Here is a 248,267-nt window from a genome sequence, read left to right as displayed (position 1 = left end):
GTGCTGGGTTTTTCTCAGTCTCACGTGAGCTGTCTGCATTCTGAAATGGTTTGATCGTAGTTCTGTTTCAAGGCTGAACTTCACAAATGCGTGCTCCTGACATCCAGACTGTTGGGCAGATGAAGACAGATGGGGGTTAATGGGAATTTCCTTTGTAAATAAGTGTGTGCAGAGGGAGTTACTAAGTTCATCATGCAGGACAAAATCTGGAGCACTGAGGAACTCTGCATCACATTTGCCCAAACTTGGTTGATCAGCCTTCTGTTTACTCTCTTGGCACATGGGCCTTATTTGGTCTTGTGCATTCAGGGAACTGGAATATTTGGCATTCCTGTCTCTCTTCACTTGATGGCCTGGCGCTGCAGACACCTAGAGCTCAGCTGTCCTATATAAACACTTCCAGACATTCTTTTCAAGGACCATGGGCAGGGAGGGATGCTCTGTGGAAGGGGGTGGGTAGCAGGGTTTGAAGAAACCCACAGCTGTATTCAGTGAGGGCTGACAGACTCTGAGCTCAGATAGCTGCCTTGGGTCTGTCAGCCCAGACACTGTGTGCCACAACTATGGCCCTGTGTGGTTGCTGGACCCCTTTGTCCCTCTTGCCCTGTAGCAGCCAGGCTGTCTTCCCTTTCCAGCAGCATTAGCCTCTGTGTGGTTCAGATCAGACTCAAAGGTACCGTGATATTAGGGACCCCAGTGCTGTTGGTGGGAAGCAATACTTCCAACTGAGCTTCTCTGGCACGGGATGTTCTGCAGCTCTCTGACCCAACATCTGCAAAGCCAGTGTCTGTAGCAGGGATGTGTCTACCTCTGTGGTTCCTGGGACCTGAAGTCTCCTTGGATCAGTTGCAAAGTAACTTCCAGTTGTTAATCTTGTGGCTGTTTTTAAACTGGAACTATTGCCAGGGGATTGTGGAAGAGGAATTGCGTAGAGCCCTCATCTCGCAGGATTCTTTGAGCCCCGTGTGCCGTGGTTAAAATGCTCTTTGCCTCGTTGTGATGTTTCCATTGGGAAATTCTTCCAATCTCTGCTCATTAACACATCCAGCCTTGGGCTGCTGGGCAGGGCTGCCCGCTCCTATTGCTGGGAGTGATGCAGAGCAGCACCTGCACTGTCCTGCACGGCCTGCTCTGAGCAAGGAGGAATGCAGCAGTGCTGGGAGCTGCTGGGCCTGTCAGTGTCTTCAGCCCTCTGACATCAGCATGTGTTGTGTGGAATAGCTTGGCTGTGTAACAAACTGCCTTTTTTGGCCCAAATTCAAAAATCATTTCCACAACCTCTTTTGCTGTCATTTGAAAGCTGTCTGAGATCATTCTGCCGAGCTGATCGGTACAGCTAGATTTAGAAAAGGCTTCTATAAAGCTCTCTGCTGTACTGCAGGGATCCTTTCTTACACGAAGAATGCTGCGATGAGTTCATTGCTTTGTGTTTTGGCCACGCAAAGCCCACGGCTGACTCATCTTTGGTGGCTTCTTTGGTGGTAATAGATGTTGGTGTTCGTTGGAGGGCATCAGAGCAGGGAGGTGGGGGGGTCACCATCCCAGGGGGTGTTAGAGCAGTGGGGATGTGGTCAGTGAGCACGGCGGGGTGGGCTGGGGTTGGGCGTGGGGTGCTCAGAGGTCTTTCCCAGCTTTAATGAATTAAGCTTCCACAGGACCTACTGCTGTTTTCATTGTGTCACGTATAAAACACAGTGTAGGTTTAATTGGGAGGAATGATAAACATTGCAGAAGTGTTGCCAAAAATACATATGATAAACCCCAACTGGTAGCGGTTGGATTGAGGAGTGCTTTTAGAAACTCCTTGAGTGCAGAGCATCTACAGGGCTGCTCCTGGGGCTGCTGCTGCCCATCGTGTTCCAGTCACTCCTGCTGCAGGTGCAGGCCAGGAACCAGAGAGCTCTGGGCTGAATTTCTGTGGGGGTTTAATTGAATTGCTCGATACTGAGGAAGAAACCGATGCTTCCAAAGCTCTTTTCAGCTCTCAGTGTTCCCGATGCCTGCATTCCAGCCCTGCACACCAGCACGTGCCCCTGCTCTGTGCAGGGTAGGGGCAGGAGCCAGCTACAGCAGAGCTGTGGGCCGGTGGGAAGGAAGCCCATCTCCGACCCAGTTTGTGTTTGTTTGTGTTGTTGCTTTAACCAAAGCGATTGGAGTGCAGTAATTAAAGGCTCAGTGGCTCTAATTGGAATAGGTTTAAACTCGAGGTCAAAATCCCTTCTGGCACTTCCTTTACCTAATAACCATCAACAGAAATCAAACAAATCCAACTGGCTCCAGCCACTAATCTGCAACAAGCAAAGGTCGTGGCGGTGATAAGGGAGCGGGACGGCCGCAGGCAGTGCTGCTTATGAACACATGTGGAGCTGTGCTGGGGAGTGGGGTGACATTGAGCTCTGTCAGGGACATGGGGCAGCATGGATGGGCACCGTGTGCCAGAGCAGTATATGTCAGGGCATGATTGTCAACAGTGTTCTTATTTGCTAGGCACAGATGGAGGAGCTGAGGCCATGGTGGGGTTGGAGGAAGAGAGTTGTACATGAGCATGGGTTTTGGGGCCATGCAGGACTCTCCCCAGCCCACCCACAGCTGAGCTTCCTGCCAGCGGCCAGAGGTCACTGCCCTGCCAGGTCGCCGCTGTAACTGCGCTCCTAATTAGGGCCTCATCGGGGCCTTTAAAGTGGTCTGAGAGTTGGGAAAGAAAAAAGAATAAAGGAAAGGAGTTGCAGATGTGCGGGCGGCCGGGGGCCAGCTCAGCATCCTCCTGCCCCAGGATGCGTGGTTTGGTACATGTGGCACATGGGGCCGCCCCTCCCTGCTGGTGGCTCTGCCCAGCCTCGCTGGGTTGCTTCCAGTCACTTCTGCCTATAGATTGCATGTAGTGTTCAGGGCTCTTTGCAGCTGCTCCCTCTCTGCCAGCCCTTGCATACATTACACTGAAGGCAGCTCATGGTGCAATGCTGCACTGAACTCTACCTTCTGCTTGGAGGGGTGTCCAATGTGCCACCAGCCCCTGAGGCACCCCCTGCACCCAGCCTTGCTCTCAGCCCCCAGGCAGCGCCATCTTGAGTGCTAAATCTGCAGCTTGATGGATGCTGAGTGGCTCTTAACCTTCCAAGACAAACCACTGGATGCTGGAGTGGGACAGGGAGGCAGCAAGCAGGGCATCATCTGCCTCCCTTCAGCCCCATCTCAGTGCCAGTTTTCTAGAAGGGCTTTCAGCAGACTATGCAGATCAATTAGTCCGAGCATCTCCAGCTGGAAGCGGGAGGAGGAGGAAGTACTTTATGGGCCCACGTTTCCTGAAGCTGCTGCAAATGGCCCCAGGAATGCTCTGTGAAGCAGCAGGGCAGGGGACAGCTTGGGGCAGGGACAGCTCTGTCCATACCCTCCCCATCCCAGCGCCCCAGGGAATGGCTCCTGCACTGCCATGGGACCATGTGGTGCCCTCCTGGTGGGCACGGCTCCCACCCCTCTCACAAAACCCATCTGACAGCTCTGCAGAGAGCTGCCGTTAGGAGCTGGCTTTTTGGAGAGGCACAGCTTCAGTTAAGCAAGGGCTCTGTTTATGTCCCTGCTAATTGAAGTAAATTGCTTTCTGCAATCAAACTGGGAAGTTCCCCTTCCGATCATGATGTGAGCTGCGCTTTGGTTTGTGAATTTCAGTATTTAGTCTGCCTTAAGTGTTCTCCCCTTAATTAATGTCATGTATCCAGCCAGTTGCTGAGCCTGCGGGGCTGTGGTCTGAATGGCTCTGAGCCCCCGGAGCCTCAACAGGGGGGGTTTCCTTGTCCTCCTCCGCATCCCCCATGCGCTGTGGTGCATTGCCCAGGCTGCACAGAGTCGTGCAGGGCTTGGCAGCTCCCCCAGTGCTGGGTGCTCCTGGGGGTCTGTGGGTTCTGCCCTTGGCAGCAAGAGAGAGACTTTAATCTGGTCTGGCAGAAAATCACTATTTCGGATTACAAATGAAGAGTGTGGAGGAGGCACGAGTGGCTGCTGTCTGCTACAGTCACAATTGCTCCTCTCATTAATCTTATGGCCTATTTTCACAGCTACACACTGAAGGGGGGGAGAACTGCTGACCATTCCCCCCCATCTGCTGTTTGCACTCTGCACAGTCACTGCTATTCCTATCTTTTTTCCTTCTTTCCATTCTGTAGTGTCCGGATGTTATCACCAGTGTTTTGCAATAGCCATGTTGAAAAATAAGGCCTTATCTATAAGTAAACATGCACCATTTTGATTTAACCAGCGTAATCCCATTTCAGATTAATACTCTTTTATTTCAGTCAAGCCAAAATTGATTCTGAATTGACACAGAGAAAGGAAGCAAACACTATTGAACTGAAATGGGAGAAGACAGAGAGGACCCATAGTGGCATGGGGCTGCCTGGGCAGGCAGCGGTGCTGCATGGATGCAGCTTCAGGTTTTGCTTTGTGCATATGGTGGTTGGAATTGCTGCCTCTATTGACAGCAGTCCACACCAAGGGGCCAACTATGTCTTGGGCAGCAGTGGCTCTGCACTGTCATGGTGTGATCAAAACAGGACGGATGCTGCTCCTCAGATGGATGCTGCTTCTTGGGGACATGCAGGAATCTGAAACATCTGCTGAGTTTGTTTGCATTTGCGTTCCCTTCCCTCGTGCCTTTGTTCATCCCTTCCAATTACTGCTTCTAAGTATAAACTTAAAACAGAGACGGAGCTGAGTTTGCGGGGAACATATGGACAAATGGAAAATAAACACCATGAGGAATTCCTGGCTAATGAGCTCTTGAATGATAAGATACCACACAAAAAATAAAAGAAGGAGAAAAGAGGTCTAAGCTTCAGCTTTGTCATGCCTTGAGAAGAAGCCTTCGCTGATGACACCCGGCAGCACTTTGAGGCTGTACTATATCCCTCAAGCTGTGCTCAGGTGCTGAGGACACTGTTGCTTGTTGCCTGCACCGGAGCAGTGCTGCAGGGCTCACATCTCCCATCAGGCCATGGCAGCAGCCACCAAGTCTGCTCCTGGGCTTCCAAATCCTCATGGCAGAACTTTGCTTGGGAGGGCACAGATGGGACCTGGAGGGTGGTGATATTTCCTCCACTGAATTATATCTTCCATTGGAACTAGAGGATGAAATAAATAGGTTTGTGTCTTTGCAGGAGGCTATAGGTCTTTTCCGTCCAAACACTGAGGGCTCTGTGATAGATGAAAGAAGGAGGGCTCCCTGGCCATGGTTGCTTATGGTTCCCCTTTGCCCCTCAATAGCCACGACATGGATTACCCTGAGCAACAAGAACCCAGCTGCTCCTCCCCATGTCCAAGGTTCCTGTCACTCCTTTTTCTGGTAGAGGAATGGGAAGAATGGTTGTTTTCTCCCCCTGGAGGAGATTACCACCCTACTGGCTTTGCTGTTGCACTGTGGTGGGGCTGCTCATACGTTACTTTTTGTTTTAGGGTTGCTGATGAGCAAAACACACACCAGCTGCTTCCCTGAACCAAGCAGTCACTGCCGCTGCCAGGGGGGTGCAGCCTTGCTGTACTTCTTTCCTGCAATGAAGGAATGTGGTGTAACTGCACCCATCGCTTTCTGCTCTCTGGCTGAAGTGCTGCTTAAGCATTAAACCACACCAACCAGCACAGGGTGACAGGTTTTGGCCCAACTTGGAAGCAATTAGTTAAAAATCATAGAGGCAAATGCATTGTTTGTGACAACTTTATGCTTTTTTCCAAGGAAAATTGGGATTCTTTAATTGACTCAGCTGGAGAGAAAAAAAAACAACAACCCAACAGATCAAACAGCCAACGAGCTGGAGCAACAAAGGAATGTCCTGGTGTTTCTTTCTCCAAGTTTAGAAGTGGAAGTTGGGGCAGCCTTGGGATATGAGGAAATTCCTTCGTGCATTGTTATAGGGCTGAGGAAGTGGTTCCTCATGGCTGCTGGGCTGGGTGCTGTAGGATCAGATCTATCTGGGCTGGGTGCTGTTGGAGCTGACCCCACTCTGCCAGCAGCACAATGCTGCATCCTGTGCCTGCTGACCAAGTGCAGTGCTGAGGGCTGCCCTGCCCTGCCAGGCTGGCGTGGTGGCACAGAGCCTAGGAAAATACAGGGAAACATTCTTCCCTTTCTGCTGGTATTGCTTTCTCACAGCTGCTTGGCACAATCGGAGCTGGAGTCGGGTGTTCTCAGTGTGCTATCAGCTTCTAGAACTGTTTCCATTTCCATGCAGCATTGTTAATGTGACCCTGGGGTATAGATCACACTTCTGAGCCTTCTCTGCCTGTTTTCAATTGCCGTGGGGTCACCAGTACCTAAAAGCCAACAAGTCCCTCAGGTAGACTGCTGATACGTTGCAGGAAGGAGAGAAGAGGGATTCTGGTTTAAAACACTTCGTAATAGAGGGCTGCTGTTGTCTTTTATTTTTTGGCAAGCTGGGCCGGAGCTGAGCAGGGCTGGGAGCAGGAAATGGAGCAGGGATGGGGCTGGGATGTGGTGCCTGGGGGCCATTTACTCCCCTCCAGGCGGGCAGTGCAGGAGCACAGCTGCACAGAGGTGCCTGCGAGCAGAGTGCTGCCCACAGCGCTGCATTGGCTCATGGCAGCTCAACACCAGCTGAGGATTTTTAACTATGTTTTTTTCTTTCTTTTCTTTTTTTTTTCCTCCATACTTGGCTGATTTTGATTCTAATATTTCAATGCAGTTTCTTCCTGCAGTTACTGAAGCGCTTTGGCAGTTAATATAAAACAGTATTACATTTTTGTGTGTTTTGGGTTATTTGTCTCAGTTTTTATTAGGCTTGTCATGCAAGTCATCGGGCAAAAATGTTACAGAAAAAATAATGCCTGTGTGTTCATTCTGGGGACCAAATGCATCAATACATGACACGGGGATTGTTCCTTACCTTCCAGGGGAATTAAGCCCTGTAGGAGGAAACCATCATTGTTTTAGCCATGCCCTCCCATAGGATGGGAGGTGATGGCCTCGTGTTGCACGTGGGGAGGTTCATGTTGGGTTTTAGGAACGATTTCTTCTCCAAAGAGCAGTCAGTGCAGGCACAGCTGACCAGGTTCCTGCACCTGGCACTGCATCCCCCAATGTGTGCAATGAACACACAGGATTTAACTTCCCCGGAGCTCTTGGGAGCGCTCAGTGCTGTCACATCCAGGCACTGGCATTTTGCTCTCACACAGCCTGAGCACTGTGGTATCTAGTGACATTGTAGAACATCTTATGCTTTTTATTTTTATTATTAGCTCTACTCAGAGTGCTGGCAATGAAAGTCCCTTAGCATTGCAGGAGTGCTCTGATGGTGCTTCATGTGCAGCCTGGTGAGAAGCTGAAGGCTGGCCCTGGTGGGGTGAGCCCTGGTGCCTTCCCATGGGATGCACAGGTGAAGCTGTCGCATGGCACCCAGCAGCACTGCCTGTCCTGCTGGGCACCCACCCCTCATCTATGTATTCCATCTTTTTTCTGTGCAGAAGCTGCAAGCCCTGAGCAACTTTCAGGCAGAGCAGCCTCTGCTCAGAGCTGGGAAGTGGCTGCATGGTGTGATGGCAGTGCTTGGGGCAGTGCCTGTCCCACACATCCCAACCAACACAGAGGGTTGTGGCTATGCCAGGGGTCGGGGCAGTGTGGACAAGTGCAGAGCTGGGATGTGGTGCTCAGCTCCTCAGAGACCCAGCATGGAGAGGTCAAAAATAATATACATCTGAGAAAGAAAATCCTCATTTGCTGAATGAGCTTCTACAAAGACCTCATATCTGGAGCACTTCACCTTCTCCTGGCATTTCCCATCCATTCCATTGTAAAGCTCCCCATGTCAGATGGCCGTGCAGGAACACAGCACAGTCCCATCACCGAGCTGCACTCTCTGCTCACACACAATGCAGCATTCGCTCCTCAGATTTGGTTTCCTACTTTGAAGGACAAGAGAAAAAAAAAAAAAAGAAGAAGGAAGAAATAATCATAAGTTTGTGCAGGGGCTGCCCTGGTGCTGGGAGGGAAACAGCCCCCAGTGCATTGCAGGGAGAGGATGGGCTGCAGTGCATTCCCACAACTTCTGAGATGGGACAGGAAGGCCTTAGTGACTCATAAACACCAACAGATTTTGTGTATGAGCTTCTCTTTGTTGTTTGTTATCCTTAATTTCATGGTTTTCCTTCTTTTGAGCGTGTTTGTGTATTTTAGACGATGCCATCATTTTGTCAGGACACTTTGTGTGTGGTTCCCACACAGGAGCAGTGCTGTCTGCCTTACAGCCGTGCTCAGAAAAATAAAACGAGCTGTCAATGGGGTGCATTCAGGGCTGCGGGTCGGGCTGCATCCTGACATGGGGCAGCAGCAGGAGAAGGAGGAGGAGGAGGAGGAGGGCAGTGGCTGCTCTTCCTCATTCTTGCAGCAGTCCCCATGCTATGTTGGAGCTGGGGGCGTTGTAAGGCCCAGAGGAGCCTTTTTCGCCTCATTTCAGTGAGATATAATTTAATGAAGCAGCACAGCTCTCAGTTGCTTTTTGGGCTGCTGGTTGGATGCGTGGAGGAGCAGCACACAGTCGCATCTCTGAGCGAGGGGAGGTCTGAAAGAGCTTTTCATGCTCTTCTCTGGATGTGGGGACAATAATGGAGCAGCTGTTTAAATATGCTGGAAATTTGGGAAACACACAGGCAAGCACTAAACTTTCCCAAGGTGGTTGAGTAATCTTGTTTGCTTTAGCATTTTAGTCCCCCAATTACCCAAGTGAAGGATATTGCCTCTTTAAACAGAGTTCAAAAAGCCCAAGATTTTTTTATAAATAGCTCACATCCTCTTGATAACAACCGGGCTGCTATTTATTGCCCACTTCCCCTCAGACAGACAGGTTGGAATATTTAAAACCACACTTCCCATGAAATCCAGAGGAACTTGGTTTTTCAGGTTCCTACAATTGTTTGTCATTCTGGGTTTCCTTTGCAGTTTACAGCATTTAAGCTGGGCTAACCCTTGAACGGAGCTGGCCAAAGGGCTGCCAAGGTACATTGCTGCCTCTCTGGAGTCCTAAATTGCATTTTTCCCTTACTTTTTTGGATACCGAAAGAAAATCCCTTCAATTCCCAGCATCATGGGGTCTCTCCAACCCATCTTTTGTCTCAGGACCCGATGAGTGCTCTCTGTCCATATTTCACATCCCCACCTGAGCTCCCAGAAGCCACACAGCCCCAGCCTTCTCTCCTGGCTTGGACAAGCGGGCACATGAATGTCCTGCTCATGTTGACTTGGTGCTGCTCCAAAGGGAATACTTCTCCATAGCCGGGCTCTGTCCTGCCCAGGGCTTTCAGTGGAGTGGGAAGGAATGGAATAGGATGAAACAGAATGGAAGACTTGAGTTGGAAGGGTCTTCCAAAAACCATCTACTGCAACTGCCTGTCTGTGGCAGGGCTAACCAGAAGTTAAAGCACATTGTTGTGTACCTGCATGGAAAAGCTACCAGTGCCTGCTGGGATGGGCACAAGTCCTCCCCCAGGTTTTTCACTCAGAAGCACAACTGGGGGCTTCCTGGAAGCAGAGGCAGACATCCATGTAAGGAAAGAAGGAGCTGGCAGTTGCCCCCATGGAGAGGAGCAGTGGGATCTGGCTCACACCAGTGCTGTAACCAATGCATGGTGATGTGCTGCAGAGCGTCCCAGTTTCATGCTCCAAGAATATAATGTTTCTGATTAGGAAAATCCACTTACATAATGTCATAAAATAATCACAAACATACCTGGAGTGCAGCAGGACTCGATTTTGTGATTTATTCATAAAGATTTATTCATGCATAACTCTTTATTTATTTCCTGTTCCCATTGGAAGGTGATGTGAGCGGAGGGGGCTCTGTGCATTGAGGTGCTGCCCCCAGCTTTGTGCCCTTCAGAGAAGATGTTGGAGAAGAAGACTGCCACAGATAGGTGTGCTATTCCTTCGTTTGCTGGTTGGCTGTTTATGGGCACCCAACTGAAATGCAGACCCCCAGGGTTCTCCTCATAGCACTCTGCCGTGACTCGAGCAGCCACCCTCCATTCCCCAGGGTGTCCCCAGGCTCTGTTTGCAGTTCAGCTTCCACTGTTCTGGGTGCTGTTGGCACCAGGAAGCAAAACCAAACACAGAAGCAATCTATCTTTATCCCAACCATTTGTCTGCTGCTCGCAGAGGGTCGTCGAAACTGGGACGTGTGTGACACCCACCAGGCCTTGAATCCTGCCTTAACACAGCTGGTTTTCTTTTGTTTTAATGGCAGACCAACCAAAGCTTCTGTCTGCCATCTCAATTCCATGTAAGCAGAGTGGGGATGCTCATTAAGGGGAAATGCTCCCAGCAATTGCTATGTGATTTTGCATGGATGTGCACCATACCTGCTGGCGTGTGTGCACAGTGACACAATCCCTGTGTAAGGGAAAAGAAAGAAAAGTCCCCGTGGACTGGACATGGACATGGCTGGAGGAATGCTGGATGCTCTCCTTGTCCCATCCTCCTACTTTGGAGCCATTCCAAACTGGGTTTGTTTAACCCTTGGAAAAATCTCCAAGTGTTGATTAAATATGTATTCAAACGGATTCTTTTCACAGAAAATTTCAGAGTCAGTTTTTATCACCCATTCATGAACTTCAGCCCATCCCCTCTGAGGCAAAGCTCTGCTGAATGGGGTTTGGGTGTTTTGATTCACCAGGAATTCCCTTTCTGGCCTGAACTGCAGAAGCTGGGGCTGTGCTGGAGCTGCACGGGCTCCATCCTCTGATGGTCAGTTCAGTGGTCAGTTATTAAACACAGCAGCAAAATTAATGTGAGGAAAAGAGGATGATTTTGAGTGAGAAATTATTTCTTTAACATCTCCTATCCAATCAACAAGGCTGTGCTGATTTGCTTCCAGCAGAGAGACGTGAGCACTGAGCTGATATTTGCAAAGCTTGATGTGCAAGACATCAGCCAGTGCTGCCAAACTCGAGTTGAAATTTATACATCCTGGCTAAGTCTGTTTTAAATAAAAACAACATAAATTCAGCATCTTTTCCCCATAGCAGACTTTCTGGCATCAGTGTCAGGACCCGTGCAGCACAGCAGTGACTCTCTGTTGTTTTTCAGCAGCACTTTGGGCTGGGCTTAGCACTTGTGTTGCTGCTGAGGATGACATGGACTGCAGCGTTTCTGGCTGTGAGTCACGGCTGAGCTGTGGAGCTCATGAAAACAAATACAGGAATGGGTACAAACTGAGTGGGCCCTTATTCTTAGCAGCCTGGAGTGCTGCTTGGAACAGGGCACGGGCTGGGTTTGCTGAGCTGGTACTGGGTGTTGTGCTGCCCAGAGCTGGAACCCATTCTGTTGCAGCTCCTGGTGGTACGTTGCTCCCTGTTGGGTAGATAAGGAAAATGTCTGTGTCACAGAGTTGGTGGTGGGAGAGCATTTGCCTGTGGATCCCTGCAGACAGGCCTGGGGTGTTCTGGAAGATGATGGGGAGCAGAAGCTTCATGCAGACAATTGGGATTTCTCTCCCCAATCTCTGTGCTGATGGGGATAGGAAGGCTGCACTGCTGCCCTCTCCTGTGTGCCATGACATTTCTCGCCTGGCGTATGCACTGACCAGTGCTTTGACCACTGGGCCAGCTCCAGTAAGGGAAAGAAAGCCAACAACTGCGCTCCTAATTTAGGATAATTGCTACAAGTATTCTTCAGGATTTTTTTGTTTTTTAATAGATAAACCACAACAGCCACTTATATATTTAACAATATATATTTATATATATATATATATAATTTCTAGATCAGTACATTCATCAGTACTTGTTTTTTCTTCACAAACAGAAGAACTCTTACAATAGTAGACTTTCTAAAATAAATACTATTAAAATAGAGCTTCGAAATAAATATTCTATACAAAGAAAAACCTTCTGTGGTGACTCCTCGGGGTGCACATGTGAAGGAATGCTACCGGGGTGGGGGGGCCTCACTCAGTGTGGGGGGCAGAGAGGTTGGGGGGGGGGGGAGGGCACTGGGGGCTGTGAGTGCCAATTGCTGGGGCAGCTGCTGCAGCCCTCCCCATGGGTTGCATGGCAACAGGCATTAATTTGGGGTAATGGTCTGTGGCCTGTGCCTGCAAGACCTGGGGGTGGCACAAGACCCAAGTACCATCAGAGGAAAAGGAGAACGGAGGCATTGGGATATGGAGGGAGGGGAAAGCAGGACCTTGTTGCCTCTGAGCCTGAGCTGCTCCGAGCTGCAGAGCTGGCAGGGTCCTGGGGTGGGGGAGCACTGCTACATCAACCACTGCTCTAACACATCCACAAACACATTACAGTCTTCCAGCAAGTGGTGGGTTTACATCACAGCGGGATTTATATATTAAAAGAAACCAACAGAGAAATAGTTTACAACTATGTACAATGAAGGTAGAAGGAGCAGAAGCCTCGTTGCGCTGGGGAATGGGGCGGGCACGTGGATGGCATGGGGTTGGCACCGTGGTCACCACTCTGACATTGCATTTCCTGGCAGGAACCCTGCAGCTATCAATGAGATTTGCTATTGCAGATTTTCAGTACGGAATCCCTCAGGAACAGCCAAGGACAGAGGGTCAAAAAGGGGAGACCTATAAGTTGAGGCCATTTAGCTACTGCCATGGCTACTCCCATTGCAGCTGCCCCTCCTGCTGCATTTTCTGGCCAGGTTGTATCTTGGGGAAATTATTTCTATTATTAAATACTTTATACATTCAACCAACAGCTCAGCTGGTCAGGGGCTGGTTTGCCTCTTACATCTTCCCCTCTCAGTTGTGCAAGATAATAGGTACAGCCCCACCTGCTTCCTTCTTTCTAGTGTCCCCATATGTTGAATACAAGGATAAACCATAGGAATTGGTATCTGGTAACAGACGTGTTCCTTTTCCTCCAATTTATCACATACAAGCTAGCAAACATTATAAATTTAAAACTTTGTTTGTTTTTTAAACTCACCATTCATTAAATATCCACAATTAAACATAACCAAACCCCAAGTCATCCAAGGTAAATGGGTTCCCAAAACAAAAGACACCAGACCTCCCATCAGCTCGCTCCTGCCAACCCCAATGCAGCAACTGCATTGCAGCCCAGCAAATGGCACTCCTGGAAATGCTGCCCGAGCTCTGCCTATTCCTTTGCTAATTAGGAATGACATTTCACTGTCACTGCAGTGCATTTACTGAGGAAATATCTTTTAGTTAAAAAAATAAAGAGAAAAGATAGACTGGATCCCTTTGCAGCATGCAATTGGTGCCTACCCATTTAGGACAGTGTTGTGTGCTGGGGCAAAGGTGCATTGGCACCTTACAACTGTCAGACCAATGGAGTCACTGCCACTCCAGGGGAACACAGCGTCCCAGTGTGAGCACTTCTCTCTCTGAGCACCACAGGCAAATCCTTTACAGGTGCTCCTGTCCCTCCCTGGCTTTCCCTACCATTTGCTTGTGCTAAAATACATGTTACAAGCATTCTCTGCTTTTGTACAGAGGATGCTAAAGCTGAACAGCAGCAATAGAACTGAGGGAATGGGATGTGATGCACACAAGCACCGTTCTCCTCCTGCATGAAAAAAAAAAAAAAGAGTATCTAAAGAGCAAAGAGTTTGTCCCAGGAGAGGAGATACTGGGTGATGGCCTCATAGGAATGCACCTACATGTATCCTGCGCTTCAGTCTTTGTGGGTGGAGAGTTTCAGAGAAACAAATATGGAACATCTGAACTTCAGAGACTGCATTAGCTTTGTCTTTGCTCCAGTGCCTGGGAGTGAGCACATGGCAGCGAAAAGGGATTTGAACCTTTTGGGCCACCTGTGTGCTGTTGGTGTAAAATCAGCTTTAGGTGGGATGAAAGCTGGCCTGCAAATTGGAGCAGAACAGCGCAGTGCTGGGACATGGCTTGGACCTGTGCCCCATTCTGCTGAAGGCTCCAAAGCAACATGAGCAGGTAGGCACACAACAGAGCACTATGCCTAAATGCTGAGACCCCCACAGCACTGTGCTTTGTGTCTATTTCCGGTTCAGACCCTCTGAAGGAGTCAGAAAGCTTGAGGGAACAGCTTACTGCACACATGTGGCCTTGATAAGGGAGTAGGTGGGCAGGGAGGGGAGGGAGCACTGCTTCCACCTGCAGCTGGAAGTGAACTTGGCTTAGGAGGGAAGAAAACAGGAACCCCGGAGTGGATGTCAGCCTAAGGCAGCATTCTGCAATCAGTGGTGGGAACTGTGTGTGCTGGTGCACTGGTAAGTGAGCGGCTGTGGGTCCTCATTGTGGGCACGGGGAGCAGCTGTGTGTTGTCGTGTGCATCATGTTGTATGTGGGTTTGCAGGCTTTGCTCTGAGTGACTGAGATTCCTCCTTTGGCCCTATGAAGTTAAATGTTGACCAGTTCCAAAACCCTGAATGACCCGAAGTGCTTCAGTTTGTAGAAACAGTTGCTTCTGCTTTCTCTGAAGGAGAAAGGCTTGTGTTATCCTCAGAACACAGGTTATGAAAAAACACAACTCCAGCCCCTTGGGGAGCATCCGCCTTCCCCAACTATCAAAAGGGCTTCTCAGCCCTGCTGGCTTTGCTCTCAGGCAATGCCTTGCACATGACACTGTTTGTGTTCTTGCACCTGCAGCCAGGCCGGCGCAGGTGGTCGTAGCAGCGCTGGGACAGCTTAACACAGCCGGTGGCGGGCAGGTAGCAGAGCAGGCAGGGCAGCACCAGCGACACAGCACTCATGAAGGCCCAGCGGGCGCAGCAGTTGGACTGGGAGCAGGAGCAGGGGTGGTCGGCACATGTGCCTTCGTCATCCTCGTTGGTGCAGTGGTAGAAGACTCCCTTGACCAGACACATGCAGGTGGAGTAGTTGACCAGGCTCTGTGCCGAGCACAGGCATGCCTGGTTGCACACCCAGCATGATGGCAGAGTCCGAGGCAGTGCGCACTCCTTGCACTTGCATTTCCCACAGGCTTCGCACAGCAGAAAGTGCTTATCCAGTTCCTGAGACACGGGTTCCTTCAGGTCCAGGGGTTTGCAGTGGATTGCTTTGGGCTGGATGCGTACTGCCCTGGGCGAGGACTGCTCAGCCACAGGTGCTGGAACCATGTGGTCCAAGAGCCTTTGGTCAGATGAGGTGCTGCTGCTGCTGCTGATGGAGCTGGGGCGCCCGTTGAATGAGATCCAGGGGTGGGTGACGTCCTGCTCGCAGCGCTGCATGTGGCTCGGGGCAGCTTCATGGGGACCCCGGGGCCTCTTGGGGGCTGCCGGCAGGGGAGCGGTGGGGTTGTCAGTATAGTCGTTCTCTATGTGGGTCGTCTTCATCTGGTCAATGGGCAGGATGGTGAGCGGGTGCTGCAGCCTCCCGTAGGGGATCCGGCTGTCCAGCAGGGGCTGGACCATCACAGAGTTGGGGACGACGGTGATGTTGTGGGGAATCCGGGGCTCCATTGATAAAGCAGCCTGAGCACTGGTGAGGAATATGCTCTTAGGTGTCCTGTGAGGAGGAGAAGAGAGAGAAAAGGGATGGGGGAGAGAAAGAGCATGTTGTTATTGAGTTATCCTCCGACCCCAGCCTGAACAGGCTCAGTGCAGTGACTTGTCATGCAAAAGCTCTTAGAAAGCCTGTAAGTCATAGAGAACTCATAGAGCCTACCCAGGTGTGAAGTGCATTGCTTTCTTGGCTATTCTTCCCCACTCTATACCCTTGACTGTAAGTGACAATGGTCTTGGCAGGGCATGATCACTGCATGCTCTCTAATGGTTGTTTCTCATTTTTTCTGCTGGGACCTCGGTTACTGTGTATATTCACACGTATTTTGTTGGCATACTGCTTGAAATGACTTATCTGTGTCTGGGAACTTCTCTCAGCTGACAATGACTGCTAACAAATGATGCAAGAGAGCGGCTCATAGGCACAAAACCTTGCTGGAGCATAGGATGTAACGCTTGCCCCTGCAGCCCAGGCTCTTCATCAGCTGTGGGAGGATGGCTCAACCTCAGGAAGCATCTATCCCCAACCAGGAGCTGTTGGTTTAAGGCTGCTTTCATCCCTCCTATGGGAGGAGGCAACTCTTGCTCAGCAGCTCTCTGGTTGTGCAACAGCTCTAGATTGAGTGGGGGGCTGGGGAGCATGCAGCCAGGTGGGGCTGTCCTGCATCACCTCCTTCAGGTCTTGGGCTCTTCTTCAAACCACCGAGCACATTAATATTTGCCTGGAGGGCTGCTTACCAGCTCTGCTAGCTGAGCCCTCTGTTGCTACAGTTTCTAATTTCATTGAAAGAGTGCAATTTATCCTGGAGGAGATCCAAAGATTCAACAGCAGCGTAGGACAAGAAACCACAGGAAGTAACTAAACTTAAATCAAAGAGCGGAAACTACTTGGTTCAAATTTAGAAAGTGCACATTGTTTTCTGGTAGATGTGCCATTTCCTTGCTGGGTGACCTTTATTCATAAATAATATCGTGTTGGAGATTGGTTTAAAGAACCGGTGAGTAAAGCTTCAGAGCGAGTTACAGGAGGGGAAAGGCTTTGGTATCAAGAAGGAAATGGGGAACTGCCAAAGGCATTTCCAGTTGTTTGCGTTCAGGCAAATAAATTAACCTTTTCCAACAGCACTGAAATGCCTCCACGCTACGATGGTCTGTATGAGCTGAAACAAGTCAGGGGGGAGCCGGGACAGCAAGCAGCTGGTATATGAGAAGTGCATGACTGAGAGTAAATGTGTTCCTGTAAAAGTACATCCTCCCCTCCAAATGTAAAACAACTGCAACAATTGGAGCATGGGCAACTACACAGTTTTGGAATGAGAAAGGGAAAAATGTTACTACAACCCGCTGTTATCTTTGCAAATAGTTGTTTTGATATTGGAGGGGCCGCAAGCACATCAGTGCAGCTGCGATCAATGGGAGATGGGCTCCTGCAAGAGGAGCTCCGATGTGTGGGCAGCGCATGGCACAGCACAAGGGGACAGAGTGCTCCTCTGCCAGCAGTGGTTACTGCCACACAGCCCCAGTGCTGCTCCTCTTTGCTGCTTAACGCTCTCTGCTGGGCCTCAGTCATTCATCTGGATTTTTTCATCTCATTATTCACTGACGCTTTGGCAACGAGAGCTTTTGAAGCATCTATTTCCTAATTGCTGCATTTCAGAAGTAAAGATCAGCGACGATTCTGACAACTGTGGGGAACGCAGAGGGGGGGAAAAATGAAACATTCTTCTGGGCATCAGAACCCCACGTCACATAACAAACACTTGCAGCAAGTCTGAGCTCAGCGAAACGGTGCGTCCCATCCCTGGGCGCTGTGCTCACAGGAAGGCCGCGGTTTCACAGCTGTTTCTTTCCTCTGAAGAGAGGCAGCTGTGCTGGCTGGGCAATCCGTGCAGCCGAGCTGCTGAGAGACTGGAGGTAATGGAAGGAAGTGGTGAGCGGAGGTGTGGCTGCTGCTCTGTCTGTCTGTCCTTCCTGCTGCCTTCCAGCTCTCCATAACTCCGGGTAACCCCTCAGGTGTGGCTCTGTGCTCTGGTTGGGTTCAGCCCGGCTTGCTGTGGTCCCTGGAGTTTGGTCCTTGTGCTGTAGGTTCAGACTGGATCCGTAGATCATTTACTTTGAGGTGTGCTGTGCAGAGCAGTGCAGTTTGTCCCACTCTTCTGGCCGTGTGGACAAACCTGAGGCTGACTGCCACCGGACTGAGGCTCTGGCCTGCAGTGCTAACAGTGCTCTGTGCTACTGACTGTGGTAGCCAGACAGGTTGGTTTCCATCAGCTTTGGAGCTGCGTGGCCAGCAGTGTCCCATGTTGTCTCATGAAGTTACATCATCACGTTAATTGGTGGCCATAGGCAGCAAGAAAGTCATTTCCAAACCCCCCAAACAAGCAGTGCTGTGTGCTCAGACACAGCTACATGCAGAAAGACTTCAACAGATAATGCTAATCAGGATTTCAGAGTTAATTATCACAGGAAGGAGATGAACCCTGCACAAAGTACCCACCTTAGTATAGTTCATGCTGAAAATGTCATCTTTCTTTTTTTTTGTTCATTACAATTCTGCTTCAAATTGTTCTTCTAAGAGAACAAAATGCTTGTGGGGCAGAGCCCACATGTATCTGGGCTTGGGATTCTTTCAGATAAAGCCTCTCACTTCATGAATTATGTGTCAACAATGCACATCACTGATATTTATGGGATTTTCCAAGGACGGTGACTATGCTGCTGCTGTGGCCTTGTTGCCAGAGGTCTCAGCAGTGCACTGAGATTGCTGGTGACAGATCCAGGTCACACATCTCTGGAGCTGAGCTGGGTGTTGGTCCTGCCTATGGGGTCTGCCTATGGGAACAAGGATGACAGCCTATGGTGCGCTCGTTTCAGTTTCTGCGTGCTCCCACAGGCACGTCCCTAAAGCTACGTCTTTCCTTGAGCTGCTTTCGGTCTGATGCCTGCATCCTAGGAAAAGAGATTTTGGATGTAGTGCCAGGCATCAGTCAGTCCTATTGCCAGCTGTTAGCAGGCTGAACTCAGGGGAGTGTGTGGCACTGTGAGGGGTACAGGGCTGCTGGAGTGACTTGCAGGAGATGGGCCCTTCCCTCAAGCAGAAGAGGGATCCCAGGGAGCTCTCATTACCAGGGAGCTCTCATTATGAGCTTGTGTTGGAGCAGGAGCAAGCTGAGAGTCATACTGTACCCATGAATTCTTGCAGGTTGAGGTGTACCTGCCTGGGTACACTCACATCCTGCCCAGGGACACCCCAAAGGCATCAGCACTTGGACTTCTTTTGGTTATTGTGTTCCTTGGGGGAAAATTGTGGCTGTGACCAGCCTGCAGCTGTGCCAGAATGGCTGGGACAAACAGGCTTGTGAAAAGCAGTCAGCCTGCAGGGATGTATGGGGACACCAGGTAGCTCCTGGGGAGGCAGGAATGTGATGTTTATTTACTCCTGTTCCATGAGGGGGGATGCTGTGCCCTTCCTTGCTCCCCACCAGGATCATTCTGTGTATGGACATTCACCAGTGAGGATGGCACAGCTGCACACAGTGGTATTAAAACCTGCTGCTCCTGCTGCATTGCATCTCCCACCCAAATGGTGCTTGGGGTGACCAGGCTGAACTTAAGCCCTTGACAAATTGCTGATGGGTACCTTGGCCCAAAGACCTGAGCCCACCTGCTCAGAGCAGCCTGCTGGGCCTTGCAGTTCTTGCTGCTGGCACTGGGAACAGGGCTCTTTCTGGCAGCATCAGTTTGGTAACGTTCAGAGATACTGAATTAATTGCTTGGGTTGAATGGATTTATTCAGTGTAAAGAGATGTTGCACTTAGAGAAAAGTGTAGATTTAGGAGAGCAAAAAAAGAAAAATAGAAGAAATAATCAAGCAGAATAGGAGATCCAAGATACTTCAGCACTGTAACTTCATAAAAGCTCTGAAACTTGCTGCAGTGTCCTTGTATTCCATTGCACTAATTCAGTCTGACTGGAAATAGCATTTTAATTCTGAGGAAAAATGCCATACACAATACTTGTAAACAAAATTGGTTAACCTTTGATCATCGGTAATTGCAAACATATTATAACATTAACGTGGGCACAGATTCACTGGATGCAATTGTACAGGCAATTTTCTGTAAGCAGGCAACAGGAAGGGCAATTCATGTGTATGTTCTTACATTGGGATTTGTTCATTCTTCAGAGCTAGGTAAAACAATGAAGCTCTTTTCAAAGCAGAAATGTCAACACAGTCCCATGCAGAGAAAATCTCTCCCCCTGTGCCATCCAGGAGCCGTGGAGCTGCTCACCACATACCATTCTGAAGTCAAAATACATTCCCTTCCAAAGGATCTATGCTGGATTCAGAGAGGCAGCTCCGTACATGTGCTGCAGTTCTCGTTTGGTCTCTCCATTTGGGTATTGCCCATTTAAAATTGCCCATTATACAAGATAATTACAAATCCTCGTGTTGTAGGAAAGCAGTGGGTGTTTTGAAGTCTTTTGGTGGTTGTTTTCAGATTCAGAAGTTTCGTAAGATTCTTTCTTTTGTCAAATGAAGTTGAAACAAAAGTGTTCTTATGTTCTAATAGGATTTTGGACTTGCCTCCATAATGTTATGGAAAGCAACATCCTTGTGGGCAATTCTGAGAGAGAGCCATAATAACCCACAGGAAAGCTCATTCCCATTAATGTATTCAGAGCTATTTCTGCAACTGAAAGCAATAAGGTTCCGGCATTTTTATTTTCAAAGTGATGTGGGATAACTTGTCTTCCAGTTACTGAAAAACAAAAAGGACCCCCAAGTACATATTTAATGAGTGCAGATGTGCATGCTGTTCATAACTGTCTCAATTATATCTTAGTTCATGGTTCTAATATGGCCTCGTAGGTTTAACAACTTTGTAGATGTGTGGTAACAAACAAATAATGACAATAAAGGACTTCTGGTGTCCAGAATCAGGTCCTGTGTGGCAGCAATGCTGCCAGGTCGGACTCTGGGAAGCACTGATGAAAACCTGCAGCCCCTCAGTGCTCCATCCACTGACATCTGCAGGGAAAGAGGAAAATGTGCTCTGTGAGCTGGCTGGTGCCACACAGGACATGTTGCTCTGCCCCAGCCATTGCTGGAGAACAAGAGATCTTCAGCATGCAAATGCTGATGTGCTCACATCTGGGCTCAGTCTTAAATGCAATAGAAAAGAAGAGCCCAGATGGGCTGCTTGGGGTCTGTTATGAGCACAGGAGTAGCATAGCCACCAAAAAGTCCCAGCACTTATAGTTTATGAAGGGCAGATGGTTCAGGGGTTACGTGACTTCTTCCTAAGCAAGATTTTCACTGGGACTGCTGGCACAGGGCTGTTCTTTAGCATGTGCACTTCTGCTGAGCCCAGACCTGTCCTGTAGGGCTGGAGCTTCTGGGCCCAAGGCACCTTGCCATAATGACATGGGGTGGGAAGAAAATTAACAGGGTCAGGAGAGTCCTCTTCTTTCGTATCGTAAGCTGGAGCAGCATTTCCAGCAGAGTAAACCAAACGTGAGTTTTCAGTAAGACCTTTATCACTATTTTCCAAGATTTTTCCAAGCTGTGAAGCATCACAGGCTTTTGTGAAGAAGGGATGGGGAAATTAGTGCAGAGAAATTAAAGGGCAAATCCTGACTGCTGTCAGGGAGAGCCTTCCAGGGCCCTGTAGCATTGCTGCGGCTCAGTGATGGCACAGAAGCCCTGGCATCTTATTGCCCAACAGCTGGACTGCACCTCCTCCTGGCTACCGTCATTAGTCCCACTGTTGTCCACACACATTCTGAGTTCCATTCTCTCAGAGAGAAGTGACAGCCATCTAATGGAGATTAAAATATTTGTAGCAACAGTGGCAGTAAATGCATAGTGGAAATCTGCTTGTTTTCTTTACTCTAATGGAATAGATGATATTTTGAGACAGAAATGTCTCAAAGTGGAAGAGAATCAAAAAAAAACCCCACAACAATAATATCTTCATAGATGCATCTGAATACAAAGAAACTGTCATAATTGAAAACAATATACTTGAGCAGCTTGCTGTCAAGGGAGGCCATATATATTCCAAGGCCTGTGCAAGTTGGCACCATTCAGAATCAATGGCAACCTGTGTGAATGGTCCTTCCTCTAATTTATTGCTACTTTTAGAACGATCATGCCTGCATTCTCTTTCTAGGGTGGTTTGGTTGTATAGCCTAGAAAATCTTATCCAGAAAGGGTTCATCACAGCTACAGCCACAGTGCTTTTGGGCAAGCACAAAGGTGCTGCCTTCTGCATCTGCCAGCTCTTCTATTGGCAGCTCCTGGCTGAGGGTGTGGGCAGAGAGAGAGCACATGGGATGTGCTGCAGGCAGAGCCAGGGGACCCAGGCCAAAAGCTGTCCTTGCCATAAAGCAGGACTTGCAGAGAGAGGAGGGAGACCCACAGGGTGCAGCACAACATGGTGCAGGCAGAGCCCAGTTCTGGAAGGTGACAGAGAAACACCCGCGCTGTGTGCCTCCTCCTGCAGCATAGGGCAGAGAGACCCATGGCCCAAGCACCAGCACAGGGAGCTGCAAGGGGACAGCTGTGCCTTGGCCTTTGGGTGGCATTAAGGACACCTCTTCCCCAGACCTCTGCAGTGATGAAGGACGTGCTGCTGCCACCCCAAGTGAAAAGGTTCAATAGAAGCTTTTATTGGGGGAGGGTTAAGCATGAAGCTAGAGGAGACCCCTCAGTAAGCATGCTGTAAATATGCGATTTGGAGCAATACGTGATATTGGAGTTCATTGGGACTGACTTATTCTGCCTACATTTTGAGTTGAGCAGTGAATTCTTTAAAATCAGATAAAAAACAACAACAAACAAGCTCTTTCCCACGAAGTGGGCATTGACATTAACACAATGTTGGTATTGATTCTTTTTCCCCCCCCACTTCACAGCCTTACCCACCTGAGGACAGCTAGAATTTTCTCTACTAGTAAGGAGGAAAAAAAAATTAGAAAGCTTTTTGGGGAAATGTGCCATTTTTCAAAGGAGGAAATGCACTGCACTGCACTCACGCCAGAGCTGGGAGATTCAGGAGCTGGGAAATGAGAGCCGGAGACTTCCAAGAAGCTGTCTCTGTCCAGCTCCAGTCTGTTCCTGTGGTGTGAGTGAATGAAGCACATTTTGGCCCGTGAACATTCAGATCTCCAGGGACTCAAATTTCTCAGTAAAGGCCTTTTATTGGATAAGAACATTTATTTTAAGGCCAGAAAACTGAGCTCAGATGTGATCTATTAAGCTAATGGTACCAAATGATGGCCGTATTATAAGGATTTTATTATCCGATGGAATTATGTTCTATTGCATTGAAAAGGAATAAACAAGCAACACTTGTGTGACTGCTTGCCTATAAAAAGGCAAGTTTAAGGATAGGGCTGAATCTGGAAAATCGCATAGCAATGTGATTAATGAACGTTAGGCTTTTATGGCCAGTATTTGGAAAACCATCAGAGCTGTGAATTAATTATTGCTGTAGTGTTGCAAAGGTGGTGGATTTCATTTCACTGAAGAGAGACTGCAGTTTGGTTTGGGAGGTGGTCGGGGCGGGGGGAGGGCACTGCTTTTGGAGATGCAGCATTTCCCAGCGTGACCCAGGAATTAGTCACGATTCCATTAAAACAGCTTTTGTTTTGCTGTTCCAGGAGGAGAGCAAATAATTTCTCCCATGCACAAACCTCACACAGAATTTCAAAAGGACTGCAGTGCTCAGAAATAGTCCATTTGATTTTACAATACCAACACAGAGTCCTTTCTAGCAACAGAAACACAGTAGCCCGTGGAAAACAGCACATTTATCAATGAGACATCCCCAGTGGGGTTCCAATAACTGAGAACAACTCCTCTTCCTGCTATCAGTCATTTTTATATGGAGAAGGGGGAAGCCAGTCATCAAGATCATTGTGATTCAGCGCACAAATTGTAACTTTATTCTTTAACACAAAATAAAGAGCAAAGGGGGGGAAGCCTCGATGTTGGGAAAGCTGCATTTCCCTTTACCTAATTAAACCACAATTCCTAAGCTGACTTTTTTGATACCCTGCATCCTTTGCGTGGTTTGGAAGAAAGGCAGCAGCTGGAGAAGTTTTAAAGAATCTAGAACGTGCCTTTTGTGCTCTGGATTAACCAGTGATGTCTCCATTTCTCCGCCTTTCTTTCCTACACCCTTTAAAGCAGAAGTTGAATCCATAAAAGACATCAGTCCAGAAACGAGACCCATCTCTTGGTCACTTGAGGAAAAAACATGACGCTTTTTCCTTCTGCTGATTAATGCTGAGATTCATTTGCACTGTCATTTCCAAGGTCTGCATTTCCAGTCCCGCTTTCCTCCAAGATCTCCGTGCCTTTAATGTGCCCCGTCTGCTTTTTCCATTCCCCTTCTGATAATGAATTTTCAGAACATGTCGTCTCCAGGCTTTGCCTTTCTCCTGTGATGCCGGGACTGGTACCAGAAAATAAAATCCTGGCTTATCTCTGCTACGCAGTTGGTAGAGAAGAGCAGCCTAAACACATTTCCCCTCCATCTTTAACACGTTCCATTTACCTTTATGAAATGTTTCTATACACACATTTTTATTGCTTATTTAGCCTTTAAAATATAGAATCCATCCAGATTTAACACTGAAGTAGCCAAATGTACAGCAAAACAGGGAACAAAATGATGATGGAATAAGGCACTAAGGCCAGGAAAAAAACCAACAAACCAGAAAGACAGCGGTATGAAATAAAATACTGAAGAGCAAAGGTCAGACAGGAGAGACCTGACACACCAAAGCCTGATCTCTGGAGTGTCCTGTCATGGAGACAGCTCGGAACTCCATGACACCACCAAGGCAGAGGGCTTGGGAAAAAAGGAGATATATATAAAACCAACATTCATATTCCAAAGCAAGAAATACCCAATTCTTATTTATCAGCCCAAGCGGCCACACATTTATGACCCTTTTGCAGATGAGAAAGGAGAAGAGGACACCCCATCACCAGGGAGAGAAGTGTTGCTTTGGTAGGAAAGCCCTGCGAATCACCCTGCCGCAAGTAGGGCCAGCACTGCCTGCCACTGCCATCCCCTGAATGCAGATGTTGGGAGAACGTAGAAGAGAGACATAAATAAGAAATACGGGCACAGAAATGTAAATTCTGCAGGAAAAGAGAGATTTCTTCAGACTGTAAAGTCTCCTCCGGATTGGGGAGCACCGGGCAGCTCTCTGCTGTATGTAATTATAGATAATTGCTGTTAGAAAAGTCACGGTGCAGAATACGCTGGTTATCAGCGATCTCTAAGGGGACGGACAAATCCATCTAGAAGGAGTGCGAGATTTTCCCTCGGGGAGCAGGCTGGATTTTTTTCCCCGTTTAATCCACGTAACATTTCTCCCGAGCGCAGATCCTGCACTTACCCGAGGGATCCCGGCCAGGAGCATCTCTGCAACGCGAGCGGAGCCCTCCGGGACCGGGCTTAGAGGGTGCGAAGCTGCGAGCGCGGCTCTGACAGCGGCTCCGCTGCCCCCGCTCCGCCGCGATGCTGCAAAGCCGCTGCCTGGGAAAATGGCTATTTTATGAATGGGAGGGCAGCGGCCCTCACTGCGCAGGCGCGGCCTCCCTACTCTATGAATGGGTGGGCACCGAGGCGCCACGGCGCATGCTCGACTCTCTTTTATGAATGGGGGGCTGGAGGAAGCCTGGCTGCGAGCCGCGGAGGACGGATCCGGCTCTCGCTCGCTGTTTGCGTGTCCCCCTCCCCCGCTTTATTTATTTAATTTTGTGAATGGAGGGCAGGCGGTGACAGCTGCGCACGTACCGCGCCCTCCGCCCGGCCTGAAGGTAATGGCGGTTCACGGAGGGGAAGTGGGGGGTGGTCGGTAGCGTCCCCGGCACCCCCGGACCTCTGGGCATGGAGAGGGGCTGGAGCAGCCGGGGCTGTGGGCCCATTGCGGTGGTACTACACACGCACCTCCTTCTGCTCACGTATAGCAGCTTGCGTGTTGTGCTGGCAACACCTATGTGCAAAAGCAAGAAACAGCTGAAGCTACGTTTGCGTTACGTATGTGGCGTGTGGATTAATTTCATAGATCTTCCCCTTTGAGAAGGTGAAGGGTACAGCCGTGCAGTTCGCACCGAGCCGCCGAGATGCGGTGCCGCCCGATGGAAGAGAGGCAGGCGGTACGGTGCTGCTCTCAGCTCTGCAGCTGTTTCCTTGCCGAGGCTGCTGGCAGCCCCGCTGGGTGCAGCATAAGGCAGCCCCCGGTTCAGGTTTTCAAATGGTGTTCAACAAACAATAGCTGCTTGCTGGTAGGTGTGGGGCTCCCCTGCAAAACTGGCCCTGACTGCGCGCTCTGCTCTTACGTGCTTCACATCCTATTTAGCAAATGGAGGCCCCCTTCAATACTCAGCTGGTGCAGAACGGCCCCGAGCTGGGTTTTGCTCCCTCAGGAGCACACTGCTTTTACAGGGAAAACGCACGAGGAATAACGACGTGTTTTTACTATGTGAGAAGAGTAAAATTCAACATACAAACCAACCGCTTTGTCATTTTACAGCATACATTTAATAACTCACGCAGCAGTGAGGGAAGGTCCGCGTTCAGCCGCTGCCGTTGTGAGCTCTGCCCCTCACTGCAGATATGCCTCCTGGGAAGGTTTCTCCCTACGGAAGTGTGCGCTCAAAGACCAATCGTTTGATTGCGTACGTGTTTGTCTCTGAGGGCAGAGATCATTCCGAGTGGGAGCAGCAGCTGTGGGTCGTGAGCAGATGCAGTTTGACAAGGAAAGGACAGAAGAAAGAGAATCTCTAAAGAATTATCTGAGCCATCCTCAAAATACTACTGACTTCAAACACACACGATTGATGCTTTCTCTTAAGAGTGAGAGAATATGGTTGTTCGTGCTGTTATTTTGTTATTGGTTGGCCTTACAATGTGCCTTTTAAAGGACAGGAATTCTGTCTGGTTTTGAAAATTAGCAAGGAAATACACTTTTTTTTTTTTTTTTTTTTTTGGGGGGGGGGGGGGAGCCCTCAAAATATAATTGGAGGGAGTTAGAATTCCCTCAAAAATAACCTCTTGCTGAATGAATCCAGCTCAAAGATGAAAGGCCCAAATGCCTCAGCAACAATCTGCCCTGATTTCTCACTTTCAGCACTTGTATCTGCGTGAGTATCGAACTGAATTCTGCAGATGTGCAGTAATGCTGTAGCAACGTGAGAGCCAAATATCCCTGGAAGCTTTTTTGTACAAATGCTGATTTCTCTGTTGCAGAGGGATTAGTATAGTGAGCGTGAGGGAAGATCTCAGTTGCAGTAATCATTTCCCTGTGAGACCCAAACTGCAGAGATGCCAACTGCAAACCACTACATAGCAGCAAAGCAGGCAGTGCTGTAATTGCACAGTAATTATAGACAGAGCCCTGTATGCTCTTGACAGAAGCCCCAGCAGTAGAACTGCAGCCTTGTGATACCTTTACACACTGCAGTCTGCCTCTGTGTGCACACAGCACCTCTGGCCACCCTGTTTTTAAGGCTTGTGCTCTTCATGCTAACCTTGGAGAGGCTGGTAGTGCACCAGCTGTGCTCCTGTGTGCAGAAGGAGTTAATTCCTTATCCAGGCTGATACTTCTAAGATTTAATTTGCTTACAGAATTGGATTCAAATCATTCCAAAAGAGAAGATTTTAAATCTGGCCCCTCCTCTTGAAAGCAGAGGGTGTCCTAATGGGTGGTTTTGCCACCTGTTGGTAACACAGGGAGGAGTTTTTTCCCCTTCTCATTATTTACTTAACCACTTTTGTGTACGTTCTAAGAAACTGTTCTAGGAAACTGTTCTAGGAAACTGTTGATTAAAATTTCCTGCTACAATGAGAAAAGGGAATTTCAGTTTTTTATCACCCAGCTCCTAGAAATGGTCTGGAGAACCTAGATGATGCCATTTGTCTTTTAATCCACTGAGATGGTATTTCCCAAGCACAGAAATGCACTACTGCAAATTCCATCCAGGGCAGCACAATATGTTGCCCATATGTTTGACCATGTGAGGATCCTAACCATAGGGAGAGTAGGAAAATACTGGGATGTGTTTGCTGATGTGTTGTGTCAAGTATTTGTTATGTCAGATAATTTGTGTGATGGTTACTATGAGAGCACACCTCTATTGCATTGCTGACAGCAGTTACAGGCCTGGTCTGTGATACCTGGAGATAAATGGTAACTATGTTGGCAAAATGGTGACTGCTGCGTTGACAATTAGCATGTGACCCTGCTTGCTACAGCCTGAACTGGGGCTGTGCTGAGATGCTGAAGCCAAGTGCCACAAAGCAGGTGACAGAAAATTGTGCGCTGAGATGGAGGGGTGTGAAGGCTGAGCACTGCTGCTGTGGAGCTGCTCCGCTGGGAGTTACTGCTTCTATGAGCTTCCCTGTGCAACCTAGGAAGGAATGGTTAGAATAGACGTTGTATTGCTGTGGGTGAGGGGCAGTGCCAGACCCATTCCCACAATAATACAATAGGAAGGAGTGGTGCTGGGCTCTATCTTGCTTTAAAACACCGCTTTGTACAGCTGCTGCCCAAAGCCTGGCTTGCTGATGAGGCAGCAGTGTCCCCTCTGCTCCAAACTCCTCCACAGACTTTGCAGTCCACCCCGGAGGTGACTAAATGTCATTATCTCAGTGACACGAGCTGCTATCTCAGCTGTCCGCTGCTGCAGCACAGATGAAAGCTCCGTGCTTCCTGCTGCCCTATCAGGCACCTGTTGTCTGTACCCAGACATTACTCACATCCTTGAAGTCGTATCTTATTTTGCATAATTAACACTGACTGTGCTCTGCTTCCTTCCTTCCCTGGCAGTTTTGCTCTGTGGCTTTACCTGGCTGTGGAGGCACTGGGTTTTATTTCTGAGCTCCAGCACAAGGAATGAAAGTAACTGCTGCTGCGTGGCATGAGTTCACAACCAATGCGGATGTCCCAGCCTGGTCTGGGAATGCCCTTCAGTCCTGAACCAGTGCTGCAGCCACAGTCTGTTGTGTGCACTTCTGTGCCACTTCCTCAGGAGAAGTTTGCAAGCAAACAAAAAAGAAGCAAACCCAGTCACCATCTGAGACAAAGGGACAGAAAGCCACAGGCCAGTCTGGGGGCACTGGGGGGCTCCTGAGGCACTCTGGGCTGTCACTAAATGGAAATGTTTTCCAAGGCATGTGCTCTTGCTGGTGCTTTCAGGTGGTTCCCAGTGCTGGCAGCTGGCTTGTGGCAGCCTATGAGGGCTGTCTTTGGGATGGAAACACTGCACCAGCCCTTTGCTTTCTGCAGTAGTTCACCATGACTTCTGTTTAGTAATTTGCTTCAGCTTTTAATATCTATTGACCTGGTTCCACATGAATAATTTAGTGTTTATGAACAATTGTAGTAACAGAAGCTGCGCCATTAACTAAACCATGAGCTCAGCAAAATAGGATAAAAATTCATAGAACATAAAATGAGAGCTATGGGGTCTCCGTGGAGATGAGCAGAAGTGTCGTGTGACCTGTAAGGTTCAAAACATGTAACTGCTCAGCATTCAAGCGACAGGACTCCTACATCTGCAGACATGTGCAGTGAGCTGCCAGTGCTGCAGTACACTTCCCAGTTGCAGCACCAGGATTATTGGATTGCAATCCTGACGTATGCATGTTTTCTGCAGGATCAAGTATTACAGTCCTTTAGTTTTTGCACTTGTACCTGACTTGCTTGGCATCCTCTGTTCCAGCTGAGCATGCTGTCTTTGCATTTGCTTTTCAAAAGGTTGCCAGTTTGCAAATGTTTGCTGATTCGTTTCCTTTCTTGGAGGATGGCAGCCTGGGTGATGCTTTCTCTCAGTCTCAAGATCTGACCTCAGTGGAGCAGCAAAGGCATTTGTAATTCACTGAGAAATTCCATTGAGGTAAATGCAAATGCAGAGGTTGGTGCCTTACAGGAATAAAGGTTTTTAGATTCGTGACTGTGCATAGATGTAGTTTGCACGGATAGAGGTGGAGAGGAAGGTGGGGGCTGGCAGCAATGAACAAACAGGATCCTCTGCTGAAGCTGCTGTGATCTTTGCCACTGTCCAACTGGCAGAGCAACAAAGTGCATTATCAGGCAGAGACTCTGGAAATCTTAGGTATGGATTTTTCCCATCACAGGCTTTGGACACGTTACTGGATCTGCTCAATAGCAGTTCAGGGGGCTGAGACTATTTACCTGCAGGGAGATGGATGAGGGCCCATGGGGAGCCCTGCCAACTGTTTGGGATTGAATAGATTATCTCCAGGACAGTGAATTGCGAACCTTTCTAATATTTTTCAGAATATTTATTTACAGTTCAGGTCAATAATCTCCAGAAATACAGTTCTGCTTACAAACAAAATTCCTGGGCTGCATTCCCAGGCATTCCCATGTGACTGGAGCTTTTTTAGCAACAGAATGAACAAATGCAAACCTATGTTCAGGGCAGTGGAAGTACTGCTGTTCCCATCGTCCCTGTGCTCCCAGGAGCTGTGGCACTGTGCTGAGGGCTGAGCTGAGTGGGGCAGTGTCCCTGGGACAGCTGGGCTATCTGACTGTGTAAGTGCATGGAAGGGAACACCTGCAGCCTGTTACCTGCAGGCATCTTTTTTTCCAAAACCTGTCTGTTTACTCATGACTAAGAAAATGAATTTTCATACAGAGGAAATTGTGTTACCTGACAAACAAAGCAGCGCTGTGGAAAAATACTGGCATTAAAAGCTGCTGTGACTATAGAGCAGTGGTACAGAGCCTTGTGGTGTCCTTTGTGCTATATCAGGGCACTGTGATCCTGGAAAATCCAGTGCTGGGATTGTTTGCAGCTCTCCAGCACTGGTCCCTGAGGAGAGCCCCTTGTTAGCAGGTACCCTGACAGCTTGCTGCCTCCTGCTTGTGCCCCACGCTGTGCTTGGACTCACATGGAGCAGAAAGCTGTCCCTCCTTCCTCAAATCATGCATGACTTTCCCTGCGAGGCTCCGTTTACAAATGACGCAGTTAATGAGCAGCAAAGCAAGCACTTCAATATTGCCCAGTTTTTGCACATATAATGAATGGATCAAAAGCAGGCAGCAAGTTCACCTTTATTTTGACAGGAATAACGTTAGTGCATCCTACCTGATACAGACCAGGACGCTGATCATTCAGAGGCATAAACATTATAGCCTTTTAGCTACAACTTAACTGCTGTGGTAGTAACAGTGTTTCTGCTAATCAGTTCCTGCTGTTTCTAAGATTAAGGTTTAAAATGCATTGTACAGTAAAAGCTTTTACTGTACTTTTACTGTAGGGTAAAAGCTCTTAGCTGTATTCATGGGGTCAGTGATAATTAACTGCATATCTTAACCACAGCTTCTTCCTCCCTCTGACATGGACACAGTTTGATATGGCCCCTGTTTATATCCCTATGTCATCATTTTCTGCTTTCTGACTCAATGCATGCAGATAGCTCATAGCAGCTGTTAATGATTTACAGCCTTGATTAAACTCCAGGTGTGATTTTCCAAAGCTGCCCTCACTGTGGAAGGAAGCAGCTGAGGTGTGCAGCTCCTAAAGCAGCTGTGCTATGGGGCAGCTCTGTGTCCCCTGCACTGCTCCATCACTACCCATTCTGTGCTGGGTGCTGCAATGGGAGTGACAGAGCCCACCTGTCCCACTGTGGAGTACTGCTGGGCACTATGGAGTAGCATTCTTGTATGTAATTACCATATTCTATCACTTAAGTATTTCCCAGACTGATTTCTTCCTTTTCCAGCTTTGAAAATACCCAGCTCATAGCCATAAAAACTTACAGACTGGAAAAGTGCATGGCTTCAAAGGATTTGCTTAATGCTAAAAAACTGACATTTCTCCATGGTCTTAATCTGTTACCTTTTACATTCATTTTTTTCCCCTTTTAAGCAAGCAGCCCTAATGCTGTGGATACCTCCAGCTGCTGCACCTCTGCCTGGTGGATGATGCAGTAACATGGAACCTTAGCAATAGGAAGAAATGTGTTTAGTGATTTGCCTTTAACAGATTTCAAGAAGCTTTTTGTTCCTGCTTTGCTGCTTATGAGATTTTTTGGATGCCTTTGTGATCTTTTTCTCCCCATTCCTGGCTTTCCTCAGAGTTCTTTTCCTTGAGAGCAGTTAATGCTGCTGATGCTGGAGCCTCAGGATGGGCAGTCTGGGCATTGGGGTGTCAGGTGATGCATTTCCTGTGTGCAGCAATCAGTCCTCCTTGCTCACAAACAAAGGCAGATAAGCATTGGAAATGAATATTAGCTCACTTTTTGCATGCCCTGTTTTCCTGACCTTGAGGAGCGGAGGCTGAGCAGCACCATGTAGATCTGTGGTGGAATGGGGAAGGAATGGGGCTCAGGAGCTCCTTTGTGCTCTGAGAAATGCGAACGGAGCGCGCTGCGTGGAGCTGTGGTACAAGCTGGGGCCATTTGGAGGTAGGAAGTGGTCAGCCTTGTACCTCCTTGCCAAAGAAAACTGCTGACTCTTTGAATGTTATATTGACATTAAGGTTTGGAGGAGGATGTGCAGAAAGCAGAAGGCTTGGGGCTGTCGGTGTGATGAGGTGAGCAGGCGGATGCCGAAGCCATGGTTTGCTGAGTGCTGCATCCCCACACATCCCTGCGTGCTGCTGTCTTTTGCAGCCATTATGAGCAGCTGTGCTTCTGGGGCAGCCTTTGGTTCCCTACTGGTGGCTGCCCCGATAATTTTGTTTCTGTTCATAGAACCACAGAATCATTCAGGTTGGAAAAGACCTCTAAGATCCCCAGGACCAACCCCAGCCCACCCCACTGTGCCCACTGACCCCACTGTGCCCCAGTGCCACATCCCCATGGTCTGAAGCAACACCAGGATGGCAACTGCCCACCCCCTGGGCAGCTGTGCTTGTGCTGACCACTCTTTGTGGTCAAACCTGTCCTCTGCTGCAGCTCTGCACTGCTGCATCTCATTCAGCTCCCTCTGGCTAATGCATGTGATGGATTCATCTCAGCTGCAGCAGCCTTTGCTTCTGTCCCTCCTTAGCCTTCTGTTCTGTGTCCTTAGCCTTTCAGTGTTCAGCAAAGTAGTAGAGAGTTCAACGCTTGGTATGGGAGGATTAGGATTCAAAGAATTGATGGCTGGAAGCTTCAGTTTTGGATTATGCCCTTTGTTGGCTTGAGATGCAAAGGCCCAGGACTGTTACACTTCTGTCTCTTTGAATAGGAAGGTAAAATCTCCCAAAAGGAAACCCAGTGGACTGGAACAAGTTATTGTATGGTCAACTGATCCCGTGCTTCATCTTAGCCCAAACGAAAACCAAGTCCTGGCCATCAACCCCATCAGTCACTCATAGGCTATGATAGAACGTTGTGGTTGTTGAAAGCCTGATAAAACCCACTTTTGTTATTAAGGTGGGTTACTTCAAAGAGAATGCATGTCAACAAAACTTCAAGCAGTCCTGTTTGGAGGCAGTCAGAGTGAATAGTCAGGGGTTTACTGTATGCTTTGGGGGAGCAGTGCATCACTGCCGCAGCAGGAGGAGAGGATTTCCTATGTGCCCTTATATAAAAGTGGATTCACCTTCAGGACTGGGTGCTGGTTGTGTGGCTGTGAGCAGAAGGCTGTGCGTGACAATGGAATTACTGTACAAACACTGCTGGTTTCTTAACATAAAAAAATGCAGTGAGGAATTTTTAGCACGTTGTCATGCAGCACTCTGTTTCCTGGCTTGTACATTCAAGCTGTGTAATAATATTTATATACAAATGCTGACTGTGATTTTCCACCCTGGAAAAAGGAGATGTCATTTAAAAGTGCTGCGTATGATGTAAAACAGAGACTTTTGACTTGCGTACTTGCATGTGGTGTGGGTGTGAATTTTAATTGTTTGAAAAGGGATCACTTTAAAAAATGTACCGTTCTTGCTACATAAGCACATTCTACTGAAGTAAAGGTCATTTTGCTCTTTGAAAGTTGCTCTTGGAACAGCTGGGGAGTTCCTCGTGTTGTCTTTCCTGCCGCCTCCTGAAATTTTCTGCAAAATATGAAGTCATTAATTGTTGGGCTGAAACTTTCCCTCAGACCACATTTGATGCTGGGATCCAATAACAGGAGGGCAGCAGCCATGGCTGAATGTACACTGGCTCACAGAGGAGCATTTTTTCCCTGAAGAGCTGTGCTATCCGATCTCCCCAGCTCTGACACCTGCGTCCCAACGCACACAGGCTGCTCTTGCTGTGTGAATGACCTCATTGATTCTCTTAAGCTTTTCTGGATCTGGGATTTATGAGCATTTCCAAGGCAAAACTTCTGCTTATCGGCTCTAGCCAAGGAAGCTCTTCCAAAATCCTCCCTATTACCAACATGTTCCCCATCCCAATCTGCTTGGCCTTGGTTTTCATGCTGCAGTCTTTGCTCCTGAGAATCACTTGGGGGATTGTATGTATTGAAAATAATGGCCCACTAAATGGAAATGTGCAAGTTCATCTTCTGATCCATGCTTGACCAAAGAAGGTTGGATCTCAGCTTTGTTTTATTCTGTTACAGTGACAAAATCCAGATGTCAAGAGCTTAAATCTCTTGAGTTCCTGTGTTTTCCCCTTGGGATGCTGTGCAGTAGGGGCTGCCCTGCTGTGGGTGCTGCAGTTGGGGCTGCCCTCTGGGCTGCAGGTTGGCCTGTGCTTATTGTGCTTCTGTTTCATCCCCCAGCAAAGACTGATGCTCTTTACTTACAGCAAAACAAGTTCAGTGAATGCTGAAGTACTGACATAAAGAAGCTATGGGTGATGCTGAACAATTTGTGGAGTGAGACCATGGGTGACCCTCCTGGCTATCCACAAGGGCTTCCAGTGGGACCCTTGGATGGATGAGAGCAGCATGGGCTGCCAGGGCAGTAGGTACCTGTTTTGATGCTTTTTTGTTGTTGTACATTTAAATTACTGTAGCATGGTGGGGGTCAGCTTCTTCTCTCAGGTAACAGCAGTAGTATGAGTGATAATGGGCCTAAGTTGCACCAGGGGATGTTCAGGTTGGACATATTCTCTAAAGAGTGGTCAGCACTGGCACAGGTCTGCCCAGGGGATGTTGCCATCCTGGGAGGTGTTCCGGAACTGTGGGGATGTGGTCACGGGGCATGGTGGGATGGGGCTAGGCCTGGGGGCATGTGAGAGGTCTTTTCCAACCTGAATGATTCTATGGTTCAGCAAGGGACAGGCACAGCTGTGGCTGCTCCTTCATCAACTGGTGTGGAACATCTCTGCAGCCAGAGATGTGATGTCAGTGCTGCCTCTTCCTGCTGTGTGAGGGAGGGACATGGGGGGCTGTCAGAGGATTTTGTTGTGCCCAAATAACAGGCTATTCACTCAGAATATCAGTATATAATAGCTGTATCACTTCTACGTGGATTGCTTGATGCTGATTCCCTTTGAAATAATATTTTAAAAATAAAGTAGAAACAAATGCATTTACATGCAGCCTCCTTGCTCCCTTGAAACCTGCATGTGGGAGCTTTGGTACCGGGGGCTGCACAGAGCTCTGAGCTGGTAATTGGCCAGAGCCTGGGGCACTGCCTCTGTTGGGAAAGAAACCTGTGCTGCAGGGAGAAAAAGGGTGCCTCTGAAGAAAGACCCCCATTCGCAGCCCATTTGGACGAGCTGTCTCTGATGGGGATTTATCCTGAGCTGTGCAGGGGCCACTGCTTTTAGCAGGCAGTGCAGCGTGGCTGCAGCAGCCCCGGCTAGCAGGGCACCGTCAGCCGCCACTTCCTTCCCCAACACTGTCAAAAGGAGTTTTAAATCGGATTAGGGTTTTAACAAACACTTCATGGTTTGATCTCTGCAGGGAGGATCAAAGCCCGGGGAGGACCCTTCAGCTGTTTGCTTTTCCTTTATGCAGAAACTTTACCGCGGCTGCCCTAAAAACACCACCAAACACAATCAAGAATCCCTCCCCAGAAAAGCAAATGATTTCCCACAGCCTGAAGTAAGGTGCTGGATATCTGCTGGCATTTCTCCCCCTCTGCTTGCAGCTGCCCTGCACAGCAGGAGAGCCTGGAGTGATGGGGCTGCATGGCGCAGGTGGGTGCACAGCCTCTCATTTGTTTGTTGCTGTGTTTTGTTTTGTTTTTTACCTTTTGGAGATCTTTTCTAAACCAGAAGCAGTCTGTATGTGTATTGCTGCTTAGAATGTCCTGGGGCTTCTCCTGCTGGGAGGAAGCTCTGAGAGTTAAAGCTGCTCAACAACAAAATTCTCTGAAAAATCTTAAAAGGAGAGGAAAAATAGTTCTGAGGTTAAAATAAAGCACTGAATGTGGACCTCTGGCTCCTCCCTGCTGGTGCTTGGGGTGGTTTCTGACACCAGCTGCTGAACCTGAAAGTTCTGAGCTGCTGTGATGCAGTGACACAGCCCTCGGGAGGTGGGGGTCTGTGTGTCATTGCCAGCCCAGCTTGGAGGGCCTGGACAGCATGAGCCCACCTGCCTGGGCAATGCCAGTGTGCCAAGGGGTGTCTCCAAGGCTGGGCTCTGGTCCCACTGTTGGCTGGTAGATGGCAGCCTGTTTTCTCCTCTCTGCAGAGTGGTTTGGTTTAGATGATGGACTAAATGCAGGAGAAGGATCGAACCACACACCACTGTATGCCTTGTAGGTGATACTTTGGGGACAGTTATTCATTTGAGATGTTGGTATAGCAGGGGATGTTTTTCAGGCAGAACATATTGTGGGAAAGAGGCTCAGAACAGATGTACTTGTAGCCGATTCCATTTATCATATTAAAAATAAAGAAAAGACAATTTCAGCTCATTTTCTGCTTATTAGTTCAAATAAACAGCTTTTCTAATCAATGTGTATGGCAAACACAATGCCTTCGTAATTGGCAGTAGTGGTTCCAAAATTAACGAGACGGTCCTTGTTTATTCTCTGGTAACGAGTCAGACAGTTAATGCACTGCTCTAATCCTACCCTTCTACTCCTTTGGGTACAGGGAGAAATTATGCTCTTGTTTTAAAGTTTAAAGGCTTTGAGGGATTTTCTCCCCCATCCATTTGAGTGAACACAGCCAGGAGTGGGAGTGGCCGCACCAAGCACCTGAGCAGCACTGTGGGATCCTCTGCTCTCATTTATCCAAAGGGCTTCATTGATTCTTACTTCCCCTCCAAAAATGCTGATCTGATTTATGAAGTGATAGAAGAGACCAGGAGAATAATTTTACCTATGAGAGCATGGTTCTGTCCAAGTAATTGCCCAGGAAAAGAGAAGATGTGCTGATCTGCTGCTGCAGATGTTTCTCATCTGGAATACAGACCCATTTTAGCCATTTTTGGGGATTACTTTTTATTCAGATGCTTTATTATACTGCAATTACCAGGAAGGATGTGATGTGTATCTTTCTGTAACAACTAGGGGGTTTAACCCCTTTTGCCCCCTCTGCTTTCGATATTTATGAGCTCTTGGTTCAGTTCTTTCAGGGGGAGCAGAACCCCATAGAGCTGCGCAGTGCTGCTAATGTCCATCACTGCTGGAGCTGAACAACCCAGTGATCTGGGGATGCCTTAATGCTCACTTTCTGAGTGTGACTAATGAGGACCTGTTGGCTTTTTTTGCCACCTAGTGCTTCTGTCCCTGCATTACTGTGAGGGGTTGCGCTGTGCAGGAAGGAGTCCCACACTGCCGCCTCCCCGGCCAGAAGTCTGTGGTTTATCAGAGGTGCCTTGTGGGAATGGAATGAACCGAGCCCTGCTTTATTTTGCTAAAGTGGTACAGATCAAGGCAGCACAGCAAGCCTGGGGTATGCTGAATGGGAAGAAGTAAGCTTACACCAATACCTTTGGATATGGGGCTGTGTGTGACCAAGATTTTAAGCCTGGCAGATCCTTTACGAAGATGCTGAACTTGCTGATACTTTGTACAGGGTGATGCGTGGTCACGCTGTAGACAGAGCTGCAGATCTGCTGGCTGCACATGGAGTATTTTGTGCTCTGGGCCTGCAGCCTTCCGTGCTCTGAGACACTGCAGCAATCACTTCTGTGATTATGACCACCACTTCTAAGGATGGAAGTACTTGCCATTTTAACTGGGGGGGGTGATAAGCTGTGGGGTTAACCACATTTTGATGGTCCTTGCTCTTACCAGATTCACATACATGGCTTTTGTTTAGCTTGCAACACTGTCCAAATTTATCTGTACCAAAAGACTCCTGCAGAGAAGAGGCAGAGGCCCAGCAGCGTGCTGTTTGTGTCCCACTGTGGTGCTGTGGAGCACCAGCCCCGATGGGAGCCAGCTCTGAGCTGATGGGCATTAGGAGCTCTCCCTTCCCCACACGGTTCCAGCCTTGGCTTGACAAACCCCTGCTGTAATGCAGTTGTTCTGCTCTGGAGGGGAGCAGGAAGGTGGGTGGATTAGGAAAAATGTATTAGTGATTTTTTTTCCACTGAGCCATGTCACACTTTCTGGCTCCATGGCCTCTCAGCTTTCCAGGCTTCTTGCCCAGTGCCCTGTGAGCAGAGCCCACCGCTGCCCATCTGCCTGTGGCTGTGAGTGCAGGGCTGCTCTCTGCTTGTGCTTGGAGGGCTGTGGGATTGGGAACTCTGCAGAGCCTTGTCCTCTTTATTAGTGATAGGATGAGTGGCAATAGCCTCACGTTGCACCAGGGAAGGGTCAAGTTGGATATTAGGAACAATTTCTCCTCCAAACAGCAGTCGGCACTGCCCACAGCTGCCCAAACGAAAAGTCTTGTGGGATTAATGCTAACTTCTATTCTGCACACTGCTGTTTTCTTCCCTTTTCTCCCCAACACGCCATGAAACAACAGCAGAGCTGCCGGCAGAGCGAGTGGGCGCATTTTCCCTTTGCTTATTTAATCTGAGTCTGTCCTTAAACATAAGGTCATTTTATAGCCTGCTCGAGGGCTGCCAGGCGCAGGAAGCTACCTTGCGAGGAAGGAACTGGCCCGTTCTGTCTAAATATTGTCGATTGTGTACCGAACAGAGGCGGCAGCCTGAGGAACCCAAATAGTGGCTCTTTGTGCCTCCAGTCCTCCTGCCAAAGTACTTTCCATAATTAGGCGTAAAACATATTTGCATTCCTGTTGTCTTTGGTTGCGGCTGCACACCTGTATGTGTGTGTAGAGGTGCAGGCATTCATAGTCCTGCATTCAGAAACTGCCCTGTGCCTGTGAGAGTGGCCACAATGTGTGCCTGGGCTGTGAGCTTCCAGTGAGTGGGGGATGCCCCATGTGAGAGACAGAGGAAACCCATTGGGCTCATCCCTCTGCCATGCATGGGTGTAATCCCCATGTCGAGAGATGCTGCCTTTGTCTGAATGGGAAGGCCCTGGCTGAATGCTTCCATTTAAAATTCATTGGTGTTTGCATGGAAACCAGAAAAATGGGCTTAAGTCAAGAATGCAATAACCTCACTTAGGAGAGCTCTCTGCAGCAGGCACTCATCGCTTGCAGCCTTTCTGCTTGCATGAAGATAAGTGGTGGAATAACGTACTGTGCATAGCTGTATCTCCAGCATATTTATAACAGAGTGGTTGATGTACAACAGCTTCCCAGTATGCGTTGATCCCCTTCCCACCATGATAACTGGTAGCAGACATTGATTAGTTGAGTCTTGGGGGAGAAATGTCATGCAGGACAGCTGGATCCTTTAGAGAAGATTCCTGAAAGGAGTCCAAGGAGCACTGTGTGGTCACGTGGCATTGGCTCTTCTCCTGCTTTCAGCTGCAAAGCTTCATTAAAACACAGACAAACATACATTAATTACTCTTCTCTTATAACTTCCCTGCATGAGCAGCAGTGCAACTTCTACATCCACGCAATCAGGGTGGAGAGGAGAGATGCTCGGTGTGATGTGTGCACAGGGTTATGTGCTTCATCCTCAGTGCTGGGGCTCATGTATGGCTGTTGGTGGCAGCTGGGAGCTGTGTGGGGCTGGGCAGTGTTGGGAACTCCTGCTCAGTGTGCTCCTGGGCTGCTGCGTGGAGCACAGTGCTGGTTCCTGCTGCCCCTGCCTGCCTGGGGAGCTGTGCCACTGGGGTCTGCTTTCTCGTTGTAGATGTCTGATCCGGATTTGAGCTTTCCCAAGCTTGACATAGCTCCAGATGCTACTAGGACTTCCATCCCACCTCTGATGGATGTTCCCTAGAGAGCTCCAAACAGGTGCTCTCAAATGGCCCCATGTGGGCTTCTCTCCATAGGAAGTCATGGGGCTGTCAATGTGCTGGGGCAGATCCCTGCTCCTGTTAGGGGACGATGTGGGATGGCACTTCAGAGCCTTCCAAGCACCGAGCCGTGCCTGCTCTTGCTGGGAGTGCACTTCTGTTCCGGATGCCTCCTGCGCTTTCAGCCGCTTAATGGAAATGGCAGTGCTGCTCTTGGAGGGCAGGCTGGAAAGTTTCTGCGGACTTGTCCTTGTGCCAGAGCGACATTTTTGTCGGGCGGAAGCTGATTTCCATTATGTCTTTGTCAGACTTTGCAGCCATAGAGGGGAATTTGGGGCTTTCTGTGTCAGAGCACTGTACAAATGTTATCTGAGGCCTTTACCTCCTGGTAACGCTGCGATTTTTTGCTGTGCATGGGAAGCATCTGTCCAGGTGTTAAGCAGGGGTAGCTCAGTACACACACTGGAATCCTCGCAGCTCTTCACGTTTTGCTGGTTCTTTGATGTACTGGATTCTCAGGAGTGCTGTGGTTTGGCCCCTCTGGAAATATATTTGTCCTTCGTTATGATACATCTGTCTTTAAAGCAAAGTTTCCTCTTTATCTCAGGTTTAAAGTGAAAAATTCGAGGTTTGGAAGTGCATTTAGTTTCCTGTTCCAGATGTATCTGCATTTAGATCCGGGAACAGAAGTTTGGCTGTAATAAAACAAGCAAAAACACACACACACACAGCCACGCTAGATCAGTCTTGCAGGTAAAAAGGAAAAACATACCCAGAAAACAGTATTTGCAGAGCCCATCAAGCAGTTTTCAGGGTAGCTCTGCTTATTTCAGAATAACTCCTACTACTGGGCAGCTTTTAAAAATAACCAAACTCAAACCAACCCCAAGCCCCCCCCGTGAACACCGTGGATTCAGCATGGTGTAGCTCCTGCCCAAACATCTGTTCCCCCAGTGCTGAGAGGTCCCCTTGCTTTGAGTTGATGTGATTCTCTACACAGAGGTTAAGTAAAGTTGAGAGCTCCCATCAGTGGCTTCGTGCCATGGAGGTCAGCTCTGCAAAAAGAGTTTCACTGCAGAAATGTCCGGTTCTAATTCAGAGAAAAACTCAGAAGGGGAAAAAACATCACCTAAAGCTGGGCTATAGTGCTGTACTGTTTGGCATGGGAGGAAGATGCTTCAGTATGGAAAGTGGAATTGGAACAAAGTGGTGCTCCCAGGCGGTAGGAGCTGGCTGGGCATTGTGCTCTGTGTCCTCTTCCTTCTGCTGGCAGCTGTTCTGTCTGCCTGCTGGTGGGACTTCCAGCAAGGGGCTCAGTTTGGTGAACACAATGCACAGCTCATCGTAACTTTGGCCAAGAGGAGCTGCACTGTCTGCTTGGTTCAGTAAATATCCAACCTGTATAATTCCACAGCAGTAAGTCAATATTAGGAACTATGGATGCAGAATTATACGGCTGCGTGTAACTCTCAGAGAAACTCTGGTGTTTCTCTACCAAACAGATCCAACAACCTTCCATCCCAATCCCAAAGCACAAGTAATGTCTACTGTGTAAAAGAGACCATGTTTGTACCATCCTTCTTGGTGTGTGTGGTGAGGGAGTCACTGGGGTTTGTTCCCATCCTGCCCAGCACAGCCCATGTGGCACCTCGGTCCCAAGCAGAGTTACCTGGGATGTACCTCAGTGTCTGAAAAGGTGGTTAGAATTCAAGGGTTAGAGTGCATAAGATTTAAACCCGTCACATCTTTTTATTTGCCCACATTGATTCATCTTTAGCTTTTTCCCCAGTTAATTTTTGGATTTGAGGTTGCTTACTTTCATTTGCTTTGTCCTATCCATTAAGGATGAAAGCCATGCTAAGACCTGGATAAAGGTTTTATTCCAGACATTAGCTCTGCTTTTGGGACATCTCCTTCTCCCATATTTCAAAATAAAGCTATAGAAGAGAGCACCAGGGTTTGTTAAAAAGCAGATGGTGCAGAACTGAAACAGAAAACCTGATGCACAGAGTTACTAACACAGTCCATCTTGTATCTGGCAGTGACTTCAAAATATCTGGATGCCCTTTTCAGAACCACTGCACTCTCTGCTGAAGCCCAGTCCTTTGCAGCATGACTAAATTTGGCTGCACAGTTGCCCTTGGCCAATCCAAGCAAATTGGGCTGTGTTGTATTTTGGTATGGGGAGAGGCCGAATTAAAGACCCCAGGTCAGAGGCAGGGACAGGAGCTGGGGGGGAGCTGCTCAGCAGGCAGCTTCCTCTTACCTGCTCCCTGGGATTGGGTCTTTTCTCCACCGCCTTCTGTTGGAGCTGCCTGGCTCTGAGCACTGCTGTGCCCTGCATGGCCTGCAGGGATGGGAGTACGGCTGCTGTGTGTGTGCTGTATGCCTGGCTTGGGAGTGTTACTGACAAACTGCATCCATACTTTTACTTTCCTGCCCTGTCTCCTCAGTGTCAGCTTTCGGCTCCTCGGGTCCCACATCCTGCAGGGCTACAGTTCATACCGAGGAGCGCGAGCATCAAAGAGGAGATGGTGAATAAGAAACCGCTTTATGACATGTCTTCAAAGTGCCTTTTTAAAAGTTCAAAGGACAAGAGGGAAGGAGGGAATAAAAATCAAAGGAAGATCGGGGGGAAAGAAATTAAAGCCTCAGAGGAACTTTATGGCGTGTTCTATGTAACACTTTCAGTGCCAAAATCAGGGCTGCTCCTGGCAGCGGTGGCAGTGCCTGCAGAGCTCCTGCCCTGATTGCAGGCACCCACAGCTGTGCTGTCCTATACGAACTTCATTCCAGACCCACACTTCCCATTCTCTTGCCTCCAGGCCAGGGGGCTGGCTCTACATTGTTTGGGAGGGCCAGGCTCTGAGCTAAATCACAACTCCAATCCACTGTCAACTCCATGGGTTGGAGGTGCCCATCTCTGACAGCCCACAGCTACCGGACCAGGAGATGATTTGCCATCCTTGGAAGCCTTCTAGGCAATTGGGCTCATCTCTGTTGACTGCTTTCTTATTTTTTTTCTTCCCAGAAAAGCATCTTGGTCATTTCTCTTCCTGCCTCCTACTGCAGGACCTCACCATCTAGGCCAAGCTTGGGAGAGCTCCACCTCTGTTAAAGGAAAGGGACTTTTTCTCAGGAGAAAATGTGGTGGGTCTGCATGTAGGCTGGAGAAGAGGTGAAGTGGACAGTCTGTGTGGATGCCTCATGTGCCACTCTGCTGTGCTTACATAGACTGGGAGAAAACACAGATGAGTGAGCTATGTGCTCATTAATGTTCATAAGGCTCATAGGATTATTTTCCTGCTTCTTTCTGTCTGTTTTAAAAAGCCCACATGTTGGTGGGCATGGAGATGGTGTAGAAACAACTTGCTGCTGCAGGGAGCAGGGCCCAGAGCAGGGATATGCCCTGTGAGAAATAGAGCAATGGCTTTGCTGATCTGTGTTGCTGTTTTGGGAGTTTTCAGGCTTGTGTGTTCAAATGGAAGCAGAAATCCTGGGATTCCAAATCAATTTTCTGTGAAAAGAGAGCAAGTGTCTGAGCAGGGCTGAAGGGTTTCTGCCTGGGAAGCTCCTCCACGAACATGAGCAGCCCATGGTTCTGTTGCGGGCCGTGTCTGAGCCAGGAAATGCATTTCACACTTAGATGCAATGGCGTTTCTTCCTTGGATTGCTACTGGAGAATTTGTGGAGCGCACTGGTTCTCAGTCAGTCCTCCTTCCAGCCAGGGCAACTCACCCAAATGCAGCTGCATGGATGCATCTTTTGGCATGGATGCTCTCTGGGGCTGCTGCTCAGAGCAAGTCGGACATTGCTGCAGAGCAGTCCTCATTCTGCCTTTCTGCAATACCTTATGGAGCACCCTGCTGTGCTCCTTGCTGTGGGTGATCATCCACAGTCAGTCAGCAGCACTGTAGCTCTGGGGGACAACCTTCACCATGAGCTGTGCTGCTGCGGAGGTCCCAAACTTCAGTGTGTGGGTGGTGTCCTAGAGAACAACTGGTGCAAGGAACACGTTCAGTGCCTTGTCTTCCTCCTGATTTTCCCTAAACATTCTTGGTAAGGTTACCTCACAGTGGGATTCCCCAGCAACTGCTTTCCCTCTGTCCCCTTATGGCGTTCATGTCACAGGATGTGATGGTGTCAGGGAGGTCACTGCTGGCTTCATGTGAACCAGGAGCCCTGTGATTTCCACTCACCTCACCCAAGGGCTGGAAATAGAAAGGGTTTCTGCTCTCCCCCACACTGTGCTACAGACAGTGACGTGGGCTGCTGTGGGAATGCTCATGGTGCTGGGGTTTGTGTTCCCTGGGGGGAGCAGCAGTCAGTCAGCAGAGCTGATGTCAGCACTTCCCTCTGACCATCAGATGTGGGTCCTGTCTGTTGTCACATCTGGTGACACCCTGTGAGGGGCATTTGTGCTCACTGCTGAGACAGAATGAAGATGCAGCGCTCTGTGGCAGCACAGCAGCGCTTTGGAAAGGTGGCAGGGATGCTGGGTGGAGCAACTACTGCAGCTGGACAGTGCTCTGTAGTGCCCAACAGAATGAGGGAGGAGGATGCAGGCATAGGGCTGGAGCCTTTGGGGTGATTTGAGCCCTACCTGTGAGCAAGGGGCAACTGCTGTAGCAATGGCACAAGTGTGTCCTGTGAGGGTGGGTGCCTCCTACCTGGGGGCAATGCTGCAGCTGAAGGTGTGCTGTGCCCTCATAGCAGTGCAGTGCCATGCCAACAGCCCCATGAAGAGGATAAAGGTGCCCTTTTGTTCTCCCAAGCTAAAAGCTGATGGCTGGTGGTTTAAATCTCAGTGCCTGCCCTCCACCTGCTGCAGGTGGGCTGCTGGCTGCCTCCCCCTCAGGTTTATGTGGTTTTTCATTTTATTTTGTGTTTGTGAGCGTTGCTAAGAGATGATTCCCCACAGAAGCTGCTAGACCTACCCAGCTGCAAAACTGGTGTAGAAGGGAGGGGGGAACTCCCTGCAAGGCAAACCTCTGCAGCACTGAGGAGAATCTGGGACACCTCACTCAGATTTATGTGTGCAGGTAGAATAGAAATGCAGTTTATTGCTGTTTGTCAGTGGAGCTCATGGGCTGCAGTGACAGAGATGCTCTGGTTGATGCTCGGGGCAGAGCAGGGATGGGGACGCAGTGCTGCCCTGCTCAGCACCAGGGCTGCTCCACACACTCAGTGCTCCTGATGCTGTTTTTGTCTGCTCTGCTCAGACTGCAAATGGTTATGCAAATTCCTGAATATTTTCCTACTTCCTTTTTCAGATGTCTAACATTATGTATTATTTTCTGATACTTACCTAAACCGGGAAATCTGTTTTCCATCTCATTTCAGCCAAGGTTTTCTTTCTAACCAGTCCTCCCCAGCATTTTCCTTTAATACTTCGGGTTTGCTGAGTGAACTTTGCAATACGAGCATGAATGAAAGTGAAAATGTATTGCTTGTCACATACTTGCTGTTTAGAGAGGGTTTGTTTTTTTTCCCCTCTGGATTTGAAGAGAGAGATATAAATCATTGCTTTAAAAACAGGGTAATTTAACAAGATTATAGGAGAGAGAAAATCCACTTCCTACCCAAAGTAACAGTCTCTTAGCTTTCTCCACCTACACAAGCCATATGCATCCTCCGAGCCGCCTGAGATCCTCTTTTGTGTTTTTCTGGCAAGACTGTGGTATCATAATTAAAGTCCATATGCAACGCTTTCTCTGTGGAGCCCACACTGGTCTTTTAATTATTCTGCATTTGGTCAGAGCGTCGCCATCTCTCAGCCCCCAGCCTGCTCTGCTGTGTTTGAGAGGTCCCAGAGCCGAAGGGAGGTTAGGAGCTCCAAGTCCCAGCTCAGAAGCTTTTGCTGCAGGATTGCTTTTGTTATCATCTCCCTTTTTAAGAACAGAGCCAACAGTACCATTCTAAATAGTAAGAAGTGGTGTGATCTGGAGTCGTTCTGTCCCCAGGTAAGGCTGTGTTAAGGATATGGTGCTTTGAGCAGCCACAACAGCATCACCTGAGCAAACACTGCATGAAACTCTGCCGAACTCTCATGGTCAACAGCTGTGGTTGCCCTTCTTGCTTGGATTTGGGCTCCCCACCAAGCACAGGACCTGCAGCCGAGGATGCTTTTATTTCTGTAACAAACATTATACATGCACTGGACTCTAGGAGCCACAACTCCAAAATAATCCTTCTGAAACAAACTTCGGCATCACAGTGGTTCTCAGCTGACCCATAACATGTCCCAGGCGTTGAGCTGCAGGACAGGCTTCCAGTAATGAATTCTCAATGAAGTGTTTTTCTAATTATAGAAAATTATTTTTACAAACATTTTCCTGGGAAGAGAGTCTGAAATTAGAGCCAAAAGGGTGGAAGGCTGAGAGGTAGGCAGTGCCTGCAATAAAACATTGACCGCATGCTAATTTTTTCTTATTACTATCAGGCCAGGTAGTTCTTCAGAATACAGAACAACACATTCCCAAGCTTCCTGGATAAGGCTGGTAGGTGCTGCTGGAAGACTATGACTGTTGGTGTGTGCACTACCAGCCCTCATGCTTCATGTTAATGGGTTGTCATGAACTCTGTTCAAACACAGACAGCTTGTGGCTTTGTAAGGCTGGAGCAGCTATGAATGGGGACATCCCTCTGTTGCCATCCTGCAGTGCATTGGTGCCCAGCATGGAGCTGGGGCTGCTCCCAGTGCCAAGACAGAGAATAGCTCCTGGCCTGAGGGTTGCAGGTCAGCTTGCCCCAATGGGAAGGATTTCAGTTCTGCCTTCCCATCTCAGTGTTGCAACCTATCTAAATGTCACAACTTCTGCTCCTTTTCTGGAGCAAAATTACTTTCCTGTTTGCAAATGTTCTTAGGTTTTTTGGGGGGGTAAAAAAGTGAGCTACTATTAGTGATCACTAACAAAAGTATAAAAATCCACCTCTGGAGGTACTGTGCCATAGAGATGCAAAGTTGGTACCAATGGAGACAGCTTGGCTGCTCGGTGCCGCTGCTTTCCAGAAGAGGTTTCCAGCCTGCTGGTGCTGCAGAGGGCTGTGTGTGTGCCATTCCCATGGCTCCTATGCTCGTCTGGATAGTTTAATTAAAGTTAATCATGGAAAGATCCATGATACTTGGATATAGGTGAGGTGGGCTAAGTATAGTGGGTTAATTGCCTTACTGCCGACCTGACTGTAGGCTACTGTTCACCAGAAAGGAGTAAATTTTTTCTACAACAGAACAAAAAAAATCCACCCCAGAGCCCAGCCCAGAATATGGGCTCATCCCAGCTCAGCCCCTGGCAGTGCAGTGTGGCTGGTGGGGTTTGTGGAGGGCTCCACAGGTTGTCCAAGCAGTTGTTGGCACCACATGTGGGGCACAGAGCAGAGGTGGTCTGGGAAGGAATGCGGGTAATGAATGTTCTATGGTGTGCATAGCTGATTCATGAGGAATCTGAGATCAAACTGCCTTGGGTTGTGGACACTCATTTGGCAGCCCATAGTGACTGTGCTGTCTGAGCGGACTCCTTCTAGCTTGCCGTGATTGCTATCATGAAGCACCTAAGGGTTAAAGATGGATTGCTGCCCTCCCCCCCACCCGTAAAGGTAATTATACCACCATCTATTTAGCTGCTGAAGAATTTGCCATTGAGTAGATAGGGCCCTGCTTCACCAGAGCCCTTCAGCCGCCCAACAATATCGCATTACCCAGATTGTATAAAGAGCACGAACGATTTCCGCTCGTGGATCTATAATGGAGGTATCTCTTTACAAAGGCCCTACTTCAGGCCAGCTGAATGCCTCCGCCGTGCCTCAGAAATCCCGCAGCCCTAATCCCTTCAGCAACAAAGATCTGTTTCTTTGCTTAGCATGAAGTAGACCTCAGAGGCCGGTGTGTGCCTTGGCCTGTAGGCCAAAAGCCTCCTGTTTACAATTTCCCTATTCCTGTTTTTAATGTTGTTCTGAGAGCAGCCACAAAGGGCCAGTTTTGTCCAGCAGGAACAAGGGAGCTATTAGAGAGGGACGGAGGAAGGAAGGAAGGGAGATCCAAAAGGAGCAGCCCAGGCGGGATTAGCATACACAGCTGTTCCCTGAGGGACAGGAGCTTTATGCTTTTTATAATTTCCCTCTCATTTACATTTTTTAATATCTCGTTTCCTTCTTTCTGTGCCCCCTCCCCCCTTTCCTTCAGGATCATCTGCCTATTTTATTGCAGTTTTGTTTTTCAGCGCACCCAGTGCCCTGTGCTCCCCGGCTCCAAGGATCAGCCCTGCTGCCGGCATCAGCTGCAGATCATTGCTCATCCCAAACCCCCTCTGCCCGTCATTCACCTTACAGCTGTGTCTGTCCATGCAGCCCCGATGTCCCTTCTTGATGGCAGTGGAGCAGCGGGTCATGCCGTGGCTGTGCTGGCGATCAGCGAGCAGCCAAGGCTGAGAGCTCTGTCCCTGAATGCACATTGTTCTCGCAGATCCCAGCACCAGAGGGGAGAATAGTTGAACTGTTTACAATATTGTTTCATAGACTGCTAAAAAGTGGCCGTTTGTTTTTCAGAAGTGCAATGAAACATTTATGAGTGTGGGACTTCCTCCAGCCCCGCTGCGGAGCTGTGGCTGCCCGCTGCCCTGCACTGCTGGCCAAGGGGCGGTGGGATACACACACCTCACTGCTCCCACCCTTCTCCTGGAGGGCTGGGCAAGGTGCCTGATTTGCAGGCACAGAGCTGTGGCACCTGGTCGGACTGCATCAGAGCTACAAAGTGCTCTTCCTGTCCCTACCTGTGGTAATTAATGTGAGCCACCTTCTGTCTGTGCAGGGAGAGCAGTGAGACGCCAGTAGTGCTGCCCAGAGCTGTGCTGTCCCATCAATGGAGGTGCCCAAAGCCATGGATGGGCCTTGGTCAGCCTGAGCTGGGGGGCAGCCAGCCTGTGGTGGGGGTGGGGCTGGGGGTGCTGCGAGAGCCCTTCCAACCTGGGTTGGATGTGGATGATGCCTTCCAACCCAGGCCATTCTATGATTCTATCCTCTGCCTCCATACGTGTACAGCTCCGTGTTGGTTATTTCCAGCACCACAGGCTGTTCCTCACGTGGGAGTTGCAGCAAGTCCTCCCAAAGAGTGACATGTTTTTTTTTCCCATGAAGAGATTTCAACACAGGATCCCTCCGTAGCTCATTAAGGTCATTACAGATGTTTATTTTTAGGCAGATGGATGCTCTAACCAGAATTGTAATCCGGTCATAGCTAAGTGCAGGAACAAGTCAGAATTCGGGTTTTACTGTAATGGCTATGAATGTTTCACTGTGTCTTCAGCATAAGGGATCCCATTGTGCATATTTAGGATGTCTGCAGCTTTTATGTGGTTTCGTCTACATTTCTCAAGATTTAATATTTGAAGTTCCTTCTAGGGATGTATTAGAGGAAAAGCTGGATCTGAACTCCAGTCAGAAAGTTTTCACATATTCAGAATTACACAGTGCTTATAAAAGCAGTTCGCTTCTGTGGGGTATGGTTAATCCATCTATCTCCTGGCATGGGGCACTCATCCCATTCCACAGGGCTGGGGTGGGAGTGGGGCCGTGGTTAGTGTCCTCCACAGCCACCCGGGGCCGTCCAGCCTAAGCCCTTCCTTCCTGCCCCGAGTGGAATTATCATTAACTCATAACTTGTTTTCAAGAAGAACTTTTTTTTTTTTTTTTTTTTTTTTTTTTCAGGCTGTGGAGTTCTTCCAAGAATTTTTCAATTTCCACAGATGAAAATATAGTCTAAACCAGATGCCAGCTGAAACGCACTCACTTCATACCACCTCGCCAAGGCAGCACGCCACGGGCTCAGCAATGTGACCTTTAAAATAGCCTTTCTAGAACACACTGCTAAGGCTCTTTCGAAAAAGCCACAATTGCAGCTACTCTTATTACTCATAATGTCCCTGATGGAGAGGAACACTTGAGGAACTTCAGCTTCAACAACGCGGTAGAGGTAGTTCTGTGCAGCGCAGCCTTCCTTTGTGGGATTGCAGACTTGAGACCACGATGAGAGTGTTGGTGATAATGGGCATTTCCTAAATCATTACTTATATGAGATTAAAATGAAGTAAAAGCAGCAAAACCTTTGTTTCACTTTGCCCACGTGTGGCTCTGCCATTCAGCCATTTGTTTCTAGAAGTGGATACATATAGCCATGCTTTCTCCATGTATTTATAAAAGTAACAAATATTACACACACAAACACATACTAATATTATCCAAAATGCATTCAGACAATGTATTTCAAATCAGTGAATATTCTGAGTAATCAGCCTAAATGGTGCTTTGTAGATGTGTAATTGCTCACTACTTTATGGGATTTTGGTAGTGTTCTGAGCTACCACTTCATTAAAACTGTCACTTGGGATCCAATTCTTTGGGGTTTTTTTGCATGTGCCATGAAATCCAGACCCTGATTTATTTATGGCCATCCCTGCCATGCTGGTGAGCAGCACTGTGTGGCACTGCATGGCCCTGGTGGGCACAGAGGGTAGAATAAAGTGAAACCCAGTTTGCTTTGGTCAGTCCAGGAGAGACTTCACCCCAGCAGCAGTGGAACACCTTAGAGTTGGCTGAATGGAGTTTTCCTATAATTTCTAAACTTCCTGTCCTTAAATTGATTCCACTAAATATGTGACATTTTGAGGAAAACTTGCCCCTTGTCTTTAACTTCTTTTTTGCTAGACAGGGTGGGAACAAGATAAGTTTGCCTTAAAAGCCTTTGTTTTCACTCACTTCTCTACTCTTTCCTGACCCAACACATTGGTATTCAGATTTGTCACCTCATAGGGCCTAGGTTCTGCCAGAGCTCCTAGTTCTGACTGCCAGGGTTTGAGCTGCAGTCATTAAGCAGCAACAAACTTACTGCTTTAATCAGCTCCTTTCCATGTGAGATAGAATTTGCTCAGCTCTGTTGTTCCTAGAGGTAATGCTTCATTTCCAAAAACTCATGCTTCTGACCATTGCTGTGGTTTCCCTGGAGTGGGACAGCCATCCCTGCTTAGTCCCTGCCCCATCACTGCCCTGCCCAGGAATACAGGGCCAGGAGCCCCACTCCCACTTCTCCTTGCACAGCCTTTGGTGGCTCATGGGACTGTGCTGGCACTGCTGCTCTGTGCCATGTGGTGACAGGGCTGTTATTCCAGAGCAACCGGATGGGGACCACCAATTTAGTTCTCACAGACGATGGCTTCTGGCTCTTCGAGAGCATTGTTTTGACATTGGCAGGAAAAAATTAGGCCATTGTCTTTGCTCCCATGAAATTTCCTGTCCTCTCTTTATGAGGTGTGTGGCTGCACAAAGTGCCTTTCTGCTCCCACAGCAGCGAATCTTGACACCCACAGATTGGGCTGGTGTCCCAGGGTGGGTTTTCTTTCCGGGTTGATTTGGGACTTTTGCCCATAGAAAATGAATGAATGAACAAATAATTTGCAGCTGTCCAAACGGTCGTAACATCTCCATGCTCTGCCCAGAGCTCTGGGAGTGGATATCAGAGCTGCCCAGAGCTTTGATGCAGCCTCTGCACCTGGCTCTGTGTCTGGCACATCCCCATATGCTGTCACTGCCCTAATGCAGTGCTTTCAAGGCATTGGTATCCTCTGTTCAAATAACTCATCTTCTTCAATGTTCAAATGACTCGTCACTATGCAACTCATCATTCCCTGTTTGATAATGAAGGCCAAACCCAAATGCAACTGGTCAGTTTTACTCTCATCCTTTTTATTCCTAACAAAGGAGCAGCAGTGCCTTCAGGTGCAGAGAATGGTGTAAGCTGGTGTAATGATCTCCTTTGCAGTGCATAAGGACCACTGATGCCAGCAGGTATCCAGTGTGGATGAGTGCATTCACATGGAAGACCATGTGCTGCTCTGCTGTGCTGAGTGATTGTGGCTCATTTGGTTGGCTCTGAAAGGCTTCACTGCTTAGGACTAAGAGCTCAAAGGAGTGAGTATTTGCCCGCTTTGTATACTACAGGCATCATTAAGGGCTTTGTTTTCTTTTTTATCAGGCGCTGTGTAGAGTTTTCAATAGAATATAAAGGAGGCTTTCGTAAAAGTAGTGCAAAGTTTGGCAAAACGTGGTAACAACTGAACCTCACGGTGTCCTCTCCTCCCTTTTGGTCTTCCCATAAGGCAGGGGGTTATGGAGGGAGGGGTTTGCACAAAGGCAGCACTACCATCATCCCAGAATCTCTGGCACTTGGCTTTTGTCCCCTCTGTGCCCACAGCAGTGAGGGCAATCTGCCTCACACCTCCATCCCCAGCAGGCCTCCGGAGGACTGAGTGTTAAGAAAGACCGTAACATCTCTGAGCTATGCCTCAGCTTCCACAGAGACAGGGAGTGATAATGGCATGCTGCTATCTCATGTAAGGTGTGCAGAAAAACATGGATAACAGCACTGGGAGTGTGAAGTGCCATGGCTCAGCAGCTGCTGTTCCCCTCTGCTGCCCATGCTCTGTTGGGCACTCATTGGTCTGAAGGCTGCAGATCACCTCCAGAGTTGCTCAGCATGGAAACGAGGAGCACTGTGCTAGAACCGATAGCTCCTCTTGGATGAATGGAAACGGGAGCACTGAGGAAGCATTGCAGGGGGCTGACAATGGACGTTGCTGCACAAACAGCCCTAGCACAGCACAGCCCCGGTCTGTGCCTCTGCCCCCGGAGCAGCACTGTTTGCTCACAGCGCTGGTTTGCCTTTTCATTTAGCAATTCGTCTGTTCTCTTTCCTCTGCTGCAGTTTCCTCACTCCCTTGCCTTGTAAAGCCATCGTCTGCTACCTTTCCTGGGAACGGCCTCCCCGGAGAGCGGCGCGGACAGACGACTAACGAGCCCCGGCGGATGGACGCCTAATGGTGCTTTTCCCTTCCTTTTATCCTGAGCCATTTGCTGGGCTGTGTGGTTGACAGGCGCACATCAGGGAGTCAACACGGCACCACATTTCTTTAGTTTTCTTCCCTCTGTTCTCCCTTTTCCCATGTTCTTTTGAAATTTAGGCTGTACCTTCTCATTCCTCTGGCTGCCCTGAGCTACATGCAGCTCCAACAGCCCCTGCTGTCCTTCATGCTCCGTGCCTGCTAAAGATGTGCTCTGGGGGCAATTACCAACTGAGTTAGCCTTGCTTGGCTTTGTTTTATTTCAGTTTTGTGGTCTGTAGAGGTGAGTGGCCACAAGCCAGAGCCCGACTGGCCTTCACCCTTCCTCCTGCTTCCAAGAGGATCCCATTGCATGTCTGCTGCCTGTTAAGCATAACGCTTTTCCCAGTGCTACCCAAGACGTGTTCCATCTGCTGAGTAAATCTCTTGCTCTTTGCTGGAATTTTATATTATTATTTCATTTATTTCATAAGGGTACGCATAGAATTACTTTTCTTGTTTTCATTCAGGAAATGGCATGTTCTTACCCTTCCGCACCTTTTGTTTCCTGGACACACCAGGCCAGCTCCCAACACTATCTGCCTGCAGTGCTGGCAGCCCTGGGCATAAGGGACCCTGATTCAGGTCAGCATGGGCTCTCACCACTCCAGACAGTGGCTGAGGACAGCAGTGCCTCCCAGGTGACCATGCAGTGTGCGCTGGCCCCAGGATCTGCAGAGCTGCTCAAGCAAATCGTCCAAAAATAGGCTTCATATGTGATGCAGAAGAACCCAAGCAAAACACAGAGTCCAGCCAAACCCAAATTTATGCTTGTGGTTACTGGAGCCTCCGAGATCAATTTTTTGTTTACTTAAAACTCATTTCAAAGCGTTTTTTTTCCCCCCTCATTCTTGATCCCCCAGCAGGGGATGGTGGTGGCTGTGCTCCAGCCCCAGGCTGAGCATCCTGGCACTGCTAGGGGGCAGCAGGCAGGGTAATGGGGGCTGTGCATCGCCCTGCCATGACCACACAGTGACAGACAGGGACATGCAGCCATATGGTCCTTCTGGGAAATGACCACGCTGCAGAGTCACCGAGCTTCCACGAAGTCGGCTGCTTATGGGAAGTGCTCCTGTGCTAAGGTTCAACTCAGGGCTGGTGGGGAGGAGAGAAAAAAAGGAACATGGCTGGGAGTACCATGGTCCCAAGGTACCTCTGAGAGGTGGGAGTATTTCAGAGCTGTGTTTTACCCTTCCTTCTCCTTGTGACCAGAATGGGGGAACTTCTGTTTGACTTGGGCATCCGTGTCCATCCTACAGCTGTGCCAGTCCAGGGCTTTTCTCCAGAGTTCTGCGTGGGGTCCCACATGCTGCTGCCTGCTTCTCCTGTGTGTTCCACTGCTGTGCTGCAGAGCATGGGTGCAGCAGCCGGTGGGTAGAAAACACCTCTGCCTGGGCTGGGTAAGTGCTCTGCCTCAAAGTGTGTGAAACGATGGGGATAGTGAGAGGAGCAATGCACCGCATGGCACAGGACAGGCATTGTGGCTCTGTGTGCATGCCCCAGCATCTGCCTGGTGTGTCAGCTCTGATCCTCTCACCTGCATCAGAGCAGAATTTTGTTTTGATTTCTGAGTTTCTGATAAAAGTTGAAGATTGCGAGCGCTAGGAGGGCTGGTTTAGCTTAAAAAAAATGATCCAACAAACCAACCAAAAGAGGAAACCCCAACCCCAAGGCCCCACAAAACCACTGCAGAGCTGCAATAACAGCAGCAGGGGCTGAGATGAGACTCTGTGCCATCCCACATGTGTGGGGTTTGCACCAATAGGATGGAAAAGCCTAGAAAGTTGTGTTTCAATGTACTTCAGGACAAACCGTGTAGAGCATGATCATGGGGGACAACTGAATTGTGGGCAGGAAGCAATGGTTTGCCTCTTCTTTTCTTAGTTCTTTTGACACTTGTTGGCAGATTTGTCCCATTGCAGCCTTACACGAGGCCCCCCATGGCTTTTGTCAGAGCTGTAGGGAAACACCAGCTTTGCCAAGGGCTGCTGGACACAGGGAGATGGCACTGGAAAGACAGAAGGAGGTTCCAAATAGGTTTAATGACATGTGAGCAATGCTCCTGTGTGCTTCTGGATTGGGGCTGTCCCTGGAGAGCACTTCAGGGGAGCTTTGTTCTCAGTGAAAGGCACCCAGCACAGAGACCTGTCTCTGTACTCCCCTACTTGCTCCCAGCATGCTGCCAGGTACTCGTAGGGACCTGGATGAGGAAAACTGAACTGCCACATGAGGATGAGTCTGCCTGGGTGAGCAGCGCCTTGACCTCAGGTGCAGCTGGCTTTGCTTTGGGGGTGCTCTTGGAGAGGAGGTTCTGGGCCTGAGCTTGTGGCCGTGTTCTCTGAAAACCCAACACCCAGCAGAATGAGGGTCTCACACCGTTAATATCATGTGGCTGTGCCTTGCCTATGCCTTCCTCCTTTCTTGATCCTGTGTTCAAGATGTGACTTCAATACATGTGGCCATCAGGACCAGGCACCAGGTGATGCTGCTGTGCCAAAGACATGGCAGTTCCAAGCACCCTGGTCCCCTCTGTCCCTCCCATGCCCCTCTTTGTCCCCAGCTCGGCACCAGCTGTCAGCACAGGCACAGCACAGCAAAGCCTGCAGCAAACACAGCACGGGCGCTCCCCAGCACAAGCCATCACCGGGGCGGATTTGGCACTGAGTTAAGTCATAAAGGATAAATGTTCTTTATAGCCACATTCAGGATGTAGCTCTAATGGCTAAATAAAAACATACCCAAAGCCGTGGAAGCTGTCAGCAGAGGCCTGAGGGAATCGTGCTGTTGTACAAGCAAACTGGGACTGCTGCAAATCACTGCACAACAGAAGGGGAAAGGGCTGAACTAAAGAAGCGCAGAGTGAGGAGAGCAAATGGGAAGGGGATGCTGAGGAGCAGCAGCATGAACTCAGCAGTGAGGAGTCCTTGCATAAGTGCAGTTTGTTCCATGTCCCTCTGTATCCCCACAAGGGCAGGGGAAGATGGTGCTGGCTGTACTGGGAAGGTTGGCACACCTGGAGGACCCTGGGGAGGAGCAGAATGGGGCAGCAAGAGCTGGGCAGCGTAACGTCCCTGCCCTGTGCTCCCCTTCTCACCTGCACATTTATTACTGAGGTTGATCCCTGTGTGGCCTCACAGTGCTGGGCATGTCCTGGGGGCTCAGCACCCATCCACACCACCTGACTGCTGCCCTTCACATGCCAGCACCCTCACCCACACCCCCAACTCCTCGTGTGCGTCGCTCGCTGCCTCGCACGCCTGGGACAGAGGAAGCGAGTGAGGAGCTGCCAGCAGCCTCCATGCACCCGGAACGTTTTCCTAATAACATCCAGATGGATCCACAGAAATTGTTCGCATCTCAGAAGGAAAAAACATACTTCAGCTGCAAGACAAATGAGCTTCGGATGCTTTAGGCAGGGCAGCCCAGAGAAGTCCACTGCTAGCTCTCCAAAGAGGCTGCGGGTACATCTGAAATGCAACATGGGATTATGTGGGGATGAGGCTGCTCAGCTCTGAGAGTGACCACTGCCCTGTGGTGCTGCACGGAGCTTCCCCAGAATCATCCCTGACCCTGCTGCTCAGCTGTGAGCCCTGCTGCTCCCTGTGCTGGGGAGGTCGGTTGGAGAGGTCAGTTCTTCCATCTGGATGCAGGTGCCCATGCTCCTTCCCAGCTCCATTTTTCCAAAGAGAGAAAACTGGGTTTGGAAAAAGGGAGAGGAGGCATTCTGCAGTGAAACTGTGGCTTTGGGGTAGTGGGGAGTGGTTTGGGCTCATCCCAAACATTCCCACAGCTGCAGCTCGTGCCCTTGGTGCAGTCGGGCTCTGAGTGGACTTGAGGGATGCTGTGTGCTGTGGGTGACGAATGCCCAGCAGCCCCACTCCGGAAACAGGGCCGGGGAGGATATGAGAGACAGAGGATTCATATCCCGGAAACTCTGCAGTGTAATGGCTCGGGAATTCAGCATGATAAATGTATTTGTCTGCTCTGGTGCAGGCAATCTGCTTAATGTGGGAAGCAGAGTTTCCTGCAGGACCAAGTTAGCAGAGAAGGGAAAAGCCTGAGAGCCAGGAAGGGCCGAGGAGCAGGTAACTGCGATCCGAGGAACCGCCTCCGGGCTGCGCCGAGTGGAGCTGCAGCTGTCCGGGGGCCCCGGGAGGGGGGTGGGCGGTGAGCAGCGCTCCCTATGGCCGGGACCTGATCAGGGAGCGGCCGTTAGTCGTCTCCCAGAGCCACCGGAACAATTTGCTGTGCGTGTTACAAACAGCCCAGCCTGTGCAAGACAGCAGGGAGGCCACGGCTGTGCTTTGAGTTGGAGAGTTTGCTGGAACTTTCTCAGGCTCCTGTGAGTTCCTCCACTCATCCTAATGTGACATTCACCATGGAAGCCGCTCTTGTTTAAACAACGGATGGACACAGTATCAGATCCCTGGCCAGAGGGGCAGTGTGTTGGGACAATGGACTGCTCTGGGGATGGTGATGGGGATAATGGCAATGGCTCCGTGGCTGCAGCCCTCTCCCTGGCCGCCCAGTATTGAGATGTGTGTGTCCTCCAGCCGGCTTTCCAAAATGCCAACCACAGGAAAGCTGCGGAAACCCAAGCTTTCCTTTTGCTTGGATTCCCAGAGTTTAATAATAGATTATTTCAGGCTTCCTTGCTTCAGTTGTTTTGGCTTTTCAGGCTTGGTCTGAGTGTCTCACGGGCAAAGCAGCCCGCTGGGTTGAAGGAAAAAGGAGAAGCAGCTTTGTGGGACGAATGTTCTGCGTGTGATCCAAGGCTCCATCCCGGCTCGCAGGAGCCCAGCCTCTCTTTCCCTGCCTGCTCCCCGCGGGGATGTGAATCCTTGGCCGCGTGGGTTCCCCAGCCCATGACTCCCGTTACTCCGGATGGGCGCTGCTGGGGGGGGCTCCCCACCCCAACACAAGAAGGAAGGGGGCGAGGAGGTGCCCTCAGCGCTGCGCCATGGGGGCCGTGTGTCCCTGACGTGCCCCCTCACTCCGTTTGGGGTCCCCACGCGGACGCAGCTGTGGGCGCTTCGCCTCCTTTACGAGCGGCCGAAACCCGGACGGGACCCGGGCAGCCCCGATCCCCCCGTGCGATGCGCGCACTGCGCCTCGGCGCTGCCACCTGCTGGCGGCCGGAGGGAGGACACGGCGGGGACAGCGCGGACGGCGGCTCCGGGCGCGAGAGGCTGCGCTGCGTTCGGGATTTCTGCTCTCGTTTAAATCCGCTGGATTAAATCCGGTGGATGAGGGGCTTCCGAGGGATGGAGCTGATCTGCGTTGTCTCTCCAGCAAGAGACCCAGGCTCTGGTTGGGGTTGTGCGGGCAGCGGCGGACCGCAACCAGCCCCTGCAACCCGTCCCAGCCTTTACCTTTCATGGGCATTTCCGTGTAATCCGCGGAGAGCAGATGGGAGCCGTTAGACGCAGATTTACATTCCTTCCAAGCAACTGGCAGCGCGTCAGGGAGTTGTTTATTTAATGTAAAGGGTGAGATTTAAAGGGGGGGGAGGGAAAGCTGCAGCGCTCCCTCGTGCAGCGATGGCTGCGACTTTGGACGGTGCCGGACGGACACCCCGCGGGGCAGAGCCCTGAGCGGAGCGCGGAGCCCCGCACTGTTGCTGCCCTCCTGGGGGCCGAGCGGTGGCACCAGCGCTGCCCCCTGACAGCCGCACACCTCCTGGGGAAGATCTTTAAGCGATACTTTCATTGAGCCTTCCAAGTGTTATTTTTCCGCTCACCTCTCACCCTGAGGACAAAGCTCTCTGAGCACCGTGTGGTTTCCCCGGGTGCCGCCGTCCCTCCTTGGTCTGTCTGCAGCCATCACTGCGGCCTCCCTGGGAATTATTTTCCAGACAAAGTGTTGACACTTTCCCCCAGTTGGGTGTCAGTGTTGTGTATCAGAGCTGCTCATTTCTGAGTGCAGAAGTCTAACGAGAGGAACGCTCTGTGGTTAATGAGGTGTTGGGAGGCAGCACAGCTCAACCCATGGTTATATTTTCCAACTTTCCAGTTTAATTAGAAGCCCGGCTCTTCTGTGCACGCACTCATTCCTTTCTCACTTGAATGACAGCAAGGGGTTTTACAGGGAGATTTGTCACCATGTTTAAGCAAGCTGCTGGTGCTGCTTTCTGTCCACATCACTCTGCCCTGTTCCAGCTCACAGCTCTGTGTGCCATCACCAACGTCACCCACTTCTGAGTTAGGTACAGAGCCGTGCCTGTGTCATCCTTCCTCATCCTCCTGTCATCCTCCTGTCCCTGCCCTCCCACTGCCCTATTGCTGGGCTTTTGGCAGACACTCAGGCCCAGTGCTGCTAAGTACCAGTTTAAATGTCAGACTTCACAACTCTCATGCTCTGCTATTAAGTAGTTATAAGTTTGTAGGAGCAATGTGAGTGGGGATTGCAGGGCCCAGCCCTGCCCCACACCCTGCACAGGGCCCCCTTATGCCATTCTTGCAGCGTGCTGAGCCCTGCCCCCAGCCCCATACAGTGCAGCTGCTCGCACTGAGGTGTAAAGGGCACTCAGGTAGTTGTACCTGTGCACTGCTTGTGATGGGTCACAGCTGACAGATCATTGCTCTCTGACCTTTAGTAATTGGGTTGTGTTCGAGATGGGTTGCACAGGGTGTGCTCTGATGCACAGATCAGGCAGTGCTGCAGAATGGGCGCAGGTACCTGTGCAGGAGCAGCACCTGGTCTGCTTGTAATGCAGGGGTGTATCCTACAGCTGGGGTTCACTTTCGAGGGGAAGAAGGGGAAGTTGCTTGTGTAAAATTTGCAAACATTACTTCCCTCTTTCTTCTAATTAAAATGTTTTAATTAGTGTATACAGTAAAAGTGTGCCTTTGGGCTTTTGTGGGTTGTAACTGAAAACTGGGAGGTGATGCCTGTGGTTCCTCAAGCTCTATGTGTGCTCACAGTGAGTGCAATAGGACACACCTGATACAGTGTCCCAGCCAACCACTGCGGGAGGCACAGAGAGCTGCAGAGCAGTGCAGTGCTCCCACCAAACACACACTTCTGCAGTTTCCAAGGATTTATTATACAAAAATAAAGGTTAAATAAATGTGATTATCCATTTCTTCTAACCAAAAGAGGAGCGCTTTTCACCACTGACCTAGAACTGTCATTTGAACAGAGGAATGTTTAACACTGTTATGTTATGCTATGGACCACAATGCCTTTTTTCCTTTGCTGTCCAGTATAGAAAACCAGGCCTAGCAGGAGGGGCTGTAGGGAAGGAAGCACTGAAAAGAGCATTCAGGAGCCATGCAGCTCCGGCTTTGTGTCCCCAACCCAGCTGTCACCCAGGAGGAATCTCACTGTGCCCCTCAGCCACATGAACTGCAGCACTTCTGCTGCTCCAGTTCTGCTCCAGCTTCTCCAGGACAGCGTCAGGGCATTTGGTGCTATCTGCACTTACAAACGGATTGTGGAAGAGACAGATTTACTTAATAAATAAATACAAATAACGTGACAGATATTAGCATGAGGTACAGCAGTATTCTAAGGAAGGTTAAGATGCTGAGGACCTGGAGCTCCTGGCTGGCATTAGCTTGGCTTAGTATGGTGAAGTTATCTGCAAGCTATTCACTGGGCTCTCAGTAACACAAACAACAGCACGGTTGGAAGTCGCTTGAAGGAGTATTGGAAGCAGCATACTTGGATGGATAAATGGGGTTACACAGAGCACTGGGGGTGCTGGGTTCCAACAGCAGCTGGGCTGGAAGCCACACACTCCCATGCATGGCTGTCCTTGAGGCTCCTCATCACTGCTGCAAAGGGTCGTGCAAGGCTGAGCAGCTCAGGTCCGGTTTGGTTCAAGCCTTTACCTACAGCTTGGGGCATGTTTGGTTCTTCATTGGAACACCAGAAAGGGGCAGCGGGGATGGGCAGCCGGTGCCAGGGCAGGGGTGGCTGTGGGCTGTGGGATGGGGCTCAGTCAGCTGACACTGGCAATGGGAGGAAGAGGATCGCCTTCTGCCCATAGTGAGTCCGCGGCCCCAGCTTGCTGTTCCCATTCTTCTTCAGCCCAACAAACCAGTTCTTGTCTGCGTGCTTTTTGGAGATGTATGTGTTGTAATGGTTCTCCTCGAGCCTCTCAAGGAACAGGCACTCCTCGCCCGGTAGCTGCTGGAAAAGAGTTGTAGGGAGGTTAGTGAGTGGGGTGCCATGGGGCAGGGTGCATCGTGGGGGCTGCTGCCCTCTCCCTGTGCCCACCACACAGTACAGTATGTGTCTTGGCTTGGCTTCTGACTTGGTCCTGACTCACTTTGCAGTCCCATGCCCACAGCCCACGAGTATGGGGAGCAAAGCATCTCCTTGGCAAGGCTGAGAAGCCTACCAAAAGGGATATGGGATGTGCACTTTGCTATAAATGGATCTCAAAGACCTGGATTATTTTTGGTGACTCTGTGTCCTGCAGCTCCTGGACACCAGATCATAGAATCACAGAATCATTAAGGCTGGAAACAGCCTCTCAGATCCCCAACCCCTGCCCACCCCACCATGCCCACTGACCATGTCCCCCATGCCACATCCCCATGTTCTGGAACTGCCCCAGGGATGGTGAATCCCCACTTCCCAGGCCCCTGTATGTTGTGCTGCAGCTTACCGAGCCATACAGGAGCCCATTGGTGTCCATTGCCAGGTACTGCCCTGACACTGTGCTCTTTATATAGACCTCACCCACGTCTTCCGCACTGAGCTGGAGCTGAACTGGAAGTAAAATTAAAACAACAACGATAGTGTAAAAAGGAAAATAGGGACATGGAAAAAGGGAAAGTGGTGAGAGATAATGGCCCAGGTGCTGGGAAAGTGAGCAGGGTGTTTTTGTTCTGAACTATAAAGAGTTTAAGAGAAACAGTACAGAGTGTAATAATAACATCTCCTTGTGCCCTCCCCTTAAGAGAAACTCCACAGCCATGTCTGGGGAACCAAAGGCCAATTTTTGCCTTATTTTACATCAAAGGAAGGGCTGACTTTTGGTTAAGATGCTGGAATGGGACACAGGAAATTGGGGTTTTAATTCGGACTCTAATTTGCAAATTTCCTTTGTGGTTTTGACAAGATAGTTAAGGAGTGACGTATGAAGAGGTATTTCAGGACAGACAGACCTCAGGTACTGGTACTGCAGTGCACCATGCCTTGCTGTGTGGCAGGGTCTGTGCCCTGGGGAGCTGGGTCATACACCCAGGTATTGGATCCTCCTGTAAGCTGCAGAAGGGCAGCAGGCAGAGGGAAGGCACTGGTCCTCATCCTGAATAACAGTGCAGACATCCTGCAGATGCCCATGAGCCATGTTCTGTAAGGTTGTAGCCCATGACACAGAACAGTGCAGTAGAGCAGCCCTGGGGATGTCTCTCTAGCACTCAATGCCTAAAGAGTGAATCCTTAGTGGGGCACAGAGCATTGTTACCTCTTTCCTGTAAGATAAGGCTGGTTTTGGAAAGGAGCATGGCCTTATTTCCTCCTCAAGGCTCTGAAATGCTCATGTAACATTTTTCACTTCATGCTGAAGGCACGGGGAGCTGAGCAATGCAGTGAAGGACCAGGAATGAAATTAGTGCTGGGTTCAGTGGCCTAGAATGAGTGACTTTTTGTTTCCCCTTAGATATCCTCCTTCATTCTGTGCCTAGCACTTGACAAGGCGATGTCAGATAAAAATAAGAACTTCTCTGGAGCAGTGGTGCCAGTGGCAGTGCATGGGCAGGACCCCAGAGTGCAGTGCTTCACGTCCATAGGGGCAGTTCCCACTGGCACATTGCCCTGCACTAGGTTCATTCTGTAAATATTTGCCTGGTCAGATATCCACATTTACAGGATTGTTTGCAGGGGGTTCCTGGCGGGCAGGGCTTCCCAGCACATGGCCTGGCTGGCAGCCAGTGAGGAGCAAGAGTGGCTGGGGAGGAGATGCTGGCTGCAGGACTCAGGCTGGTGGGGTTAGGAGTGGGCTGGAGGGCCTGAGGATGGGGACTCAGGGCTGTCCCCATGGCTGCTGGGATGCTGCAAGGAGCAGGGAATGGTGTTTGTACCTAGAATGCTGCTGCTCATTGAAGCATGAGGAAAGACTAAGCTGGGCAGGGCAGAATCCAGTCAAACTGCCTTGGGATCTCACTTCCCAAATCCTCTTGAGCACTTGCAGCGGTCCCCAGAGCTTAAAGCTCCCTAACAGAACCCATTGTACCACTGTGTCATCAGTGTCACACAGCTGCTTTGTGCCTCATATGGGTGGCACAGCTAGGGGAGCTGCTGGGGGCAAGGTGCTGCTGCAGGTGGGCCAGGCCAGCCTTGTTCTTGCCTCTTTTGGACTCCTGCATCCTGCAGGAACTTAATTAACCACATAAGGGAAAGGGAAAGTACTGAAGATGAGAGGATGCTGCATACAAAGCACACAGACACAACACGTTCAGCACACCAAGCTCCAGCACCTGATTCATGTGTAAGAAGCACAGCTGTGCTGCCTGAGGGCATCGCTTGTGCAGTGCCACTGCTGCCTGACCCAGGGACATGCAAAGATGCCATCAAATCAGGTGTGATGGCTTCGTGTGTGTGCAGGGCTGCAGCTCCTCCCTGATCTTCCAGCTGTCAGCTTGCCTGCATGCTGCAATTAACCCCTCAATTACATCCCTGCAATTGCCACCCCTGCTGGCCGCCCTTCCTGGCTGCACCGTTTCTTGCACACTCATATCAGGCTGCTTTCTGCTGGTAAGGCTGACCAAGCAATGCAGGACATGCAAGCAAGCAGGAGAACCAAGCAGCCCGGCCGGTCCTTACTGTGCTGGTCACTCCGGTCCCGTGTTCCGTCCACTTTGCCGTCCGGCAGGATCCGTAGGAAGTGGCCCCCGTTGCTGCAGTACAGGAGTTTGGGCTTCTTGTAGTTGCCCAGCGGCAGGCCAAAGCGCTCGGTCAGGGCAGTGAAGGTGGTTATCTCCCCCTCGGCCATGGCTCAGGCTGTGGGAGATGGGAGGTGTGAGCGGGATGGTGAGCTGCCCGCAGTGCTGTGCTTATAGGGACAGGGAGGGATGGGGCCGGGGCAGGTGAATCACGCAGGTGCTGTTCCCTGCAGTGGGAGGATCGGGGTCGTCCTGCTGGCAGCAGGGATGCAGTCCCTCTAATTGTATCACAGTGAATTTTGTTTTCTTTTTGCTTTCTATTGACGCACGAGCTAAAATTATACACTGGAATACATGTTTGGAAACCACCCAATGTCTGATTGGAACCCACAGGAGGAAGCAGCCCAGGTTAATGGTTCTCACCACTATTATACCTTCCTGTCGTGGCTGTGACTAGAATTGCAACACAAGGCAGCACGCTGCATAACAAGCATTGCTTTGTGGTGAGGCGTCCACCTGGCCCAGGCACACACACGCTGAGGATCAGAACACATCTTAGATAAGAACTTACCTTACTTATCTAACTTAGATCAGAACTTATCTTAGATAAGTAAGAGTGTAGGAGGCTTCCACTGCTCAGGCCTTGAGGGGGAGATTTATGCACAGTGACCAATTGTATGTGGAAAAAGGGGATTCTGAATCCAGACCATATCACAGTTGTGCAGCCTTACCTCCCAGCTGTAACAGAAAGCCAAGAGAACTGAGGCTGCACTTAAACCACCATGAAAATTCTGCCTCTCATAGGCAATATTCTTTGGGCTTATAGAGAAGTGGGTTTATGAAAAAAGATGGGGCACTGGGTGAATCTAGTAACGTCTGGTAAGTCAGAAAATGACTTTAAGAGTTATTTGTTCCCATAGCCATACTATGGGACAACACAGTCACTACTTATAGGTATTTAAAGATTGTGAAAACATCAGTTGAGCACTGAGTTGCGTTACAGCTGCATTAGGGTTGAGCTGGTGCCAGGTTGGTTCTTAGAAACAACTTCTCCTGCAAAGAGCAGCCAGGAGAAACTATTCCTCCAAGTGGATCCCCAAAGCACACAGAAGACAAAAATACATGGGAGTGCCAATTCTTGTTTTTAAGTTTTGATCACTAAGAACTGAAACCATGGAAATAAGGCTTCACTGCTGTTGTTGAAAACATGCCCAGCCATCTCAGCCCCTTCAGTCAGTTCCCAGGCTTCATCCCTTTCTTTCAGATGTGCCCCTTTAAGGTCTTATAGCAGAAATGCTGAGTCACAGCCTGAAGCAGTGATGGAGCACCTGGTGGGAAGGCAGGGCCAGACCAGGGAAGCTCAGGTGCATGCAATGTACCTGCGTGATGGAAGGGCTGGAGCCAGGATCCACCCCTTCCCAGACCTCATTTAAGGGCTGACAGTGGAGGCAAAGGCATCTCACTGGAGATTTCTGCCTACTGGAGGCTTTCTAAAGGTAAGCAGATTTTCTTTTGTTTCTGTGCCCATGACTGTTGCACTTGGGTAAATCCTTATTTGCTGCAGCCCAGGTACTTGCTGCTCTGCTGCGTTTTCCATTGTGTTACAAGCCTCCATCAAAACAGCAAGAGATATCTGAGGAGGAGTGAAGAAGCCCCCTCTTCCCTTGAGTTTGAGTTGTGCCTGGCAGTGCCCCCATCCTGGGCAGTGCTCAGAGTGGTGCTGCAGGTGGGGCTGGGATTGCTCTGACTGCTGTGTGCTCAGAAGACAGGTCCTGGCTGTGTGATGCTTTAAACTTTTCACTGCTGCCCTCTCTGCGGAATTGTGCTTACTGTGTTTCCAGCATCACGTTGTCTGGAGCAGTGCCCAGGGAGCAGCACTGAACCAGATATGAGCTTCCCCAGCTGGTGCTTGCTTAGCTCTGAGATCTGGCTTACAGCCAGTTTCTCTCTTGCTGCCTGGAGCCCTGAACCTGCTCCAGACCCATTTCAGTCTCAAAGCATTAACCTTTCTCTGAGGGACCCAGCCCAACTTTCACAGCCATTTCCACTGGTTCATATTTTGCTTGTGGTGGTTCAACTCCACACCAGCTACTGGGCTTTCCCTGGGCAGCAGCCTGCTCATCACCTGATGAGCTAGACAAGCTGCAGTGCTTTGCTGAGCATTAATCAAGGCCAGCAGTGTTGTGCAATTTACTGGAAGTGACTCTTTCCTTTAACCCTTCTCAGAGGATGAAAGGCACTGGATGCCTCCTGGCAGGTGATGGAGGGAGCAGAGGAGCCCACCCTGCAGCCGTGGGCTCTGTGCAGGGTCCCAGCAGCACAGCTGACATGGGTGAGGTGCAGATTGGGGTGGGTTCCTTCTTAACTTGCAGGTCTGCACAGCCAAGAGTGTCTATGGATTGCTTTAACAGAACAGCTCTGCTGGAAACATCGCCTTCACTTTCACGTATTTCCTTTAAGGCTTTAGGTTTTTTTTTTCTTTTTTTTTTTCCCCCCTATTTTTAGGAGGCTCTCAGAGCTTGCCAGCTGCCTTTGACTCCACAAGAAAAGCTGAATGAACACAATTTTCCACTCCTATTGTCTCTCCTTGCTAAATACTGCTGCTGTTCTCAGCCTTTTATGACTGTGCAGCCGCTATTCCACACACAGTACAGCTCCTGGCCCCTACTATTATACTTTTGGCAAGAAACCATCAGGTTTTTATATAAATAAGAGTACAAGAGAGAACCTGAACTTAAGTTAACTTAGGGGTCTTATTTTGGGGGGTAGAAGCCCAGTAAAATGGCTGGGCTCCAAGGCTTCGGAGCTACTGCACTGTGTACACACTGCTTTCCTGTCTGCCTCTTTATGTCCTCACCGCTCCTTTCCCTTAAGGCCCTTTCTGACCTCTCTGAATGGATCTGGTCTTTGTAGGTTGCTGTTCTGCTGTTACATGTGAGGCCCTGTGGATAGAAGAGTTACAACATTCTAGAAGAACTCTGGCTCTGCCTTTCCTCTGTGCAATGTCCTGCTGGGTTCCTGCAGTCCTGGGGTTGACAAGTATGGCTTCAGGGAATTGCTGTGGGGCTCCCAGAGCAGCTGGAGCATGCAGAGGGAAAACTGCTTGGATAAAATGGGGTTTTTATTCATTGTAAGTATTGGAGATTGACTGTGTGGGATGAATTTCCTCACCCTGGAATAAGAGGCCGTGATGGATGCAGGCGGGTTCAGAGCTCAGTAGAGGCTTCCTTGTGCATGGGTGGCCCTGGGACCTGCAGCACGATGGGGATGGGGTGTTAGTTGGATTCAGTTGTCTTTGAGGTCTTTTCCAACCTTTGTAATTCTGCAATCCTATTCCTACATCACCTAGAGAGAAGAGGAGCCCTTGGGTAACATGTGCATGTCCTGGGGACAAAAGTGTGCCTATAGCTGAGAGTTCTGATCGAGCCACATGAGGTTTCTGTGCTTCTCCAGGCTGGGAGTCAGTACAACATCTCAGCAAAGCAGTGGCATCCGTGGAGAGACAGGAAAACAAAGTGATGATCTGCTTCCTAATTGCCTGCCTGCAGATCCTACCTCCCCGCCCACACCCTCCTGCAATCTGGTGATTAACTTAATTACAGCTGCAGCTCCTGGAGCTGGCCCAGCCGGGGAGGAGGAGCGGTGCCAGGAGGGTCTCGCTCCCTGCAGCCTGCCTGGGCTGGGACCAGGAGCACGGACGTGGCTGTGAGCAGTGCTGGCTGGAGATGCAGATCCCATTGTTTCATGTGTGGGATTTGATTGTTAATCCCAGTGCACACCAGATGCGTGGGACCTGTTGTGTGGAAAGAATACTTTGGACAGAGAAGCACGAGGGCTCAGTTTCTCCAGCAAAGGGCAATGGGAGAGAAGTTTTGCACACAGAGCATCGAAGGAGGCAAGTATAAAGGATAACGGAGTGCTCTACTGTGTGGAGGGGCAGTGCTGAGGGGGGAAGGGACTCCTCTTCTGGCAGGTCCCTGTAGCTGAGCTACAGTGCTCAATGTTCTAAAGCAGCTCTCACTTGCAGTGGTTTTTAAGAAGCCCCTGGAGCTGACAGCTGGGTTGCATGCCCCTGTTCCTGCTGTGGGTCTGGGTGTGCTCTGCTTCCTAGAGAAAGCAGCAGAGGTCTGCAGGGCTGCTGCGGAGCAGGACGGGTGGTACAGGATGGAGGACAGCTGTGGTCCTGGAGTGCTGGAGGTGAGGCTGGGTGATGCTGCCCAGCTCACAAATGTCACTGCTCCTCCTGCCACCCACTGCTGCTGTCCCTATGAAATGTCAGACCGCAGCGCTGGGAGTGCTGAGGTTGTCTGGGCTCAGGTGTGGCTGCCCCATGGCTGCTGGCTCCCACCCCACACACCCACAGACAGGCGGGCAGACAGCAGTGCCAGCCCTGGGCAGGCTGCTCATGGCTTCCTTCTGCTGCTCTGCTTATGCTGCTTTCCTCTAGCCATCTTGCTCTTGCATCCCAGCTCTACCCAGGAAAGCTGTTTGCCTGACACCAAATGACAGATTCTCACCCCCAGATCTTGCACTATACTATGCCCTTGTGCCAAGGGATGATGTGGTTCTCCTCTTGTGTGCTGTGGGCTCCACCCCAAGCAATGCCTCCCTAATTCCAGGTAAGAGTCTTGTTGATGCTTCCTCTATCACCCTGTTGTTGGCTGCCAGCCACACCAAGCTCTCATCATCTACACTGAGTCCAGAACATTGGCATGCTGCTGCTAATGAGGCGTGGGGCTTAAGTGAGGAGTGAACAGCAGGAATTTGCCTACATTGTCAGATGGGATGCTTCCTTCAGCTGCCCTGTGAAGAGCAGCCCAGCTCAGCCCAGGGTTGGCTCTGGCTTCAAAATGGGGATTTGAGTTTGGGTTCAGACTTGCACTGTGTCCTTCACCAGAGAAATGAAGGATGCCTGGAACTGTAGGTTTCATCTCCATGCCAAGTGAAACTCCACATCCATACCCGTGGTTAACCATCAGTAGACACATCATCACTTAGAAATCAAGCCTCAGTCTGTGCTGTTCCAAGGAAAATCACTTGGTCTCTGGGTTCACCGTAAGCTCAGCAGTGATTTACTACCAAAAAAAAGCAAGGGGAGTTAATTATCTGCACTTCAAACTCATTGTCTGATGGCAACATGGCTTGTCAAGTTCTGAGGAAATACTGCCGGGAAGAGTTCTGCTGCTTAACATCTTTAACTGTAGCTATGGGTGCATAAGTAAACAGCTTGGGCTGTGTTTTGCCATGAATGCTGTTGCTCAGTAACTTAATAGTGCAACAATTGCTTGAGATAATGATTGATATTACTGGGAAAATCCTACTATAAATAATAATTTTCTTATCTGCATGACCTGAGAGCTGGAGAAATGCTGTACTGTGTGAAACCACAGTGCATGAGAACATGCAAGGAGAGATCCAAAGGAAAGATCCTTCTGCTCTGTTGGAGCAAGGCAAGCTCAGAGCCAAAGCTTTATAAATGTGGCTAAGAGGCTCCACAGAAAGAAATCCAAACAGAATAATTAAAGGGGGATAATGAACCACTGCATTTAGCTGGTGAGTAGGCACCTCTATGTATTTCCTGCTGTTGTAGAGGAAGACATAGGCATGATGGGGATGGGTCAGTGGTTGGACTCGCATAGTCTCAGAGGTCTTTTCCAACCTGAATGATTCTATGGTGGGCTGCTCTGACATGCAGACTTTAGGCAAAATTCTGGGGGCTCTCAGTTCAGAACAGCTCACTGGGTCCCCAGGTGTTCATGTGCCACCCTCACTTCCAGTCAGAGAAGCACAGCTGACACATGGGACGTTAGCCCTTGGCAGAAGCCCCAGACAGCAGCACATGAAGCACCTGTGAATGGAAGAGCTGAGCATCAATCTGACCCCATGAGATGTATGTAGGGCTGGTGATGACGGCACCTCCAGGGAAAACAGCCCTGCCCCAGTGCTGCTGCTCTCCCTGGCCCAGAGTGGAGACAGCTGGTAGTTTTCAACAGCCCGTCTGCCCTGTCTGATCCCTGCAAACACCAGCAGCCACCAACAACACAGCACAGGAGAGACAGCTGTAATTATAAACATCTGATGGAACCAAGCGCTTTGTGGAGCACTGCCACCAGGTGCCACCCACATGGGCTATTTGCAGCCTGGCATGGCTGGAAGGTGCAGAGACATCTGTAGGTGGTGGCCTGGCCCTGGGACACCTGCATGGGGTGAGAGGGGGCACCATGGGGAGATGACCCAGTATAGCTGCACTGGTGACAGAAGGTGGGGACATCCCAGATCCTTAAACACACTGAACTGAGCCAAAAAAAAAACCAAAACACCCAAAAAACCAAACCCCAAAAGCAACATTAATCCTCCAGAATTTTAAAAACCATTTGTCTGTGGCCTTCCCCTTTGAAACCTGCCTGGCCTGGGACACAAGCATCACCATATCCACAAAGCTTTTGGCACAGGCAAGGGCTCATCCAAGCAATGTCAGCCCCAAACTGCCCAATGCTGCCTGCCCTGTGCCCACATGCAGCCCAACAGCTGTAGTTCCCCAGCATGAAAGCCACCACCTACAGCGCTGACCCCACAGTGCCCCTCTGCACTCCCCCCAAGCCCCATTCAGAACTTAAATATAAAGGGAGATGGACGTCCCCATGGAGAACATACCCATCTGAGTGCTCCTATCTGCAATGCACACTGCTATGAACAAACAGCAGCGCAGAGCTCACCCAATGCAGTGCAGGCTGTGAGTTGTGGTGGTGAAGATCTCCCCCTCCTGTTCACCCAGAGCGTGGAGCTGGGAGCGAGGAGGGAAATGCTGGGCTCGGGGCTGTTGCCCTGTGCTCACCCCAACCTCAGGTGGCTGAGCCTGGGGGTGCTGCGGGGATGGGGTCAGTGCTGGAGCACCGCACACCTGGTGTGGAAATAGAAGAAGGGCACTGCAGGGACTCACCCAGAAGTGGGACCGTCAGCCTGCTAACGCCAGAGGCGTGGGAAGAAAAGTCCCAAGGTTAAGGCTGACGCCCAGATTTCTCCTCTCGGAGCAGGACTCTAAATTAAGAAGTAGGAACAAATGTTCTGAGCACAAGAACGCTGTGAGTCACGCACAGCCCAGTGTCTAGACTGCTGTGGGCAAAGAGCAAACCTTACTGAGGACAACACCACACCAGAATGAGTCTGAGGAGACCAAAGGGTTGGGGATGTCACTCTGCAGGCCGGTGGGCAACCCCACTCCTGCAGCAGGCCTGGAGGGCAAAGCACAGTGCTGTCCTGTTACAGGGACCACAGCCAGAAAATGGCCATTTTATGGTTGGTTTAACCTGCAGCCACCTGCGAGCAGCACCTCCCCACCCTGGGGAAGGGCTGAGCTAATGGGAAGGTGAGGAACATCCTGGGAGGAGCAGTTCAAAGTGCTTCTGTGGCTTCTCCTGCCTGTGTTCTGCAACAGAGCTGTGTGGATGGGAAGGGCTTTCTGCTGTCTTGCTCTCTCCCTCTGTGTGATGGGTTTCCTTTCATGCCTCTCAGTTTTCCTGCTTTCTTCCATGACTGTGTGCCACCGTGTGTCTGTAACAGGCATCTTTCCTCTGTTCTCTCACTTTATCTGTGCCCCTGCTGGCACCACTCTGCTAGCTGCAGTTTCTCAGGGTGATTTCATTCCTCTTTAGGTGCCTCTGTGTCATCCTGGGGTGGGCTCAGGCCTGAACAGTTTGGGAAAGAAGAAACGGAATGGAGAGGGGCTGTGCTGAATGCCCAGGCCTGAAAATCCAGACAGTTATCTGCCTTTTTTGAGAAGCTGTGGAAACAAATCATTCTGCTATATGAGCTGTAGGAAAGAGAAGGGCCTGGTGCTAACTGTACATCCAGAGCTCTCTGCATGCTGCGGGCAGTGCCCACAGCCTGCAGCCATCCCGCTGTCCTGCACCGGGGCACTGCTGTGCAGGGTGGCAGGATCTGCTGCTGTCTGCCCCCACAGCATTAGCAGAGGGGACACTGATGTTGGATGTAAGGTAAATAGTACTGACTGCTCTTACTGAGTCAGGCTGCTCTCTTTTTTAACAAGTGGAGAGGAAGGGAGGATTATTGCATTCACTCAGGCCGTGCTGCATACTGGGACAGAGATAATGTGACAAAGCAGCAGTGCCTCTCTCTCTTGCTGAACTGGTTTTCAGCGAATTCTTCTGCAAACAGATTTCTATTGTGAGTGGCTTAAAGAGCAGAGCCAGCCAGGCCTCCAGCACAGGCGATAATCAGCAACGACCAGTTGCACAAAATGAATGTGGGATTCTAACGAATGATGAATGTGGGGATCTAAAGCTGCCCCAGCCATGAGCATTAGCAGCCCTTGTGCTGTGCCAGAGGGCAGTGCCGGCTGTGCCCGTCCTCTCTGCACTCAGTTCTTTGGGGCTGCAGGCTGGTGGTGGTCTGACCAATGGCTAAGGACCGTCTTTTGGGTTAATCTCTGGCTAAAGACCATCTTTCTCCACTGTTCTTTGCAACCTCTTATTTCTGAGCCCTCATTCAGAGAGGTGTCTGTTCATCTCATCTAAACCCCTGCCATTTTGAGGGTCATGAAATTATTAACATGGGGTTGTTTAATGCAGGAGGCAAATTTTCTTGCATTATTGCAGTGGTGCTCCTGGGGTTGCAGAGAGGAAGGAGCAGCTCCTGCAGCAGGTGGCACTGGAGTGAGGCAGAGATGCACCATGGCAGCTTTGCAGTGGTGCTGGTGGCATCTGCTGCCACTGCAGTGGGAGGTGGCACCGGGCACATGGGAAGGGCCTGAGGAGCTCATGGCCCAGGATGCATGGGCAGCAGGAGCTGGGACTGATGTCAGCACCTACCAACAGTTATCTCCCCGAGGCAGTAAAAGTTAGTGATGACCTCCTCATTGAAAAGCTGCAATTTTCTCTAATGAATCCCCTAAAGTGAAGCTTATTTCCTGCAGAAATGTGCCTGTTTGTGGTTCTGGATTGCAGTGTCTCTTGAAAATCCTTTTTCCTGCCTCCTCCTGTCATGCAGCTATGGACTTCTTGAGAAATGGATGGAAGCATTTACCATTTGATTACCCAACCGTGGCACTAAGAGCATCACACAGCCCTGGAAATGGAGCTGAAAGGGGACTGCTTCCTGCAGGAAGCCAGAACGCTGCTTCTGCCACGAGCTCTGGAACTTTCCCTGTGATGGGTGCACACAGTCCATGCATGGGAGTGGAGATGTGCACTGGCAGCACTGCTGGGGCTGCACAGAGAAATGACTGCTCCAGGTGAGCCATGCTCTGTGTCACAGCTCTTCCATGAGGAAAATCCCCATCTTTCTTACTAAGGGAAGAAAAGGGTCTTTCTAATGGCTAAGCTCTTTCATTTATTATTATTAGTATTATTTTTATGTTCTGACTTGGCATCAGAAGAGAAAGCAAATATTTAGCAGGATCAGATTTGATCTGCTCTATGAATGCATCCTCAGAAGTACACTGAAACAAGAGGAGAGTGACTGAGATGAACCTGCGGGGGCTGCTATCCCTACAGCTGGCACTGTGAACTGTAACTGCTGCCCACACCAGACCAAAGAAGCCCAATACAAAGAAAATACACCCCCAGCTCTGATTGCCCTGCCTGGGTGCATCGGGTGCTGTGTAGCTCCTTCATGCTCCCCCTGCCTTGCTGCTCCCAGCTATGTTTGTGAGCATTTTAGCTGGCTCATGCCAGTTGGCACAGAGGAAAATTCACACAAAGCAAGCACAGGAAGAGCAACAGCACTGCTGTAGTGGGGGGTGCAGCCCCAGGGCTGGGGAGGCAGTGGCAGCAGCAGAGCCGCATTGCTGCTGGGGAAACAGCATAGAAGGTGCCGCTGTGGCCAGCTGCGTGATGAGCTGCTGGGATGGGGGGAAGATCGAGGTCTTGGGAGTGGGAGGGAGGCCAGAGTCATTCGGAGAACTTGGGAGGGGGAGGCTCTCCCTTGGGTAGGGTGGAGCTGGAAGGGGAGGTTATCCAAAGGGCTGGGGCTGGCTGAGGCCTCCCTGGACCCGAACTGCGGTCAGCTCCAACCCAAGTCAGTTCTGCACACCGAGCAGTGGATGGAGGGAGCTGTGCTGACCCTGCTTCACACAGAGAACACTCAGGCACTGTCCTGCTTATCACTGCCAAGCGCAACAACTGGGAACCAGCTGAAGTCTAGACTCATGTTTGTGTGTGCAGAGCTTCTCTGCAGCTCAGGTGTTGCTGCTGGGTCATGAGGGGCCTGAGTCCCACTGACACTCATCACCGTGTCACCAACAGCATGTGGGGCAATGGGACCTGGGGCTCTGCCCAGGACATTTCTATTGAGGAAATTATTATTAATAATTATTAATAATTAATAATAATCATCTTCCAGCAGCACATTGCTGAAACAGGTTTCCTATTTCGGATTATCCTAATTTAGGTTTTGCAAAATAAAACATGTAAAAAAAATTGGATTCAAATTCAGATACAAATTTCGAGCCACAGCTTTTAGAACTGCAATGAGATTCACGTTGTTTTGAACCCCTCCATTCTCCCAGTGGCAGCAGCCCAATGACACCCGCAAGGTTTGGGGGGGTTTGGCCCCTAATGTCTCTGCAGAAGAAATCTGCCTCCTTCCCCCCCTCCTGGCCCATGTGTGCCCTCGTGGAGCCCCCTCAGGCCCTGCTCCAGTCCCCACATCCCACGGGGGAGTGAGCATCAGGTGGAGAACCCCAGGTAGGAGCATAGAGACAGCACGTGAGCACCCGGGCCCCTCCCGGCCCCTCCGTACCGCGCCCGTGGCTTGGGGGGATGCTCCTGGGTGCTGCCCGGTGAGATGGTGAAGGGAGGAGGACGAGGATGTAGACGGGATGTAGATGGGATGGGGATGGGATGCTCCCTGCCCGCCACCCCGCCCGCAGCCCGACACAGACACATCCCCTCCCGGGTCCGCACGCTGCATCCCGGGTGAACGTACCGCCCGCAGGGTCCCGCGGTGGAGCTGCCGCCGCCGGGCTGAGCCTTTGACTGGTGTCGGAACGAAGGGGAGACAGGGAAAAAATAGTGGGGGGGGGGGAAGGAAAAAAAAAAAAAAAAAACAGAGAAAAAAAAACTCGTCCGAGCCTATTGGAGAGGAACTGCGGTGGGAGGGACGGAGCACATGGCCGTGTCGGGCTCTGCGGGCTGTGCTGCTGCTGCCGCCCCGCCCCGGGGCTGAGCCCGGTGGGCACGCGGGGGGCACACGGAGGGCAGGCAGCCCCGGTCCGGCTGCTGCTTCTTGCTGCGAACCTCCCGTGGAGGGAGAGGAGACCAAAGCGGATCGGGGCTTTCAAGGCTTTTCGGTGGTGGGGTATGAGCCCGAGGGAGCCGCGCCCGATGCGGGCTTTGTGCGTGGCTGCTGCGGGTAAAGGAGAGAGCGCAGAGCTTGGCCCGCTGCCCCCAGCGCTGTTGAAGCGTCGTTCAGCCGCGGGTATCTCGGGCTCAGGGCCGTGTCACACCGTGCGTTTGTGCAGCCGATCCGCATCTGGAGCGGTCTGAGCGGAGACCGGGCGGCTGGTCACAAAGACGCCGCAGTTGGCAGCAGGTGGAGGGACCGGCAGTGCCCTGATGCGGCCCGGGCCCCGCTCAGCCCCCCGGCTCGGGCATGGCCACGGCAGCGCTGCTCCTGCTCGTGGCGAGGGGAAGGAGCCCTCACCTCGCTGCCCCAATGACTCTGCTGCGCGAGTGCCGCAAATTATGCGCGTTTCTTGGGCTTGCTTAGAGGTACAGTAAACAATTAACTCTGGAGCTGCTTTCTGCCGCGAGGAAGCAGGAGGATCCTGCGCAGCACACAGGCAGTCGGTGCTGCTCTTCTCCCAGACCAGGAGCGAGCAGCAGTGGCAAAGCGTTCTGCAAGACTGCTGTCAATGGAGCCCCCTGAGATGCCCCAGGTCCGGGGCCGGGGCTCATTGCTCACCTTGCAGCTGCATTGCTGAGCACTGAAATGTCTCCTCCCTGTCCCTCAGTCCCTGAGTCCATAAAGAAGAAAATGAACCCCCAACCATTCCCCTGACCGTGCACCCCTGGCTGAGCCCACAGGATTTCTGGGAACCTGGGAACCACAAAAGCCCATTGCAGACCATTGTGGGAGAGGCTGCAATGCCTGTGGTGAGGCTGTGTGCCCGCAGGGGCTGTACCCCATGTGCACTGCTGGGTCGGGGTGTGCAAGTGCTGTGCTGGTCATCCTGCCCCTCACCCCTCTGCCTGCAGCCATGCCTGCACACCCATACTCACACACTCACAGCAGCTCGCAGGAAGGGCTCCAAGGAGAAGAGGTGTCCTCAGACAGGCACCGTCATTGGGGCAGTGATGCTTTCCAGGACAAATCCAGCTGTATCCGGCATGTGTGGGGCTGCGATGGCGCTGCTGTCACTGGGGCTGCTGCACTGAACCCACATAGGACAAAGAAGTATGGATAATCCTTCGCCTTGCTATTTTTTCCCTCTCATGTGATCTTGTTTTTGGACTGCTATTTTGGGGCTGGCCTCCAGCCCAGGTGAAAGACAAGGACTGAATCCAGACTCCCACCCTGTGCCCAGTGCAAGCCAGGGCCTCTGCCTGCTCCCCTGTGCAGTGGGCACAGCCTTGCTGCTGGTGCTGGTTTGGGTCCTGTGCTTGCTCCCCTCTACATCTCTTGCTGCAAAGCCTTTTTTGTCCGCAGACCTCTTGGATTGATGGCAAACAGGCTGCAGTGGATGTGTGGTGCCCAGTGGCCCCATCCCACAGCCCCTCCTGCCCATCCCTGTGGGCTCAGGTTGGGACTCATTGCTGCACCAGAACTGTAGTCTCCCTGGCACTGTTAGACCTTTTTCTGCCCATTTTCCCCGCAGATGCAGCCTGCCAGGATGCTGACAGGAGATAAGTTGGAAAAAAAGAGAAAAAAAAAAAGAAAAAAAAGCTGGCAGCTTGCAGCAGCCTTGACATAAACAGATGCCAGGCCCAACCCTGCGTGCTGCTCCTCATCCCCCTAGTGTGGGCTGCAGGCATCCCACTGTGCCTGGAGGGGGCTGGGAGGGGCACGGCCAGAGGTAGGTGGGGTTTCCTACATCTTGGGAGATGCCAGACCCACTCACGGCTCATCTGTGCCACGGGGCCTCTTCTGGGGATGTGTCCTTGGGGACATCCTAGGACCATGGCACTGGCAGGGATATTGCTGTGCTTGTCCCAGCTGTGTCTGTCAGCCCTCCAGATGGAAGTCCAATGGTGGCAGCCAGGAGCCATGTCCCTTTCCCTGCCATTATCACAGTGAGTCCTTGGAGGACAGATGCTGTTGTGGTGTATTGGGTCATATAAGCTGTGTCTTTGCATAATGAAAACTCACAAAAAGTTCCTATGCTGAAGTTCCAGAGATATCCAAGCAATGGGGATGATCTCCAGTGGGGACTTCACTCAGTTCAGTCCTTTACACTCAGTGCAAAGCCAGCCTAGAGCAAGGATAAGAGGGAACGGGCTTCTTGCAGCTGGGAGGGCATGTGCACACAGCCACACCATTACCCCAATGGAACCCGAATTTCCTTCTGCACAGAAACTTGCATAGAAACTCACCCAGCACGACTGAGATGAAGCAGGTTCAGCTGCCAGCACCCAGCTGCTGAGCAGCAGGCAGGCAGTGCATGACAGCAGGGGTGGGGGAAGGACAGGACCAATGATGGGAAACTTCAGCTGGAGGTGTGCCTTTGTTTGCAGTGAAAGGGGTCAGCTCAGGTGCATGTGAGATAACTGAAGTTTTCAGGTCTGAAAAGCTGGGTTTTTTCAAGCTGTTTCGCAACCTTTAGCCAGCACATTAAATTCTTACCTTTCTTTTTTTTTCCTGTTTCCCATTAATCATTTTGGTACAAAGTAAGCAGTTCCTCTCTTGCACTGTGCTGTTCTCTTTTGGGGGAGCCATTGAAATTGTACTGCATTGAACAGTACCGGAGTAAGAGCTTCTCTTTTGTGCTGCCTGATCACAATGCCTTATAATCACAATGTATAACCCAAAGCTGCTATTAATGTGGCTGTCTTCTTTGGAACAATTGCAAGAAGGGGGCTCCAGAGCATAACAATCACTTGATAAAGGTAATGGAGAGCTTAGAAAAGGGAAGGATGGATAAGTTGGCTAAGGAGGGAACTACTGGGGGCAAGAAATAAGGGGCAGAGGGATGCAGACAGAGCTGTGTGCCATGTTTAGGTGAGCTGTGCATCCCTGAGGGCACCTGTCCTTGTGGTGTGGCTTTGTGCTGCTGCTGCAGGCAGAAGAGCACCAAGCCACAGCTGTGGGCTGCTTTGGGATGCAGCTGGGAGTGTGTCCATCTGCCTGCCTGTCTGTCCACCGTCTGTATCTGTCCCTCTATCTTTCTGTCTGTCTGGATACCCACCCGTCTGTCCACCAGTCTGTCTGCCCAACCATCCATTCATCTGCCCATCCGCCTGTCTTTCTGTCTATCCACCCGTCGGGCAGTCTGTCCTCTCCTAGGCGGGGGTGGTGGCCCATTTCAGAGCCCGGAGCGCAGCCCGGGGCCAGGAGGGGAACTTGGAAGTAGCGGCGCCGCCAGAGGGCGCCGTGGGCTGCGGGCGGTGCGGGGCTGCAGCGGCGGAGAGCGGGGGGTGTGGGGGATACGGCTGGTGCTGCTGCGGACGGGGCTGCAGGTGAGGGATCCAGCGGCAGCTGCTGCAGCACCCTCTGCGGGGGGGGGCACCACCGCTGGCACAGCTACAGCTGGCACTACAACTGGTGCTGGGCACATCCCCCTCCGCGCACACCCTCACTCCGACCTGCAGGTGCAGTCGGGTCTTTTTGCCTTCAGGTTACAGCTGAGATAATTAGGGAGGAACTGAAGACAACCAGGAAGGCTGTTTCTCATTAAGACTCTCATCCTCCCTTATTTCTGTCAGATCCAGCCGTTCTGCAGAGCAGACACGCAGCAGAACAGATTTGTTTGGCTCCTCTGTGCTCCTACACGCTGCTTTTGGTGCTGACATTTCCAGGCTCACTGCAGCCCTTCGTGGTCACTGTTTCCCGGGATGGAGTGCTCTCTCCTGAAGAATGACTCCAGCCTTTGTTTCCTAAGGGTTGACCTGATATATTAGAACGAATGCTGTTTCTTTGCTCTCAGTACTAGGACAGAGTGAAGAGCTGAATCCCAGAGGACTCTCCTAGATACAGCAACCGTAGGAGGAATCTGCTGCTGTAATTGCATTTCTGGGGCATCGGGCATTTTCTGATTCATTTAATATGTGCCATGTTGCATTTGTTACAGATCAGATACACAACAGAAGCCCTATTACCTTAGAAGTACAGCTATTACCAAGTACTGACTTAATTATGGGTCAGTTTAGTTTGACAGAACCCATTCTGCCCAGTCTCCCACTGCTGGGCATTGTGTCCTCCTTCCATCCCCGGTTCACTGCCCAGCACCAAGCAGAGGGGCCATCGTTGCTGAGTCCCCCTGACCCATTTGCTTTCCCATATGCCCCACAGTGTCCCCAGTCCCCCAGACTTATTGCCGGTTGGCACTGGGAGCTCAGCCCACCCCCCAGCTCGGCTCACCCACCTGGCTGTGAGCTCCCATGGGCAGGGATGTAGTGCACTGTGTGGTTCCTGCTCCTGTAGTTTTCCACGGCTGCCATTGTTTACACAAGGCACCCAAGGTAAGGCTCTAGCTGGTATCTGCTCATTATCATCACTTTCCTCTTTCCTCTGATTGTTATGTGGTTTCCATGGTTTTGATAGCTGGAAGTGAAGACAACACGACTTTCTTCCCTTCTGGGAAAGTACTTCTTGTTCTCCTGAATGGTGTCAGTTACAGCAGTGGTGGCTGAAGGGACAGGGAAAAGTCCCGGTTACGTACAGAGACATTCCTCCTTCCTCCTTTAGCCTCAGGAAGGACACAGGCAGCAGTGTCAGCGGGGCTGTGCTGGCGGTCCCACAGATGTAGGGGCTGGGGGGAGTCCAGGAGTTGGCCGTACTCATTGCAGTGTGGGGTTTTCTGATTTGAATCTCAGGAGGAAAAAAGATAGGGCTCAGTGTGTGCTCCAGAGACACCTCACTGCTGGAATCCTGTACTTCATCAGCTCAGCCAATGGCTCACAGCGTCAGCCTGGGCTGCAGCACAAAGCAGTGCTGGATGTGGGCTGTTCTCCTGGAGCACAGGGGCACCCCGAGCCCAGCACAAAGGAATCTCTGTCTCTCCCTGTGATGGCATCCTGCAATTAACCCCGAGCACCGCAGCGTGCCCCTGTCCTGCACTCAGTGCCTTCCTGCAGCCCTGCCCCATCCCTGCCCCATTTGGGAGTGGGGTCCTGCTGGGTGTGGGGGTCCCGGTATCACAGGGAAGCTGCAGTGCAGCATCACACCAGGAAATACAAGATGGATACAAGGTGGATGAGGAACTCTCTTGCTTCCAGAAGAAGTGGTTAAAAAAATAAAGACGCAAACACTGGATTTTATTGCATCAAATTATTTTTTTAAGGAATGTGTGTCCAGAGAACAGCAACACTCAGGGCTGCAGAAAAAGCAGCCCCTTGGCCTGACCTGCCAGGATCAGCTCTCCAGCTTCTCCACCAACAGCACCACTTCAGGAGCTGCACATGATGCGCTCCCTCCCTCCCTGCTGCAGCCCCTCACTCAGTGTGCCTTCCTGCCACTGCGGGATGGAGCAAGGAGTGTGCAGCCATGGCTGGGAGCAGCCCCATGGGTGGGAGCTGCTGCTGCCCTGCGGACTGGGCGCTGCTGTGCCCATCTCCAGGGGCGGCTGCAGGGCTCCGCACTCACTGCGTGGTTTCAGTAGTAAACCAAATTGTTCCCAATCTTGTTATCTTATCTGCAGGTTCCAAGGGCACGTCCTCTGCACGCTGCCTGGAAACACACCCCGCGAGGTGGTGGCTGTCCTGCGGCAGGGCTGGCACGAGGAGGCAGATCTGCTTACAGCTCCCATCCCCTGGAGGCTGAATGTGCTGAGATGTGCTGTGCAGCGGGAGGGCACCTCGGTGCAGTGACCTTGAATGGGCAAAATGTACCTGTAAAAACAGCAGAGGTGATGAGGAGAGGCTGGTCCTCCTGCTACCGCGTTGCAGGCAGCTGCATGACCCCAAGAAGGGCACATCTGGGCACCCACACATCTGTACTGCTGCCCCTGCATCTCTTTATACCTGTACATCTGGACAGTTGCACCATTGGCTCTGATATCTCCATGCAGAGCTCCGTAGCATACAGAAGCACATAGGGCAGATATGAGGCTTTTGCTGATTTTCCCCTTTCCCTTTCCCTTTGGTGCAATTCAGTGCTCACTGCAGTAACCCCAGCCCACGCCGCTCACCAGGTGCACGTGGAGCTGTCCTGGGCTGCTAGCAGAATGCTCTCACAAGGCCCAGAAGCAGCCCCCCTTCCAGAAGGACATGACATCTCTTATGGCACAGCTTTGCTGCCTTCTGGAGGAGCACAGGGCTGGCATGCTGCCCTGCAGAGCAGCTCCAACTTAAGCTCATTAGCTTCAGAAAACAAAATGCAAACCCATTTCCTGGCTCTCCTGTTTTTTGGTAGCCTGCCCTTACTGCAGCTTCTCTTTTCCTCTCAGTTTTGACTCCTCTCGGCCTGTCCCACCACCCCGGGCCCCACAGAGGAGGGCTGTGCAGGGAGGGCTCAGAACCAGATGTTGCCCCCATTGCCCAACAGCCCATGGCGTAAGTGGCTTTGTCCAGGCTTCTGGGCACAGCCATTCCGTTGGCCGGGGATTTCCACTGCATTTTGGAGATCTGTTTGTTGCTTCTGAAGATATTGTTATCCAGGAAAGGAGATACAGCCTTGCTATCATTGTGAAAATTAAAATGATTTCCATCTGGGCCAGCAGTGGTAGAAATGGAGATGATGGAGATGGATGGAGAACTGGCACCGGGGCACCAGAACAGGTTGTGAGGGGCGCTCACTGTGTTCCATGGGAAAGAAAAGCCTTGGTCCTGCTGCCAGGAGCAGAGGCAGAATAGGCGGCACTGAGCTGAGAGCCGAGCAGAGCTGGGAGGAAATTCCTATTTACACGGAGAGCAGTGCTCCCATCCACCCCGCAGGTCACAGTGGGCGCCCACACAGCACACATCTCTGGCAATGCTCCAGAAAGGAAACCAGCATCTGGTTTGGGAACTGCTGCTTGTAATGCCTGGAAACATGGCTGCAGATCAATTTCACAGCCGTTTGCGACTTCTTTTTCTAATGGTTCTACGGATTTTGGGAAGACGTTCCCCTCCTCGGAGCTGTCTTGTGTTAAAAGAACTCTGCTCCAACATTTGGGGTTCAGTGGGGCTCTGCACCCCAAGAGGCACCTGCAGGACCCCCCCGACCCACCCCACGCTGGTTGCTCACTTGGTGCCTGCACTGCTGCTGCATGTGCAGAGAAAGTGGGCCCACAGTTCCACTCAGACTGGGGCATGAGCCTGCTGCAAACACCTGGTTTGCACCCAGCTCTGTTACAGCCAGATCCATTCTCTGCTCCACGCAGCCCCATGAAGATGAGAGCCAGCCAGCACAGGGCAGTGGGGAGGAAGCTGAGCCTGTGAGTTGGGAAGGGCTGGAGGAGCTGCGGGCACCAGGTGCTGCCCATCAGGGTCCCACCCTGTGGCAGGGAACAGTTGCAGGGCTGGGGCCCATAAAGGGAGTTATGGGACTGCAGCTGAGCCCCTCTGCTTTGGGGCTGTGCTGAGCACTCTATGTCTGCCGGGACCTTCCTGCTCACTGTGCAGACTGGGGGGTGTAGGCTGGTGCTTTGTGCTCACAGAGGAAGCAAGTGGCAGCCTCTTGGCCCATCCTTTGATGAGATTTCTTCTTTCCTTAAGAAATGAGAGTAAGAATAGACAGACTGTTTGGCCTTTCCTGACAATGGAACTTTGTCATATCTATAATTAACTCTGTTACTTAAATACTTCTTCTGTGAACATCTTTGAAGATTTCCTAGCCCTTGGTTTCCTCACTGCTTTGCCATTCCTGCTTCCTGTGCTGCAGTAATGAACAGGGGCATGACTAATTGCGCTTTTCCATTTAATTGAGAACTTATTTCTAATTTCGCCTCTGTGCGTGTAGCTGTAGGTTGGGCAGCCTGGTTGGTACCTTTCTGTGGTCACAAATGCACCTGATGGCTCCCAGAGCTCCCTGGAGAAGGCAGAGAAGATGTTCAGCCCATGCTATTCCCTTTCTTTAGGAGGCACTTGGTGGGATAAAGCTTAGAACAGCAGTGAGGGAATACACAGCCCTGCCTTGGCCTGGGAGCTGCTGTGTGCATGGATCTCTGCATGTAAGCAGGGATGTCTTTCTGTGCAGTGCTCCCACTGAGCGCCTCTGGGCACGCAGCTCCCTGACCCCGTAACTCCTTACCCTCATCTCTGTGATTCGGAACAAAGCCATCTCCAGGCGCCTCGAGCACACAGCCCCGTCCCCGTGACGTGTAGTGTGGTCCTCATCAAGCTGCAGACAGCAGATAATAATGCATGGCTTTGTTTGTCCCTACGTGCCTGCACAGTGCCACTACTGCCTGCAGTGTGAATGGTGCCGCACAGAGGGGCTGCAGAGCGGTCACCATGGCCCGAGTCACAGCACTCTGCTGTTGGGTAATGACCTCTGAGCGTCACAGATTGAGCACTGATCCTCAGAGTAATGCTTCTGCTAGAGTCTGGATGCTGAAGTGACTGAACTTGAACTGAAATTAGGGGAGGAGAAGTTAAACAACACGTTGGTGATGTCTGACCCAGTTCTCTGCAATAAGTGCCCCCTGCACAAGGCTGCTCGTGTCGTGTGTGAGGCTGTCCTGGTTAGCAGGGCTGTAAGGTCAGGGGTGCAAAGGCACTCAGCGCTTACCCAGAGAGCTATGAAAGATGAAAATGAAAGCAGTCACATAATAATGGCTTGTGATACAACGTCGTGTAATAACTAGACCTTGAACATTGCTGCTTGAGGGCAAAGCTGGGAACCTGGGTTCTGATGCTCCAAATACCCGCTTCAGCTTCATGGAAACATCTCTAATGGTTGCCTGCACGGGGCCCCTGTTCGAGTCCTGTGGTGTGTGCGATATTTCATCCGACAGAGCTTTGCAACTCATCAACTCCGTCCTGTCCGCAAAATGACAGGCTGATCATCATCGCCTTCTATAGCGGCAGCGTGAGGGCGCGGACGGAACGAGACACGTGGACCGCGCGGCGCGCGCAACCCCGCGAGACCACCCGCGCCGCGCTCACTCCGCCCCCCCATTGGCTCGGCGTGTGGAGGGGGCGGGGCCAAGGCGGTGAGGGGCGCGCCGGCGCGCCCTCCGCCCGCCGAGCCAATGGGGGGCGGCGTGGTGCGGCCCTGCTGGGCCTCCCATTGGCTGTGAGCTCGTTGGGGGCGTGGCCAGGCGGGGGCGCGGCGCGGCGGCGCGGGCCGGCAGCGAGCGGGGGAGGCGGCGCCGCGCCCGGCGCGAGCCCTGCCCGGGCGGCGGCCCCAGAGCGGCGGCAGCGGCGCCTCGGGCGCTCCCGCACGGCTCGGCCCGGATCGGCTTCTCATCCCAAAGCGACGGAGAAAAAGAGCTCGATCCGTTTGTATTAGTTGTTGATTCTCGGCGGTGCGGGCAGCATGGGGCTACCGGCGCTGGAATTCAGTGAGTGCTGCCTGGACAGCCCGCAGTTCCGGGAGCGGCTCCGCTCGCACGAGGCCGAGCTGGAGAAGACCAACAAGTTCATCAAGGAGCTCATCAAGGACGGGAAGTCGCTCATCGCCGCCCTCAAGAGTAAGTGTGGGGCGGGGGGCGGCCGGGCCGGGCCTCTCCCGCTTCCCCCGCACGGTCCCGGTTCCCGCTGCCCACCTGGTTCGGCTCCGCCCCGTTCTCGGCGCTCCCGGTGCGAGCTCGGGGCAGCCCCGGGCACCCGCAACGTTCCCGCGCCGCGTCCCGGTGACGCTGCCATCTCTAACGCAAACCCACGCTGGGAAGCAGCGGGGCGCCCCGAGGGGATCCCGCGTGCGGTCACCGGGACATCCCTCCGGTACCGGTTCGGGTGGGACAGGACTCGGCCCCCGCTGGTTCTGTGGGGCTGCGGCGCGTTCGTGGCCGTTCCTGCAGCATTTGCGTCGTTGCTGAACAAACTGTGGTGTTCTTTGCTGGCAACGCGTTTCAGGGATTAATGTGTGGCTCCCAGTCTGGCTGCCTGATGTGCTGCAGGTGTGGATCTGGGATCTGCCTCAAGCTGCAGCGCGGGGCAGGTGGTTCAGGTGAGCTGTGTTGCTCCGTGGTTGAGTCAGGAGAGGATCCTGCTGTGCACGTTGTGTGCTGGGTAGGGGTGCGTGGCACTGCTGCAGCAGCACTGCCTGGCTGCCATATGCTGCTCCCACCTCCATCCATCCATCCATCCATCCATCCTTCCATCCTTCCATCCTTCCATCCTTCCATCCATCCATCCATCCTTCCATCCATCCATCCATCCCTGCCGTGTGTGGGATATAGGCTGTGTACCCGGGGCCCCCAGCTCAGGATGGCGGCACGGAACTGAAATTGCTTGAAGTCCTGGCGACATACACTCGTGTTTTCCTTCCTCTTGCGTTTTCTGCCGAACATTTCACATCCTCTTTGTGTGGAGGTGGGCACTGGGTGTGAGGGACACATCGCTGAAGGGTGCAGCCTTGCTCCAGCTGCTGGTTCAGCATCGGCTCCGCTGCTGTGTGGTGGTGTCAAACCTTTCCCATGGGTTTAGTGGAGCTGCTCTGTGGTTGCCATGTATGTGCCCTGTGGGTGGGTAGAGGTGGTGCTGATGTGCAGGTTTTATAGCTTTGCTACAATAAATGACACTCCAGAAGGCTGAAATTAGAATGCCCTGTGATGTCCGAGCAACTCTGGGTGTGTGTGAGTGCAGATAAACACTGCTTTTCTCAGTGCAAATCTGCTCCGCTCCCATTGTCTCCCTTCTGTGTGCCCAGCACGGAGTGACCTGGTTTTCAGAGTCCCTCGTCCTCCCTCGTGCATCAGCCATCAATTATTCAGAAAGTTTTGCAAATGCAGAGACCTGAAGTGAGACATGAATAATGCACTTGGATCCTCACGCACCAAACTTGTTCTGCTCTTCTCCATCTCAGGAGCTGAGGTGCCTGCACTGCTGACACTTTGTGCCCCTTCCCGTGTCCCCTGCAGGGGCAGTGCCCCATAGTGACAGGGGCTGTCACCTCCCTGAACTCTGGGGCCATGGGTGAGGGTGGCTGCCCTGTGCCTGGCTGCCTCGTTCTGTCTGCTCCTCCCCCTCCAGGCAGTAATTTGAAGGCACCCGACTGGTCCTGCTGTGCTGTCTGCATGTTCCTGTGAGCCTTGGGATTTCTGGTGGCCGTGCAGATCCGGATGCTCGTGGTGGGATGGAGATGCCAGCTCTGTCTTTGCAGAGGGATGGCTGTGACAGGGGAAGCAGGGCTGGCACTGCCACAGGACTCTGTGCACTGGGTTCCAGCTGGGGCTGCATGCAGCTCTGTGGTGCTTGTTTTAGTGCTGCTCCCTGCTTCTGCCCAGTAGCATTTAGCAAATGGGAGTTTGGTGCAAAGCACCCTGTGCTTTTCCCTGTGTGTGTGCACCAGGGGCACCGCTGTGCACAGGGGCTCTTCCACAGCTGCCACAGCTTAACAATCAGAACGGGGCAGTTGTGATTTCCCCTCTCATCTTCAGGGAGAGCTTTGCCTGTCTGTTGTGTGCAGTGTATGCAGAGGTGTGTGGCTGTGGTTCCATACCACAGCAGCCTCCATCGGGTGCTCAGTGTGTGCTCTGCAGTGTGCTGTGTGGCTGCTGTGCTGTGCCCGGGGCTGTGCCTTTGGCTGCAGTTTGCCTGGAAGCAAAAGTGAAACTTTCTGCCATTGTTCAACCCAAGCAATTAATGTCATTTGATATAAACAGGGCTTATTCTGGGAATAAGGAGCTGTGTTTCAGACTATGAGAACCCAGCTCCAAATCATGCTGCTGGAGGTGTACACCTGGCTTTGCACCCCCACGTGCTGCCAGAGCAAAAGGGCCTGTGCTGACTGTGGGGTGAAGAAACCAAAACCCCTGCTCTGATGGGTTTCATGTGGCACTGGCAGCCCAGGTGTGGGCACATAGGGTACCACGGGCCGTGCTTGATCCCTCAGCTGGGGGGTGACCTGGCTCTGTCCTGCCCATTGTTCTTGCTGGGACTGGGGCTTAGCATGAGAGCTCCATGCTGTGTGGCTGCTTTTATCCTCCATGTCTTTCTGATGCTCCAGCTCCATTATTCACCCAGTTCCTATTTTAGGGCTGTAATTGCAGCAGGTGGTGGTATCTTGTGCTTCTGAAGTCTGACTGCCTACTCTGGATCTTTCTCTGGCAGTGCCGTGGATTCCTGCTCTGCTGGGGTTTGTGCTCCCTGCAGCCCATGGGATGTCCCACGTGTTGGCTCTAAGTGATGCTGCTCAGAGCAGCAGGGCATCCCCAGTGGGCACCTGGGGTTACGTTCTCTGTGTTAATGTCACATCCACACATTGAGAGTAATGCATCCGTTCCAGCTCCCCAACCTTCAGCAGCCCCATGCTGAGCCCTGTCCCATCTCACTGCATGGAGCGCCCAGTTTGTGGCCATGGGGGCATCCTGCACCAGTCTGAGCTGGGAAATGTGGGACTTTTTGTGCTTTTTTCCAGTTGAGTTGCTTCTGATTTTTCTGCTTCATTCCTGCAGCGAAGGTGCAGCTTTGCAGCAGGCCCCAGCCTCAGGGCTCAGCCATGTCAGGGTGGATTTTCCACCTCCCCATCCTCTCTGAGGGCTGTGGGGAACGCTCGGTGTGGCAGCAGTCTGTGGTTGGCAGCTTGGGGCCAGAACACCTTTGCCACTTTTGCATGACCTGTGTGGCTTGTGTGGCCACATACTTAGCAGCTTGTCTTGAATTTTATTCAAATAAGATGTAGTACAACTAATAATACCGTGCTTTGCTTTCAGTACAACTTGAAGGCTCCTTCTCTGCCTCCCTGTTGGAGGGGAGCAGCAGGAACGTGCCCTGTTCCAGAGGTGCTCATTGCTGCTCAGGTCTCTGAGTTTTGGAGGAGTTGCTGTGCAGCCGCCGTTGGCTCAGCAGGGCTGGCCACCAGCATGTGTGTCACAGCCTTATTCTAAAAAGCATTGGGGCAGCAGACAGAAAGGCTGCAGCTGCTGACTGATGCCGAGGAGTGCTTGGACACAGCCTTCCTGCTGCCAGGTGCTGCGTTTGCTCAGCTGCATGTTATGGTCCCAGGGCAGTGTCCTTTGCTTGGGCACCACTGGCCCCTCCTGACATAGGGTTCATGGGTCTACCCTGCAAGGACCCTGGTCCTCCCTGTGCCCCATCCTGCCATATGGTGGCACTCTGCGTTGTCCCAGAGGTGCTGCTGTGCTGGGGCTTTGCAGCAGAGGAGGAGGCTGCTGAGCATCAGGGTCTGGACAGGCAGCAGAGTTTGGATTTGTGAACTCCTTTCTTCAATTGCTCTGGGATGCAGCTCCCTGACAGAGCTTCTGCTCGTGTAGGGCTCTGAACCTGGAGGTGTGCATTGCAGTGCAGTGTGTGGTGACACGAGGGGTTGAGCTGGTGTTCCTGCTAGGAAAGTGTTCATTGTATTTTTTGGGGGGGAAATGCAAGCTGCGTGTGGCTGGATCCAAGAGGAGAGTATAGGGTGCAATGCCGTGTCCTTCCTGCAGTACCAGGTTGTGCTTGTGCTCCTAGAGTGGTGTGCACCTGTGCCCAGAGGCAGTTCTGCAGGGCTGTGGGTGATCTCTGCACTGCACTTTGTGTGTGCTGGGGGAGGTGGGCTGGGCTGGGGGTGTCAGCCGGTACCGACACTGAATTGCGTGCAAGGAAATGCTCTTTCCATGGTGGTGCTGGGGCTTTGGCACGCAGCCCTGTGCTCTCCTGCCCCACGGCTCCTCCCTGTGCCACATTGCCCGGTGTGGTGAGATAAGGCCGGCGCAGTGCCAGTGCCTGGAGCAGACCAGCACCCAGTGCTATTGGGACTTGTCCCCTGGCTGGGGTCATCCTGCCAGGCTGTGGCACATGGGTGAGCAGAGCTGTGCTGTTTGGGGTCCTCACTGTGAAGGTGGGGAGGTGAGCATGTGCCCCCTCTGCTCCTGCACGGGCAGCCTGCAATCCTGGTGTGCCCGTCCCCAGCCGCAGGCTGTGCTCAGTGCAGAGCTGCTGCCCTGCCAGCCCCGCACCTGCTTCATAGCACACCCCATTGCTGCTCATCCTGGAGCAGCCTGCCTGTTCAAGGTGCAGCAGGGCTGGTGTGATGGGGCCTGAGCTGCGCTGCTTCTGGTTCCGAGCCCTCTGGGCAGCCTTCCTGCTTCCCTTTGGCACTGCCGGCAGCTTGCCCCACAGGAGGCTGTGCCGTGCCAGGTATTCATCGCTGCTTACGTTTCTATGTTGTTTTTTTTCCCCTTGATGTGTTGGTTTGAAGCACAACCAAACGAGCTGGTTTCATGTGCAGCGTGATGAATAGATTTAGCGTGACCCATTGTGGGTGGGGATTGGAGGGAAAGCGGGGGGAGTTTGTTCTGAGCTCCGCACAGCTTGTTCGCCTCACGGCTGCTCCGCGTGAATCATCATCTCCCCTTTCCTCCAAGCATGTGAGGAGCTGTCAGAGCAGCCGCTGCGCCTGTTTTTCCCCGTTTTCCTGGCACATTCCCTCCGTGCTGTGAAGGCATTTCCACCTGTTTGCGTTAATTGCTCTGTGCCGGAGCTCCGTGGCTCTGTGTGCTGCCTGCAGCAGGCACGTGCTCCTCGGGTCTGTGCAGCCCAAACGGTGCCAGGGTGTGTGGAGGAGCAGAGCACCGCGTTTCCCTGCAGACGGGGTGATGCCCATTGCTCGTAGGGCTGCAGGTCACAGTGCTGCACACATGGGCTCTGCGGGGCTGGGATGCAGTGACCGCAGAGCAGTGCTGGAAGGGGATGCTGTCTGTGTTAATGCCCAGCTCATTTCTCGCCGGGGTTTATGCAAAGCACACAAGCCCCCGAGCCATATGGTTCCTGTGGCACGCATTTGCTGTGGCCGATGGTGCTCAGGAAGGGGCCGCAGATGCTGCTTCCTCTGTGCTTGCTGCCATTTGGGCACACGGTGTTTGTTGCAGGCTGGCAGGACTCTGTCAGCTCACATGCGCACCCTTTGCTGTTGTCTCTCTTTGCTAATTTTAATCTCCTTGCTGTTTCTTTTCCCTGGCCGTGTTGGAAGGGCAGCGTTCTCTTGCAGATGGAGCTCCCAGGGAGTCAGTGGTGGCCCCAGCCGTTGTTTGGTGGCCGTGCTGTCCCTGCTGGGGACCTGCCAGCCCGGCCTGGCGGCTCCGTGTTTGTCCTACAGACAAAAATGCTGCCTTTGTTCCGGGCTGCAGCAGAGAGGAATCTCTTTTGTAAAGATACGCAGTGTTTATCTACAGGCAGGCAATAAATAGCTCATAAAACTGCTGGAAAATACAAACCTTTTTCCAGGGGTGGGAGCTCTGGCTCTGTGTGCATGGCACCCCATAGTCACTGCTGGGGGGGAGCTGTGGGCTCTGCTGTCATCGGTGAGCACAGTAATGCAGCTGATGGTGTGGGGCTGCCGTGCTGTGCTTAAATTGTTCCCTGCTGGCGGCTGTGGGACATCATGGGGAAGCGTAAGGGAGTCCGTGCACAGCGTGTAACTGTGGAGTGACCTGGGTGTGCCTGTTCAGTAGGACTTGAAATAATAATGCTTTTCCTTTGCTGCTTCTCTGCAGTTGAGCTGCCGTCTGTGCAGAATGGAGCCCTCGTCGGGTACCGGTTGCTTAGTGGTGTTTTATAAAAGATAGCACATGCAAAACAGAGCAGTTGTGTGGCATCGGTCTGTTTGTTGCAGGATGTGGGGGCTGGGAGCTGTATGTCACTGGGTGTCCTGCTCACCTCTGTGCCATGATGGCTTTGGGGTGCTGTGGGATCTGGGCTTATGCCATGTCCTAGAGCTCTGTCCGGGGCCTCTGCAGTCTCTGCTGTTACTTGAGGTATTATTTTTTAGTTCTTTTTCCTCCTGTAGCAGCAGGAACAATTGACTCATTTGTCAGGGCTGTTTCCGTGAGCACACGGTGGGTTTTTTTCCTGCTCTTTGGTGAAGAAGCACCGGAGGCGAAAGGATTTCCGTGAGCTCCCTGGGAGGAAGGAGAGGCTGCTGTGGGGCTGCTGACCCCACGCTCTGCTGGGATGCAGCTCCTGCCCCAGCAATGAGGGCTCCCCGGTCCCTGCTGGTGGCTGCCTGGCTTTTGCCCCTCTCTTGAGCTGGGATTTGGGGCAGCTCTGTTGTTCCAACCCCCTGCCCCAAAAGCACCTCGATGCTTCGGCACCTGCCTCCTGAGAAGTCAAGCAGGTTCCCTGCCAGACCAGCTATTAACAAATTAGATTTAATAACAAACTAATCCAAATACATGGCTACTGCCTGAGGTAATCTGCTCCCACACATGGTGTCTGGTCAGGGGCTGTGACAAGAGATGGTCCCTGAGTGTGGAGATGCTGCCAGCACTGTGCTTGGGCTCCCTGCTCACCCGTCTGTGCTCCTAATGGTTATTAACATGGTCAGGAGCAAATTTCTTTTGGATTAGTGTCCTGTAAATTGATTAACTGTCTCAGACAGAGCATTTTATTTTAATGAAATGTGATTCCAGGCTCCAGCCGATGAATTATTCCATCAATGAGGGTCAAGTAACCTGCACTGTTTACTGTGAGTTATTCTTCCAGGTTTTACGAAGAGAGAAACAGAAAGGGCTCAGGGGAGGAATGAACAGCTGCTGAGCTGCTGCGGTGCTCATGGTGCAGTGTGGGGACATGGATGGGGAGGGCTCGGGGGCACGGTGTCCTGCGGGCAGGGGATGCAGCTCTGGGAATCCTCGCTGCCCAGCACGAGCCTGGGATGTCTATCATAGCTTCAGGCTTGTAAATAGCAAATGACAATGACACGATAGCTGCTGTTTCCCTATTTGTCCGCGTTGCTCTCTGTACAGCAGTGCTGTTCGCAGATGCCTTTTCCCAGCCCTGTCGGTGCTCTGGACCTGTTAGCAACGTGCTCTGGCGTTTCTGGCAGTGCTGGGTGTGTTGTTGCCCCTGGAAGCACCCACCAGGGCAGTGGTTTTCCATTCAGTGCCACTTCCCTGAATTCTCCAGGCACTCGAGCTGTTGCCAGGTTTGCTGTCTTGCCGTATCCCTCCTGGTCAGGGACCGTATCCTACATTTCCAGTTACTTCCATTCCAATCCCTCACCTGCTCCCACCTGCCTCCATGCCCATCTCAGGGCCTGGGCTCAGCCCTGCAGCACTCCAAGCTGCCAGACGCCAGCAGTTACTTACTGGTGAGATTACAGGTTAGGAAGGGGCTGGGGGGAGGGCGGCCATAAAACAACACCAGGATGTGAACGAAAATAAACACAGGGAGAAGTGCCAGACATGGGAGCTGGGCGGGGAAGTGGAGAGATTTGTTTGTTTTTTTTCCCCTGCTGTGTTCACCAGGCAGGCACAAGGAGTGGGGGAGCCCTGCGGACCCCTGATGTTTCAGATGCTGTTGGGATCCCTGTCTGGGTGTGCATGGTGGGAGCAGTGGGATGCTGCCATGAAGCTCTGCCCTGGGGAGCTGCCTGCAGCATAGGTGGTGGCTGTGCTCATCCCCTGGCACTGCAGGGCAGCCTTGGCTGCTCGGTGCTGTTTGGTTTTGGAAGCCCTGCTGGCTGATTGTTGAGGATTTCTAGCTGAAGGTAAATGGAGGATGAATCCTCTGTGTGCCCGCAGTCCATGCCCTGATGTGCCAGTGTCCCCATGGGGCTGGGTGTGCACCCTGCAGCTCCTCAGCTGCTGTGCGGTGGGATCTGTTCATGGAGGAGCTGCCGTGGGGTTGCTGTAATAGGAATTGTATGGGCAAATGGTGAGAAAAGCTGAGCAGGAAGGATGTGAGCTGCATGAGGGCTGTGCTTGGAGGTCAGCGAGCTCATCAGCACGGGGATCAGTGAGAGGTCGGGGCTGGTTGGAATTCAGGAACAAGGCAAAGGCACAGGGCAGGAGGAAGGGGGCCGTGATTAATGATGGGTTTCCTCAGATCGGATGGAAATGGAAGAGCAGCAAGTTCAGTGCGAGTGAAAGGAAAGGGCGTCTCATGTCGTGTGTGAGCAGAGCTGCTCTCAGGCTTCAGGGTCCTCCTGAGGCCAAGCTCTCAGTGCCAGCTTTGGGCTTCATCAGTGCTGCACCCCGAGAGGTGCAGAGCTGCCCTGTGCCGTGTTAATGCCGTGCTGTCCCCGCATGCCATGTGATTTGCAGTTCTCCCTGCTGTTAATATAGGTCAGTGAGGGTGGATGTAGGTGACATCTCCTGGGGCTGCTAAACCCAGCTCTAGCCCCTGGTGTCCCACTGTGGGGGCTGGGGCCCAATGTTTGCTGGATTTATGTGCACAAAAAGTAGGGCACGTAGTCGGAAACTCAGTGGCTCCAATGTCCCGTGTGGCTGTTCTCTCCCTGGATCTGTTCTAAATGAGTTTTGTACAGCTGCATCCCAGTGCTTGGCCTCACCTTGTCCTCCACAATCAGAGGCTGCCTGTGCTGCGGCCATGTTAACCTGCTGTATCTAGTGCCCCAAAGGCAGGCTCCTCCATCTTCCTGGCTGCCCAGGAGACTTGCTGTCCTCCCAGCTCCATTTCTCTTGGATCCTCAGTGCCTTTCATCGAGCATCTTGGAGAGCGTGGCACAAACATCCTGGGCTGGCAGTGCTCCCAAAACTAGCGGTGACATTGGTGATTTGGGGTGAGGGATGGCATGGACAGGGTGCTGCGCTGCTGGGGACTGGGGAGCAGTGCTGGCTGTGCGGCTGGGCAGGGCTGCCAAAGGCTGACTGTGTTTTTTGTGAAGCGCAGAACTTTTATCTCTTAAAATACCATGAAAATAATTCATGTCTTCAGTGTGTTACTCAAATCTGATCTGCTATTTGAGCCCAGTCAATAGTCCCATTCATCCCACAATGGATTCTCTGTCCCTCTGGCAAACATTTTGCCGTATGAATCCACTCTGAGTGTGTGAAGCGAGGCATACGATGATGCATGGGCTGCAGAGCAGTGCAGTGTGCTCGGCTGCTCGGAGCAGAGGACCCAGCAGAGGCAGTGGGTGTGAATTAAAGCCCGGACTCTGTACTGCTTGTGTGTGCAGCCATTGACATTCCAGTTTATCCCATTGTCTGGCATCAGGTCTTCCTTAGGAGGATGTGCTGCCTTTTTTTTAGAGGAAGCAAAGTACAGAAAGCCATCACTGAGAGGATGCTCTCTGAGCTTTAAACGCGGTGCAGCCTCTCCTGGCTGGGCTGCAAGGGGTTTGGTTGCATTCCCAAGGGTGTGGGTTGAGGGTGAGCAGCACAGCTGTACCTGTTGGGCTTTGGCGTGTGCACCTTCCCTTCCTTAACACACTGACCCCTCTTCTCTCTGTGGTTTTTGAGTCGAGCGGTGAACCAAAGGCAGGACCTGCCAGCAGCTGGAGTCCCACACTAAATCACTGATTAACCGCAGCCGCCCGGAGGATGGGTTGTTTATTAAATGAGTCATGGCTAATTGTGATGACAGCTGTGTGGGGTCCCTGCCTGGCTTGCGCCCAGGGCTGTGGGCTCTCATGGGATCAGGGCTGTGGCTGTCCTGCTGTGAGCACAGAGCTGCGAGCCCCAACCCTCAATGTGCTGCTGCCAGGAAGGGCTCCCGCGTTGGGATTCTGGCCCTGCACGGATGCAGCGTGGATCAGGTCCAGCTTTGAAGTGAGATTATCTTTCATGGGTGTGTTTGGTCTCTGTGCCAGGACGATTGCTGCTGAGATGTTCCAAAAAGTCCCCTGTGGGCTCTCCTGATGCTGCTCTGCTCACGCAGTCCTGGGCCCAGCCACAGGCAGAGGGAAGAAGGGCTGCGGGTGCTGGGAGCTGCAGGGCAGCCTCGTGATGCTCCAGTGGCTCCTGGAGCCCCACAGGGCAGCACTGCTGTTGGCTGGAATGGCTCCCTGACCTCTTTCTCCTGCAGAGCTGCAGGGCAGCACTGAAACACCTGAGCCTGGTGGCTGTTGGAGGGGCTGTATGTGCAGGACTTGTGCCCCAGTGATTGTTAATGGTACCTGGCAGATAGATTGGGAACAGATGCTGTTGTTTTTTATTTTTGAGAAGCTGGAAGAAACGTCAGCAAGGGAACAGCTGATGGTTTCCAGTCCTTGTCAGTGAGTGCTGGGAGACCAGCAAGCGACAGGTTGGGTGTGGGTGTTATTATTAGGAAAAAATTCAGGTTGGATATTAGGAACAAATGATTCTCCAGAAGCAGTCAGCGCTGGCACAGCTGCACAGGGAGTGGGCAGACACTGTCCCAAGGAGATCCAGAGCCGTGGGGATGTGGCACTGGGGGGGGGACATGGTCTGTGGGCACGGTGCTGGGGTTGGACTTTGAGATCTAAGAGGTCTTTTCAACCTTCATGGTTCTGTGCTTGGTGTAGCTAGATGTGGAATGCTTGTGTTGGGATGAGCGGCGTTCCTTGCAGCAGAAGCAGCAGGATGAGGGCAGTTGGGGTGGAAGCAGCCCCTGTGCTGCCAGGACCCTCCGGTGGGGCTGTGCTGGGGCTGCCCGGCCCCAATCCAGCTGAGCTGTCTGCTCCCTGGGGCAGGGAAGGAAGGGGCAGGCGGCGTGGTTCCTGTTGTCTAAGTGAGCATTAAATATAGATTATTAAGCAATTTTCTTCAGAGGAAGTGTAGCAACGCTGCTGTGAGCGAGCAGAGTGCTTTGGGCTGGGTGAGCACTGACCCTGCTGTGCTCCACGCAGCCAGCCCCAAACTGTCCCCGTGCTCCTGCCCCTTGGCATCACGGCCGTGTTTCCCATTTGGAAGCCTGTGCTGCCCTGCAGGCGCTCTGTCTGCTGCCACTGTGTGCCATGGGGCTGGAATGGGGCTTTCCTTGTGCTGGGGGTGGAGTTGTGAAATCGGTTTCTATGTTCTATAAACTCTCTTCTGCAGTACTTCTACAAGGCTTGGGGGGGAGGGTGGTTGTGTTTAGGAATCAGACAGTCCAGTCCCCACGCAGTAACAGAAGCTGCTTCCCAGAAGGATGATGTGGATGGTGGGGGTGAGGAGGTGGCACTGGGGACAGCAGCGAGGGCAGAGTGGGGGGCAGCATGGGGAACCCCCAGGCTGGAGTGCTGCTGCCTGCTGTGCTTTTGGCCTCTGTGGGCTTTGGAAGGAGCTCTGCGGGCAGAGATGAGCTGAGCTGTTCATGACCTGCCCTTGGCAGCTGTGTCTCTGAGGATGCTGGCAGCCTTGCTGGCAGGACCTGGGCACAAAGGCAGCACGGAGATGTCTGGCACCACCAGAGTTACACGTAAGGCTTGGTGCAGCACGCAGGGCTGCTGGGTGTGATGGATGTGGCTGGGAATTCCTGCTGGGGCCATTGTGCCCCACACATAGCTTCTGGATACACATAGGATCTTCCCTGTCACTCGGAGCTTGTCATAGCCTGCCATTGGAACGGGGCTGCTGCAGCCCTGCTAGCCTGCCCATGGCCCTGTCTTCTGCACTGCATCAGTGGGGTCACCACCACCTCCTTCCTCGCCACCCAGCCCCAGCTGCCTGCAGCTTTCTCCCATTCTGGCACCCTGTCTGAGCCACAACCCTTGTCCAGGAAGGGCAGAGTTCTCAGGAAGGGGAGAGCTACTGTGGCTGTTCCCGTTAATGTTTTAGCTGGTAACCCTATATTGCAGTAACAAGCCAATGCATCACTTTTTAAAGGGCATTTTATTTGGATTGCTTGTTGCCATAGATACGCAGCTGGACCTCCAACACGCAGTGCCTGTGCCTGTTTCCTGTCAAGCTGGCTCTGCTAAAGGAATTGCCCTGCTGCCATCAGCACAGCCTGTCCTGAACACACAGGATGGGCATGGAGAAGGGAGAGGAGCTCGCAGCAGATGAAGGGGAGCGTGGGGCAGGAGCTGTCCTTCCCCAGAGCAGGGAGATGGAGTTACTCTGTGAGCCAGTGGGGAATGGCCATGGCAGGACCACCCCCCAGCAGTGCCCAGACCCCTGTCCGGCCGTGCTGCTCAGGCTGTGAGGTTTTCCTGCCTTTGTGGTTGTTTTACCTCATTCTTTGGTCAACTGACAAAGCCAGACAGAGAAGCTGGAAGCAGAACTTGTGCAGCCCAGGTTTGACTCATGTGCGTGGGGAGCTGTGGGATTTTGCTCGCGCACGAGGGAGGGCAGAAGTTTCTCTCCAGTTTTTGCAGGATTCTGTTTGCTCTCATGCCTGGGGAGATGACAGGCCTGAGTCAACCCTTCCCTCCCTGCACACTGCTGCAGTGCTCATCCTCCTTACATAGCAGGAGTTTTCCCCAAAATTATGATGGACAGTGAGATGTGAGGTGTGCCAATGGGCTCTGCACCCCTGGGTGCAGCCCAGCTCTGTCTCTGACCAAGCTCACTGCTGTTTTTAGCAGCAGCTGCACCGTGGTGCTTTGGATATGTCACTTCTTGTGCAGCTGGGAGTGACTTTTTTCTTTTATCACTGCAGCACTGGGGGTTATCTCCTCTCTTGGCCTCTCCCATGCCTATTTATAAGTGCTGCACACCAGTGCAAAAACATCTTGGGTTTGGGCTGCCCCTGCCCAGCCTGCAGTGAGGGGACGGCAGCCGTTGTCAGGGTGTCTGCAGCCAAAGTGTGGCCGGGGTCAGCCTGGAGCCGACGGAGAGGAAATGGCTCCTTGAGTCATTAGCGTCATCTCCTCATTAACATCCTCCTCCTTACCATACCAGAGGAGCAGGAGGCTGCGCTGCCCAGGCTGAAGCCTCTGAGCTGCCCTGGGGCAAAGCTGGGTGCTGTGCTGGGCGTTCTGTGCCAGTGCTGCCCTCTGACATTGTGGTGTCAGCATCCGATCCATTGGGCTGGGGGACACCTAGTACCCCCAGTCACTCCTGGAGTACCCCCAGCCACTGAGCCCTGCTGTCCATTCCTCATTGCTCTGTGATCCTTAGGAGCACGTTGTGCTGGGTGCAGCTTTGCTCCCGGGCTGAGTTGCAGGCAGGATTAGCCCTGGGGATAGAAGCGGGTGCTGGGAGAGCAGGTTTAGTGCTTGGAGAAAGCTTTCAGCTCCTTCATCCCACCACAAAAGCAGAACGTTTGAATTCTTCCACAGCACTTGTCTGTGTTGGGTGCCTGGGGGGAGCAGTGTTTGTGTGCACGCACATTTTTGTCCTCTGCCCGGAAAGGGAAAAGCTCCCTGGATGCTGAGAATGCTGAATTAAATGCAAGGGGGATTTAGCATGGCCGGAGTCCCTGTGCTGCTCCAGAAAAAGTTCCTGTCAGGCCTGTAGCTTTGTGGTTCCTGGGGATGTGTGTGCAGGGTTATGGGGCCGGTTTGAAAAGCCAATCCTGGATCCGCTCAGGTCATGGCGAGTAATAACTTAATAGGATTCGGCTCTTGGAGAGAGTCTGTGACTTGTGAAACAATCATTCTCTGCATTAGTGCCTGTAAACAGAGCCATGCTGCAGCAGGGCTGGGTGCTGCCAGCTGTGGGAACAGGCCCTCAACTCTGCTGCCTGCCCTGCATGGGGTGCCCTTTGGGTGTAACCCTCCAGGGGGGCTGGTGGGACCCTGTGCCGGGTTGTGTTGGTGCCCATTTCTGTGCTGACATCTGCATTTCCCCTCTCACAGATCTGTCGTCGGCCAAACGCAAGTTTGCAGATTCCCTCAATGAGTTTAAGTTCCGCTGCATCGGCGATGCTGAAACAGACGATGAGATCTGCATAGGTGAGAGCTGACAGTGGGTTTGTGGGGCTCTGATTGTGCTGCCAACCCCAAGCAGAGCAGTGCATGCACAGGGACAAACACGGGCATGGGGGGACCCAGAGGTTCACCAGGGCTGGTCCCTGCTTTCTGGAAGCAGTGCGTGTCTCCTTGTTCATCAACTTCAGAGCCTTTGGTAGGAGAGCTGTTGTAGCTTCTCACCTGAAGTCTACCTCTGCCAGTTAAGAAAGGAAGAAGACTCCCCATATCTGAAACCATCTAGACTATTATTTGCCCTTCTGTGTGTGAGGGCGAGGATGTGGAGATGTAGTCATGGCTAGAGGCACTGCCAATGGCTGTGGTCTGCAGGAGGGGAGCACAGCCTGGCTGCATGCTGGTGGGACATCCAGGCAGCCACTGCAGGGCTGTGGGTGAGCACTCAGGGCAATGCTCTGCGAGGCTCTGGCAGGGCTGCACCCAGCATCTCCCGGTGCCAGGGAGCAGCTTCACCTGCTTTGCTCAGTGTTACCCCGTTTCTGCCTGGGCTGGACTTTCAGAGTTCACTGTGCATGTATGTAGTCTGGAGCCAGCAGAGCAAATGAGCTTTAGTCCTGATTTTCATGCTGATTTGTGCTGGTCTTTTGGCCAAAGTAGCTTTCTCATCTAAGTGAGGCTCTGTCTCAAGTGCCTACACTGTGCCTGCTGCGTTCCAGTGTTATTTCCTGGGCCATTTGAAGCAGACCCCTTGCTCCTCAGTGCCCACAGCAGCCAGCCTGCCATAGGAGCTGCTGGGCAGCAGGAGCCAACCTGAGCAGCAGTGAGTGCTAGAAATGTGTTGCTATGGCTACCTGGATGTTGAGAATTAAAAGAGAAAATGCTGTTAAATTCTGATGCTGTCCATGTGTCCCTTACAGCCAAGTCCCTGCAGGAGTTTGCCACGGTGCTGCGGAACCTGGAAGACGAGCGCATGCGCATGGTATGGTCCTGGGAGCGGGGAGCCTGGGCATGGAGAGCAGGTCTGGTAGCAGCACTTGAGCTCCCTTCTGGCCCCTAGTCTGATGTGCAGCTGGAGGGGGGTGAAGTGTGTGGGTTCTGGTGAGCAGTGGTGGCAGTTTGTAGGGAGGGATCCTTGGTACAGCAGCCCCAGTGCTGGTGTGTCTGTGGGGACTGAGCAGAGAGAGATGTCAGCAGCACAGCTCAGCCCTGAGTGGGACACAAAGTGCTCGTGTGCATTGTGCTGCCCAGCTGGGGACCACAGGGTAACTGTCTGTGTCCAACAGATTGAGAATGCCAGCGAGGTGCTGATCACACCGCTGGAGAAGTTCCGCAAGGAGCAGATCGGTGCTGCTAAGGTAGGTGGTTTGGGTCTGTGAACCTCTGCATGGCTCGGGGCAGAGCTCAGAGCTGCATGGTGCTGTCTGGGACCTGGTGTGCAGCAGGAATGAGCTCCGCTGGCCCCAGGTGTGGAAGGGAGACAAGGAACATCCGGCTTACATAAAGTGCCTTGGTGTTTCCTGGTTCACCCTCAAAGCAAGTAGTGCACCAACATGAGCTGTTGGGCAACAGTTACCTGTTTTGCAAGGTGAATTCTCAGTCTCTGAATTCTCAGTCACCTGAAGCCTTTCAGTTCTGTGCTTGCCCAGCCCCAGTGCATTGGAGATCTGGGCACTGTCTCGTGGAGTGAACCCATAAACACACCCATGTGTCCCAGGCTGCTGTGGGACAGCCTGTCCCTGCCCGCCTTTCTTTCCTGCCTTTGTTCTGGAATTCGAGGCACTGCCCGCAGCTCGGCTGTTGTTATAACAACCTGCTGCTGCCAGTGAGGAGCACGTGCCAGCGAACCAGGCTGTTTGCACTGCAGCGGTGTGCCCTGTCCCAAGGTTGCTCTGGTTTGACTTGTGCAGCTGGAGGAGAAAAACCTTCAGGGGGATCCTGCAGAAGGGCCAGCTATTGATGTGCTGGGTTCTGTCGGTGCACAAGGGCAGGGACACTCTGCCTTTGAGGCTCTGGCTGAATGTCCCCTTGGCTGGGCAGCCTGGGAGTGCAGCTCTGCGTGATGCTGCTTTTAGCTCAGAAGTCAGCCCAGCTGTTCCCTCTGTGCCTTGGTGCTGGTGTGTTTTGGGTCACAGTGTGCTGGATGGCTGTCTGTGAGAGCTGAGAGCTCTGCACATTGCAAAGGACTGCTGTCCTGCCCCACACTGGGCTGTGGGCTGGGAGCTGCTGCCGGTCCCTCTGAAGCACCTCGTGGCTGCCGGTGTCCCATCCCTGCCTGCAGCTGTGCAGGGTGGCAGTGCCTTGGAGCTGTGCACGGCCGGGTAATGAGAAGCAGATGAAGGAGCTGTTCACTGCTGCTGCCTCCTTTCACTGTCCAACTTGGGCTCTTCAAAGCGTGTCTGCTCTGGGTGTGGCTTTAGGGCTGCTATCAGTTTTTTGGAACCAACTTTAAACAAAGCCAGCTGCGTGGCCTTGCGCGGGCATCTCTGAGCACAGGGGTAAGGGCAGGAAGCTGCCTGAATGCTGGGCTGGGGGCTGCTGCCTGTGCTCCCACGTGGGTCCTATGGGCAATGTCCTCAGCATGTCACTGGGTCTCCTTGGCTGTTGTGGTGCTGCTGGATCCGGGCTCACACTGTTTGTTCTGTTCTGCAGGATGCCAAAAAGAAATACGACAAGGAGACTGAGAAGTACTGTGGTGTCCTAGAGAAGCACTTAAACTTGTCTTCCAAGAAGAAGGAATCCCAGCTCCAGGAGGTGAGAGCAGCCTCGAGTTTTCAGTGTCTAGCAGTAACTGTTGAGCTTTTCGAACATTTTCTGCATCTTCTAGCATGGGTTTTCTTGGCTATAAGCTGCTTTTTTCCCATGCTGGCTGTGACTGGCAGGTTTTTCCTTCTTCCTTTAATCAAAGGGGACAGAGCTGTTTTGGTGAGTAAGTCAGAGAGATCTCAAAATGGATAGCAATCAAAAAGGATAGAGAGCTTGTAATTAAAGAGTGTAGCGGTAGGGAACTGGTTCTGCTGCAGGCTTCCCGTGTGCCATAACAAATCATGTATGTCTTTATTCTCCTTCTCTGGAAGTGGCTGCGCTGGCTTTGAGCTTCGTGGGAAGAGTGATCAGGCTTAGTGCTTCTAAACTGCTTTAAGAGCCTGTTACTTGGGACGTAGTTTGCTGCTGTGCCAAATGCTCTTACTGGATGAGCACCCTGCGTTTGCAATCACTTCTTCCATGTCTGGAATTCCTGAGCTGCCCAGGGCTGGGGCTGGCCCTGCACTTCTGGGCAGTGCTGGTGTGTCACGGGGGGGGGTCGGTGGGCACAGTGGTGATCTCTGCACTGGGGCAGCTCAGCTGTTGGTGGCCCTGTCAGCTGTGTGTGGAGCCTGTCTGTATCAAGAGAGCAGGTTGGTATGGCTATGGCACATCAATTCAGGGCTGGAGAGGGGTTTGCATCTGGGCTGATGTGCGTGGCTGTCCTGGCAGGGATATTCTGGGTCTGTGAGCACTTTGCCTGGTGGAAGCATCCCTACATCCCAGCAAGTGCAGAGCTCCACTCTTGTGGCTCTTCAGTAACCTTTTAAACCCGTGTTCTGTTTCATGTTTAAAATTCTATGGTGAGAGACTGGAGTGGAAGGATTTCTTTCTGGAGAAGGTGCCACAAGTGCCACACTGCAGCAGTGTTTTACAGAGCTGTGATGTCGTGTCCTGCCCAGGGCATGGGAGCCAGGGCAGCTAAGTGTGGGGTGTTGGTGTGCTGTACCATACAGATGCTGTGTGTGGTGCTGTGCAATACAGGCTGCCGGTGTGTTTAGCAGTGCTGGCTGCTGGTGCCATCTGCTGGCATCTTCCACCACACACTTTGACTTTTGCTACAAAAGCTGGAACCAGCTGCTGCTGCTCCTGGGTTCAGGAGTTGGGATTTTTCTCCCCTGAGACATTACAAAGAGCAGTCATGGCAGATGTGCACAGGGAGGTTGCTGATGGGGTGGTAACACTTCAGGAAAACCAACACCAGCCGTTTCTTAGCAGCCCGAAGCCCTGTTAGGCCCCCAGGCAGCCAGAGAGGAGGGTTTGTGTCAGGGCAGTTTGGTGTTTTATGTTTCCTAATCTTGTCCTGCTGTCCACATCTGGAAGGTGATGGTGGCCACATGTGCGACAGCTGCAGTAAAGCAAGAGGAGAAGGAAACCATGGGAATTCTCTGCTGCTTTGGCTGCTGACCAATTAAATAACACCCTGAGTCTAATTTGCCATTTAATTCCTGTCAGAGTTCTTTCGTTGCATCGTATTTAGTGCTCGGTTTGCTGAATACCTCTGTGCCACGGACAGCTGGCACAAGAGCTGCAGGCAGGTCCTGGGGAAAACGTTCCATTCCACATCTGTGTCCCATGGAAAATCAGGAGTGAGCTGGGGAAGGAGACAGGGGATGCCTGTGTTCCTCACCCTACTGTCAATGCAGTGGCTCTGTGCCAGACACACAGTGAGGCCCTTCTGTTGGGAGATATCCCATTTTCTGCTCCCTTGTGCTTTCTCTTCCAAGCAGAGGGTGTGTGCTGTCCCCTGGCCCAGCACAGGAGCAGCCCTCATTGGTGGCATGGTGGGACACGTGTTACTGCCTGGAGCCTGCGGTGCTGCTGGCAGCCTCTCGTTGCACTGCTTTCCATAAAGTGCAGAATTGCCTTTCATTGACAAGTATGCGGCAACTTCTAATTTCTCTCAATTCTAATTCGTGCTCTTCTACCCAGCTGTCAAGGAGGTGTGAATGTGAGTCACCAAAAACACTTTTTTTCAGCTGAAGAAGGAGCCCGTTCGTGTGAATCAGGTTTCTATTTAATCACTGTGCCATCTGTCCAGCCCCAGCCTGGTGTCTGAAGCTGAGTTAGTGTCCCACATGGATGCACTCCCGTCAGCCCCTGCTATGCCATAGGGCTGGCTGCTTCCAGCCACACTGACCACATGTTTCCTCTTTCATCTCCTGGTGCCTGCAGGCAGACAGCCAGGTAGACCTGGTTCGGCAGCATTTCTACGAGGTCTCCCTGGAGTACGTCTTCAAGGTGCAAGAGGTCCAGGAGAGGAAGATGTTTGAGTTTGTGGAGCCTGTAAGTGAACACCCAACCCTTTTCATCCCACAAAACTGCATTCCTGAGGGATGTGTTATTGTGTGAGGGCTGATGGGGAGCCAAGCTGGGTGTCCCTGTTGCCTGTAGGGCTGGTCTGGGGCAGAGGCAGGAGATGCGCTTTGGGCACGCCCTTAGTATGGAGCTCAGCCCCCCACGTAGAAAACATTTCTTTGTACATATTGTGAGCATCTCAAATGTTGATGGACTGGGCTGTGGGGCCTGCTGGTAGCTGCAAGGGGACTGGGCTCAAGTGGGGAAAAAAAATAGAATCTGGAGAGACTGTAACTTTCACAGGGGAAAAGAGTTGCAGGATTGACAGAAGAAAGAAAAGAATGGGTTTTCTAGGACCTGCCTTTTGCTCAGTGCTTGGTCCTCTACTGCTCCTCTAGGAATCATAGGATGTCTTGGGTTGGAAGAGACCCCCAAGGATTGTCAAGTTCCAATCCTCCTGCCACAAGCTGGGCTGCCAGCCAATGGATAAGTACTGGATCAGGTTGCCCAGGGCTCCATCCTACCTGGCCTTGTTGACCTCCTGGGTCTGGGCATCCACAGCCTCTCTGGGCCACTTGTGCCAGCACCTCACTACTCTCTCTGTAAAGAACTTCCCCCTGACATCTGATCTGAATCTCCCTGTAGTTTAAAACCATTCTCCCTTGACCTATTATTGTCTCCCTGTGAAAAATTCATGGTAGATTCAGAACGTTCTCTGCTGTTTGCAGGGAGTCATTCCTTCCGAGTGAAGGATAACTCCAAGTCCAGGGAAGCATGACCAGGTTGTGGCTGCCTGCCTTGGTGCACATCTCAGCTCCTAGTGCAGCGTCAGAGTGGTGCGGTGCAGAGGGGCACAGTGGGCAGCGAGGGAGGGTTTCTGTATCAGCGGGTCATTGGGGTTGATTGAAGCAGGAGGACAAACTGGGCTGGAAGAGAGAGCTGTACTGACAGTTTTGATTCGTTTTGCTCCAATGCAGCTGCTGGCCTTTCTGCAGGGGCTTTTCACCTTCTACCACCATGGCTATGAGCTTGCAAAGGACTTCAGTGACTTCAAGACAGAGCTGACCATCAGCATCCAGAATGTAAGTGTTTGTGTTGCCATTGCCCTGTGCCTGTCCAGCAGAGAAAACTCACACACACTTTGGCAGGTTTCAGTTGAGATGGTTTCTCTCTTTTTGCCCGTGTGCCCTCAAGCAAAGGGCTTGGCAGTGTAATAGAAGCAAATCCCTTGTTATAAATAACACTGTGCCACACACACAGTCTGAGTGGCAGTTCCTCTGCACAGTGTCTCTCTCTGCCTTACCGTGGGTGCTGCAGGGTGTGTTCCTGTTTCCATTTGCAGACAAGGAATCGCTTTGAAGGAACGAGGTCAGAGGTTGAATCACTGATGAAGAAGATGAAAGAGAATCCTCATGAGCACAAAAACATCAGTCCTTATACCATGGAGGGATATCTCTATGTCCAGGAGAAACGTATGTGCTCAGGGCAATGGGTGCTGGGGGGACACTGTTTGTTGGGATGTGGGACACGAAGCCAAACCTGTCAGGATGCAGAATGTGGGAGGGCACTGGCCCTGTGGCTGGGCTTGGCAGGAGTCTGCTGCCTCTTTGCCATGAATGAAAAGGGGTATCAGTGCTTATGTGAAGTACAACAGGAATCGTGGGTAGAGAAATGTGTGATGTTAAATGATGGTTACGCTTAAAGCTTAATAATGGGTGTGCACTGAAACTCTACTGGTTCTGGGGATAAAACCTGCGTTCTCTTTGCAGGTCACTTTGGGACCTCCTGGGTGAAGCATTACTGCACGTACCAGCGGGAGTCCAAGCGGATAACGATGGTGCCATTTGACCAGAAATCTGGAGGAAAAGGGGTGAGTGTCTGCAGGGCTGGAGGGCTGTGAGCAGAGCTGCACAGCCAACCTGAGCAGTGTGACACCGACACCAGCAGGTGTCTCACCTTCAGCCCGGGCTGAGCGAGTGCCACGTGGGGAATGAACTCTGCACCTTGCTCAAAAAAACAACTTCAGCAGATGTTTGGAAGCTGTCAGCTGCACTGGCAGCAGTGCTGGTTTCCCAAATGGCTGGAGTCCCTCAGGCACAGCTCTGGTTTGTGTTCCAGCTCTCTATTCTGGTGTCTGTGTGCAGCACTTGTAAGGACAAGTTTGCAGCAGTTAAAGACTGGCCTTTTTCCCTATTGTTTTAGATCTGTCCTTTATTTATTTCTGTTTGTGAAAGGAGAAAGCTTTAAAGATTGAAGCCAGTGCAGCTGCACGCTGGTACTGCTCAGGTTGTCCTGACCATGCAGGACGTGCTGCATGCTGAGCATCTTGTCTGTGTGCTGGGTGCCCTGCAGTCTGTTAGTGCCAACTGTTGGTGCAGCATAAAGAGGCTCTGCCTGATCTTGATCTCTTGAGCACTCCTGGGGCTGTGGCTGGTATCAGATGGTGGTTCCAAAGCAGAGCAGTCTCTGAATATGGAGGGGAGTGGTGAGCTACAGGGTGCAGGTAGCCCCCCCAGGAGCAGCCCTGCAGAGACCGTTCAGATCTGTCTTCCTGGGTTCCTGCTGTGGCCCTAAATAGGTTTCCTGGAAAATGATGATGTCAGGGAACAGGGTGGTCAGCCAAGGTGTCAGCTGGAACAGCACAGAGCGCACAGAAAAGTGGCCATCTCCAGGAACTCGCTCAGAATTTGTCTTCTTGTTGAGTCATCGGGGGATGTTAAAAACTGCAGGAGAATTGTGTGTGCTGGCGGTCTGGGCAGGGCTTTCCTCCAGCAGAGGACAGCAGTGTGCGCGGATCCTGCCCGACCTCTGCTCCTCATGGGGAAATCCAGTACAGCTTGGATGCAGATGCCTGGATGGGAGAATGCTTTTGTCATTGCTTTGTCAAATAATAAACATTTTAGGGCATATTTACTCCTGTTAAGAGTTGTTGTGTGGAGAGTGCTGCCAAATACGCAGCCAGTGCCAGAGTGAAAACTGACAGCCAAGGTTATGATGCATTGTTCAGCAATGGAAAATAAAGCTTTACTCAAAAATTGTGGTCCAGCACTCCCTGCCTGCCTGAAACGTGGGCTCTGTGATACTCAGTGCTTGAATGTAATTGTCTGCATTCAAAAAGGATGGTTTCTTATTTTGGCCTGACCTCTGAATATTTGATAATGGCTTTCTAGCAGGTGGCGAGTGGCTGTTGTTGTCAAACAGCCCCTCTTGTTCAGATGCAGTGGTTGGGGCCTGGGGGTAGGCACGTGTGGATGGATCGTTCTCTACCTTATCTGTGATTTTTGTCTCTTCTTAGGGAGAAGATGAAGCTGTTATCCTGAAATCTTGCACACGGCGGAAAACCGACTCCATTGAGAAGAGGTTCTGCTTTGATGTGGAAGCCGTGGATCGGTGAGTTCTGAGGCAGGCAGCTTCCCTGGCTGCTGCTCGGGTGGATTTGGTGTTTGTCTTCTGCTCCGGTCACACCGTCTGTGGCTGGGAGGTGTTAGTCCATGGGAACATGTTTCCCCTGCTGTTCCTAGCCAGGTGCTTGCAGGATGTTGAGCCAGTGCTTCATTTTACAAGGTGCTGAGTTTACTTTAGTCTCTCAGAGCTTAATGGTGTTGTAGCGTTTTTGCAGACTCTGGGCATATAAGGTAAATGGTCACAAGCATGGCAAAGTTACTTGCATGTGTTTTGGCAGGGATGGGATGCCTCTTTCCTGCATGGCTGAAATAATTTAACTCTTGTGCTGTGGACAGCCTAGTGCTGCTCTGCTGTGGGCACTGATGATGGAAATCCAGCTTGCAACTCTGGGCACTCAGAATTCATGTCTTTTTTTCCTGAAGTTATAAAATGCTTCCTGGCCTGATTTTCCTCTGAGCAGCTGAACTAGACATACGCGTGGATTCAGTCTGTAGCACCGAGGAGTGAGAGCCTGTCACTGTGTTGAACTCGGAAACCAGGCTGAGCTGCTATTCTGAGCAGCCTTTACTGGTCACTGCCTCGTGCCTTCCTCACTGCAGGATGTTTACGTGCTTTACAAAAAGCCCTTTGCTGCCTGTGCTGTAAATACAAGGAGGTCCCCTCTATAAAACTCAAGCTCAGCAAAACCCTGGGTGCTGGTGGTGCTGGCTGTGTTCCCAGGGCATCCGACTGATTTATCCATCCCTGCCCAGCCCTTCGTGGTGGGGGCACTGAGGAGGGGACGGGGTTGGGTTGGCTCTGTGGCTGCTGCTCACTCTCCATGGCTCTGCTTTCCTCCAGAAAGCTGCAGGATTTCTGCTGACGTTGCCGTTTCTCTCCTGTGCCCTGAGGGAACTGTTCTGTTTGGTTTTTTTTTTGTTTTTTTTTTTTTTAAATGTGAAAATCAAAATAAACCCGGGAGGAGGAGAAGCCAGCCACCACAATAGCTTTCTTCTGTAGTGCTTTCAGAGCCAGCCGAACCTCCCCTTGATGTTTGCAGCCTGCTGGGCACGGGATCAAGAGCTGCTCCAGAAATATGCCTGCTAAATGTAAATAATGGCAGGGGAGCAGCAAGGCGGGGAAACCTGAGAAATTGCTCATTTCACATCCACGTTCCTGATTCCCTGCCTGAGAGGGCTGCGAGAGCAGAAAGCATGAGTTGACGGGCTGCTTTCTTCCCCAGCTGACAGGCAGCTCTGCGTGTTTTTGGTATCAGAATTTGTCACGAGTTCTCCTCAGTAACAGCACTGCCTGAAACGGATGAGCTGGGAGGAAGAGGAGGCAGAACTTTTTGCTGCAGTGCCCACCCTATCTCTGCCCCACTCTGAAGCTGTGCCTCCAGGGCTGATGTGTGGCTGTGGGCTTTGCTGGAGACCCCCCACTCCTGGCTGGCACTCCCTGTTGGGGGAGCAGCGTGTTGAGGAATGGTTTTCATGCCAGCCCAGGACTGCGGGGGCTCGGCAGCATGTGGGTGCTGCCCTGCCGAGCTGTCAGACATGGGTGCTGCTTGGGACAGATGGGTGCTGTGGGGCACTGAGCACATGGTTTGTGCTGGTAGGGGGGTCACTATGGCACCAGGACCTGGAGATGGGCAAGGCTGCAGCTCCGCTCCTCACACAGGTCTGCAGAGCCCAGTGATGGCATGGCTCTCACTAAGGCTGCTGCAGCACCATCTGTGCCCGTTTTGCAGCATGGTTTGTGCCGTGAACTCTGTCCGTGGGCTGGTTGGGTTTTGGTATTTGGGCCTTTTGTATTGTGGTTGTTTTTTTTTTAAATTGTCAAGTTAGAAACTTGCTCTCTTGTACTTCAGCCCCACGCAGGAAGTCTGGATGTGATTAAGGCAAGCAGATCCCCAGGATGCTCCTCAGTGTCACATATGTACTGTGTTTTGACTGTGAGCAGTTCTCCCTCTTTCTGTTCTGTATGCAACTTAAAACTTACACACCACTGGGACAATGTGAGTCTGTGCCCTGCCCAGGCTCTCCATAGGGTGTGTTTAATTGATGCTAAGCCAGCTGGGCTCAGAGCAGCTTATAGTTGCTTTGTTGTGGCTGAGTGAGCTGTGCTGTGGGTCAGGGTGACACTGCTGTGTGCTGCTGGAGGCTGTGCTGCACCTGCCTCTGGGGCTGAGGCCAGTGTGCCAAATCCAGCACACGCAGCCATGCACTCTTGTAAGCACCCGAGCGCATTTCACACTTCACTGAAGTATTTTTATCTCCCACTGCCATGACTTTTTAGTAGCTTTTCAAACTCTGTTGATCCCGGTTTGGGGAGGTGCTTTAGGGCTCTGAGGGTGAGCAGGCTGTGGCTCAGCAGAGCCCTGCAGCCTGGAGGTGGCAGCCTTGGCTGCGTTTCCTTCAACACAGCAGCACAGACCTGGGCTCCTGGTATGCTGGGGGTGGGCATGCAGCACGGCTGGGGGCTCGGGCTGCTTTAATTAATGCCCAGAGAAGCTGTTGTGTGTTGGGGAGGATGTGGTTATTTTCTCCTCCAAAACTGATCTGACACCCCTGACCTGAACGACTTGAGCCTGGTCTGTTGTTACAGCATTGCTTCCTTTTCCTACTGTCTGACAGGGAGTCCAACATTTCCACTATTGAAGGCTGAAAACGTGTGATACAGGCATCTGTGGGGGAAACTAAGAGCTCCCCAACCCTGCTTTTGCCAGTAGTGCTGGGGCTGTTAGGAGCGGTGTAGCTCTTAGTTCAGAGGCACTAAATATATAGTACATATATATATGTATATAATAATAGTACATATAATATATAATAGTACATATATATATGTATATAATACAACAACAGGCCCCAGAATGGGATTCCAGCATCTGTCTGAAATATTCCCTCATGCAAGGGATATTGTGTTTTGCTGGTAATGTCCTTTTCAAACTAAACTAATTTGGAGTCTTTGTGCATTAAGGCAGTTTTATAAACAAGGTAAGCAGGGATGACAGCCAGTGTCTTACCAAATAAGACACCTCGTTTGGCTGATGACAAAGGCTTTGAAATTTAGGGCAGTCCAGGTGGTTTCTCTGGGCCGGAAGCTAAGTGCCCCTAATATCAATTGGCACTTATAGGAATAGGAGGTATTCAGTGTGTGGGGCTTTGGGCCCTTGGTGACTGAAGGGGGCAGGATCTCTGCTGGTCCCGCTGTGCCCCACAGCAGCTGGCATTGCGGGTTGGTTGGCGCAGGGTGGGCTGTGTGCCCTTCACTCACTGGCTGCTTTTGGTGCCATGCGACCATATGTGTTCTCTGGCTGGTGTCACATTTCCAGTGGCCTTTCAGACAGAGTAGTTTGTAGGGAGCTCCTGGAGCTGCACAGCCCAGCCTGCATGGCGAGCTGCCCTCTGTGACTGCAGCCAGCATCGAAGGGGAGACCTCGCCTTGTAATGAGCAATGGGACCTGAACCGCGGGTCCCCTTATTCTCTGCCTTCCTCATCCCCTTCCATATCACCCATGCTTCTCCACTCATAGCGGGGCTGGAAGCTTCCTGGCCCTCCAGCCCTGTTATTAATCCATCCTTAGGCTTTCTCATTCATCAGTTTAGATTGTCTCGATGCGATAAGCTGTTACAGGAGTTGAGAGTTCTTATCTATTTCTGTTGCTTTCATTATTTGTTTGTTTTTCTGGAGGGAGAAGCAGCTCGGGGACTTTCTCATTTGCTCTGCACGCTTAGTCATAGCTCTTTAAAGCCAGGCTGTTTTTCACAAAAGCGGAGATATTGAGAAAATTCAAATTTCCTGTGTGGTCTCATACAGAAAAAAGTAGTTTTTAGATTGTAGCATATTGAAAATTTACTTTCTTGCAGAGTGTTTGCCATGTTCCACACTGGTCTCATGTTCCTGCATCTTTTCAGTCCAGAAACTTTCCTTCCAATCGCAACGTTTCCCCACTGCAAAGCAAAAAGCTTTTGGTGCTGAGGTGCAAATGCCTGCTGCGGCCCCAAGCACTGGGTTGGCAGGTTTGTTATCTTTGGGCCACAGAAGTCAGTGTTGATGTTTTCTCTCTTGCTGCTGGGGTGAGCGGTGCCACTGGGCACAGGAGAGTCCTCTGCTGCGTGTGGCACATCAGGGCCACAGATGTTTGTGTGTTAGATGAGGGAACAGAGATGGGTATGTTGTGTTTATCTTCTAGGAGAGGAAGCCAGAGGAGGCCCTTCCCTGCCTCAGGCCCTACACTGGATAGCTGAGATACCCACAATCTGGCATGCACACTTCTGGCAGCGGTTGGTCTTTGGGGAAAGCCTTGAATGTGGGGCTGACTGTAGATGTGGGGCTGAGGACATCTTTGTGCTGCTGGGGTGGGTGGGATTCTGGCCCAGCCATTCCCACCTGAGTGCGTGGCACCCCCTGGGCATGGTCCAAATAAATAATGGATGAGGCGTAATGTGTGGGGTGCATTTAGAATGCATCACAGCCAGGAAGATGGTTGTGCTCAGGAAAGTGGTGCAATGGATGCTCTGGCAAATGAGCACTGTGGGAGGAAACGCGGAGCTGTTTGCAATGTAAATGGATTTTTAATTCTGGTTTGCAGCCCCTCCCTGTACGCTGGTAAGTTTGGCTTTGAAGTGAAGCCCAAAGAGTTGTTATCGCTCAAAGGCAGAACAAACATTTTCACATTATCACTTCTGTCCTGTGCGTAGGGGAACCTGGCACGGGAGATACCCGCTTTGTCTTTTGGGGCCCTTGTCAGTTCTCTTAATGGCCAGTGTCAAGTTTACTCAAGTGAACAGTTTCAGTGTGTTTGTGTTAATGTCTCACTGGAGACAGAGATCTCTGTGTTTCCTTTGCCCTCCCTGGGCTGCTGAAGCTCCCCCACCAGTCCAGTGGGAGGGAGCTGCCCCCAGCCCATCACCAGCCCCTCTGCCCCTCTCCTGCTGCCCATCTTTCCCCCAGACCACGTTTTCTGCTCAGCACTGAGCTTTGTTCCCTGCGCTGACAGCATTCAGTGCTGGATGTTGAGCGTTTTCTCTCACAAATGGGGTGATGGTTAAGTGGTTTCCTCTTCCCTTCGAAACGAGTAAACTTCCAAACCACTAAGCTGGTGAGTATTGACTGACTCACCAATGGGATTAGTGGAGATCAAATACATTATATCTGATTTACTTGGACCTGGGTTTGTTGCAAGCCTGAACATGCTGCTGTGAACCTGCGCTGAGCTGCCTTGCGCGTGCCACCAGTGAATCCTGGGGTTGGCTGGCGGGGGGCTGTTGCTTTGTTTCCTGCCCTTAAGTACCACAGAGCAATAGGAACTGGCCAAAAGCACTGCACTGAGCATCCCTGTTCACACTGTTGTCTCTGACAGAGGATCAGCTCCTACCAAGAACTGAACAGCTTTTGTGCAGTTGGGAGCTGCAGCATTACGTGCTCTCTGCTGCAATACTTTTTGAGAATGAACCCTAAAACCCCCCAGGCATCGCTGCAGACAGTTCTGACAGCAACTCCTGCTCATGCTGGATCCTTGCCTGCGTCTTCCCTGTTGCCAGGGCTTCTGCCCGCTCTCCTCCTGCAGAAATAGCAGCTGCACTGTGCTAATGCATCTGAAAATAGCCTGGAATGAAACAGAGAGACCAGGCCGATGGAACATAACAGAAAACTCATTGGGTTTGCCACCTCAGCTGTGTCACTGAGCCCCTCCCGGTCCCTGAGTCTGAGGGGCAGCCTGTGCTCCATGGCGTGCTGCACCAGGAGCTGGGCAGTGCTCTGCTGTGCTGTCTGTCACGACCTTGGTGACAGGGTGAGATAACTGAGCATTAGCTCCTGGTGCGGGAAGGGCAGAGCAAGGTTGCTTGGAAGTGGTGGAGGTGGTGCTGGCCCTGAGGCGAGCACCAGGCTGGTTTTGTTCCCAGACCCCCCAGCCTTGTTTTGCATGCTGGCATTTAGGCCTGTTCTTTCCCCTTCTCATTAAAATAAATAAGCAATCATGGAGGTGGTTTTAGCGTGTAGCTTGGGGGCTGTTGTGTGGGTAAGGGCAGGGGTCAGGGACACGGCACGGTCACATTGATGGGAGCATTTCAGGGAAGAAAGTTTTGGAATTCCTGATGCGGCAGAAAGTCCCTCCTTGAGGTGGTGCTTGGGGTGGTTGGACATGGGGTGCAGGGACACAGGGGCATCCTGCCCGCTCAGCTGCCTTCCTTGTCCATTACGTGGATGTGCTTAGCCCAAAGGCAGGTGAACTGTCTGGGGTGCAGCATCACAGAGTGCCTGTCATACTGCAAAACCACTGCAAATGTGTGCTGATTATTGGAGATGCCTTCTGCTCCTTTTTGGTCCTGGCTGGGACCTGCAGGGACTTCCTAGAGTGGTGGTTAGGCTGTCATCAGCCACATCTTGCTGGGGCTTGGTGAAGAAGAAGGTTGTCGTCTGTCTTTCTCTGTCTTTCACAAGAACTTAATCTGCGTCCTCCTTGTTTTCTAACCTGTAGTTTATTTATGGTATCCCCTTTCTCTCTTCAGGCCCGGTGTGATCACCATGCAGGCGCTTTCAGAGGAGGACAGAAGGCTTTGGATGGAGGCAATGGATGGCCGGGAGCCGGTGAGCAAAAACGGGTGCAAAAGCATTGGAGAAGAACACGGAGAGCTCTTTGTAGCCTGGGGCAGCTCGCTGGCCACGAAGCAGGCAGCCATGCAGCGCCTGCCAGCCGGCGGGAGCTGCATCGTGGGCAGAGCACGCCCCTGCCAAGAGAATAGTGTAATCCTTTGGTTAAATATTTGAGTAATACTGTATCTCCCGTGCTTGAATTGCTCGAAGGAGTGGTGGAAGGGAGGAGGGTAGGCTTGGCCAGTACAAACATGCTGCTGTGCTGTGCTGAAAGGAAAACATGGCAAAAAGAGCAATAGAAAAAAAATACGCTGTAGAATTCTGAGTCCTGCAACTTGTCTGGCAACCGTTTCTGGGTCTTATGGAGAGCTGCAGATCTTGTGTGAGTGGAGGAGTGCAGCCTGTTCCCAGTACTCAGTGGTATTCTCCTTGTTGTAGTGCTTGCTTCTGCTGTGCCAAAGCTGCACAGGCTGCCTTGATGCTGGGAGGGATTGTGGAGGCTTTTCAGAAAGATGATTTTTTATTTTGATCATGTATGTAGACTTTCATGCTGAGTTTTCTGAGCTTTGCACTGTTCTGACTGGGCTGCCCCAGATGAGCACTGCCGTGGGCTCTGTGTGTCAGTGGTCCCATCCAGCAGTGGCAGTGCAGAGCAGCCCGTGGGTGCCAGGTGCAGCACAATAAGAGCCTTAGCATGGTGTGCAGGATGTGCAAATAAACTTAGCAGGCAGCTGGAGCCCTGCAGGACCATCCGTGTGTGTTTTTAGAGTAGATGTCTGCTTCTGGACTGGAGCTGGGATCCGGCAGCTGGTATTGGGTCCACATGAGGATGAGGGTGTCCTGGTCCAGCACAGCCTTGTGGCCTCAGGCTGGTGCTGGTTTGAGCGGAGTCCTGTCCCTGCAATCTGCAGAAAGGTCCATGTTTGTCAGAAAGAAGCATTCATTAAGGCCACGTGGATACGCAAGGGGCTGAGCAGTGAGTGCTGGAAGGCACGTGCTGGGTGTAGTCAAACAGCTTGCTTTTGAAACACCTGCAGTGATTCATAACCTGGACAGCTGCGTGTCTGAGGTGCTGTGCTGTATCTCAGATGAAGCATTTCTTTCAGGATTACAGCTGGGATGCAGCCTGGAAGTGGGGATTGACTTGGCTATTCAGGTGTGATGGGACTTCGGGAGATTTATGGTCCAGCCTTCCGCTCCTGAAACCACCTGAGGAGACAGACTTACTGCCCTTTGGGGCTTCAGCTCTGCTGCCTGGCCACCCTCAGGAGGAGAATTTCTCCTATACCCAGTCTGAACATCTTCAGTTTCAGCGTGTAGCTCTTGTATGCCGTCCTGCCATGCTCAGCTCTGAGCCTGGCTCTGCCTTTGTGATGCCTTGCTGGTGTGAGGGCTGCTCCCAGGTCCCCACATTGCTGAATAAACCCCTTCTCCAAGCCAAATGGAGCCCACTCCCTAACAGGGTGTGTACTGTGTAGCTTGGACCTACTGCTGATGGTGATCACACCTTTCTGCCACTGCTTTGAGTCACACTATACTTCTGGGACAGAAATGCACATTTACATCTGCAGAGACACCATTTCCAAGAAGAGGAATTGTGACTGAGCATGCTTTGCCTACCCAGGACAACTCCTGCTGTCTTTTTCTATCATCAGCCTTGCTTGGTCTGCTCCTCTACCTTTGGCTCTTGAGCAGAGTGGCTGCTGTGGTTGGAGGGCCCTCCTGTGTGAGGTACACCAACCTCACCAGCTCCAGCATGCATGTCTTGTTCCTTCTAAAATGAACTCCTGTGTTGGGAAATGTGTGACACCCAGATGCAGGATAATATTTTCTATTTCTTTGCCACTGAAATGTGTGTTCCTGCTGATGATTTGAATCAAGCCTTGTTCTCCTTCAGCCTGCTCGCTTCCTTCCCTCTGCCTCACCTCCACAGAGATGTAGGTGATGGGATGTGAAACCCAGTCACCTGCAACTGGAGCTGCAGGAATACAGTCATCCAGCTGCGTTTTGACCTGCTGATGTTATCAGGATTTGGCACAGTAGTCAGCGAGTGTGGTAGGATAGGGTTACAGAGGTGTAGCCAAAGATTCTTAGTGTTTGTGAAGTGCTACACATGTGAAAGGTTCTGTGAAGTAACAGATGCAGGACTGCCTGGATTAGCCTGTTCCAGATTCTGATTACATGAACTCGTTCAAAAAACCCACAGGTCTTCATGCTGCCACCTGTGGATTTCTGTTCTTCCCTATCATGCCCATCAGCTTTGTGTAGCTTGCTCATCCAGCATGTCAAGGATTGTTGCTTCTCATTGATGCAATACTTTCTGGTACTGAAGTGCTACGGGTGCTTAAACCTGGCCTTCCAGGTGTGGTGTGGGAGCCATGGGAAGGAAGCCTGGATGGAAATGGGTCCAAGAAGCGCTTTTCTGTGTGTTGACAGGGTAGCTCCTTGTCCTCAGTTATCCTCTTCGATCTGTCAAGTGGATTTCTTGATCTGTTTTGTTTGGATTCTGAATTCTTGCCTTACATTGTAAGGGTGTGAGATGTTACCTCCACTGCAGAGATTTCCTTGAGGGAGAAACAAGGGTTTAATGTGTGGAATCTTAGAAGTATCTGTTCTCTGCTTTGACTGTGATTTTATAACAAAGAAAATACCCTCCTGGAAAGAATGACTGATTTTCCTTTGGTTTGAATATTGAGCGTGTGGGAAAGATGGACGTGGTGGGGATGGTAATTCCGTGTGCAAATTTGAGCTAAGGAGAGATTAAAGTGCAGCAGAGTTTGTTTCTTAATTATAACTAAAAAACTAAAACCAAATGTTGGATCGCATTGTAGGAAGATCTAAACATAGAATGTGGGCTACGTTAGCTAAGATGTTTGTTGCAACTTGCGAAGATTTATTATATATCTCAGAGTCAAAGCCGTCTCCAGATAGCTATCAGCAGTCTGTTAACTCTTAGCACTTGCTATTAATTTGGGTAAAACCCCTGTGCTCATTTTGGGTTTTCTTCTGTGTTACAGAGGCTGGAAGTAGGAGAAAATGCTAACTGTGTAACAGAGCAATTGTGTTCATGTTTGATAAGGTGCTCAGGGTGAGTTTTTTGTGTTGTTTTCCCTCTGGTGATGCAGTCTGTGAGTGCCTTTGGTGGAGGATGGGGTGATTCTGAAAGCTGACTGGGGGTTGAGTCAGAAATAAAGCTGTGCTGGCTCATAGCGGTGGCTGTGCTGGGCTGTAGGATTAAGAGAGACGCAAATTAGGCTGTTTGCTTTCTGTCAAAGAACTGAACAAGATAAGCATTTTAGTAAGGTTATGGCTTTGCTTGCCAAGTGCAGCGGGCGTGCCAGCCAAGAGAGATGACGGTGTCAGCGGTTCCTGCTGTTACCTTGCAAGCAGGTCGGTAATCTTAGAAATCATTCTCACATCAGCACTGGTGGAATGGGGGTAGTGGTTTTGGAAGCTTCTGGGTCACAAAAAAAAACATTTCTTCGGGCAAACAAACTTAGCAGAGGATTAAGGGGATGAAATGTGTCTAATTGCATCCCGATGGAGCTGTGCTGGTACGTTGTCTGCAGCCTTCGTTTGTGATGGAGAAGTTAGTGTTAAATGGAAATGCAACATCCCGTGGTCCTGTCAGAGGGAATAAGATTGGGATGAGAGCTGAGCAGCGCTGTTCTGGCACTCACATCATGCTGCCCTTTGCTCGATTTGTTTTGTTTTGCTTTTCTTTTTTGTTCTTTGAAGCAGTGCAAGTCTATAAAAATACAGCAAGCATTTCAGAAAGGAGCTGGCTTTGTTTGCACTGTAAAGCTGAGGGCATCACTGGGGATGAACAGTTGGTTCCCTCTTGGGCCTCCTGCTCTCATGAGGGAGGCGTGGAGTGCAGTGGAGGCACACTGGCACTGCTTTCTCCTTTCCATCTCTGTTCCCCATTCCTTCTCTTCAGTTCTTTGCAGATTTGCAAAGGTGGGAACCAAGTACAAATCTCTGGCAGGCTCTGGGAGGCTGAAGTAGAAAGGCAGCACTGCTGAGGTTGGTGGGTTTTGTTCTGGGGTGACCCAGCAGTTGGACCCATTGCTCTGGAAGGGCCCTGCTCCTCTTGGCCCTCACCTGGCCTCACCTTTGTGCCGTGGGGCTCCATCTCCCAGAAATAAATAAGGTTTCTGCTTCTGTTCTAGAATGCTATTGCAGAACATCACCTCTCTGGGGACCTGAAGCCTCCCTTTGGTTCCCCCCCACACCCAAGTTCAGCAGCATCAGCAGCTCTGTGTGAAGACACTGGGCTGCAGGGCCACCAAGCAGTGTGAAGCTGTGGGGGACAGGTCAAGTGACAGCTGTGGTGTTGGGTTTTCATGTTCCCAACCAGGAACTGGGCCTGGATGGAGCTGCAGTGCTGTTTGTTTGTCAGCACTGGGAACCTGCAATGTTCAGAAGTGGATACTTCTGTGTTAATGAAAGACTAGATGGCAAGAGCCACAAAATGCTCTTAATAGAGACACTTAGGTCATTACTTGGAGTTTATGCCATGTCAGTAGCTTATTATCCCAATGAAATAAGGTGCTCGTGAAGCCTGCATGTCTGAGCTGTGTGCCCACGTGAGCACCCGGAGCCTTGTCTCATGGGGCTGGATGCTGCCAGGCATTGCAGGGTGCTGTGTGGTTGTGCTCCATGCAGGGCGAGCAGATACACGGCTGTGGTCACGAAGAACCCATTTCCCTTTCTGTAGCAGCCTACAGGCGCTCCATGCCCTATTGGTGGCAGCGGCACACCAGCAAGGCTGGTGGCTGGGCAGCAATGCACCTTACCCCATGGTCAGGGGCTCAGTCTCACCAGGCTCTTCCCCACTCCTTGTGTCCCTCAGTGCCATGGACGAGGGGACTGCGCAAAATGGAGCAGGGCAGGTGCTGGGGATGCCGTGCGGCTGCGCTCCACTAGATGGCAAGCTGAGACCAGCCCACTCGTTGCACTTGTGTCCTGGTGGTGTGAGGGTGCTGGGGGACCCTGATGCCAGCTGCCAGCTACTGCTGCCCCGACATTTGAGCAGGGCCTTTTGGGCTGCACGGGGTGGGGGCACAACATCACTTCCCTGTTTTTCCTCTAAAACTTGGTGCAGCCTAAAACTAAAACCGCTTCCCTCTTGTGTTGTCCTTCTTCTGATGTCTCTGAAACAAGCAGTAATTTTGGGAGCAGGCAGTGCTGAAGTGCAATAAGCCAGGTGTGGGTGGATGCAGACCTTCAGAGCCTCTTGTTGCTGGCTCCCCCAGGCAATGGGGTCCTTCCCCTCTGGCCCTACAGAGCCCTTCAGTGCCTGCAGGCCTGGTGTTGCCATGGTGACCATGGCCACCATCTCACAGTCTGTAGGGATGTGGTCCTGTGCTGCCTGCAGGCTGAGGCCGTGCCAGGGACCTGTGGTGTTGTGCTGTCCCTACCATGGTTGGGCTGGGACCCTCTTCAGGGCCAACCCATGGCAATGGTTGGGTTGGTTGAGTGGAAGCAGCTTGCCGTGAAGCAACCAGTACTGGGTGGTGAGGCAGCTCCACAGCCACATCCCACCCCACGGGGGTTGTCCATGGCTTGTGGTGTCCATATAAGCTGAGGGAGGTGGGCTGGGAGCTCCAGAAGCTCCTGCCCCATCGCAACCCCATTGCAGCCCTTTGGCTGTGCTCCATGCCTTGCAGCAGCTTGGTGCAGCAGGGCTCGTTTGCCAGTGCTGCTCTGGAGATGTAACAAGGTGTTTTCCTGACGCCCAGCCTCACATCCTGCCCAACACACAGCACCTCTCCTCCCGCCTCCGCCTCACGTATTACCTCTGGGAATTCTTTCTGAAATTGTTTTTCATTTTCTTTGTCTAATTATACCAAATGGTGAGAGATTAATTTCCCAGTGGAAGCGATGTCTTTTGAACTCAATCCAGCACTTTCAGTCTCGGCATTCCTGTCGTTTTGGCTCATTCCAAAAATAAATTAACTTGAAGGAGTTCTGTTGCAGCCCCCGGGGCTGCGTGGGGGGACAATGGGGTACGGAGGGCACGGATTGCCACCCCCCTCGTGTTCCATTGTAACCAACTGGAAGCTGCAAATCTGCTTTATTGCTTTAATTCGTTTCATCTCCAGCCCCTCAGAGGTCACTTGCCTCTTCTGTATTGGTTTTTGTGCTGGGCTCATTAGCTCTGTGTCTGAGTGTTTCCAGCAAAGCTTGTAAAACCTCCCTCTCCCTGTGCTGAGGATGCAGTGTTTGCAGCTGCTGCAGCCGGGCTCGGGCTGATAAACATCAGCAGTGCTTTCCTCTGAGCATCATGGCCTTACCCTGCGCCCCACACAGCTACTGAGGGAAGTGCATTTTTGGAGATGAAAATCTTCATCCCGAGCATCTCTGAGTGCAGACAGTGGTCCTGAGCTGCTTCCTGTCTGCACACAGGCAGGGTATTGGGAGCCATCACCACATCTGCCCTTTGGGACTCCCAAGCATTTGCTCTGTGTTTGTCTGTTCAGCTTTTTTTTTCCTTGCAGCCTTTTCTGTGCCACTCTGACACAAATGTGTTCCTGTGGGCCTTCCAGAGAAATGTGGTAATTCGTATATGCTTTATCTTGAGGGCTTTTGTGGCCTTCATCCTGTCTGGGTTTGTCGGCTTATGGCAGATTCTTTCTTTCTGTTCCACTTTCCATGACCTGGTTTGTTGCAGTCGCTCCATCTCTCCGTTCTGCGTTGAACAGAACATCCTTCTCCACTCCGTCCCCTCCCAATCTCTAAGTTTCTATTGTTTGCTTTTTCTCTTTGCCTCTAATCAGCTCCCGACCCAGACAACCTAGTGAACTTTCCCTGAACCAAGGCTGCTGTCTCACCCCTGTGCTCTCATCGCCTGGGAGCTCCTGCAGTGCCTCTCAGATCAGCAGCTCAGCTGGGTGAGGTGGGCAGATCCTGGCCCAGCACAATGCCTGCCCGGCTGCTCTGCCTCCCGCCGATTGGGATTTTTGGCAGGAAAGCTTTGTTTGTTTTCCATCCTTTGCCCTTTTGGGGACTCGATGGTAGAAGAGGATCCTCAGAAATCAGCCTGAGCTTTCAAGCTCAGTGATGAAGTCAGCTTCTGCCTTAGTTTCTGTATTGCTTGTGCTTTTACCACAGCCCCCTTTGTTCTCCCTTTCCTTTTTTGTAACTTGTTTTAAGCCTATGAGTGATAACTTTACATTGGGATTATAAGCTTTTGTTTTGTTTCTAAAGCACTTAAGCCGGTGAGGTTCTAAGGCTTGACTTCATGCTTTTAGGTACAGCTCCAGCTGCTTTGCTGTTTGATAGCTTACTGAGGATCACTGCTGCCTCGAGATGGCGGGGATTTTGTCCCTTCCTTAAAAAGCTGATTGGGTGATAAAGAGAAAAAAGAAATTACTGCGAAAAACATTCTAGATCATCTTGAAAAGAGATAAGAGCCCTCTGGGCTGCCTTGTGAACCTGAATCCACTATTCCACTCACCCACATCTGGAAAGTTTGTGACTTCTTCCTGCACTGCTGTTGGGAAATCCAGGAGCTCTGCAGTGGCTTCAGTTTCTGTTTTTCATGTCGGATGGGTGAATGGCTCATTGTTTCTTTAATGCATTCTTTGTGGTAGCCAGCTTTGGCACGGCAGTTTGCTTTGCGGTCTGTGCTGTGCTCAGTGGCTACAAAAGTTGGGTTTTGCTCTGAGAGTGGCAGAGCTGTCCTCTGATATGAGCAGGTTCCAGTCTCCTGTGAGGAGCAGGGAAAGATGCTGGCTGTGCTGGGGAAGCTTCAGCCACTGCTGCTGTGCTGTTGCCTTTTCTTGCTGACAGCAGTGAGGGCTGGGATGGGAGCATGGGCCTGTCCACGGGATGCCGTACAGCATCCACCTTTTGTGATGCACCCATGGAGTGCTGCAGCACAGCCTGGTTTTCTTTCATTTTGGTTCAGGCCAGGAGGTGAGCGTGGTGCTGAGCCCTGTGTGGAGTCTGCTGAGTCCCTGGGGAAAGAGGGCTGATCCAACGTGGGCTGCTGCTGGCTGGCAGCACGCGCAGCTTGTGTGTGAGCAGGACAGATCCACTGACGTGCAGTAACTTGTGCTGAGTCTGGGCTCGGGCGGTGGAAGCAGCTTAAGAAACTGTTGCAGGGTGGCTGTATTGAGTGATTTTGTTCCTGCTTCGATTTGAACCCAGCTGCCCACCCTTAGGCTGTGTCTGTCTGGCTGCTGGCAGCCTCTGCAGGGAGGCACAAAGCACTGTGAGTAGAACGCCAAAGAGAGTGTGGTCTGCTGGCCTTTCCCTCTCCTGTCACCTCCATTATGAAGTATTTGAGCAGAAGGTTCAAGAACCATCTAGAAACTGAGGGAATAACTCCATATTAGTAGAATTCTCTGCTGGTTTTAATGGATTATTAAGAGTATTTTTGCTAGTCTAAATGAGAAACTGAAGTAGTCTGTTTGTTGTGCAACCAGCTGTAAAACTTACCACTTTCTTTATTGCCTGTTTTTATTGGTCCTTGCACTTTTTAATAGCGATCTACTGTCACGCCACAGTCCCACCACAGTCTCTGACCTATGCTTCCTCCTACTCCTATTTGTAGCCTCAGAAGAAAGCATGCCCTTCAAAACTGTAAATAGTTTGATCATCCTATTTCTGCTGTGCTGGCCCCTGTCCCATGCTGCCTTGGGTTCACTGTCCTGGTCAGGCTTGCAGCAGCTGTGTGGGGCTCAGGGTGCAGAGCCTGCTGGGTGCCATGTGCTGCAGGTGTAGTTTGTGAGTGCTTGTGTGCATGGTGCTGTGTCATTGGGGTGAGTGGTTTCCCCACAGAGTTTATTAGCTTTGTGGAATTTCAGGTCAAATCTGGAAAGGGCTGAATGTCCTACTGCAGCTTTGGAGCAATGTACAGTCTCTGTCCAGCTGCCTCCCAGTGCAGGGGCACAATGAGCCCAGTGCTGCCCAGCAAGACCACAGTGTGAAGCCACTGCTCCCTCCAGCTCCCTCTGTCTCCTCCTGTTCCTCCTGGCTTCGTGCAGGGCAGCCAGCAGCACAAGCAGCTGTGTAACCTGGGGTTAGAAGTGCTCACCTCCAAGATGTTGCAGCCTTGGCACCAACCCACCCAGCATTGTTCAGAACAACTGGGCAGTGAAGAACTTCTTTTTACCCTGCAGGAATGCAAAGCATGGCTGTGTTACAGTTATTTGAAAAGCGAAGATGACACTGTCATTTAAAGTTAGGCTGGTTTTGTGTGCGCACACCTTGCTGGTGGTGGATGTTGGGAGGAGGAAGGGTGTGTGTGCGATAGGGAGCGAGGCTGGCTGTTCTCCAGCAGGGCTGCTGGAGGTGTGCACACTTGCTCAAGCATCCTAGAAGATTTATGGGCAGCTGTTAAGCTGGGAGAAGTTTTCACTTTTAGTCAGACTCCCGAGCAACCCGAATATATCTGAGCAACCCAAATCTATCTGCTGTGCTGCACTCCCTTGGAAATGCTGCTGCGTGAGGCTGTAAGTGCCTCAGTTATTCCAAAAATGTATTTTGCTGAACCAGTTGACCTTTAGTTACATTGTTCTGGAGACTGCTGGGTATCTAACGCACTTTGTGCCCCATTGCTTCCACCTACCGTCTTTCTGTTTGTTAATTTCCAAGCTGTCTGCAGCTCAGTTTTCTTTTAACATTTATATGGGGTGAGCTGACAGTGAGACCCCGGGAGGTTCTTCCTATGGCTGCCCAGGTGACTTTTTCCTTAGGTGACAAAGGCGGTGCTTATATAAGCGAGCTGAGCTAAGCAGTGCAGCTGGCTGGCGGGCAGCCTGCCCCGCTTCAGCTTTGGAGGCTCTTGGGAATGCCTGCACTTGTAATAAAACGTGGGCTTGTTTTTAATTAGAACCATCATTTAGTTCAGTGTGGAGATGCGGAAGAGCAAGACCCATTTAGAGGATTCAGACCCCAGGATGCCTCTCTTTAATTGACCTTTTCTTGCTTTTAATCAAACACAGGCATTGGTGCAAGTTCTGAGTTGAAACCTCTGTTGGAAGAAGGGAGATGGAGCGAGGCAGGGCAGTAGCTGTGCCTGCAGCTCTTCAGTTCAGTGCTGAACAGTAGGTTGGGAGGGAAGGAAGGAAGGAAGGAAGGAGCTGCCAGGGACCCTGGGCCACCCTCTTCCAAGTGAACAGCCCTCATCTGAATGACATAAAGCAGCACTTCACAGCAGGTTTCTGCTGCCCTGCCAAGTCTTTCGCTTTGGAGACGAGGCGTGTTTTTACCTCCCTTCCCCCTGCAGGGAGGCCTGCAGTGATGTGGGCTGGGAGAGATCTTACTTCTATCTGTGTCGTTCTGGCTCATAGAGCAAGGAAGGTTATTTCTAGCCACAACACAGTGTAGTCTAGCTCTGAAAATCCTGCTTGTAGTATGAAAACCTGGCTCTTGGACAAAAATAGAACAGGGTTGATAAGGCAGAGCCAGAAACAAGGGCTGATTTCATCAAGGTTGCCAGGTGTCCCGCTTTTAACAAGGAAATATGCTTCTTTGTACATGAGCCTTCCTGCTCCGTGCTCTGCTGGCATCCTCCTGCTGGGCTGTGACCCAACAGAGCGGCTCCTGTGCAGCAGTGCCAAGGCTGCTCGGGCGTCAGGTGCTGAGGATCCTGCCTGGCGTGGCACAGACCTGTGCTGATCCTTCTGTTTCCCTTCCATTTCCCCCCTTCCCTGCAGCACTAGAGGTCAGGGTACAAGGTACCTTCCCCTCCCCAGGCATGCCCCTACAGTCTCACAAGGGAGCACAGGTGCCAAGACCCAGCTCTGGGCAATGCAACGCTCTCTGTAGAGGATGCAGTGATGGCACTGAGCAGTATGGGGCTGATGTGCTGCACCTAATCACGTTCAGCTCTATCTTTTGGGACAGCAGCTGGGCTCAGAGCAGTGCTCCCTGACCCAGGGGCTGCAGCTGGCTCCAGGTGGTCCCAGGCTGGCAGCTGGCGAGGCAGGACCCTGTATACCTCTACTTGCTCAATCTGTTTTTCTGGTGTTGGACCAATTGTGTCTGGCTACACTGTGAACCTGGTGGCTGCATCACCAAGTGGTGATACCGCTGCTTAGTTGGCTTGCTACATTCATTTTCAGCTGGGTCAGTCTCCCTGTACAACTGCACAGAAGACAAAACAGAAACACTGTAGTTGCCACATGGAAATTAGTCAGCATTGGCATGCATGGCCAGGAGAGGTGGGTAATATCCAGGAGTCCATGGAAGTATTTCCATCCAACAGCACTTTGAGGGTGTGAGAAGCTAACTCCCGCTGTTTGCAATCAGGAAAAATATACCATCCAATTATACTAAAATTATGCTTGGAGATGTAATTTTATCACTTTCTTTTTCTCTTGAGTCGCTGTGAAATAATGGAGTATTTGGCAACAAAAACAGCAAAAACAAAGTAATGCCTTTGATGCTGAATACGTGCTAAATTATTCACGGAGGCTTTACTGTCTTGAAATCATTTTGAGCTACCCAACATCTTGAAAACCTGTTTGTCATTTGCAGTGTGTTCACTGTGGTTCATGAGAGGCTTTTTTGCATGCTGCTGCAGCTGTGAGTGAATGCAGGAGTTTGCCTTCTCTGGTCTTTTCCTGAGCAGCATTGTTCTGAAGGCCTTTTTTTGTCCAGGGGTTTTCTTAAGCCTTTTCCTCCGTGGCTTCCACTGCTTCTCAGCCATTTTACTCTTTGTGTGGGGCTGGGAAGAAGTGTCTGTGGTTGATCCTGATGCACTTCAATTTCTGTTATGCTCCAGAGAGGACAAGAATGTTAGGATCTGGACTGTGATAAAGGCTTTGTTGAAGTTCATATGAAGACAGTAAGAGAGAAGACTCTTCCAGGCAGCTCTGTCCCTCTGTCTCATGCAGGGTCATGGAGCAGGTGGACAGAGGGCTGTGCAGGAGTCCCAGTGTGCAGCCCCTGCTGTGCTGCGTAGTGCCTGGCCTTGACCCAGGATCTGAGTAAACCTGAGGGGTGGGCTCCGGCTGGTAGGCTGCTTTTGACCCTACTTTCCCCTTTAATTTATTAAGAAGTTCAAGAAATGTGTGCGTTTTGCCTTTCTGTATCTTCACAACCTGCCCTTGGGTGGCTGGCAAGCCAGTTGGACAACCAGTGTGGGAATGTGAGGGTTTCTATTTATAAGTTTTTGGCTTCTTCGTCTTCTGAGCTGAAAGTTGAAAAACTCGTTCATGGTTGTTTTGAGAATTTCTGCCTATGAATCACAAGGAAATTGCATAATGTTGCAGCGCTTCCTTCTATTGCTCATGGCTTTACAAACACTGCTCCTCCGGGGAGGCTGGGGAAGTACCTTTTAGTCTGAATGCAGAGACTGGGTGGAGGAGCAGGTCCAACACCAGCAGAAAGAACTGCACGGAGCAACCTTCCTGCCAGGTGGCTGGAATGGTGGCTTCCTTCTCAAATGGAGGTCCCTCCATCTGTGAGGGCAGAGCAGGGCTGCTGGCACTGCTATTGCTGAAGGCTTTCTGTAAATCACTGCTGCCTCCCGCCTTGGAGGGGCTGTGCAGTTGTTTGCCCTGGTTTTATCCATCTGGGCAAAACCTGGTACTGATACTTGAGCCTGTCAGGTGTGAGGAGCTGTGCTGAGAGTTGTGCAGTCTCCAAGGGTTATGGTTTTGTTGGGGCCATTTTGATTTTTAAGTAAAAACCTTTTCTGTTTGTGGAATGTCGTTGTTTCCTGCAAGGCTGTGTGCAAACATGCAATTGCCATGTGAAAGCACAGTTATTTTTTGGTGGAGCTTGGTAGACTTCATGGCCAAACCAGTGTGAAACCTAAAATGAGGAAATAAACATAAAATTACTCAACACCTCCTTTCCTTAGTTCCCCTTCCAAACCCCAACTTGCTCACTTCTTTTTTCCTTTTCTTTACCCGCAATCCAGCATCACCCAAGCAGCCCACAGGCAGGCAGTTGTTAGCTGTTGGCGCTGTGCTTGCTCGTGTGTGCCATTTACATAGGAGTAGGTTGTAAAAACCGGTGAATTAGATTTGTGTTGATTTCCTTGTGTGCAAGCAGAAGCTGGCAGCGGGCTGCACATGGTGACTGCAGGAGAATTTTAGGCTATGAATAATGGATCTTAGAGGATTTTTGATTAAGAAAATCTACAGTTTAGCCTTTTTTACAATGCAAGGTAGGTGGGGTATGGTGGAATTGTAGGGGATGGTGCAGGTGGAGCACGCACTCCTGTCTGAACAGCTTGTAACTTGGTTTGAGCCAGCAATCAGTGCGGACTTGGGCGTGGTGAATAGCAAGAACCTCCTTAGAATTCAGCACCGTTTGCTGGGAAGCTGACGTGTGAGGCTGGATCTTAAAATGCATTCTTGTGCCATAGGCCCTGTGTAGTATCAGGGCTGTTGTGGAAGCGTGGAGTGTTGATGCCTATGGAACCAAGCAGGGCTGAACAAACACAGTCATGCTGAGGCCCTGAGCTGGTACCTGCCGGCCACCCCCGGGAAATTGTTGTCCCCAAAATTTCTCTCTTCTTTAGGTGAGATAGAAGGGTTTCTTTTACAATGTAATGTTTGTTTTGGAAAAGGAGAGAATATTTATTACAGAACTGGGGCTTGGTTAAAACCTTGATGTTGCAGAATGGTGTTAATGTGTTACCACTAATGTGGACAAAAGGTTTGTCCTGAGTGAGATGGGTGTAGGATGACAGCACCTCCTTGTTGTATGGTTGCGTAGTTGACCTCTGGATGAAATTTCCTTTACAGTGTGTGCATACTTTGCAATTAATGGCACGTGCGTGTTGTGTTTCCTTGTCTGTCCTTTCCCTTTTTGTAAAGAACAGTCTGATGATTAATAACCTCTTTGTGGTTTTGTTTAACCAAACTGGAAGAACAAATATGCAGGCAGACACATTTCCCTCTGTAGCTGTGGTGCTGTGCACCATCACTTGGAGCTGCAGGAGCCGTCCTGGGCAGTGCAGGCAGAGTGTAGGACAGCAGGCACTGAAGCTGTGTGGGATCCCTAGGACAGGAGGTGGCTGGGCTGGGATCAAAGCCCTGGGGACAGCTGGGTGCTGGTGTCCAGTGCCTCTTGGATAGATATGGCAATCTGCTGATGGAGCTGTATGCCTGAACTGCTCTTCTGTTCTATGCAGTGCTCAGCTGTATGCCTGGGCTCCTGTGGGTGAGCCGCAGCAGGGGGCTTGTAGTGTGAGTGGTGACCTGAGGAGGGATCCCACGCCCTACAACCCCCTGGTGGGTCAGACTCCTCTCCATTCATGTCTCTGCTCCATTCAGCAGGTCTCCAGTGGTGCGACTGAGGCTGGAAGGGAATACATCTGAAGGGAGAGCTGACCTCATGGCCACGGCTACAAGGCAGCCCCGCGGGTGGACAGCCCTGCTGTGTGCTTCCTTCCCTCTTTTCACTTATTTTATTTTCTTGATACAAATGCTGTTCCTAGAGGAAATCTCACTTGCTGACTCTGGCTGTTTTTGCTGCTGAATCATCCCCCAGTTTCCAGATGTGGGATGATGGCCTTTCTTCTGCAAACAACAACCCCAGTTTGCCTTGCACTGCATGGACCCATCCCCTGGGGGGCAGCTGGGGAAGGTGCTCCTTGGGAATGCTGCAGGAAGTTTTAGAACCCAGGAGAAACCTGGACTGCAGCACCCATGGGCTGCTTGTGGATCTCCACATCCTTGGGGTTAAAGTCATTAACTGGGAGCCCTGTCAGGCATGTTGTGAGCTGCCCAATGGTGACTTGGGCCCTCACTGCTTCCCTGCTCCCCCAGATGCACTGCTTGTTGCTGCGTCGTGTGTTGCTATCAACAGAGCTGCTGGAAACTTTCCTTCCCCACCTGCTATTTCTGGACGCAGCTTGTGGTTAAATCAGAGCACCAGTCCCTTGGAAGGGGGCTCCCAGCTTTGTTCCCTGTGAGAGGAAGGGTGTGCACACTGATGGCTTTGTTTAGCAGCCTACACAGGCATTTCTTCCTGTTCTAATGGATGCTACCACACTTAGCTCCACCTTGTGATGCTAACAGAGGGCTGTGTGTGTGTTTCTGTTTGGGCTCTGGGCTGCTGAAGGACTTCTGTTGGGTTTTTTTTGTTTAATCATCTTCATCTGTTGAGGTAGAGAAGCACAACCTGTTTGAAGGCCAACCTCCTTATAGCCATGGTTTTCATTATGTTGGGCTTTTAAACAATGCTCAAACTGTGATTAAAACCTTCCGTTGTCATTTTCCCCCATTTTCTTCAGCCCATTAAAGCACTGCTTTTATCTGAATTACCCTGACTGTAATTGTGCTCAGGATGGGAGGGGGGGCAGTGTTCAGATGTGGGATGCCATCACAGTGCTGGCTGAGGGCGGCTCATCCTGCTGCAGTTCAGCTCCTCTGTGAATTCCTGGCGTTTCCTTTCCTCCGTGCCTGACTCATTTACTCACTTGTATGTACACGTGAGTAGGGATGGCTCCCTGAGTCTATGACTCTGCTTCCCTGCTGCTTGCCCAGCCTGCACCCCCCAGGCGCTCCGGTGGTGCCCATAAGATGTGAGGGGAATCATTGGCTTTGCTCTCAGGTTATGTCCTCTATGTGTTTGAGAAGACTTCAGAAGAACAGAATGCCCGCATGTGTTTCAGTTTCAAAGCCCACAGAGTTTCTATTCCCACTTGGCCTGCCCCATTTGTCCACAGTTCCTTTTGGATAACGTTCTGGTTGTTGGTACAGCTCTGTCTGCTGCAGTGTGCTGTCCTGAGCATGGAGCTCAGTGCTGGCCTGGGGCTGCTGAGGCCAGGACACTTCCCAGCCGTATCTTCACAAGACTTTCTTCTTGTGTTTTCCAGGTCTACAACTCGAACAAGGACAATCAAAGCGAAGGCAGTAAGTATTTATATGTATATGTGTATATTTCTTTAAGCAGACCCCCTGAGAAATAAGCAGACTCCTCCATCTGCTGCAGCAGGGGTGCTGGTGGCATCCTGCAGTCAGAAGCAGCTTGCCAGGCAGAACCAGAGCCTGGAGGATGTTTTATCCACGGGAAAGTGGAACACAAATGTAAAGACTGTGGAGCTCTTACCTGGTTGAAATTGTCAGCAGCAGCCCCGTAAGATACAACAAACAAAACAAATCCAACAAAAAGCTGGGCTGGTTTTACTGTACTTCAGGCAATCAGAGTCCTAAGTCAAGACAGCACTTGTTTCTCGAGTAGTTGCACCTGGTCCTGGCTCTCAGGTCCTTTGTTTCAAAACTCTTCATTGAGCCACTTCCCAGTAGGTCTGAATTGCCATAATTGTAACGCTCAGAACTGATCCCTTCCGTCCTTCCTCTGAAGTCACTGGTCATGCAAGAGCCTGATCCACACTGATGGTTAGTAAATCATCTGTTTTTGTGCTGCCTCAATCAGGGCATTTTTTCTCACAGTAATAGGTATAATTTGCAGATAATTTTCCTCACACCCATTTTCAGCCCTTGCATGGAACAGTCGCTTCCTCACTTCTGCTCTTTGTGATGTGGCTTCTCCTTTCCATGTTGGTCTTCCTTGTTGTCTTTTTGGTTTTGTGCAGCCCAGGTGATGCTGGGAGGGTCAATCACTGGGCTTCACACCCACGGGGCAGTGCAGGGAATGCCCTCACTGAATGTGAAGTCTGTGTAGTGCAGTTGACAGTGTTTTCTCAGTTTTACAGAGAATCAAAATATGGTTTCTAGGGACAGAGAACAGGACTTGCTCAATTCTGTCCTAATGTGGCTGCTAATTGTCACTGCTCTGTGTGTTCCCTACACACAACCTCTGGCTGTGCCAGGACAGTATGTGCTGATTTGGCTGGAGGAGCTGTGTTAAATAACCATTTTCTAAACTTTATGGAGGGCTGATGCAAAAGCAGAGAAATGTTTGGGGTGGGGGCAGGGAGGGAGGAGGAGCAGTGAAGCAATCCCTGCTTCTGAAAGAAGTGCTTGTCAGGTCCTGGCCTTCCCATCTTACGTGCTGTCAGCCGGCAGTCCTTGTGGGGCTGAGTAGTTGTACTGCAATCATCCTGCAGAGCAGCACTTTTAGCAATGGGGAGAGCACAAGTCAGATGTCTTTGTGGCTTTCCCAAGGTCATTTGTGTTGTCTAATCCAGGATTGCAGCTGCCAGGCTTGCAGCAGGTGCCATGTAGAGGCTCCTGAATGCTTACCTGGGGTTTCCTTGGGGAAGGACTGCCTGGGGTTCTTCTGCCCATGGTGGGACCCGGGGTGTGCTGTGGGCTTTGAGCATTTTCACCCTTTGTCCTGACTGCAGGCAGCCTCCCTGGGCAGGCTCCCAGTCCCCAGCAGCTCTGGGAAGTTGTGTGCGTACAGTGCTGGTGGTAGTGCAGTCCACGCCACTGTCGTGCTGTGCTCTGAGGCTGTTCAGCATTTGGCAAGGGCTGGGGAGGCTCTGTCAAAGACCAAATGCCAAGTTTGTCCCTGCTTGCCTTCACCAAACAAATACTGGGGTTTAATCAGCCCAGGAGGCTGTGGCAAAGCTGCACATCTTTCAGTATCTTGTCTGTGGTCACAGTCCATCTGAAAAATGAGAACCCCATGTCTGTTCTCTGCAGACCTGACCACAGCGCAGCTTTGCAGTCAGTTGGGACCCTGGGGTTGGGGCTGCTCTTGTGCAGCCTGGTGGCAATGATTTCACACATGCCTACAACCAAACTGCTGCTGCTGCGCTCTGACACCTGGCTGTGCTTTAGCACTCATAAGAACCATGTCTGCAATGAGCTACTGGCCTCACCAGCCCCACTTCAGATTGATTCGGAGGCTGGCTCTGTGCCACAGAGCCCTTGTTACAGGAGCTTCCTATAAGGACATGAAATGGCTGTAATGATTGAATGGAGTCCGGATGTAATTCCTGACCCTGAAAACCTATATAACTCTGCTTCCTGCTCTTACTTATGCTGGTCTGAAAGAGACTGAGACTTGGAGTACTATAGTCAGGTCTGCTTTTTGGCCACTATCTAATTTTACAGAGCTTTTGGATTTTACATCCTGCTGTGTGGCCAGATGGCCATCAGCCTGCAGGGTGATTTATCTTAATCTTCTTTGGGAGCTGGGAGGAAGCAATGCAGAGTGCTGGGGGCTGAGTGGGTATCAGTGTACTGCTAGAGCTGGGTGAATAGAGATGCGCTGCTTCACAAATGAAGGGGACTTGCTCTGCTCTGTGGAAATAATTACAGAATCTTTTGAGTTGGAAAGGATCTTAAAATGTCATCTAGGCCAACTCCTCTGCAATGAACAGGGACATTATAGCTCAATCAGGTGCTCAGAGCCTGGCTCATCCTGACCTTGTATGTCTCCAAGGGACATCCACCATCTCTCTGGACAATCTGTGCCAGTGCATCACTGCCCTTATCGTAAAATATGTTTTCCTTATGTCCAATCTCAGTCTTTTTCAGTTTGAAGTCATTTCCCCTTCTCCTATCCCAGCAGACCCTGTTGAAGTGTCCTCCTCTCCCCCTCACTGCTTTCACCTCCTTTTTTTCACACCCACTTGATTCTCCATCTATTCATGGTGGAAGCATGGCCTTTTGCAGTGGTCCTTGTTCTCCATAGCTTGGCACCTCTGGTGCTTTGAGGCAGCTCACACTAAAAGCTTGTTTTTCTCTGGTCTCCACTTCTTGGTTTCTTTCCCCTCTGTGGCTTTTAATACCATGGTGCTGCTTAAAAAGAGTTCCTAATGATCATCATCATGGTGGCACTTTGTTATAAGAATTGTGCAGTGGGGAATGCAGGAGAGCTCGCTTTGGCCTTGTCTTGCCTTGGCTGATGCGTACACATCTGCAGCCAGTTATGTATGTCTGTGCAGAACTGACTGTCTTTGTGCCCCTTCACTGATGCTCTGAAATACCATATCAGCATGAAGTAGAAGAATTAATGGATTAAACAGAAATAATCTGGTAGGCAAAAATAGGACAGGATGAGACCAGCTCAGTAGCACTGGGAATATGATGTTACACGAAGGTCGGATAAATATTTGTGTGTGCAACATTGGTAGTACAAATGACATGTATCACCTTTGCTGATTTTAGATACTTCTTTGCTAGATTACAGTATGAATACTGCATCTCAGTAGTGCTTTGAAGTGTTGCTCTGGAATGAGGAGCCTGTGATGTGTATCTTGGGCTGGAAGCTGTGTTTTATGTCTGTCCCCTGGGGGGCAAGAGCCTCTGTGGACAGGGGAATAACGGGAGGAAGGGTGGAGGCTTTGCTCCTGCAGCATGTCTGGGTGTGTGGGCAGAGAACAACACTACCAGCCCCTGCTAATAGGAGGCTGCAGATCCGCTCCCTGTTGTGATGGAAAGGCTGGTTTTAAATATATGGGATGGGGATTAGGGATGCCTGTTGTGAGGAGTGCAGACAGGCCGTGCTTTTCCCGGCAGGTCTGAGTTTGCTCTTCACTGCTGCCTTCCCTCTCAGGTTCCCTGACTGCAGCTGATGGCAGCAGGCAGTTCCACAGTGGTTTTAATTGTGCTGAACAGGAGCTGCGGGGTCCTGTCCCCTTCAGCAGTGGTTCTTGTTGAGATCCACTGGCTGAATGCTTAGGTTTGGTTTTGGGCTTACGCTTGCACTGCTGCCAGGGCCTGGTGAGTGAGGATGTGGATTGGACCGTAGCAGAACTGTCCGGGACTGCCAAAGTTGCTGATACCTCATGCTCTGCACCACGCTCAGACAGCATTGCTGTGCAGCCCCTAAAGGCAGGCTGGTCTGCAGCTCCCTCCTTTCTCAACACTCCCAGCCTGCAGACATCATCAGACAGCCTGAGCCCAAAGCTACCAACCATTCTGCTGCTGGAGGGAGTGGAGCCAGCATAAGGGTCAGGGCTGCAGTGGATACAAATCTGACTTTCATCTGTACTCTGGTGCAGTTTGGAATCATTGGGTAAATGAATGAGATAAAGGGAGGCTGCTTTGTGAGAGGAAAATCAAGCTTTTATGATGCTCATTAAAAGTTAAATTTAAAGATGAATAAAGGCACTTTGGATATTTAATCAGATATTATTTCTGGATATAACTACTGCAAATAAATCCCCGACCTTTCCTGATCCAGAGCTCAACAACGAATTGAAGAGCTTATTCATCTACTTGGGAGGATTATGCTCAGTCGTTTCCATCCGGAAAGACTGCTCCTGTTTCCCCCCTCTGCTATGGCCGAGCAGTGCAGTGAGGTGTGGGCACAGCCCTTGCTGGGCCCTGTGGTGGGGCATGCAGGGAAGGAGGCTGGTACTTGTGCTCAACCTCAAGCATTCCCAGGGCAGAGGGAAACAGCTGCACTGTGGGAATGGTTGGCACTTGGAGTGTGCGAGCCTGGAACAGTGAGCTGTGTTGGCTGGACAGCACAGTACAGGGATACCAAAAGATCAGGACTAAGTTAGCGCTAGGAAGCCCTGCTGAGCTGAGCCTGTCTGTACAAAAGGATTTCCACACTATGGTTTCGTGCTCCCCAGGCACCACAGTGCTGTGTTTTGTGGAGATCAGGGGTGCTGCAGGCTGCATCCCTCTGATCAGTGCTGTGCTGCCTTTGTTGTGTCTGTGCCTGCAGGGTGGCTGGGAGCTGTGCTGAGAACCCCCTGGGGCTGAGCAGAGTGCCCTGGAGCTTTGGGATGTTTGTACATCCTGCAGCACAGGCATCCTCCAGCCTATGTGCTTACATTGGCTCAGCGCTCCACTATGCTTGCCCAGAAAAATATAATAGACCTGTTTTACTGTTTCAGGTTTTTGTGCCATTCATCATGCAAGTAACAATACCAGCAGGGAACTCGAAAGGAGTGATTAGCAGGGGCTGGCCCCATGCAAGGCATAGGCAGCCAGTGGACTGGCAGCTTGTCATGAACCAACTGCAAATCTGTGTTTAAATAAATGATGTGAGCAGGGAGAAGGAAAGGAATAAAATTGCATGTGCCTTGCTGTGAGGGCAATGCCAGCCCTGGGCTCTCCTCTGCTCCTGCTGGCCTGTAGACAGGGCATGGTGTTGTCTCTTCTAACATGGCAGTCCCTCATGCCTGTGCAGAAGCCAGTGGTGTCCTCTGCTTTTAAGATAATGCTGTGGCTTTCCTCACTCTCAGGATGAGTGGTCAAGCAGCATTGAGCAGTCCTTGCATAAGGTGGCCCTGGGAGCACTGTGCAGCTCCTGGCTGGAGGATGTGGTGGGGATGCTGAATGTCTTTGTCTGGGTTGCTCCCAGGTGTCTGTGCAGCCCCACCTCTGCAGCTGTGTCAGGGGCTTGGTTGGCTGGGTGGTCATGGAAGGGATTTATAGGAATTACTGGCACTCAGATCAAGCATGCTGCTCTGTGTAGTTTCAAGGATTTATCATGTCAAAAATTCACAATTCCCCTTTTTTATTTGCAAGTAACCTAGTGTCAGCTTTGCAGACAAAGGCCTCATTGGGATATCTCACCTAGATTCACGTTTTGACCAGCTGTAGCCATAAATCTCCAGCACAGCCATAGCTGCTGGGGGCAGAGGATCAGAGCAGTGCAGTGATGAGTGAGGGTTGTGTGCTCACCACGCTACAACTGGTACAATGCTGTGCTCATGTCTCTCCTCTGTGAGCACCTCATTTATCTTCTTTTCCTTCCTCCCCATCTGAGCAGGGATACAGCATTGCTGTGAATGCCGGTGATGGCTGCGGGATGAGTGGCGCGCGGTGGGAAGCCGTCCCTCTGTGGGGTATTTATCACTTCTCTCTTCTCTTCCCTTTCAGCTGCCCAGTTGGATAATATTGGCTTCAGCATTATCAAGAAATGCATACATGCTGTCGAAACAAGAGGTAGAGCACTTCACCAGATGGTCTGGTTTGGGGGAAGGTGCTGCATCTGTTCATAGTGCAGCGATTGCTTACCTGCTCTTTTCATGAACAGAAATGATTCGTTAACCCTCTGAGTCCCACATCAGATAACTGCTGTGTTGTGTACACACACACACACCTGAGATGTGCCCTGCTGTGTGGCCTGGGTTGGCAGCGAGATCAGGGATGGGACTGAGTCAGGAGGTGCAACATGGAGCTGCAGGCTGCATTAGAGTGTGCCCCCATGCAGTAATAACGCACAGCATTTCCTCCTATGGCTGACAAACAGATGTGCATTTCAGTCTTTCTCTGTGAAGAACATGAAAGGCTCAGACCTAAGCCAGAAGAACTCAGCACAGAGAATCTTTTCTTAAATTGCCTTCCTGGTATACGTTGAGTGCAGATCCTGCATGGTGCAGCCGTACACCCTCACTGCTGGCCCTGTGCAGCACGGTGGCCTTGGATCTTTGATTCTTGAGCTAATTAAAGTCATTACTTTTCATCAATACATGAAAGTCCTGAAATCAAAACCAGTTTTTACCCTCCTCCGTAACTTTGTATGTAGTGAGTGGGAGTATTTAATTATTGCGGCTGGAGGACCCAAAGAAATGAAATAAATGTTAGCAGCTCTTTTGACATCCTCCTAATAAAATCTTTATTTTTTCCAGGGATCAATGAACAAGGACTCTACAGAATTGTTGGAGTAAACTCTAGAGTTCAAAAACTGTTGAGTATATTAATGGGTAAGTAGCTCATGTTTTGTTAAGGGTGAGTAGGCTGTGCTGCTTCAAAGTCTTGTAAACCAAGAATGGAGGCTCCTGTCTGGGTGCCTAATGGTGGTGACTGTGCCCTTAGGACCACATGCTGTTAGAGGCCCGGAGGTCCCAGGGCACCACTGGCAGGTTATGGAGGTAGGACTCGTGGAGAGCATTGCTCTAACAGGTTTTCTGTTGTGGTCACTGATTCCTACTCACGTGTGCTACAGATTTTGGCAGCCTTTCCAAATGCAAACTAAAATCTTAAAAGAAAGAGCTGAAAGCTTTGGTTTTTAATCTCGTGGCTCCTGCGGTGTTCCCAGAATACTTTTTAATTATTTTCTCATATGCTGCATGCTGCCTGTGGCTCTGACTTTCTCCTTGGACCTTCCTGTGCCCGTTTTAACATAGCCTTGCTTACAGCTTTCAAGTATGTGTTTCCTCATGCCTGAGGCATTGGGTCCCACAGTTCTGGGTGCTCAGGAGCAGAGGAGCTGTCAGGTCATGCTATGGGAGAGCCTGGTGCTGACAATGTGGCCCCAGTGTGCAGCCACAGAGCTGCTGCCCAGGAGCCCTCAGAAACCTCTCCTCACCCCGAGCTGATGCGATGACAGGTGAGAAGTGGCAGGCTCTGCCCCCAGTGCCTTTTTGTGGTGGCCTGATGTAACTACAGGCTTCTGCTGGGCACCATAATGTGTAGGGTCAGGCAGGTCTCTTGGCTGCAGTGAGCTGCTGGGTGGCCCTGGTGGGTGGCTCTGGGGCTGTGCTGGCTGTTCTGCGGTGGTTCCTGGGTGGAGTGCTTGGTTTCCATCACTCCGTGACCAGCTGAGCCATTGGTTGGGTTACGTCTCTGAGTCTGCATTGTAGAATTTGTAGCCTGACTCACAGCTCAACTTCTGCGTTGACCACAGCCCAGTGGTTATACTTGCCTTTAAAGGAAGTGTGAGTCATTCCCCTCTCCTTGTCTCTGGTCTTTTCTCCTGTCTAGGAGAGTCACCTGTGCCCGTGTCTGCAGCTGATGCTGATGCTGGTGCTGTGGCTATAACTCTGACTGAGCAGCTCCTGAGAACCAGCTGGGGGCATTTGCACCCCCAACTGCAGCCCTGGGGTGCTGTGTCCATTTAGGTGTGCATGAAACACAGTTAAGAACCGTTTGGTGCAAATCCTGCTTGAGCTGGAGCAACAGCTGCACCCCTCCAGTCCTGTCTGATGGTTCTCAGGCTTGGCAAAACCATGTATGAGTTAGGCACAGTAATGCAGAAATCAACACCTAATTCTTTGTCATTTCCAGGCTTTAGGAATGTGTTTGTTACTTATTTGGACAAATGAGGGAGGTCTGTGATCGTCTTCCTCTTTTTATTTGCTTACTGTCTTTCCCTTACAGTGTAGTTTCTGTAGTTTCTTTCCTTTACAAGACCTCAGTGATACTTTCTCTATGCATTTCTCCTTTCAGAAAGTCTTAGTCCATTGCATTCCACTCTGAATGTCTTTCCTCCTTTCGTCCCATTCCTCCTCCTTTTCCTACCACTGAAGTGCTCTCTGAGCAAAGCTCTGGTGGCTGACGCTGATGTCAGCTCTAACATCCTCAAGACTGGTAATCCAGAGAGACTGTTAGGAACCAGAAGGGTAAGGCTCTAAATCACAGCCCCCGGCTCTCTCCTGACGCAAGGGGACACGTCTGCATCAGTTATGCTCTGGCATTTGGAAAGTTCGCTGCAGTCACAAGCTAGTGGCTGCCTGTTTTTCTTTTATTAGTAGAAGTTTGGCATGGGCTCTGGAGCATGTGAGTATGTCCTGCTGGCCACGCAGATAAGCCAGCTCTGTCTCATGGTGCACACATTTGGCACCATTGCGTTAGAGCATCAGTTAAAGAGCATTGCTGCTCACTGATAAAAATAGGCCAGGGCCTGGGTGCACTGTAGCGTGGCGGCTCTGCCGTGCTGGGTCCTCTGCCTGTGGCTTCCATAGCAGCGTGTCTCACCTTGAGAGCTGCAAGGTGACTGAACCTGCTCTACTGACCTAGGCCAAGCTCCATCCCATCGGCCTCACAGTTGCATCAGTTCTGATTAGAAGCTGTGAGGCTGTGACAGATGGCAAAACTTACTTGTTTTAAGAGCTCTTTAGAGCTGGGAGGGATTCAAAGTTTTGGACATCAGCCAGCATCCATTATCTTCTCAGTGACTGAAGCCACTCAGCTGTTGACCTCATGTCTCATAACGTGGTGATATACAGTCAGTGTTTTCTCTTTGTCGTGGCGTGTCTTCGTTAGCTGTTGGCACTGGGAGCCAAGGAGAGGTGTGTGTGTGCTTGGGCACTGCCTGCTGGGTGTTGCCAGCATCCCCCCCATTGGGGCCCCCCAACACCAGGACTCTGCAGACCCAACTCTCCCCACCTTTCTCTCAGTCACCAGCAGCTAAACCATCCTTGTGTGGAGCTGCTGTTTGGACTGTCTGAAAGGAAAGCGTTGAACTGAAACGTGTTGGTTGTTAAAGCCTCTTTTGTTCTGTGCCATCCCTCTTGTTTAGTGTCCTGAAGGGCAGCATCATTGCGCAGCACAAAAGTTTGTATTTGCACCCAGCCCTCATGAAAAGCAAGGCCAGATTTTGCTTGCAACTCCAGGTTCCCCTTATTTTTAGAAATGAATGTGGGCAGCGTCAGTGATTCACACTCAGTTTAAATGGCAAAAAGATTGAATTTCAGGCTGATGTAAGCGACACTGCCAGGAGGGCCCTGGCTGCTTTGCAGAGGCTGGTGCTGTGCTGTGCTGCAGAGCTCTGGGGTGGCACAGCCGGGTTTGGGCAGAGCTCTGGGCCTTGCAGGAGCTCAGGGTGGAGCGGGCGGTGTGTGTGCCCCTGGGACCTGTGGGGGCAGCTCAGCTGTGGGAGCGTCAGCTGCCTTTCTTCAGCCTTCCCCATAGTGCCAAAATGAGGACAAAACCCAGCCAATAGAGCTTGGTCAGTTGGAGCACCGACGGAAGGGCTTTCTGCTGAGGGCGCTGCTGCCAGCAGGCAGGTCTGCTGTAGCTGCTCTGAGCTGAGCATGGGTTCACCAGCGTGGGCTAAGCTTGTCACTGCTGCCCCATGTGCAGCATGAGGTGGTGGGTGCAGCATCCTCCAGGTCATAGCTGTGGGCACCTGATGTCTTACGGCTGTTCTGGAAGTCTCTCCTGCCACCCAAGGGTGGGTGAGAATTATGGCTGGGTGATGAGCTTGTGCTCCAGGCAGTTCCTGTCATCATGCAGAAATTGGTGTGGAATTGAAACCATCTGTCTTATGGCAGCAGTTCTCTCCGTCCCCAGGAAATAGATGGAGAAATGCTGTGAGGATGGGCTGTGGGCAGGGGCAGTGCTGGGGTGGCTGTGTTGGGCTGGGGCTGTCTGCCCAGTGTGGGCTCCTGCTGCCAGCCCACATCCTGTTCCCAGCACCTGTATGGTCACCTGGAGTGCAAAGGCACCATAGGAAAATGGAAGACAGGAATGGACAACATCCTATTTTCTTTCTTAGATCTGTCTGGAGATGTGCCATTTCCTTTTCTTTCTTCATGTACCCACACATGAGGCTTTAAGTGATGAATTCCTTTGCTCTGCAGCCCACAGGGAGCAGGACAAACATCCTGTGTGGCATTTGTAACAGTGCAGAATGAGCTCCCACCAGACAGCAGTGGGAATTGATGCTACAGTGTCATGGTGTGAGCAAAATGCTTCCTTCTGTGTCTACTTTGAGACATCAGAGCGGTCATGACAGCAGTGGGGAACTTCAGCGTTAAAGCTGCTCTGGGCACTTTCATGGGCACTATTTCACATTTACTCCAGTTTATATGGAAGTTTGTCCTTGTGAGCCAGGAGTTCTGCGTGCTGCCAGCTGCATCCATCATTCACCTGGCAGACAGATGCTGCCTCTTTAACATATTGCTGTAGCTGTGTGCAGGCTGGTAAATGTGAAGGTCAGGGAGAGCTGCTTATCAGCACAGAGTCTTTGCACACGAGCAGCCATACAACATTACCTGCTGCTCCATAAACCAGATTGAACAACTCCTGGTTGACCTGTTGAAAAGGTATCTGGTCAGGAGCTGCTGGCTCAGCTCCAGCAAAAGCCTTTGCATTAAAAAGATGTTTTTAGGTTTGTTTTTAGGTTTTTGCTTGCCTCTTCGCCTTTTTCTTGTGGTGGGTTTATCTTTAATCTGTCAGAATTGCCATGGCTTTGCTGGGGTCAGAGCATATTTGTGTCCTGCTGCTGCCTCCTGCCCAGCAGTGCCCAGTGCATCCCTCACTGCCGCCGTGTGGGGTTGTTCTCTTTGCTCTCAGTACCCTGAGCCTTTAAGTGCTGGTGTGAGATGCCCATGGCCAGGCTGGTTCATGCTGGTGTGCTGGTGGTTTCTGACCTGTCTGTTTCTAATAGTCAGCAAAGAGTTGGGAATGGTGTCACCCACTTTGTCATGATCTGTGGTTGCTGAATGTGGCTGATGCAGGTCCTGGTGTGCGCCTGGTGCTGCACATGGCCGGAGCACTGTGGCAGGGAGCGGGCACTGCTTCCCTAAGGGCTCTTTCATTGTCAGAGTCCTAAAGCATTCTCACAGAAATCAGTAAAAATAGAGCCTTATTGATCTCATGTTGGAACTACGTGCAAACAACTCTGGCTTCCTGCTCGGCTTGGTGGTTTGCAGAACACCCGGAGGAGCAGGGAAGTGCGGGTTCCTGCCAGTGGTTTCCGTACTGGTTGGTCCAGGTTGGCCTCGCACTCACACCTTTACAAAGAAATTCCTTTAAAGGAATTTTCAAAAGGAAAGATAGGAGGGGAAAAATGCAGAGAGGAAGGAAAGGCCCCGGAAGAGATGCAGGAAAGTATGCCATGGTATTTGACCTCAGCAATAGAGCAGCTCTGCAGGCTCCATGTGGACAGAGGGCGGCCCTGCACACCCTGCTGCTGGGCAGTGCTGGTGCATGCTTCTCTGCAGGGGTGGGCAGCTCGTCCTGTCATCCCATGGCTGTCCCCATAGCACTGTGGGGCTCATATTGCTGCCCAGCCCATGGTGCTCTGCTGAGAACAGCAGTGGTGTGGAGCTGTGTCCAGAGAGCACAAGGGGTCCGCAGTGCTCTGCAGGGATGGGTGCTTCAAGTGAAGGTGCAGGAGCAGATGGCTGGTGAGATGATGGTGAAACCTTCACCTGGGGGTGGGAAGGAGCGCCTGGCCAAGGTCTGTGGGCTGCCCTGCACCCTCAGTTGCCCCGGGGCCATTGCCATGCTGCCTGCTCTGCTCAGCTCAGGCAGCAGTGCTTGCTGCCCTGTTGGGGCTGTGGTTTTTCTGCTGAGTCCTGCAGGGATCTGTGGTTGTCTTCTTCTGAGTCATGTTTGCGCACTGCCATCACTGCTGTCATTGGCCACCGTGGTCCCCTGCACCCTGTTTAGTGCCATGCTTTGAAGCCAGCTGCCAGGCTCGTTACTCATGACTGATGTTTTTCTTTTCTGCTCTGTTTTTTTGTCCCATGCAAGTGAGTGTGTCCCATCTCTGGTGATGAAGTCTGCTTTCCTGAGAAGTGCCTGCTGGAGAACAGCTTGTGGTCTCTGGGGTTTGGAAGAGCTATGAAAATGGGACGTGCTGAGTGCCCCCGCAGCTGGCTGTGCTCTGCTGGTGCTGAGTGGTACGAGTTGGATTGTCTTCACTTGTTTTCTTTTTTTCCCCTTAGATCCAAAAACTGCCACTGAAACAGAAACTGAGATCTGTGCAGAATGGGAGATAAAGACCATCACTAGTGCCCTGAAAACATACCTGAGGTAAGGGAGGTGAGCCTGGTCTGTCACGCAGCTCCACGACCAGTTCCATGATGACCAGAGGCATTACTGCCTATTATTGTGGGTATTTAACAAAAGCATTTATAAACAAAGAAACTGCCCTTAGAGAATCCATTATTTTTCTTGAACCTCTGGCATTCTTGAGCAGGACAGGGGAATATTCTCAGCTCTCTGACAGATGCATTTATCATATGAATGTAAGGACAGGGCTCCTTCTTGCATGCCCTGCCCTGGTGTAGGCTTTTCTCTGCAGGCTTCTGCCTGAGGAGTGTTTGGAGAAGGTGAGCGCAGTGCTCCTGTAAGGGCTGTGGCAGTTGTTACAGTCCCTTCTCAGAACTGGGTGCTGAGCTTTATGTAAGTAATAATTTCTGTATGAAAGCTGATGCCATTATCATGCACGTTAGCTTCCAGAAATGTGAGTTTCTTGGCTGCAGTCAGTATGTCATTCTTGACAACATGCTTCTACCTGTTGTGACGGCAGGTCTGTGCTTTGTGTTGTCCTTCTGTGGGTTGGGTTGGGTTTTTTTTTTATTTTTGAGACATGGCAAGCAAGAGGGAAGCTAAATCCAATTAGAGCGATGAGTATAATTAGGTTGGTGGATGTCAGCCTAGAAAATCACAAGACACTGCATAATTTTGTATGATTGGCAACCTTTGTTCCAGAGCTTGAACTGTGTGCAAGGCAACAGGGAATGCCAGCAGCACCAAGATGTCCCACTGAAGGGATGTGGAAGTAGGAGGGAGAATGGGAGCGTAATGGGAACAGTGACTGTTAAAGTTTTATGACTGGGCTTGTTTCTCTTTTTAATTTATTTTTAAACTTACTCAGAAATCACAGACTCACTGATGTGCAGTTTTGTTTTACTCTGGTGCTGAAGGAATGCCAAAGTTAAAAATGAATTTAGTATGGTACGAAAAAAGGGAGGAAAAGTAAACTGAAGGTACTTCAATAGATCTCACACCTTCTGATGAGAGGAATCAATTAGAGTTGTTACTGCTTCGTTCTGTTCTCAAAAAACGGAGCTGAATTTATGGTGATGGCAAAGCTTTACTTCTGCAGTTTTGTGGATGGTGTTTCTCACTGTGTGCTGTGTATGATACCTTTTTATCTTCCAGAATGCTTCCGGGGCCGCTCATGATGTACCAATTTCAAAGGAGCTTCATCAAAGCAGCAAGTGAGTTTGTTGATGTTTACGGCATGGGGCCAGGAAAGGAATAGGACTTGCAAGCAGCTGAGCATAACCTCTACCCTGCTGCTCTCCCACTGATCCCTTGTTCTGCAATCCTGGAGAGCAGAATAAGAATTGAGATACAAGGGGCATGGTGTCGTACGGGACTTTCTGGATAAACAGAAAACACGTGGTGAGGGTTTGAGGAGGGCTGTCTGATGGCAGCAGCTGGTGGTGCAGGTATTTCTTCTGACCATCAACCTCTAAAATGAGCGAGGCTGTTGTTCAAACAACACCTACACTGTTCTGATTTTATCAGTTGCGGTTCCAGCATCTGAGCTCCTTTCCTTTGTCTGCCCTGGGAGCATGCTTTATAGGGAGCAGGCGGCTGTCAGAGCTGCAGGATGGTGGGTGAGGAGGGCTCACATTGGTGGTCACATCAGTAGTGGCCTCCTGAAAGGGTGGAGGCAGGGGCTGCTCAGATGGCTCCTGCTCAGGCTTTGGGGCACATCCACAGCCCTGACACCTCAGGCTGCCACCTTTCCAGGCATGGTGCTGAGCACACACTACTTGGAAGTGGGCTGGACAGCCTGTTTTCTGGTCACAACTGACTTTTCATATGGCTGGCATCTGTTCTCAGCCCATTGTTTGAACCCATTGGTTTCTTACTTTTTCAAACAACTGACTGGACCTGGTAAAGAGGAAAACTGCTGTGGAGGATACCTGCAGTGTGCCTGGTGTAGGTTGGAGGTAGGGAGTGGGAGCCTCAGGTCCCTGTGATGTCTGTCTGGGTTACTGTTTGGGCCTGCATGCCCTTTTCTATAATAAACCCCTGATGCAGAGATGAATCATCTTTTATTTTCAATGCAGAACTGGAGAATCAGGAATCCAGGGTGTCAGAGATCCACAGCCTCGTTCATCGTCTCCCAGAGAAAAACAGACAAATGCTGCACTTGCTCATGAACCACTTGGCAAAGTACGTATATGACTGATATGTTTTTCTCTCCATTTTCCATTTCCTCTGAAAGTGAACAGTGATAAAAAAAAAGTTTCCTTGTGTGTGTGGTGTTGAGTCATATCTGGTTGACAACCAAGTGGAAACCTGCATGTGAGTGAGATGGGAGAGCGGGAGGTGGGCAGCCCAGTGCCATCCTGCAGTGGTGTGGCAGTGTGCGGTGCTGGCTGCAGGCAGAGCCAGGTTAAGATCTTTGGTGGGGCTCAGACCAAGCCTGGATTTAAAGGACTGACAGATATTTCTTTGTGACAGTAGGAGACTATTCTGGGGTGTATTTTCTGCCTTAAAGCAACTCAATTCAATACCACTAGGTCACCTTGAAACTTCTCAAGTGCAAAGGAACTGGATAATTTTTTTGCCTTCAGTGATAGAGCTGACCTGTAATTTCCCATCTTCCTGCTCCTGCTGGTTGCCATGGAAACCTTTGATTAGTGCTTAGGAAGTGAAAGCATCGCAAGGTGTTTGTGCCAGCCCAAATGCTGCTGGGTTGCTGGTTGAGCAGAGGGACTGGGTATGACCCACAGGCCCGAGGCTGTTACTCAGCAGAGCCTTTAGGAAGAAGATCTGGGAAAACCCAAAGTTACCTATTTCAGAGAAAAAATAATAAACAGTACTTGAAATGTGCTTAAAAACGACTCCAGATGCTTTCTGATGACATGTGTTTGTATCTGTTCCATGGACTCTCCCCAGCAAGGCTGTTAAAAACCAAAGGGCTGGTTTAGATCTCGGTTTCAAAACCTTCTGCATTTACAGGCTGCAGCCAAGGGAAAGGCAGTTCCAGGTACTCCCATCGGCCAAATATGTGCAGGGAGTCGCATAGCTGCTTAAGTGTTTTTCATTTAAAGGAAAACCTGGTGGTATTTGAGTGTGAGATGCAGAGCCGGGGAGGCAGGTAATACAATGGGCTTCAAGCTGTTTTAGTGGGGAAGGAACTAAAACAAAACACAAACAATGAGTGGTAGTGGTGCTTGCTATATTAGGAAGAGAAACTGCTCATAGTGTTCAATGGGAAAAAAATGATCTTGGAAAAAGGCAGGAAGCTGTGGGGTTCAGAGCCTGTTCTGTTCCAGCAGCGCTGGGGCTGACTGCCCTCACTGAGCTTGGGGTGCTCCTGCTGTGTATGTGATGGAGGAAGGGCCATGTGTGGGATGTCTTGCGGGCCAGACCCTGCAGCCAGGTGCTGCTCCAGGGGTACAGGGCCGAGGGGAGGGCTGGTGCCAGCCCCAGTCCTGCCCCCTGCTCTTTCTGCCCCAGGGCATTCCGCTGGGTTTGGGGTCCCTGTAGGTGAGCTGGCTGAGCACACAGCCAGGCCGAGTGGCTTGCAGGCGGTCTGAGGCGTGGGTGAAGCTTTGCATCTGCAGCAGATGGTTGCAGGGAGGCAGAGAGCAGAAGGATGGGTGTCCTGCAACCCATGGGGGTTTGGGTGCTCTGGGTGGGCCTGGAGCTGGGGGCAGCCAGCAGTGCTGTCAGAGTAGACCAGGCAGGGCCCTGCTGCCCCGACTGCAGCTCTCAGAGGGGATTGCCTCATCTCCTTCCTTTTTTTTTTTTTTTTGTAAGTAACATATGAATAATCAAGATTTGCATTTTTATCAGATGAGCTAACAAATATTTCTCACAGTATTACTGTGGAGATCTCTTACACTAAAAAGAGAACTCAGTGCTGGTCACACAGAGGAGCAGTGGTCTGCCCTGCGTTGTGTCACATCTCCTCTGTGTTTTGTTTATGTGTTTTGCTGTTGCTTACTGAAAAGGGAAACCGGGCTGCTTGTTTGGCACTGCTCATAGTGGTAACAGAGCCCTGCTCACACAGCCCAGGCAAATGGCAATTATTATACAAGTGAAATCTGAGCCAGGATAAGTGCTGGGGAGGTGGCGGAGTTGGGCCCTTCTCACCTTTACACCTCTTTGTGCTGCCTCTGGGCAGTGTCCGGGCTGCATCCCCTGGAATGCTATGAGCTGGGGCTGCCAGTGCTCCTTTGTCAGTGCCCTGTGCTGTGAATGTCCTCCTCTGCTCTGCAGACAGCACTTCCAGGGAAACTTGCCATTGTTTTGTTAATCTTTGACCCATGAATAGGTGAAACCTTTGATTTTCCATCTTGGGACATGCTTACACTGCTGGGATCTCAATGATAAACCCAGCTGTGGGTTATTGTTCCTGAAAGATAGGGACCAGTTTGTTGTGGTATTTTCTCAGGAGGATCTGTGCTGAAAAACCCAACCTTGTGCCCAGGAGACTTCTAAGGATGCCCCAGAACATCTGTGCTTCACTTCCAAATGCTGTTTTACCGACAGCATACACCAGCTCTGGTGAAGCCTGTTGTTCCCTGGGCATATCAGCTGAGTTAGCACAGCACAGGGTGCTGTGAGCTCAGGGGCAGCTGGTTGAGGAAGTCCCTGGCTGTGTTAGCAGAGTTCTGCTCTCCTTTAATGTGCTTTGTAGGTGCAAAGCAGGAGGTTTTAGAACATTTTGTTTTGCCTTTTTTTGACACCTGGGCTGGTGCTTGCTGCAGTGGGCAGGGCTGGGTGCTGGTGCCTGCTGTATTGCATGGCTGCTGGTGCCCGGCCTGTGGGGCAGAGCTGACTCTGCCCAGGGCATGCACAGCTCTCCTTGCAAAAGGTCAGAGCAATTATTAGGGTTGCAGCAGAAATGTGTGTACGTGTGTTTAGTGAAATTAATTATCTTTAATCATTGACAGCTGTGGCCCGGCCGGCAGTGACTCGCTCCCCGTGTTTTTGCTGTGGTGGTGTTTTCTAATTTACGTGTTTCACCGCCGTGGCACTGATTGCCATCTCCCGCCCAGAGCGTTTCCCACGTATCAGCGCTGATGGTTCCCGTGGTAGATCCAGCAGTAACAGCAGGACGGGGCTCTGCCCAACCGAGTGCTGCTGGCACAAAGGAGGGGGAGGAAAAATCTGCTCCCAGCAGCGCAGCCTGGTGCGTGGCATGGCTGCTCAGAGCTGAGCTGGCCACGATGGCCTCTCCGTGGTGCTCAGTGCCCGGCAGCTCTGGGACACACAGTGCAGCGCTGGGCGGCCGCTTCCTGCTCTTTTCCTCCGGTTGTTTTCCCCGTCTTCCCCCAAAGGTGCTGCAGCGATGCGGCTGACGCCTCTTGGCACGACAGGTCTGATTTCATCCCCGTGGCAGCTGTTTATGTTGCTGTCTGGTAACTATTCATTTGCTTGATTTATGTATTACTTCCAGTAAGTCATTCTTGTCCAGGACATTCTGGAAATTTCCACTAGCCTCTGAGGCCTTTAAGATACGCTTCTCTTGTATGTTCTTGGCCTGATTTGGCTGCCAAAAGAAAACAGCAAGCGAGATCTCTTGACCTTGCATGGAAAGTGTAAGCAGAGTTAAGCAGTGTTCCTCCCTCGCCGCTCTCCCTCTTCCTCATGTTGGAAATGGCGCCCGCGCTCCGCCAGCACTCGGCTTCTGCATGGGGAGCTCTGTGCATGTGGAGCATTGCGGTGATCCATGGGATCTGGGTGCTCGCTGGGGTGGCAGAGGGCAGCGTTTGGTGGAGAGAAGGTGGAAGGTCTGTGTCTGGCCTGTGCAATAGGGATGGACCTTGCACGCCTTCTTGCTACCACCCTGTTTCTGTTTTCCTGCCATTTTGGTGCTTGGGTGAGCTGCGTGTGGGTGCATGCACTACCTGTGTGTACCCTGCAATGGAATCACAGCTTGGAAAAGAGCTCTCAGATCGCCAGACCCAAACCCAACCCACCGTGCCCACTGACCATGTCCCCAAGTGCCACATCTCCATGGTTCGTGGACGCCCAGAGGGGAGGTGACTCTACCACTCCCTGGGCAGTTGTGCCAGTGCTGTTGGTGTGAAACAGCGCACAGAGGAGGGAAGGAAGGAAGAAAATTTAGACTGATCACGATTATTAAAAAAAAAAAAAAAAAAAGTAGCAGCAAAAAAAAAAAAAATTGGCAAGAGTGGCTGGAGCTGATGGAATAGTGCTGGAGCCAAAGCAGCGGGCACAGGCTGAAATGAGGGAAGTTCTGTGTGAATGTCAGAAAAAAGCCTTTTCATTTGGGGGGGAAGGGCAGTCGTTGGGTGCCAGGGGGGCTGCAGAGCCTCTGTGCTGGGGGATGTGGGGCCCAGCGGGGCTCAGGTGTCCCTGCTGGGTTGGGCTGGGGCTGGAGCCGGCGGGGTCCTGTGTGCGGAGCTGTGCTCCTCTGCTTCCTTTGTGCTCTGGGGTAACGGGTTGTGTTCCTCTTCCCTGGCTTTGAAAACACAACTTTAAGCAACTATTTCAAATTGTCCTCTTCCTAACTGGAGCCAAGCCCACAAAGATCAATAAGAATCCCTTTTGCTGTAGTGCCTTGACATTATTATAGCAAGTATAGCCAGTTGTCTGTTTATATTTTGTTCCTGAGTGGGGGGGAAATCCCAGTCCAACCCAGCCCAGCATTGAGTGCTGCTGTGTTGTGTTGGATTGGGGCTGACAGGCTGTGCACAGCGCCGTGCCCCCAGCAGTGCAGGGCTGTGCAGATCTGGGGTTTGTAGTGCTGGGGACAGGCTGTGGTGGGGAGATGGCTCAGCAGATTAGTCTGAAATCGTAGTGTGACCGTGCTGCAAGGCTAATCTAATTACAGCAGCTAACTGGAACCACCTGTAGCTGCATGGGAAGACAAAGGCTGCGGAGGGCCCTGCTCCCCTCGCAGCGCCTCTGGCGGGGCTCTGCTGGCTCTGGGCTCCACCAGGCTCACACGCATCTGAAGCATTAATGAAATCTGCATGTTTTTACCGTAATGGCTTCGTTTCCCTTGTTCTCTTTGTTTGTGTGTTAGGCTCCTGGACATACGATTAGCTTTAAGGCAGTTTGTTAGGGATTTAGTTTTCTAAACAAGATGGATTTGTTGGGGAAACTCTGTAAACACTGGGTGCTGGCCGAGGTGTAGCGCGGGCACCGAAGGCAGCAGACGTGCCGTGGAAATGCGGCAAGCGTGAGCTGCAGATCTCGAATGGAATGTGGCTGCAGAGCCAAAGGCTGAGCTCTGCGTTCATTTGCTGCTCAACTCCCACTAAGGTCAGCCCTGGAGCGAGCTGAACCTGAGTGGCTTGAGGCTGTGGGGTGAGGGGCTGAGGGAAGCAGGGCATGGCACTCACCCACACGCCGGTGTGGGAATGGGTTTGTCCTGTGCAAAGCTGGCTGATGGGAAAGGGTGCTTCGCTCTCAGAAACAAGCAGATGCGGGCTGTGCAGCATAGCGGGGCTTTGCAAGCACAGAGGAGTGTCCCTCTGTGCTTTCCCTGCCTCCTGCAGAAACCATTCGTGTGCTTGGGTCATGCAGAGGAAAAGGAAGCACTTAAGCAAGGTCAACGGATGTGCAAATCCCTCCAGCAATTGCAGGCGTTGTCTCCTAAGATCTTGCATCTGTCTTCAAATGGCCAGAACCCATTTATCTGCTGTTGCTGTACAACCTGGCTCTGTGGTAGTATGATGGCCAGGCCCTCCTGACACCAGGGTGGAATGCTGTGCCAGGTGGGCACCAAGCTGCCTTGTGCTGGGAATGCATCCCCTGCCTGCTGGGGTGTTCTCTGCCCAATGCTGGGGCTGAGGGTGATGGTCCCCACTGCCAGAGCCTTCCTGCACATGGAGAGGTGGCTGTGGTGCCTGGTATGAGCTGCCTCTCCCACTCTGTTGGCTCCTCACTGGTTTCGTTGTTAATGGGAAATTCTGCAGAATGAAAAAAGTTAATAATCCCGTAGGTGTTCTCTGTGTTTTTCATACTTGGCTTCCCGTAACATGTGAGCGAGCAAAGGGTTTTGTTCTACTTCTGCAGATGAACTCTTCACCTCCTAAAACTGGATTGCCAAGAGATCAGCCGTTTGCATTTGCTAGTGGCTTTCTTTCCATGTTGCTTTGCCCAGCAGGCCCTGTGCGTTCTGAAGAAGCTCTGCTTTGAGCTACAAGGAGCACGCACTGGAGGCTGCAGCATCTCTAAGCAGGTTGCGTCTGGTGTCCCCAGAGAACATGGGAGTCCTATGTCTGGATCTGATGCTGGGTTGCTTACATTGGACTGGGGCTTGTGCCAGTGGGGCCAGCAGCACGCAGCTGTGGGTGCTGCCACCTTGACACCACGTGCTGTCACCCCTGGGAGGGATTCTGTGGGGTAGGCATTGGGGGTGGCATGTAGTTAACTGGATTCTTTGTAATCGGTTATCACAGTGAAACTGAAACTGTGTATAGAAACAAGAGCAGAGTGTTTTTTGGTATATATTTTTTTTAAGCCTCTTGGTGCATTTTACATTTACATTTTTCATTCTCTCTTGGTGCTTTATCAGAGGGCTGTGCTGATTTTCTTGTTGCAGTGTAAAAGTGCTGGTGATTTCTGCTCTTCTCCAAACACCAGCCTGTGTACCGACGGTGGTGGCAGTGCCAGGGCATGGGGCCATGGGGACACCGGCACTGCTGCACAGCCAAAGCCACACTGCGGGGCTGTCCCTAATGGGAGAAGTGACTGTTGTTATTGTAATTAGAAGAAAGATGTAATTAAGCGGAATGGGCTGAAGTTCCAAATGAGCACTGTGCTCACACATGGAATTAGGGAAGGAGCAGAAGGTTGGGGTCGGGATGTGCGCTACAGGAGCTGCACTCAGTGCCATCCCACCTCCCTAGAGTGTGAGCTGCAGTGGCACTGCATGGCTGCAGTGTCCCCCATTGTCACCATCCTGTTGTGCTCCTGCAATGCATTCCCCCTAAAATCTGGCATCCAGCTCAGCTTGCCAAAACCAGAGGTGCTGCATGTAGAGGTGGAGGTTTGCTCTGCAAAGCCTGCGCTGCAGCACCATGTGTGCTTTACTTGCAAGTTGCAGCGTGCATGGTATTCACACTGATGAGCCTTACCGACACCGAGGTTAGCATTTGTCCTGTGCATCTGTTCAGTGTGATACGAGCACTTTTATTGCCCTGGGAGCGAACCCAAGCCTCCAGCTGTGGCCAGATCCACCCGCGAGAAGAAGGGAACCTTGTTGCAGCAGGACGGCTCCCAGCACGCAGCGCAGAGCGGGGAAACCTGAGAGCCGTGAGGCTGCTGGCTGGGCATTGCAGCTGAGCACTTTGTCTGCTGTTGTTAGAACATTTCTCCTTGTCTGTGCTGGGAGGCTTTGTGCCTCCTCTTGGACCTGCTGGTTGTATCCTGTCCCAGCAGCTCCATTGTGCCTTCCTGGCCATGAGCAGCCCAGAGGTGCCATATCCAGGTCTTAGCTCAATGGGGTAAGTGAGGGCTGTGCAGTTTGCAGGTGAGTCCTTTCTGTGTTTGTGCTCTCTGGCTCAGAAGCTGGAGCTGCCCCAGCTGCACTGCAGCCCATGGCCATGCCCTGCTCCAGCCCTGCCCCACGCATGTGCTGTGCAAGAGCTACTGCTGAGTGCAAAAGAAATCTCCTTGGAGTGACTTGGAGATGTGTCCATGATCATTGTTCTCAGTGCGGTCTTCAAACTTGAGCTATTTCTTTCCTGACACACGTTTGTTTTTGACAAAACTCCACACAAGGGTCTCCAGATTTTGGATCACACCGATGTTCCCACTGATGACCTCACTGACAATACCCCTTTCATCTCCAGGCGTACAGCACTCCTGCATGCTACCCCAGAGCAGCTGCTGCGACTCTGCAGGCAGAGCTGTTGGGCTGTGTGCTGGGCGTCCCACTGCAGCTCTACACAGCAGCCCCTAGTCCTGGGTGCCCTCCATGCCCTTCTCCCAGCAGCACCGCCTCTCTTTACCCCTTCCCAACTCCCTTCCCTTCCCTGCCCCACCTCCCTACCCCCCCTGCAGTGCTGGGCTGAACGCTCGCCCTGCTTCCACCTACACGCTCATCAGCTGCAGCCCAATTAAGCTCCATAATGTGCAGGGATGACTTGAATGCACCCAGGAACATTTCCCAGAACTCATTAGGTTTTATCCCATAAATACCTCCAATTGTGTGCTCAAGCAGCTGCCCACTCTCTGTCCGGGGGTGCGTGTGACCCAAATGGCAGAGATGGGACTGGGGGAGGTGAGAGGGCCCTGGCTGCCCCCGGAGCCATCCTCAGTGCTATTAGGTAAAGCAGTGCCTCTGCCACCCAGCTGTCTGTGCTCATTGTCTGTTCATGTTCAGTATGCAGCAAACTGCCTGAGCCATGGTAGGGCTGCTCACCCCCTGATCGGGTTTTCATGTTAACTGGAAGCTTTGCTGGTGGTGATAGACATGAAATGTGGTTTGACCTTGTAGCAGTGTGGTATAGCAGTGTTGTTTTCCATCATGTAGGGCTCGTTAGGATGACTGTATTGTTTTTTGGACGCTGGGCACTGCTGCAGTGTGGGATAGCTGCTGTGTGGTGTTCCTGGGCCTTCTCCCACTACAGTGAGTCAGTAGGGAGGGAATTGGGTCCCATAATTGGGTTTCCATGCAGGTGAATAGGAGCTGTAAACCAAGCTGGACAAACTGGGTTTGTTGACACCTGTAAAATAAAGGAGTGCTGGGACAGCATTTCCCACAGCTCGCCATGCCTCAGTGCAGCGCATTTGTTACCTGATGCTGATTTCAAGCCTGTGCAAAAAAGAAATATTTACCGTTCCTGTATGCTTCCCCTGCACTGAAGCCTGACTACCAATTACTCTGTATTAAATTATGTTTGGTCATGCCGGTGATTATACAGTATCCAAGCAACCCAGGCATAATCTAATTTAGCATACAACATGGATTTGCTCTGCTCCTCTTCTCATTTGTTTCTCTGAGAGTGAATGCAAAGCTGAGTGGCTGCGTGGCCTCAGGGCCGTGGTGCTGCAGGGCTGCAGCAGTGGCAGTGTTTGCATCAGTGCCTGTGATGCCGCAGTGGGTGCTGGCAGAGCAGCGGGTGCTGGGAGGGACAGCCCATAGCCAGCCCAGAGCCCAGCTGTGAGCGGCCACTGCTGCCCAGGGAGCAGTGCTGGGTCCCCACCTCCCGTCTGTGCTGCAGGAGACTGCAAAGTGTGGGTGGAGAGAGCCCTGAGAATGGACCTAGCTAAATTACTGCCAGTGCAATTGATTTCAGAGTGCACCGAGGGCCAGGAAGAAACAGCAGGTTAAAAGGAAAATGCAGCAAATACTTGGAAACCTTCTGGAGGGCAGCTCTGGTATGGAACGAGTGATGTCTGCAGAAAGCATCTGTGACAAACACTGGCATTAGGGACACTTTGGGATGAGAACACCCCATCTTTAGAAACCAGGGCATTATTTGCTGGTACAAAGGCAGATGAAGAGGTATAATATATAGCAAATCATCATGTGGATAATGGATGTGGAATGTGAAGGATGTGAGAGGTGAATCATGTTTTGTAGCATAGCTTTAGTAACCATTATAAGGGCTGCTGGTGGAAAAGTACCCGCAGTGCGGTGCAGTGCAGCGGTGCTGTGCCACCCTGTTTGTTCCAGTAGGGACTAAGGGCTGTACGGTTACAAAATATTGGCCCTTTGCAGAGCTGGAGCAGCAGGGCACAGCAGAGTGGGGCCGTGTGTGCAGTGGGGCCGTTCCTGTTGGACACCCATTAACGCTGCAGTCCGTAATAATTAACAGGACCAAGTAGGGCTGCCTGGCGGTAATAAGTCAATGACAGGGCAATTTATTAGAGTGATGTATTGCGTGATAATGGTATTGAGAAATGAAGGGACCTAATTTTGTAAGACTCAGATCAATTTGGTTGGTTTTTTTTTTGGTTTTTTTTTTGTTTTTTTTTTACTAAATGAACATTGTTTTAATAACCACAGAAGATCGTTACAATTATTATTTTATTAGTACTATTCACAGCTATTTCACTTTCAGTCTTTTGAAACCCAAATGGCAGCGTGCGAGTGTGCGTTTGAAGTACAGATGGTGCTGCAAGGTGAAAGTTCCAGCGGCATTTGTAAATGTCTGTTAGGGAGGTGTGGGAGGAGGAAAGAGCTCTGTGTGCATGGCCATGCGGCCATGCTCTGCAGGCAGGGGGGGTTCTCAGACACCACCAGGAAACATCCAGGGCTTCCTGACAGCGGGGAGGTGATGGGTGAAAGGGACTTCTGCACCTTCAGGTTCTGTGCACCTTCAGGTCAGAACCTGAGCCTTGGGCATTCTCAGTGGGCTGGTGTGAGCTCTGTGGGGCTGGGGCACGTGGCAGGGCCAGAACATGCAGCAGACCAGTCTGGGGCTGAGGCTGCATGGGACAGAAGCTGGGAAGCTCCAGTCATCCCAAGGTCTGCTGCTGCTGCCACCCAGCAAGCCCTGTGTGGGATGAAGAGTAAAGAGTTCTGACTCAAATGAGATTTGGATGGAGAAGGATAGAAAGCTTATTTTGAGTTTACAGTGTGCTGAAATTAGCTGCGTCTGCACACAAATAAGCATTGCAATCTTAGTTCTGTGATCAGCAATAAAAGCTCATGGCAACAACTTGTAGCAGTGTCTGAGTCCTCTGCTCCCATATGCTAGACTAGTGTGTTTCTCCAGGGGAAGTGGGAGAGAGACCACAGGGAGAAGGCACTGCTCTCCAAGCGATGGGTCAGGTTCTGAAGTCACTGAGCTTCCTGGTTGAAGAGGGCAGGAGAAAACCACAGTGACTTGTGGCAACAGGGCTGTGGGCTCCTGCTGCACGTCCTCCTTGTCACCTCCTTGTGACTTGCGTGTCACTGTGTGACATGTCACCACATGGCCTGTCTGGGAGCAAGGCTGGAGTGTCCATGTGTCCCTGGCTGGGAGGTTTACTTGCCTGGACCCCTGCAGGCAGCCTGTTGGGGCTGACCTGTGGTGAAGGAAAAAAAGATGGGTGAGAAAGGATTGGATTTTGGAACATATGAGGTCACTTGTTCAGCTGGAGAGCAGCGTGTGTCAGAGGTCCAACAATTTGTTTTTAGAAGGGTTTCAAGCATTAATGATTCAAGATGTTTTCCTGGGAGTGGTTTGCAACATGAGCCTCAGTGGCCGGGGAAGTGTTGGGGTTTTATGGGATTAGCCAAATCCTGAGCTGCGGTGCCTGCCATAACACAACACTTAGGGCTGTACTTTTCCACGTGGCTGAGGCTTCAGGGGGCTCCCCAGGAGTGATAGGAAAGCAAACAGACTCGTAAGCCTGGTGCCAGGCAAGGATGGGGGTCCATCCTGATTGTTCCCATCACCTACTTTTGTTGCTTTTCTTTTGCAGAGTCGCAGATAACCACAAGCAGAACCTGATGACTGTTGCTAATCTGGGTGTGGTATTTGGGCCAACACTGCTTCGACCCCAGGAGGAAACAGTTGCTGCCATTATGGACATCAAGTTTCAGAACATTGTGATTGAAATTTTAATAGAAAACCATGAGAAGGTAATGACCTTACTTGCTTCTATCAGTATGGTTTATTTCCTACGCCAGATTTGTCACTTTGCAAGCTGCAGCCCGTTTCCCCAGGGCCCTCCTTGCTGTCTGTGGCCAGAAGCCACAAAGGGCCCGGCTTGGTTCCTGCTTTTCTGACTACATCTGTGTTTATCCAAGCACCGACTTTCTCCTCAGAGCTGTTCTACTGTGACACGATGCAGTTGCGTCTGTCTGTTGCAGGGATGCTCCCACCTGTTGCTGGCTCTGCTGGTGCAGCACTGCAATCGCTCTGCTGCAGCTGAGGGGCTCTTGGCCCTCCCATGGGGTGTTCACTGACCCCTGGGGACCTGGTCACCTTTGGGGTGATAACAGGAGAAAGCTCTCAAATGAGTGCCTGTGGGAGGCCGTGTAATTCTGCACATGGCAACACTAGAACACTGAACATGAGCATTGCTCACAGAGTGCTTGTGCATGCATGAGGTGGTGGTGAGGCACAGCAACCTCCAGGGCTACTGGCCAGAGATGATGTGTTGCTGCACTTCCCATGCAGTGCTACTGGGGGCCTGTGTTATGAAAGCAGCCAGGGCCAGGGAGATGAAGGATGTGTTGCTCGGGGCTGTCTGCTACTTGGGGCTCTCTCCAGAGACTGTTAGTCCCCCAGTTCCTTCCATGTGTACGCTGCAAGGCTGAGTCCCACGTGCATGTGGTGCAGGTGTCAGCCCTGGGGCTCACCCTCCTGATGCTGTCAAGGGGCAGCAAGTGCAGGGATGGATGGGGCAGTTTGTATGTTGTTGTTGAAGTTTCCTCCACAGGCAGATATTTAGCATGGAGGAGCTATTTTCTCTCCCTGTGTGGGGTGCAGTTACAGAGATTGCTTAATCATGGGCTTCTGCAGAGGGGCTTGTGAGCAGCAGCCATGAGCCTGTGGCTGAGCCTCAGCCCTGTGCTGAGCAGCGTGCATGAGCCTTGTGGGGCTGTTGGTGGCCATCTGCCTGTCTGTTCATCCATCCGTCTGTCCATCTGTAGTGTCCCAGCGGTGGCACCGGGAAACCATTCAAGCATTGTGTTTCTGCTGTGGGTGCACTTTGCTGACCCTTTTCTTGCTGAGCTCCTTGGCTGCCTTCTCCTTGCAGGTCCTTGCAGAAGCAGGCCCTCAGACTGGTTCTTGTTCCATCCAAAGCTGAACCTCCTCCATCAGGTGGCACCTGGGGGGATTGATGATGGATTTCTGCAGTGATCGCCTGTGTGGGCTGCAGTGCTGCTCACCAGCAAAATGACACCTGGTGCTGCAGGGCTCCCGAGCGCTTCCATGGCTACCCTTCCTTAGGAGTAATTTATGGCACCAGCAGAAGGAAAAGCAGTGACTGGGCTGTGTGCTACCGTCACACATCGACTGCGGGTGGGCGTATGTGCTGCGTGCTGTCTGTGCTGCTGGGTGGCTCTCATGCAGTGGGTACTGATGGTGCAGGATGGAGAGATGCTGTTTGCGCTGCCCATGCTGCATGCAGGAGGCAGTAGGACCTATGTCCCCATTTCTCCAGGAATGATCCCAAGAAAGAGGGAGGTATCAGGAGGCAGCAGCCAGGAGGAAAATCTCCTTTAAAGTCAGTCCTGGTGCGGGTTCGTTCCCTCTTTAGGACTGTTTAGTTTCAGTGTATTCCTTAATTTGAATTGATTGGAACTCATTGAAGTTTCCCCGCAGGAGCTGCTGTAGGTGATTAGCAATATGTGAGCCCTCTGTGCTGTGCTGCTGCTGCTTTATATTGTTTTACGCTGGTGACTCACAGCCACTGTTTATGATTAAGTGCATTCTCAGGGAAAATGTAATTGATTTGAATGGTTCCTGGCAATCAGCGACTGTCTGGTATTACATTATATTTCCCTCAGGTAAGTGGGACGCCTCTCCTGTTAAAATTGCTGTTGTCACTGTGTAACAGTGGGGCACAGAGTGCTGCTGTGTGTGTGTGTGCCCTGAGCTGCAGTGGGGCAGATGGGAGCCCTGAAGCACCGGAGCTGGGGCAGATGTGCAGTGTATATTTGTGAGAGCAGCACAGTAGCATAACCTGCTTCAGGATACGTGTGGATTGTGTGTTTTTAAAGGGATAAAATGGTTTTTCTGCTGTGGCTCTGGGTGTTGCCATGACAAGCAAACTGAGAGTGGATCCTCTGCAAGAAACCAGGGATGCAGTGCTGGAAAATTGCAGGTGTCCATCCATTTTATTTTCCAAAGCGGCTCCTTTAATACTGCTCTGGAAAAGGCAATTTGTATGAAGTGTTGGGAAATGATGAGATCAGTGCACGGTGCTGCTGGTGTTCCCTTCAAACCAAGGAGGGAGCAGCTGACCTGTGAGTGTGTGCAGTGCTGACGACCAGCAGGACTGGTCTGAGCATCACTCAGACCCCAGCAGTGCCTCAGTCGGAGTCAGAATTAACACTGAGGTCAAAGCCCTCTGCACCCCATCTTTATTTTCTGCAATTAGCAAAGCTTTGTAGCAGCGATGCCCTTGGCAGCGCTTTTAATTCCTCGTGGTGTAAAGCTCTGCACCACTCCTGGCTGGAGCTTCCAGCTGAGGCTGGAGGGCAGCAGCTCCTTGCAGAGCATCTCATAGGTTTGGCTGTGTTCCACCAGGGGCGCGGGTTGCTCCAGGAGCCTCCAGCTGCACAGTGAGCACACGGGGGCTGTACGTGCAATTTATGGAGCCTGGCTGCTGCTCTCCCACTCTGATGATTAAACTGTCTCGCTCTCTCCGTTAATTGGACTCTGGGATGGGAGAGTTATAACGCAGGTCTGCACGGTGAGGAACGTGTCTCAGTTATTTTTCTTAAACTGAAAAGTGAAACAAACTGGAGAAGCATTGAAATGAAGGAGAACAGAGCTCCCTGTGCTGCTGCGGAGGCTGGCAGGGCTTCTAGGGGTGTGATGCTGCAAGACCACCCCTAGCAGGAACTGTTTCTTATATTGGCTCTGGGTCCTCTGAGTCCTCCCTGTTTGGAGCTTCAAAATAAACTGGTGCTTTTGGAAAGGCAGCTAGCTCTTGTCTTCCCTTTGTTGAGAGTGGTGTTATTTAGCCTGGGTGCTGTGTGCCACCCTGAGGGGTTTGGGAGGTGGCTCAGTGTCAACCTGCCTCTGTGTCCTGGTGGTCCAGCTGTGCCCTACCCTGTCCAGCTGTGCACTGCCATGTGTGCATACCTGAGTGTCTGCTGGGGTTCTTGCCCTGGGCCTTCTCCCACCAATACCAATACCTGCGAGGGCACTGCAGGCCCTTCACAAGGAGCAGCCTGCCAGGTTGTTGTGGTTTGTCACATTTTGCACTGTACACATTTGGTGAAGAGTGGAGAAAAGGAGTGCAAACAGAATGGGAATGTGGAGTTTAGGAAGTCATGCCCCAAATGTTACTTCATTGAATGCGTTACCTCGGTTGGTGCTGTTCCTTGGTGTGATGGCAGGATGCTGCGGGCAGAGAGCTGCTCTGCTCGAGCAGGTGATGCTGAGGAGATCTCTTTGTTGGCTTTAACAGATATTTAACACTGTGCCGGAGACACTGCCATCAAACTCACAGCTGCTGCTGTCCCGTAAGAAGAGCACGGACTCGAAGCCTCCGTCGTGCAGTGAGCGGCCGCTCACCCTATTCCACACTGCGCAGCCCAATGAGAAGCGTAAGTGTCCTCATCACCCACCCCCATCCCGTGTCACTGCACACCACCATTCCCCTGCCATGGAGCACAGCTGTGCTGGTGCTGATGAAAGATGCATCCTGTAAGGGGATAGGGCCTCTGCTCCCTGCACTGCTGTGCTGATGGAGAGTGCAAAGCCTGCCTGGCATCCCAGGCTGCAGCAGGGCTTGGTGCAGGCTGCAATAGTTAGGAATAGAGTTGCTGCCCCTTCCCACATCCCTATCTGCTGAGGGACACATGGGGTGTCTGGAGTTGATCCTCATTTCTTGCTGGATGCCCGCAGGCACTTTTCCTTTTACAGACACAATGAGCCTGGCCAGGAGGTTCTGTATTTTTCTGTGGAGTAGGTGATGTGGTCATTTAAAAATGTTGAAGATCATCTCTCCATTTTGGTCTCTATTTGGTGCTCCAGATATGTTGGTGAAGGAGTCAGCATCCCCTCCCATCTCACTCTGCACACGGCTGTCTCACATGCTACAGAGCAGAAATACACAGCAGCAGTTTGCTGTTCTGCTCCCGGAGCTGTGACTGAGCAAAATGCCACAGCAAAGAATCCTTTGCTTAATCTGTACATGGTATCAGCCCTTTAAAAAGGAGGAAATAGAATAAAGGGACGGTTTCCAATTCTGCCGTTCATCTCCCATCCTCTGTAGATGAAACACTTCCAGTTTCTTGGCTGATAGGGACTTTAATTCAATGTTGGCTGGTAGCTGTGTCTGAGATTACACAGACAATTGACACTGATTTGTGAGGCTTACAGAGCTTATTTTCGAACTTTAGCCTCAGGCAGAAAGTGTTTGGAAACAACTGGATGTGGCATCTGAATAGGCTGCAGGGCACTGCCGGGGCTGTGCAGCACACAGAACGGTTCTGAAAACTGTGCTGTTGGATTCCAAGACCAAGGAGTGCTTTGGATCGACCTCTTTGGGGCTTTAGGCCCTTTGGCAGGTTTATTTCTCCCTTATTTCATCTGCTGGCTGCTGTGTCTTCCAGTCAGTGTTTGGAGAGTTCCCTTGATAGCCTGTTGGAGGCCAAGATTCATGGTGTAGTTTCAGGAACCCAGTAACGTGTGTCAATGTAATTATCTCATCCTTGGCATTGGCTGATCTCAGGATGATAGCCTGAGCTAAATGGGGTTTGAGCCTTTCACCCGCCTTGTAAGCTCTCTGACTTTGTCCAGGCACCATGAGAATCTGGAGCACAGTGAGTGATGTGAGGAGGAGTGTTGGTTCGCTCTCCCTCTCTTTGCATCCATGGCCTTTTGGTTTTCCTTAGAAACAGTGGCAGAGGGCTCACCCAACATCACACCGCCCTGTCCCTGAGGCAGTGCTGCTCCCAAGCTGTTTTCTAGGCATGCAGGGGGTCCTCTCTGCTGTGTGCTCAGGATTAGCTCTCCGTGTAGCTCAGGAGTTTCTCTTACACAGCTTTCTCCTTCTGTGAGTATTCATTGTTGACTTAATGTAAATATATAGTTGGGATGGGGTCAAGAATAGGGGGTTCTCTGTAACTGTGTGCTTTTCAGTAGCGATTTCATCATGTCAGTGTGCACAGGGGATACAATTTCTTTGAAAGATTTGTCATTAAAGTACCACTCCTTGTGTTTTCCAGCAGTTGTCTCTTTCAGGAAACATCATCACAGAAGTAGCAGTTCTCTGCAGTAGAGCTGCTTTCCGTGCCATCAGTGATGATAATTGCCTCTCCCAATTACAATTACAATTGCTGCTTATACGGGAAAAGCATCTTATGAAAATGAATTAATGTGATTTTAGGTAATTCAGCATGGAGATGAGGAGGAAACCCATGCTGGGGAGGTTGCTTTGTGATGCATAATATTTTCACACCTCAGTGCTGAAGTTACACAAATAAGGGGGATGCCTCTTAGCACGGAAGGATGAAGGGAAACAAGGAGATCTGTGTCCAGGCCGGGGCAGTGAGCTGGGCGGGAGAGCAGGCTTTTCTCCTCACTGGTGTTATCAGCAGTGCTGCATTGTGGTTGTAGACCTGGGCAGGAAAGGTAGATTGTGGCTGATGTCACGTTTAGACTGAAACATTCTTTGTCTGGGATAAACTTTAATTGGGTGATCTGTCCTTTTCTCCTTCCAAAACTGTCATCCTCTCTGAGGTCCTGTGGTACCAGATTTCAGCCACAGACAAACTCATTCCTGCACATAGTTTCGTCCCTTTCTTTCTCGGGTTATGTGGCCCTTTGAAAGTCTTTGGGAATATAAAATATTAATATATTGAGTAAAATTAACATTTTCATGCTAAAAATGCTATTTGTTTAAAATATAGTTGCAGCTTTGAAAAGATAAAAGAATAGCTGTTCCTTCTCATACTTTAATGCATAATGGCTGGGAACTCAGTGCCTGTGTGTGGAGGTCTGGTGAGATGCTGCTGAATTTACGTTAGGGAAGGGGTGATGGGCAGCAGCCTGGCTGCCTCTGTCTGACAACTCTTGGTTTTTTGGTGCTTTCCAGAGGAAAACAGAAACAGCATCATCAACTCCAGCCTGGAATCCGTCATCTCGTCCAATGTGAACAGCTTCCTCAACTCCAACAGCGCACCCCAGTCCAACCTGAACACAAGTGATCTCGAACTAGAAGTAATTAAACCCAACAGGCCAAATTCGCTGTAAGTATGGTGGTAATTAGTGTTTTGTAGGCTCACCGTCCTTAATCTTTAATCAGGGCTGTTTCTCGCTCTGAATCCCAGTAGTTTGTTGGAGAATGCAATTTAATGCTTTAATTTTTAATGGGTGCCTAGGGTGCGTCCTGCACGTCTTGGTCTGAGCTGTGGGATCAGCAGTGTGGGTCTGCTCTGAGCCTGCGGGCTGTGCTCCAGGCTGAGCCCTGCATTGCTGCTTGAACTGCTTGACCCATCTGGAGATAACTGCAGCAAACACAAAGGACTATTCTTCTGACTTAAATCCTATGACTGTTGTCAGTACTGTTGATCTCTGGCCAAATCTGTGCCATTGCTTCTGCTATTGCTTCCTTCATCTGGAAAGTTCAAGGGAAAAAATAGCGACCTCAGCAATGACTCCCAGGGGACGGCCAAGTTATTTGTGTAGTCCCCTGGACTTGACACAGCCTTGCACCACGGACGGCGCTGCCACGGGGAATTTCCTTCCTGCCGTGGCCCTGCTGGGCCGGCGCATTTTCCCACAGAACCTCCTCTCCTGCACACATGATGATGTGCTCTGAGCCCTGCAGCCGTGGTCCCTCGAGCCCAGGCTGATTCCCTGTGTCCGTGTAGGTCAGTGTGGGGCAGCCTTCCTGCCCTGTGTCCCCATGCGGCCTGCAGTGCGGCTCTTTCTCACCCAGTCCTGCAACCAGGCCCTTAGGAGCCCGTGGTCAACACTTGGATTCAGCTGGTTTCTCCTGGGTCCCCACAGAAATGGCTTGGTGCCGCTGCTGGTGCCCATGGTTGTGGCTGTCCTGCTGATGTAGGATGCAGCACTTGGGCAGCAGCAGCGTGTGGTGAAGGTAAGTGCATGTGTGCAGAGCAGGGCTCTGGCCATCACCCATTGGTGTCACTTCCTTCCCACCACCTCTGCTGCCCCAAGCAGCCAGGCCTCGTACCAAGGCTGTGCATTCCCCGGTCTTGGTGCTGCAGGTGTCCGCCGTGGGATGCTGCGCTGCAGAGTTGCAGCCACAGGTAGGACAGCACAGTGCTCATCAGCACTGCTGGGTTTTAAAGTTTGCTGAGATGCATTCGTTCGTCCTTAAATGTCTGCTTTTAACCTCATTTGTCCCATAAAAATGTCATTGCCAGATTTCTTCCGCTGTGCTGTGGTAGCTGTATGAATTCAGATTGTTTTGCTGCCTCTGCAGCTGGCTCCATCCAGCCCACGGTGCTCAGCCCGACTCTGCACTGGGGGCAGCAGCAGGAGGTGTGGGTGGGATGCTTGGGGTCAGAGCAGCCTGAATGGTGCCAGTGTCCTGCAGTGCTGTCCTTTCTGCCCTGCTGTGCAAATAACACCTGTACAAAGCCGGCCCTGTTCCTTTAAGCAGCGCAGTGGCTGGGGCTGTGCAGTAATTCCCGTATGCCCATGGGCAATGAGGTTGGTTGCTGTTATCTGTTAGAGCTGTGAGAGTTTCCATTGCTCTGCTGTAGTTACCGGAGCAGCGGTGCGGGTGTCGTGGCAGCAGGCAGGGTGTGTTGGTGCCTTGCTCTTGGTGCTCCTTCAGCTCCATGCCAAACCCTCTGCCGGTCCTGTGAGACCCATTGTGGAGCTCGTCTTCTTTTGGGATTGGTGGGTTTGGTGCCATTGATTGCCTGGTCTCAGGCCCCTGGATCATGTGGGCAGTGTGACACATGGTGACCCTGGTTTATCCACTTCTGGTACGTTTTTGCTCACACGAGTTACAACTGGTAACAGCTGATCTCAGTAGACTTGTTGGAGTAAAGTTGGTTGTGTCCCAAGGAGTGCAGTGGAGCTGTGAGGGGCCTGGAGCACACATCCTATGGGGAGCAGCTGAGGGAATGGAAGTATTTTCTAACCTGAATGATTCTGTGGTTTAGTGGTGAAGAATTACACATATGAGGGATTTCTTGGTTTGGTTTTGCTGCAGCGAGCCCTGATACATTCTGAGCTGGCCTTAAAACGTGGTGTTTAATAACTGTGAGCGCTGTCTGTAGTGGTGGAGATGCACGAGTGCATCCCAATGGTGAGCAGTGCCGTGCCCTCAGGCCGCTCTATGCTCCTGCTCCTCACATCTCATGCAGAGCAGCCACACTCTCTGTGCCATGGTGCCACAGCAGCCGAGGCTTTGCCTTCCTCAGTCCTGTTCCTCCATCACCAGCCGAGAGGGAAATAGTTCAGCTGTGGGATGAAGGCTGTTCCTTCCCAGCCACCAATCAGGGTTTTACTATGGGAATGCGCTGATTTATTAGGGCTGGGTTTATTTTTATGGAAGAAGCGCTCGGGGCGGGAGCTGTGCTGTGAGTCAGCAGGGCTGCTCCCCACCAGGGGCTGTCGCTGCAGCTGTGGGCACGAGGGAGTGGAGCTGCTGCCTGCTGCCACCCCCTGCATGGGCACTCTCTTTCGAAATGATCTCTGGTTTTCTTTACCTTTGACGTTGCAGAAAGCTGTCCTAGAAAACATGGCCAGACAAAAGCCAGGGAAGCCTGTGCTTCTACCACAGGGAGATCCTTCAGCTGCCATGGGGGAAGTTTTCAAAGTCAGTTGTGTGATGAAGGTGAATTGTGAGCGTGGTTATTAAAGTCCTCCAAACGAACACTTCGCTCTGGTGGTGTGGAGCTGTAGGTCACTGCAGATGACCACAGGAGCTGCTTTTCAGCTGGGTGTGCTGCGCTGACAGCCTGCACCATGCTTGGTGCCTGCCTTCTGTTTCTTCTCTCTTTATTTCCCAGCCTTGTCTGTACCCCGTGCTGCCCACAGAATCCAGCTGCCTTCAGGATCCTTGCCATGCTCAGGGTGTGTGCAGCTGAGCAGGGCTGGGTGCTGCAGGCTGGGTTGATGGCTTCTGCTTTCATGTGTAGTGAGTTCAGCAACTGGGTCTGCAGCTGCTGCTGTGTGGCACTGCTGCTGGGTGATGCTGCTCCTGCTGCTGGGTACTGGAGTCTGTAAAATCAGGAGCAGCCGAGGCTCACTGGATACTGTGGATGGAGCAGCAAGGGTTTCAGTTTCTCCTCTCCTGGCAGTTTCATTCTGTGCGTGACTGTTCTGAAGGTGAGGTGGGGCCGCTGATTTTCTCCATGTAACCAGACAGGCGGGATTTTTGCACTGCTACTTCACAAAGTCATCAGCGCGAGCTCTTATGACTGTCAGCGTGCAACAGTGCCCAGGGGGCTTCTGCCTCCCCTTTCAGAAGGAGAGCTTTGCATCGCAAGCACAGGGAGGCTGTGGGGAGGGAGAGGAGCACCCAGAATTCACTGCCTGCTGCAATCTGGGCTCTGTGTGACCAGCAAACATCCCTGTGCTATGGGAGGGGAACTCTTCTCCCTTCCTGAAGTCCTTGGCCGTGTCTTTGCAGCGCTGTTTCCCAATGGTAGCTCTGAGCATTCATTTTATCACCTCCCACCCTTTTTAATGTTTTGCTGCCAGTGAAGAATGTTCCACTGCTTCTGATACAATAAAGCGCAGCCCAATAGTATTTCTGGGATGGTTCTAAGTCACATGGAAATTTCCAAACAGTTACTTCTTAGAGTTTTCTAATGCACTCCGAGGGATAGTGGGTTTCGGAAGTTACAAAACCCTCCGTGTATTATTTAGCAGTGTTCTCAGAGACAAAAGCTCCCATTTCTGGGCCGCCTGCATGGCAGCATGCCTGGGGACCCGGCCAGCACTCATGGGGCCTGGCAGCAATGGGAGGGTCGTGCAGAGCTGCTCTGCCCTCAGCCCTGAGCCTCAGAGAGGGGCTGTGGGGACAGCTGGAGAGTGTGGGTTGAAGGCAGCAGTGAGCTGTGCCTTGCTTTGTTGGGCCATGTTGTGCCATGCCATGCTGTGCTTGTTGTGCTGTTCCATGTCAGGCCATGCCATGCCTGTTGTGCTGTGCTGTGCCATGCTGTGCTGGGTGCCCTGGCTGGAGCACTGCAGGCAGCACATGGCTCTGCAGCTCTGAGTGGTGACAGGGCAATTCAATCCCAGGGCTAATTTTAGAGCAGGTTGTGAGGCTGTCCTTTCACAGGGACACCACAGCTCTGGCCATCCCAGGCGGGCGCTGGGCAGCGAGTAGGGGCAGGCTGTCCTCACATGCCTCCTCCACACTGGGCATCCCTCCTGGCACAGTGCTGGGGTGAGCCTGGCTGCAGAGCCAAGCACAAGGCCTCCAAGGCACAGCCGGGCACTTGGAAATAAATGCTGCGTGATGGGAATTGTGAGAGCCCCACAGGAGCCCCTTGGTTGGGATGGAGGCCAGGAGTTGCCGAGCTCACCCCAAACTCTGGGAGCTGGGGGGGGTGGGAAGTGGCGGCTGCGGCCGCCGGGGGTGAGGGTGGGGGCAGAGCCAGGGGGGCCCTGCAGGGGCCCAGGGAAAGCCACAGAGCCTGACGAGCAGGAACCTCCACGGTTGGAGCAGGGTGAAGCATGGAGGTGGGGCAGGAGGATTTACCTGTGCAAAGCAGGCACAAAAATGCACATTTTTCTTTGAGGTGGGACCAGAGCGTCGGTTGTGTGGGTGGCTGTCTCTGAAAATACCAGCTCTGGGTTGGCTTTGTTTTACTAAAATCCCAAGGAGGTACCCCAGCAGGACATGGGAAGGCATCCCCAGGCTGGGAGCTCAGCCATGTGCAGACTGGGTTAAAGCTGTGTTACAGCCCTGGTGCCTTTAGGGCTTTGTGGCTTCTGTCAGACCATCTAGTGCATGGGATGGGTACTGGGCTGGGCATGAAATGCTGCCTGTCCCCCCCGGGGTGGCTAGCCCCTGAGATAGCTGTCCCATTGGGGTGGCTGAGTGATCCAGTGCCTTCTTTGCCCTGGGGACTCCAGCTTTAGGGAATCATAGCTTTGGGAAACTTGGGTTTAGTCGTCATGTGTCTGTTTGCATTTTATTTTATTTACTTATTGACCAAGTATGGCTATTTCTTTCCCTCCATGGGTATGGAAAGAAATGAGGAGCAGACCTAAGGTCTAGTGGTCATGAAAAAAATAGCCCAATTAGTGTGAGGAAGAGAAGTTATTCCCATGTGCTTTTGATTTACAGGACCAGAACAAATTTTCACTGGACATCCCAGTGCATGTTCTCCATCCCAAGCTGGCACTGCTGCGTTGCCATGCTCTGCTCTGGGGTCCTTGGGGATCCCAAATCCATGTCCAGCAGCAAATAATGAGGGTAGCGTCACTGAATGGCAAATGGTGATGTTTGTTGGAATAAATAGTCTCTTAAAAACGCAAATAGCTTCAGCAATTACCAGTTGTAAGACACATAAGCAGAAACACATGAGCAGTGAGTAGACCTTTAAATGCCGCTGGTTCCTTGCAGAATTGATGTCACTTTTTCCACTCTGAAAAATAACCCTGTGAACATGACACAGCCTTATTCAGCAGCTCTGGTGCCCGTTCCTGCTCAGAAGGCAGATTTCTGCAGCAGAAATGAACTGGTTTGGTGTTTTGTTGGCTCTGTTTTAACTGCTGCGGAGTTGTCAGCAGTAGGAGAGAAGTGAATTTTTCCTGTGCCTGGCTTCGTTAGTCAAAGCAGCGCGGGGGCAAACCCTGGTTTCAGGAGTGGTACCACTGTGTGGCTGGTGGTGATATCAGCCAGGTGTGAAGGTCGGCAGTTCTGAAGGAGAGAAGCTGAGTTTCTGGGTGCTGTGAGAAGAAACTTATTTGTGAAAGGACCCCCCAGAAGGCACACTGAGAGCAGGGCGGGGGGGGGGGAAGGGGGTCACTTGCAGGCTGTGAATGCCTGGGAACTCTTTGCAGCTTTAATTTCATTCACTGCAGAAAGCTCTGAGCCAGGACCCTGTTGTTTTCTAAGCTGTGCTTGGCGAAGCCACAGTGGAGAAGTTGTGAGCATAGGAGCCGCTGGAATGTGGCTGCCAGTGGTGCCCAGCGCTGCTGCAGAAGCCCTCTGTAGGGCAGTGCCCTGTAGGGCAACATAATGCCCTAGATGGGTGTAAAGGGACCCGAGGTGCAGCAGCCAGCAGTACAGCCCTCAGCGTGGGGCTGGGGTCTCCATCCCTGTAGTAAATCTTGTGCTTACACCCTGGATCTGGCTGCAAAGGCTGGAATGGCAGCTGGTCCCACGTGTTGGGTTTCCAGCTAGGAAAATGTCCATGCAGCTCCTGAGGGGGTGTCACAGGGGTCATTGGGGCGCAGTGTCTGTGAGATGCTTGTTTGTCACCGCCGCATTTTTCATGCCTTCAAAAAGTGAGTGATGATGGTTGATAAGCAAGTGGTGCTCTCAGCAGGCAGTATCTGGCTGATTTGGCAGGGGGACATGCCATCTGTGTCAGCTGGTACTTCTGCTCGGGGCATTGAGGAGCAGGATGGTGCTGAGGGCCATGCCCAGCAGGGTGGGCGCAGGCATCGGGAGCCCCTGCTGCCCTTGCCCACTCCTGGCAGTACTTCTTGCAGCCTTCTGCTGGAGCTGTGAGCTCACCTGAGCAGGGACCCCCTGCTCTGCAGACCCCAGTGCAGGTGAGGCGCAGCACAGCTATGGGTCTGTGCTCAGGAGGAGGGGGATCGTTTACTGCTCAAAGCAGAAACCACACGTCTTCTCCTGGATTTCACACTTGAGAACATATCCTGAAATTCCCAGTCTGTTGCTTGGCTTATTCCAGATGACATCATATTCCAAGTATCTTATGACTTATTTACTTTTTTGGGTGTCTGTGTTTGTTTTAGTGAAGCAGCTTTAACTTGGGAGTCCCATGTTCTGCCTGCAGTCAGACAGCTCCATGGGCTTTGGGGACTCAGGGATCTGGCAGGCATCCTTACAGCTGCTTCTTCGAAGGCAGGAGCAGCACGCTCAGGAGACTGCAGATAGATGTGCTGCAGGCATAGCTGCTGAAGGTGGTGCATTTTGAGACTCCATACACACTCACAGGCATACAGACAACCATTTGTATTTATTGGTATGTATAAATTCCGTAGTTCTTTTGTGTGTTGTGCTCACATAATCCTGAATTTATTCTCGAAGCATTTATGTGCTTTTGGTAAGTATGTCAGGACAAAAAAAAAGATGCTTGTAGGCCACAAGAGCAGCAATCTTGTTTGGGAAGAGCAGAGGGAAGTGACAAACTTTCCTTGCAATATTTGGGATGCTGGCTCTGTGCTCTGGGGAAGGGCAGTGCAGGGTGGGGGTGTGGTCTGCTTTTCTGCCCCATGCATTTTCCATTTGCCCAGGAGTTTGGCATCACCGCTTCTCAGACCTTCATCTCTTTGACTTCTCAGTTGGCTCCTGGTCTAGAAATTTTCCACAAGTCCAACTTGAAAATTAGGCCAAATGTTCTCATAAAGTCTCCAGTTTTGTAGCTAGCCCCACGTGAACTAGCAGCCATTCATCAACGTATTTTCTATGTGCTCATCCATTAAAAGAGAGACAATTCAGCAGTGTCCTTTTTACTAATGCGTGCAGAAACCTACCCTCCTTTCCTCAGCAGGAATAGAGAGTGTGGATGCTTTCAGCCTGCAGCTCAGCCATTAACCTCAGCAACCTCCCGGGATGTTAGTGCCCTGGCAGGCAGTCACAGCAGAACAGTGGAACAGCAGGACAGGGGGACAGTGGGACAGTCCGTGCAGGCTCCTGCTCCCTGCAGCTCCCTGCAGCGCTGCCTCCCAGGAGACTTCTCAGAAGTTTCTGCTTTTGAACTGCACGGCTCTGTTTATGTGATTTGCTCTGGGAACATCTGAGGGTGCTTCTCCCAAACTGAATTAGATTAGAATGGTACGGCTCCCTCCAAGAGGACTAAAAAAGCATTTCAGACTTCAGTGTCACATACGCTTACAAGACAGCTTTCCTGAAAGCCCGGGGAGGAAAATACATCCACTGCACTTTCATGGCTTTCTTAATTCATATAATTAGTGTGGAGATGGCTGTGTGGCTGTATTTTCTTTAAAGAAACTGCCTCAGACAAATATTGGCTAATGGAAATTTCACTTTCAAATTAAGCGGCATTTGAAAACACGTCAAGGCCATTGTGGGGAAATGGATGCAGGAATCAAAGATGCTACAACAAAGCGTTCCCTGGGATGGCTGGAGGAGCAATGCAGGGACGGGGCAGCACTGAGCATCTCCTGCAGCACTACCCTCCTCCCCTGCCCCGCTCTGCTGCCCGCGAGCTCTGGGCTGAGTCTCCCAAAATTGCTCCCAGCCAACTCTTTTATTGAGACTGCTGAAAGCAAACCCATAGTAAATTAGCTCACTGCCACCTATAAATGTCACTAGAAACAAAATATTTTACAAACCCAGCTGAATGCGTTCTTGGGTTCCTCTTCCTGCGGGCAGATTTAATTCAGAGCCAAGGATGCAGCCCAGACTCTGCTTGGCAGAGCCTTTTGTGAGTTCGGGGTGCTCCTGCAGGGCACTGACTGCTGTGGGTGCTGGGTGTTGCGTCCAGCAGTGCTGCCAGGCTCTGGTTTCCCTGCAGAAAGCAGTGATTTCCTCAGAGGGGCTGGGGGAGCGCGGGGCCACCGCTCATAAAGACCTCCTTTCTCCTCTGAAAGAAGATCTGGGTGCCTAATTAACTTCATAAATGAGCTGGAGCTGCGAGGCCACCACTTTGCCATGAAATGGAGGTAACCTAATCTCTGCAGCCCTTTCTGCCTGGGAAAGGGATCCTGCCCACGATTAATTCACTCTCACCTGCTTTCCGTCCAGCTGCATTCTGACCGCGCACAAAGCCGGTGTGCAGACACTGTTGACAGGGCTGTGCTAAGCTGGGAAATTATCAGCAGCATAAGAACCGTGGCCAATTACTGAGTTGTGCACTGCATCGCTGCCCGCCTCGCCTGCCCTGGGTCACAGAGCTGTGGGTGCTGCCCTCAGTGTCCCAAGGCTGGGGGACACAGGAAGGGAACCTCCGGGAGGGAGCAGCACCGCTTCAGCTTTGCTGCTGTCTGTGCTGCACTTGGAAAAACACAAAAGAAGGTGGCAGTGGAGAGGAAAGTATCCTGGGGGCTCAGCCCGTTGTGGTTCCACCGTGGGTCACTCAGGAACCTCTGCATCCTTGAGGGACTCCGTCCTTCTGGGCACAACCCACAGTGAAAGCTGGGAGAGCACAGGGAGCATTACAGGTGGAAGTGCAGAAATAGCCAGCTGAGAAGTGACTGCCCCAACCCTGGGCATGGGTGCATTCCTCATCCCTGGGCCAGGCTGGAGGGGTCCTGGGACAGCCTGAGGTGTGGGACACCCTGCCTGCAGAGGGGTGTGCAAGTTAGGGGCCTTGCAGCCTAAGCCCTTCTGTGAATTGTGCACATTAACATTGTGCACGTTAACATTGCCTGTGCTTGGTTAATGGGTATGGCACCCAGCTGTGCTGCAGCTGGAGAGCAGTGCTGACTGGGTAGAGCTGTGGAGGCAAAAGAGTTAATGCAAAGTTTGAGTTTTTTGAGCAAAAAAGGGAAGAACAGATAAAACTCTTTTGATAGAAATGATCACGTTGGGTCATTACAGTATTGTAGTTTTGGGGTGAAGTATTCTAAGCCGTCCTATATGGCAGATGTTTGCATAGTGCTTGCAAAACACGAGGCACTGAGGAACAGGAGTCAGGCACATCAAGAAAATGAGGAATACTGTTGTGCTCATCCACTGCTCTCCATCATTTCCATAGGCCAAAATAATCCCCGCTGCTTTTCCCAGCCTGCCTGCTGCAGTGGGCAGGTGTTGGTGCTCTGCACTGCAGAGCAGAGTTTGCATGGCAATAAAACCCAGTGTTTCAGCTGGTGCTGCTGAACGCTGAAACAAATGTGGTTTGTTTTGTGGTAGGGTTTGAATCTGTGAGAGGCCTTCTGTCAGATTGTGCAAGGCCGATTACTTAGCAAGCGGTGATTTTTTTAATGTGGAATATTGCTTTTCTGAATGTTTCCAGAAATTACTGAAAAGGTGGAAGGGGCTCTTCTGCCTCCTCTGTGCTGCACTGCCTGTGGGATGGCACTGCTTCCTTGGGGCTCCTCCTCGACCCTGAGGGAGCTGCAGTTCCTGCCCAGCACCTCCATTGCTCAGCACAGAGGGGAGATGAGGGCTCCTGGGCACAGAACTGCATCCTGTGGCTCTGATGTCCATTCTGCAAGAGCCCCTTATGGTTGCTGGGGGGCAGACAGTTTTCTTTTCTTGGGAACGTAGGATGGTGGTAGATTGAATGCCAGAGAAAAAGAAGAGATTTCTGGAGGGCTGTCAAGTTCTCCTTAATTGTGAATCCCATTTGTTGGTGACTAATGCATCCAGGCTGGCGGAATTGCCTCATGAATTAGAAGCAGTGGCGCGGTGGAAAAGATGCGACTGCGATGCTGGCTCCTGATTTACCAACACTCCCTCCCAGACTGCTGCTCGACTGCCTACTGGCACATTACAACTCTTCTATTAATAATTTAGAGCTCGAATAAGGGTGGAATGCACTTGATTCAACATCGAGCCTGCTGAGTTGGTTTTCAGTCTGCTGAGAGCCATCTGAACAGGGAGGATGTGTGCTCTCAGCGCTGGGGGTGGCTGTTAGTGGAGCAGAATGTGCATGTGTACATACACACATACAGATGTACAGCCTGGGAGCAAGCAGTGGGGCTGGGCGGGCTGGGTGCCACAGGGCCCTGCTCCCTGTGGCAGGTCATTAACTTGCTGGCAGTGTGCTGAGATGTGTTGTGAAGGGGCTGTGCTAATGGTGTGTTCTGTGCTGAGGGGGCTCTGTGCTCCCATTGCCTGCATCCCCCTGTGCCGATGGCTCCTTCCCATTGGATTCCTTTTCTCACACTGCCAGTGCTCCCATCTCTGACTCTTTGCTTAATCACTCAGCATTTCTTCATCATTAACACCAGTTTCTAAGCTTTGTGCCAGAAGGCTGCACCAAACCATCATTGCCTCGCTTCGAAGCATCCAACATAAGCCAGGTGTAGATGGAAATGGCAACGTCCATGAAGTGGGACAGCAGAAACCACCAGCTCTCCTCCCTGGGGCAGGACTCTCCCCACGCTCTCCTCTTACTCAAATGGAAAAGCTTCAGACCAGTTTATGAAGTGACTAAAGCACACCTAGAGTTCACTGTATGGGAAATAAACCAGCAGCAAAGTGAGAGAACAAAGCCATGAGTTGGGTACCTCAACGGCTGCAAAGAGGGTCACCTGTGGCACGGAGCTCATGTCAGCTGTGCTAACCCAGAAAGAGGAGCTAATAGCTGGAGATGTGTGAAGAAGCTGAACTCTTTTGGACCTGCTTGGTTAAGCAGTGCTGACTGCCGGGTATTTGGCTGCTTATTTCCCTGAACGTGTCATTATTTTCCACTTGAGTGACTTATGCAGCAAGATAACTCCTGAGAGAATAATATGGGAGTGGGATTTTGCATAATTTTTCTTGTATTTAAAGTACCAAGCAGAGGAAGAGTGTTTCCAAGCTGGAAGCCTGTGGGATTTGGGTAATGTATAGGATCATGCTCAGTGCCATCGCTAACACCAGCGCAGCTGGAGCCCAGGGACTGCTTGCTCGTGCCCATTCAGCCCTGCACTCTGGGCATTGCTGGGATGTGCAGCATTGCATGAACTTCATCAGCTTCTCTGCCCAAGACTGACTCCCAGAGCCATATCCATCAATGTGCTGCAACCCTGGCCTGCTGTTAGCAAGTTTAAGAGCCCTAGTATTGAGCAATGCTATAATATACATTCCTTTCTGTTCAGCTTAGTAAAGAGCCTTATGTTTAGCAGCTTTGTTTTAGAGAAATAGAAGAGAAGGAAAAAGGGTGGGTGGTTCTTGGTTTGTTTTAGTGCAGTCAGTTATTGGTAATGCTGGGATGGAAACTGTGTGTTTTCATCAAGGTGATTTCATCAAAGGGCTTTAGCTCATAAGTAGATGGTGCCCATTCATAGATGCTGGATGTTCTGTGCCAGAAATAGCCCCGGGTTCCACAAAAATAAACAAGTTGTAAACATTTTTAAGTGGAACTTGTGTCCTCTCAGCCAAAAGAACAAAGTGACAGAAGCTGTGTGGGAGCCCTGCTGTGATGGACTGCTCAGCCCCACATACTGCGAGGGCCTCAGCTGTGCAGGGAGATGCCAGAGGCGGCCTGAGCAGGCACACAGCAGGGAAAAAGGGTTGTGAGAGGGGAGGAATGAGGAGAGCTTTTAGATCCAGCAGCAGGAAGGTAGAGCAGTGCCTGGAAGGACGGGGATGGCAGCAGGGCTGCTTGGAGCACAGTTCCCAGGATACAGGGCTGGATGGTTACGATGTCCCCATCCCATCCCACGTGCTGCCCTACTCTGCCCCACACTGCCCAGGGCTGTGGGTGATCCAGGAGGAAAGGTGAAGCCCCTCTGTGTTCTGGGCTGCAGGCTGATGGAGTTCCCTCTGCCGCCACTCTTTGGGAAAAGCTGCTTTGAGGACGCTGAGTTTCACCCCATCTTTGTTTGCTGCTGCTGCTATTTTTGGTTCTTAGGCTTTTATTTTTCTGTTTTGTTTCCCACTCTGCACCTCACAGGAAGAGCCCCTTTCAAAGCCCTCAAGAGTAAGAAGAAGGGAAAAAACGGATGACATTTGCTTTCTGCAGACAACAGGCAGCAGCCAGCAATTCCAAAAGCCCATCACCACCTCTGCTAGGAAACTGGATCCTGCAAAAGAAAAACCATGTTCCAAAACACAGAGGCCTCGTTGCTCTGATCACTTGAGTGATCCTAAATGGAGTGATCCGCTTCTCCGGTGAGACCAGACTTAGCCCCATGCCATGGCAGTGATGAAGCTGACCTACAAGCTGCGAGCACTGCATTCTTTTACAATGATCCCATCTCAGGAAGGGGACTTTCTGATCCCAGTGCCTCGTACAGCTGGGTGTCCTGGTGGGGTCAGTGCTGGCTGTGCGATGGGGTGGGCACAACGCCCTGAGCTTGGTGTCAGGGAGCAGCCTGGCTGTGTTTTGGCCACTGGGTCACCTGCAGGCATTCAGTGGGGAGAAACCTCACTGGAGCAGGGGCTGGAGGCCAAGGGAAAGCCCTGTATGGAGCAGATAGCTGGCACCTCTGAGAAGAGCTCGGTGGGATCACCAGGATGGAGGAGCCTGCACAAATGGAGAGTGGCTGTGGGGAGATGAGGCACAGCTGCAGCCCCAGGCAAAACCCACTCTGACAGCTGCCAGCTGTGCTCCAGATGTGCTGTAGCTCAGCCATGCGCAGCCAGCAAGCACTACATGCAGGTATCATATCCAGCAGGCTTTGGTTTCCAACTGCAGCTCCTTGTGCAGCACCAGGCATCCATGCACAATGGGTTCTAGGTGCCAACAGCCACAGGAACACACTCTCCATGTCTTCAAATGAATCTAACATGCTGTCTCCATTAGAGGGCAGAAGCATGCTTGTGCACAGATAAAACAAAAGAAATGTACGTGCCCTATGTGCTGTATAACTTCTTGTGTTAAGGAAGGGTAGAACACCATCACACTTTGCCAGCCAACTGCACCTGCTGGGAAGAAAAGGCAACAGGAAGAAGCGGTGCTTCAAGGGTTAACCTCTGCAACTGGGGATGCTGGGTGCTCTGTGTGGCACCTCCTCCTGTTTGAAGTTGGGGATAGATTTGCGCTATGGTAAGTAACGAATGTCTCTCAGGTTTATTAAGGGCTAGCTAATGCAGGTAAATACTGGTTTCAGTTTCAATAGAAAAATGTAGGATTGCTTTTGAATATCAGTAATGAGGAGGTGAACGTTTGGAGGATTTCTCTTTATAGTCTGCCTGTGAGCGAGCCCCAGTTCTACAGCGCTCGGTGAAAGTTGTACTGCACTGCTGTAAGTCAGCCCTACACATGTGTAAAGCTCTGCAGAAATAAAGATATTGCCCATAACTACATGGGGGAGTCATGAGTGTCTGTTGGACTCAGCGGCACAGCTTCTGTGGGAGGAGAGGTGCCAGGAGCTCGGCCTTAGGCAGATATGAACTTCAAGGTAGTTCAGGCCAAAAATTTAACCTTCCTTCGTGTCCTCTGGGTGCCAGCTGTGGTGGGGATATTTATGGCATAGGCACTTTCTCCCTTGAAACTGGCCCAAATCCATGGTGTTATCCTCTCTGTTGTGAGTGCTGGGGCACGGTGGGGCTGGCTGCAGCCCCTGGTGGGGTCTGACCTTGAGGGGGACCCAGGGTTGGGGTGCAGAGGGCAGAGCCACGCGGTGCTGGTGGGGTGGCACAAGGTGTGGGCTGCAGCATGCGGGGTGAGCTGCGTCAGTCCTGAGCTGAACTGAAGGGAAGAGAATTGCAATCACATGCAAAATTCATAGGATTGTAGAATATCTGGAGCTGGAGGGGACCCACGGGGATCATCGATTCAACATGAGTCATAAATATTTCCCGGATACCCTCCTGAGTTTTGGGGATGATATGTTGTTTTTCTTAAATGGTAGAGGCTGATACAGCGCAGAGCATTTGTTGTGCACTCCTCTGTGTTAACGTAATGAAACATGCAGTGCTGGACTCCAGGGACAGCAGCCGGGAGCTGGAGCACTGACTTTGCTGTTGTGGTCTGTGATTCTGTGATCTCTCAGTGACGGATGAGTTATGGGTGAAGACATCACCCATTTACTGAGTCTTCACCTGCTGGCAGAGGCTGGATGATGCCTGTGGGCTGCTTGGGTAAATCACTGTGATAAGAGGAGGGCTGCCTTCTCACAGAGAGAAAGCAGAAATCATGATGCTTTTACAGAACTTGGGGGCTTTTTATGGGGCATTTTCAGTGCTGAAAAGGTTTTCTGGTGTTTTAGCAGGGATGGAGCGTACAGGCTGAATTAGACAGAGAATACCCATGAGTTGATAATCCTAGAGGTGGCAGAAGACAAAATATGCAAAATGGTGTTTTAATGCAGTAATTGCTTTTCAGAGAACCCCAGAACGACCTCGGTGTAACAGTTTTGCAGGAAACACTTCTCACTTCTGAATGCGTTTCCTAGTTCAGTGACTCAGTTTGACTTCAGATGACAGCAGTCACTTACAGGAGAAGTGAGGAAGCAAGCTGATAGTCGAGAGCAGTGTGGGTGAGGGGAAGAGTTTCTCACTGTAAAACATGAAACAAATCAATTAAACCTTTATAGCACTGTGATTTAATGAGCACTGCAGGAGTGCTGAAGCGTGGGCAGGGCTCGAGCCCTGCTGCTGCTTCCGCTCCTGTTCATGGTGGGAGTAAAGAGATTCCCTGCACCTCAGCATTGCTCGTCTCAGTTCTGGTGCTGGTGAGGGCACCCATGGGGCTGAGACCCACATGGCCTGGGGTGGGCTGGGGCTGTGCAGCCCTTGGTGCACTGTCACAGACCCTGGGCTTCTGCAGCAAGGAGCCACTGGGATGTGCAGATGGGCATTGGTGTTTGGGCACTGCACAGCATGGCCCGGGGAACAGTCTCCTGGCAGCAGGAGGAGATGCTCGTAGGCACCGTCCCTGTACAGCAGTGGAGTTGGCTCTCTGGGGGAACCATGGCATGGCAGGTAAGGTGCTGGAGCAGCAGCGTGCATCCCAACAGCTCTGCCCGTGTGGTGCCGGGAGCGGGGTGATGGAGCAGGGGTTAACTGGAAAATCCAGCTCTTGGTGTCTGGAAGAATGCAGATCTGGCCTTGAAATGTTTCCCAAGGCCTTGGCACTTCATTTCGTGGCTGTGTCTCATGCTCGGACTATTCCCAAGGCACCAGCTATCATCGGATGTTGTCTGCCTGTCTCTTGGTTGCTGTTTGTTTCTGTGGTTGCACGTTGATAAGGTATCTGGTTATGTCTTGCAGCCCTCAGAATCCAAGCCCAACGTCACCCCTCTCACCGTCCTGGCCCATGTTCTCTGCGCCATCAAGTCCTATGCCCACCTCTTCTACGTCCAGCGACTCATCCCCCATCAGGTCTGTTGCACAATTTGCTTGGCTTTCTGTTGCTTTTCCTATTTTTTGTTTAATTTACTTGGTTTGCCCCACTTCACTTCCCCTCCTCCTTTGCATCCTGCTCAGTACCCCCAGTGCAGCTATCTGCATTCAGCAAGAGAGGAGCTTTCAGACGTCCTGTCTCAGCAGAGCCATGGGCACCTCCTGGGCACCTCTGGTCCCCCATGTGCAGCCCTGGGGCTCAGGCTGGAGTATCCAGCACCTGTAGGTCCCACTGGTGCTGAGTTCTTTGGGTTTTCAGCCTTTTCCTCTCCCTGGAGGATGCTGCACTCACCCCTACAACAGGTAAGCAACGTCGTGCTGTCCCAGCAGCTTCCAGGAGTAATACTGCATTTTTCTGGCTTTTTCCCTTTTCTTAGCTGGAATGTGGGGAGGGTGAAGGTCATGGTGCAGCATGGATGTTGGCCTGCCATGTCCGTGCCTCAGGTGTGTGGGCATCACTGGAGCAAGTTGGTCTGGTCCAGCACAGCCCTGGTGACATGGCAGACCTGTCTGCTCATTGCAGGCACAGCCTGAGCATTCCCCCTCCTACAGCAGTGCATGCTGCCTGTTGGGAGGGTTATTTGTGTCCCAGTACACATCTGCAAAGGCTGACAGCGGGGTAATACTATCCGAGCAGCCCTCCTCGGGGCTCATCATCCCCTAATCTGCACCGGGGCACATGGGTGAAGCTCCTATGAGTGCTTTGCTGGCGTTGTGCCATGCTTGGAGGCAATAATCACACAGTGGCTGTCACCGGGCCCCAAGTCCCTGCACTGTGTGGGGGCAGCACCGGGGCTGCAGAGCTGAGGGGCGTTTTGGGAAGAGAAACACTAATGTGAATAACTCAAGGTTGTAAGACAGCAAATGTCTTCTGCCTGACTGCGAGATGAGAGGCCTCCAGGTGGGCAGGGATCCTCTGTAGAGCAGGGGGCTTTGCCTGTGCTGTGCTGTAAAGCATTTTGCTGCTGCTCGTGTCATACAGTTGGAATTCGTATAGGAAAAATCTCAGCCCCATGGCTGTGCTGACAGCAAAACCAAAACCATTCACAGCTTTCCTGCTTTGTGGTTGCCCTGTGAGTGTGTGACTGCTTTTGCCGTGAGGTGAGCGCTTGTATTCAGAACCTCTTCAGGTCCTTGGGAAAAGCCCCTCAGCCCCCGAAGGGAACAGTGATGCCCTGGGGGTGATGCTGGCCGTCCTGGGGCACTCAGAGTGCCGTGCCATGGCTGCAGGGCCAGGAGGTGCTGTGCTGTGTCTGCTACCTCGGCAGGCACAGGGATGGGGCTGGGCGGCTCCGTGTCCTGCAGCGTGCTGCTGGGCTCCTCCATCTGCTCCCAGAAATTCACCTCTGTTTCCATCCCTTTCAGCTCCATCTCACTGCCGGGGACAGCATGGGCACATTGACTCTTCCCAGTAAAACCTAACGGTTGCTAAATCTTTTTCATCCTCAGGTACAGCCTCTTTAAAAGAAGTGCAGCAAATCCCTCATGGATTTACTGAGCTGTATTTCGGGTTTGAGACACCCTTCCCCAGGTGCTAATTTTTATGCCGATCAATGTTTTCTTTCTGCAGCTCACCATTGCGGAGAGCCCGGGCTTTGTACGCCTGCAAAGCAGAACACGACTCGGAGCTCTCCTTCACAGCAGGCACTGTGTTTGATAATGGTGAGTGAATGCTGGCACGGATGGGCTGAGTCCTGGGGCTGGAGCTGTGCTCACTGCCCCATTCCACAGCGTGACCCTCCCTGGGCAGTGTGGCACAGCCTGACCTGGCAGCCAGGGGCTCCTGTTCTCTGACAGCATCTCTTGTTTCATGTGCATGGGAGAAACTGCAGGGCTGGTGTTGGTGGGAACATGAACACGGCTGCAGAGAATGCCAGTTGGCCATTGTTTGTTTTAGCAGTGTTTTGCAGATTACTGGTTTTCCTCCTGTGACCTGGGGAAGAGTTGGACTCTAAATTCATGGGTTTCCTTTCAGTCCTACGCCTAATGACTATCCCATTTCCACCACTAAAAATCCCATGAAAGGAGAGAGCAGCAGTGCTTGAACCTGCCATTTAATCCCAGATGTATCTTGCCTTACGTTTTATATCTGCTGAAAAGAGCCCATCATCCAGTCCTGCTGTGGCATGGCAATGACTTTTCCAAGGCCATGACTTAGCTGACCCTCGAGGAGACATGAGGTGGGGGCAAGTGGGAGGGATCCTGCTGCTCATTGGGTCAGGGGCCATGGGCAGAGCTGGGGCTGTCACTGCAGTCTGCAGGCTTTGTGACCCCACTGCATCCCCCCACAGACCCATCATTTAACTCCAAGACAAAAACTGGAAGGGAGTTGGTGGTCACCATCATTCAGCAAAGAACTGTTATTTGATTACTGTGGGGATGGGAGAGGTGAGCTTCCAAGTACCAAGCACAGCAAAACCCCCTGCAGCTGCCATGCTGTTTGATGCAGTAGATGGAGGAGTAATGTGGACCTTCTCCCTTTGCACACTGAGAGCTGAAGGAGGCAGCCCCTGATCAGTCACATTTTTTTTAGAGATCGTGTTAATGAGCAGAGACTTTCCTGCATGAGGGGAAGGAGGCTGTGCCCAATGGAATTAGGCAGTTGTGTTTTAGATATAATCCCGGTGTAAAGAAAAGACTTTTTACTGTTTTCCAAGGGGCTTTTGGCTTTTATGTGCTAAGTAAGCATTGTCATTTGAGAAGCTGCTCCCACGCGTGAAGCCCTGTCCTGCTGTATGAGAACGTAGCAGACAGGGGAAGAGAATTAATGCAGGTGAATTAAAGAAATGCTTTTCCTAAGCAGCTCCACAGATGTCCTACAAATAAATGCAGTCTCCCCTCTGAGAGCCTGTGGGAATCAGAGCAGCTATCAGGGGAGCAAGCTGGAATTAGATGTTTGCTAGATAAAAATCAATGGATTATTCAAGGAGAAAAGTCTACAGTGTGTCCCAGTCAGTGAGCAGCCGGGCTGCAGGCTGGCTGGGGGGAGTGAGCTGGAAAGAGCTCCCTAGAAGTATCTTGTGGTGAAGGGGTTCTGTAAACCCAACGTCAGCAAATGTAAGGTGGAGGAGTTTATTTATTTGTAATCACCCTCAACACCATCTCCAGCAGCAATGGGCTGTGTCATACTGGTGCAGATTGGGCCTTTCCAAAGCACAGAGATGTTTGGACTTAGAGCAGTTCCATATTTCTTGCTGGTCTGTGTCAGTTGTGATCTGTCAATAGAAAATTGCTTCTGCACCAAGTGGGGCTGTAAGAGGGAGAGGAGAGGTGTGGAGGAACCTGGGAGTTCTACAGGCAGAAAGCAGGACGTGGGCTCTGCCATGGAATCACCACCAGTTTTGGGGCGTCTTGGGCCATGGGAGGCAGCTCACCTGAGCTTCAGCAGGGTTTGGCCCGGGGCTGGAGGACGTGGTGAGCCCCGTGGTGATGTGCTTCTCTTCTTTCTCTCCTCAAGTGCACCCATCGCAGGAACCCGGCTGGCTGGAAGGGACGCTCAACGGGAAGACCGGGCTCATCCCCGAGAACTACGTGGAGTTCCTATAGCTGTGCATGAGCAGGACTGCTGAGCGTTACATGGTATCCATGGCACCACTTGGCCCCGTGTGCGGTGCGGGGTGAAGGGCTCCCCATGGCCACAGACACAGTGTGGGTGCTGCTCTGTGTGCGGTGCTGCATTCCCAGCCTGGAGCCCCCACCGCCACGAGGACAGCAGCAAAGCAGCGGCCTGCAGCTCCAGGGGGACGTGCCTGCAGACTGGCCCAAACAGCACCGCTGTCCCCGCTGCTGCACTGCTCATGAGCTACAAGGAGCATCATCAGCCTGACCTACGCTCTGCCCGGCGCAGTAGAAGCCTCCAGCAGCAGGAAGCAGCCATCCTGCAGCCCTCCGCTTTGCAGCAGTGCGGCGGCACTGAGCCCCCCATGCACCCCGCCTGGCTGACGAGGGCGGGCGGCCATCCCGGACCAACCCCTCTGACTGTTTTCTTTTGTTTTTAGGTTTAAGTTTACACAAGGTAAACATCTGCAATGTGTGCAGCCGGCGTTTCCTTCCTGCAGGGCGAGATGCAGCTCTGATAAATCTCGCTCCTTTTGGCTGCTCCGTGTCTCTGCTCCCCGCTGCAGGGCACAGCCCGCTCCTGTGCTGCTCCCACCGCTGCCTTCCATCATCTGCTGTGCCAACCTGTGTGAGGTAAAGGACGTGTGCCCATGGGATGCTCCTGGCTGGGAGAGTGGGCCTGCAGCCTCTGGACAGCAAACGGCGGCTCTGTGCCTGCATCAGGAAGGACACGCGTGTTCCTGTTGCACCTCTCACCTTTGGGTCCATTTGCAAGAGGAGGGTGGGAGGGGGGCCCTGCAGAGCTGGACCTGCAGGCACCTGCTGGGAGCTGGGGGTGGTTCTATTTTGTGATAGAAAATGGTGAAGGAAAACCCAGCCCTGTGTGCGCGTGGCGGGATGGGCTCTTTTTTGTCCTTTTGTAATAATTTTAAAACCTCTGAGTGACTGGATTGCTGTATGTATGTGTCACTTTTTATTTTTGAAAGAATTAATGTATAAATAGAGTATCTTAAAATATAATGAGGGAGAGATCTATATTATTTGGTATTTTTAGAAGAGCTGTAAGGAGAGGAGGGAAGGACATTTGAAACCGGCGATGGAAAAAGACGCTGCAAACACCCTGACATCCACAGCCAGCCCTGGGCCTCGGCCGCTCCGTTCACTTCCCTGTGTCACTTAGAAATAGGGGAAGCTGAAATTTCAGACCTCTTTAAAGCTCATCCACAGTAATTAAACTTCCTGGACTTTTGTCTTCAGAAAAAAAAAAAAAAAGAAAGAAAGAAAGAAAGAAGAGGAAAAGTCAGTCATTTTTCCAAGTACACTGCAGGGCTGTGCTGGTGCTGCTCTCCCTGCCAGACCCGAGGGCAGTGGCTCTGTGCTCCCCTTGATGCTGCTTCTCCCTTCCCCATCCCCATCCCTGCCCATCCAAGAGACAGCGATGCCCCCCCAGACCCCCAGCGTGGGCGAGGATGGAGTGAGCACATCTGGGCCCCAGATGGGTTTAAACGGTGCGAGGCTGTGGAACAGAGTGAGGGAACAGATAGGAGAAAGGAAAAAGGCAGGCTGGCCAAAGCCTCTGGGAAGGAGCAAAGCCGCTGATCTAAAAAACACACCCAGCAACTGCAGCTCTTCATTTTTACATGTGCGCATCACTGAGAAATCTCCCTTTGCTAATTCATGTGATTTCCTGGGGGTTGGGGTAGTGCTGCAGGACTGGCAGGCGCTGAGGATGCTCCGGGCACTGCTGGGCTGGGGGTGGGGGCTGTCACTGCTCCTGTGGGGTTGTGCAGCACTAATGCAGCTCCTCCTCTACTCTGGGAGCAGCCGGCTCTGCCCGCGCTGTGCTGCAGCCCTGTGCTCCATGGGGTGGGCTGCCTGCTGAGGGTATTTCGAGCCGCCGTTACTCAGGGACAGCAACAATTTCAGGCCCTGGCCATGAATTTTTCAGATTCCCATCTGTCTCAGCAGTCAGACAAAACATCCTCCTGGTAATTGTCTCGAGATGACTTCTGCTGAGCTCGGGGGCCTGAATTGCAGCCCAGACCATTACAGCTAATTACAGCCGCGCGCGGCGGCTGCTCACAGTGCTCACAGTGCTCACAGTGCTCTCAGTGCTCACAGTGCTCTCAGTGCTCACAGTGCTCACAGTGCTCTGCTCGGTGCTGTGGCACACAGTGGGAGGTGGGAGCTGTGTCCTCAGTGCCAGCTGCAGGCAGCTCTGCTGGTCCCTTGGTGTGTTGCAGGGCTGCGCGGTGCTGCATGGAGCAGCTGTGCTGAGCAACTGGTGGCCGTGCTACAGGACATGACAGCATCACACGGCTGTAACCCAGTGATGCTGACACAGACATTTTGTTATATTTATTTCAGGTGCTGCCCGCCACTTTATTTTGTAAATTGTATTTGAAGTTCTGGAATCTTCCTTAGAAGAATGATGGCTCTGACTTTAGTTTCGCTTCTGCTGACAGCCTGGAAGAGGCTGTAAGTGAGGATGAGATGGAGATGCTCGTTAGGGGCTCCAGCTGCAGGCAGCTGATGGCTCTGCTGACACCGGAGGAGTTCTGTGATTTGTCTGAGAGCTTTCACAGCACAAACCCAGGCAGCTCAAGTAGCATTTGAGCAAGTCCTGGCCCTCCCTGGACATTCCCTTTGTCTCTTTGGGGTGGTGGTCACCTCTCAGCACCATCATTGGCTCTTTGTTTCACTCTGCTGTTGGCAGAGCACAGCTTCCACGGCTCCAGGCAGCAGTGGGATGGAGTGGGATCCCTGTGGGGCTGCAGTGGGTTTGGTGGACTTGGGCAGCTCCAGCCCTACAGGGCAGGTTTCCCCACTGCCCTCATGGGCTGTAAGTTCAGCCCCAGGCCCCGCAGCTCACAGCAGGAGCAGTGTGGCACTGCAGTGGGAGGTTGCAAGAGCTGAGTGCTCACAGACATGGGGCAGTAACACACAGGGCTTCGTGCAATCCCCATTTCACTGTTGGCCACTCAAAGCCCATTGAAAGCAGCACATTATACAGCCCCTGTCCAGAGCTGGAACACCAGCACTATCCTTTGCCATGAGACAGTGCAGAGGGTCTCCGTGTCCCATATCCCAGAGGTGGCAGCCACAGCTTTCTGCCTCTGTGAGCTGTGAACAGCCTGGCTCTGGGAGCTCACCCCAGCCCAGCTCCTCTCCTCAGTGCCTGGGCTGCTCCAAAGAAATGATTGAAATAGCACAAATCTCGTGATTCTGGTGCAGTAAATGACAGCAGGCCTGGAATAGCACTCAGTAATAAAATCCACAGACCAGAAATATCCCCTGACAGGGCTGCCTGGAATGGGTTGTGCATGTGGTGTGTCTGCAAATGTGTCCGGGCTGCTGCAGGACGCAGAAGCACACAGAGCAGCGCCAGGCTCCTGCTCAGGACTGGGAACCTGATTTCCCTGGCTGCACAGGAGCTGCTTTCCACTGTGGGCCCGCTCTGTCCCACCACCCCCTGCACCACAGGGGAACCTCCTGCACCAAATGGGATTTGCTTTTCCTACCATTCATTCTTCTTTCCCAGCAGCGCTTCATCACTGCGCCTGCGTTGGAGCAGCAGACATCAGCAGAGTGAGAAAAGCAATAGCAGCGCACAGGAACAGCTCTGTGTGCCCATTGGGATGGCGATGGATCCCTGCAGTTCTCCCATGACAGCTGAGCACTTCCACAGCTGCAGTGTGGGGATGTGGGGGTCTGATGGTAGAGCTGTGCACACACCTGTGGTGTTGTAACCCCTGAGCTGGGTCGGTTTAAGGCAAATTAACAGGAACATCACCTATGCTGAAGGGACAGATTCTGCTTAGAAAGTGAACAGTATTTTAATTATTCTAATGAACCAGAAACCTCAAAGCAATTATAGTTGGTACATTTGGGCTAATTTGATTTTTTAGCTTTTGGGAAATAAAGGTTAGAAATTTGTGGTGTTTTTTTTTTTTGTTTGTTTTTTGTTTTTTTTCCCCCTAAAAAAACAGGTGTTTCAGCCCTGTGCTGTGTATGAGGAGCTGGGACCCCCAGCCACACTGCTGAGCAGTGGTAATGCAGCACAGCTGCTGGCAGCTCACCAGGCAGCACCTGCTATCACCCATTATGAACGCTCCCTCTGCTAATGAAGGCAGTTCTGCTCCTAAACCTCAGACAAAGATGCCCAGAAAGTAGCACCTGGGCTCTAAAACTCTGTGACGCACTCAGGAAGGGGGATGAGCTGTGGGGTGGCGGGGGTGGCCGGAGGGCTCAGCCCTGCACAGTGCTATGAGCACACATTGCTCAGGGAGGGCTCTGCAGCTCTGCCTGCGGGTTCTGCATTCTGCCCCACAGAACCAACCTCCTCCATCCCAGCGCAGCTGCACAGAGCGACCCATGGCCACAGGAAAGGAAAAGCAGTTTGTAGAGCAGCATGAATTAATCCATGAAAAGGAAAAACGGCAAAACCATCGTACTTCTGGCAAGGGAAAAACAACTCCCAAACTGTGCATTGTTTTGGCAGATAATGCTTCTTAATGGCTTATTGGACAAATACGGTCCTTGCAGAGCTCCCGATCCCCTTGGCACACCCTGCTCCTCCAGATTCACCTCCACCGTGTGTTGAGAGGGGGGAGAAGGAGGCGGGGTGGCTGCAGGAGCACTGCGTGGGGCTTAGGGGCATGCATGTGCTCCTCTGGTAATGTGCTGGATACAAACATGCAGAGCAAGCAAACGTATATGTCTCTGAATAGATACACATACAAAGCCGTGCATGTATAAGTGCATATACACCTCTGTGCCTGTACAGTCACGTAAGGGCCCGTGTGGACAAAGCCGTGTCACTGCAGCGCACTCAGCTCAGCCCCGTGGTGTCCCGGGGATCGGGGTCTATCGCGGGGCCATAGCAGCTCCAGCCTCCCCCCCTCCGCCTCTCCGGGCACAATGGGCACTTATGCGGAGTCGGGCCCCTCCCGCAGGAAGCGTCGCCCCATCCCGTCACATTAGCGATGCAATTAGCGGCCGCGTTAAATGCCGCATCAGCAGTTTCTCCTCACCCTATTCATGCGGTTTAATCTCGAACCAACGGAGCCTATAATTAGAAGGATTCCACTTACTTGTTATTTTTTAAACTTAAAGCTCCCTGCGGTGACCTCAGGGAATAGCCTTAATTACTCCGCGGAGCGGTGCCACAGCCGGCGGCGCAGTGGAAGGAGAGCGGACCTCCGAGGTTCCGCTGACTGTGAGTTCCTTCCTGTACCCGGTACCGGAGCTCTGGGCATCTCCGTGCCTTGTGCTGGGGTTCGCACTCCTGCAGCCACTCCTGGACATCCCCATGGAATCCTGGGCTCACTCTGAGGTTCTGGAGGAGCCCCTGCCCACCACAGCGGGTGGGGGTGATGCCGCAGGGGCCGAGGGCTGGGACACCCGAATTCTGTTAGTGGCATATTTGCCAAAGCATTCTCAAATTCTGTCGTTTTATTGGGATAGCATGAACAAAACAAAGCAAGGGCACCACGGATCTCAGGCTCACGCTGGGTTCCATCTGGGTTTCCTGGAAGATAGAGATGGATGCCCAATGAGCGCGGCACGGTGCCCGGCCCCACACTGATGGGAGCCATCCTGACACCTCTGGAGCAGCACAGTGTGACGAAGGGGATGGTGGTGGCACATGGGGAGCTCTGCTGAGCGCAGTGCAGGCCATGCCATGGTGCTGTGGGCAGAAGGCAGTTATTTCACCTCAGGATCCAGTGTGACCCCTTACAGGGTCTTTTCACCACCATCACACTAATAAATGCCGTTGCTGTCAGTCCCGCTCTCGTGTGGCATCCAACCCTGGCCTACAGATGTGGAGCGTGGAAAGAACCAAAGAGAAATTTATGTAACTCTTTGTTCTGACAGCAAACAATCCCCATCAACCATTCTCTGCTGGGAAGTTGGCATTTTATGCTGCAATTAAAGCTGATTTTATTACACGTCTGGTCTTACACTGCTATTCAATGGGGCAATGGAGGGGCAGCAATGAGAGAAGCACACCCACAGCTCGGCCAAGCGACGGCGGGACAATGAACTGCACTAAGGACTGCAGCAGCGGGGCACAGCCCCACAGCCTGCACTGCCCCAGGGGTACAGACTGCTTTGACTGGGGCTCCCAACATGAGATCCTCGGTGGTGAGGGCTGGAAAATGCAGGTCATGATTTCAAATTAAAACGCTCCTCCAAACACAATTAGCAGAAATTCCCTCACTCAGGATCTGAACTGCAGCAGCAATTGGCTTCACTCTAAATGCAGTGTGTGTGTGTATGGGTTGGAAGGGGGGGGGGAAGGGCACAGTGACAGTGTGAGGGCACCCAGGAACGTGGCAATAACTCCACAAAAGCATCTTGGAGCCTTTTAATGAAAAAAGCAGAATTTTATTGTATGGTTTCTGTCCATTACTCGGCATTGCTGTAAATGGCTCTCACATTTACTGCAACTTCTGTACAGATGTGTGGCTTCGTATTACCAGAACAGCAAATTTAAATGAAAAAATAAATGCTCAACAATTCCACACAAGCTTTTACAGTCCAACATTTCACTGAGTCGGTGAAAACTACAGACTTGTTACTACAGAATTATTCAGCATGAATAAAAAACTACAACTTTCAGTTTTAAACAGGAGTCACTGGTTTAATTCTTTTTCTTTTTTATGCTGTTTAAAATTACTGTGATAAAAATAATGATTTTTTTTTTAATTTTTATTTTTTTAATAATGCCATACACCGGTACGATATAGGATTTGTCCCCGTTATATATCTTTCATTTAATATACAAAATAGAGTACTGACACACGGCCGACGCACGCTGTTACGCGGTTAGTGGAGGTGGGGTGTGTTTCACACTCAGCCTTCCCCAGCACCCACTTCTCCCACCATCGGGAGCGGCTCCACTCCTTCCCCCAACGTTTGGTTCCTATGTGACACCGACGGTGGCCGCGGGGTCTGCGCGGTGCCGGGCTGTGGCTCTCCGACCGACAGCGCTCACCCCAAAGCCACGGCCACAGCTGCGGAACAGGACCGGGCTGACCCTCACCCAGGCACTTCCTCCTATTCCTGACCTGTCATAGCAAAAAAAGGGCGAGGTCATTTTGAAGCCCAGAGCGGCACCAGCCCCTGGCGCATCCCCGCTGCCCTCCGTAAGGCCGCTCCTATCGCCCCGTGCAGCCCCAAGCGCGATGCCCCGCGCGGACGCACGCACTGTGATAAGGCACTGAAGGGACACAAGTCGCCGTTCTCCCTGCTTTACCCGGAGCGCAGACACTGCCCAGTGCTACAAGGACTAACGACACACACGACACGTACTCCTCACTGCTCACTAAAGCACATGTTTGTAACCGTGACTCTCCAAACTCAGCGCGTACAGCACAAACGCCATCTCCAAACACCACAGCTGCCTTCCTTCCTTACACTCGTGAACCAAAAGGAACCTACAGGCACACAGAGCAGAGGGGCAGCAGCCTCTCCTTCCCTCTCCTCTCCTGTCACCGCCTCTATCGCGACAACGACAATTTGTTCACATTCACTGTAGTTAATTCTGTGCTGGGGGGCGGGGTGGGGAGAACAGGAAAAGAAGGAAAAAGTACAGCCAAGGCAAAAAAAGAGACCGAAAGAGAGCAGAAGTGTCTGTGCACATCAGCTCTGCAGCAGGGCTGCACACACTGCCTGCAATGGTGGATCTCCAGCAATGGAGTGCAGCACCACAGTGTGCAGCCCGTGGGCTGAGTGGGGCCCAGAGCTGTCCCCAAGCACTGAAGGGCACCTGAACTGCCATAAAACATACGTGCTTTGTACAGATCATTCAAAGAGAAGAGAACGATTATTATTTATTTTTTTTTATTAAAGATGATATTTTACTCCAAAGTACTGAATATAGCATCTTTTCCTTTAATAGGTATAACATTCAAAAAGATTTAAGAAAGGATGAAAATTTAGTTTCCTATCTCACTCGGAAACAAACTCCTGCTGAATGGCAGCAAGATACTGGTGTGTTGTGAACAACCTACACTCTGTATTTACATATTGCTGGTACCTGTATCATATTATTGCCCAATGTTTCCAGTTGCTTTTGCTGCGGCACGCGCGGCTGTCTACGAAGGGAACCCATCCGCTCACGCAGAGGCATGGAGGGGAGCGTCCCGTCCAAGGTCCGACTTGCACTTTGACACAGTGATAGGAGAAATGCAAATTCAACCTTAAAAACAGCCACTGAACACAGGTGATTTTGTTTGTTTGTTTGTTTTCCTTTCTGACAGAGTACTTCTTTGGATGCTGAATGCCAGCGCCTTCAGCACTACCTCCAGACAAAGCACGGCTGGCACGGGTTACCATTCAGCACATCCGTGACCCCTACAAAAAATATAATTACATGTATCATGATAAAGCAATCTGTCATCTAAAAATCATCCTTATTATACACTATACAAGCTATTTTACAGTCATTAATAAATTGCTTTTAAAGCTGCAGTAGCCCTTCCCTTCTTTTCTCAGATCAGCGAATATACCGATTACACGTATCGGAAACTATAACTAAATACAAAAATATATTAGGTTTTGTATCTTCCCAGATGATTTTTCTCGCCACCGGTACACAAATAATATGGGCCACTTTCAGTACAAATCGAATTTTAGAGTGGCTCGGTAAATATTTCAATTTCAAGATACAGAAAATCGTTAAGGTGCAGGTAGAAAAGGCTACTACAGCTTCTAAATGGTTTAAAATACAGCTAACCATGGCAACGAGGAGAAATTCACGAGACCTATGGCAGATTTATGGCACGCTAGTCACTCGATAGGAAGGGATGCAGCCGTACAAAGACAAGGGCGGACGTACACCTCTGAGACCACGAAGCCGGCAGCGGAGCTCTCCTGCTCCTGAGGAAAAGGGCGAAGCAGTCGGCGAGAGGCGGCGGTGCGGCGCGGTTTGGGGTTGGGACGTGCGGAGGTGCAGACGGCGGCGGCCGCTCCGCTGTGCAGAGCCAACATGGCACCGGGGAGAGAGCGCTTAGAGCCCGTAGGGCACGAATAGAACGGAACCGGAGCACCGGGCGCAACGACACACGTCTGCCTCTCACACCATGGACGTCCTCCCACAGATACCTGCACCATGATAGGTTTCGGTGTACAGAAAACGCGAGTTTCTCCGCACAGAAGTAAACTTTTCTTAAGCTATGCATATTTTCCTGAAGGTTTCCTGATGGGCAGTCAGGACTGATCTTCTTGGCATCAACGCAGCCCGTGACTCTCGTAGTTATGGCTGTTGCATTATATGCAAAAATCAGGCTTTTTTTTTTTTTTTTTTAAATATATATATACGTATATAAAATAACCTGCTTGTTTACATCCCGTTAGGACTGTGTTAATTTTCTATGAATCTGCATATCCAACGCTTTTGTACATTATACCAAAAGTATTTGTTTCATTCGCATCTACTGAAATTAGATTTGAGAGCGTTTCTCCCACCCAACCCTGGCCCTTAAAAAATGCCAAATTTTACGGTCACCTCGACAGTTGAAAGCTATCAGGTTAGAAAACCCAACCCGTTTTCACACGGATATACTCAAGGATTAACGTCTAGAGGTCATTTAGGAAAGCTACGAGCTGCCCCGCCTTAAAAACCCAGCTGTACAATAGGCATCTTGAAGTATTACAAAAAAATTATGTAAGAAAAAATGAACAAGCCTCGTTCACGGTATATAAAGTGAAAGGAAATTGCTAAAACCAGACAGTAATAGCTATAAAAGGCACAACTTCCCTTTTCTGATATACACTTGTAAACTTTCTTCAGGTTACATGCAGAAACCAAAACGCTACTTTAAATTTAAAAAAAAAAAAAAAAAGAAAAAAAAGAAAAAAAGAAAAAAGAAAACCCCAAATGTGTTACTAAAAAAACCCAAAAACTGCCTCCAGCCGACTGCAGAAATGAATGAGCAGAACGTCCGTCACAGCCGCACATCTCGGCACCGGTGGTTGTGATGCACCCATCGATGTTGCGCATGGGGAGAAAGTGGGATTTCTGGTAAGCAAGGTTTGTCCTCCTTTCCCCTCTCCCCAGTTATGTATCAAATGTGAGGAATCCGCTGCTTCTATAGCCTAAATCTTGGCCCTCTGTAAACCACATGTAGTGCGTAATTACAAAAGAAACACCGCTGCAAGGACAAAATGAACAAGTCTGGTAGGTTCTGTCTTTACAAAAAAATAAAGAAAAAAAAAAAAGGAAAAAAAATAAAGAAAAAAGCTATCGTTTGACGTTTTCTTAAGGCAACCCTTTTGTATTAAGGCAGTCACTTCTGATGAAATAAGAGCTTCTTTATATTTCCATTTGAGTATTTTGGTATCTGGTTGCTGATGATCTCTGCCAACATTTCTGGGAACTCAATACTCATGGATTTATCCAAAAACGTCTGGAAGCAAAAGCTCAGAAGATTTTCAACCACCTACAGGGGACAAAGCAGAGCGTTACTTTCACACGGTGCTCGCAGCAGCACAGCTTCCCCATCCCTCCCCTCTGAGCCGTGATCTGCCAGCGGCTGCCCTCAGCTCAGCCTCACCCATCAATCCCATCCATTCCATCCTCACACAAATCCAGCTGAGAGATGATGCCAGGTCCCTACAAACATTGGAGGCACGCTGTATCAGCTCTGATCTTAGCGTATAAATAACAGAAACGTGGATAATCTGAATAAAATCTTTCCAGGTAAACTAATGGGGAGAGAAAAACTGAGGGCTTGAAATCTGCCTCACTCTATCCAGCTGAGCCACAGCACAGCAGCTCTGTGCATTCGGGGAACACGGTTCCTCAATTTTACAGAAATATAGTTTTTAAAAACCAGAGACTGAAACAGGCGCTAATTGAAGATCTAATTGACACAGAGACCATTGAAAAGGAGCTCTGAGAGCAGAAAGTTCATCTCCTTCACCTGGTCCTTTGTTAGACAGCAAGTACCACCTCCCAGCCCACAGCATTTGGGCCCTGAAGCAAAGTTGAGGGCAGAGCAGTGCACAGCCACATCCCGGCCACTCCTCTGGAACGTGCCCTTCAGGACTTACATCGTGCATAGAGTCCAACAGCTTCGTCAGCTGATAGAACCGCTGCCAGTTCTGGCTCGAGTTCCCTTCTCTTTTCACTATGGCCTTTCCCAGCTCCTTTATGTATGTCATGCGAATTTCTTCAAACAAAGTCTGGCTCTTCAGGCCTTCCTTAGGAACTGGAACATGACACACATCTAGGTTATACATCTGTGAACTGTGCTATTAGTTAAGCAATCTTACATCAGTTACACAAAAACGACCAAAAGGACTCAATTTTCAATAATGAAATGAAATGAAATGAGAGCTGAGAAAGAAGGAAGAAAGGAAGTTGAGACAACTGACTGGTTCAACAGACAGCACGGTGCTGCTGGCCAAGCAAAGATCATACACAACCACAGGCAGCCCAGGAACAAGGAGGGATGAAGATGGAGGGCAGGTGGGCTGGCACCGCATGCTGCTGGCAGGAAGGCCCTTCCCAAGGCCAAGCATGGGTGCACTGGGCAGATGGACACACATGTGGCCCTGCCCACGAGGTGCAGCTTTTGGTCCCCGCACTGAAGAGAACAAGAGCTACCGAAGAGGGAGCACAGACAGAGCAGATGGAAAGGAAAAGAGGAAAAGAGGACAGGGTGAAAGGAGACCCCTGAAACACAGCCCCTTCGAGGGCCTGCAGTGCCACAGCCTGCCTGGCTCATGCAGGAGATGGCATCATGGCACTGCCCCCAGCTGTGTCCATGTGTGTAAGGAGGAGGGTCTGTGAGTGACAGCCACACGCAATGTGCGCTCTGTCCCCCAGGGTTCCACTGAATCCCTCTTCTTCCTCTTAGAAAAGACACCAGGGAATGCAGCAACCAGAAATTTCAGTTGTGAAGTCACAGATTAACAAAACGATGCACATTTCAGCCCTTCAATTCTCAGAAGTGCCACAGTGTACCACTTACACAACACGGGGCTCCAAGAGCAATGTGAGGCTGTATTGTCTTTCAGTGCAGGGACAACAAAGAAGCCTTCTGCTGGCTCACGCCAGCGCTTGTCACACATTGCTTGTGAATGGGCTCAATTCTACTAAGGCGGTCTCCTTCCCACTCCTGACATGGAAATTCCCATCAGGAAATTTCCAATTCCTGTAGGAAAGTTGGCCTCCCTTACATCCAAAACACGTCAGGAATCTTCAGGAGAGGTTTTAACTTTAAATCTCCCATCTGAGCGAAGTTTGCAGCCTTCACAAACAGCAGCAGTGAGGAGCTGTGGTGGTGATGGTTCCTTTTCAGTAGCACCCCTGTGCAAAGGGCTGCCAGCCTGGGGATCCCTGAGGGGCCGACAAAAGTGCTGGCATCGCTCACAGCCCCCCTGCTCACACCTCCCCGAGTGCACACACACATCCCAGATATATTTATCCAGCTATTCTCAGTCTGCACTGCACCGAGCCAGGGTTAAAATTAAAGTTTTTCAGGGAGTTACAACAACACAGAGTGTGAAGAGAGGGAAAAAAATCATCAGGTAGAAAGGAATAATCATATAGAGTGAAAATAACATTGTAGAATCATTTACACGGTGCTCCAAATCAGCATCATTCTGTATAGTCCAGAAAAGGACTATTTTGGTGCTATCCTTTGACCTTCTGTGCAATACAGAGGATAGAACGCTATTAAGTTGTGACTTGTTCCAACCACAGCTCATCTTATTGAAAGTCATGAAAAGCCACTGCAGCATAGTACATACATCTACCTTATCTATCACAAATCCACTATGTACTTTCTAGATGCAAATGCAGAAAGCAGCAGTTGTATTTAACAACCTTTCAATAACTTTTGGGAGAGTTTAGTCTCGTTTCTGGGGAGGAAATGCTATTTGTGATCAGGCACCTTACACAGTACCACACTGCACACATTTCATGTCACTGACAAGGTAAGCTCACATTGTTCACACAGGTGTTAAAGTGTTCACCTACTTGTAGAGAGGAGAAGCAATGTTTTCATGCAGAGATACTCTTCATATGAGACTTGAAGTCGTGACAGCTCGCGGGCAACCATCAGCATATGTTTGCATTGTTCATACATACAGGGTAGATTCATTCTCTGCCTGAGAAATAAAGACAACAATTAGTTAAATGGCGTCTTAAGGTTCCAAATCTAAGTTGCTCCATCCTTCCCTCAGGACTGGTGCGGTGGCAGATGTCAGGATTTGGCTTACAGCAAAAGAGCCTTCATTTTTCTCCAGGGAACTCCCTTAGAGTGAGTGTCTTGGTCACCACATGTAAACAGTGGCCCTGAACTGCAGCATCAGGAGAATATGGCATATTGAAACACAGCGTTACCTTTTCCAAAACATTTTCTATTCAATATCAAAATCTCAACAAAGAAACAAAATTGAATCCCAGTGTAAGAGTAGTATTTGGTTATGAAATTGCTCCATTTCCTCCGGAGCTGCTGGTGTTTTTCAGTTCTCCATTTTCAATCCTGCAAGAGCCAATGCATGCAACAGAAATGTAACATAATCTCAGAGGCATGCTGGAAAGCAGCATAGGAAACCCTTGGCCAACACAAAACACATTCGCCTTCCTTGAGGTGCAAAACCCTAAGAATAAGAGGAATTCAGATGGTTTTGAAAGAGCAAGAAATACAAGTGATTCAGACCTCCTAAAAACCACGTAAAGCACAAATCCAGAAAACTCAGTCATTTCCAAATGCAAACACTGACCCGTTCCTTCTGAGGCACGACAGGCCTGCTCACTGCAGCACTGGGCAGTCAGGGCTCCTGTAGCTGCATGTGTGCATGCACAGCCCCGAACTCAAACACCAGCGCCGTGCTGGGCTCACAGTGCAAACAGCCAGCATGCTCTGGGTCTGTGCAGGGCGCTGCATGCAGGCTGCTGCTCAGGGCACCTGACACAGTGCTGTTGGTGTGCACTGCTCAGCCACTTGGAAGACCTTCTGCTGAGCCCTCTGGGTTGTGTCAAAGGGCATCGAACAGCCATCCAATTGGGTAATTCCAACACATTCCACAACAGGGCTCAGCAGTCTTCCTCATGTAAGAGTATGACCATTTCTGGGCAGAAGGTTAAAAGAAATGTTATGAAATGGGTCAGCCCGTCATTTGTTTCCATCTGCTGCAGATGCAGTCATCACCCCGAGTCTGGGAATCCATTCTACCTCCATGCACATTTATGTTAATACCAATGGCAGTCCCCAAAAGCTGAGCGCGCAGCACAGCCCGTCTGCCCAGGGCTGAGTCAATAGAGGGCTGTGCTGTGCCGGGGGCAGTGAGGGGGAGGGCTGGGAAGATGGCCCAGCTCTGGCCCTCACTGCCCTGTGGGAATGAAACGAGCTCAGCTGCCAGCACAGAGGGAGGAGCAGAACCTGACCAACTACAGGGCCTCCAAGCAAAGCCCCAGTGGGGACCAGCCCTGTGCAGCCAGGGGAAAGGAAGGTCTGAGTGCTGCTGGTACCCCGAGCTTGAAAAGTGCTGATGGGAGCAGAGTGAGCAGCTTGCCAAGCAGAGTGCAACACAGCACACAGTGCAACACAGCACACAGTGCAACAGTGCAACATTTGTGCAACTCCTGCCCTTCACAGAAGCTGAGATTGAAGCAGCTGACTAATGGCAGTTTATCATCTCGGCAGCAATTCTGCGTTAGTGACTGTGTAACCAGCCTGATTCAAAACACATTTCTGTTCTGTAATATCTAATCTTTTGCTTTGGTAAACAGAAAGGAACGTGCAAGTCAGGCATCAGGCTCAAATGCAACACAAATGGCAGCCTGTGTAAGTCACACTTAGTGTGCACACACACGTGTGAGACCTGTGTTGATAAAAGCATGTGATGGTGTTCAGCACTGCTGAGTCATTGGGCTCTGCCAAGCCCATAGGAAAACCAGTAAACAAGATGCTGCCTCCTGAAAATCAGACAATATGGACTGCACAGAACTGGTTACAAGAGCATGGTCAAAAAAAACCCGCTGGGAATAACAGCACTGATAAAACACTGCTTATAAAGCTGTAACTAACAGTTTCTTGCTTTCAGTTCCAGCAGCACCAAAGCAGAGCTGCGGTACTCAGCTCTGTATGGACAAAGGAGATGACCTCAAACCTAAGAACAGCAAAAGCTCAGATGATGTACATGCAAACACAGCCTGAATCCTAAGACACAACTTTCAAAACCTTCTTTCTAAAGCCAGGCCTCAATCAAAGGCCATCTGTGCACTCAGTGAGCACAACTGAGCATCCCTCACTGCAGCTCCATCACCAAAGTGACACAAGCAGAGGCTGTGAGCGGCCTGAGGGCGTTCAGCACCGCACTGTGGTGGCACAGCACCACTGAACCAGCAGCACTCACAGCTCCCCAGCAACCAGGTGATGGTTTAAAGCCTCAGCATTGAACTGCCAAGCTTTTCTACAGCTTGCACCAGAGTTCTACATATATGTATGCTGTACATGTACATAACACAGGAAGCAGACTAAATACATGATAAGTCACTATAATGTAATAGATGTTATCTTAATTAAGACCCTGAGGTTGGGGAGCAGTGAAGGAGCGGCTGGGTGAAAAATCAACACAAAACATCTCAGGAAAAAGCACCAAATAAACAGCAGTGCCTTTTGGGGAATATCGTGTGCCACAGTGCTATCTTTTGAACCTGGTACCAAGCAGAGCATGAGCTGACCTGCTCTGTATGCCATTCTCTTGATGTACATGACAACTCTCCTGCCCTCCCCACCATTCCAGCCATTCCCAATGGCACAGCCCTTCAGCACTGTGCTCTGCGGCTCACACTGTGTCTTTATGCACCACTCAGGAATCGCCACGGCTAACGCAGGGGTGGCTGTGTTTTATTGCTCAGTAGTACATAAAAAGTTATGACCAGAGAGATTTATAGGGAACCTGAAGCACACCGGAGGAGGAGTCAGAAGGAACTGCAGTTCTCTCAGTCAACAAAAGTTATTGAAAACAAATGTCATCTTAATGAACAGTCCACACACTGGAACTGCGAACCAGAACACGTTGGAGAATTCACACTGAGTAGAAGAGGATTACTCTTGCTTTTTAAGAGCACTGGCACATACTTCACTGCAAAGCGCTGCCGTTTTGACCCACTGATGAAACCACAGGAGATCTCTGACATGTAGCAAATGAGATGCTCTCATGTTTATTAGTGATGTCGGTTACTTCAATTTCCACCATGGGGAAACTACTTTATTTCACAGACATATTCTAATAACCTTAATCAGCAGAAGTACACGGATGGGCACACATCTGTCCCCTACCCTTGTTCTCCAAAAGAAAATAAAATAACTACAAAGAAATCATTAAAGCTTATGAAAGCCTGGATATATATTTACATGGAAGACTATTCAAGCAAACAAATGGGAACAAAAAAGAGTATTATGAAATGTAAATGGCCAATCTCATAGCAAATGTAACCACCACTGTTTTCTAAGCAGAGAACAGACTGGGGAGAACAGGAACTGAAGTGCAATAGGAACAAAAACATCGTGAGCACTGTCTCAAAACGTGCCCAAGGGACAGCACTGCCTGTAGGGGGGAACTGGGCCATGGATCAGAACCTGTTACTCACATTGCTCTTCAAATCCTTATTAGTGGAATCACGAAGCTGGACAAATTCAGTGTCTGTAGGTGCCCACGGCCCTGCACAGCACTACATGGACTGCTTCATTTGATGAAAATAATAGTGGCAAACCCACAGTGATCACATCCTGCTGACTGGAACCTGCAGGTGGCTGAGCTAGATCTCAGATGGCTCTGACCAGCAACCTCCAACATTGACACCCACAACACAATCTCAGCAACTAATCCAAAGCACAGACAACACATCTCAGCACACAGCAGCACTGTTAGCATTACCACACTGGAGGAGGCAGTGACAGAGCAGTCTGGAGCTCTGCTAGCCCTGCCCAAGGAGCGGCTGCAGCATGTAATAGCTGAGCAGCCTCAAAGCAAGAGAAGCACGGCAAAGAAGCCGAGCATGGCTGGCAGCACAGAGCATCCCAGCAGGGGAGCCTTACAGGCAGCCTGGGCTCCCCAGCACGAGATGCACAGCCAGGCCGACCTGCAGCCACATCGGAGGGCAGCAGCTGGGAAGCATTGCACAGTGCACACATCTGCACCAACCACTTCTACCCCCCATAGCTCAAGCCAAGCTCACTGCCCACCTCCTCCTCTGCCAGACTTCCCTATTTCAGTCCTCCAGGGCACAGATGACCACACAACACCACTTCAAAAAACACAAGGAAGATGACGCTCATTATAAGAAGGCTGTCATGATACTGAAGCAAATTCATTTTTCTTTTGAAAACTGATAGCAAAGTTAAACAAAAGTACAGCATATAAGCCTTTCCACTCGCAGCCTTTTTAGCCAGATTTTAACCATGCTCAGATATAAACATTTAACTGATCCAGAATTCAGTACAACTGCTAAGATTACTTTTATACACCAAACACGCAGCACACGGTGCAGTTTGTTAAGCCTCTCCCTCCATCTCACAGTTACTTCTAGATTCAGCTTCTTTGGCTCTGGTGAGATGAATGATTGCAACGAATGGAGCAGGAAGGGTCACAGAATGGGACATTTCATATGAGCACCTCCCACAAACCTTCATGGAAACAAATGCACTCAGTACTGCAAAGGTTTCTCTTTCACTCAACCTGTGTGAAAACTAAGTGATCTGCAGGAAGGAAAACAACGCTGCAAACAACAAAGGGACCTGGAATCCTCACACCTTTGCTGCCCAGTGACTCCCCTCTCCTGTGCAGAAAACGGATAGGCTGCAGCAGCCTGACATCTCCATGGTAAAAACTAGACAAGGATGCAGTCTTACTTACTCGTTAATAATCAGATCTGGTGCAAAGCACAGGAGGTTTCCATTTGATTGTTTGTATGATCTCCATCCTAAAGCAAAAGCCATTAGGAACATCCAGGAGTACTGCAGAAGGGTCATTTGGTCATCCAGGTGTAAGTTTCTGAAACCTTAACGACACAAAAATAAACGCAGTGAGGTGTGGCTGCATTGGTAGCAAAAGAAACCTCAAAAACAAACCCAGAACACAAATAACTCTGAAAAAGACCGTGCTTCTCATCAGTACAACCTCTGTACCACCAATGCAGATTACCACTTCTTAAAGTGAATTTCGTAATGATTTCTGTAAATGTGATGACAGTACCTGCAACAACAAGACTGCTCGCTGTCAGTTGATTTCAAGCATTTCTGTATTTTAGACTGCATTATTGGTAGGAGAAAAAAAAAACAGAACAAAAATGAAGGTTTTTTTGTTTTAATGTGAAAGACTTGTTGGAAATAGAAGTACCTTAAAAGGGTGCAAACACCATTTTCCAACTACCAAGGTTACGTTCAAATATTTGCGCATGTAGAAATCAGCTGAAGGACTCAGATTACAGCTACTGGGCAGGAGGACTGAGCTGAACCGGGAGAGGTCTGAACTGAGCGCCCAGCACAGCTCAGAGTGGGGTAACTGCCTTAACGTGGAGAAACAGGCCACAGGGCCTGACAGACAGTAAAACGGAGAGACAGGCCACAAGGGTTAACAGAACGTAATGCTTAAACCTTATGTTATAAATTACACTGACATACAGAGCAAGTTCTCAGCACCCCACCTATAGAAATGCATGCCCACTGACAGTGCTGGCAACTGCTGTGAGCTGCTTTCCAGATGGAGATTTCCCCGGAAGTGTACAAGAAAGATTCAGATGCTGTACCGAGGGATGTGGTTTAGAAGGGAAGCCCTGGCTGATGGTTGGACTGGATGACCTTGGAGGTCATTTCCAGCCTTGGTGACTCCATGATTCCATGACAGTGCCAGATGGATACGCTTTGATGGGTACTACAGATGCCAGAAGGGGAGTTAATATCAGAATACGTGCATGTGGTTATGTGGAGAAGGTAATCAGTCAAAGACAGATCACAAGACAAAAATATCTAATACCCACTACCATCCATTTGGCAGTCTTCTGTAATTAACAGTGTTTTTCTTAATGTTTGCGAGCAGTCCAACAATCATTTAACTTCAAATTTTGTTCTTATTCAAGAATTGTACACTAAACTTACAAAATATGCAGCACATTAGAAACAGTTAACGATGGTAGCTAATCTTGTAAGAATATGTAGAATGAATAGAGCCAATTAAGATAATGAGGAAATGTGTAAAATCTGAAAATTGGTCCCTTAAACAGGCTTAAAATGTAGGCAGCTTTTCATTTGCAATGCTAGTTTCTATTGGATCAAGCCTACATTTAACGAGAAAATGTTGTGTCACCATGGATCATTATTAAAGTCTGAATCCAAGTTGATTTTATTTAATTTCATTAGGCATTTGGCATCTAAAGAGCTCATTACAGCGCTGCTTCCTGAAGACGTTTAAATAGATAGCAGTCAGTAGATTATTAAATAGCAAAACTCGGTAGGTCTGAACAGCTTCAAAGCCAGGCTTCTGGCTTTGGAGACTGCAGTAACCATTACTTATTGCTTCTAAAATACAAGAAAATTATTTCAAATTTATTTGTCACTTACTGGGTCAAATCTCAAAAGTTTTGCTCAAAAACTCCTCAGGAAAAGGCTGCTCTGACAGCCTCAGCTCAAGGTCTCAGCAGGCAGCACTTGGTGACTGCCAGCCTGTGTGTTGGGGCACACTTACCAGAAGTACATACAAATCAAATATGCCCACAAAGAACCATCTTAGTCATTTAAAAAAAAAAAAATGTAAAAATATGATAACAGTAGTCCCTATTAATAAAATTATTAAGCAGAAGATTGTTATGTTCACAAGGAACGTGTGTTTCAACATGAAGGATTCATCTCACTAGGGAAACCGTCCAGGAGAGACTGCAAATGCACAACTGCCCCACACCAATGGTGTCTGAGTTTCATTTCAGACTGCCATCCCACAACGATGCAAAGCACTGACTAAATGCTGTTGCCAATTTGTTTTTGAAAGCAGGTAATGGCAGTGACTAGAAGAGAAGGGGAGAAAAACATCTGTGTTCTGTCAGAAAGAAATGCATCTTCAGTTCTCCTGTGGCCCTGACCCCTCCCAGAGACATACTATGGGATGCTACACGTTATGGCCGAGGCAGTGATTTTGAACCACTTTTCTTCTGTAAGGCAACTGCTAAGTGTGCTCAGGCAGGAGCCAAAACAGCAAGAATATTTCCAGATTTCCCATGTGACAGTCAGTTTAATCATGTAGCTACAATGCTTGAGAGAAAAAGAACGTCTTGAGCTCCTGTCTGGAAGTGGAACGCTCAAATGCCTATTCCCAGTCAACAAGAAACTACAGATGTGGTGATGGGTCAGAAAACAGAACCACCCTGAATGCAGATCCAGGACAGCATCAGACTATTAAAGTGAAGGCTCCACTCCAAACGTACGAGAACTGGAATAGCTCAAGCACTGCTAGTTCCTATCTGCGAGGGCTACAAAGGACATCAAATATGAAGACAGACCTTTAGGCCCCAGAATGACTGCACGTTGTAATTAACACGTGTGTGCTACCTGGTATTGCCTTTGCCCACTTGACCGCAGCTACCACTTGCCGTCCTCCCAGCATGTTGAGAGTGGACAGGATGCGCCAGCTGGAGTCGGGCAGTGTGCTGTCATAGCCTGAGTACAGCACCTCTGGCTCGATCACCTCCAGCAGTGACACCAGGGTGGGTGTGAGCTGCGGCAGTGAAGCAGGGACCACGCTCTTATTTCCAGCAGTTTCGGCTCCATCCCTCGTGCCTGTGGCGGCAGCCTGCTGAATGCCTTTGATCTTCTTCTTCGTTTTGCGAGCTAGGAAAGATGGAATCACGGCTGTTAGGTGACGGAAGGTAACCATGCACCACCATGACATCCGCAGCATGGGAAATGCTGCTTTCTTTTTCTTGTGTCTGTAGATCAGATAATTGAAACTTTTTGAGGATTTTTTTCTTTTTTTTTTCCCCCATAAAACTGTAAATAATTCCACTTCAATACTTACCAAACTTCCTGGGAAAATAAGTTTCACATTTTAATCAAAGTCACATTAATGCCCATGTCCCTAGCTCCTTATGTCTGCAAGGAGGACACAGACAAGGCCTGGCTTTCACACACACAGATCAGTATGGCTCCATGCAACAGAACAGCACCCGTTTGGAAAAGACTTGCAGGAGTGGGCATGCTGTCATTTCCTTGGTATATTAAGTACAGAAACCATACAGAGGGAAGGGAAGAAATATACTTAATGGGTCAGGAGTGACTCGGTCTCTTGAGCCAGGGAAAACATTTTTTGGAAATGCTGGGCAGGAGGAGATTTTTCCCTTGCCAGTTTCCTTGCATGTAAATCACTGCTGTATCATTAAACCATTACGTCCATATGCCAAATAAATAAAGCGTCACACAGAGATGTTAACCTTGAACTAGAAGCTGAAGCAACAGTTGTCAATAAAGGGATCTCCTGACTGGCCCCTCCTGGAGGCTGAACTCAATGGACTGTTTGGCTGAGACCAGAATGAAACCCAATTCTTTCCCTTTCTATCAATTAATTGATGTATTTCTGTTCTGCACCTTCAGAGATAGACAAACCAGAAGAGATAAACCAGTAGCATAGAAAAACATTGCATTAAGTGCTTTCATGTTTATTAAGCTTCTGCTGAGATAAGTCAGTGTCTCTAATGGCCAGAACTATAGCTGAACAGAATGCAATATCCCCCTCCCAACCCCACTTCTCCCACTGCCTGTGAGAGTCTTCAGAATCTTAACTGTAAGGATAACAAATTCTCTATGGGCTTAAACACTGCCCACATCTGCTGAGATTTCCACAGCAGAACGGCAATAACCAGTTCTTTGGAGCAAAGGGCTTCTTTCTGTTGCTATTATCATTACTTCTATGTATTTATATACACACACACTTTCCATCATCCTTGTTCTCAAAAGCAAATGAGCTGCTTTTTTAAATGAAGGTAAATTTACATGCAGATGCCTACAGGTTAACACAGACACCTAGCATGGAATACTTCCAGACCAGAAAGTCTGGTAAAATTACCATCAAAGAAATATCTGATAAGATAAAGTATTGTGCAAGGATTTTATTAAGCTGCACTACTAAACTTGACATTGTAACTCACAAAAAAGGAAGGTTTATAGTTTCAAATACAAAAACATCGCAAATTAAAAACCAGCTCCTTAAGGCAAAATGCAAAAGATAAACCCTACAGATAAACTTGGCACAGAAATAAGCCCCAGCATCCAAGAAGCTCTGCTGGAAGAAAGCAGAGTGGCTGCAGTGCAGGATGGTGTGGCTGTTGTGGGGCCTGTGCTGCTTTCCAGCAGTGCCCACTCTGGACACTGCAGTTCAGCAGCCTGATGTTAAGGGATTCCCAAGCTGCCCACAACTGGGTTGAAAGTTCCAATGCAGCTGAAAAGATGGCGACTGACGTGGGATGTTACAGAGGCAGCAAATGAGGTCCATCCCACCTCTCCATCCCACCTAATGGAAGGGCCTCTCCTCTGGGACAGCTGGACATGGCTGCAAGGTCCCAGCTGCACCATGCAGACAGGACCCCATCTCATGGAGGGACCTCTGCACCAGGATGGGACAACACAGCACTGCATGCAGGAGGAGGGCTCTGCCATGGAAGGGATGCACAACTGAGCTGTGTGATGTCGGCTGGGCAGATGGCCACGTATCAAACTGTACAGCATCTCAACAGCCCCTTAACAAACACTGAGGAGGAGCCCAAGGGCACAACCCCAACAAGAACCAGTGACACCATGGGGAACAGAAGAAAAGCTCTGGAGGCAAAAGTTCAGTGATAAAGAGAATGTTAATATTGAGACCTTCATGGAAACCCCATCTCACAGCACTACATGGAATGTTCCTATTACTGCACAGAAGATGAAGTGCTGTGAAAGCAGAGGGGGCTGTGCATCCTGCTGCTGAGAGCAGGACCTGGAAAGGCAAAAGCCACTTCAGAGCAGGACAATTAATATTATTAGAAATTAGAAAAAATCCTTCAAAAAACTTGAAATTGTTTCAAAATGAAGATGACAGAAAATACCATAAATTGCCAAGAGTTTAACTATAAAACGCAGCATGAAAAGCCAAAAAAGATCTTGCGATGACTTCCTACGGGCACAAAACCTAACGACAAATCACTTTTTCAAATGCATCAGAAAGAAAAAGGGTGCCAAGTAATGGCTGGGGTCAATTAGTGACGGAAGTAGGAAATGACAATTCAATGAAATAAAGCCTGTAAGACAGAATAACATTATTCTGCTGTAGAAATCACTGAAGCTTGATAGCTGTGCATTTTCCCAATACCCCCAGCTCAAAAAGCCACGTAGCACAAAAACACCCCAGAAAAGGGAGAGAAGAGGTGACAAATGTATGACTGATAAGGCAAACGAGATCAGAAAATGATTCAGCAGCACGGGTTTGGTGTACAAGGAGCCATTTTGCCTCTGTGCTGTTATACACTCCATACTGCCCCCCAGACTTCAACTGCTTCCTTTGTACAACCAATTCATCGTCTGTTCTGACCCATTTAAAAACCTGCTGTTTTCACAGTGCTTTCTTTTTCTCCTTCTCACACTACTTCAGGATCTAACATTTTCACTTTGCTCAGTTTCCAGGCCTCTCTTCCCTCAGCCAAGAAAGCAATTTTCTCTCCGTTCTTTTTGCCTTCCCCAACCTATATAACAATACCATCATCCAGAAAGTCACTCCTCTCCACAAGTCTTTGTGCCAAACCTCAGGGAAGGAAACCTTCCTTTGGCTGTGCCATGACTTCTGCTGGCTCCCAGCTTGCCCAGTTGGCCACACAGCTTCACTCCTCCGACACTGCTGAGAGCCCACTGAACGCCCTGCTGCCCTGCACACAGCTGCAGGTCCTCTCCCTTAGCTTGGAAGGATGAGCAGCAGCCACCAGCAGGGCAGAAACACGGGGTGTTCATGGTGGGGAGAGGCAGAAGAACAGCAGGAAAGGACGTGCCAATGAGGGCCCCACTATAAACATATCTCTATATATATATCTCTAACACAATCCACCTCTTACATTTTACTGAAGGATATTTTAGCTGAAACGAAATAAATGTTCATATTAATATACATTTTTGACATTTTTATTTTATCTGTCAGCTTTGATGATACAAGTTATCACCATGATCACTATGCCAGTAAATACTGAGTTAATCTCCATGGCTCAAGGAAAAATATCGAAGATAAAATGTAGCTGACAGCAGTAAAGAAGTTTTATGCCTTTTTAGGGCTGTTGCTACATCTCTAGGGTCTTCAGTTTCTCATTAGCCACCCACAACTGAGCGCAGAACAAACACGCACCGGCACATTTATGTTTCTTTAGTATATTATCTTTTCAAGAGAGACTCTATCAGACATTTAAGAACAAGAATCCGCAGCATGAATAAAAATAATTGCCTTTTCTTCAGCTTGAAGATGCAAGGCCCACTCCAATTTTAGATACACGCCCGGGCATTCCCTCCCATTTGTGGTTTTCAGCATCAAGTCACTTTCCCAAGTAAGAATAGGCAGGCATGGCACTTCCCTACAAGACCTCTGCTGGAGTTCTGCTGTCTCAGATTCACCGAAAAAGCAACAAGATCTATGTGCTGACAGGAAGAAAAAATAACCTCGTTTCACACACATGACTCACTTCTGCTGTGCATTCAGGGAGATAAAGCAACTGAGCGGGGATAGGAGAGCACGGCAGAAATGTTAGCACTAAAAATCTTGCTTTCATTAAAATGCTGCTATGCACCACAGATCGCAGCACTTCCACCACATTAAAGTGCTGCCGCTTCAGCTTCCTGAACAGCGGGACCTTCACTGCATCAGAAATAAAGGGGGGATGGAACACAGGGTTACCTTCGAGGTTCATGCCCGCCTGGAGGCATTTCCGATAGCGACACGCCGGGCAGTTCTTCCGCCGAATCTTGTCGATAATGCAATCGTTCCTTCCAGCGCAGAGATAGTTGTGCTGCCCTGCATTCACAGAAACACACACAGTCACCACCAGCCTTACAATTACATGAAGTCATTCGCTGTTTCTGTAGCATGAAGGAAGCAGGGACTGCAGGCTGTCCCTACTTGCCACACGCCTTTTATTCCAAAACAAAACCAGTATCCAGATGATTCCCAGCAAATACAAATCCAGCACTCTTCTGGCATACACACACCGATGCCAACACGCTTAAGAAGAAATCCTATTTTCTGTTTGTTAAGGTTAGGCGACTTCTATTTTTACAGCTCTTTCTCTCTTCCAGTTCTCCAAGCTAGGAGAAAGCTCTAAGCCTCAATGGCATGTTTACAATTCCCCTGAATGATTTCACATGAGATATAAATAACGTCCACAAACACATTTGGAAAGCATAAATTTCAACATCTCTCCCAACATATAGAAATAGCTGTCGCTGCTCCAGAAGCTGAGCAGCCTCTGTTCCACGCAGAAGCAGACAACCAAGCACTCTGACATCTGCATGGACCCTCAGATTCACAACAAAGATTTGGCCCCAGCAATGCGGTGACCTGAAGTACATCTATTAAAATGAGTGCAATTCTTTGCTGTTAACAGAAGGGCAACAGTGGAGAAGAATGATATCTGTTCCTAATTATTTGAGTTACATGAACAATTGTATAATGACAGCCTCCTTATGAAAAAGGCATTGCTAAGAGATATGTCCTTCTCCCAGACAGGGAACAAGAAACAGAAGTGTTGGTGGGACAAAGCTGCAGCCCAGGCTGTATCTGAGTATTTCAGTGTCCCAATGGATAACAGTGAGAGGAACAAATGTATTTTCCAAATATTCAGTTACTGACAGAAAAGCCTAGGAGTCTTCTTATAGAAGCAGACATGATCAAGGAATTAGTTTGAGATCAACTGTGAAACCTTCAGGTAAGCAGAGTCCACCCCTATGGCCTTCATCAAACTTCTGGAGTTCCACCTCCATACAAGTATTTGGGTTTCTTGTGTTCTACTGCTTTGACATTATTGTCTTTATTTATTTATTTCCAGATGGAAACTACATTATTTCTTTCCACCTCCTGCTTCCCATGGTCAGAACGCTGCCCTGTAGGTATGCCAGTCAGATGGACACATTTCAGTTACCTCTGCTGTTCAAAAAACAAATGTACTTAAGGAACATGCTGGTGAAAGCTGGTACTGAGTGAACTGAGATGCTTCCAAGAGGATTTACTGCAGATGGAGGCACTTTGCAGAGCATCCAGACAACGCTGCTGCTCCACCCTGCACCACCTGAGCACAAGCATGGCCCTGGGCTCTGATGGGTTATGATGATTGGAGGAATGAAAGATTCTTTGGAACAGATTGGGAGTGGAAAGGGCTGGAGAACAAGCACAATCTGGAGCACTGCAGGAGGCAGGGGTGTTGGAAGGGATTTAACACAGAGGGGAGGTGCGAGGATCTGAAGCAAGATGAAAGAGGAGGTGGAAGCAGGGAGGAAGACGTGGGCTGGCAGGAGAGGTGGTAACAGGAGGGAGGTGTGGGGCTGGGGCTGCAGAAACACAACCAGAAGGGCTCTGAGGCACCGTGAAAATAAGAACTAGAACGAGACAACTTTTGCTATCCTGGATTCCTGAAGAAAGGACCTTTGTTTGCGTGAGAATGGCTATAAATACAGAACAGCTGACCCACCTTCATTCATCCTCCCTCTTTTCCTCTAGTTCTACTGCTTGCTGAAAGAAATATACCTCACACTGGTTTCCTAGATGCTGACACTTTCAGTTTCTGTAACCATTTCCATTGCAGTGTATACAACTGCAGACAAATGAAACGCAGAAGATGCGTTTCCAGGCTTACAGCTCCGTGACAAATGCAGTTTGCTGGACATGTAAACTTCATCCCAACAAGAAGCCCTGCTGCAGATGGGAGCACAGCTCAGACAGGACAAGGCGAGAGCCAAGGACAGTGCTCTGTACTGGAGCTGGTTCTCATGGTACTTCAGAAACAGATTCAGTGTGCCATGACATGACATCCTTCCCCACTGCCTGCGAACATCCTTGGATCCCTCTGAGAGCAGCTCTGCGCTTCCATGCAGTTTCCCATTGCGTCACTACATTTCCTATTGCTTTGGTTGAGTTGGAAGCATGGGTATAGTCCTTCTTCTAGGGACGGATATAGGGATGGAATGACGATGCATCTTTGTGAAACACAGCCTTCCCTCTTCTCAAGTGAAATGCAGCTTTCAAAAATGTTAGCAGTAAGTGACAGTGTGACTCACTTCATCACACCCAGCAAGCACGGCCTGAAACAGGCACGAGACGGGAAGCCCTGAGAGAGGGATTTCCTGTATTGTGTAACAGCAGCACAAGAACCGCTGCTGCCCTTTCAGTGCACAGTGATGCGCTCTGAGCTCCTTCAGTCTCTGATGCTGATATTGCAGTGAGGAGTTGGGCACACAGGCACAGCCTGCTCAGCACAGAGTGGCCGCTCTGCTGCACTGCTATGGATTCCCACTTCATACTCTACCACTGTTTTCTTCCTGTGCTCACAGAGAAATCCCAACAACCCCAACCCACACGTCTGTAAATTACCCCGCATGTACCAAACACGTTACACATATGTAACATAACCAACACTGCTGACAGGAAACACTGTAAAACTCTCCCAACCTTGCACAAGAGTTACCCAGCTTCACATACATCATCATACACAAATCAATGAGAACAATACTTAGAATCACGAACTTTGAATGCAATGCACACAGATGCATCTGTACATAAGTAGGACAAATAAACAGAAACAACAGTGAAAGAAAATGAAGGAAACAAAAAGCAAAGATAACAATGCACCCTTTCATCCTGAGTGCACAGGAGCATTTATAAACGTAATGGTAATCTATGCTTCAGATAATCACACCATTATCAATGTTACTTGCTCCGAAAAGGACAGCAATAGCAGGGCTGGGGTTTCCCAGGACGATCTGAGCAATAACTGGGGCTCCAGTAGGATAGAGTGGCCTGGCTTTGGCTGGTCAGGTATGGAATTGGATCTTACAGGTTTGATGAATGCATTGTTTAAAACAAGTCTTACCTTCCACGGCTCTTTTGAAGAACACTTTGCAGCTGCCACAAGTAAGAACACCATAATGACACCCAGAGGCCTCGTCAGAGCACACAAGGCAGAGCTTGGGAGGTGGTCCCGCAGTCGCTGAGGTTGTGGATGGAGAAGAGCTTACATCTGATCTCAGTCCAGGGCTGGGAAAAAAGGCATGAAAATACAAATTAAGACTTGTAGCATATTGACAAACATTATACAACGGTGAGAAATGGGCTGCCTTTATCCTCAGAGACTCACAGCTCTGTGCAAACAGTTCACCAGACTCAGAAACAGTTAACAACAATCTCTGTAACACGTAAGTAAAGCTATACGGACTGCTTTACTGCCTATTTGACTGCGTCAAGATCACTTCCCTTACCCATCTCTGAAGCCAAGTTTCCTGTGCAGTGATCCTAGTCTATAAAATCGACTGCTACAGCACGCTCTCATTCCATACTGCTTTCATTATGGTCGCATTCCCCACAGTCTGCATTAAGTCCTGCAAGAGCTTCCCTTTTACTGCCAGCATCAGGCTTTGTACCAGGACACTTCTATGGAAGAAACTGCAAATGAAGACCGGTATTTATAGTAATAAATGATGCTTTCACTCCAGCATTTCAGGAAAGTAATAGCATTTCTTAATTTGAGGACATGGTATTCCTGTGTAAACACCCAGTCCACCAACAAAGGGTTAATTCTTAAACAAAGAACTACTGCTGGGACAGCACACAGCCCATCACAGCCACCTCTGAGCTGCTCCTAACCAGAAGGGCTTAACCAGCAGCAGCTCTGCCAAACTTCAGAGGCCGATTATTCAGCACGGAGCCCATTGCCTCGTCTGCTTCAGGCTGCCATGACACCTGAACTCCTTGTGGTTTACACAGCACATTTTACTAAGTTTATTTTCACAAAAGTTTTAAACTTTTAGATGAGATTTCTATCCTGCATGACTGACTTCAAGTGATTCTAAAGTTTGGCGTAGAAGGGCTCCAGCCACTTTCTAGCTGAGGACAGAAAAATGACTTCCATTAGCCATTCCCTAAACTGGACTTAACATTTGAATGTGGGCCGACATTTTGACAGAAAATTCCTTTTCCTCTCCTCAAGGAAATCTGACTAGATTTGGTCAGACACTTAAAAAATATCATAGTTCTCAAACATTCACCAAAAAGAAGTAAATTTCAGAGGAAATGAAAACACTTCAGCACCCTGAGGGCTTAAATTTTGAACAAGTCAGCTCTTCACACTGCGTCCCCATGGAAGAATTGAGAAACAGCCAAACAGCCTGGGAGTGCTGGGCGGGCTATGTGAGAGCATAGGGCAGAGCAGTGCTGAAGGATGGACAGCAGCAATAATCTGGTACAAAGGCTGGTGAGCAGGAATTCATCTAAATAGAAAGAACAAGAATGGAACAAGGGGCGGAGAGAAAAGGACTCAACTCCATCACATTCATCCTTTGCTTTCAGAAAATATCTGAAAGGCAGCAACACTTTCTCTATTCTATTACACTACAAAGATGATGACATCTACCATCACTATCACTAGCTAATCTGCCAACTAAAGCGGCACTCATCAATAGATTACAACCCTGTTTATGTCCCACAGGATGGCTTTTCTATGTTTTCTAAATAATTTGTCTTCTCTCAAGAAGCAGAAAAACATAACAAAATATTTAGGTTGCACAATCAAGTGCACAACACCCAAGTAATGGCAGAATGGAATTCACCCCGGCTACGTTCATCTGATGTCCTTACAAACACACGTCTTTAATTACACACTCACACTCACTTCCACGAAGCCTGCCTGCCCTCCTCAGCACTGAAGCGTTCCAGGAATGTGTCACGTAACAACAGAGGCTGCTGCTTGCTAGGGCCCATCTCCCTGCAGGAGATGGTTTGCATGAGTGGCGACAGTTTTGCAAGGGAAGCAACTTCACGGATAAGGAAGTCAAGGACTCAATTCTATCTCTGCTTCTTATCACCAAGCTGCATGTGATGGCGCACGATTAGGACAAAGCAGTGCTGGGCCATAAGAAGCTGTTGGTCGCTCTGCTCCCTGCATCGTAACTCAAAGCTGGAACCCAGAGTGCTCCTTCATGGGAGGTCAGTGAGTGGGAGCCGACCTGGGGCTGCATGACCCTGCATGGCTCACAGCAAACAATTAACTGTGATCAGTACCACAATACTCACTCCGGATTAGTTGGGTCCAATTCACACCTCACACTCTAGAAAGCAGATTACTGCTGGACGAAACAGTTTGTGGTTGTGTAATTAAAGATTCAGGCCCGGTGGCACCTCTTCCTACACTATGAATCTCAGTTTAAACACTAAAATGTGAATGGAGAGCCTGGAATGTAAATAAGGCATGCACTGCTTGAGAGCGGCAGATCATTAAAACATTCAGAAATGAGAAAAGAGAGAAGCTTCTCTTTCTATGCAGTTTTGAAGACAACTAATACAGATCAAAAAAATTGAGCTCTTGTGAATTTACGGCAAAAACGTTTTCAAGGAATCATTCACAAACTGTCACTGAAATGGTGGTAGTGCCAAACCTATTCTACTGGAAGTTTTCAATCACCTTTAATGTTTAATTAGGCTCATCTTCCATACAAGAATCACAGAAATTGTTACACGATAAAGACAACAGAGAGATACTAAATAGAACTAAATAGAACAACAGAACTAAAACCAAATGATGACATCAGTTAATAAAGCAGTCACCAATAATCTAATCTGGGTTTCTGGCATATCTTTTCAGGCTTGGCTCTATGAGTTAAGGCCAATATTTACTAATGGAGGGGAAAAGGGTAGAATGCTGACAGCCCCTCCTCACCTCCTGCTTGCCCTGTCCCTGAGTGTGATCCCACAGGAGCCTCATGGATCTGATCCACAGCCAAAGTGAGCACCCAGTGCATGGGACAGACCTGTACCCACAGCAACCTCGCCTGGCATTCAGTGTAAATCTTTTACACACAAAGCCATGGGAAGAAGGAGAAAAAGACAACAAAAATGCTTCCCAAGGGGTTGTGTCTCTCTCCTCAAGAAGTGAGGATTTACACCCCATGATAACATAACCATTATTGTTATCCTTCGGTTATTTGCAGAAGTGTTTCAGAACTCAACAAATCCCTAACAAACTATAGCTCTTACCCAAATGGAAGAAAACAAAAACAAGTCCAAGTGGGAGAGGAAAAGCATTCTGAAATGAAGTGGTTCCAAGTTCATAAGATGAATTATCTTTTATTCTTGGAGGCAATGTGTTAGTGAAGAAAGGGGACCGAGGTCCACTCCCATACACATTCAGAAGTTATTCATACCTAAACAAGTTTTATTTGCACAGATATTTGTTTATAATTTCTCATCGAGGAGACAGGAAGGGAAATGGGAAGCCTTAAAGAAGATGCAGCTCCCGTAACCAGGCCTGTACAAACCATGCTGTTTATCTAAGTCCATTCCTTTGTTAATCATTGACCAGAGACTTTCAAACACAGCTCAAGGTTCAAACTTTAGTGAAGATGGGTGTGGTAAAGTTTATGGTGTCTGACATTTGTATTCCCTGGGGATCTGTCCCCCTGTGCACCCCTATCCCAGCCTGGAGGAGCAGAGCCCACAGCACCAGGTGGGAAAGCAGAGGTGTGAGTAAGGAAGGCAAACAAGAACCATCCCATAGCCAGGCTGTCAGCGCTGGGCTTTCAGATACAGCCCATCATGAAGCTGGCAGCCCTGTCCTTAGCAATAAGTCGGGGCATAAAGTTGTTGCAGAGCTGTGGCTCTCCTATGGACACATCCCATCAGAGCAGCTGAGGGCAGCAGTGACAACATTTGCTTTCTTCCCATCTCTGCCTTCTTCTGAAACAATGCAGAACATGCAAACTCCCACATGTGGTAACCATGCTAACATTATACTGCTGTTTTAAAAATGCATCACCTTTCTGCACTGTGCATCAGCCATAACATCACCTCTGGCTGCACTGGGTGAGCTCAGCAGCACTGCCAACAGCCTCACTGCCCCAAAGGGGAATAGGGTCTGGTACCAACAGGAGGAACACCTGGGGAGGGCTGTGGGACAGCTGTCAGCTCAGCAGTTTGCACCTTTTCAAACACCCAACCCTGGAGAGAACTTCAGAGGCAACACCTCATCCCAGGTATTTTCAGACATACACACAACGAAGCTATTCCCTGGTGCTATTACAAACTGCAACATCACTGCAGACAGCTCCTGGAAGTGCTGAAAACATTTTATTTGTGTCCAAGTACCAACGGAGGGAAGGAATGGATGAAATGTATGTCAGGGTGGGAGAAAACAGCTCCAAGATTGATTAAATGTATCTAAGCCTGAAGCAGTGTAAATGAGACTGCTCGTTTTGCTCTTACTCCCAGCCCAGTACATCACACATGAGTTGCATTCACTGCACAATAAATCTAGACCATAAAATGATACACACCATAACTCTTGGCCCTCCAGAAAAAGTCAGCTTAGTGTTTAAATTACACATTCTTAATAGCAAAGTACTCGTCCGTGTAAGTAGCACCACCAAAGTAACAGGAAAGGAGCCACTTCCAATGTCACCACCATCTGGGCCTCCTTATCTTCCAGCAATGAGAACAGTGTAAACACGCAGCCGTGTACAGCAAGAGTTCACATTTTTTTGAGTTGCTGATTTCTTTATTAACCAGAGAACTGCTAATTAATTTTGATGCTCTCTTAGGCAGGAAAGCCATTTTCAGAGCAGGCATAAAAAATGCTGAACAACTCAATTGACACTACTGGCCCATCGCAATGAAAGCAGTGAGAGATCCCGCACAAAACAACAAGCTGCCACTACCATCCCCTACATCATTAGTTGGAGAAGCCCCATGAAAGGGTTTGGCTCCAACCATTCCCCTGCCCAGGGAAAGGTCCCTGTGGAAAGCACAGACGGAGTCCACATCACAGCCCTCCAGAGCAGTGCGGTGCACAATGGTCCCTTCTGTCTCCTGTAATGTCCTCGCTTAAGTTTAGAGACTGAAAATTGGTATGAATTGGTAGAAACCAATGATTTCCTTCCCGGTTGCCTGCAGACTCTACACAGATACACATTCTTTGCTCCATCTGGCAACCACTGAGTATGCAGAAAGCTCAAATACCATCCATGGATATTAAGTACATTGCAATTTACCTCTAAGTCAAAGGCATCTTGGGATGTTGATTCAAACATTCCTATGGACTGTCTGAGTGTGTACACACGAAAAGCCAATCTCCCAAAAGCGCTTACACAGAACCTGCCTATCCTTCAGCTTTCTTTCCTGTCTTGTATCAAAAAAAGGCAACGCATCTGCTTTGGAAGAAGTGCTGCACATCGCCAACAGTGCCATAATAAACAGAAAAAGTCTGCTACAGATTACAGTATTTACCTAAATCCTGTGAATAAAAGCATCCAACATTGCTGTTTTATAGTCCCTTTGAAAGCCAAGATGATTAACACCATTTCCTTTATCGCTCCCTTAGATAAATGCCTTATCGCCAGGTGATAAGCAGGAAGCCAGGCTCTGCTGTGATGGTGCAGCTCAGTGCGGCTGCATGGACAGCAGATGACTGGGTCAGCAGGAAGGCCACATCCAGTTGTGCTTCAGGGTGGGATGCACAAGCTCCCTGCAGAGGATGATGCTCTCCCAGAACCAAACTGGTGGGTATCGTCACGTCTCCCCCACACTGGGCCTACATTAGGATATATTCCATAGCTGACTCACAAGGAAGTACTGAGAGTACAACCTCCCCAAATAAACTGAGATACAGGCAGACCTAAGGCAGCAAAGTCTCATAATCAGACTCCATATACACAGAATGACAGATATTTACAGGACACGCACTGAACATGTTTACATATATACTGTTCCCTTTAATACAACTAAAATGGGCTGTGTGATCCATCGCTGTGTGTAAAATAGCCTCAAATACTGCCAATGTTTTTGCATGCTTTTCCAACAACTCTCATACATCACAACAAGGACATTAACTGAGGTATCCAGATTGGGTTAACAAGAAGAAAATGGCTTCAGCCCACACTGACCTGATGTATATCCACTGGGAAAGACTTTGTTTTCAAAGCAGTGCATTTTCACTGGAGCTCAATGAGAATGAGAACCACTCTGCAGCCCTACAGCACCCCGCCCCGGCTGCTTTGTCCCCCACAGCCCTTGCAGGGAACCTGGTGTAATTTGAGGTATGTTTGCAGCAAGTACATGAAGAAGTACTTATTAGAAAGGAAAATGCAGCAATGGCCCCTTCTGCTCTATGGGCATATGTATGTGCTCCTTTAGAAACTGCTGTCTTAGGCTGAGGGCTGACACAACAGCGCTGCCCTGCCAGCACCTGAGAAGTGCCACACACCCCAACACCATCCTCCGGTTGATGGAATCCATCACTCTGGGGAACAAGATAAATTAATTATCTGTATTTAGTAGAGCCTCAGCGACAAATGTGCATTGCCAAGAGGAGGCTTCTCAGGAGCTTGTGTTTCACAGCATCTCACTGAGGCAGCAGGGGCCGCGTTCCAAGCACCCCAGCTCCATTTCTCATAAATTATTCCCCAGTAAATAGAAATCAACCCAGAAAGTCTGGGTGATTACCATTGGTGGACCAACAGAACCATCTTTTGCACGGACTGCTGATATCGCACAATGGAAACAAAGCAAACACAAACACGACATAGGCTCCCTATGGGCACCACACTGCCTCATCCCCACTCTGACACCTGGCACTGTCTGCTCCGAAGCCAAAGGTGCACAATGTCCCCTGGGAGCACCGCGCTGTGCCCAGCCGCCCGCTGCCACGAGCCCCAACACCATCACCTCCCCTTGCCCCAAAATGGCGTCCGCTACCATTTTAGAGCTCACACAGGAGTGAGAAAGAAGCACTAACGCAACGGAGTGACGTGATTTTTTTTTTTTTCTTTTTTCTTTTCTTTTTTTTTTTTTTTTTTGGATGCTCTCCAGAATGTAAAGGTTTCAAGGGCACAGGCAAAGCTTTCTTGGAATGGATAAATGGTAATTGATGTTGCAGCTGCAACCTTAGCTGGAGCTCACGGGATTTCAAATGTACTACAGACTTCAAGTATTTATGACCAGAATACGATAATTAAATTATATGTTCTAAACTTTTACATTTACTACAGTGTGCCAGCAGAGCTGCCGAAGAGCCGTGCCTCCAAGGGAGGGCCTCGACTCACAACCATCAATTCATATATGGTTTTCAGAAGTTTTCATAACTCTTATTTTATTGCCTCTGTCACGACTGCCTTAAATGAAGTAGCAAAGAATGAAGGCAGATGCAAGGACCTTGGTACACATTGAGAAAACCTTTGCCTAAAATTATGGGATTGATTCATAATATGCCATCCCAATCCTTTACGCTGCATTGCATACCAAAACACGCATTTGACCTACACGTAGTTGTGCAGTACTGGGCAGAGAGGGGTTGCCATGGGGAGGATCTCAAGACTAAAATCTCCATAGAAGAAAGCTCAAAAATCTGCTCAGAATTTTACTTATAAAGATGTGTTTTATTTTAACACACAATACAACGCTGCCTGCAGCCCACTGGTCTCTGAGCGCAGCAGACACCGCTCTGACCTCAGCTCCCACCACGCTCCCATGGAAGCAGAGCGGTAGTTTTCCAACATCAAAACACCAAGCCTTGCAAGCAAACTGAAAGCCAATGGACCTGCCAGAAAAGTGTTATCTTAACAGACAGCCTTCAACATCATGGTTTCCTTCTCTGCACACTGAATTCAGAAACAGAACTCTCACACAGAGAGATTTTGTTAACAGAACAGGCCAAGGAGCATCATATCTTACTCATACCATATCTTACCTTATCCTACATAATCAGAATATAGCTAAAAAATATTTCACTCCTCAGTACAGCATCATTATTAATGTCATAGCAGAGGAATTGAACTGAAATTATGAAGTGGGATTGGTTCCATTAATGACCTCAGTGTGAGCTCTGTTATGTGTTGCTCCAGTGCTCCCAATGTGAGCTCTTCTGTCAATCACAGGGCTGCGGTCAGGAGCTGCCAAAATGATGTTGCTAGGAAAAAAGGCAAGACATCTGGAAAGCTGACTGTAACGTACATGGAAAAATATTACTGTGCTGCAAGAAAGGCGGTACAAGACTCGACTGAATGCAAGAGTCACGGAGCAGATATTTTAAAAGTGAAGGTCAATACTTGCATAGTATCTAATTGGTTCATAAAGCTATAGCTACATTCAGACTGCCCATCAGAAAGTCATCCCATACAGCTCTGTGGAAAGAAAATACAACAGGCACAAATGGATCAGAAAAAAGCCCTGAACTTTTCTGAGAAGGAAATACGGCTAACGAAGCAGAAAGGAATTTTTCTTCATTAATTCTTTCTAGAGAATTTAAAGAAGCAGTTTAGAAGTGGAATTAATACTGAAAGAACCTCAAGATGGTAAATTTTTCAGGGCATAAAATACATTTCCCTGCCAGTCCATAGGAAGCATTGCACAACACGTCTGTACTCTTGGCATGGGCTGTCACGCTTTTTTGTCAACAAAAATAATGCATTTACATGTGGACTGCTTTATTATGGAGTTTTAACCAATGTGTTACATTCTGGGCTCTGCTTCAGTGAAAATATATGAAGAAGAGGGATGGGGATGTGTGCCAGTTTTAGGTTTTGGCCTCTGTCCATTTGATGTGGAGCCAGGATGACTTGGTTGACTGTTGAGTCATAGGTTGTTCAATTGACATTATTTTACATTTGACTAGTTATTGTTCTTTAAACTTTGAACAGGAGTCCAGAAGCTCACAAACCACCAGTGAAACCAAGGGGAAAAAAAGGAAAGAAAAAAAAAAAAGGAAAAAAAAAAAAAAAAAAAAGGACTAAAAAAGGAGCCAAGGCACAGTTTAAACAAGATCCTTGAGCAAGAAACACGCTGTCCTTAAATGACTTCTGCATTTAGCAGAGACAGCCTAAAAACCCCCATTCATCCAACAATTACAAAAACCTTTAGGTATATAAAAAGCCATCTGTAATGCACAGCACTGACTTCAAAATCACTGTGGATACACTGAGATATGGCCCCGTTTGTATTAATATACAGATGGGAAGGAGAAGCAAACATTTTCCTTTGAAAAATGGATTAAAAGCAAAAATCAGTAAGCAGAGTGAGCACTGTATTTTTAACAGTAATTAGAGTCCACTATGAAAAAACATTGGTGGGTTTCATGTGGTTGTGATCAGAAACAGATGTGTTACATCCACACAATGCACTCAATACTGTAAGTTGTACCGCAATTCTTATCAGTCTCCCCACCTGACTGGTTTCCTCCACTCCAGTTTCAGGTGGCAGGTATGTTTTCAGCGGGTTTTGAACCCTGTGGTGGAGAACCTCTACATGAATACATGTTATACTGGGTACTCTTCCATATATCAGGCTTGGGCTTCGGCCTAATTTACCCATCATCTTCAGACCTGCGAGCACATACAAGAGCTTTAAAGCAAGCAAACATGTCTGAAAGGGATCTTCCAAAGCCTTACTGACTTTAACAAAATAATCCCATTTCATTTCAGTGGGCCTCTGACACCTTTGATGCATGGAACATACCCGAAAGCACTCTTCTTAGCATACGAATAGGAAGAAAAGTTTGTGCTAAATTTGCTTACTGGGACAAAGTCAGTGCCCAAAAGTTTCCTAAGACTTCAGAAGGAAGAGCAGTGAGCACTGCCTGAGAGATGAGCACAGCTCCAGCGTGCCATTTCCATGGCACTTCTAAGTCAACTTTATTGGACTATCTGGCAGTACTATAACTACTTTTGTCAACACAGTTAAGCAATTACAGATAAAATTTCTGCTATAGGATGCATACCCAGTAGGTCGTAATCTGCTGCTATTTCCACTTGGCACCCATCTCTCACTCAGGCTATCAAGACGTCTCACCACATTTCACCACATCTCTCCCTCTTTGCACTCCTGGACTTCATAAGCATTCTTCATAATTTATTTTGTTGCGGATACTTTTATGCCTTGCCTTCAATCTCCCTCCTGGATTTCTCCTATTATCTTATCCATGCTCTTCTATTATTTTCTTCTATTATTTTATCCAACTTGCTCTTCCTCCAGCCCTCCCCTTCAGCCTAAGGAAGCCATATTCCTTCCCCAGTGAACCTCACACCGTTTCCTGGCCGCATTGTTCATCACGGCCTCTTTGTATATTTTCTCTTCCTGAGCAGCACTGCAGCTCCTCCCAATTGAAACTCCACCTGTGAGTCTCATTAGGGGCTGCTTACCCTGCCCACTATGCACAGCCCTACCGACACACAGCCCTTCATCTGAGAGCTGAATACACTGGTGCCCTTCCCCACGTTCAATTAATGAAGATGAACTGAGACCCTTGTGCTGTGATCGAGCACACTCTGTACAGCCAAGACCAAGCTCCTTTCCTTATTTGCAGCTGCAGTTCAAATGGGAGAAGAGACCAAAAGAAAGCACCCAACTTTCAAGCAAAGTGTCTATAATCTGAAAATCACAATTCAAAACTTGAACCACTGCAGCTGCCGCACCTCTTACTGCCACTCAGCATCAGCTGCCTGAGTGTAGCTTTGGTTTAAGCCGAGTCTGTAACTGAGACCTAAACACACCAACCCGGGGTTTAATGAAGCAGAGATACTGACATTCAGAAAGCCTTATTTTCTTCAAATAATAATTTCACAACAGCCATTTTCTTTCATTTACAGTACTAAATTCTAACCTTACATAAGCATTTCTCATACGGCAAAAAAGCAGCTCCTGTTGCTACAGCATCTTCAGGAGACCGCAATCGAATGGTCTGATAAACTTCAACCCTGCGGAAGCTTTTTTCTCACACAAAACTTTGCTGACCTTTCCTAAGGGTTTCTTGGATTCATAGACAAACTAAGTCTGTGTCTAAACATCTTTGGGATTCAGGAAAGCAGTTAACCTCTGCTTGCTTTGGGATGGGCACGTACCCAAAGCTCCAGCACTGGGACCAGCCTGGCTCCTCCCTCCCAGTGCTCTGAACATTGCTCTTCCTTCACTCAGATCCTCAGCAGCCCCTGATGACATGTGACTGCTGCACAACTATTCTTAAGGATGAATAAATAACTGTACCATCAAAGGCTTCCATTATTTCTAGCTTGTGCTCAAATCTGTTAAGACTACATTGCCTTTGAAGTAACGACCAAGCTGGACGTTTGTTGTACCACTTACTTGCATGTTCCATCCAAGAAACATTAAACAAAGGTCAAATTGATAAACAAGAAAGTTTGCTAATAGGAACAGCCTGAACATTGATTCCGCACTTAACTCTTTGCTTCTATGTACACAATTCATAGGGTTCTAAACAAAGAGAACACAACATATAACAGCAGGAAGAATTAGGGAGATGCCTGGTGGTGGTAGCGAGGCCTTCCTGCATACAACTTCTTTAACCTTGGCATATTCACACGTGGGTGTGCATCTACATATCCTCCCTCGTGTGTTAACTGTCACACTTCAATTTATCCTTGACATCACAAATAAACCAAGGGGATTATAGTAGAACAAGCTACTCAACATGCTGCCCAGGGAAGTTCTTACATGCTTGAAACCTACCCTCCACTTCTTTCATTCAAATAGCAGACATAGTTCCAAAGACATCTATGAAATTAAAATCCTCTGTTAGAAAGACAGAAATAGAAAGGCAGGAGAAGCGTGCTGCATTTCCCATGCCGTGCCCTGCTCACATGAACTGACCCCAGGCTCGCCTCAAAGCACACCTGGCCTCCCAGCCCAGCTCTGTATCCAGCCCTGTTCCCATCCCTCGATACTGAGTTACACCTATGCTTAGAGCAGGCAATTACTGTAACCAACAAGAGTATCGTAGAGCTTTCAGAATACATCTTCACATGTAATAAGACTGGGTGGTAGTGCAGGCAGAGGGCAGGACTGGATACTTGGTATTTACAGAAGCAATGCCACCAGTAGCTTTTACTGGTGAGTATTTGGATGACTGCTTTGCCCTGCCTCTCCCAGCAGAAAACCTGGTTCTTTTTTGGCTTCATGTCCAAAACTCTTCAGCGTTGGGGCTGCTCAGACAACAAGTAAACAACGCACTGTACGTGGGCTCAGTGCCAGCTGGCCTCCTGCTGCCCTGAAACTTGTGACTTGCACTCAGACTCAGAAGAATGCCTTTTGACATGGTCATTTCCTCTCCTTTCAAATATAAAAAACACAACTTCTTTTCCTCCAATTAAATAGCTTTCCTGGCCTAAATAGTAAAATTAGGAAAATACAGCAAAGCTAATCTGAAATTAGGACTAATGTATTTTGGAAGGAAGCTTTTGACTCCTCCTTAGAAGCCTTCAAGCAACAGCTCTACAGCTGGAGGCTGAGCAGAGGCTCATCTCAAAGCTCATCTGTTCTGGAAGTGTGCAGCAGTTTCAGTTGCAGCTCTGTTCCATCCCTGCAGCTCACAGTGTGTGCTGCAGCACTTCGACCACATGGTGTGCATCACACCGGGGCTGCTGCCTTGGGGCTTTCTGAAGCTGGCAGTGTGCCCCACATCAAGAACCACCTTCACAATAGTGATACCAGTGTGTGTGAAAGCACACAGGAGGGGAACATCACTCGAAGGACTTAACAAAGCACTGCAGGTGCTGGGACAGGGCTGGTCAGAGCAGCCTGATGGTCTACCTTTGTGTGGTGAGCCTTCTTCCAATATTTAAGTGATTGTATTTATGTATGATCAGTTAAATTCATCTACACTGTAAGTTGAAGAATAATTAAACAATGAATGGCTATAATTGATCTTTTTCCCTGTGTAATTACACTAGAGCTCTGCCAGGAAACTTGCTGCTTCTCTCCCACGTCTCTCCCTCTGCACTCCAAGCATGCTCATATATCCCAAAGCAAAATACTTCTGCGAGGAAAACTTCAATTTATGGACTGAGTTCCACGGTTGTGGCTCGTTGAACAGGGAAGAAGTTCTCAAAGGCACCACATAACGTGTGCATGATCCATCCAGCTTCTGAATTCTTCAGCCTGGCATAAACGTACATGCAAGTTATTCTGATGGCATCTTTTCACCTCATTTCTTACATACACTGAGGAATTCAGACTGTTTGGATGTTAAAGCAAATCTGCTTTTACAAGGAACTTTACAGTAATTGTTTTTTAAACATCGGTCTTAGATGTAATCTCTATTCTTGGCCTTTAATTTGAGGTCAAAAGGAGAACACGGAGTCTTGGCAATATGGTTGAAACAGCAACATGGACGTTATTGTGGTTAACTTAGTGTTTTTTTTCTCCATAGACTTCTGTTTCCAACTTAATTTTATCTCTTTAGTGATCTGCATAATGTGCATCTGTTTTAAAAAGGCCACCTCCATCCAAGTGATGCTGTCCTGCAATCGCAGCTGCACTCAGGGCAACTCTTGTGCTTGGTTTTCCTTCCTGGGGGAATGGGGCTGAGCTCTCACAGTCAGTGCCTGCTCCAGGATCTGATGGGGTACACCTGCACGGCTCCTTGGGAGGCTTCCCTGAGTCCAAGGAAGAGATTCAATGTTCTGCATGTTTGGAAAATGAAAACAGCCAGTTTTCCAAAGCACGAGGATAGCCTCCAGGAGCCTCCTTCATCTCCCTCAAATGAGAAGGAAAGGGTGTGCATCAGGGTGTGGAAGAATCTCTCCTTTAAACCCACATGTAAAAACCTTCCTTTAATGCTGTTTTTCTGGACTGAAATGTAAAAGCTGAGAGAAGGCTTTGCAGAAATTATTTGGGAATATTTTGAATGTTTTCCCTCATCAATGGACCACATTGACACTCCAACGCAAATGCAGCCCATGTCTCGGCTCAGCGACCAAGTTCAGATTCCCTGAAGCTTCCTCTGGCCTTTTCCAGGCCTTGTTTGTGTAGATGACATTCCCTACAATATTCCTACAATTACATTTTGCAGCTGTTGGCTTTATTAAAAAACAACAACAAAAACCAAACAGTCCAAAAGGTCTTTCAGAAAGGAATGAATTCAATTATTTCCAACTTTACAGCACTCTCCAGAAACTGTTATTCTGGACAAAATCTACTGGTGCCGAAGAATGCAAATTATCAAGAAGGGTTTGTTTCATGTCATTGGAGGCTGCGGGAATCTAGGTACGGAGCTAAGAATGAGCACAGACAGCAGTGGAGGCAGAGCTGTACCCCTCAATGTGCACATTTCCCTTCTGAGTGGGTTTCTCTCATAAAAGAGCGACTCTCACAACTGTGAGCCCTTAAGCAGAGCTGAAGGAAGAATGCCAGATGGTGCAGGACTTGTGATTAAAACGGCAAGAATAAACAATACAGGGAAACACTTATCATTCTCTCCTTGAAAAGGCGGCCCTGCTTATCTCCGGCTCTTGGCCTCGCTCAAGCCATCACAACCCAGATTAAACATCACAGACCTTTGACCCTGTTCTGTATTTCTGCATGGACTGCTGCTGCAGAACAACGGTTCAGATTGTGACTGCTCCACGATGCTGGGAACACCACTGCATCCAGAACACAGAGAGCAGCTGAACTAATGGCAGCTGCTTGTACGACCAGCACCTTGCTGGGCTCTTGACATCAGGTGAACTTAATTTGGACTGAAAATATGACTACTGATGATTATCGCTATCTTTAAATTTCATTCTTAAGCTGTGCTAGTTGTTAAAGCTTGTTCCTTTTAGAATTAATGTTCTCATCAGTGACGGTTAATTTGTTCATATCATCTCAGTTACAGACCAGCAGTGTGAGACACTGAATCAACCCCACCGTGCCCCATTTGCAGGATTCAGATACGACCGTAACTCTTAAAATCAGGTTTCTCTCCTGTCAGCTGGATCCCATTACCGCATTGCCACCAGCAGATCAGATCGAGGGAAGCTCCTCAGACAAGGAGTTCAGTGTGCTCTGAGGTGACTCCAGATGGATGTACGGTTCCTCACATCACAGGGAAGGTGAGTGCAACTCATACCTGTGTCCCTACACTGGCATTACATGAACAATCACTGTTTTCCCAAAGCAAACCCCTGGGCACTGAGTGAATTTCATTTTTTTCCTCCATTTTGTCTGCTTGGCTGTACACATTTGGGGGCTCTTTTTAAGGCAAACATCTGTCACAAACAGAGGTACTGCAGCAGCAAATCCCAACTTGCCCCAACACGAGGACGGATGGCAGAGCAGTGCTGTGCTGAGGCCATACTGAGCAGCACAAGGCATTCTCATGATCCTTTCTGATAACACAGAACCTTATTTACTTCTCTGGCTGCTGTTGAACACTGTGCTGATGACTGCTCAAAGCCATTGGTGACACTGCAGAGCCCCATCCCTGACCCACAGCTGCCAGCTCTGAATTGTGACCTTTTTTCTCAACATGCAAAGCCAGGTGATTTCCCCTCCATGTCTGACCCTGCTCCTTCTCACTCAAACTCCGACCTGCTTTTCTGCACTCACTGTGCTGTAGGGAAGCTTCCCAGCACAGCGCAGCACCAGCTCAGCACAGACCCCCCTCCCTCTGCAGATCCCTGCTCTCACAGACCCTCAGGGAACAGGACAGTCCATTTCCCATCCTTTAAAGCAGCCACAAAGGTCTTTTGCTTCCTATTCTTTAACCAGTTCTGAAATCTATAAAAGGACTGATCTCTTTCAGTTCCATGACAACATTTTTCTTTCTCTTTTAATGGCTCTTGGCAAGAACACATGTTAAATACTTCAAAGGAAGAAAAAAAAACCACAAACCCATTAGAGAGATCTGGATTTCCCCCCACCCCACACTCTGAGACACCCTCAGCCCACAGCACTGCAGAAGGAGGCACTTTCCTTGCAGGAGCAGCATCACCTCCCCCATAGCATGGGGTGCAGGCCTGTCTCACTGCCCTGGTTCCTCTGCCTGCAGCCACACCGTGGGTCTCTGCCACTCTAAGCACCTCCTGCAAGGCACTCTTCAAGTTCTCTTTTGTCCTCCTTAATCCCTCTCCATTTCCTTTCTATATATTTCACCTTCTGCATTCTCTAGGACTTTTGCTCACCTTCATTTGGACAAGCTTCTGCCTGTTCTGAAGCATCGACTTCTTTGTGGTTTTGATCTGCTTGGCCACCACTGTACCACCTCGCTGTGCATCCTGGTACACAGTGCTGCTGGTGGCTCTCCAAGCTGTTTGAAGTGTGCTGCTGTCACTTCTATGGGCTTCAGGGGAGTTGTTCTTTAACCCAATTGCCTTGTTTACACTTAGTTCCCTCTTCTACCCCTGCCTCAGTCCACTCTCCATCAGCTATACCCAGCATCACACTGCTGTGATGGCTGCAACCAGAGATCTATCCAGCCAGTTCCTGCTACGCTCCAATGCCCGCAGCGCTCCAGCATCCTGCACTGCTCACAGCAGGGGAGGGACATGCCAAAGCTACAAGCACTCACATGGGCCCGGTCACATTTGGATCCTTCAGGGGTTTTAAAGCTCTACAGATCTTTTGAACACAGAACAAAACTGAACCCACATCACTAATCCCACCCTGCAGGGCAGCACTGAGACAGCTCCCATCCCGGTGGCAGCACCAACACTGCTTTGGGTGGTTCTTCAAAGCCACTTTATCTTCTAAGGCACAGATAAGGAGCTGTGTGCCCTTCCTAAAAGCAGAGTCATTACACCCCGCTTTGAGTACAAAGAACATAAGTGAACAAAAGCTTTGAACTTATTTCCCTTCCTTCATAGAGAACCTAGAAAGAGATACTCTGATCCAAAAAAGAAACTCAAGTTTGTTCTTAAAGAACAGAACAAAAGCGTATGTGTCTCCCTCAGATCGTGGTAACAGCATGCAAAATAAACAACACTCTGGTGGTTGAAATAGGATGTTTGTCACAAATGTTTTGATAGAAGGTGGCAGAGCAGCCTGCCATCCATTCCTATGGAGCTTTAGAATTTCATTTTGTTCTTTGGATGGCAGTTTCAGAAGGGCCAGGTCCTGGTGCACACAGGAAGTTGCAGTCAGTAACACTTTGGAATCCTTGGAAAGACTCAAAGAGCTGAGCACTGCATTTCCTTTATAGCCCTTCCTCAGTTTACAGAGGGGGTCAGACTGAAATAGCAGCATCCGTCACTTCCTCCCTCCCCAGCAGCATACAGTGCAACTTAACCATATCAGTTTGCTCCGAGAGCTGGAGCAAAATAACTCACACAAACAAGTGCACTGCCGACAATATTCCAACCCTGTGCTTGCTCTTTTGTAAGATAACACATGTTCCAGCCTTTAACATGTTAAAAGAATCTTTATAAAATAGGCCCAAGCTCACTTGACAAACCAGTTGCTCTCGTTGCAGTTGTTAGATATCTCTCATGACTAAGAATGTAATCTCGCAAGCATCCTAACATTAACAGCTCACTTGGGGGGAAAGCATTCTGTGCTACTGGAAGTAAGGAACCGTGGGCACTAAGGACTGTATGAGGTTTGCATCTGAGAAGGAAAGCTGTAACACTGAACTTCTTTTTGATTAAACCATGCAATTAAGGTGCAAATAAGCTGCCGTTTTGTTTGAAGGCTTGTCTGCTTGAGCTATGGAAAGCTAATTCATTACAAAACTCGTTAGATTGGTTTTATTAAATTGGAGTGTCAGAATAGCTTCCTTGTCAGTTCAGAAAATGGCAGACGTGCAGGACATTGTAGAAATACATGCTCAGGAAGGACAGGATTCATTAAAGTAGATAGAAATCAACATCAAAGGACTTAACAATAGAGCAGGACTCACACTGAAGAAAAAATAATGAGTTCCCAGCAAAGACCATGGGGCCAAACGACCTCTAAGATAGAAGATGCTCACAGTGAGAGGTGCCAGCATTGTGCAGCTGCTCACATCTGCAATAGCACCACAGCCACCTGCATCTGTGAAACAGGAGCTCTTCATGTTCACTTTCCTTTCAAGCTTTAAGTTTCCTGATCAACTCAGTCAAAGCAAATAACACAAAACGCAGTAAGTCTTCCCTTACCCCCAAGAAAGGATTACAAAATTCACAAGGTAAATTGGTTTTAAAAACAAAAAGGCATATTACCATGCTTTGCAAATTTGCATTTTAAACTGCGTGCGTCTGGAAACCTGAGCAAGGAGGTAAGCAAGATTGCTTCATTTATTTTCATGTGTGTACAGCATACAGACTTCCACTTCTTTAATGTGCCGTTCCACTCAGAACAGCTCTTTTCATAACAAGTATCCCTTCAATGTAGTCATTCAACACACACACAGGGCCTAATCTGAGCTAAATAAGAACAAGGTGATTGATTGCTCTTTTTGACATCAAAACAAATAACTAAGAAATGGTATAACCCTTCAACATCATCACTGTTCATGTATGAAATCTACCAGAGCTGATCAAAGAAACAGAAAACTGAAACTAGTGCAATAAAGGTGGTCCCCACCTGTCCCTTTGGAGTGGCCTTATTGCTACATCATACAGTGGTACCCCAATTAGAAACATTCAGTCCAGCCCACCCAGTGCCCTAAGAGGGCCTCTGCCCACTGCAGTGCTGCAGGAAGGCAGCCGCGCTGCTGCACTGAGCTGCAAGAGCTGGGAGGAGGCAACGAGCAGCTGCAGCAGGATCAGAGCAGCACACAACCCTGAGCCCTTGGAAAGTATCTTCTCCATCTGCCTGAACCAGAAGGGTCATTATGAAAGGTAAGATGTCATTTATTTTTTAAAATATTAAAAAAAAGAAAAGAAAAAAAAACAAAACCCAAACAGGTCTCAGAAAGTCACTTCCAGCAAGACTGACAAATGCAGAGTCTGAAGCCTGTTACATTACAGAGGTAAAGGATCCTGCTCTTCTTCCAGGCAGTTACAGAGTTTTGGCACCGACTACAGTACAGATGCAGACAGATTGGATAAGGGCTGGAGAGCTGTGGAGATGCCATTAGCTCAGAGCAACTCCTGCTGCTGCTGACCAAAGCTTCAGCTCTGAGAGCCACAACAGGAGCATGAAAAGACATGAACAGAAAAAACAGAAACCTGATTGTTTTACTGCCCTAATTAAAGATGGGGGGCAGCAGGAAAGGAGGCACCGGGCAGCACCATGAGCACAGCCCAGGAGGGTGAGGAGAAGGCAACTCTGTGGCAAAGAATTCTAAGGAAGACACGGATTTAAAGTTAGCGCAGGTGACGCTCTGCAATCACAAGTTCGATTTCCCAGTTATAACCACAATAATTCCTTCTGCAGAACTGTGTGATCACTGAATATCTTCGCTTCTGGTTTAGCAGGAACCTGAACACTGCAGTCTGAAATGCAGTGAATACCTCACTGCCAGAAGGAGGATATGAGATGGATAGAAAATATCAGCTGAAGGGGGAAACCAATGCCACAGAGATGCATGATCATCTGTTTTCCCACTGTGGGAAGCAACACCGTGGAGCTTCAGAATTCTCCAGCAGGCAAGTAGCAAAGTCCTGAGCCTTCCTGACAAGTTCTTGTGCTTTGCACTTACCAGTAACACAGCATAACTCAGAGGGGTGGGTCAGTGATCCCAAAGTTTTTCTCCCACCGTACCATTTATACACATCTTCCCTTGAAGATTTTGGTTCTTTCCCTTCAGATTTACCTCCCCCTTCACCAGCACAAGCGCACCCAGTAACTGCACATTTCTTCACTGTTCCAGACAGAAAGACCAAACCACAAAACCCCACTGATGGCATTCATAAACGAAGGGAAGTAAGCAATGTAATTCCACCAACTTGAAAAGGCCATAGAGACCTCCCCCGCAAAGCACAGCATGCAGACCCAGCGGCAGCACCCAGGTTATGAGATCCTTGCTATGCAACCTTCCATTCATGTGTCAGAACAGAAGAGATGCCACCCAGCTCCATGCTCACCTGCTGGCTTCATTGTAAAGTTCCCCCAACTTGCATTTAAAAAAGACCACCAAATTAGAAGGAATTCTACCAATCAGAAAGAATCAGCATTGATTATTTCATCTGTGGTTTGCTATTATTTCACTGAACTTTTTTTTATCTTCCTGAAATCCCGTATTCCTTCACTTATCTCCAGCATCTAAAAGGTCTTCTGGACACCAATTTCAGGATCTTCAATGTTTAAAAGCATTTTTAATGCCTCAGTTAAGACTGCTTTCTTCAATCAGTTTATATTGCCCCTTATTCTCATCTGCTTCATGTTTTAAGAGAACCAAAATGCAGAGATCTCTTAAAAAAAGTCAGCTCCAGGCTGGGATGATGCAATTCATACCTGACAGAACATTAGGAGAAACTCAAGAAGGAAAAGCAAAAGAAAGCACCTGGATGCAGCTGTGACCTGAGGAATGCTGCAGGAGGAAGGTGCACAGCCAGGCAATGTGCAGCTGGAGTCAGGGCAGCAAACCACGAAGCGTGCAATTAGAGGTACAGCCTGAAATCCACAGCAAATCCACAGGTACATGCAGCACACAGATTCCCAGCTCTGATTTGTTAAACAGATCAAGCCAGTGGCTTTAGTAACATATTTTTTTCAGAAAACTATTATGAAAAACAAAGAATAGGGAAGAAATACACAGGTACGCAGATATTTAATGCACCCACGGAGCAGAAATGTTATACAGCACTGTTAACAATTTACACATCGAGAGGTACCAGAAAGCTGAACACCCATCTACACCAGTGATGTCCCACACCCCATTCATTTTATGGGTGCCCAACAGTGCTGCACACAGCTGGTCTGGTAGCATGGGAGCCAAGGGCTGCAGCACTGCAGTGCATGGAAGGGAACGTACCACAGCAAACAAGTGGGACTGACTTTTACAGAGATGCTCTACCATGAAGGAATTGGCATCAGTGCTGCTAACGTGCTCCACCAGCATCATTCTGCCAGCAGTTCCTCTGCTGCAGCAATTTGTACCGCAACAGTACCAGCCCATGTTATCATAGCACCACGCATTAGCGCACACAAACTGGGCTGTGTGAGGCGAGATTTTGTTGTGCGACAACAAAAATAAATGGCATCAGCTGCTCTTTTCCATCACAGATACTAAACCCACAGCCAAGAGAAGCTGCGCAGAAGAGCCCCTGCAGAGGCTGGTGGGACCACGCAGAACTACTGCAGCAGGCTAAGCCTGTGCTCCCAAAGACAGCTTGTGATGGCACACCATGGCACGGCCCTGAGCAGCTAAGGGACCTGAAAGGTGTGCCAGCACTGTGCAGGGCTGCAGCCCAAGCACCAAGGAGGGGCAGCAAACAGGCAGCCCCTGCACTGGGCCAGCCTGTAACACAGCAGGTACAGGGAATGGCTGCACGCTGCACCTCAGTTGGTCTGCACACCCTCAGCCAGCACTCAGCAAGACAGACGGTCAGCAAGCAGTGCCTCCAGCAAGGCTCCCTGCAAGCAAGAACACATCTGCTGATACCCAGAAGAAGACACAAGCACAAAAACATCTCTTCACCCCCAGTGTCCCAACCAAAGTTTCCTACAAGAAAAGAGTGAAGCCCCTGGCACGGGCAGGAGGCAGCCACCAGAGCAAACCACAGGAATTTCCCGGTTCTCTTACGATAAGTGAAGCAGCAGATCTCAGATCCTCCGGAGAAAAACAAGCAGGAACAAACAAACAAGGCAGGCCAGGAAGCCGGCCAGTCACCGCCTCTGTTTACTTGCTGGAATAAGCTACAGGTGGCAGTGCCATGGCTTAGCTCCCACCAGGGCTGCCCAGGTTTCACAGGCAGTGTTTTATCAGGCAGACCCCTATGACCCCATTTACTTTTCTAGCAGAAACCCAGAGTCCTGAGAAGTGCTCAATTCAAGCTTGTTATGAAAATGAAAGCAACCAGAAATGTGAGATCTGAATATAGCAGAGCAGAGCCAATCGCGCCCTGCTGTGAAGAAGTTCCATATTAAACCCTGTGTGACCACGAGGCACAAACACCATCCCCATGCCCAGCTGGTTTCTGACACACACAGCAGTGGTGCACATCATCACCAATTGCACAAAGAATGCACTGCAGAACTCAGTTCCTTCACTGGATTACAGCAGAAGTGAGCTCAATTCAAGGAGGATGACGCTACTTCAGAGCCGCTTTTCCAGATGCAGTTTTCCCTTTAAGATTTCAGGAGAACTGACAGCTTTGAGCAAAAAGCAGAACTCAAACACGACACTGCATCTGCACAAAAAATGGCAGCAGCTTGTTGGACATTAATCTTTCAAGTGCCTCAGGATTATTACTTTCTAGGAAGAACTTAACATGGAGCGAGGATCTATAGGTACAAGCGGAATTCTGAGTTTTAATTATAACAAATTGATACAGACTATATTAAGAACACAGTTGGCTGGTACAGAAACACACTCTGCAAGATGTCAAGATGGATTTGCAGAACACCGCTTCCTCCAGAAACTCACACAATTGGAGAGATTATTGATTTTAAGAACCATTAATACAAGACCCTACATGATATCCTGGAGAAGTAACACCATGTGCTGGAATCCAAACTCAATTATCTCTCATAAGAGCAGCAAAGAAACACAACCAGCCTGACTGAGACGCTGCCCCATGCCTGGCTGGTTGGTTAGGCAGCACAGCACAGACCTAACAGTGCTCAGCCAGCAGGAGACCTCCATCAGAGCAGAGTTGGCATCAGCTAAGGGCATGGGAAGCATGTCTAGAACACGACACCTTCATTCTTCGTGGCAAAGATGAGGTAAGAAGGAAAACCTCCAGGGGACAGTGACTGCACTAACTCGTGCTCCCACCCCAACATTCTGCCTTCAGAAGAAGAATTACTCACCTTGCTAACTGCAGGAGCTGGGGCTGATGGGCTCTGTCTGCACACTGTGCCCCTCACCCCAGGCAGGGCACTGTGCCCGGTCTGCAGCCATGCTGCTGCTGCCCTGCAGGATGGGGCTCCCAGCTGACACTGCCCTCCTTTAGTTCCAGAGCTCAGAACTACATTAACTCCTGTGATCGTCTTGGTTACTCAAACAAATGCTGTGTCCTAAATGGATTTCACACTGCAGCGAGACAGTCAGAAAACCCGTCACGGGAACAACGTGCAGCCTGTGTAAGTAATGATGCAATGCATTAACACTTCAGAAAATTGTAAGATTAAATTTGCATATACTGGGAGACAAAGACTATGAAATCAGAAAGTTTAAGCCAACAAACTCTTGGGATCTGCTGCACAAATACTGCAGAGTTAAGTGCTCCTCCTAGCAACTACCTTGCTCCACATCTAACTGTTCTTAGAAACACAGAAACAAATGCAAGCTGATTATTTCAATACATTTTGGAGTTTGTTTCTATATGCCAGAGACGACACGCAAACAGATACTTGGATAACTCTGAGGTCATTGGAACTACCGCTCTACAGCGCTTCAGGGTTGAAGACAGGATGTCATTGATAGATTATTTATCTCAAAGATGAGACTGGAACCCTTCGCACAACACATGAATACCTCTAGCTACAAAAGTTCCACGAGCGAGGGATTGTGGGGAGGAAAGTTACCACCAGGGAACGGAGGCTCATTTGCTCGGTCTGGCCTGCTCTCACCAACCACGGCGGCAGATGGTGCCCTGCAGGGAGGAGTAATGAAGAACCCTGAGGAAACTGCTGCCAACCACATTTTGGGCAGACGAGCCACGGCTGGATCTTTGATGAGCTGCAAGAAGCGTTCTGAAAAGACTCAGAAGCCACAGATTAAAAAAAAAAAAAAAAAGTAATAGCTTCTTTTTATGAGTAGCACACAATAGGCTAATGGAATTAAGAGATGACCCCTTCACTGAGCTGTGCGCTGCAATGGGGAGAAGCCCACACAGAAGCGTGGCTGGAAGGTTTGCACCCAACATCTCCAGGGATCCAAAGCAGTTGGATACGGCCGCCACTGCCCTGCTGTGCCTCTGTTACTGCCAGCAGAAACACACAGTGGGATTTTGCTCCTGTTACGATGGATTAAAACATAAGTATGCAACAGCAGCACAAACTGAGCTTTCTCTTTGTAAGCTAGAACTTGGCTTAGTATCAGGGTCATCACAGTTTGGGTTGGACTTGAAAAAGCCTGCTCAGTTACCAACCAGAAGAATGGAACACATCAATGGGAAAAAGTAGAGTTCATCTGAACTGCTCCACTACCCTCCTCACCACCTTAACTCTCACAGCGCCCTTCTGTACATGCTGTGTGACATTCCTGATCCTTTCCTTTCTGCCAAAAATAAAGAGCAGCTCTTCCGTTGTGGGTCTCCAGAACTCCAGGGTGACTGGAAGCAGACAAGTCACAACACAACAATACCGAAACCCCAAGCAAGCGCTCTGCACAACAAGTCTGCTCTGTAAGTCAAAAGCAAACGACCACGCTGGACGCTCACAGAGCACCATGCGTGACACGCTGCTGAGTCAGGCGGTGCAGCCCTGTGCCGTGCCAAGCCACAGCCTTGGCCAAGAGCCACACCGGGACAGTGCAGCGCGGCCAGCGGACCCCTGACCCGCACAGCTCCAGCAGCCACCCACCACTTCCCCCTTCCTCCTGGGACGACCTCCGAGCCCATGGCAGCCCCAGTAACGCAGACCTGAGTGAAGGGCAGCTGTTCCTGGAGCAGTGCCTCAGGCTGCGGCCGCAGCAGAACTTCCCCTTCAGGTTCTGCTCCACCGCCGCTTGCAGCTCTCGCCCTTCCTCAAACCTTCCTGATCCCTATCCCCGCAAGCTGCAGCGCTAGGAATGATTTCAGATGTAACACTAGAAGCCGTACGGCTGCCAAGGGGGCCCACTTTCTGTAAATGCTGGCTGTAGGCTGAGAAAAAAAAAAAACAGAAATAGAGAACTCTGCGCTGCTGCAGCGCTTCCCTCCGTCCTCCTCTCCCCCAGCCAGCCACATCTCCAGGAAGTCAGGGCAGCAAGAGAGCTGAGTGGAAAACACATTAAATCCACTGCTCCAGAGAACAGCGAGCACACAGCACTACGGCGTGGAGCTCAACCCATTTCACTTGGTGCAGAACATCACCAGCAGTATCAGGTTGGGGACGGACACCACCAAAAGCCCCAATTCCTCAGTGCAGCGCTTGGCAAAGCCTTGCAGCACACCCTGCACTCTTCCCAGAGTCAGCACGCAGCCCCCACAGCACCCAGATGGGGCCATCCCACAGCTGGGGCTCCCACTGCCATGCACAGCCAGCTGTGTGCCCAGCCACAGACAGCCGCTGTGCTTTGCCCACCGTAACTAATTCCATAACGTTTGCATTCTGTGCAAGCTGCATTAACTTCAGAACGCCTTCCGCTGTTCAGAGGGAAATTGATTAGCTTTCTCAGCCCTGATTATCACATGTCCCATTAGGGATGGCATGCTGTGCTATCCTTAAGAAAAGAAGTTGAAAATTGCACAAGAAGGCTGCATGTCAACAAGACATTGCATGCTCTCTGTTTGGACAATGCAAGCAGCGCCACATGCACACCTGAGCACAACCTCGGCTGCTCCTCCCATGCACTCAGCACATCAGCCATGCTTCAAATAATGAGAGATGACCACCAGCAATAGAAAATATTTCCTTTAGCAAAGTGCAGGTTGGCAATCCCAGCCTCCATCTCACAGAACGGGAACCTCAAAGAAAGCAACCAACAGAGCCCCAAATGCCCATAGGAGCCCCCTGAGATGGTCCTTCCTTTGTTTCTGGAACGAATGCTAAGAATGCCATTTTTGTTAACTCTCCTGGGCGCTACATAAAGAAATCCACACAACATCCTCTGAAAGGGACGCAGCCCACTGCAAACAGCTCTGACAAAGTTGAGGAGGAATTAATTCCTATAGCAGCCCCTGGGATTCATCAGCACCCCGCAGGCATTTTAAAATACAATGGCATTGTCTCTACTATAAGGGAAAAAAAAGTGCCAAAGCAAAGCAGGCAATGCTGGGCTCAGAGCTGGACTTGTAGTTTTAATATACTTAAAAAAATAAATAACAGCTTCCGTAAGCACAGGAAATCAAACTTTTTTTTTAAGTAAAACCAAACACTACCTCATTTTCCTTTTTAAACACGTATTTTAAGTTCAGTTCCATTATCTCAAATAAGGCAAAAGAAAACATGAAGAGCTACAGCAGCCCATCAGCAGCACATGGCCCAGCACACCAGCAACCCAGCACTGCTCCACTGCAGCCAGGATAGCAGCGCCAGGCTCTGCTGCCCCTTTCCCTGCGGGATCAGATCTGCACCGTACGCACAAGGAGCTTGAGAGGGCTTTTCATCACATTATCAGAAATGAAGCACACAGAAATAGTGTTCATGAGACCACCCAAAGCATTACAGATGGATGTGTACAGCACTCAGCTCCCGGAGCGCTCGGGTCCAACCAAACAGTTCTGTACAAGAAAAACAATGCATCGACTTCACAGAAAGCCTGAAAAGTGATGTTATTATTTATGTGGGAGATGCTCTGAAATCAGTCTCCCAGACCCAGAAACAGTTCTCACTTGCATACAGATTTCGTTATAACCGTCATATATGTATATATAAAACGTGGGAAAAAAACCACCTTTCCCCTCACAAAAAGCTATGAAATAAATGAAGAACAACGTGGAAGCCGGACTGATTATGCAAAAGGTTCATACAGAGGATTTCTGCTCTGTCAAATAAACGATAAGGCAGATTCAATATTCATCTGTCAAAAAGGACCTTCTCCTCACAGTCCGATTTCCCTTCCTGGCTTCCTGACGCTGCAGCTTGCTCTGAACATGTCACTAAAAAACACACACCTCCGCTATGAAAACCGAAAGCTACCGCTGAAGTTGAGGCTGCAGCAGCTTCCAGCTGTGCCTTGAAGGGATGCGGAGCCTCCTCCATCCCACTGACCTGTGGGAAAGCAGAGCTCACACCGCACAGCTCACCTGGAGGGATCGATCACCAGTGGGGCAATAAAACAGAGCTCACACACACACCTGACCCACGGTCGCCGCTTCTCCGCATTCGGACCCAGAGAGCCATTTCCTAACGCCCTGCTGACACGCACCAAAAACCTCCTCCCAGGTGAGGCTGCGCCGGGCTTTGTGCAACACAGCCAAGGAAAACACAGCCGGCGCTGCAGCCAGACCTGTCCTCCAGCAGACACAGCGCCCACTGAGCAATGCACTGCTGTGCCGGCTGCAGGGAGAGAGGGAAGGGCCTTCCGCTGTGCCACAGGACTGCTCACAAAGGCACTGAGAACACACACTCAGAGTGCTCTGGGTTAAACCCAGGTATGGGTAAATCTCTGCAAACACTCTTATCTCACCAAACGCAGCTATTAAACGAACTGCTGAGTGTTTCCTACTCAGAATCCTCTTGTCCATGTAAGGCAAGCGCAACACCAAGCAAAGCTACAACTCCGCTTCAGCTTAAATGCAATTCTCAAAATTTACCCAGCAACCAAGTTATTTTTGTGCCTAACATTTCAGTAACACCACGGGGAAAACAACAAAATCTCATGCTGCAGTAATTGATCCTCTGACCCCTGAGAACGAAGTGGCTTTTGGACACACAAACACTTCCCCCTGCTCGCGGATCCTTCTGCCACAGCCTCCATTTCACTCTGGGATACATTTTAAACTTGTTTTTTTTCTTTACAGCCCTGCTCCTTCCTTCCCTTTGGCAGCACAGCTCAGCACCCAGCTGTGCCCAACAGCCAACCAACAGCAACTGACCTGCAGCAGAAACCAAACACGGCACGCATGCAGTTGCACAGATTACGCTTGTGATATTTTAATAAAGAGATATAAAAGGGATTACCTTGAATAGCCATTAGAGAAAGCAGGTCTGCCAGAAAGGTTGAGCGTTCCCAAGGGAGCTAAAGCCTCGTCCCCTGATCCCTGGCACCTATTCCAATTTTCTGAACCGGCAGGAAGAGATGGAATGATATTAAAAATTGGTTTCTGATCCTGCTGCTGAGAGAGCGACGCAGTATTTAAATCATAGTGATACATCTGTCCCCCAGAGGTGCTGACACCATGGATAGAAATGGCAGAGACTTTAGTACCCAGCAGATTAGACCCGGAGAAGTTTGCCTGACAGTAAATTGGGCCCATGTTTTCTTGCTTTATGCCAGGAGTACAGAGTTCAATGAAGTCTTCCTTTTCCGTTTTCACTTGAGGCATTGGCATTTTGGAACTGGGTAAAAGGTCACCACGATCATTAATTTTAGGTTTAGTGTCAGACAAAATGGGGGGCTTGCAGTCTTCCCCCAGGTTTCCCTCCAGGAGGAACGTGTCGTCAGCAGAGATGGGGGACAGCAAACCTCCATCATCGAGCAACGGGTCCAGTCGCCACGGACTCCCATTCGGCTCTTTGCCAGGCGATACCGATGGCAATTCTAAATCCTGGAGGATATCCAGGGTGCTTTGGTCTTCAGAGAACAGCTTCAGGCTGCCGCCATTGGAGCCGAGCTGGCTTTGGACCGAAGCCCCTGGCTCCAGGGGCCCGCGACCAGCCATGCCTGCAAAGTCCGGCTCCAGCGGGGCCTCGGATGACACTGCTCCCTTCGCGTCCTCTGCCAGGCTCGAGGACTTGTTCAAGCTTGCAATGCTTTCCTCCAGGAGCCTGAAGTCCGTTTCTCCAGAAGAGATGCCAGTTTGGCCCTGCTGTGAAAATCCAAGGTCGTTTCCCATCACTTTCGCATCTGTTTCACCCATATACAGTCCCATGGAGAGCGACACTGCCTTGGACAGGTCCGGTGGAGGCACATTGTTTACCAATCCTTTAGAGAAGTCAGCCAGAGCGGGTTGCTGAGCGGAGTCTGACTGAGAAGACACGGGGAGAGGAGCTGCAGATACAGGGGCTTGAGCAGAGGCTCCACCCCTGAAAGGCGGATGGAAGTCCATCATGATCCCTCCTTTGGTACTCATGAGCGCATTTTTCCTGCTTTCGTCTTGATCTGACGACTTAAGCAATTCTTTGGAATCCATGATTTTAACATCAGCTACAAAAAAGATCACAAGATAGCAAAGTTAGCGCACCAAGGGCACCTCAGTAAGAGCATAAACGAAAGCAAAATCATCAGCCTGGTTTGGTGACTCTGAGGATGGAAGCACGGCAAACCGAGCCACCAGCCAACATACGCCACGTTCTTCCCAAACCCACAGATACAGGTATTTTAATAAATTAGTGATAAGAAGAATACACACATTTTTTTAAAGCTCTGCTGAAGCCGCTCCGTGTGCCGGCACACAGCAAAGAGCCACAGCACAACGGCAGCCACTCGGTGAGCACTGCCCAGCTCTGCTATAGCCACGCCAGCAAGCAGAGGAGCTGCGAGCTGTGAAAGTGCCTCATTCACAGCCTCCGACAGCGACCTCCCCGGCACCGCTCGGTGCCAGCCAGCCCCAACGCGGTCGCTGCCCGGGAGCCACACAACCTCGACGGCCCGGATCAGTTCAGCCTAAAACAGAAGGCGTGAATCCTAAAATTAAGTCACCGCCATTCTGTAAATAAGCCCCGCATTTACAAATAAAACTCAACTAAAACTAAAGTAGTATTTTTATTAGCTTCAAACACTTCAGAAGCTCGCGGCTCTCCTCCAAACCCATCCAGCACCGACAATAAATCTCAGTTTCAGCTGTTTGTGTTTACCCCATTTACTTCCAGCGCAGAGCGTAAATATTTGGAGAAAAACTGCAAATTCTCATCCGAACTTCCCACGCCGCCTCTCCGCGCTCCGAACCGCTCCGCTCTCACCACGGCCCCGCAGCGCACGGCGCAGCTCCCGGCCCCGCGTGCCAAAGCGAGGCCCGCAGCCAGCGGAGCGCACAGCGTTGAGGTGGCCCGGCCGAGGAACGAGCTCAGCTCAGGGCCGGAATTGGGATCGTCTCACATAACCTCAACGCGGCCAAACGGAGAATCTCTCGCCCTCGTTTTCCAACTCGCGCGCGACGCTGACAGCCGCCCCAGCACCCAAACGCGGCGCCCGAAATTCGGGGATCGTGAAAACACAGCCCGACGATTCCGTAGGGAACGACAATAACTGCGCTATCGGAGCGTGGATACACGCACAGCCGCGGTCGCTTCGGCTCCGCCGCGCTCACACGAGGGGAAGGCGCCCGATCCGCTCCATCCGAGCGCGTCCCCCGGCAGCAGCGGACACACCCGGCGCTGCGGACGCGGACGGACCGACACGCGCGGACCGTCGGACGGTCCGAAGAGCCGCGAGCAGCAGCGTTACGTGCGGCGAATCGCCGTCCGCGCGGCGCGGCTCCTCGCAATGTGTCGGGACCTGTTGAGCCGTCTCGTGGCACACCCACTTCTGCAAAATAACACCGGCCCACGGCTGCGGGGCGCCGCGTTACCCCGCGCTCTGCTCCCCGAGACCCCCCGTGCTGCGGGAGGCAGCGAAACCCCGAGGCCGCCCCCCTCGACCGCTCGGTCGGCCTGCACTCTCCCCCCCCCCCCCCGTCGCTCGGGGCATTCCTGCGGGGTGCTCCCCCGCCCCTCCCGAGGAAGTTCCCGGCCCCGCGCCGCAGCCCCCCGGACTCCCCCCCGCGGCCCTTACCTCGTCCAGGGGGGGGCGCTGGGTCCTTCAGCCGCCCACCGCCATGGCGGCCGGGGGCAGCGGCAGGGGGCAGCGGGCTGAGCGGAGCGGGGCGGGCGGAGGAAGTCAGCAGCCGCCCCTCCTGGAGCGGAGAGCGTCCGCCGCCCCCCCCCTTCCTCCTCCCACCGGCCCGAGCCCCGGACCGAATCCCCGCCCCTCCCTCCGCTGCCCGCGGCGCCCCCTCGCTAATTAGCGCTAATTGCCTCCGCAGACTTTGCCCCGCGCCGCCCGCCCCCTCCCGCCACCCTCCCCTCGGCCGCGCCGCGCTCGGCTGTGCCGTGCCCCAGCCACAAAATGGAGGACGACGGCGGCGGCCGCCTCCCCGCCCCCTCCCTGCCGCCCGCCTCCCCGACGTGGAGAGGGAGTGGAGCCGGCGGCACTTATAGGGGCGGCTGCAGCGCCCGCTCCGCTCCGGCCCCGCGCGGCTCCGCTCGGCTCCGCGGGGCAGCGCCCGCCGGGCTCAAGCGAGGGGGAACGGTGCGACCTGTTGGCTGCGGCGGGCAACTGCAGCCTCCGCCCGGACTCGGAGGGGCCCTCCGCCGCCGCCCGGGCTCGGCCCGCTGCCGTGAGGCCGCCCCGCCCCGCTCCGCTCCCGTCCCGCTCATCAGGCGGGGGCAGCGCCGAGCTGGGGGGGGGGGTTACGGGCCGAGCTCCGCGGGTCTCGGCTCCGGGCGCTGCCGCTCCGCGCACGTCCGTCCCAGCGGGCGGTGGGTGACAGAACGCGGGGTGTGCGGGGGGGGGGCGACCAGAAGTCATCGGGGAGGCACTCGCAGGTTTACGTGTCGTTCCTCCGGAACCGCTGGAGGTGTGGGGTGAAGGGCGTGAGAGGGAACTGCAAAGCCCTCGGGGTAGCAGAGGGGAAAGAGGAGCCGGGGGGACAGTCCGGCTGCAGCACTGACAGCGCGCACGTTGTCGCTGAGAGGTGCGCACCAGCCTCGCGGAGCTGCGAGGTGATTTGGTGGTTCTGAACGAAAGGAAGAACAGTGGGAGCTCGGCAGGGCCGGGGCGGGTTGAGCTGCAGAGGCTCAGGAGGGCGCGGTACCGCTGGGGATGGGACGCTGCGGTGCGCTCTGCTCGAAGCGGGTCATCACCCGTAACGACGGCCGAGTGCGGGGCAAGGAGAAAACGGGAGACATCACAGGAGGGAGTCCAGGACTGAAAAATAGAATGAAATGGAACAGCAAAGCAGAAAGCTCTGCCTTGGAGTGGAGGGAGCGGGGCGCCCTGTCCGGACACAGCGAGCGACCCTGGGCGTTCCATGGAGCTGACAAATGTCGGTGATGGGGGAAGAGAAGCGGTGATTGTCAGACGACAAAGGGATCAGTTGTTCTGATTTGGGGCAATTAATGACGTTGGAGATGATGAGCAGGAAGTGCCTGCGCTAAAGCTGTCGATGAGCAGTCAGTATCTGTTGTGGTACCCTATAGATCACACGGTACTGATCACATCACTTAAATGGGTTTTCTTTCTTTCCAGCAGTTTAAATTCAGACTGGGATATTCTTCCAGTGGGAAGGGAAAGAAAAGCCCGAGAAAGGCACCATTTTGAAAGCATAACAAACCCACCCTTATTAGTTTGTTATTATTGTTTTAACATAGTGTTGACTTCTGGAATGTGCTGCTTTATGATTACATATGCAAAATAAAGGCACACTGCGTTAGTCCTTGTATTCATCTATGCTGCACATATGGGAAATGGTTCTAAACACTGAGATAGTCCTCTGCAACTCGCCTTAATCTCATGGACATTTGAAAGGGATATTTAAAATGGCATTTAAAACTGTCGTCTCGTGCCATGAATTACAGATAGCAGGAAACACTGCTTCCCATATGGTGAGCAGTCAGGCTACAGTCACTGCAAGATCTTTGCTGTCAGGTACAGGAATGCTGCAGGGGACATTGGTACGAAGCAAAAGCCTGAATGTCTCCCATAGCAGGAAATCCTGACACGTGTCTGAGGCTATACCTAGAAAACTGACTCCAATTTACTGCTCTGTGAATATTCCACCATTGAAACCCTCTTCCATTTGGGATCAAGCAAATGGCAACCTGCTCAGCTCAGCCCTGGCGAGTGTGTCAGGACATCAGCCCATGCAGGAGAGCTGGAGCTCTGCACTGTGCCAGCGCCAGCCTGAACTCCATGCTGTCTCAGGAACATGTTTACCATAGCTGGTTATTTCTAAGATCTTCAGATGAGACCTCTGTTTATAAACACACTCGCATGCTTGGTTGAAGCTGGTTTTGCAAAGACAGTCCTTCTCTAATTAATATCTTGATATCATCTTTGATCCAAGAGGGCATGATTTTGCGTTGCTCTCCTGTGTTTATCTCCCAGCATCACGCAGTGACGTACAGCAGTACCAAACAGTGAGCAAAGAGCATCCCACGGCGTGGAGCAAGGGACACCACAGGGTTGTGGTTACAGAAATGAGACGTGGTCAGGGTAGAATGATTTACATTCTGACTCTCACAAAGGACGTTTTTGGCTTGTTGCTAAGCACAGCAGCATTGGTTACAAGGCCGTGGTTGGTAAGGCTCGTGGTAAACTGTACAGCTGCACTCATGTTTGAAGGCAGAGTTGGGTTTGCTCATCGTCTTCAAGTTGCTGCTACACTCAAGAGGTCTGACTTTTAGATCTGTTCCCTGTTAAACGTCATTCACTGAACTGAGCAGATGAAAACCCTCAGATGTTTTCTGCCTCTAGTCCATCACGTCAGGAAGGGAGCATTACCAACTCACTTCTGCTGGCCACAAGTGCTGCTGGAGGAGAACTAATGCACAGCCTGTGGAGCTGTGAGCAGCACTGATGGAGCAGCTCAGCTACAGCCTGCTGCCTGTGTGCAGCCGGGCCGACCTCGTCCTGCCTTCCTCCAAACACAGCAGTTCCCTGTGCTACTCCCACACTACAAAAATAAATGTAATGTAGAAACATTTTCCAGTAGAAACGTGAGAGCCTGTAAATAACAACTGGAGAATGTATTCCGTGATGATGGAGGTAGATGGAATCCATCCTTGTTGGTTCCACTGCTCCTCTGCTTCTAAATATACAAAATCTGCCATACAGCAACCATGAGTTCAAATACAGGAGATATATATTTTTTGTCTGCATCTACTAAGCTTGTAAGTAATAATATTCTACGTAAAGAAGAAAGATACATGGAGAACAGAGGGAAGAAATCTGAATTTGGGGAAGAATGTTGTGTTGACAGTAAAAATGTTGGCTGTCAATCCGTGCATCGTGTTGAAAGAGACTTTGAGCAAGAAGGGCTCTGGCTGGGGAATGCCCAGCTTGGTGGAGAGCTGCAGGAGGAGAGCGGTGGTAGAACTGTCAGAGCAGTGTTGCAAAGGTAAGGACTCTCAACCTCAACAAACATTAAACATAGACATTAAAATACTTATCTAACTGAGGAACACTGTTAAATCACTAAAAGTGTGGCTACGACCCTTGTGGAGGAGATGGAGCAATGCACTGGAACTGAGAACGAGCTTCAGGTCTGCGTGCAGCATCACAAGCCAAGTGCCAGGGAGAAAATCCTGAGGTGCTGCAGAGCGCTGTGTTGGCTGCAAGCTGCAGGCATTGCCCGTCTGTGTGAGGGCTGGGGTGGGCAGGGAACCCCAAGACAAGCAGATGGTGTCATGTGTGACCAAAGTGAGCTCGTGTAATGTGAACCACACAAAGCATGTAGGAGAAAATGTGGGCTGGAGTCACGGGATAAAGGCTGACCCACTCTAAACCCAAGGAAACAACGTAAAAACACACGAGCAAGTTCAAAACACGGGGAAATGTCTTTGGTTACAAACTGCTGACAAGCCCAATAAGAACAGAGCTAACACGTGGGTCCTGGCTGGCAAGTGCATATAGGCCACTGAGGATCTGCACTACATCATTTTTTAGTGCCAGAAGCAGGCTAGAAAATAAATGATTGAAGTGTTTCCAGATGAAGTGATGTGCTCGTGAAATACAATAGCAGCAACTTTCTCTGCAACCTTCAAGAAAGCAGTGTCTGAAATGGCACTGGCAATTAATGGATCAGGTTCAATTGGTTGGATCTGTTTTGCATTGGCAGCACAGAGGAGTCTGAATGCAAAGTGACTGATTTGCCAGTATTTCAGTTAAAGTACCAAAGTGGATACAGATGATGTCTTTGATCTCTGAAGCAATCAATAAAAAGATAAGCCAGAGGTTTGATTTTTTATAAGACCAGCTGTTGAGGAGCTGTGCACCTCAGGCACTTGGGAATGGAAAGAACTTGGTGATACCAGGGGCCTGATAGCACCAGTGACCGGAAGGCATATTAACAGCATAAAATCTTACTGAATAAATACCCACAGAGGTGGCAGGAATTGGAAGATGAGTATTCAAAATAAAGAACTTGTGCTTCTGTAATAAATACTGCGTGAAGTCCACAAATAGCAAATAATAAATGCTTCAGCTTGCTCGGAAGTACCAAAAAGACAGCTGGCATTGCCTCTTCCCATGAACTGCTCATTCTGTATCTGTGGGTCACAGACAACTCACAGAAACCACAGCTCTGATGGAAGACCTTTTCCTCCCTTTGCAATCTGTTGTCTCTGCAGAAGGACGGTGATGTGCCCAGTTCCCCATGCTCTGCACAAATGCAAGTCCTTTGAGATCTCAGTTGTCTCATAAGCAGATCGGTTTTGTGTCCTCTCATCTTGCAAGTCATTTGTTTTAATTCTTGAATGTACATCGAAGTCACTGAGCTGGTGGCCTCAGCGTGCCAGCAGTTCCCCCTGGGGCAGAATGGAGGTACCACATCTCCCAGCTGCGGTTTCCCCATGCAAAGGATCACAATCCCTGACGAGGAGGCAGAGAGCAGAACCTGTGTGACTGCAGATTTATTTGTCTGAATGGACTCCTGGGCCCAAACTCAATCAAAGCATGCATTTGCTATTAATTTAGGTAGGTCACAAGCTGAGGCACAGAGGGTCTGTGCTGTGCCATCCTTCATCCTTTGCAGTTAATAACTCATTGTATTTTTTCTACTTTCAACATGTTTTTTTCCTTTCTTTATTACCCATGCTTGTCCTGTATTCTGGTTTGGTGCGCTGCAATATTTTATACTTTGATTTCCCACTGGGTCTTTCACTGCTGTTACAAACCACTATTTTAGGCCTTCTGCCATACAGCTCTGCCTCCCCAGGTCCCTGACACCCTCCCTGCCTTCTCCCCAGGGCAGCAGAGCAGGTTAGCTGGGCCCTATCTGTGCTCTGCCCCGAGCACCTGCAGCTCCCACAAGGGCTGTGCTGTGGCACGGGTCTGGGGCCACTTCCTGGGGCATGCAGACGTGAGCTGCAATGAGGGTCAGGCTGGAAGCATGTTACCTGCTATTCAGGAGTGAACAGTAAAAGGCTGCACGTGAACTGCTGAGTGCAAAGTTGTTATCAGCACTTGGTTTGGGAAGTGCCAGGCTAAGTGAAGCCTGTTGGCTTTTCTCAGGCTCAGCCTGAGCACAGCAAAATCCATTGGAAAGAGACAAGAGCGCAGAGTAAACCTTCATGTGTAGCTGCAACAAAGTGAAATTAGTGGCAAAAGCCCTAATGAAGCACACCTCCGAGCTCTCAGCATTACGCAGCCTGCATCCAGCTGATAAAGCCCCATGCAGGGATAAATCCATTCCTGGCACAGGCTGGTATCAGCTCATGCTGGTCCAGACAGCAGGGCTTGGGCCTTGGGGGTTATGGGAGCTGTAAGGACAACCCATGTTCTGGATCCCCCCATCCCTGGGTCTCCTTCAGCTGTTTTGTGTAGAAATGAAACCTCAACTGCAAGTGGAAATTAATCTGAGAAGGTTATGGCCCCGCTGTGCCTTTCTGAATGCTGGGCCATGGATCTGCAGCAAACGGCTGCATTGCTAAAATGCTGCAGCCAGCAGACAACGGAAACACACTGCTTGGAAACGGGGGGAGAAGTAATTGGGTTAATTGAGGAGGAGGAGCACTTTCTGACAGGCACTAGGGGTGAAGTCATGTGTAAGTGCACACAAATAACTTTGTTGTTTTTAAGTTTTGCCGAAACATCTGGCAACAACATGCAAGGAAGAGGAAACTTTTGTTTTATGCATCAAGACCTCTCTATGAGGAAAAGAGAACTTTAGCTAATTACAGGATGCCTGCAAGAGAAGAAGTACATTTGATTTCCACTAATATTTTTTCCTGCAGCACAATGCCCAGTAAAAATCAGCAGTGAGTGACTGAGATTCCCGGCCTGGGTGCACAGCTGCTTTGTGCAATGGGTGTGACTGCAGGTCTGCATGGCATGGGGCAGTCTGGGTACCCCAGTTTACATCTCCCTGCATGCTCACAGTCCCACACAGCAAATCCACTGGCACAAGGTCAGGGAGCACAGGGACAGGACTGTTACCTGGTACTGCCTGGGAGAGTGAGGCGGGCAGGATCACACTGTGCAGCTCAGAATGCATGCAGCACCTGGGGCAGCACAGAAAGCAGTGTAGGAGCTCAGAGGATACTGGGGGGTCAGCCCGGCTCAATAGCAGTTTGTGCAGGTAGAAATGGCCCAGAGAGGCCGATGTGGGAGTGGGAGGAAGGCTTGACCTTGCTCTGCAGTGCTGTGAAAGGTCCATGAATTGCAGACTTAGTCTGGTGCAAGTGATAAAATAATAGGATTTGATTTTCCTTTTATTTGCTCCTATTAAAGACTGGAACACTTTAGTAGTGCTGGTGCAATGAAGGGGTATGTTAACACACAACTCCAAATGCTGAGTGAATATCAGTGCACTGCCATGTAATTCTGGCACAGCAGATGCACTGCAGGAAGTACAGAACGCAGGGGGTTATACTTGTTTTAAAGCCAGTCATGCCTTCCCATGTAAGTAACTACAAATAACTCTATAAACTTAGGGCTTGTCAGCAGTAAAACAGAATTACAGATAAGTGGGTTTACAAATGAAAAGGAGTTCAGGATTCGAGACTGTACAAGTTTTAAGCTCAGACTCATGGCTAAAATATGTAAGGAAAGGTATAAGCAAATGTGAAGCGCTACAGCTAAAACAGTTCTATGGAATATCAGGTACCTTTTCAAACATCTGCCTTTATCACAAGAGGTAAAACCCCTCCTTAAACTGAAAACACAAATCCCATTTCTGCCATTGCCAGCACTGCAGAACCTGACCTGAGCCTGGGAGGCAGCGGGAAGGTTTGTGTGTGCTGAATATGGAGATGGTGCTGATGGCTTTCCTTAAATATCACACGACTGTGTGGGGAACCTGGGAAATTAAAGTAAGAGATGCACATGGAAAGTATGATTTTATTCCTTGAAACAAACATTTAGTATGAATGACTGTGATATGTGGCCTTGATGTTCACATAAAAAGATGATTGTCTTTATACTCATTATTTCCTGTTTTATTGTTATGGTCAAGTGTAACTTTCAAAGGACCTGAGGTTTAAATGGGCTTCTTCTGTGATATCAATGGGGAGATCAGCAAAACTACCAAAGCTATTTGCTTGGTGAGACCATACTCTGACATCACAGGGATCAGTGCCAAAACTGCAGCACCAGAAATACACGCTTCCAAAATCATACTGCCCCATGTTTAGGAGTACAGTAAGCCGAAGGAATACCCAAACACTGCGGTAATGCAAAGCCCACAGAACAGGGTTCTCTTGCTTTAATTATAATTCTTGATCTTTTCTATACCTCTCTCTGTTCTAACATATCCCTGCTGAGATGGGCAACCACAACCCCACACAACACACAAGATGCAGGAGCTCAGGGATGCTCTCAGGTATACCCTCCACCCCATTTCCTAACATGCCAGTTTCCAGCAGGGAGACTGCTTCCACAGTTATGTATCTCTTTTTTTTTTTTCTCAGTACCTAATCCATAGTCTCTCCTTGAACAGATCCACACTTTTCTTCCTGCATTTGGCATTTCTTTTTGTTTATTTCTTATATTTGACTGGCTAGTATTCTTACCACCTGGTCACTCGTTCCAGTGAGACACTCCTGCAGCTCTTTTTCGTTAGAGTTTGTTGTTGCAGCTTTGGATAATTTATCATGTCATCTCCTGCCCTCTCCTCCATTTTCCCACTTGGTGGATATCTTAAATGGCACAGCTCCTGCACACACCCCTGTGGACTCCGGGAATCATCTCCTTCGGCTTTAAGATGCGCTATTTCTGCCTGCCTTTCCCTTCTATATTTTAACCACTTTTTGTCCCTTCAGAGGATCTCCACATTTCCCCTTGATAGCTCATTTCCTCTGACATGAAAGCAGAGGAATAAAGCTGACCTTTGATTAAAAGAAGGAAATTCAAATGATAGGCCCAGTGTGCTCTGTGCTCTGTGGGTTCTTGGAGGGCAGCCCCCACCTGCACTGGAGGCACAGAGCACTCCAAACACTGGTCTGAAAGGGGAAAGGCCAACAGCTCTGCTCAGGGCTGGGATGGGGCAACTTGTGGGAGTGCAAAGTGAATACAAGCCAGAGAGTGAGCAACAGCAGAGAGGACAAAACCAAACCAAAATCAGAACGGATGCAATCAAACACGCTTATCACATGAGAGCCTCCAGAAAATTGCAGGACAGAAGGATCAAAGTATAGCGTAACTATCGAACCATTTCCTTCAACTTAAACATAGCAGGCCCTCGCAGCACGCTGTTATTGCCTACAGATGGTGCATGTGTGTGTGTAGGAGGAGCAGCGGCTCTTCCTGCAGCTGTGCGGCCCTGCATCATGCACACAGCAGGACAGGCCCTGCAGGCTGCAGTATGACCTGCACCAAAGGGCTGGGCTGCTGGCCCCAAATGCATGGGGAAAGAGGGAGAAATGTGCCCCTCCATTCTCCCTTCCAGTGTGTGCAGCTCAGGAAGGGCCCTGGTGAGCTCACAGCTTTGTTACAGAGTGGAGAGTTGGAGGAATGTATCGGTTGGCTCAGGCTGCTGCAGGGAGGTTGGGCACTCAGCTCTGCACCGCCTCATAGGGCTGCTGTCACACTGGAGTCATGGC

At 50.3% G+C, this 248,267-nt stretch overlaps 5 protein-coding genes and 1 long non-coding RNA gene across 35 annotated transcripts; 3 read left to right on the top strand and 3 right to left on the bottom strand.

Annotated features, from left to right (window-relative positions):
• Positions 1-11,707: 11,707 nt before the first annotated feature.
• Positions 11,708-25,066, bottom strand: SPRY4 (sprouty RTK signaling antagonist 4). 2 transcript variants are annotated; one of them, XM_015875529.3, is made up of 2 exons: positions 24,881-25,031; positions 11,708-15,464 (listed from the first exon to the last, which is right to left on the bottom strand). In XM_015875529.3, the coding sequence occupies exon 2, from the start codon at positions 15,416-15,418 to the stop codon at positions 14,525-14,527; it is 894 nt and encodes a 297-aa protein (XP_015731015.1). In that variant the 5' UTR covers positions 15,419-15,464; positions 24,881-25,031; the 3' UTR covers positions 11,708-14,524. The 2 variants fall into 2 exon arrangements, 1 of the variants encoding a protein (XP_015731015.1); XR_014935587.1 differs by lacking the exon at positions 11,708-15,464 and adding an exon at positions 23,391-23,925 and having other exon boundaries at positions 24,881-25,066.
• Positions 25,067-25,079: 13 nt separating this feature from the next.
• LOC107320056 (uncharacterized) lies at positions 25,080-53,332 on the top strand. 8 transcript variants are annotated; one of them, XR_014935591.1, is made up of 5 exons: positions 25,154-25,304; positions 34,201-34,358; positions 35,306-35,451; positions 35,512-35,541; positions 49,329-49,722. XR_014935591.1 is itself a non-coding variant. In XM_085519130.1 (4 exons), exons 1-3 carry the CDS (start codon positions 25,095-25,097, stop codon positions 52,463-52,465), a joined length of 534 nt encoding a protein of 177 aa, XP_085375256.1. In that variant the 5' UTR covers positions 25,080-25,094; the 3' UTR covers positions 52,466-52,492; positions 53,023-53,332. The 8 variants fall into 8 exon arrangements, 4 of the variants coding, with proteins under 4 accessions (XP_085375256.1, XP_085375258.1, XP_085375257.1 ...); XM_085519130.1 differs by lacking the exons at positions 34,201-34,358; positions 49,329-49,722 and adding exons at positions 52,378-52,492; positions 53,023-53,332 and having other exon boundaries at positions 25,080-25,304; positions 35,306-35,541; XM_085519132.1 differs by lacking the exons at positions 34,201-34,358; positions 49,329-49,722 and adding an exon at positions 52,378-52,612 and having other exon boundaries at positions 25,080-25,304; positions 35,360-35,451.
• A 6,244-nt stretch (positions 53,333-59,576) lies between these two features.
• On the bottom strand, positions 59,577-75,806 carry FGF1 (fibroblast growth factor 1). 6 transcript variants are annotated; one of them, XM_032447396.2, is made up of 5 exons: positions 75,638-75,768; positions 74,335-74,384; positions 63,332-63,508; positions 61,170-61,273; positions 59,577-60,685 (listed from the first exon to the last, which is right to left on the bottom strand). In XM_032447396.2, exons 3-5 carry the CDS (start codon positions 63,498-63,500, stop codon positions 60,494-60,496), a joined length of 465 nt encoding a protein of 154 aa, XP_032303287.1. In that variant the 5' UTR covers positions 63,501-63,508; positions 74,335-74,384; positions 75,638-75,768; the 3' UTR covers positions 59,577-60,493. The 6 variants fall into 6 exon arrangements, with proteins under 6 accessions (XP_032303287.1, XP_085375260.1, XP_015731001.1 ...); XM_085519134.1 differs by lacking the exon at positions 75,638-75,768 and adding an exon at positions 66,562-66,641 and having other exon boundaries at positions 59,577-60,688; positions 74,335-74,389; XM_015875515.3 differs by lacking the exon at positions 74,335-74,384 and having other exon boundaries at positions 59,577-60,688; positions 75,630-75,806.
• Positions 65,596-66,532, top strand: LOC116654042 (uncharacterized). Its single transcript, XR_014935594.1, has 2 exons — positions 65,596-65,722; positions 66,304-66,532. It is a non-coding gene; the product is annotated as an uncharacterized LOC116654042 (long non-coding RNA).
• Positions 75,807-83,796: 7,990 nt separating the features above from the next.
• On the top strand, positions 83,797-181,679 carry ARHGAP26 (Rho GTPase activating protein 26). 14 transcript variants are annotated; one of them, XR_014935580.1, is made up of 24 exons: positions 83,797-84,118; positions 98,020-98,115; positions 99,006-99,067; positions 99,372-99,443; positions 100,738-100,839; positions 103,066-103,176; positions 104,166-104,270; positions 104,531-104,660; positions 104,958-105,058; positions 106,484-106,578; positions 113,088-113,166; positions 128,966-129,002; positions 134,847-134,912; positions 135,599-135,673; positions 141,368-141,455; positions 142,590-142,648; positions 143,513-143,618; positions 154,797-154,956; positions 158,466-158,604; positions 161,100-161,253; positions 176,970-177,080; positions 178,467-178,550; positions 178,672-178,763; positions 180,559-181,679. XR_014935580.1 is itself a non-coding variant. In XM_015875476.3 (23 exons), the coding sequence occupies exons 1-23, from the start codon at positions 83,965-83,967 to the stop codon at positions 180,645-180,647; spliced, it is 2,283 nt and encodes a 760-aa protein (XP_015730962.2). In that variant the 5' UTR covers positions 83,797-83,964; the 3' UTR covers positions 180,648-181,679. The 14 variants fall into 14 exon arrangements, 7 of the variants coding, with proteins under 7 accessions (XP_015730962.2, XP_015730964.2, XP_085375215.1 ...); XR_014935584.1 differs by lacking the exon at positions 178,467-178,550 and adding an exon at positions 135,786-135,841; XR_014935585.1 differs by lacking the exons at positions 176,970-177,080; positions 178,467-178,550 and adding an exon at positions 135,786-135,841.
• A 5,348-nt stretch (positions 181,680-187,027) lies between these two features.
• On the bottom strand, positions 187,028-239,583 carry NR3C1 (nuclear receptor subfamily 3 group C member 1). 4 transcript variants are annotated; one of them, XM_085519087.1, is made up of 10 exons: positions 239,242-239,568; positions 236,490-237,675; positions 208,759-208,922; positions 205,575-205,691; positions 201,227-201,505; positions 198,543-198,687; positions 193,654-193,784; positions 191,721-191,878; positions 188,704-191,107; positions 187,028-187,732 (listed from the first exon to the last, which is right to left on the bottom strand). In XM_085519087.1, exons 2-9 carry the CDS (start codon positions 237,659-237,661, stop codon positions 190,955-190,957), a joined length of 2,319 nt encoding a protein of 772 aa, XP_085375213.1. In that variant the 5' UTR covers positions 237,662-237,675; positions 239,242-239,568; the 3' UTR covers positions 187,028-187,732; positions 188,704-190,954. The 4 variants fall into 4 exon arrangements, with proteins under 4 accessions (XP_085375213.1, XP_015730959.1, XP_085375212.1 ...); XM_015875473.3 differs by lacking the exon at positions 187,028-187,732 and having other exon boundaries at positions 188,491-191,107; positions 239,242-239,583; XM_085519086.1 differs by lacking the exons at positions 187,028-187,732; positions 239,242-239,568 and adding an exon at positions 238,326-238,465 and having other exon boundaries at positions 188,491-191,107.
• Positions 239,584-248,267: the final 8,684 nt, after the last annotated feature.

The sequence above is a fragment of the Coturnix japonica genome, chromosome 18 (assembly GCF_054131305.1).
Source record: "Coturnix japonica strain WE chromosome 18, WE-NBRP24, whole genome shotgun sequence".
NCBI classification, from domain to species: domain Eukaryota; kingdom Metazoa; phylum Chordata; class Aves; order Galliformes; family Phasianidae; genus Coturnix; species Coturnix japonica.
The sequence above is the reverse complement of the archived record's forward strand: the minus strand, read 5'-3'. Positions and strand labels throughout refer to the sequence as shown.

What these genes read in the sequence shown, in the direction of transcription:
- NR3C1 (XM_015875473.3), bottom strand. Translation starts at nt 237,661, where the DNA reads ATGGATTCCAAAGAATTGCTTAAGTCGTCAGATCAAGACGAAAGCAGG. An exon ending in CCAGATCTGATTATTAACGA is followed by an intron (nt 193,785 to 198,542) that starts GTAAGTAAGACT and finishes TTTATTTCTCAG; the next exon opens with GCAGAGAATGAATCTACCCT. An exon ending in TGTTGGACTCTATGCACGAT is followed by an intron (nt 191,108 to 191,720) that starts GTAAGTCCTGAA and finishes TGTCCCCTGTAG; the next exon opens with GTGGTTGAAAATCTTCTGAG.
- FGF1 (XM_015875515.3), bottom strand. Translation starts at nt 63,500, where the DNA reads ATGGCCGAGGGGGAGATAACCACCTTCACTGCCCTGACCGAGCGCTTT. An exon ending in GGACCGGAGTGACCAGCACA is followed by an intron (nt 61,274 to 63,331) that starts GTAAGGACCGGC and finishes TTTTACTTCCAG; the next exon opens with TTCAGCTCCAGCTCAGTGCG. An exon ending in ATGGGCTCCTGTATGGCTCG is followed by an intron (nt 60,689 to 61,169) that starts GTAAGCTGCAGC and finishes ACTCTTTTCCAG; the next exon opens with CAGCTACCGGGCGAGGAGTG.
- ARHGAP26 (XM_015875476.3), top strand. Translation starts at nt 83,965, where the DNA reads ATGGGGCTACCGGCGCTGGAATTCAGTGAGTGCTGCCTGGACAGCCCG. An exon ending in AGACGATGAGATCTGCATAG is followed by an intron (nt 98,116 to 99,005) that starts GTGAGAGCTGAC and finishes TGTCCCTTACAG; the next exon opens with CCAAGTCCCTGCAGGAGTTT. An exon ending in AGCGACTCATCCCCCATCAG is followed by an intron (nt 177,081 to 178,671) that starts GTCTGTTGCACA and finishes TTCTTTCTGCAG; the next exon opens with CTCACCATTGCGGAGAGCCC.
- LOC107320056 (XM_085519130.1), top strand. Translation starts at nt 25,095, where the DNA reads ATGGGTGGGCACCGAGGCGCCACGGCGCATGCTCGACTCTCTTTTATG. An exon ending in GCCCTCCGCCCGGCCTGAAG is followed by an intron (nt 25,305 to 35,305) that starts GTAATGGCGGTT and finishes TGATCTCTGCAG; the next exon opens with GGAGGATCAAAGCCCGGGGA. An exon ending in GATGGGGCTGCATGGCGCAG is followed by an intron (nt 35,542 to 52,377) that starts GTGGGTGCACAG and finishes CCTCTGCTGCAG; the next exon opens with TTTCCTCACTCCCTTGCCTT.
- SPRY4 (XM_015875529.3), bottom strand. Translation starts at nt 15,418, where the DNA reads ATGGAGCCCCGGATTCCCCACAACATCACCGTCGTCCCCAACTCTGTG.